Genomic DNA, 288,358 nt, shown 5'->3' with positions numbered 1-288,358 from the left:
CCAAGACTTCTGTGAAGAAGGAAATAGGAGGAGAAAGGATTTGCCCTATAAAATAGACTGACTATAAAGTGATAGTTCTTGAAAGCATGTATTACTGGCGCAGTGCTAGACAAACTGACAACTGAAACAGAAGCATATCATGCCTATCTGGAATTTTATCAGATGACAGAGAGGATGTAGCAAGGTACAGTTTAGGGGTGGGATTATTAAACAAATGAGTTTGAATTAATAGTTATCCATATAGGAAAGAAAAAGAAAATAAGTATCTCACACCATCACAAAAATCAACTCTAAATGAATTAGTAGCTCATACTTCAAAGGCATAAATTTTAAGCTTTTAGAAGAAAATGTATTAGTATATTTCTCAGTCTGTGATAACGAACGATTTTTTTAAACAAGGCATGTAAGTGCCAACCACAAAATGAAAATAATTAATACATTTTACTTCACTAAAATGAAGAATTTTTTTTTTTTCAGGCTCCGAACACGCAGGCTCAGTGGCCATGGCCCACGGGCCCAGCCGCTCAGCGCCAGCAGGGAAGCCCCTGAAATGAAGAATTTTTAATTATTAAAAGTCACCTTAGGGCTTCCCTGGTGGCGCAGTGGTTGAGAGTCCGCCTGCCGATGCAGGGGACACGGGTTCGTGCCCCGGTCCGGGAAGACCCCACATGCCGCGGAGTGGCTGGGCCTGTGGGCCATGGCCACTGAGCCTGCGCGTCCGGAGCCTGTGCTCCGCAACGGGAGAGGCCACACAAAGTCACCTAAAACAAAGTGAAAAAAAGCAACGTAAAAAGATTTTTTTAAAAAACAGAAAACTGGGCAAAACATGAATAGGCATTTCACCCAAGAGTAAATATATATGATCAATAAACATAAAAAAGCATATAGCACATCATCAGTAATAATCAGGGACATGGAAAACAAGACGTTGATGTGTTCATTTTATAAGCATTGATTGTAAAAGTTTAAATTCCAAGATTTAAAATAGATATTACCTCAATGACAAACATATATTTCTAACGAACTATCAGTTAGTCCAACCTCTTTGGAAAACAATTTGGAATTATCTTGTAAAGTTTAACATTTCCATACTCTACAAGCCATCAGTACTATAACTATACATACACGTAAGAGAAACTCTTGTATGTGTTCCAGGAACCTTGGATCAGAATGTTTTAAGCACCACTGTTCATGGTAACAAATAAGTGCAAACAATCCAAATACTCATCAACAACAGAATGAATAAATAACCCCTATATTGACAAACTGGAATATTTAAAAGATGTCAAAATTAATAAACTACAAGAAAAGTAAATAACATTATGATTATATATATTACGAAAATAATTTTGATAAATTATTTCTGATACATGTATAAAAATATAAAATACAGTATATAATAAATACAACATTGAAAATACTGGTTACCTGGTTTGGGGGAAAGGGGCAGACAGGGTTCAGATGCTATAAGCCAGAGAAAGAGCATTTGAGGGGAGATAAGTTATTTAGAAATATTTTAAATATTGGGATGGATTCTACATTCATAGTTGCTCATTAAATTATTAAATATATAAATAAAAAGGAAGACCATGCATGGACAAATGATGGTGATGTATCATGAATATAGGCTATGATTAAATCAAATGATGCATCTGAGGGCCAAGAGAAAAATAGATTATGCATTTACAGGTGGCAGAATTCAAGAAAAACCAACATCTCAGATTGAAGAAGTTCTTAGAGTATGAAATGGGGGGGGGGGGGGTTTGTGGAAAAACTCAGAGATACATTAATTTTAAATTTAGGAATACCAAAGGAAGATCATTTCTGAAAGCTTACAGAAAGTAAGATGAGACTGCTTACAGAGAAATTACATGTAGCTTGACTGCACACTGCTCAACAGCAATATAGAGTCCAAGAAGAAGAAATAATTTTTTTAAGTATTAATAAAAGTAAAATCTTTAAACCTAGAATGCTTATACAGTGAAAGTCATTCAATTATGAGAACATAATAAAAATACTCTCAGACATACGTTACAAGGAAATGCGTCATCTAAGATCCCACATTGGTAATAGTTTTGGAGGATGTACTTGCATATGAAACAGGTTAAAGGGAATGCTGCAAAAGATAGGTCAACTAATTGTGATCAGTTTGGGGGGAAGTTTATTGTTGCTTAAAAAAGGTTGTCAAGAAAAAGGATACAGACAAAAGCTAATCGAAAGAACATGAGAGCACATTAAGTACAGTATTTACCTTTCTGAAAAAGATTCTATCTGAAGGAAAGTAGGAAAGATAAAACCAAAATCAATAAAGGAAGCAACATATTTAAAAATATAAAATAAGAGAGCAGAAATAAACTCTAACACAATGGCTATTACAATAAATAAAATGGATTAAACTCACTAATTAAACGATAGGTGATTAGGTTGTTTAAACAATCTAATACACAAATATAGTATCTTTACGGAAAATGGTTAAAACAGGAGAGTGAAGAGCTTCACATGATTGTGGGGTTGAAGGAGGATTTTGAACTTGTTATTCTTTTTGATAAGTCATTTGAGAAGGTTGGTTTATGGGTACAAGGAAGGAGACAATGGAGAAATAGTCAATGTTCAAGAAGGAGGGTAGAATCAAATAAGCAAGGTTTTAGAGAAGATAAAAAATGATGTAAAGAAAGACCATTGAAAAGATAAGTCTTAAGAAGGAGGCCTTTATACTCTTTCTTCTGCTGCAAAGCGGGAAGTGGGAAAAAATGTAGAGAAAAGGAATTATTTTGAGGAGGTTAGGTACTTTCCCTCACAGATCAATGAATTCTGTTGATCAAAAAGTCAGAATAATATACTAAATAAAGGGGAAGATAGGAGAATTACAGTTGATGGGCCAAAGAGTATCATTTGGAAAATAAATTGTGAAGAGTCAACGAAGGATGAGTAAGTGGCAACTGAGTTGAGATGGAATGAGTCTCTAGAGAACTAGCAGAAGGTCATGCTTTTCTCAAGTGCTGTTACAAAACCTGTGAGTGGAGAACGTACATGCTGGAGTTTTTAAGTTACAATCGCATAAAACTGAAGGTGGGGTGAGGGCAGAAGGTACAGGGGTTCTGGAAGTAGTCACTGTCAAGATTGACTATGATGTCTAGACAAGTGAGGAAAGCAAATTAAATTCAGAAGGGGCTACTACGTTGGGGAACAGGCAGGGACTGAGGAAACAAAAGTTTAATGAGGCCAAGGAGTGGGCTTAAAAGCAGTGATTAAGTCAGAGAGGGAAGTAGAGAAGTTGAGTTCAGAAGATGGAAGTTTCAGGGAGCTCTTCCAATGTGTGAACATTCCTGTTAACATGAGTGTAGGTGGAGATTTTGGAATTTAGGAGTTAAAAACTTATAAGGCAAAGAGGTTGGAAGAGTTACATAGTGAAATTAGAGGATTATGAATGAGATGCCTTTTTGTATTACTGAAAGGATTTTTTTTTTTTTGAATTACCTCTGGAAAGATATGAAAAACAAAATTTCAGGGCCCCTTCCTTTCATTTGATATGTTTCAACTGAATTCCTTTAATCGGAGTGACTCATTGCCCAAACCTCAAAATACGGCTCCTTTGTGGACGTAACTAATTACATTTACAATAGCTTGGCATGTTTAATTTAAATTCCCCAGAGTTAAAATGAAGATACTGGTTTAAGAAGATGGCATTTGAAAGCAGCATAAACTGTGAAGAGTCCTGCATTCAGTGTGGAAGTAAGGCTGCTTGTCTCTTATCTTGAAGGTAATTAGAGTTCTCCAAAGACAGAAAATCAGTGCATTCTAAATGAGAATAATTTAGTTGTTATTGCATCAAGTAAGCATAACATCACCAAAAGAATCTTTAGAACTGTATATATTCTCATCATCTTACTTAAAGTAATGTTTATAGCACTGTCAAATTACAAGTGTTATGTTCAAAATGCTAACAAGACAGATGATGACGCATAATCGATATGTGCAAACCTTCCGTTAGTACTTTAGTGCTCCATAATGCTGTAGTTATTTTTGAGTAACAACTCCATTTAAAATAAGTTAACATCTTTCTCTGTCCATGGAGACCTTTTTCCTTATAACGTTGCTTGACAACATAGCCTCAAGATTCACGTTATGAATAACACTACAAAAATTTCTTCTGCTCTGCCCCTACCCCCCAGCAGAGATTGCCAGCTGCAACTGTTAAAGGCATGAACTAATGCTGTGTGACAGTGTCTTCAACAACCTGCACATCCAGGGCAGGACCAGAATAGCACATTCTGACCGTGATGCAGGAGTAGACTGAACTTCCTTACAGCCATCAATAAGCCCAAATTTGATATTTTCCAAAATAATGGGCAACTATCTCACCTTTAGCAAGCCTTCTCTTACTTGTGCGGTTTAACCACTGAAATCAAATCCCTCTGAACAAATATAATGTATTGCTTAAGAAGGCTTATTTAACAATATGCAAATATAATGTATTGCTTAAGCCTGGCACAATGTATATTACCATTTGTAGCCTGTTCTCATGTTCTTTTCCATCTGTGTTCATTTATTCAATAACTATTTACATAGACAATGTGGTAGGACAGACTGCAACAATGGTAATCATTGTCTCTGCCTTCATGGGGCAACAATGGGGATCGTGGTCTCTGCCTTCATGGACCTTAGTGCATAGTGAGACAGCATGAGGGGCTTCCCTGGTGGCGCAGTGGTTAAGAATCCGCCTGCCAATGCAAGGGACATAGGTTCGAGCCCTGGCCTGGGAAGATCCCACATGCCGCGGAGCAACTAAGCCCGTGCGCCACAACTACTGAGCCCGCGGCGCCTACAGCCCGTGCTCCACAACAAGAGAAGCCACTGCAATGAGAAGCCCGCACACCACAAAGAAGAGTTCCCTGCTCACTGCAACCAAAGAGAGCCCGCGTGCAGCAACGAAGACCCAACACAGCCAAAAATAAAAATAAATTTTTTAAAAAAGACAGCATGAAACAAGCAAATCAAACAAAATTTCATCATGATTATTTTATAATTAGTTTTATATTAATACACTAATGTATTTTACCAAATGATATGAAAAAAATATGATATGAAAAAAATAAGATTTTCTACAAAAGAAACACAAGATGGTAGAAATACCTAATTTAGATAGAAAGGAAGGAATAGACCTCTGAGTATGATTCAATTAAACTGAGATTGAAAAAAAACAAGGTAAAAGCCCTTGGAAGTGTGGGCGAAGTGTTGGAGGGCAAGCAATTGAGGTGGTAATTGAGTAGTCCCGGAAGAAAGATGAGCCTGTGCAAAGGCCCTACAGTGACAGTGAGAGCATGCTCGGGGAAAGGAAGAAGTACAGCAAGGAAAACACAACACGGCACAGGAGGAAGCTGGTGAGGTGGCAGAGCAAGAGATGAAGGTAAATTAGAGCAAGCTGAACATCTAGCACCTCCTCTTGTCCACATATAAAACTCATTTTCTGTTCTTCACATCTTCCACACTCGTATGATGCCTGAAAAGTCCCTTCTGCTTTTGTAGGTCGGGTCTCCCCTGTAAAATCCCCATCACAGATATATGTTTGTGTGTGTGTGTGTGTGTGGGTGTGTGTGGGTGTGTAATGATCTCCTTAGTTATTAGTAAACATACTAATGAAGACCGATGGCCCTAATTGATAACGGTAATGAAAAATCACATGAATATTCTTCTGTTAGGTAGTTTTCAAGCCCTCTGAACTTTTCCTGCCGAGTGTATGTCTGTGTCTGTGTATGGGTTTCAGAAAGGGAAGACACGTCATTCTCAGAACAAGAGTCGTTAATACGGCCCAACACGTTATAGCCTCCTACTTAACTTAATGGAACATATTTTGGAGTAAATTTCACCTATGGTAAAGTTTGTAAACATTGATGAAAAATGTGGCTGTAATTATAGAAAGCAGTTTGGAAAAGCTTTCTGATATTTAGATAATAGAAGAAAATACATAAAGATGAAACTAATTATCACTATTTAATCCCTCTTAAGGGATAACATATTTCACATTAAAGGGAAAATAGATCTCTACCCTTTTATTCAGAGATTGACAGGGATGAGAGAATAGAAAAAAGTGAACTGTCAAAACTTCTGCCCGCTTTTCCATGCTACTGAAGGGGAAAAATGGGCATAAATAGCCCATTGTTTTAGCAAAGGCTTGGAGTCTTTGGATGTGTAAAATTAAGCCTGGAGTCGTGCCAAGCGTAATTTAGAGAACTAACTTGTTCTGCATAACAAGGTGATTTGAGTATCTGTGAAGGAACCGAAGAGTGGGGGGTTAATGAAGAGAAAAAAGTGGGTTCTTAGCAGAGTCTTGAGAGGAAAAGGCGATGAGCAACTCCATGGTAGGAAAACCCTGTTTTCCTCAAAAAATATGTTCTTCCCACAAGTGCTTTGTGTGAAGTTCCTTTTAATGTATTTATATGTGTGTGTGCCCCTGTGTGTGTGTGTGTGTGTGTGTGTGTGTGTGTGTGTGTGTGTGTGTGGTGAGCGGGGGGAGAACCTTATAAAGAGATTGAATTCTATGTTCATGTAAGAACAGCGGGAGAATGACAGCTAAGCACTGTGAGATACAAGTGAAATAGATAGTTCAAAGGTACCAGAAACTCAGAAGCAGAATTAATTCTAAAAATGAAAAGCCCCTGGAAATTAACAGAAATCTTGAGTAGGGCCTTAGAATAGCGACAGACTATAGGTTGGGACAATCAAAACATCTTTTCCATTTTTAATTTCAAAGGACAGAGTGACAGTTGAGTTTCATTAATCAATAAACAATACAAACTTACAAGCTAGAATGAAATTACTCCTCTGGCCAAAAGAAGACCTATCTTAAGGAGAAGCAGACATAATAATCAAAAGTTTACTTTATCACCCTCAAAAATATTTCATTTCCCTATACAGTGCTCATCTCAGAGCTAGTAGCTTAGGTATATCTCTGTTTTATAAAGCTAACTATCGTCTTACTATGTGATCCAGCAATCATGTTCCCAGTTATTTCAATTCAAATGAATTGAAAACTTATGTCTACATAAAAACCTGCACATGACTATTTAGAGCAGCTTTATTTATAATTGCCCCAAATTGGCATTTTTATATGGTTGGTATTTTCTCTGCTCTTACTTAAATTCCCTCTTCTTATAGATATAATTATGAAAACTGTAAGAATTAAATGAGGGCAAATAGAATTATCATTCTACTTGAAGACTTAGGAATGACATATACATTCAAAGTAAAAAAAGAGGAAATGAGGTCCTAGACACAGTAAAAAAAAATTTTAAAGTTGAATCTGTTGGCTACTGAGCTATTATCTTTCTGCTTCAATCTTTTCCACCCATCTTGCTAAGCAGGTGACTAGCTGACTGTAAATTGTAAGAGATTATTGTCAGTTGCTCATTTCTCTTCCCTTCCAGGTTCTAAACAACCAAGAATAATTATGAGGAAAGAAATGGGGATCAAAGTATCAACTCTATAAAAGATAAATTAGAATAAAGTATTGGATTTGTAGCCAAGAATGAAGAATCTTCTTACTCCCTGGCCCCTGATTAAAGATGACGCTCCTTCACTAAGTGCCTGCATTGTCCACTCAGATGCACACGAAGAAGCTAGAACACAGAAAGCAGGTACCTGGCTGGCTATGCCATTGTTTGGATGTGCAGGACCAGGCCATCATGTGTCATTGTGTAAAGTGCAAGATAATAAAACCAGAGAGCAAGACATGAGACAAAACGCACTGTCAGTGATAAAAATCTCATTCCAGAGAACCAAACCAATGTGGATGAAGTGACTTATTCCTAATTATTCTTCTGGTCTACGTTAGCCTACTACCCATTGGTGATGTAATTGTCCAATTTTCCCCACAAAAATAATGCATTCTATTTGCCTGGATAGATAGTTGGTTTTATCAGTCACGTGAAATGAGGGTACCAAGAATTGTTGCTATGCTTTACGACTGTTTCTTCTTGTTGATTTTTAAAGGAAAACTGGGATTGAAGGATTTCATCCTTTAATTGAAGGATTTCCCCACTTAAATTAATTGGAACTTATTTGCTAGGCTAAAATCTATACACATGATATCTTCTATGATTTGCTCATTTAACTGGAGTCTAGCAATCAGTACATGTTTGAACCTCACAAATATTTAGTGTGTGCATACTTAATTATCCTATTCAAGTCAATCGAAACATCTGCTTAGGTAAAACAAACAGTATTCCCCAGTATGCAGGTAGGTAGCAGTTCTAAGTAAGTAGCTATCTAACTCAAACTTGTCACTTTGTCACTTACTTACAAATAGATACCAGCTAGTTATTTAAACAACAGTCCACCAAATCAGACAGGTTATTTCCAATGCATCTGCTGCAAGGAATTTATTCCTTAACATGAATTAAGTTAAAAGCCTTAGGTCTTTTTTTTTTTTTTAACACTGTACACTTCACCAGTTCAGTTGTATTGAATATCATATGTCATTATCCATGACATCCTATTATTGTGATAATTCCAAATATCATTCTTGGTTATAAGAGTTATTCTCTGAAACATTATTAGGAGTTGGGATTTTTTGGCTTGTAGAAGGAAAACCATGAACATTTAAGTTATACATTACTTCAGCGTTCTAAAACCTTATCTGAGGTATTCTAAATGTGTGCCTGGCTCCCATTCTCTAGTGATTATAAATTTGATTATCAAAAATCAAATTGGACAAGATTAGACTAAAAAATCAGGCCATGACAAAAAATGTTAATAATAAAGAATTTTGATTAAAGTTGTATCTTTTGTCCTATTTTACTAACTCCTTGAAAACTATATTTTTCTTAAAAAGCCCTCAGTTATAAAATATGGATATATCTTTTTGAAAATAGACATGGTTACTAATTTAATAAATGTCTCATTTGTGTATATCTCATATTCTTGTTGCTTTCAGGTAAGTACTCTTTCAGGAGGTTGTTATAAAAGCATTAGCTGGAAATCTCTGAATAGCCTTGTTTGATATCTACTAAACAAAAAGGAGAGAAAACTAAACGGCGATTTTTGAAGCTACATACAGAAAAATAAAAGTGTCACACGTAAACCAAGGTAGTCAGAGATCCTTGATATATAAAAGCTCTTCTAACAGCTCATAGTCAATAAAATTTTGGCAAATGTATGAAGTATTTTCATTTATAAACCAAAAATATTAACTGTTGACATATGATCTTTAGCGTTTCTGAAAAACATGCTTATGAAAATTGATGAGTATTTATAGAATGTTCCCAATATCCAAGTAATCATTACATATATCTTCCCTAAATTTTCATACACTAAATCTAATTTTCTCACCCCACCTTCAGAACATTATTGCCTTTTTATTTACTGGGTTTTGAAATAATTTCTTCTTTTGCTTTCTGTTTCCCCCCCATTATCATTGATAATGATGATTATTCAAGCAAATAGTTTTATTAAAAAATATCTCTATGTAAAAAAGAGTTATCAAATTTTGATAGTCATTGGTATATGATATGCTAGAGAAATACCAAGGTCATTTCATTATATAAAATCTGACAAATATTGATAGACAGCCATGCAAAGGGCAAACTCACATGAACTTTTTTTAACTTACCAATTATCATTTTTAAAGGGCAATTCAGTGCCTGAAAAAAGAAGTTAATTTATTCTAGTTTGCAACTGATTCCTTAACAATGCTTGTTAAGTAACATCCATACTTTAAGGGAGAAAAAAAATGAGGTAATTTTTTTCTTTACATTTTAAACATATTTAAAAGACACATATTTAACTAAGTTTCATGGCCAATAAAGAATGGTAGTTTTAAATATTATTTTATTAAATCATATAATTAACTATAATGTAAAATTTAGAATCTAACTTTTAAAATATCTTATCAATTTTACTTATATGTTTTTAGTATTATACACATTCACTTGCTAACTTATTTGCTAAAAAATACAACTTTTCTTAGTGAACATAAAGCTCTGTATTTAAATTCAGTGTGTATACAGAAAATAGCATCACGTGCTGGGTTTTCTGAAGTTCACCTTGTCTTTTGAAGTTTCTCAATAATTATCATGGCTTCAGGAGATTTACTCAACATCAGAGAATCCTTTATAATAATGACCCACCACACCTAAATTCCAGTCTCTCAGTTTCTTTGTTGCAATTCTTCAAAGAACTCCAATTAACTGATCTCATCTTCCTGACCCAAGCCTCACAAATCATAGTTAACCAGGCAATCTATGGGTGCTCACCATTGTGTCAGGGGTCGCTCCTGATCCAGTTAACTTTTGGTGTGGGGTCTTGTGATATAAAGTACACCTGCTGCCCTTCAGAAGGTTCAGATAAGGGCAGTTTTCTGAGGAGCTTTGGGAAGGTAAACATTTAAACGATGCCTACTGCATTCCCTTGCAAGGCAATGTCATTGGGTTGTTGATTATAGCAGCCCTGCATTTGATCCCGAGCTTTCAGACCTTAAGCAAGTTCCTTAAACTCTGAGCCTTAGTTTGCTTATTTATAATAAACTCCCTGACTTTAGGCAAGATAGTGAACTTTTCAATATCACAGTTTTTTCATCAGTATATGTAATCGATAAAGACTATCAGTATCTGCTACATATTTTATGAACTAATTGATTTATATATAGTGCTTAGCAGAGGCTCTGGCATATAGGAAACCTTCAAGTCAATATAGTTACACATGTTCATATTAGGAACATTTGGTTCCAAGAGCTCTCCCTTGGGAGGCCTGAAATGCATAGCACTGCTTGTAGCTGTACAGAAAAGATCTAACACTACGGTTCATTTTTAAGGAGTACAAGGGTGCTTCACACGTGAGCCTCGTCCACCTGTTTGGGTGTTAAGGGGATTGTGTTTTGCCATCTGTAAGTGAACTCAGGGAAGTGGGGTGCATTTGCTAGGTCCTCTTAAATATATACAAAAATGTTTCTTGGATTACACGTAAATAGTTTGGTATATTTTAGAACAGCAAAGTTTCCTCTGAGTTATGCAAATTTTCAGTCCCTAATCTTTGTGTGTCTGTGTATGTGTGTGTGTTTATCTCAGAGAGTCTCATTTCATTTTACCTACCTATATCTATCTGTCCGTCCGTCTATCTATCCATACATTTATACATGTCTGTATTTATAGTGTTTGTATATGTATGTGTGTGTGTGTCTTTTTTCCCAGACTTGTCTATATATCTAGACAGATATGGAGAGATTTATTTTTTTTTCCATAAAATTCCTTCAAGCTTGGTTACCATCGTGGTTTCAGAAGTTGAACTTGGTTTTCTAAAGAAAACCACTGTATTTGTATTCAGTAAACATGTAAAAAATGGACACAGACTCTTCCATGCATCTTAGTTTAGAGGAACAGTTAACAAGCCCTGCAGGGAATAATGCAGGTGGGGAAACCTCACCTAGATGTGTCACGGAAAGTAGAATTTGAACTGTAAATCAAATCTTTATTCATCGATTTTATTGCCTCAGAGGTGTTTTAGCCTCATTTTTGATCTTCAGTAGACAGGATCTGCTAATGCTCTCTGGAGGACAGAGAGGGAGGGTTTGGGTCGTGGAAGAGAGAAATTCACAAAGATACTGTGTTCAGCTCTCATGATAAAAGTTAAAAATCACAAAGACTGGGGCTTCCCCGGTGGCGCAGTGGTTGAGAGTCCGCCTGCCGATGCAGGGGACACAGGTTCGTGCCCCGGTCCGGGAAGATCCCACATGCCGCGGAGCAGATGGGCCCATGAGCCATGGCCCCTGAGCCTGCGCGTGAGCCTGTGCTCCGCAACGGGAGAGGCCACAACAGTGAGAGGCCTGTGTACCGCCAAAAAAAAAAAAAAAAAAAAAAAAATCACAAAGACTGTTGGCAGTTATGCTTCCAAATGGAACTGCGTCATTTTCAGTGTGTCACCTGCTTCATTTAAAATTTTTTCTGCCCCGAGGTAGTAAACATTTAAACTACCTGAGGGGAATTTATTACATAAAGAAAAGCTCACACACATTTTTTGCCATGTGAATTAAGACTCCCCGGTGCATACTCTCTTGGAGAGTAGAAGGGGGAGTTATTTGGACTTTTCAGGAAGAAAATAAAAATATAATTTCCTTATCTATGTGTCTTTGGGGTATAGGACTCAAGTCACAGTTCAGACAACTCAATACAGTTATCTACCCATTTCACAGTGTCTGCAGAAAAAAGAATTACGATTCTTTACCAGCCGATATTATAAAATGGTCTGAAACTACCTCAACAGCAGCAAATCAAAAAAGAAAGACCATTCTTTTTCTCCCCAAATTACATGTCTCTCAAGTGGCCTTTTCTACCTTTCTTTATCTCTCTCTAAAGCTCCCTCTGAAAAATAACAGAGTCATAACTCTTTAAGGAAATGTGATCTATCTTTCCCTGGACACACCAGCCTGCAGAGAGATGGGGGGTGGGTCACAAAACCATTATTTTCCTGAATTTTTCCCCATCTCCTATCATTAAAACCAGTTTTCTCCAAACTCTGCCATAGAGTTGAGATTTCCCAAGAAGTACACAATGAACATGCCATAGATCAACCCTCCAGGCTACATTTTGGCTCCTCTTCTGCCTCAGCTAATTCTGATGATATGGGGATTAATTTTATGCATTCATTTGACTGGCTACATGGTGCCCAGATTAAACATTTCCAGGTGCGCCTGGTTGGTGAGGCTATTTCCAGATGTGACTAGCATTTGAATCCGTGGACTCAGTAAAGTAGACTGCCCTCCTCAGCATGGGTGGACAGCATCCAACCTATTAAGGGCCTGAAGAGAATAAAAGCTGGAGAAAGAAGGAATTCACCCCTCACTTCCTGCCTCCCTGTCTAAGCTAGACACCTCATCTCATCTTCTGCCCTTGGACTGGGATTGCATCACTGGCTCCCCTGGAGAACAGGCCTTCAGACTTGAACTGAATGACACCACCTGCTTCTCTAGGTCCCTAGCTTGCAGACAGAAGATCCTGAGACTTCTCAGCCTCCAGAGTAGCAGTTGTGTTTCTCTGGAGAAACCTAAAACAGACAGTGTCTCTGTCATGCTCCAGAAAAGAAGTCTGAGCTATCAAGCCAAAGCACGCAGAATGTTTTGCTGCTGCTGCTACCTACCACCCGAGACACAGACCAAGGCTGTCCCTTAAGCCCTTGCTTCCTGATTATACCACGCTGGCTGCTCTGCCCCCTGCTATGGCTACCGTGGACACTACTGCAGCTAGCCACTGCAGGCGACACCACTGGGGCCAGTGCCAGCCAATTTCTACACTGCAGCAGCTCCTGAGAGGTGTAACGGTCCCTTCTGTCTGTACTTCTGGCATCATCTCTCATTCTGGCCCATAGGATGGCATCATCACTTTTTGCCTTTATAAGTGCTGACGGCAACAGTTCTGATGCCCCGTGCCCTCAATACTTTGGGGAGGCTTTAAGAAAGCTAAATTTTAGTTTTCACTTGCTCTTTGTTTTTGTTTTTTTTTTTTGTGGTACGCGGGCCTCTCACTGTTGTGGCCTCTCCCGTTTAGGAGCACAGGCTCCGGACGCGCAGGCTCAGTGGCCATGGCTCACGGGCCCAGCCGCTCCGCGGCACGTGGGATCCTCCCGGACCGGGGCACGAACCCGTGTCCTCCGCATCGGCAGGCGGACTCTCAACCACTGCGCCACCAGGGAAGCCCCACTTGCTCTTTTATTACAGGCTTCTTACCCAAGGATCAAGATATAAATCTATAAGTGTTGGATGGAGAACAACTTGAGTGACAGGCATGGAGCTGTATTCAAATTTGCACTCTTGCAGGAATCTACTGCTTTTGAACCAGACTAGCACAATTTTACTTGTAGAATCTTACAGAATATAAGGATTTGGGGTTTCCACATAAATAGGGCCCCTGAATGCTCAACTTACAAGAATGCCAGACATATCCAAGTGTTCTTCAATGATAGGCTGAACACAGAAAAGATTCTAAGTGGGATTTTTGATAAACAGCACTCAAATATTGATTAATTGCTACCATGTAACACATATCACACAAAAGCAGTCGGGGGCAAAGGCTGCAATGATCAACTTTCTTTAGAGCACTTAATGGTATGGGAGATGAAAAAAGGAATATCAAATCGTGCTCAAGGTGCTCCGTATTTGGATTAGTAGCTAAAGTCCTGTTTGTGATTATCTAATGTTGGAGAATAAAAAGGGGGAAAGGGGGCTTTCCGTGGTGGCGCAGTGGTTGAGAGTCCGCCTGCCGATGCAGGGGACGCGGGTTCGTGCCCCAGTCCGGGAGGATCCCACATGCCGCGGAGCGGCTGGGCCCGTGAGCCATGGCCGCTGAGCCTGCGCGTCCGGAGCCTGTGCTCCGCAACGGGAGAGGCCACAGCAGTGAGAGGCCCGCGTACCATAAAATAAAATTTAAAAAAAAAAAAGGGGGGGGGGAAAGAAAGTTATTTTCTGAGAAATATTATTTTGACTTTTCTTCTCTTTGGGAAACAGAATGGAGATTCTTCACTAATGTCAGAGTTCCAACAGGATGTTTTGCCTCAAATATGGATAATAAATCAAAGAGAATTTTACTGGTCAATGTAATCTAGGCCCCAAAAATCTGATTCAATAAAGATAAAAATGAGAGCACATAGGTCTTAGGAGGAAACAGCCCAAAAGGAAACAATCCTGTATAAGTGAAGTGACAGCTTGGAGAATATATAGGCACTAGGAAGATTCCGCATCTGCTCTGATTAACAGAAAAGGAGCTGGTTCCGGGTTGGAAAGTACTGTCAAGTCAGAGATCTGCAGACAGACAGGACCTGCTACCTTTGGTCATTTAAGCATCATGTATAAATAACCCACCCAGGTTCAGCTCCAGCTCCAGCACCCTCTAGTTTCAGGGCAAGAACTAGCCACCAAAACTGAGTCACAGTCTAGGAAGTGGTATTAGCACAATGCTAAACAAAGGCTACATACATCCTGAAAACAAAAATACCTACAAACTGAAAGTGTTTATTCCCATGACATGGGTGGGAGAATGAACAGAAAGGATAGTAGACACAGTGTCCCTCATCTGTTTGCTGTTGTTTGCTCAAGGTACCAGATGAGGCATGAGCTGGCAGAAACTGAAAAAGCCTTTCCATAAAATTTCAAGCTAGTACAGAACCACACTCTGCACTTAAAAAAAAAATGTTTACCTTATCTTTAATGATCTAAGGTTGTGCAAGACACACTAATATACCCAGAATTAGGTGGAAATACAGCATCTCATCAGTGCTGCTGACAACCTGGGGGGAAGGGGCTGGATGCTGACTGGAGACCCCTAAGGTGGAGTCAATTCCAACCTCACTGGGAGACTCAGTGCCCTATCTCCATGGAAAGCAGTCTGGGATGCGACGCTAAGGAGCCCATATGAGCATCTCTGAGAGGTATTTCCCATTAAAAACAACCCCAGGTTCCCTACCCCACCCAAAGCTACTGTCCAGCTTCCCCTCTTCCCCCTCTGCCCGCCAAGATAGAGGAAATGGAGTGTCCATGAAAGGATAAACAAAAGCAACGGTGCCCCATATTAGGGAAGAAAAACAAAGGAGGGGCGAGGGTAGCAAGGTAGCTGTGGCAAACGGGGGTGCCATGATTGCCAGAGGACCGCGTGCAGCCCAACTCCGTCAGTACCCTCTGTTATGCTGGGGCAACTGCTGCAGGTGCACAGAAAAAGGCAGGTCTTTCCAAGTGCTCCCAAAGTCCTACGGATGTCTTGAAACATTCCATAGACAGTAACCATGTTTGTCAAGAAATATTCAATGAAATAATTTTTTAATGTTTCTTTGCTATAAAAACATTTGTCTACAAATAGAAAAAGTATCTATTTAAGCTTCCCATGATAACCTTTTTGAATGACCCAATCTTCTATATCATCCCCAAGAGTTCCAGTTTTCGAAAGCAAGCAGTGTTTTTAGTTAAATGTTTGTTGCAATTAGCATATCAATTAATGATATCAGTTTATGATGCAATACAGTTGTAGTTTATATGCCATGTGCACATTTTATAGTATGTTGGGGCCTGTTGTAGAGATCAATGAGTACAATGTATTCCATTTTAGAGGGTTTTTGTATGGGATGTTTGTGCCATGGTGTTAAGGTCTACTGATTAGGAGATCAGAGTTCTGGCACCAGATTTGCTCCTGGACACAAGAAATACACCTGGCAAGTCACTTAACCCTTTGGAGTCTGATTTTGCTATCTGTAAAAGGAGGAGCTGCATCAGAGTCCCTTTTCTTTTTTTTAACATTTAAAAAAAATTTTATTGAACTATAGTTGATTTACAATGTAGTGTTTAATTTCTGCTGTACAGCAAAGTGACTCATCTATATTATGAGTCACTTATACATATATATTCTTTTCATATTCTTTTCCATTATGGTTTGTCACAGGATATTGAATATAGTTCCCTGTGCTCTACAGTAGGACCTGTTGTTTATCTATCCTATATGTAATAGTTTGCATCTGCTTATCCAAACTCCCAGTTCTGCCCTCCCCCAACCCCCCTTAGAGAGTCCCTTTTGATTCGAAATAATTTTCTGGCTTAGATCATAATTTTTAAGTTTTAGATTTTAAATTTATATTACTACCAAATCTTATAGTCATTTTTTTGCTTTTTATGCTTATTAGAGAAGTGAATTGACAGTCATTGTGCCAGGAAGAATCTTAGTTGGTCTCTTTGTATAAAATGTTATCCAGGCCTAACAACCGTTCCATTGTTGTGGTCATCTCCCATCCTAAATGAGGAAATGGGCTCTCAGGGAGTAGTAGATTTCCTCAAATTTATATTGCAGAGTTAAGATTTGAAAATAGGGCTGCTTAACTTCTAATTCCTCGTGGCTTCTACTAAAACTGTCTTCTATCAATCCTATCTGTGACTTATTTGTGTCCAAATATTAAATCTGAACGCAATCTTCCATTGCATCATTGTTTCTGTGTAAAAATACTAAAACTTTATAGCCATACACTTTATAATACATTCATGCACTTCACAGCACAGCTCCAGAGAGAGCATTAGCATAAAAGCAGCAAGCATGTACTAGAGCAAACACCCAGGGTGATATGTCAATAGCAATGTAAACAGAAGGCCGATACTGTTCATAGTAATAAACAAAAACAAAAACATACATTCCCATAGCTAACTGGCATTCAACATTAAGAACTGCCTGTAGAAGCTAGTGGGAAGCAGCCGCATAGCACAGGGAGATCAGCTCGTGCTTTGTGACCGCCTAGAGGGGTGGGATAGGGAGGATGGGAGGGAGGGAGACGCAAGAGGGAAGAGATATGGGAACATATCTATATGTATAACTGATTCACTTTGTTATAAAGAAGAAACTAACACACCATTGTAAAGCAATTATACGCCAATAAAGATGTTAAAAAAGAACTGCCTGTAGAAATATAAAATTTTGAAATATGAATTTGTGTGTGTTCTCTCTCTCCCTTATATATCTTGAACCTGCCTTTAAGCCGTCAGAAGCATCCCTGTGGCACTGAGAAAAAAGGGTATTACTAGACAAAGAGAGAGAAACCATTGATATTCAGGGTTTCAAAATATAAACTAAGCTGTTTAGAACAAAAAGGGAGGGAATTCCCTGGCGGTCCAGTGATTAGAACTTGGTGCTTTCACTTGTCGGGGAAATAAGACCCCACAAGCTGTGCAGCCTGGTCAAAAAAAAAAAAAAAAAAAGAATAAAAAGGGAAAATCTCGTAGATAATGGAACATAGGAACTTTGGGGAGGATCCCCGTTGACAATCCATGCCCTGCACTAAGCAAATGACAGCAGAAACTTGGTATCCTTCCCCTTTCAGCTAGAGTGCAAGAGGGATTCCAGAAAGGAGGGAGCTAGAGAAAGGCATCCTTTATCTGTGTATGAAGCTTAGGCTCGTCCCCAAGTGGCCCATTCATGAAACCAACCATAATCAAAAAGCAAAAACTTTGAGAGAAGAACTGTGGGTATGGAACACCACCCAGTTTTCAAATTGATTTCTCTGTAGTACACAAGCAAGGCTGACCAAAAGAGTACTGCAAAAGCTTTGTAATTGCCGTATGAACCACAGTCCATGAAAGAGGGAGGGGATGTGCATTCTGAACTTAAATACTCCAGCGCAAATGAAAGACTTAAATAGAAACCAGAGGTACAGAGCATAATATTCAAAATACTCAGGATACGATCTAAAATTATTGAGCATAGCAAGAACCAGGAAAATCTCAAGTCAAATGCGAAAAGACAGGAGATGACAATGCTAAGAAAACACAGATACTAGAATTATCTGTCAAGAACTTTAAAGCAGATACTATAAAAATGCTCTAGTAGGCAACCATAAATTCTCTTGAAATCAATAAGAAAACTGCCTCAGCAAAGAAACAGATCAAAAGAAGAACCAAATGGAGATTTTATAATTGAAAAATACAACAACTGAAATAGTAAAAACTCATCAGACGGACTCAAATGCCCATATACCCAGAGTATATAAAGAATTCTCAAAACTTAAAGAGTGAGAACAAAAACAACCTAATTAAAAAACAAAACAAAACAAAAAACCAGGCAAAGACTTAATCAGGTGCTTATCCAAACAGGATATACAGATGAACTAAATTCACAAAAAGATGTTCAACATCATTGATCATTAATTAGATGCAACTTAAAACCACAATTGGATATCGCTTTATGGCTATTAGAATTGCTAAGACAAAACACTGTCACAAGCGCTGGTGAGGATGAAGAGCATACATTGCTTGTGGAATGTAAAATGGTACAAATATTCTGGAAAACATTTTGGCAGTCTCATAAAGTTAAACATACACTTATCATGTGACTCAGTCATCCAACTCCTGAGTATTTAACCTACAGAAATAAGAGCTTATATACAAGCAAATTCCTGTACATGAATACATGGATTTTATAACAGCTTTATTTGTAACAGTAAAAAACTGGAAACAACCCAATGTCCTTTCATGAATGAATGGATGAGCAAACCATGGTTCACTCTTTGAATAGAGTACTATGCAACAATAAAAAGAAACATACTACGGATGCCTACTACAATTGGGACGAATTCCAAGGGAATTAGGCTAAATGAAAAAAGCCAAAAGAATACATATGGGAACAATTCCATTTAAATAACATTCTCAAAATAACTAGGTGATAATGATGGAGAACAGATCGATGGTCGCTGGATATTAGGTTTGCATGGAGGGTGTGAATACAAAAGGATAGCATGAAGCAGCTTGTTTGGGATGATGGAACATTTTTGATTCTGCTGATGGTACTGGTTACTTAAATATGTATGTATGATAAAATTTCATAGAACTATACACACAAAAGACTGCTTGTAAAAAACTGATGAAGGGCTTCCCTGGTGGCACAGTGGCTAAGAATCTGCCTGCCAATGCAGGGGACACAGGTTCAAGCCCTGGTCCGGGAAGATCCCACATGCCGCGGAGCAGCTAAGCCCATGAGCCACAACTACTGAGCCTGCATGCCACAACCACTGAAGCCCATGCTCTGCAACAAGAGAAGTCACCGCAGTGTGAAGCCCGTGCACCACAATGAAGAGTAGACTCCGCTCGCTGCAACTGGAGAAAGCCCGCTCACAGGAATGAAGACCCAATGCAGCCAAAAATAAATAAATAAATTTATTTTTAAAAATGATGAAATCTGAATATGGTCTATAGTTAAGAGTATTTTATGCTAATATCAATTTTCTGGTTTTGACTATTATACTATGGTTTTATAAGATGTTATCACTGGGGGAATCCAGATGAAGGGTTAATGGGAACTCTGGAATTTTTGCAGTTTCTCTCTGAGTCTAAAATTATTTCAAACTATAATTTTAGAAAACATCTAATTCTAATAGAAATACATAGTGAGCTTGTGTCAGAGAATTAATTTATTAATGACAATTCTAGCAAGATGACAAAGTGGCTCAAGAGACTATGAGAGATGTTTAAACAGTCAACGAAAGAATGGATGCTGAAGTGGGAGATCAGCTTGGTGCTTTGTGACCACCTAGAGGGGTGGTACAGGGAGGGCGGGAGGGAGATGTAAGAGGGAGGAGATATGGGGATATATGTAAACGTATAGCTGATTCACTATGTTATAAAGCAGAAACTAACACACCATTGTAAAGCAATTATACTCTAATAAAGATGTTAAAAAAAATTTTTTTAAACACCAAATGCATGAAACCACAGTTATGTGTGAACATGGGCTGATTAGTCACTAGTCCATGGAGATGTTTTATTTAAGCAGAAAGAGTGGGCGATTTTAGGTGAGATGGTCCTGAAGTAAGAACCAGAGGTGTGATAAAGTTCATTAATAGAAGCTCCCACAAATCATGGTGCCGGAGTGAGAAGGACACCTGCCAAGCGGTTGATGGTTTCATGCAGCTTGCTGATTAAATTCGTGAGCTATTGGATATGATACGCATGTTGACTAGAATTGACTTGACTTAATGTGCTATGTACAACTAATAATAATATGTACTATGTAATATCAAACATATGACTTGCAAGTTTCTTTTCAAAAAAAAAGAATGGATGCTGAAATGAGATTACTGAATTAGAGACAAAAGTGTTTAAAAGGCAATAAAGCTATAACATTTGGATATATACAGATACATATAGATAGGTATAGATATAGTAAATGTATGTATATATATTTACATTTGCATCTTTACTGCACACAAGTTAATTGCAATTTCTCTTTTTTCCAAGATAACATCTAATTTTACAGGCCCTGGGCCCTGGTCAATATGCAATAGTAAGTCAAAGAAAGTTCCAAGTCCCTAAATAGTCAGATGGCTCCTAGGCAGACTTGTCAGACAATGCTCCACTATGACATTAAAAGGACACACAGTTACTTTTTAGTCTTATTTCCTAGTTTTGAAATCTTTTTCCTTAATACTGTCAATCATTTTGCCTTTGGGGGGAGGTATGTCTGCTGGGCTCTGTTACTGTTTATAGAAGGCCTTCTGCAATTGTTCTTGCTCTTTACGCAGAGCTCATTCAGAGAAGGTTGATCACTCGTGCCCCAAGAGTCCTGAGTGCCCATGCAAACTGATCCTACAGGCACAGCCAGGGCACATGAGACCAGGGCACTCATTAACATCTCCCCTAAATCGGGGTGTGTCCTTTGATTCCAAAAGGAGCAGTGGTAGTGTGAAAGAAAAATGCCCAACACTAGTACTTGGGAGGAAATAGACCATGGGAAAAGCCACCTATGTTGACCTATACTATACAAAGAATCCCAAGGGCCACACATGAATCCAATCCAAATGTGTTTAATAAATCATAAAAATAGCCCTTCTGATCTCAGGTTTTGTGATAAACATTTACTCTATCCAAGTGTCAACTGTATAAGTAGAAAGGAAGTATTAAAATGTACAATGAACACCAGATTCTAGAGAAAAAATGAAAATGACCCCACAATTTTTCAACAGTGAATTTGCTTGATTGCTATAACCTCTACAATAAAGAACATCAGAGTGCTGATAGAAGATTGTTGCCTACCATTGTTATTGATCTGAGTGAAGGTCTGCTGCAAAATCTACTTGGCTGAAAGATAACGCTGGAATAAACAGCACAATCAGGCAATAAAAGAAGCCAGCAAAGGGTACTTCAGATGTGGTTCATTTCTAATTAAACCGGAGAATGAACAATGCATTTTTTCCTGTTAATTGTACCGTGTTTGATTTCTCTAGAGAAATTTAAGTCTGGTAAACAGTTTTCCCCTTGCATGCAGCTTCTAATGTATTGACATTGAAGGAAGGATCCAATTACTATGTGATTAATTGTGGACTGCTGTTGCTCTTAGACTGATTACATTGATGGTTTATGGAGCAGAATCAGTATTTGGCCCAAATATCTTCACCTAAACTGGAAACTTCTACCTAGGGATCAGAACTACATTGAGAAAATATTGCAAGCAGAAGCACATGTAATAAGTATTCAGCTAATTCCCATTGTCACTAAGAAACAGGCTGTTACTAAGCAGTGGTAATTACAACTGCAGCATGTATACTGCTGTTGCCAAGTTTAAAATTAATGAATATTTTATTGTCAACATACAAATACAGAAATATACTGCATTTGTAGTGCAGACAAATCTTCAGTTCTTCAGCAACAGAGACAAATAAAATTTACTCCCATGAAAATTTAATTACAATACGATACATGAAAAAATGAGTGACATTTCATAAATTAGAAAGAGAATTAGAAATTCAAAAATGCTAATTTTTAATAAAGGCAATTAACACACACTAGAACTAAATGTAATCTTTGGCTTCATCAAATGATTTTTCCATTATTCTTTAGTGAAGCATTAAAATTCAAGATGTGAAGGAAAGAAAACATTCAGGAAATACTAATTATGACAAGAAAAGAGAATGAATTCAGGCTTCCCTTCAGGGGTTCCTTTTAAAAAGGTGACTGATAAATAGAAAAAATTCTCTTCATCTGCTATATCTGAGATGACTCTGTGTTTTGCCAATGCTGTCTTCTATTCTAGCTGTAATATCTTAGCAGGTTGGGAATCTTTCTAAATCCATCCTTTGATTATTTGTGTCATATGGTTCATTTAATCATGGTAGAGATGAGGACCAATTAAAGAAAATAAATGGTCTAATATTAAGGCCACAGTAAAAGGAATGGCTCTATTGCTATTTAACACATGACTTCTTTGATGAATCTTTGAAAAGAAAATATTGTTGAAGGCTATTCGCCACCTAGGGTAAAAATAAACAGTTTTTCTTTCCCAAATTTTGCTACCCTACATAGGGTACAGAGATTTTTGTGTTTTTTCTTGCTTTTGAAGGAGAAACATAAACATAAAATTAAGAAATGTACTAAATGTGTACACTGTATAACAGGATTTATTTCCATCTGAAAGGAGTACCTCATAAAGAGGGTTTACTATTTTACAAAAGGAGGAAAAATGAGGTATCCTACTATCTCGAAACAAACTAAAACTTCCATTATATTTTGTTTTTACTGTTTTTAGAAATAATATAAATCACATTTTTCACCCTTCCCACCTGCCCAACACTGGAAACGATTACTATCCAATATTTGGTATTAATTTTTACCATGCATGTTTTCTATTTTAAAGTATATATACATATATTTTAATATATGCACAAACACATGTAAAATTATTGTTTTCATATGAATAATCACAAGCTATATATATATATCTGTCTTCAGTTTGCCTTTTTTGACCAGCCCATGTTCATGAGATTTATCCACACACTGAAACATGTAACTCTAGTTACTACAGTAAGTCTTCTACATACAAACCTTCAAGTTGCAAACTTTCAAAGATGTGGACATGGAGGATACTAATGAAGACCTGATGGAATTGGAGGCCCAGAGAAAGAAGGAAGAGAGACAAGAGGAAGAAGTAACTGAAGAACCGAAGAGATTCACTACGCAGGAAATGGCCAGGGGATTTTCTTTATTTGAGGCGGCACTGTTAGTTTTGAGGCACAGGACCCAAACGTAGAATGGTACACAAAGGTTGCAGCAGCCGTTCAGATTGCAATCCGGTGCTACCGTGTCATCTATGATGAGAAAAATAGCTACTACCCAGACATCACTGGATCATTTTTTCAAGAGGATAGATAGAATTGAATCCAGCGAGGAACCAGAACCTGTACCATCAGCGTCAGGCGTGAGTGAAATTGCAGCTTGCCCTCCATTTCCTATTGCTGATGATCCTTCAGCTCTACCATCTCCCACCTCCTCTCCCTCCTCCAGTCAGTAACTCCTCTTGCCGGTTCACTCGATGCCAGCCCCTGTATGCCAGTTGTTGTACTGTACTACTGTACTTTTTGAGGTACTGTACTGTAAGATTTAAAATATTCTTTATTTTGTATATTTGTTTGTTTTTTATGTATTATTTGTGTGAAAAGTATTATAAACCTATTACAGTACAGTACTATATAGCTGATTGTGTTAGCTGGGTACCTAGGCTAACTTTGCTGGACTTATGAACGCGCTCTTGGAATGGAACTTGTTCACAGGCAGGGGATTTACTGTATATGTGTATAACTCATTTATTTTACTACTGATGAATGTTTAGTCGTTCCCATTTTTTTTCATTATAAAGAATGCTGCTACAATAATTCTGGTATAAGTATTCTTTTTTACACATATAAGAATTGCTTTAAGGCAGTAGTCTTGAAACAGGAGTATGTTTATCCTTGATGGCATGCAAAATCCTTCCAGTGTTACACCCATATAGGTAATTTTAAGGTATAAAGTTCCATATCATAAGCTTCCATGTGAATTCATTCATAACTGTCCTCATATTTTACAAAAGAATTGACATCTTCATAACAGCAACTCTTCTGATACACAATCATTGTGATATATCTCTCTAGTTACTTAGGTCCTCTTTAATATGTTTCAATAGAATTCTGTAAACTCCTTCATAAAGTTCTTCCATATTTTTGACAGAATTATTTTTAGCCACATTAAGCCTCTTTTCTTAAATTATATTTTTAACTGTGTTAATATAAGAAATAGGATTGATTTCTGTAGAGTGCTAGATTCCAAAATGCTAATAGATTTTCTACACATTCTCTGGGGTTTCCTATGTAAGACAATTAAATTGCTTTCAAATAATGATAACTTTGTTTCTTACTTTTGAATCTTCAAAGATTTTGTTTCTTTGTATTGTCTTACTTCAATTGTTAGAATCTCCATTAAAATTTTCACATAGTGAAATACAGGGTTCCCCCCACCCCGCTTTCTTTCTTTGTTTTACTTTTGAGGGAGTAGGTTAAATTTGCAAATACTCATTTAATTTCTTTGATGATTTGGTCTATTCATTTTTCTTAAAATTTCTTTACTAAGCTATATTTTTCAAAAAAAATTCTGGTTTTTCTAAGTTTTCAAGTTGATTGGCATACAGTTACTTGTAATATAACAGGCTGTTAAAATGAGACTGCTTCTGTCTCAGCCTTCGCTGAAACTCCAACACAAACAACATGATAGCTCTCAGGTGCGTCTTCTTAAAGCAAGTTACCATTTATGAGATTGCCAGCATTTTTTTTTATCACCCACTGTTGATGGTAGAAAGAGTATGGGTTAATAATGCTTGGAGGGAGCATGTCCATGTCAACGTGCTCTTCACATCCTTCTTCCTCTGTGTGGGACAGAAGCAGTTTCCTTTCCCCTTGCCGTAGTAAGCTGAGTAAAGAGGACTTAAAGAGAGCCACGCAGAGAAGCTGAGAGACTATGTAGAGATTGGTGATCAATTTTCATAGAGACAAATGAAACACAAGAGGTAGTCTGAAGTTAACATAGCAATGAGACAAAAGGCTGTACTCAAACCAAAGGCTCTTCCTCCAAGAGAAGGACAAAGGTACGAATGTCCACAGAAGGAAGTCAGCCAAGAGTTATCTTAAAAGGAACACAATCCAAGAGGATCATCTGGAGGAACAATGTGACCCAGCCAGAAACTCAAGGGCTGAGGGGAGTTATAACTGGCCAGACAGCAGGGTGTCCTCTATCAGGAGATCCCCAGTGGGGGATTTCTGAGGAACACATACAAGTGCTCATGAAATCAACACCAGATAAGAATGCATCTGCCATAGCTAGAGGTGAACTGTGTTAGCCAAAGAAGCATTTGTTCTTTTCTCTTAGTCCCCTTTACCTTAACATCTTCCCCAAAGGAGTAAAACTCCACAAAAGGTTAAGGGAAGAGAGAAAACCACCATCCTCCCCCCACTCCCCCCACTTACTGAAGACTGAAGCAGGCCCTAACTGGAAGAGGAAGGAAAGCTTCTAAGAAGTTCAGAGCAGTGATATTAATGTGGACTGGACTTCTATTACTAAAAATATTTATTTTTACTTTTATTTTTAAGATCAGAAAAATTACGGAATTTGCCAGAGATTTTTTTCAACGGCAAGACAGAATATTTTTCACTATATCTTTGCAAGACACGTGTCAGAAAAAGTGAAGTTCATTTCTGCTTATATCTAAAGAGATCTATGGGGCTTCCCTGGTGGCGCAGTAGTTGAGAATCCGCCTGCCGATGCAGGGGACACGGGTTTGTGCCCCGGTCCGGGAGGATCCCACATGCCGCGGAGCGGCTGGGCCCGAGAGCCATGGCCACTGAGCCTGCAGCGCGTCCGGAGCCTGTGCTGTGCAACGGGAGAGGCCACAACAGTGAGAGGCCCGCGTACCACAAGAAAATAAAAAATAAAAAAAATAAAGAGATCTAGTCCATTGAATGAACTGGTATGTTCTCTGGTATTATTTTTAAAATCTCTGCTACATCTGTAGTTGTGCCCCACTTTGTTATTCATTTTATTATTTATTTGTTTATTCCCTTTTGATGTGTGGTCCACTTTATTAGTGTCAAAGAACATATTTTTGGCCTTGTTGATCCTCTTCATTATAGCTTTGTTTCCTATCCCATTATCTTATATACTTGTTTATTATTGTCATTCATTAAATTTCTCTGGATTTGTTCTGTGATAAAGAAGTTTCTCTAACTTCTTAAACTGAACTTTAAGTTCACTGGCTTTCAGCATTTCTTCCTACAGTAAGCCTGTGTTATTATACACTTCTATGTAACACTTATTTGCCATCACTCCAACAACTATTCTCTAATTTGCATTAAAATTCTTCTTTGCTTTTCTGGTTACTTCGAAGTTTGTGTTAAAATTTTTTTTTTTTTTTTTTTGCCACACTGCATAGCTTGCAGGATCTTAGTTCCCCAATCAAGGATCGAACCTGGGCCCTTGGCACTGACAGCTCAGAGTTCTAACCACTGGACTGCTGGGGAATTCCTAAAAAAATTTCTAAATATATTGTTTTCCTCTTTTGTTATCATTTTTGTTATTGATTTCTAACCTAATTACATTATGGTTAGAAAATACTGCTGTATGATACCAATCCTTTAAAATGTGTTGAGACTTGATTTACATGGACAGTAATTTGCAGAAATATTCCCTGTGTTCTTGAGAAACATGTTCTCTAATAATTGGGCACGGGGTCCCATTTTTCTTTATTAAATCATTCTCATTAATTGTATTGTTCAAATCTTTTTTTTTCCTGCCCAGTCTATCAAACATAGAAGAACTGTAGATGGATACATATGTCTTTATACTTCATGTTTATTTCATATTTTATTGAAATTAACCAACTCAAGATTTATTATAGCTTCCTGGGAATAGAGATTTTTACTATTAAGATTAAATTATCAAGAACTGCAGGTATAAAGAGTGCACCCCAAGCTCTCTGAATAAGATTGACCCCGTCCAGGGAAGGTACAAAGTGAGAAAGGGTAAGAACTCTCCTTTCCAGACATCCAGGAGGTCTTGAGGGAGTCCCAAGGTATCAGACTAAGAATATTCTCCCCCAGGCCTCGATCTCTCTAAATGCAAGAGTTCAGAGAGAATTCAGAGCGCTCAAAAGAAGACTGTCCTGACCCCAGCTTCCTTTCATTTCTATTCTCTGAAACTCACAGCCTAGACTTCACTATCTCTCTTGGGACTACCAGGTATAATCTCATGGAGATTGGGAATATAAAGTCCTTATAATTAGAACAGTAAAATGATTCCTTTGTGAACTGTTCATGGATACTAAGGTAATAAAATTTAATTATAATATATCAACATACTCAAGAACTTATCAAGCCAATCCAACAATTTAGGAAGGGCATGAGAATACTAATGGAACCTAATTGGTGGCCTGCTGAGCTCAGCTTCACTTTGGTAGGTGGCGCTAAAGCACTGGCATCTATTTTGTTTGGATTGCACTGTTGGAGCAAACCTGTAGGTGCTCTCTCCCCCCTCAGTAAATTCAGTTAGTAGGCCAATAGAGTCTCAAAGCTTTTGCCTAACAAAAGCATCTAAGTTTCTCTCTGCCTCCTAGCCAGAGAAATAAAAATGCCTGTAGAGTTTATAGTTTTATAGCTCTTTCAATTCATTATCTCATTTAACCCTCATAACAACTTGGGAAAGTAGGCCTTTATTTAACTTGGAAATGAAATTGAGTTAGTTTTAGAAAGTAGCAATTGGTTCCCCAAGGCTAGATAATTTGTCCAATGTCACAATTAGTAAGGGACAGTGTTAGAATTCAAGTTAGTTTCTCCTGACTCCACCATTATATAATACATTCTTTCCACCATACGTTTCACCCTGTCCAGAATTCTTTGAGTTATGGAGGTATAGAAATATCTCCATTTTACAGGAGAGACTTTGGTATAATTAAATGTTTTACAAATGAGCCATTACAAGAGTGAGTAGAGATTGGACTCTTCCAGACAAAACCTAGGATCTAGGATTCCTAATTCCTCGCTCTGTAATCTTTCTGCTAGCTGACCCTGCCTCAGGGAATGTGCTAACAACTCCCTGAGATAATATTCAGTTTTCCTCCAAGGCAGAGTCCCACCCTCTCCAAATAGCTTCATAAAACATGTGCTAATCAGCACAGTCCACAGTCCTCAGCACTTAAGGCAAAGCCAACACCACATTTACTTCTTAAAAAAATTCTATATGATAAATATGCATAGCAGTCAGCTTGGACTTCACATGTAGCCAGGTGAGGATTTCAAAAAAATTCATCTCAGCAAAAAGTGAGACAACATTTTCCCTGTTCCCTTCATAAGAATTCAATCTGTAATGATCCCTCAAAAAGCAGAAATTGCTTAAAATAAAATTCCATTTATTTGCAAGTAAATAAAAGATGCTTGTGTTTATTTGTACATTTATTACTTTTGCCCCAGAAAGAATACAAGGTAACTTACAATGATATATAAATGAGATAAGAAAGCACAGATTAATTTTAGAAGCAAAATGATGCGGTTGTAAAATTAGCTAGAGAATAAGGGAATGAATATCTTTGCTATGCACACATCACAAATTTAGTCAAAATCTTTCCTTGAAGAGATGATTATCAAAACTTTTTTTTTTCCTGGTCCATTTACACAAAGCCAAGAATACATTTTAGTGGGAATACATCCCACTTCTGGGCATATATCCAGACAAAACTCTAATTCAAAATGATACATGCACCCCTATGTTCATAGCAGCACTATTCACAATAGTCAAGACATGGAAACAACTTAAATGCCCATCAACAGACGAATGGGTAAAGAAGATGTGGTACATATATACAATGGAATATTACTCAACCATAAAAAAGAATGAAATAATGCCATTTGCAGCAACATGGATGGACCTAGAGATTATCATACTAAGTGAAGTCAGAAAGAGAAAGACAAATACCATATGATATCACTTATATGTGGAATCTAAAATACGGCACAAATGAACATATCTATGAAACAGAAAGAGACTCATGGACATAGAGAACAGACTTGTGGTTGCCAAGGGGGAGGGGATTGGAGGAGGGATGGAGTGGGAAGTTGGGGTTAGCAGATGTAAGCTATTACATACAGAATGGATAAACAACAAAGACCTACTGTATAGTGCAGAGAACTATATTCCATATCCTATGATAAACCATAATGGAAAAGAATATTTAAAAAAAGAATGTATATATGTACAACTGAATCACTTTGCTGTATGTCAGAAATTAACATAACATTGTAAACCAACTATAGTCAACTGAAAAGAAAATAATACTTTTTTTTTTTTAAGAATACATTTTAACTGAATGGATAATCTGTTCTTCAAGAGGTCCTTTGCTTAGCTCAGACTTGGTAAATATCTAGTGGTAGAGAGATACATTATAATGGAGAACATTTTAATGTAGAATGCAACTATTTGGGGTTACCAGTTAAATACAGGTTCATAGGCTTTGAAGACAACCAACCTAGATATAACACTACCCATCTCTGATGAAAACTAAGGAGCCTGACAAGATTGAATTCCTGATTAACGATTCTCACGCTTTCCTTGGAAGTTACAAAGGTAGGACCCACATGTAAAATAAAAACTTTTCTTAGAAAATTGTTTTGCATCCTCTCTAGCAGAAGGATACTTGGGTAAGAAGGGCCTATTGACAAAATTCCTTTAAATGAAAGTTCTAATGAATTTAGTTATGCAGATTTTCTTTGAAAAATGTGAATGCTCTTAAGAAGCGTGGTTCATATGATAGTATTTTGTATCAAAAATGCTTTAATTATTACCAAAATTCTAAAAGTAGACACTCTTTGTGGATTGCCTCTATAAATCACATAAAAAGGTACCTATCTAGAAATTGAACGCTACTGACCAGAATTCTTCCTTCACGTAGACACATCCTCATCTGTGGAAATTTAGACTGTTCCTATTTAAAGCTTCTATAGACGAAAGGTTCACGCTTGCATTTTTGAAACTAACAGTGTAATTTATTCAATCATCCAAAAAATATTGATTGGATACCTACTATACGTCAGACATTGTGTTAAGGTGCAGGATACAGCAGTTAACAAAACAGACAAAATTATCTGCTCTCATATTCTAGTGGTAGAGCTAGAAAAAAGTCAAAATAACTAAAATAAGTTGTTTATTAGAGTATAGTGGATGGCAGTGAAAAAATCTGGGGGAAAATGGAATGGGGAAAGGCAGGGATTGGAGTTGCAATTGTAAATAGAATTGTTGGGAATTCCCTGGTAGTCCAATGGTTAGGATTCAGCTCTTTCACGGCTGCGGCCCCTAGTCAGGGAACTAAGATCCCACAAGCTGCATGGCACAGTCCCCACCACCACCAAAAAAAAAAGAATTGTTAGGGAAAGCCTCAATGATATTATGAGATTTGAAAGAGGTGTGGTCATGAGCCATGTAGATATATGGAGAAAAAACATATTAGGTGTAAAGGCCAGCAATGGGAATATGCATACATGTTTGACAATCTTCAAGTTAAATGAATATGGTCCAGTGTGTGAAGGGGAAAGTAGGAAGAGATGAGATCTAGGGAGTAAACAAGAAGTCAGATGATGGTGGGGCTTTTAGGCAATTATAAGGATGTTGGAATTTTTTCTGATTGACTTGGGTAGCGGCTAGAGAGCTTATTCCAGCCAAACGGTATGATCTGATACATCACTTTACATTTGTCTCACTGCAATTCTTCTCATTTTTTCTCCCTGGCACTTATCTATTTGAAATCCACTAATGCATTATGTTTATTTGAGGAAGTGCTCTATCATGTAGCTTTATATTTCACTTTGTATTCCTTCCTCTATATTTATTATAAAGTGTTAAATAAGATTGGACTCAGCACCCAGAAGCTTCCACAATTAACACTTTTACATCCAAGTGTAATAAATGTGTTAAGCATTTATGTTACGATTTTAGGTGATAAAGGAGGATATTCAATCATATTACATGCACATGTCCAATATCATCTCAAATTCACAAGCACAACGTACAAAGGAAAAAAGATCAAATAGAAATATCCCAAATGTCCAAAAGATTATTTTCTTTTTTCAACTTTCAGTATATTTTAATTCATGCGAGGAAACAAAAATTGTTAGAGGGTGCTAGAAGTCACCCTCTACATATACATTGTGTATATTGAGATGTTTTTGAAAGCAGACACTGAGAAGTCTGGGGAGAAAGATGTTTATGAGGGATCAACACATGTGAAAGAAAGGCTGCGGATGGAAAAGCAAGAGTGGGAGGAATAAGACAAACTGCAGTGCAGGTCTGACAATCCTAGTCAACCCCATGAGAAGTTCTGAAACAAAACTTGCCCATAAGAGAAAGACTGCTTTAGACCAAAATGGCCCAGCCTTTAAGTCCCCACCTCAGTCAGTTACTTGTTGAAGGAGTGGCCTCAGATGAGGCAGTTTTCCGGAGCGAGGCATACCCTGAGCCACTGTACAGCTATAGTCCTCTAATGACCAAACTTCCCTCTGCTGAGCCAGTCCTTTCCTGAAGGGTGGTGTAGATTTGTGTTTCCCATACACACATGCCTGTGCAAAACATGTCACAACACATGCCCTGTGATAATGTGTTGTCTTTCTAGCCTCTTGGTTCTCATCCATTCTCTGAGGAGAAAAATAAGTAAAACTGAGCAAAGAGATTCCTGCAACAAAAGTAAACAGAGGAAGAAAAGGACTCCAACCCCTCAGGCATCTCTAGGTGGAGAAGGGAGAGACAGTGGGGGTCATTTCCACATTGTAATGACTCATGATGGACGCAACAGTGCTGTGAGGGACCAAGGCAATGGGAGCAGAATGTTATTAGAGCCAGAAGAGCTGAGGAGTCTGACACTGCTTTTTCTCCATTTCTTTACCTTCCATGATGGCTTCTGTCCCTACAAAGCCACTGTTACAGATCTGGCCAAAGACACAGACAACTACCGTTTTGACAAATCTCAAGCACATTTTTAGTGTTTATCTCTGCTAGGTCTCTCCTTAGAATTCGACACATCTCATTACATATGGTTTTCTTAAATACACGTCACCACAGTCTCCTTGCTTGCCACCTCCTCTTTGCTCCTTCTCAGCTTGATTTGTCAGTTTTTCATTCTCCTTCTAAGACCAAAATCTTTACGTTCTCAGAACTGTTTCCTACATCCCTTCACTTCTCTCTCTGTGTTAAATCCCACATTATTCCTTTGCATTGAGTTTCACAGCAGTTCTATGAGATGACTCCCACATTTATATCTCCAGCCAATCTCTTCTTTGAGTTCCCAACTTGTATATCAAATGTCTTTGAAATTTCCACATAGGTGCCCCGAAAGCATCACATACCTAAATGTGCAAAACTGAACATTTAATCCTTAATTCCCCCTCCAATACACGATAGTGTTTCTCCAATCTTCCAATATGCTTCTAGCCAGAACATCCAATGCTTTTTTATATTCTTTTCCAGAACATCCAATATTTTAAGCCTGAAATCTAATACTCATATGCTTAGTATACCAAGTATACTTAATTTTAATTCCAAAATACGCATTTCCTCTTCTCTCTATGGCCACTGCCATGACTCTAGTACGTGTCATCATCAGGTCTTATCCAGATCCCCTTCTATAACCTTTTTACTCTTTATCTGCAAAAATCCATTCTCCAAAGGGTAGGCAGAGTGATGTTTTTAAAATGCAAACAGGATCATATGAAAAACCTTCTAATAAAATGTATAAAAATCCAAATTCCTTACCACACTCTACAAGCGCTCGCATCACCTGGGTTTTGTTTGGCTCTCCAGCTTCCTTCCTTCTTCTTCCCTGAATTCACTCTGCCCCAGACACACTGACATTCTTTCTCTTTCTCTAATGCGCTGAGCTCTTTCCCACTCTTCAACTTTTGCAGATTCTGTTTCTTTCTCTGGACCGCTCCTTCTCACTCTCTCTGTTTGTATCACATGGCACAGAGCCCTTCTCACCACTACAGAGTTTACATCCATTAGTTTGTTTAATTGTCTAGTATCTGACTCCCATATTAGAGTGTAAGCTCCATGAAGGAGAGGAAAGCATGCTTGTTCACCACTACATCCCAAAGCATGCTTTGTTCACCACTATATCCCCAGCAATAAGCACAATACCTGTAAGTCCCTAATAAATATTTGCTGGATGAATTTATAAAGCCTTTCATCAACATAAACATTAAATGACATTTTTAAACTTTCATTTTAGGAAGATAAAATGTATTGCAAATTTGCTCAGATGTTGTAAACAGTGAATATGAAAGACAAAGGCTTGAAGACATCCTCTGGTCCAGATAAGTTTCCACCCAGTCTCATCAGGATGACTTTCAGAGCTTCCTCACTTGTCACTTGTCTCCTTGCCTCCCCCTTGTCCCTGCTAAAATGCACTCTCCACACAGCCATCACATCTGGGACTAGTCTTTTGTCACGTTTCAAAGGAAAGCAGAAGAGGCAATGCCAAAATAAAGCACAGTTTCAGAAGAAGCCTCCAAAGACTACTTATGCCTATTTAGTTCTTTCCCTCCAAACCCCTTGAACTTCTTAGTTACTGAAAGAAAAATTACTATGGACAGATCTTTGAAAGAAGGCATTGATGGCTTCCTTGAAAATCAGGAAAAGTCAATACTGAAATGGCAGTGGGAAGCAGCACAGAGACAATCTCCAAAGGGAACTCATCAGTATGTCACCTTTAGTATCAAAGACACACAGAGAAGCTCAGTTGACTTTAATTAAGGTCCCCCTAGCTCACCAGAAGGTGAACTTTCCTAGCATTCCTAGCACAACAGATAAGGATAATAATTTGCCAGCTAGGATAAGTGTGAAAGATCCTTTGGCCCCAGGGTAGCTATATAATCCTTAGAAGTAATTAGTAAAAGATTATAACGTGTTATTCTGCATTCACAGCAAAACACCTTGTTACCGTAGCAATGGCCTAGATATCTGTTAAACTGACACCTATTGAATAAGTATCTTAATAAAATCAACACATCAAAACTCAGAGAAACAAGCTTGTGTTTTAATGTCATCATAATATTTCCTATGATCATATTTAAATGCAGTCTTCCTTAACACGTCTGTTAAACTGTCATGCTCCGTAATTGGTAAATTTATAAGAAAGCAGCATTTTCTTTGAAAAGAAGCTCAGATTTTTTTTTTAATCCAAAATCATGTAGACCACAGCCATATTAGGCAAAGAACAAGAACGTTTAATAAGAAGCTGGAGTTTAAAATTTATGTTGGATGCCAAGTTTGCAAAACCTTTCAAGAAATTTTATCCATGGCCCATTATAGCAATCCTGTAAGGAAGTTCAGTGCTTAAATTAAATTAACATCGTAATTTTACAGATGAACAAAATGGAGATGCAGAGAGGGTAAGTGTGTAGGGTCTCCTAGGAAGTCAGTGGGAAGGTGTGTGGTGGGGATTAGAGCCTGAAGCCCTTCTCCTTTTCAGGCTAGCAGGTGGTACTGACTCCATGGGGTTCCTTTCCTGAGGAACAGAACACATATGCAAGTGTCTATGGACATTTAAAATGCATAAGAACTCTTTTGAAACTAGTTCTCTTAATGCAAAAAATTCTTCAAAAAGAATGATTTTCCAGATAGGTAGAACAGAAATCATAGTGAATTCTGACAAGAAAATGTCTCTTTAATTCTATAATCCTCCACTTAACTAGATATCTGTCCTTGAGCAAAATAACTTCTCTATGACTCAGTTTCCTCACTTTAAAAATTGATATAGTCACAGAAGCTTCTCTCACAGGATTGTGGGAAAACAAAAAAGTAATGCATTGAAAGGTCAACAAATAACTCCTGGAGTGCCTATCATATGGCAAAGCACTCCAGATACTAAGATTCAGGCACCTGGTCTGCACGCAGGAATGTAGCACTACTGAAAAGCTTAAGGCTGTTTATTTATATGCAGACAACCGAGTGTCCTGTGCAAATGTGAAGAGCTAAATTGCCTCATCTTGGGCATAGATTTCCCCAGTAAGCCAACCTTTACTTCTAAACTAGGGATTAAGACAAGTGCCCCTTAAGGGGAGAGTGCAAGGCAGCTGTGAGGGAATTTAATGTTTGTTCAGTACTTTATTTCCTGAGAGAAAGAGACAATGTAAATAACAGTAAGCAAACTCTCAGTAGAACATCCCAGAAAAACACATGCAGGTGAGTATAAACTCTGTAAATAACGAACCAGACACCTATCATCTAGACTGCTATGAATTCATGCACAGAATCTTCATTAAAATTAGGTGTGACTGATAGAACTTAAAACAGCAACTAATTCTTTTTAAGGAAAAAACCTGCAAAACCCACATAGAAACAAAAGTATACCATAATATGTCTTCAAAATTCTTTCCTTTTTAAAGTAATATTCACTGAGCAATTTTTTAATCAAATAAGACTGGGTATGCCTCTTTCTGCAAAATGTATCCTTGAATTCCCAGAGCACTCATTTATTTTGTAAGTAAAATGTGAACGGGTAGCATCTCATTTATTTCATTATGCATTTTGTAACTAAATATGTCAAATGAGTTTAAACTATTTTTTCATAAGCATTATATTAGTTATCAAATGCACAGCAATTTATCCTAAAAACATAATGGTAGAAAACCATAAGCATTCATCAGTTCACAGTTACCATGGTTCAGGGATTCAAGAGAAGACTTAGCAGGGGTCCCATTACACTGCGGTCAGGATGTTGGTAGGGGCTTCCGTCATCTGAAGGATTAATTAAGGCTGTAGCAGTGGTTTCCAAGATTATTTATTTACATGGCTGTTGGCAAGAGCTCTCAGTTGTCCTCACACATGAGCCTTTCCACAGCCTGCTTAATATCCTCAAAATATGTCATCTGGCTTCTCCCTGAGTGAGCCAGGAGAGAAGACGGCTGAAGCCACCCTGGCTTTTATGACCTAGTCTTGCAAGTCTCACACGGTCACTTCCTCTTTTTGTATCTATTCATTAGAAGTGAATCACTAAATCCAGCCCACACTCTGCAGGATGTGATTAGGATCTACCTCTTGAAAGGAAGAGTATCAGATAATTTGTGGACATATTTTAAACTAGCACAGTTATTTATTTTACAGCTATTTCCAGTATTGGGCTCTTATAGGGAGACTAGCATATGTTGGTAACACCTAATTCTCTATCAGTTACCTATGAGGTAGTAGAACCATTCAGTGTAGTGGCTCAGAGCTGAGATTCTGGGGCCAGACTGCCCAGGTCAAAGTCTTGGCTCTAATATGTACTAGCTGTGGATCAAGGGTCAATTAACTAACATGTGCCTCAGTGCTCCGTCTTCAAACAGGAGCTAATGATATTTCTTACATTTTAGGCTTTTTCTGAGGACTAAATGCATAGATGTGAATAAAATGCTTAGATTATTGCTTGCCACATTATAAATGTCCAATAAGCTTTAATGACTATTATGAGTTGGTGTTAACTGTAATAGCTCAGCTATATTCCATAGTCAGAAATGTATTTCTCTTTGTCAACAATAGAAGACTTTGAATTGAACCATTAGACAACAAGCATACCTAAAACAGCACGATTGATTACTCAGAATAACAAAAATTCCCTTTAGACTATTTCATCAATACATTTTAAGTGAAGGATTTACCTCCTTGTCTCCAATTTGAGAGTGATTTTCTTTGGGGTATTTAGAGCCCTATAAGTAGTTTTATTTTTACCTTTCTAACATACAGGTATTTATTCATCTCAAATAGTTGAATCAGATGAAAACAATGTTGCCTGAAATTAGTTTGGTTACTTTGCTTTCCTCTTTCCAGAAGCTTGTATCTCAGCTCTACCTGAATGTACTTGGTTTTTTTTTTTTTCTTTTGACAGGCATATCCCCTACTACTATGCTGTGTTTCTTTACAGCTTGGTTGCAATGTGTCAAAACTGCTGGGCTCTAATCATGAAACTTTTTTTCAAAGATTCATTCACTTCCAAGTAGCTGAATAGTTACACCCATCCACCGACTGTTACTGTCAGTATCCTGCTGCCTCCCCATATGAGGAGCTCCCAAGCTTTGGCAGTTTAATGAGCACTTTGAGCTGTGAGTACTATTTTCTCTGTGAGGCCAGGGTCATAAATCCCTCCAAGTCTCTCCCCACCCAATACCCGTATTAGAGAGAGAGAAGAGAAAAGCTTCCTTGCTCTCCACCCCACCATTCTTTCTCCTGGCAGATCAAAAAAAATTCTCTCAGCCCTTCTAAACCTGCCATTACCAATCCTGCAATCTCAATGTCTCTCTCTGCCTCCTGTTCAGAACCAAATGTAATTTTTCTAGAAGCAACCTGTGACAGCAGATCTGTCATACACCAAGATGATCAGATTGGGGAAGCCCTTCCAGGACTGTACAGTAGAAAACTGTGCTGTGCACAAATAAACTGTTTACCTGCAAACATATCTTCAAGATCTCCTTTCACTTCTGAGAGTATCTGGGGTTTTTTTTTTTTTTTCTGATATGACAAAAGAGAGTATTAAATCATATTTCTATCCTACAACTTGAAAAGTTTTGGGTATTGTTAGGTAGGTACCACTCAGTAATTTGAATTCTCTTTCCCATTTCCACCCCCTGTGTTATATATACTTCTATCTTTTAAAACACACACACACACACACACACACACACACACAATTTTTCCAAAATGGAATCACAATATACAGAATATTCTTCAATTTACTGCTTTCTAAAATTAATATGTGGTATTGTATCTACCTAATCAGTACCAACCATGCACATGAGATTTGTAATTGGATTATCTGGACATACATACCATGTCCTCCACTCAGCACTGTATTAAATTGGGTAAATTACTTAACATTTTAATCCTTCCTTAGCTGTAAAATAAGGACAGTATCTATCTCATAGGGTTATTGTGAGGACTACATATGATACAATAAGCACTTAGCACATTGCCTAGCAATTAGAAAGCAATCAGCATATTTCAGCTATTGATATAGCTATATTTATTATTGCTATATAACTACTATTTAACAAATTTACTTCATTTATTAAAATGACAAAAAATCGTATTCCATTTTACGGGTTGATGAAACTCAATGTCTCCAACCAATTCCCTATTAATGGCTCTTTAGATGGTTTCTAAATTTTTATATTATAAAAGATGATGATGGGGGATTAGGAAGCAAGATCACGGAGTAGAAGGACGTGCTCTCACTCCCTCTTGCAAGAACACCAGAATCACAACTAGCTGCTGGACAATCATCGACAGGAAGACACTGGAACTCACCAAAAAGATACTCCACATCCAAAGACAAAGGAGAAGCCACAATGAGACGGTAGGAGGGGCACAATCAAAATGAAATCAAATCCCATAACTGCTGGGTGGGTGACTCACAAACTGGAGAACACTTATACCACAGAAGTCCACCCACTGGAGTGCAGGTTCTGAGTCCCATGTCAGGCTTTCCAACATGGGGGTCTGGCAAAGGGAGGAGGAATTCCTAGAGAATCAGACTTTGAAGGCTAGTGGGATTTGATTACAGGACTTTGACAGGACTGGGGAAAACAGAGATTCCACTGTTGGAGGGCACACACAAAGTAGTGTGCTCATAAGGATCCAGGCGAAAGAGCAGTGACCCCATAGAAGACTGAACCAGACCTACCTGCTAGTGTTGGAGGGTCTCCTGCAGACGCAGGGGGTGGCTGTTTCTCACAGTGAGGACAAGGACACTGGCAGGAGAAGTTCTGGGAAGTACTCCTTGGCATGAGGAGTCCACCATTAGGCCCAACAAAGAGCCCAGGTGGGCACCAGTATTGGGTCGCCTCAGGCCAAAAAACCAACAGGGAGGGAACCCAGCACCACCCATCAGCAAACAAGCAGTTTAAAGTTTTACTGACCTCTATCCACCAGAACAACATCCAGCTCTACCCACCACCAGTCCCTCCCATCAGGAAGCTTGCACAAGCCTCTTAGATAGCCTCATCCACCATAGAGAAGAGAGCAGAAGCAAGAAGAATTAAAATCTTGCAGTCTGTGGAACAAAAACCACATTCACAGAAAGACAGACAAGATGAAAAGGCAGAGGGCTATGTACCAGATGAAGGATCATGACAAAACTCCATTAAAACAACTAAATGAAGTGGAGATAGGCAAGCTTCCAGAAAAAGAATTAAGAATAATGATAGTGAAGATGATCCAGGACCTCGGAAAAAGAATGGAGGCAAAGATCGAGAAGATGAAAGAAATATTTAACAAAGACCTAGAAGAATTAAAGAAAAAACAGATAGAGATGAACAACACAATAACTGAAATGAAAAATACACTAGAAGGAATCAATAGCAGTATAACTGAGGCGGAAGAACGGATAAGTGACCTGGAAGACAGAATGGTGGAATTCACTGCTGCGGAACAGACGAAAGAAAAAAGGATGAAAAGAAATGAAGACAGCCTGAGAGAACTCTGGGACAACATTAAACGCAACAACATTCGCATTATAGGGGTCCCAGAAGGAGAAGAGAGAGAGACAGGACCTGAGAAAATATTTGAAATGATTATAGTCGAAAACTTCCCTAACATGGGAAAGGAAATAGCCACCCAAGTCCAGGAAGTGCAGAGAGTCCCAGACAGGATAAACCCAAGGAGAAACACACCAAGGCACATAGTAATCAAATTGGTAAGAATTAAAGACAAAGAAAAGTTATTGAAAGCAGCAAGGGAAAAACGACAGATAGCATACAAGGGAACTCCCATAAGGTTAACAGCGGATTTCTCAGCAGAAACTCTACAAGCCAGAGGGAGTGGCAAGACATATTTAAAGTGATGAAAGGGAAGAAGCTGCAACCAAGATTACTCTACCCAGTAAGGATCTCATTCAGATTCGATGGAGAAATTAAAAGCTTTACAGACAAGAAAAAACTAAGAGAATTCAGTATCACCAAACCGGCTATACAACAAATGCCAAAGGAACTTCTCTAAGTGGAAAACACAAGAGAAGGAAAGGACTTACAAAAACAAACCCAAAACAATTAAGAAAATGGTCATAGGAACATACATGTCGATAATTACCTTAAATGTGAATGGATTAATGCTCCAACCAAAAGACACAGGCTTGCTGAATGGACATGAAAACAAGAACCATATATATGCTGTCTACAAGAGACTGACTTGAGACTGAGGGACACATACAGACTGAAAGTGAGGGGATGGAAAAAGATATTCCATGCAAATGGAAATCAAAAGAAAGCTGGAGTAGCAATACTCATATCAGATAAATAGACATAAAAATAAAGAATGTTACAAGAGACGAGGAAGGACATTACATAATGATCAAGGGATCAATCCAAGAAAAAGATATAACAATTATAAATATATATGCACCCAGCAAAGGAGGACCTCAATACATAAGGCAACTGCTAACAGCTATAAAAGAGGAAATTGACAGTAACACAATAATAGAGGAGGGCTTCAACACCACACTTACACCAATGGACAGATCATCCAAAGAGAATATTAATAAGGAAACACAAGTTTGAAATGACACAATAGACCAGATATATTTAATTGATACTTATAGGACATTCCATCCAAAAACAACAGGTTACACTTTCTTCTCAAGTGCGCATAGAACGTTCCCCAAGATAGATCACATTGGGTAACAAATCAAGCCTCAGTAAATTTAAGAAAATTGAAATCATATCAAGCATCTTTTCTGACCACAATGCTATGAGACTAGAAATCAATTACAGGGAAAAAAATGTAAAAAACACAAACACATGGGGGCTAAACAATAATTTACTAAATAAACAAGAGATCACTGAAGAAATCAAAGAGGAAATCAAAAAATACCTGGAGACAAATGACGATGAAAACATGACAATCCAAAACCTATGGGATGCAGCTAAAGCAGTTCTAAGAGGGAAGTTTAAAGCAATACAATCCTACCTCAAGAAACAACAAACATCTCAAATTAACAATCTAACCTTAGAGAACTAGAGAAAGAAGAACAAACAAAACCCAAAGTTAGTAGAAGGAAAGAAATCATAAAAATCAAAGCAGAAATAAATTAAATAGAAACAAAGAACACAATTGCAAAGCTCAATAACACTAAAAGCTGGTTCTTTGGGGCTTCCCTGGTTGCACAGTGGTTGAGAGTCGGCCTGCCGAGGCAGGGGACACGGGTTCCTGCCCCAGTCCGGGAGGATCCCACATGCCGCTGAGCGGCTAGGCCCATGAACCATGGCTGCTGAGCCTGCGCATCCGGAGCCCATGCTCCGCAATGGGAGAGGTCACAACAGTGAGAGGCCCGTGTACCGCAAAAAAAAAAAAAAAAAAGCTGTTCGAGAAGATAAACAAAATTGATAAACCATTAGCCAGACTCATCAAGAAAAAGAGGGAGAGGATGCAAATCAATAAAATTACAAATCAAAAAGAATTTACAACAGACACCGCAGAAAAACAAAGCATCCTAAGAGACTATTACAATTAACTCTATGCCAATAAAATGGACAACTTGGAGGAAATGGACAAATTCTTAGAAACGTATATCCTTCCAAGACTGAACCAGGAAGAAATAGAAAATATGAACAGATCAGTCATAAGTAATTAAATTGAAACTGTGATTGAAAATCTTCCAACAAACAAAAGTCCAGGACCAGATGGCTTCACAGGTGAATTCTATCAAACATTTAGAGAAGAGCTAACACCCATCTTTCTGAAACTCTTCCAAAAAATTGCAGAGGAAGGAACACTCCCAAACTCATTCTACGAGGCCAGCATCACCCTGATACCAAAACCAGACAGAGATACTACAAAAACAGAAAATTACAGACCAATATCACTGATGAATATAGATGCAAAATCCTCAACAAAATACTAGCAAACAGAATCCAACAACACATTAAAAGGATCATACACCATGATCAAGTGGGATTTATCCCAGGGATGCAAGGATTCTTCAATATATGCAAATCAATCAATGTGATACACCATATTAACAAATTGAAGAATAAAAACCATATGATCGGGCTTCCCTGGTGGCGCAGTGGTTGAGAGTCCGCCTGCCAATGCAGGGGACACGGGTTCATGCCCCGGTCCGGGAAGATCCCACATGCTGCGGAGTGGCTAGGCCCGTGAGCCATGGCCACTGAGCCTGCGCATCCGGAGCCTGTGCTGTGCTCTGCAACGGGAGAGGCCACAACAGTGCGAGGCCCATGTACCGCAAAAAAAAAAAAAAAAAAAAAAATCATATGATCATCTCAATAGATGCAGAGAAAGCTTTTGACAAAATTCAACACCGATTTATGATAAAAACTCTCCAAAGAGTGGGCATAGAAGCAACCTACCTCAACATAATAAAGGCCATATACGACAAACCCACAGCAAACATCATTCTCAATGGTGAAAAACTGAAAGCATTTCCTCTAAGATCAGGAACAGGACAAGGATGTCCACTCTCGCCATTATTATTCAACATAGTTTTGAAAGTCCTAGCCATGGCAATTAGAGAAGAAATAGAAAAAAGGTATTACAAATTGGAAAAGAAGTAAAAGTGTCACTGTTTGCAAATGACATGATACTGTACATAAATAATTCTAAAGATGCCACCAGAAAACTGCTAGAGCTAATCAATGAATTTGGTAAAGTTGCAGGATAAAAAATTAACGCACAGAAATCTCTTGCATTCCTATACACTAATGATGAATAATCTGAAAGAGAAATTAAGGAAACACTCCCATTTACCATTGAAACAAAAAGAAAAAAATACCTAGGAATAAACTTACCTAGGGAGACAAAAGACATGTGTGCAGAAAACTATAAGACACTGATGAAAGAAATTAAAGATGATACCAACAGATGGAGAGATATACCATGTTCTTAGATTGGAAGAATCAATATTGTAAAAATGACTATACTACCTAAAGCAATCTACAGATTCAGTGCAATCCCTATCAAATTACCAATGGCTTTTTTTTTTTTTTTTTACAGAACTAGAACAAAAAATCTTAAGATTTGTATGGAGACACAAAAGACTCTGAATAGCCAAAGAGGTCTTGAGGGAAAAAAATGGAGTTTGAGGAATCAGATTCCCTGACTTCAGACTATACTTCAAAGCTAGAGTAATCAAGACAATATGGTACTGGCACAAAAACACAGATCTATGGAACAAGATAGAAAGCCCAGAGATAAACCCACACACCTATGGTCAACTAATCTATGACAAAGGAGGCAAGGATATACAATGTAGAAAAGACAGTCCCTTCGATAAGTGGTGTTGGGAAATCTGGACAGCTATATGTAAAAGAATGAAATTAGAACACTGCCTAACACCATACACAAAAATAAACTCAAAATGGATTAGAGACCTAAATGTAAGGCTGGATACTATAAAACTCGTAGAGGAAAACATAGGAAGAACACTCTTTGACATAAATCACAGTAAGATCTTTTTTGATCCACCTCTAGAGTAATGGAAATAAAACCAAAAATAAACAAATGGGACCTAATGAAGCTTAAAAGTTTTTGCACAGCAAAGGAAACTACAAACAAGATGAAAAGACAACACTCAGAATGGGAGGAAACCGTTGCAAATGAATCAATGGACAAAGGATTAATCTCCAAAATATATAAACAGCTCATGCAGCTCAATATTAAAAAAAACCAACAACCCAATCCAAAAATGGGCAGAAGACCTAAATAGACCTTTCTCCAAAGAAGACATACAGCTGACCAAGAACCACATGAAAAGCTGCTCAACATCACTAATTATTAGAGAAATGCAAATCAAAACTACAATGAGGTATCATCTCACACCAGTTAGAATGGGAATCATCAGAAAATCTACAAACAACAAATGCTGGAGAGGGTGTGGAGAAAAGGGTACCCTCTTGCACTGTTGGTGGGAATGTAAATTGATACAGCCACTATGGAGAACAGTATGGATGTTCCTTAAAAAACTAATAATAGAGTTACCATATGACACAGCAATCCCACTACTGAGCATATACCCAGAGAAAACCATAATTCAAAAACACACATGCACCCCAATGTTAATTGCAGCACTATTTACAATAGCCAGGACATGGAAGCAACCTAAATGCCCGTCAACAGATGAACTGATAAAGAAGATGTGGTACATATATATAATGGAATATTACTCAGCCATAAAAAGGAATGAAATTGGGTCATTTGTAGAGACGTGGATGGATCTAGAGACTGTCATACAGAGTGAAGTAAGTCAGAAAGAGTGAAAAAAAAAAGTTGTATATTAATGCATATATGTGGAACCTAGAAAAATGGTATGGATGAATTGGTTTGCAAGGTAGAAATTGAGACACAGATGTAGAGAACAAACGTATGGACACCAAAGTGGGAAAGTGGTGCAGTGGTGGGGTGGTGGGGTGATGAATTGGGAGACTGGGTTTGACATATATACACTAATATGTATAAAATGGATAAGTAATAAGAACCTGCTGTATAAAAAAATAAAATAAAATTCAAAAAAAGAACTAAAATAATTAATTAAACATATAGTTATTGTTGACCACATTTCAGTAATAATCTAGAATCTGAGGCCATAATATAAAATAATATGGACATGAGTCAGATCCCAGTAGAAGGAATACTCAGTGTAAGAATCTACAAAAATATTCAAAACAAAAACAAAAAATGGAAGAATAAATGGTATTATAACCATTGATATACAGATTTGTAAATATAAGCGCTCTGTACACAACTCTGTGGTAACAAATTGGCAAATAATTTTAATGGAAAATCTTCTGTTTATGTATAATTTTAAAATAATATATCTGAGAAGGATTAGAAGACCTAAATAGACCAAGCATCACAGAAGAATCAGAAAAACTTATCAAAAATTTATATCTAATAATGGACCTAGGGCCAGAGTTTTTCCAGATGATTTCTCTCAAACTTTCCAAAGAACATATAAGTCCAATGTTATCTACCACGGAATTTAGGAAAATCTTAAAACATCTTAATTCACTTTGTAGAGCTAGTGTAATCTAATACTAAAATATAAATACTACGGAACTAAAAAGAAAACCAGTGACCATTCTCACTTGTGAAAATACGTATCTAAATACAGAACCTAAAAAAAAAGGTAACAAGTCTATATGCAGATATACACATAACCTCACAACCAATTTCATCCAGAAATGTAAAAGTATTTTAATAATCGGAAATATTTTACTCTAGCAGCGATTATCAATAATTAATAGCAAAATATAATCTAACATGTTACTGAGCACCCATTCAATTATGTCCAAAAGGAGTCTACATTGAAATATTTAGAAAACTTGATATAAATGCATATTTTCTCAATATCATAAAGATCATTGTAGTGTTCATAGGGTTCTGAATATTTGCCTTTCCCTCAGCTCATTTTACTATAAACTGGTCCCCTGAACCTTCTCTGGCAATGTGAATTTAGGGCCAAGATCCATCAGTATGAATGTTCTACAAGATGATGGCAAGCCCATAACCACAACAGTGATAGGGAAATGGAGCTGCCATCGGGGCCCAGAATACTTGGACACCACATCAGTAGGAAACTGGGAGACCAAGGCTATGTGAAACTTACTGGACAATGAATTTGATAGAAAACTTAGAATAAAAGACAAAGAAGAAGAGGCATAAAAGAAAAAAGAAAGAAATGAGGAATTATGGTTACCGAAGAAAAGTAAAAGAGAAATAGAGGGTATAAGTTGAAGAGGACTAAGACATAGAGAAAAAAAGAATGAAGGATCTTTTAAGGTAGTTATCAATATCTCCACTTTAAAGCGAAGGAAAATGACCTGCTCAAGATCAAATGACTCATAAGTCATAGAACTGCAATTTGAACATGGAGACCAAATCCTGAACTCCTAGTTCCAAGCCAACCTTCTTTTCATTACATCATGCTTCCTCCTCCCTTTTCCTTTTACTCTCACCATCCTTGAGACCTTGGAGTCCAATTCACTGAATTCATTAAAATGATTGTTATTACACATTTATACTTGACCTGAAGATTCTTGCGTATCTTTCCCCATTCTGGATTGCAGAATACAGTACTGTCTTTAGTTTGTTTCTTTTGCTTCCTAGTCATTATCAGAATTTTACATTTTTCCTGTTCAATTTTATGTTAGATTCAACACATTGTCAAAATATTTTTAAACCCACTTTCTGATTTCTACCTAATTCACAGTTTCTTTGAGCTTTATGCCATTAGCAATTTTTATAATTGTCCCTTTTATGTTTTCTTCCTGGTTACTGATAAAAGCACTGAATAGAACAGGGTCAGAAAAAGAGAAGTAAACATTTCCCTCCAAGTTATCCTCAGTTCTTTAATTAGCACTATGTGAGTAGAGTATTTTAACTAGATACTAATCCACCAAATTATACAACCATCCCAACTGTATTTCTCCATTTTTTTTACAAGTAAAATAAAAAGTCTCTGCTATATACTTTATTGAAATATGGTCTCATTATATGCACTATATTTGGCTTATCCTCCCATGTAGAACTTAATTTCAAGTTACTTACATGGACAAACCGAGAATATACCATGAATCTCATATAATCTTACAATTGGATTACTTTATTATCCTTCCTAAATGTCAATAAGAAATGTTTTTCACTGATATGTATATATAAAGTCATTAAATGTGATATTAAACATAAGCTTAGTTAAATCACAGCATTGGCTAAGCCATCTATTTTGTATATGGTGTCCTAATTATTTTAGAGATTCCACAGATTGTTTCATGCACTTGCATACCTACTTGTCTTCTTAAAGAACATGAGCCTTGTGGTCAAGACTGGGAGGAAAAAGAGCTGGATTCTCTCCCTATTCTACCAGTAGCTACCTTGGTGATGGTATTAGGTCATTACTGATGTAGGTTTCTTTTGATTCATTTATAAAATTAAAAGAATTTACCACATTAGCATTTCCCAAAGTGTTCCTAAAATTTTAGTTCCATGCCTTAACAGACATTCATGAAAATATCATGTCTATGGTAAAACGGCTTTGGGCAATGTCAAAAGATTCTTTATTATAGGATTATCAGAGTCTTAAAATTAAAAATATTTTCTCCAACAAAGAGCTATGCTAGTCTTTCCCAACTTATTAAGATATACAACATTTCTCCACAGTTTATCTTGTTGGTTAGTGTTCTCCAGAGTATATGCTGGGAATTATAAAAATACACTTGAAGATGTAGGCATCACTTCTACTCCAGAGGGTTCTATAATTGTGATGTATTCTACACCCACTCAATCAGGGTACAAGAGCTAGAATTTTCATCAGAAAGGCTGAACCCAGGCAAACTGAATAAAAATGGTGTCAGTAGGTTTGAACAAAGCTAAAACTGAAATTTTGAGGTCAATATTGATCTTGTGTTGGTGTTGTGGGGTTAAAATAATGTTCAAATAGGAAAGAAAGATATAAATTTAAGGTAGGCTTGATGAAAATTGTATATAAAATATAAGAATGTAGGAAAATAGCTTACAGAAACTATATGGTTAAAAAGAAAGAAAGCTGATATAATACTTGGATTAAATATTCTGATAGACGGCATTGGCTTGGTTGAACAAAGTATTAACAGAGTTCTTAAAATTTTTCTTGTTTTTCTGTAGATTTCTCACCTTCTTCTTAAGTTTCTACTGTACACAGAATGTTAAGAGAAAAAAAGAAAAAGCTAGAAGGCACAAAGATGAATATTATTTCTTAAAAGATAATTATTTGTTAAACTCTAATATATGCTTGCCCTCAAAGTGTTAGTCTAAGCAAGCTGTTGTATCTGTCCCCTCTGTGCACATCTGGCTTCAGGAAAGTATGAACCCAGATGTTCTCCATCATATACCATTTGTAATAAACATCAAGTTCCTCAAAGGTGGTGTTTATACAACTTTGTATTCTTCAGTATTTCTATTCTAGTACCTTTCCATAACAAATTCTCAATAAATATTTGTTGATGAAACTGCACTAGAAATGGTACGAGGTGCTAGAGATACAAAGAGGCATGATATTCAGTTCCTTTCCTCAAGGCATTAGTGTTCTAGTCAAAAACAACATGACTTTACAGTGCGGAAAGTGCTATGGCAGAGTTATGCACAGCCCAAGGAGTGAACACAAGCAGAGCACCTAACCCAATGGAGGAGGCAAACTCGATTGATTGTTCAAGGATGAATCGGGTTAAAGACTCAGAAAAGATACTCCCAATAGAAGCAACAGAGTATGCAATGGGCAAGAAATGAGAGACAGCATGACAGAGAGAAGAAATCAAAATGACTAAAGCATTGCTTGTAGAGAGCAAGACCCTAGCCAGCTTCCACTTGTACCACCATTCTCTCTCTTTGTGATCAACTCACATTGTTTTTAGCTCTTCAAGTGCACTACCCTCCATCTTGCTTAAATGAGAGTACATGTTCTATCTGATTGGAATTTGTTTCTCCAACTTTGTATAATTAAAACTCATAGAAAACTTTGAAATCTCAACTCAAGTATTTCTCACCTGTGTGACATAGTTCAAGCTACCTTTTCCTAGGGGTGTTATTTTGCTTAGTTTAAACATGGAGCCGGGCTTCCCTGGTGGCGCAGTGGTTGAGAGTCCGCCTGCCGATGCAAGGCACATGGGTTCGTGCCGTGGTCCGGGAAGATCCCACATGCCGCTAGGCCTGTAAGCCATGGCCGCTGAGCCTGCGCGTCCGGAGCCTGTGCTCCGCAACGGGAGAGGCCACAACAGTGAGAGGCCCGCGTAACGCAAAAAAAAAAAAAAAAAAAAAAAAAAAAAAATGGAGCCGAGTGGTGGGTGATGAGGGTGAGATGGCAACTTTAAGAATGATTGCAAATATTAAAAGAATAAAGGAATGCCAAATTCCTTTGTAAGTAAAAAAACAACTACATGCCATTATTGTTATTCATATACAAACAGGCTTTTTCAGAGACTAGCAGGTATGAATAAGTCAGGTAATCAGTAGCTTTTGTCGATAACTGAAGTGGTGCATAGCATGAAAACCACAAACTTAAATAGAATTTTATAGCCATTCTTTCCTTACTTCTTTCATGAATTAATTTACTCTCATACTGATTTTCTATATAATTTACTCTCATTTCTGATTTTCCTAGTGGCATATTCTGACTTTTGAGTTGTCTCCTTATTTTGGTTTCCTTTCTAAAATGAATGACACTTGAGAACAATTTATATCTATGAATTTATCACCTAAGCTCAGGGAACATATCATTGTAAAAGGTCAAATATAAACGTCCAATTTTTTCAGAACTAAAATATTTTGAACTCAATACACTATGAAATTTTAAATTGCATCTTAATACAGTGGGCCATTCCATTCAGAAGTAATGCTTTTTATACAATTTAAGGGAACAGCATTCAGAGCTTTTAAAACCTTTTCTTAATCTCTTTTCTATTTCCATAATTTACTCTTCTATCATGTACAGGCCAGTGTTTTGCTGTAGACATTTCTCAACAAATGTCTTAAGCTCTTATACGTCTACTCAAGAAATGTGTGAGATATTCCTGATGATTACTTTTATTTTTTCTTGATACCTACGTAAAAATTGATACAAAGGTAAACTTTACCATGAAAACTGGGACAAAAGTTCACTAGACTTCAACAGTTTATAAATTAAGTCTATTGGGAATACTTTCTAATTTAAAAAACAACCTACCTTTATTGGCAATGTACCTGATCTGCTTTCCTTCAGTCACACAGAGTTAATGTAGTATCTTATTGATGGGGCTTCATTTGCATCTTACTATGCTTTCTAGTTAGTCTCTTTACATAAACGTCTATTTTTAAAGTTTTTTACATAAACCTTTTTAACAAAGCAAATATGTATGTTAAAAACCTAGTTAACTATTTAAATTCAAAATCTGGCGTTTTGTTCTTGGTGTACAGTAAAATTTATGTTAGACGACTGTGTTTCCGATCTTAGGATATGCTATGATACTGATGACATTCATCCATTCATGTAATCAACAGATATTTTAGAGTACCTGTTTTTTGTCAGAAGAAGATGCAATCCATGCCCTCATGGAACTCAGATCTATAGGAATAGAATATGTATATGTGTGTATGTATATTTATATATGTGTGTATATACATATATGCATGTATGTATATATATAATATACACACAGAAATTTAAGTAAATAAATTGAGCAAAGTGTAATGAAACAAAAAAATGTGATAGAAAACAATGGTTCAGGGGTTACATAGACAAAAATTCAGGTAAGATTCTTTGGAGGCCAAATTTTATCTGAGAACTAAAAGAAGCTAGCTGTTCCACAAGTAGAAGATTCCAACATGAAAATAAAATATGTGCAGCTCCTTAGGGGAATTCTTAGCAGAAAAGCAGCATCTGGGTGGTACATAATGAGTAAGGGAGAGATTAGATGAAATGAGACTGGAGAAGTAAAAGGGGCTCCCGATAAAAAATTAGAATCTTATTCTAAGAGAATCAGAGACAAAAAAGAGGGAAAGTAGACAGTTTTATGCACCATGTTTCCCATCACTCTGTGGGGCACCTTGTATTTCTCTCATTTATTCTTCATAATTAACATTTTGAGAAATAGTCTGAGATCATACATTAGAAAAATAGGATTTACTTGCTGTACAGTTAGTAAAGGGAAAAGCTAAGATTCAGATCTGAGTGTGTTTGTCTACAAATAGATGATTCAGTTTTACTGTAGCCCACTACCTAACAGAGAATATAAATATTGAGCTGGGCCATGAGAAGACTAAAAATAACAAATGCTGAAGAAGGTGTGGAGAAAAAGGAACCCTCCTACAGTGTTGGTGGGAATGTAAATTGGTACAACCACTATGGAGAACAGTACGGAGTTTCCTTAAAAATCTAAAAACAGAGTTACCATATGATCAAGCAAGCCCACTGTTGGGCATATATCCAGAGAAAGCTCTAATTTGAAAAGATACATGCACCCCAATGTTCATAGCAGCACTATTTACAACAGCCAAGACATGGAAGCAACCTAAATGTCCATCGACAGATGAATGGATAAAGATGTGGTATATGTATACAATGGAATATTACTCAGCCATAAAAATGAATGAAATAATGCCATTTGCAGCAACACGGATGGACCTAGAGATTATCATACTAAGTGAAGTAAGTCAGACAGAGAAAGACAAATATCATATAATATCACTCATATGTGGAATCTAAAAAAATGATACAAATGAACTTATTTACAAAACAGAAATAGACTTACAGACATAGAAAACAAACTTATGGTTACCAAAGGGGAAAGGGGAGGGGGTGATAAATTAGGAGTTGGGATTAACATATACACACTACTATATATAAAATAGATAAACAACAAGGACCTACTGTATAGTACAGGGAACTACACTCAATATCTTGTAATAACCTATAACAGAAAAGAATCTGAAAAAGTATATATATATTCATATATAGGTATATATATATGTATATATATATATATATGTGTGTGTATATATATATATATATATATAACTGAAAAAAAGCAACACTATTCCTGCCACCATCTCAAAGCATAATGTCCTTATTTTTATTATGGTTATTTATTTTATTATATTTAGTTATCTGTATGTGTGTGCATCTCACTATTTCCTGAGCTTACTGAATTCACAGATCCCAATTTACTCATTTCTATAGTCCTCACAACTAGAGCAGGTTCTTGAAAACATTTGGTGATCAACAAATATTAATTAAATGAAGGATTAGCTAATGAATGAATGAAAAGTATGATATTCTCTAGGTAATAGTATAATACTAATTAATAGAACTTTCTCATAATGTCATTTTCTTTAAGGCATTCAGTGCTTTTGGGGACACTATTCAAAGTAACTTGATCCCATGATATGCCCCTGAGTTTTTATACCCCTTATAAAAGCAGTATGGCATGGAGTATATTGGTTCTCAAAGATTAGTGTATATGAGAACCACTTTTTTTCAGTGTTCTTCAAGTGATTTTGGGTTCTGATTTTTGTTTGTGTATTATCCTAAGATAATTTTGGAAAACTACCTTTCGCATATTCAACTTGATATCTAAAGCTTTCCAACATAATTTTAAATAGTTACAAAGGGTACAACCTCCAGAGTACTGTAAATACAAGCATTAAAAAATATGTGTTTAGTCATTCTTTTTAATGTATCCAATGGAATAAAAATACCATAGTGATTTGATACCCAGCATTTAAAAAAAAGTGAAAAACTCATTCAATAGTTGAAAAAGTAACAATATTCATTTTTTTCTCTTTTAACTCATTTGCCCGTTTTATTTTCACTGGAGAATTTAGTCTTAATTTAAATATCTTATGATCAAGAATCTTAATGTTCACATTATCATAGTTCTATGATAATTTTTAAATTAATGTTAAAAACAGTCTATGACCATAAAGTTCTATGTCTTAAGTTTTTTCTTCAGGATTGAGTCATCATTGTGATTAGTATTAGTACATGTTTTAACAAAAGACTGAAAATACATTTCAAATTTTGATAACAAAATGTAAAATTTCATTGTAAATTCAACCTTTAATGAGATATAAGGTACTCTCTTCCAATTTAGATCATGTAACCAAGGGTGAATATTTTTTTTGGCCAGAATGAGAAGGGTTTTAATACCAATCAATTCCTGACTTTTTAAAATAATAATCACTGACAAACTTTGTTCACATAAAAATGTAGATGAGATTGGAAGGAGTTTCATAATAGCAATATAACATGACTCTTTGAACTACTTTTGAGTTACATGCCCCAAATTGCAGTAATCCATTATCAAAAATTATGTTCAGTGATCTAAAAGCTGACAACTCAATTAGTTCTCTTTTAATTTTGTTGAAAGGAAGTAATTAGAAAACACTGTACTTGCAGAAAGATTTATTTTCTAGTCATTAGTGACATTTACCTTCTCAACATCAACATTGATATTTTAAATTATCTCTGTATTTGGCATCCTGGGGGATTGCACATGGCAGTTATGCTGGGCCATTGTTAGATAAGGCCTAGTTATGTGAACTAGAAAAAGACCCAGTGTAAGTGGGAATGTGGTAAAAGAAAACCAGGATAACCCAAGTACATTTTCAGGCAGATTAGTTTTAGGAATAGCACTCGTGGAAATTGAAAATTTGGAAATTGATTCACTTAGAACTATTTGAGCCCCTACCCTTCTTTGGTAAATCTTTATGTGCCTCCAGAGATATATATACCTTTTTTTTTTTTTTAAAGCTCATAACCTTGGATAGTAGCTAAAAATGAACAGGTTTAAAACCTAACCTCAGAGATTATAATTCATAGGTCTACTATGAGGCCAGGAATCTGTTTTTTTATTTTTTTAACAAAGTCATCCCAGTTGATTCAGATGCATGTTATCCATAGAGTGCTTTCCAAAAAATATTGTGTGGAGAAAGTAAATACTTAAATAAGAACAGTAGATAACGTTATTAATTGCTTTGTCCCGAGAACTGTTGTATGTTACATATTACAAATATTTATTCATAAAATGCTTTCAATACTGATGCAGGTATTACTAGTGTTCCCATTTTAAATTTGGATAAATTGAGTTAATGAGAAATTAAATCACTTGTGTAAGATACACATCATGAGAAATGGGTGGGAACATTAATTAACATGAGGCTGGTGAGGACCAGGGCGCAGATAGTCTAGAATTCCAGGCTGAGAAGTAGCAGCGTTGTTGGGAAGCACTGGGAATCTATGGAAGGACTTTATACAGGTAAAGATATACTCAGACTAGTCTGATAGAAAGAGGCCAGGGGCAGAATGCTGGAACACCAATATTTAAGGAACAGAAAAAGGAAGAGAAACCTGGATAGACACAGAAAGGATCGATTAGAGAGAGAGAATGATATAGCCAAAGCAAGTCTTCCAAAAGAATGAAGTAAGTCATAATGTCACATGGTAGAGACTAAGAAACAAAAGAACACAAAATTGTCCACTGAATTTAGCAAAAAGAGAGATCACTGTTGAAAATGATTTAATTGGTGTCATAGAGACAGAAGCTAGATGGCAGCAGTTTGAAGAAAATAGAGAAAGAAGAAAATTGAAGAATGCATACAACTCTTGCAAGAGACTTAACTGTGAAGAAGAAAAAGATTTGTTGCTACTGCAAGGCTGAGGGCATAAGAGTATTTTTATATTTTGAAGAAAAAACACATATGAGGAAATTAATGATAAGGAGTTGATAAATAAGTAATTCAAGAAAACAGAAAGGTAGAAACAGCAGGAAGTTAACCATATAACTATTAAATTAATATAGGATACAGATTAAGAGTTGGGTTAAAGGAAAAGATGGTTGGTGCTAAAATTTTGCTCAATAGGTAAGTGTCAGCCGGTCAGTAGATGACAGTGATTAAGAGAAATAGAAGGGAAAAAAAAAAAGAAATAGAAGGTGATGTTTCTGGATTACATAATCCTCAAATGATCAAGGATTTTTACAAGTGTGTTCAAAGAGCATGCTTGAAAAGTAGCACTGAGGAGCTATGACAATGATAAGCCAGAGCTACAAGAAATAACTGAATTAAAAAGTATCCCTTGAGTCAGCCATTTAACAAGTCAACTGAGTGCCTTCTCTTTACTGGGAATTATGCTAAGGACTCAAGTAATAAATAAGGATATTTCAGTACTTCTCAACCAATGATACTACTCAAGGGAAAGGTGTTCACAAAAATTGCTAAAGAATTTACAGAAGGCTTAGAATTTTATATATATATATATATATATATATATATCTACACACGCATATATATATATATATATATATATATATATATATATATATATATCTCCTTTTTGGGAAAAAATAAAGCAGTTTTTGTTGTGTTCATTTTGATAGCACCAGATTTCTTTATGCAAGTGATTAGTGGTAATTAGCTACGAAAGGTTGGAAGAAAGCACAATCTGTCTGATACATGGACAAGATGCCATATCATAAAATAACTACAGAGAAATAAAAATGTCTAATAGAAATCTATAAAAATGCTATCGGAACAGAGAGTGGGCATGTTCACAATGCCTAAATGTAGAGAAGATGGGAAAGTTACATGTAGGAGGAAACATCTATGCTGAGTCTCATCCAATGTACTTTTTAGGTTTAGAAAAGGGGGAGCAGTTCATGTAGGCAACTGTGAAAGTCATGAAGTCACAAAAATTGCTGAATTCATATTTTGGAAGATATTGCATGGATGTTATTTGTACTTATCTGTACAAGAAATTCTGGGAGGTGAGGGTGGAGATCGGGAGATGTTAAACAAAGGAGAAAATGAGATAAAGAATAAAGAAGTTTACCTCTGAATACGGCAACCTCTGCAGCAGTGTAAAGGATCAGTTTTTTGAGGGGAAACTGGAGTGAAGAACACATGTTAATACGTTATTGAAATTATTTAGAGTAGAGCTGAAAAAAGCCAAAATAGAGCAGAGGCCACGGACATGGGGAGGGGTGCAAGGATTTGGGAATGACTTGGAACATACAGTGTAAATGTTTCAAGTAGGGCAAGAGTCGAGAAGGACTCCATGATCCTTAACACAAACAACTGAACAGATAGAAGGTGGTGACATTGACCAAGGTAAGAGAGTCCAAAGAAGAAATAAATTCTTCAAGGTACCATATGCTAAATCAAACCACATGTATAAAGTAAAATAATGCCAATATAAGAAATTCTATATTTTTTTGGCTACACACTTAGACAATTGAATATTCCACATAAAAGTTAAAGCCATATGCCTGACTTGCTGACAAAGCATGCTCTGTTTTTGTTTTCGAAGAAGCTAAGCTGGAAAGGAAGTGAGACATTCCCTAGCTCTCTTTCCATACAGTCTAAATTATAAATTGCACAGTCTGTCAGTGGAGTTCTGGAAAATATGGATATAAAAGGACTCTTCCTTCTTCCCTCTCCACCTCTGTCTGCCTAAGTTATGAAGATGGATCAGACATTCACAGAAGCAACTGTCAAGGTCTTATTCACTGCAGTGTGAGGGTGACTGCCATGCTGCTCCAACAAAAGCAAACTGGCAGCATTTACATCAACTGACACATCAGATCTCCACAGTGGTTCTTTACAAATAATACATTAATCAGGGGATAAACAAGGTATTGTCACCCTGACAAAATTTTAGAGGATTGCATCAGAGAAATCTCCTGAAATTACTCCTCTTGAATACAAACCAGGGCCTGATATTTTCCAAAAGCACAATGATTTCAGAAATCATAGGCTGTTTCTTTTTCAATCCTTCTACAGAAGAACACTTTCTTGATTAGTGATCTGATTCTACAGAATATGTTGAGTCTCATCCAATGTATTTTCTAGGTTTAGAAAGGGGGAGCAGTCCCCGTTATGAGGCTTTCTGGAAATAGGAGTGTTAGGTAATATCTGAAGGCATTTTTCCCCCCGCAGTGACTTTTATGTTGGTGAATTTTTAGAGCATTCTTTAAACATTCTTTATTCTACTTTCACTGCCCTTTTACACTGGGTCCTCATTGTGTTCTAAGTTACAGTTTACTAAATGGTTACCTTCGCTCCAATTCTTTCCTTCCTTCATTCTTTCTTGTACAACGTGCCCCAATTTAATTTTGTATGTGTCACATGACCATCCAAAAACCTTAGATGACTTTACCTTTCTCTAGCATATATTCTCACATCTTTGCTTGGCCTCAACAGTCTCTAAAATCTATTACTAAGCTGACTCACAAGCTTTGTCATCCACTGCTAAATACCCATGTCCTCTAGCTAATGGCATACTTTGTGCCTTCCCATGCCTACATTTTTTAAAAATAAATTTATTTATTTTATTTACTTATTTTTGGCTGTGTTGGGTCTTCATTGCTGCATGCGGGCTTTCTCTAGTTGCGGCGAGCGGGGGCTACTCTTCGTTGTGGTGCGTGGGCTTCCCATTGCGGTGGCTTCTCTTGTTGTGGAGCACAGGCTCTGGGCTCACGGGCTTCAGTAGTTGTGGCACACGGGCTCAGTAGTTGTGGCTCACGTGCTCTAGAGAGCAGGCTCAGTAGTTGTAACACACAGGCTTAGTTGCTCCACAGCACGTGAGATCTTCCTGGACCAGGGATGGAATCCATGTCCCTTGCATTGGCAGGCAGATTCTTAACCACTGTGCCACCAGGGAAGTCCCCATGCCTACATTCTGAACTCTTACCTCTTTTAAAATTCAGTTCCGTTGTTATCTCTTTGATGAATCTGTTCCCATTATTCACCTGAAATTACCTCTGCCTTTAAATATTATTTTTAAAGTATATATTTATTTCATTTTACTTGTAAAATAAATGTATTTCTTGTTCGACCCCCTTGTAGTAGTCCATATTGCCATGTGGAAGTAAGCATGTTGAGGTTGGACTTAATGTATTTTTTTTAGAGGCAGAAGGGGTAGTTATTCAGGGGAAAAGGAGGGCTTAACAGATTTGGTGAAGTTTATATTTGACCTGTAAGACAAAGGAGAACTTCAAGAAGAGCTCCTTGTGAGCTTGGAGTGTACGAGGACATCTGATATTAATTTTCATTAAGTATCTCCGTCTCCGTGTCACCTATCTCACTATTTCTCTGCCCTTCAGTTTTCTACTCTGCCTTTCCCCTGGTGGAGGCGCCTCCTCTGACACAGATACCTCTGTTTGCATTTTGCTGAGCTAGAGATACATTTAACTTTTCATAAATTGTTATTATGAAGAGAAATATGAATCAAACAACAAATGTGAGCTAATCAACATATATCTGCCAATAGCGCCAGATCTTTATGACCCAATATAATTATTTTAAGCTGGAGTTCCATAAACTTGCAAGAATCATCCCAGGATATGGTCAGAAATGAAGATTCTCAGATCCTACCTCAGGCCCTATGAATTAGGTCCTTGTCAGCATAGTAAGACCAGGAAGAAAAATCAAGATTGCAAAGAAAGAAATACACTTTCATTATTCACAAGTATTATTGTCACTTTAGAATACTGTAAAAGAATTTTTAGATTAGTACTTGGCATTTAACAAGGGAGATTAGTAAGATTTATTGACACAAGGTCAAATACAGAGATCAGTTTCATTTTTCTGTAACAAACAGAAAAATGAAATGTTTAAGTAGATTAGCATCAAAAGTATGACGTGCCCAGGAATCTACTTTCTCTCTGTGGAGAACATTGAGCACTATTGTTTTAGTCTACTTGCTGCCTAACTAAATACCACAGACTAGGTGGCTTAAACAATAGAAATTTATTCTTTCCAGTTCTGGAGGCTGGGAGGTCCAAGATAAAGGTGCCAGGAGGTAGATTTCATTCTGAGGGTTCACAAGTTAGGTTTCACTCTTCTCTTGGCATATTGACCCCTGTCTTGCTATGTACTCACATGACCTATGCTTTTTATGCTTTCACAGAGAGAAAGATACGGCTCTATTTTCCTCTTTATATAAGGTCCCCAGTGCTACTGACTTAGGGACCCACTGTTATGACCTCATTTAAACTTAATTGTCTCCTAAAGGCCCTATCTCCAAATACAGTCACACTGAGAGTCAGAATTTTAACATACGATATTGGAGGGGACACAATTCAACCCATAGCAAATATTAAAACAGATCTACATAAAAATAAGAGAAATGCCCTGTTGGAAGACAGTAATGTAAAATGTAAATTGTCTCTGAATTGATCAATTGATCACTTGTAATCCAAATCAAAATCCCAATGTGGTTGCTCTTGGATTGGAAGAATTAATATTGTTAAAATTGCCATACAACCCAAAGTAATCTACAGATTTAACGTGATCCCTATCAAATTACCCATGACATTTTTCAAAGAACTAGAACAAATAATCCTAAATTTAAATGGAACCATAAAAGACCCAGAATTGACAAAGCAATCCTGAGGGAAAAGAATAAAGCAAGAGGCATAACACTTCCAGACTTCAGACAATACTACAAAGCTACAGTAATCAAAATGGTGTGGTATTGGCACAAAAACAGACATGTGGATCAGTGAAACAGAATAGAGACCCCAGAAATAAATCCACACACTATGGTCAGTAAATCTTTGACAAAGGAGGCAAGAATATACAATGGGAAAACAACAGTCTCTTCTGCAAGGTGTGTTGGGAAAGTTGGACAGCTGCATGTAAATCAATGAAGTTAGAACACACTCTTACACCATACACAAAAATAAACTCAAAATGGCTAAAAGACTTAAACAAGACAAGACACCATAACACTCCTAGAAGAGAACATAGGCAAAACATTCCCAGACATAAATAGTACCAATGTTTTCTTAGGTCAGTCTCCCGAGGCAATAGAAATATTGATAAAAGCAAAAATAAACAAATTGGACCTAATTAAACTTACAAGCTTTTGCACAGCACAGGAAACCATAAACAAAATGAAAAGATAACCTATAGAATGGGAGAAAATATTTGCAAACAATGCAACCAACAGGGGCTTAATTTCCAAAATACACAAACAGCTTATACAACTCAACAACAACAACAAAAAGTAATCCAATTGAAAAATAGGCAGGAGACCTAAACAGACATTTCTCCAAAGAAGACATACACACGGTCCACAGGCACATGAAAAGATGCTCAACATCTCTCATTATTAGAGAAATGAAATCAAAACTACAATGCGTTGCCATCTCACATCGGTCAGAATTGCCATCAATAAAAAGTCTACAAATAACAAATGCTGGAGAGGGTGTGGAGAAAAGGGAAACTTCCTACATTGTTGGTGGGAATGTAAGTTGATGCAGCCACATGGAAAACAGATTCTTTAAAAAGTTAAAAATAGAGTTACCATACGATCCAGCAATCCTACTCCTGGGCATATATCTGGAGAAGACTCTAATTCAAAAGATACATGTAGGGCTTCCCTGGTGGCGCAGTGGTTGAGAGTCCGCCTGCTGATGCAGGGGACATGGGTTCGTGCCCCGGTCCGGGAAGATCCCACATGCCGCAGAGCGGCTGGGCCCGTGAGCCATGGCCGCTGAGCCTGCACGTCCGGAGCCTGTGCTTCGTGGCGGGAGAGGCCACAACAGTGAGAGGTCCGAATACGGCCAAAAAAACCCCCAAAAAACAAAAAACATACATGTACCTCTATTTTCATAGCAGCACTACTCACAATACCCAAGACATGGAAACAACCTAAATGTCCATTGACAGATGAATGGAGAAAGAAGATATGGTACATATATATAAAGGAATACTACTCAGCCATAAAAAAAGAATGAAATAATGCCATTTGCAGAACATGGATGGACCTAGAGATTATCATATTAAGTTAAGTATGTCAGAAAGAGAAAGACAAATACCATATGATATCACTTATATATGGAATCTAAAATATGACACAAATGAACTTATCTATGAAACAGAAACACAGACATAGGGAACAGACTTGTGGTTGCCAAGGGGGAGTGGATTGGGGGAGGGAAGGACTGGGAGTCTGGGGTTAGCAGATGCAAACTATTATATATAGAATGGATAAACAACAAGGTCCTACTGTATAGCACTGGGAAATATATTCAATATCCTCTGATAAACCATAATGGAAAAGAATATATGCATAACTGAATCACTTTGCTGTACAGCAGAACTGAACACAGCATTGTTAATCAACTATACTTCAATTAAAAAAAAATCCCAATGAGGTTTTTGTGTGTGCTTCCATGTGGACTTGAAAAACTGGTTCTATAATTCTATAGTTTATAGAATTATATTTTTATAGTATATAGTTATATTATATAATTCTATAATTTATTTGAAAACAGAAAGGGCCAAGAATATTCTTGACACTATTAATAAACAACATGATGGTTATTTTTCTTCAGATTTCAAGCATATATAAAGTTATATTCTTTGAACAGTACGATATTATATAGGGATAGCCAAATAGCCCAATGGAACGGAATAAATAGCCCAGAAACAGATCTAATAAAATGGATGTTTTTTATAAAACCAAAATGATTATACACATCAACAAAGTAAAGGGCACCTTTTCATTAAATGGTGCCAGGACAACTGGGTAACCATAAGGGAAAAAAATTGGAAAGAAAAAGGATCCTATCTCAAAAATACACAAAACTATATTCCAATGGGATTAAAGATCTAAATGTGAAAAGGAAATTTCTAAAAAATTTAGAAGATAAAATAAGAATGTATCTTCATCATCTTTATAAGGATATAGGATTTCTTAAAACACAGAAAGTACTTATTAAAAATAAAAAGACTATAAATCAAGGGCATTAAATTGAATTGTATGTATGAAATGTAAATTGAATTGTGTGTATAATTGAAATGTGTTTAATTGAAAATTTGTGATTCAGGAAAAGCCGAAGAGAATAAAGACAAATTCCCAGGTGGGATACTTTTTCACAACATATAATTAACAAAGGACTAGTATTTAGAATATATATTAAACTCTTTTAAATTGGCAAGAAAAAGACAAACAACCTAAACTAAAAATGGGCAAATTATTTGAACAGCCATATCAGAAAAAAGAAAATCCAAAAAAGTTAATAAACATAAGGAAAGGTGATCAATTTCATTGATGATCAAAGAACTTTGTTAAACTATAATACATTTTGTATCTAGTAATTGACAAAAAATCAAAAAGGCAGATAATAATCAGTGTTGGTGAACACATAAAACAACAGGAAATTTCATGCAGTGTTGCGAGGGGGTCTAAACTGGTAAACTTCTAGTAAAGAAATGCATATTCTCTGACTCTGAGTTTGTATAAGAAATATAATCCCTAGAGACACATACAAGAATGTTCATAGCAACATCAATTCTAAAAGAAAAAAAATGCTGGAAATAAATATTTATCAAGAATAAAAAAGATAAATAAATCTTGGCAAAACTAAAGAAAAAATTAGAAAAGTCTGAAAGTGTTATATTTCTTAACTCGGGTAGTGGTTACATAGTGTTTGCTTTATAATTATTAACTTCACATATATGATATGTATGTCACATATATGGTTTATACACTCTTCTGGATATGTAGGATATTTCACCATTGAAAAAAAATATTATTCAGTCACTTGTAGACCTAACAACTGTCTTAATTCAGTAATGAACATGTGCATTAAGCTTAATAATCAAAGATTTTTGTCTGAATTTAAAGTTTAGTCTTCTTTCCCCAGTTCTATGCCCCTTCAATAGGAATCTCTAACAACCTCAATATGGAAGAGAGGGAGCTACTGACCTTCTTCTCTATTTCCCAGGCCTGCCCAGCTCCTCCTCCTCCCGTCCACCAGCTGCCTGCCCCTTGTTCTTTATTCCTCCAGAGTTGGGATAATAGAAGAATAAGTGAGGAGGGAAAAGAAAGGTCTTATTTAACAGGTTCTGTCACCATCAGGTTTTCATGTTATTTGGAAAGTTGAAAGTTGACTCTTTTCCTCCTGAGGTTAGTTAGTTCTTGTGAGATCCCCCCGAGGGAACATCTGACTGCAGCTGCCACAATGAGGCAGTGCCTTTCCTCTGGCTGGACATTTAACAATACATTCAAATAGAAGATGATGAAAACAAACAAAATCTTAAGCTTCTGTCTCTATGGGTACAAGCGCAGTCTCTTTGTAGTACTGCCCATGGCAAGAAGCAGTCTTGACAGAGGATCCCTATTAAATGATCCAGGGTGGGTCTTGCTCACCCAGGAGGTCCACATCTGAACATGGAAAGAAACTCCTGTCTCCAGTTGCCCCCAGTGCAGCAAGGTTTAAACTTCTCCAGAATGAGCCCAACTTTAGTGCACGTGACTCTGGGACCAAACTAAAGTTCTTAATTCAAATTCAGCCTCATGCAGGGCTAGAGTAGAGAGGAGAAATATTACAGCGCGCTGTCTCCAAAGCTCTTGTAACTCCCTTAAAAAAAAAAAGTGCCGTCTTGGTCCCTTCATGATTAATACTTTTGTGTCTATTAGATGGGTGCTTTGCTACAACCTCGTTGTTGTCATCACTGTCATTTTTGGTTTATCTTTTGGAAGGCAAGAATTCTTTCAGCTTTATGGTTTTCTCTCCATCTGTTGAGACCTTAGCAGAAAACGAGTCCCATTTTAACAACTTGCCACAACACTTTCAATCAATCCACACCCCACCTCGACATATGGGTCCTTCACTTCCTAAACCTGTCCCGAGTTCTGCATTTTGATGTTTTGTTGGTTTTCCTTTCTGCTGGCCCTTAGCAGAGCAGAGTAACAGCAAACTAAGACAGTCACTATTCATTCTTCTGGGTTTTTTTCCTTCATAACTTGATCTACACCTCTCATCTATTATGTTGCCTCTCCAAGTCTCTTTGCCTTTATGGGACCATACTTTTATGATCCATTTACTGCATATTAGAAGATTTCAGAAGAGAGAAGTATTAGCTTTGTAAATAATGTAATCAGAATACAGGAACTAGTTCTTATCCTGTCCCCATGGTACCTAGAAAGGGCTTTATTCAAGACTATTTCATAAATGAATTAAATAATAAATGAAACAAAAAATTTCTCCCAACAGTTAAAGAAGAAAAGAGGCTTCTTGTATCATATATGTATACTATTGGAATAGTATACTCTATCAAATATTTATGTGACAGCTAAGTAATAATCTAAGCAATGAAAGAAAAACTCGATAATTTTTCTTGCTTAGATTTTATGATCGCCAGGGAATGTGTTTGTGTGTATATTTGATGAGCACCTGGTATTATCAGAAATGTTCAATTATTGTGAAGCTGCAGCTAGTATAGCTTACTGAAACAACTTCTCTCAACATTCAATTCTGTCTTAGGAAAGAATTTAAACATTTGATAGCTTGCTTTGCTTCTGTTTGATTTTATTCTTTTATATTGGCAATTGTGTAAGTCTCATTATAATCATTGTGGGCATAAAAGTATAATAAATACCCGTTTACTTTACCAATTATACTTTTAATTACTACCCAGAATGAGCTTGGTGGAAAAGAAAGAAAAATCAAAAAACCCCAGTTCTTTCTTTCTTACCTTGAAAAGAACAAAATTTGTCACCAGAGACAAAAATATAGTTTTTGCTTGAAAACAACCAACTATACTTTTGGATAAGCTCATGACATATTTCAACACATGAGATGGTTGTTTTTGAGTGTATGGGGATTTTCATGTACTAAACTGAATGTAAACCTAAAATAATTTACAAGGTACAAAAAATACAAAAATACACTCTAAAGATATGTATAGATTATATACAAATAAATCAACACTTTTTTCTTTTTTCCATAAGGAATCCCTCCCCCTCCCTTTTTTTTTTAATTAACCTTTTTTAAACTTAATAAATACTTGAAATTTTTGTTTATTTCCTGGATATTTATCAAAGTGCTATCAGAAGACTTTCCTACTAGGTACAGCTTGGTGGTAACACAAAATAGTGACTTATTAATGACCTTCAATATTTAAGGGGTTAAAATCCAGTAGTTTGTAATCACCTGGATAAAGAAGAACAAATAAAGTAGATTTTAAATGTTCTCACCACAAAAAAGAAATAGTAATTACGTGAGATGATGGAGTGTTAGCTAATACTACCGTGGTAATCAAACTGCAATATATAAATATATCAAATCAACATACTGTACACCTTAAAATTATACCATATTATATGTCAATTATATCTCAAAAGAGCTGGGAAAAGCTTTTACAAGAAGAGAACAAAAAAGCATGTGAAAACCAGGTGAAGTAGAAATGTGATTGACTGCTTCATTGCAGATAATTTTTCTATCATGGTAATCTCATCATGATTGCCAGAAATTGCTTCAGGCATGGGTATGTTGCCCAATTTTTGCTAATGCGACATGAAACCTGCTGAGGGGTCTGGAAAAATATATCTCTTTCTTAAGAGAGATGTGTAAGAGAAGATAATCTCTCATCTTTATCTTGTCTGATAAGTGAAAAGAAGCTATCTTCCAACCAGCCTAAAGATGAAGATACCACTAAGAATTACCAAGGAGAGAAAGAAAAAAGAGAAAAAGAAAAACTTGGAGTCTTTGATGCCAACTTTGAATAGATAAATCAACCAGCACTGGAGTCCACCCTACCTCTTAACTGTAATGTGAGGTAATAATTTTCCATATTGTTTAAGTTTATTTGCACGAGGGTTTGTTATTTCTTATAGCAGAATGCATACTAACCAATATACGAAGGGAGATGAGGAAGAATTAAACAATCTAAAGAAGAAAAGCCAAATGGCAACACTGTTTTTAAAAGGATGGGTAGAGTGAATGATTTTGTTGTCTGTAGAAGTCACAGAGAGATGAATTTCAGCTTACTATAAAAATTGCTGTCAGGGCTGTCTGAACAGGTATATCTGCCCTAGGAAGTAGTAAATTCCCTCTCACCAGAGATTGGCCAACCGTTTCTTAGTTAGCTGTAAATTAAAGAAATTAGACTACACACCTCATGATATTTATGTTTCTGTGAAAACTGGAAGAAAGATTTCCCAAGCTGATGCAAAGTGTAATATTAAAGCTTAACTATAAAACAATCTTCCTTTTCATGTTTATTTTGGGGAGGCTGCACTTACATTTCCAGTTCTCTAAACTAAGCATTAGTTTGCTGAGTTTCCAGATTGTGTTAGTAATGGTGAGTATAAAAACACTATATGATTACTATATTAAAGAGTTTAATTTCTAATTGGGACATGTTTTCAATCAATGAAAAATCCTGGCATATGATTGAGAATCAGAATTTGTAATAGAGCTAATAAAGGGTTTGGTATAACAAGAAGTAGAAGAATCAATATGGGCTAAAATAGTTGACCTTGAACTTGACTTTAAGAGAAGGTGAAAACTAACCAAGTGCTGATCTTGACAGCATATGCATAAGTGTTATACAATAGTGTCTATAAAAATAGAGTCAAATGGACACAATGTCATTTTGAGTTAGTACTATGCAATTGTCAATAATAGATCCCACTATGTGGAGGTATTAAATGAAATGTTAGAACTAGGCCAGGGTTAAGATTAAGATACAAATTTAATTTTGTCTCATCATTCTGGAGAAAGATACATTTTTAACAATAGGGTTAGGATTAATATCATTATTCATAGAGTAAAACTAGGAACTGTTAAAGTTATTTCAAAAGAAACATTTTTCCTGTTGAAATTATTTAGGAGAAATAAAATTTCTAGCAATGTTCTTCTTACTCACCTTTCTGCCATTTTATTTGTGGGTTATGAAGAGAATTTTGATTGGTTAATGTAATCATTTTATAACATGACATCTCTCTATCTTACCTGATTGTCTTTACACAGGACCTAAAAAAGCTAGATATTGCAAAAGCTCTTACAAATAACAACAGCAACAGTCATGGGTTTTAGAATTGTTGGAAAGTGTATCAAAATTAACTAGGAGAATACAGTAGAGATATTCAATAAATTAAAACAGTATGAGAAAACTACATGGAAACTCCAGCAGGAGTTGTTTATCTACCGTCAAATCTAATAAATCACATTAATTAAAAAGAGAAAGATTCCATTTGTTATTGATATAGGTTCTCTGATTTTCCTGGTGCCAGGTACCTTAGTCTACTTTTCATGTGTGGAGTCGTTAAGAAGGAATAAATGAAGAAAGCACCACATAAAAAGGCAGAAAGAAAAAGGGAGGGCCAATCCTAATCACACAGAGTTACTAACAATTCCATAAATCATCTGATCCAAAAGGACCTCGTGCTGTTACCAGTAGAAATATTACTCTCATTTGCCTTTTTAAAAATTTCTGTCTTAAAAATAGTGAGGGAAAGATGAGTTCAGCTAAGAGTTCAGTATCTCCCCCCTACCCCTAATGCACATGGGCTTCAGTGAAAGAAAGTATTTGCAAAATATGTTCTTAGTATGCTGTGCTCCCTTTGCCTTCCATGCACTACAATTGATCTCAAACTATTCCACTTTCTAACATAAAATCAAATCCCATGAGAATGGACCTAATGCCATAAAATCTAAAAGCCTGGATTCCTCCAGTACACACTTCTTCTAACTGACCTGTTCCAAGTCCACTGCTTCAAGCATAGGGCAAGAAATATAAAACAATCATGTATTTTCTTTGAATCTCAAGCATATACAGTTTATTTGTAATAAGGAAATTCAAAGGTTATCTAAAGCTTCACTGAGCAAGGATTTGTTGATTGATAAATTTGGTTTGCCTTTTAAACTTTCAAGAAAATTATAAACTCACAAAACTTTTCCCTGCAATTTAGATATCTTTCTGGAAGATTACACCACTATGTCTGGATGATATTTCCTGCATGAAAAGATGTCTTATTGGGCATAACATTGTGAATTTTCCATTCCATATTTTTTAAATTGTTTTCGTGAGTTGTTAAAACATAAGCAGTATTAACAAACTTTACATTTGAAGGTGACATGACATGAAGGCAGATAACAAAATGTCTATCCAGGTCCTTTGTCCATTGTAAAAATCAGGCTTATTTGACTTTTTGCTATTGAGCTGTACGAATTCCTTATATATTTTGTATATTTATCCCTTATCAGGTATATGGTTTACAAATATTTTCTCTTATCCTGTAGGTTGCCTTTTCCTTTTGTTGGCTGTCTCCTTTGCTGTGCAAAACCTTTTTATTTTGATGTAGTCCCGTTTTTGTTTGGTTTACTGTGCTTTTGGTGTTATATCCAAAATATCATTGCCAGACCAATGTCAAGAAACTTTTTCCCTATGTTTTCTTCTAGGAGAGTTATGGTCACAAGTCTTACACTTAACTCTTTAATCCATTTTAAAGTTAATTTTTCGGTATGCAATAAAATAAGGGTTCAATTTTATTCTTTTGCATGAAGACATTTTTTCCCCAATACCATTTATTAAAGAGACTATCCGTTCCCAATTGTGTATTCTTGACATGCTTGTTAAAGATTAGTTGACCATGTATATACAGAATTATTTCTGGGGTCTCTATTCTGTTTCATTGGTCCCTGTGTCTGTTTTTAATGCTTGTGCCATACTGTTTTGATTTCTATAGCTTTGTAATATAGTTTAAAATAAGGTAACCATCTAAAAGCAAATTTTCTGGATCAAAGTGTATAGATATCTAAAAATTTAAAAGATAGTTGTTAATAACCAAAATGACGGTATTGTATTTATATCCCACTAAAATTAGCTGGGCACTTCTGTTTCTCATCACTCATACAAACATTTAGTAATTTTTTTTTAACTTTCACTAATCTGATTGGTGAAAAAAATGGTGCCTCATTTTGCTGTGAATTTTTTTATTATTAAAGAAGACTGATGTAAAGCAACTATACCCCAATAAGAAAATTAATTAATAAAAAAGAAGATTGAGTAACATAACTTATTCACTGTCAATTCATATTTCTTATTCTGGAAACTAATTACTCATATCACTTATTAATTTCCCTTAATTATTTTAAGAGATATATACTTGTAGATTAAAATCAAATCATGAACTATATAGGTAAAAGGAACAGACTATGGAACTCCAATCCTAAAATTATCTCAAAAATGTCAAATTTTAAAACTCAAAATAATTTTAGTATTATTGAAAGGAATTACTACTGTCTAATTTTCAAAATAAATAAAGTTAGGAAATTTATTGGTACAATATTAAGTTAGGTAGAAAATATGAAACAAAGTGCTTTCCAATTGTTAGATATTTTGTTACATATAAAGAATATTCTGTATGAAATTTGGGGAAAAAGTAACATTTAAGGTTGAAATTTGAAAAGGTTGCAATATATTCTCATGTCATTGTCTCTGCAGCAGATTTTGGCAAAAGTACTGAATTGAATTGACTGTGTGAGAGACTTAGTAAGAAATGGGGAAAATTGGCCCATTGTGGCCCATGAATGAAAACAGAGAAGAATTATGATCAGAGCGTCAGAAAACAGAAGCTAGCTAATGCATAGAAATTAAACATAATGATATTTCACAAGTAATTAACTCTTTTAAAATGTATTGTTCTATCAGGTTCCTTAAAAATAAGTATTCTATATTAGAAATCTCAGTATAGCAGCAAAACATTACACTTTAACATTTTCTTGATGTTTTCAATAACTTCTTATAGGAAATTTGTCATTTTACATAATTTACCCCAAAGATAAACTGAAACCAAATGCAGACTTTGAATTCATTTTAATTTATTATGGATGGAGTTCATGCTTTATAGTACTTTCTAGATATTATCCTATACATATTAGAAATGCTCCAAGCAGAAATCAGATTATTTTAGATTTTGTGGAAATTGACACCTTAATATTTTTTCTCAGAAGATTAGATCTGTGCCTTTAAAAGAAGCTGTAAAAATTTGAAACAGGATTTAGATTTAGATCTCTGACCCTCAATATTTAAATGAACCTATGAGGAACCAGGCCACAAAATAGTACTTTCCACCGTGTTTTTCCCTATCCTGATTCTTCTAACAATTACTAAAGGCTTTATCATTATATTTCATTGTTTAGGTTCTTATTGCAATGATCAATTGGTCTTCTTCTTTCTCTGCAACATAAGAAAAGCGAAGATGAATTATGTCCTTGAAACTACACAGATAAATGCAATCTAGTGCTGAAATAAGACTGAATGGATAAAGTTGTGGCTCTCAAACATAGTAAATCTTAGATGCCTTTGAGCAATTCACATTTTTCCTGCTACCCTTAAAACATAAGATGTGTAAAATATATATAAAACCTGCAAAAGTATTTATTTTGTTCATTTCCTTCATTATTAGATCTCCCTTCAGGTGTGACCCTCACAGGAATGTACTTCTGTGCAGGAGAGCTGGGGTTAATACATTATAGAAAGTTCATAACGATTTTGAAAATGTAGAGGAACTATGTGTTCAAGGAATCAGGTTAAAGATAGCCAAATACTTTGCCAAAGCTACGCCCATCCACTACGCTGGAAACCACACATTGTTAAATTTCAGTATCTCTCACGTTGTTGAATACAATGATAAGTTGAAAAAAGGAGGAAATTTGTTTAATTTTTCTCACCCAATCTTTCAGTTCTCCTTTAGGGTAGAAGGACCAAATTTATAGGCTAAGAAGAAAGTTAATCAGTATATCATTAAAACAGCAAGACATATGGGTAAAACATGAACACTTCTGCCAGTCACCTGGAAGCTTCCAAGTGTCCACATGTTTGGTATGATGTTAACTAAATATTTGAATTACTAATTGAATATTTTTATTTGGGAGTTTTGGTATTATATAGTTTTTTTTAACATGTCTGTATTATACCAGGATGTTGGTATGGTAGAAAAATAAAGTAGTTCATTGTGGAAAAATTACTGTTATGATTGGCTTGAAGGAACATGTTAAGATTCATCAGATACCAATATGATGGTTGATAAAGTAAAGGTAATTATGTCAATTGCACACAATTAGTAGGCACAACTCTATTCATCAGTCATTTCTTCATAATGATTTTGCTTGAATCATGATAAAACAAAACTTTATTTACTAGGAACTATATTTTTGTCTTTGTAGGATAATATAAATTGGTAAGGAAAAAAAGTAGCTGACATAAAACAATGCCAGCTAGCCAAAGGGTACATTGAGGATCTTGTTTTTTATAAGGTTTTTGGCACTTTTCTCTGCTGTCGTAATATGCTCAGGCACTCCAAGACTCTAGTTAGTGAATAGAGGTCTTCACTTATTGACAAAATCAGGGATAGTGCCTCATACTCAACTGACAAGTCCCACTTATGCATGAAAACGAGCATTAACTGAGTATCTACAGTGAACACTTAGAGAATGAAATAGAAATGAAAATAAAACACAATGTATGGTCTTAAGTTCTAGCATTTTATGACCTAATGCTAATAGACAACACTCTAAGACAACTAGTTAAACTAGGAGATTCCCTTTAAGTTCCCATATTTTTCCATTACTTTCCTTTGGTTGGTTATTTCTTTTCATTGTGGGTGTCCTTAAGAAAGGCAAGGTGGAGTCAAAAGGGATAAGTCATGTGACAGAAGATGTATATACATAAATTTCATTAGATAGAAAATACTTGCAAACCCAAACGTGAGATGCTATAGGCTATGAAGGCCTTAGGTAAGGCACAGTTCATAAGAAACAAATAAAAGGAAGGAGAGAGGTGTGTGTGTATGTGCCAGAGAGAAAGAGAAAGAAAGAGAGATAACCATGAAAACTAAAATTATAATTAAAGTTTATTTAGCTCTAAATAAGCAATCTTTATACAGAAATTGGACATGTTGGAGAATTCCACATGACAAAGAACTGATGGCTGGGTCTGGATAATAGCCAGTAAGAAACAGAGTCCCTCAATCTGATAATTTTCAGGGAACTGAATGCTGCCAACACCATGTGAGTTTGTAAGCAGATCCTTCCTCAGTTGGATCTTCAGATGAGAACCCTGCCCTGGCTGACACCTTCACTGCAGCCTGTGAAAGACTCTAGAGGACCCAGTGAAGTTCTGCCCAGACTCCTGATCCTCAGAAACTGAGATTATAAATGTACATTGTTTCCAGACAAATTGTTACACAGCACTAGATACTACTCCTTATAATCAGTAAATAGTTTAACAAAACTAATATCAACTTCACACAAATAAAATTAAGGTTTTAAGTCCTTGCCTTGCACACAAATGGAATTTTAGACTACCTTTTAATGCCCAGTTTCTAGAAGTATATTCCTGTGATATAAGACATCCAATCCTATTTGCTGCTTTTAAAAGTAAAATAGGAATTCAGTAGATTTGATGAACAATAAAGGCTGCGATGTAAAATATTTCTTCATTCTAAGTCGTTTTGCAGAAGTTTTGTTACTTTCAGGTTTTTGGTTTTTTTTTTTTTTTTTTTTTACATATAACCATACACCACCGCTTGTTTATGTATTCACTACCAAAGTCAAACAGAATTCCCACTGACTGAGATTTAAATCATTTAAAAGATGATTTTTAAAGACAATACTCAGTGAACAAGAAAATCTTTTCCTCTGTAGCTTCTGGAACCAAAAACCTCATTCCTACACCCTGCTCTTTTTTCTTCTAAAAATGTATTTATTTCTTGTAATAGTAGGTCTGGTTTTAAAGAAAAGAGCCTTTATTTTGGCAGATGAAAGAAAGGGAGAAATCTGCAAGCAATTGCAGGTAAGCAAAGAGAAGTGTTTAGTTGTCCACATATTTCAGCAGAACAAAAATGAGCAGAAGGAAAAAGGAGTGGATTACACCATGTAATCAACTCTTACATGGTGTTTGCATTTCAAAAACATCACACAACCGTTAATTCGCAGAGACACTCAATTCTTAGGAGGCAGTTGCATATTATGGACAGTTTTACCAAATGCCTTAGTCGGGCAAATTTCATGGGCTGGTCTAACACAAATATCAATCTAGATTGACTTGGAAATTGTGCTTAAGACCAGCAGCCATTCAGCCCAGTGCTTTACACTTGGAGAACTTACCTTGTTTGTTTCAAAAAATATTAATGCAAGAGCCATGTAATGATTCTGGCTTCATATTTGCCAACATGGCATCAGGACACTTAAGTGTTATTGTAATCCTAATACTGCCAGAGAATTATAACCAAAGGGAAAGAAATGCCCCCAGATCTCTGAAAACAACAACTTACTGTCCCTTTGAAGGGAGTGAGGATGCCCGGCATAGTTATAATAACTCCTCCAATAGTCAACGCATTCTCCTTAATTCAAATGTCGTATTATCTAAAACAAATAATTTTATAATCCGTGTCAAGGATTTTAAGAAGGTTTTAAAGATTTTTTTAACCATCAGTGTATACTTTCAAATATAGAAAAATTACTGCAGAGACTAAAACTCCACTCTAACTACAAATAAATATGAAATTTTGTTTGACAATGTTATGGCATAACATCACACTTTTATTTTAAAAACATTTTCTTTCATCTTGAAATATTAAAAAAAAGGTTTTTACATTGTGCTTGATTTTGTTGACATCTAAAGAGATGCTCTTTTATTCGACAAAGAGCAATTTTTCAATTAACAATCAAATATTTATCTCTCTGGAATTTCAATGGTTATAAGAAGGAGAAATGAGATTACATATTCATATTTCAGTTTATATACAAAAGTTTCAAACATACTCTAAGGCATTCTCCCTTTCATTCAACTCTTTAAAAGGGGAGAATTTAAGCAGTGGAACCATCATCAGTTTAATTAACATGGGAAATGTCTAAGGCAAAGTAAGCAATCTGGGACCTAATAAAAATGCCATAACTGAGTGAAATGAAAAACAACCCTCAACTTGCTTTGGCATAATCAGGTGTGAGTTTTTCCGAGTATATGTTGTGCACAATGAAGCCTTGATTAGAACTGTCTATAATAACTAGCAGAACTCTCCAATATTCTCACAGTAGGAAAAGCAAACAAAAGAGCTTCCGGGAAAGTTTGGAAGTAAATGAAACTCTAAAATAATAAGCTAATATGTCTTCCATTATAGAAAAGAGATAGAAAGGTATGGTTTAGTTGGGAAGAGGCTTGAGCTAAAATGCACATGTGTTCAATACCATGACTAAAATTACAAAGATTTATCTTCTTTAAAATCAAATTTATGTACTTAGCGGGAACACATACTAACTAATGATTCCTCTCAGATTGCCTCATCAAAACCTTCCTAAAATTAGACTTGGTTAAGCTCTGAAATAGCACTCAATAAATACTTATTGACTGATTTGTCATAAGTGTATATAAGTGAAGTAGCTATTACCCACAGAATGACCATTGGTGGCTGTGAAGACTTTCATGACCCCTATTATCTCCTGCACTCAGCCCATCTTATAAGTAAAATGGGGATAAGTACACATGCCTATTTCATGGGGTTGGAATAATGAATACTTGAGTTAATATGTATAAAGTGTTTAGAACTGTTCCTGAAACAATCTATGCTCGATCTATGGGAAACTTTAGACGTATGGGAGAACAGAGGGCGAAGACATTAAGTTAGCCTTGGGGATAACAAAATGCTTCACAAAAGAGGATGCATTTGAAATATGAATAGAATATCCTTAGAAAGGGAAAGAAAGTGAAGAAATTCTAACCACACTACTCTCCTGCTATTTAAATCCTTTAATAGCTTCCCAAAAGTATATGTGTGTGTATGTGATGTTTGTGTATGGGATATCACACACACACATATATGATAATATGTAAATGCCCTAATTTGGCTTAAAAGACCCATCCTGGCCTGGTTGGTTCCATTTTGCTAATTATGCACGCTCATCTGTCACTCTTCTCACCCCGGTAACCCACTGATCTTACCTCCATTCCATGTGCCTTTATTTCTCTCTTTAGTCCTCTGCATCTCTCTCAAGCTAAGCCCCTCTTCCCACTGCTTCTTCCTTGCTAACTCTTACTCATCATTTCAGGTCTCAACTTCATATCATTGCCTCTAAGAAGCCTTATGGATCTTTCTAGACTAAGTTGGATGAGCCTACTATACGCTTTCATAGGACCCTGTATCTTTCTTTTTCTATTGATATGAAGCCAATTACCACAAAGTTAGTAACTTAAAATAACAGCCACTGATTGTCTCACAGTCTATGGGGCAGAAGTCTGAGCAGGCTTGACCGTGTTCTCTGTTTAGGGGCTCACAAGGCTGAGTCAAGGTGTTGGCCAACTTGGCTGGGCTCTTCTCTGGAGGCTCTCTGGAGAATCAGCTTCTGAGTTCATTCAGGTTGCTGGCAGAATTAGGTTTCTGTGCTTTTGAAACTGAAGCCCCCATTTCCTTTCTCGCTGTCAACCAGGTACTTTTACCCGCCAGAGGACTCCTGCTTTGTGGCCTCCACCAATGGTATAGCAAATCCTTCTCATGCTTTCAATGTCTCTGACTTCCCCTGTTGCCACAGCCAGAGAAAACTCTCTGCTTTTAAAGAGCCTATGTGATTAGATTGGGCTTATCAGATACAGTTCCTTTTAATTAACTCCAAAATAACTGATTAGAAACCTTAGTTAGATACACAAAAATTCCTCTCACCATAACATAATCACAAGAAGAATGATATCTCAACATATTCACAGACTCCACCTAAGCTTAAGGGGAGGAGACTATACAAGGATTAGGATCGCTGAGGATTATTCTTAGAACTGTCTACTACAGACCTCATACTCCCCTTTATATTACCCATAGTTACTTGTGACTGCTTGTTTTTTTCTTACTGTATTTATCAAGTCCTAATTTAGCACTCATTATGTACTAGGCACTGTCCTAACATTTTAGGAGGATACTATTCTTATGTCCATTTTTCCAATGAGGAAAATTGAGGCACATAGAGCTTGGGTAACCTGACCAAGATCACACAGCTATAAAATAGAAGTGGGTTTCAAATCCAGGCAGGCTGGTTCTGGAGTCTATGCTCTTAACATTAACTATGCTCTCTGCACAGCTAGAGTGCAACCTTTATGACTGCATCTCTCTCTTGTTCATTGTAATCCCTATGCTTACTTCAGTCCATAGCACGTATGTATTTATGGTATAAATCAATATCAAATGAAACTTTAAGAATTTTTTTTCAAACAATGTTATTGAGCAACCATAGCTCAATTTGTCCCGTATTAAAGAATGATAGTTCCATATATGCCACTCATATGTACCAAGCATGATTCTAGATGTCAGGGAAACAATACTGAGCAAGCCAAAGGTATTACCTTCTCTTGGAATTTGCCTGGATGTCAAGACATACAAGTAAGTATCCAAATACAATATGATGTGGTAAGCATTACAATAAAATTAAATTTCATTATCAGATGAATTAAAGGAATATGTGCTGGAAATATGATGTCAATCAGCTTTCCTATATTTGAACATTCCCGATCAGATCATGTGAAATAGTAATTTGGGAAATGACTTGAATAAAAGTAAAACCCTAAGAGCTGAAACATTAACTAAACAAGAAGTTAAATTTGAAGTTCTCTCAGCATCCAATTCTTTGTGTTACACTTTGAAATTACTCATATTCCCATAGGCAGAAAAGCTAATATAAGTAAGATCAGCCACAGGGATTTGCCCCAATTGCTACTGTTTGTGAATTCATTACTTTCCCTAGGTGGAGTTTGAGTGGAAGCACTTCAAATCACATCAGCACCAAAATTAGACTTCTCCATTAGTGTCATGTTTTATAACAAGCATTTGTAAAGCAGTCAGCCTTTGCCACTATAAAATGGGGCATCTGTTAATGTGTGTTTCTATCTGCTCATCAATTAAACTTAATTATCTTTCCCTGTGGTTTTCAACCAAAGAAGATCTACATGTAAATATATGGCTTCTTTTGAGATTAACAGAAATTCTACATCAAGAGTAAAGGAGAAGGGAGCAAGTTAGGAGAAGTTAGCATTTATTAAGCAACTATTATGTACCGGGTACCTTCTAATATATTACCCCATTTAAATCTCTCAACAACTGCATGACATTTCTAGTATAATTCCATGTTACAAACAAAAACCCCAAGGCTTGGTGAGATTAAGAATTGTTTAAGACCATGCAATTCACATATAGCCATTTTATACTTAGCATTAACCACCTGTGGGCATCTAAAAAGAGTCTATGTCAACAGATTTTGGAATAAAAAGCAATTCCCAGGCTGCTACTTCCAAAGAGCATTTTAAGTTTGTTTTGCTTTTCAATTTCTCACTTTAGTGTGACTCACAAAACTTTGTATGATGTGGTTCTCCAGCTGGTACTTCTAGTCTAGAAAAGCAAATGTTCCCACAATTTTCCCTTTTGATATTAGCACGGTGTCAACCACGTCTCTTCTGTTTTGATAATATTCTGGTGACATCTCGGCTCCGCCCCCACAATCCTCTATTCTTTAGGATTCTATTTCCAGCTGTCTGATAAAAATGGAAAAAATGAACAAATGGTTCAAGTCTAGAGGGATGTTTTTTTCTGGGATTCAACTGAGGACCAAACCTTATGCCCACCCCCCAAAATTATAAATAAGTTGAAGCCATGATCCAAATGGTCCAGTAATCATTAAGGATACAGTTTCACAATCAAAATATAATTTGAAAATAAGCAGATGTGCACTTGCATTTCTCAAGTAATATGAAAATGATGCTTAGATTACAGCAAGGCTTTTTATTTTAACATCGTTATTGGAGTATAATTGCTTTACAATGGTGTGTTAGTTTCTGCTTTATAACAAAGTGAATCAGCTATACGTATATTTATACCCCCATATCCCTTCCCTCTTGTGTCTCCCTCCCACCCTCCTTATGCCACTCCCTAGGTAGTCACAAAGCACTGAGCTGATCTCCCTGTGCCATGGGGCTGCTTCCCACCAGCTATCTATTTTACATACGGTAGTGGATATATGTCAATACCACTCTCTTACTTTGTCCCAGCTTACCCTTCCCCCTCCCTGTGTCCTCAAGTCCATTCTCTACGTCTGTGTCTTTATTCTTGTCCTGCCCCTAGGTTCTTCAGAAACTTTTTTTTAGATTCCATATATATGTGTTAACATATGGTATTTTTCTCTTTCTGACTTACTTCACTCTGTATGACAGACTCTAGGTCCACCCACCTCACTACAAATAACTCAATTTCATTTCTTTTTATGGCTGAGTAATATTCCATTGTATATCTGTGCCACATCTTCTTTATCCATTCATCTGTCAATGGACACTTAGGTTGCTTCCATGTCCTGGCTACTGTAAATAGAACTGCAATGAACATTGTGGTGCATGACTCTTTTTGAATTATGGTTTTCTCAGGGTATATACCCAGTAGTGGGATTGCTGGGTCATATAGCAGTTCTATTTTTAGTTGTTTAAGGAACCTCCATACTGTTCTCCACAGTGGCTGTATCAATTTACATTCCCACCAACAGTGCAAGAGGCTTCCCTTTTCTCCACACCCTCTCCAGCATTTATTGTTTGTAGACTTTTTAATGATGGCCATTCTGGCCGGTGTGAGGTGATACCTCATTGTAGTTTTGATTTGCATTTCTCTAATGATTAGTGATGTTGAGCATCCTTTCATGTGTTTGTTGGCAATCTGTATATCTTCTTTGGAGAAATATCTGTTTAGGTCTTCTGCCCATTTTTGGATTGGGTTGTTTGTTTTTTTGATATTGAGCTGCATGAGCTGTTTGTATATTTTGGAGATTAATCTTTTGTCAGTTGCTTCATTTGCAAATATTTTCTCCCATTCTGAGGGTTGTCTTTTTGTCTTGTTTATGGTTTCCTTTGCTGTGCAAAAGCTCTTAAGTTTCATTAGGTCCCATTTGTTTGTTTTTATTTCCTTTTCTCTAGCAGGTGGGTCAAAAAGGGTCTTTCTGTGACAGCAATGCTTAACAATAACCCTTTCCTATAATAACATAAATGCCTCTCTTCAAATTATCTGAAAAATTCCTACTGAAACCTTAGACTATGCATGCCTTATTTTTATAGCACTCCCTTTTCTTTTCAAAACCTGTATGAGGGATAAAAGAGGAAGAATTTTTCTCACAGCTTTAACTCTCAGAAGAAGACGTGAAGGGAACAAAATTGCAAGCAAGGCAAGAACCCATTTACTAGGGAGGAAAAAGGAAAGGTTAGAAAGATTCTAATAATTTACAGGCTTCCAGACTCTATGAGTATAGACTTACCCAAAAATCTGAACAATGTAAGCACCCAAACAATGAAACTCGTAACAAAATACTTTAACAGCTTGATTAATATTTAGCTCCCATACCATACAATTCACTCATTAGTGTACAACTCAATGTTTTTTAGTATATTCACAGATGTTCAAATACCAGCACAATCAATTTTCAACATTTTTCTCATCCCATAAGGAAACCCAATAGACAGAGCACAGAGGATTTTCAGGGCAGTGAAGCTACTCTGCATGATACTATGGTGGCTACATGTCGTTATACGTTTGTCAAAGCCAGAAAATGTAGAGCACTAAGAAAGAACCCTAATGTAAACTATGGACTTTGGGTGATGATGTGTCAATGTAGGTTCATCAACTGTAACAAATGCACCATTCTAATGGGGGGATGTTGATAGTAGGGCAGGCTGTACTTGTGTAGGGCAAAGGGTATATAGGAAACCTCTATACCTTCCACTCAATTTTTCTGTGAAGCTGATACTGCTTTTTAAAATAAATTCTATTAGGAAAGAAAAGAAAGGGAAAAAAAAAGGAAAGGAGAGGAGAGGAAAGAAAAGAAAAGGATACTCTATATCTATTAGCAGAAAGTTTCCATCCCCCAAGCCCCCCATCCCTCCTCAGCTCTTAGCAACCACAAATCGACTTTCTGTCTCTATAGATTTTGCCTTTTATGGCAATTTCATATATGGTTATTTTAAATAGATAACAATCACTCCAATGTAAATAGTAGAAAATTATTTGCTAAATCAGTGGGATGTACTTCCGGGTTACTCTAGGATAATGTCAGCTTCTTAGACTAAAATCTCTCAATACTTCCTCCAAAAAGCAAACTGATCAACAAGGAGAGCAAAGGAAAACACACAAAACTGCCTTCTTTGGCATCACTTGGACACCAAGCGTGCCACAGTCCTCATACTAAATATAAGGAAAGAAATGAAGACCAAATTCCAGCAGACATAAATGTGACCTCACCCCATAAGCCTGTGTGGAAATGAGGTGGTGTCTGAAGAGGCTGGGTAGGAGGAGGATAATGGAGCTCATATAAAATAAGACCCAGAATGGCAAGGCCCAATCAAACTACAGAAATTTGGAAACAGGTCTGAGACTTGGTAGACCTGAGCTCTGGCTACAGAAAGGTACACAGAATCTGAAGAGGCAAATTCAAAACATGCTCTCTTCTGGAAAATCATGAAACAAATAGGATTGGTAGGGCATCTTTTACAGATTTGGTGATAAAGAAAAGAAGAAAGTAAGAGGAGAATTTAAGAATCTCACAGAAACAAAAGAGAACAAAATCCAAAGACATGCCCATCAATTTCCCCAAAGAAACATTTATTCCTGTATGTCCCCAAACACTTGATTGCTGTATACATAAATTGTTATTGTAGACCCGGGTATAAACAGTAAAAATCCAGTCTACTTGCATAAAAACTTCTCTATAAAGGAAACAGAAAACTAAAATCAAAGCAATACAGTTGATGAAAAACCTTCCCCACCCTCAAAGAAAAACAACCACGAGGAAGGAGAAAATTATAAAACAGCATCCAGGCTGGATAAAACATACGTATACAAGCATTTGCAGATATTTAATGAAACCTAGATCAGAAATTCAGAAACTCAGAATACAAACAGGCAAAAACACAGAAAAAAAAAATTTTTTTAATATTTTGATCAAACTGAGAAAGAAACTAAAGAAAATACAAAACAATTTTATAAAAACTAAACACCAATTATGTGGTGTACTAGATTCAAGTAAAAATTCTGTAAGGTAATAAGAGAAATTTAAGAAAGGCTTGAAAACAACAAAATAAACGAAAATAAGAATGAAGTTAAAATTATAGGAGAAAAAAACGGTGGAAATGAAAGACAGGCAAAGATTCAAACACGGCATAATTTGAGTACTTGGATTAGAAACCAAACAACAAATATATTTAAAACAATAACACAAGACAAACTTTTCAGATTGTTTGAAAAGTAAAATCATATCTCTGTCTCAGAAATGTATATGCCTTTTATTTTTCTCTGTTGCCAAACTGCTCTGTAAAGTATATCCAGAACAATGCTGAATAAAAGTGGTCAAAGCAGACATTGCCTTGTTCCCAATCTTAGTGGGAAAGCATTCAATATTATGTTAGCTGTTGGGTTTTTGTTGATGCCCTTAATTAGCTTGAGAAGTTGTTTTATTCCTGGGTTACTGTGATTTTAATCATGAGTGAGATTGAATATAAACATATTTTTTCACCATCTACTGATATAATGATATATATCTGTCCTTTATTCTGTTAACATGGTGAATATTTTTATTGATTTTCCAATGTTAAGTCAACCTTGCAACCCTAGAATAAACGACACTTAGTCATAATGGATTATTTGCTAATTGAAAAAATATGTACATATATTTATATATTTTGTTTTAATTAAGTATATATGTTACTTAAGTGTGTGTGTATATATATATATGTATATATATCCACACATATATATTTAAATATGTCTGCTTATTGACAAGCTCATGTGTGAAAAAAACTTCATTGACAAACTCAGCTGAAATTGTAAAGAAGATGTACAGCCAAAAGTTATTAATCTCATGCAAACCAGGCAGACTGTTCCCTAGCTAAAAGTATAATTGTAGGAAATTGGCCTGCCATTAATTTTTAATATGCTGTATAATTTAGGCAGTATATCAAGGATCCTTGTTGAATCACAAAGTAATATCTCTCCCTGAAACTTGTTAGAGATTGCTAAATATTATGCTGTTGAGGCTAGTAAAGTGATTTGGTATAAATCCCTAAAGAGCAGTTCTTATAAATGATGTATTATTTATTCCATTAGCATTATTTGCTCTCCAACTCCCCAGTGCTAATAATTCCAACATGCTCCTTTTCTTTTACAAACAACAGATCTCAAACAATGAGGAAGAGAATGTCTGTGACACAAATCAGAATCAACAGGCATAGTCAAATAGAGATTGCTTGCCTCATTCTAATGAATTCCTCATCATTTCTTCTTCTGTTAAGAAACAGAGAAGAGGGCTTCCCTGGTGGCGCAGTGGTTGAGAGTCCGCCTGCCGATGCAGGGGACACGGGTTCGTGCCCTGGTCTGGGAGGATCCCACATGCCGTGGAGCGGCTGGGCCCGTGAGCCATGGCCGCTGAGCCTGCGCGTCCGGAGCCCGTGCTCCGCAACGGCAGAAGCCACAACAGTGAGAGGCCACCCCGCCAAAAAAAAGAAACAGAGAAGGAAAGTTGAAAATAGTTTATTCTCAGCTCTAACTATAATTATTATGTTCCACCAAGTGTCATCAAGCATTTAAATAAATAATGTCATTTCAGCATAAAGTTCCACTCATGCGTTTAAATTCTCAAATGCATTAAGAATGTGTCTCTTCACAGGAAAGGAGAGGGAGAATTAGTATGTACTGTGCCTTAACTCTATGGCAGTGCCTTTCACAAGCATGGCCTCTCATTGACTTTGTTTTCTATTCTAATTCCAGAGGCTGTGGGAAGAGAGAAGGGATGATGTCACCAGTCCCTGTGGGCTACAATAACACCTTGGCATTCTGGGGCTAAGGTAAAGGCACATTGCCAAAGACCAGTTTAATGTTGTCTCATTTCACCACCACTTTCATGGCTTCAGCTGAGTCTAATGACAGGGCATGTGTTGCCAGATTTATAGATAGTTTTACATACATTTAGTCCATGATATAGCAGTAGAGATAGTAGTCTGTTTAAAGATAACTGTCAATATATATATTAGATATGCATCTGAACAATAGCACAAACAGAAACTTTACCAGTAGGAAAACAGGTGTTCTCTAATAGAAAGATTGGGAGACACAAGCTTTTGGATCTGTTAAGGGGCAGTAGAGGACAGGGGTGGAATTATTCCCTAAGATGTTTCCTTTTTTGGGCATAGAACTCATTAGCATTATACTCTCTATTCCCTTTCTCACTCCTCCCTGGGGAGAAGGAAAGCAACGAATGCTAAATTTGTAACAAACAAATTGGGCATTTTCAAAAGCTGAGCTCTGCCCTTCTCTTGGGAGCTGGAAGCAAGTGCCTACAGTCACTCTAACAGCCTGTAGCAGGAGGCCTACCAGTCCAGGGCCACCTGTCCACATGGCTACTTCTAACTCTAACATGCAGTATTAGGAAGCTTACCTGCTCACGTATAAGCCATGTACTCCAACCTGGAGTTTACCAAAAATAAGCTCCATCTGTATGTCTCTGTTTTGTTTCTGAATTTATTCAGAACCTAGTTATGGAAGAGGAGTGTCTTGTTCTATCTCCCTTAAACATTCCCAGCATTTCCTGCGTGGGCCAGGAACCCTGAGAAATGAAACCAAAGTGTCAAATGGGAGACCAAATGTACATGTGGGGAGGCTTTGGGAGGGACCAAGACATAAGATGTTAGGCTTGGGGTTTACTCTTTTGGCTGGGTGTTTTGAACTTGTATTTTTCTTCTTTTCTTTTCTTTATTTTGTATATTTAGAGATGTATATGGAGCTAGATTTTAATTGCTGGGACATAAGGAAGAGATGTTAAGCCTTGGGCAACATTGTATTTTGACCTTGGTGGATGAAAATAGCTTATGGTAGTTTTATCTACAGGAAAATGATTGAGGTTGAGGTTAGCCTTGGACTTATGAGGCTCGGCACAAACTCATTTTGGTTCTAAATGGGTTAATTATAATTACAGTAACGAACAATCTCAGGTAAACAACTTCGGGGAGCCCAAATATGACTTTAAATGAAAGGGCATGGTAGTAATAACAGTGGCTCAGGAACTGCTCACACACACACACACACAAAGATGCTATGGCTCTAGATAGAGTCCACACACAGTACTAGAAGCAGTAGAAACCAAGAGGTTTTTCATGCGCTACTAGGGGGCTAGAAAGGCACCTTAGTTATGTCCTGATGTTTAGAACCGTAAACAATGCAAATTTCTCAACTTGAAGTTCAGACAGCAGTGGCTTTTTGTCACTCTCCAAGAGAAGAAGCAGTATGCACAAGGGGCTCCTTCCTCCCCCCAGATCTGCAAGTCGATGGTGCCTCCGTTAGCCTTTTGCTGGAAGATTTATCCCAGTGGAGTTTCAATTTCTAGGTAGTGGAGTGCAGACAACTGCTAGGAACCAATCAGGATCCTTTTACCCTTCTCTCAGAGAGCACTGAGTCTCTGCAGTGGTCTTCTGGCAACCTAATTTTATGTAGGATGTTAATGCGAGGGACTAGGAATTAGCTTGTTTTCTAAATTTGGTGGGTGTGGAGCCAATGCTGTAATAATTTTGTTTCTTATTACCCCTTTGGATTTTTTAAAAATGAGGTGTATCAGAGATAGACTTGACATTACAAATTCTGAAGCCCTAGATGAAGGAACTACACCTATTCCTCTGAGATGTATCTCAGAAGGCAGCTGTTGAAAGAAGACCAACTCTACCCAGGCAACCAGAACCCCTTGGATGAGACTGAGTTGAATAATAAATTTGAGAGGATAGTTTGGATCTTAATTATAACTTAGAAATTTTAAACTTCAAATATGTAATTCCACAGGGGAAAATAATTTGATATCAGACTTTAATTCATTTGGAATTTAATATATTTTGACTTTAACTTGAAAGGAGATTTAATCTTTGAACTTCAGTTTTGCCCTGGGACTTTAAAGGAGTGGGGGTCTTTATATTCAGATTCAGGGTATTTCTCTGATGTTGGCATCTCCTTACTAGGAGAAATTTCATGCTTTCTATCTTTTGGTTGGCGTTAAATCTCATTGAAGAACCTCTGACACACTGTGGGAAAATGTGGCTAGACATAATTTGGAAATAGAAATAGAACAGAGAATGAACTTTCAACTTTGGATTGAGACTGGCCTTCAAGTTGATTTACTTAATGCGATGTACATATCCATTTCAGGGCATTCTAGAGTCATATTCTACAGTGGTCCAAGGTTCCCAGGAGAACCCAAAAGGGCAGGCAGTAAGAATTTGGAGAAGAACCTCATGCAGATTAAGAGTGAAACTGTCTGATGGCTTGTGCATTTCCTCTTCTGAGGGCTAAGCATGACATTACTGTTTGAATGTAATGGGTTAAGAGAAAGTTTAATCTGAGGAATTTGGGGGTGAATGCTTATTTCCCACTCCTGATGTTTCCTTCCCTGTGGATGCAGAGCTATTTGGTTTATTCTATAGCCTCTCTCTCATCTTGCACTTACTCTACCCGGGGAAGCTGAGCAACTTATCTGATTGGCAAACTGGGGCAGACTAAACTTAGTGCGCTCATCCCTCCTCTGAGATTCTAACTCTGAAAGCAAGCTACTTCATGGAGCGAGCTTTCTCCTTCATTTCTCTAGAGTCGAGACTAGTTAATAGTTAGGCTCCATCCTTGCTGGGGGTTGGGGGAGAAAGGAAGAAAGGGAGGCAAGAGGAGTGGGGGCAGGAGGTCTGTCCCAGTCCTATGTGGGCAAATTTGCCTAATTCTGGGGTTTGGTATTAGCAAGCACTTGAGCTCCAACTTAACTCTTCATATAAATATTGTTGATTCTTGTCCTCTATCTGCCACTTTTCGATTTATTTCAAAATTTCCCAGAACTGGGTTCAGGGAAAGGGGTAATATACTCTTTAATGGACCCTCTTGAAGACTCCCAGTTAGAACTGGGACTGACATTTATAATTTGCTAGTAACATGATCTGGCCATGTCTCTGAAACCTAGTCTGTTCAACCATAAAACTAAAAATACAAAATCCACTTTACTGCATGGGTTGTGAATAGTAAATAAAATTTACAGGATTACTAAATATGACATCATTTTAGACCTGTAGACAAATGGGCCTGCAAATGAATCACCACAAAAAAGAGAAAGACAGAGTCATCTGGTCTCGAGCAGTTGGTCATTTGCAGGCTCCCCTATGGAGGATAACAGCGGCTCAGAGTTGACTGTGTGGGCAGGCTGATGGACCAGAGTGAGGGGGAAGGGGCCAGACAAGAAAGTTCACCTACTTTTTACAAACTCATCAGTCAAGGAAGAGACTCATTCCTCTTAGGAGTGAGTGAGAGGGGCAAGGAGCACAAGGAGCCTGAGTGTAAAGGAAATTCTTTCACATGGAAACAGGAATGGAGGGTAAATATCACCCTCAATGATATACAGACACTGCATGTGCATATTAAATAAGTGATTTTTTAAGACTACTCTATATAGATGTTTAAAACACTAGTACTAGAAGATTCAGACTGAAATTGAAACTGTGATTTAAAATCTTCCAACAAACAATCACCCAGTACCAGATGGATTTACAGGCAAATTCTATCAATCATTTAGGGAAGAGCTAACACCTATCATTCTCAAACTCTTCCAAAATGTAGCAGAGGGAGGAACACTCCCAAACACATTCTATGAGACCACCCTCACCCTGATACCAAAACCAGACAAAGATGTCACAAAGAAAGAAAACTACAGGCCAATATCACCGATGAACATAGATGCAAAAATCCTCAACCAAATACTAGCCCCCAGAATCCAACAGCACATTAAAAGGATCATACACCATGATCAAGTGGGGTTTATCCCAGGAATGTTAGGATTCTTCAATGTAGGCAAATCAATCAATGTGATAAACCATATTAAGAAACTGAAGGAGAAAAACCATATGATCAACTCAATAGATGCAGAAAGAGCTTTCAAAAACATTCAATACCGATTTATGATAAAAAACCCTCCAGAAAGTAGGCATAGAGGGAACTTACCTCAACATAATAAAGGCCATACAGGACAAACCCACAACCAACATCGTTCTCAATGGTGAAAAACTGAAATCATTTCCTCTAAGATCAGGAACATGACAAGGTTGTCCACTCTCACCACTATTATTCAATATAGTTTTGGAAGTTTTAGACACAGAAATCAGAGAAGAAAAATAAATAAAAGGAATCCAAATCAGAGAAGAAGAAGTAAAGCTGTCACTGACTGCAGATGACATGATACTATACATAGAGAATCCTAAAGATGCTACTAGAAAACTAATAGAGGTAATCAACGAAATTGGTAAAGTAGCAGGATACAAAATTAATGCACAGAAATCTCTTGCATTCCTATACACTAATGATGAAAATCTGAAAGAGAAATAAAGGAAACACTCCCATTTACCACTGAACAAAAACAATAAAATACCTAGGAATAAACTTACCTAAGGAGACAAAAGACCTGTATGCAGAAAACTATAAGACACTGATGAAAGAAATTAAAGATGATACCAACAGATGAAGAGATATACCATATTCTTGGATTGGAAGAATCAACATTGTGAAAACGACTATACTACACAAAGCAAACTACATACTCAGTGCAATCCCTATCAAGCTACCAATGGCATTTTTCACTAAAGTAGAACAAAAAATTTCACAATTTGTATGGAAACACAAAAGACCCCGAATAGCCAAAGCAATCTTGAGGGACAAAAATGGAGCTGGAGGAATCAGACTCCCTGACTTCAGACTATACTACAAAGCTACAGTAGTCAAGACAGTATGGTACTGGCACAAAAAGAGAAATACAGATCAGTGGAACAGGATGGAAAGCCCAGAGATAAACCCACGCATATATGGTCACGTTATTTTTGATAAAGGAGGCAAGAATATACAATGGAGAAAAGACAGCCTCTTCAATAAGTGGTGCTAGGAAAACTGGACAGCTACATGTAAAAGACTGAAATTAGAACACTCCCTAACACCATAAACAAAAATAAACTCAAAATGGATTAAAGACTTAAATGTAAGGCCAGACACTATAAAACTCTTGGAGGAAAACATAGGCAGAACACTCTGACATAAATCACAGCAAGATCCTTTTTGACCCACCTCCTAGAGAAATGGAAATAAAACCAAAAATAAACAAATGGGACCTAATGAAACTTAGAAGCTTTTGCACAACAAAGGAAACCATAAATAAGAGGAAAAGGCAACCCTCAGAATGGAAGAAAATATTTGCAATTGAAGCAACTGATGAAGGATTAATCTCCAAAATTTACATGCAGCTCAATATCAAAAAAAAAAACAACCCAATCCAAAAATGGGCAGAAGACCTACATAGACATTTCTCCAAAGAAGATATACAGATCGCCAACAAACACATGAAAGGATGTTCAACATTACTAATCATTAGAAAAATGCAAATCAAAACTACAGTGAGGTATCACCTCACATCAGTTAGAATGGCCATCATCAAAAAATCTACAAACAATAAATGCTGGAGTGGGTGTGGGGAAAAGGGAACCCTCTTGTACTGTTGGTGGGAATGTAAATTGATACAGCCACTATGGAGAACAGTATGGAGGTTCCTTTAAAAAATAAAACCAGCAATCCACTACTGGGCATATACCCTGAGAAAACCATAATTCAAAAAGAGTCATGTACCACAATGTTCACTGCAGGTCTATTTACAGTAGCCAGGACATGGAAGCAAACTAAGTGTCCATTGACAGATGAATGGATAAAGATGTGGCATATATATACAATGGAATATTACTCAGCCATAGAAAGAAACGAAACTGAGTTATTTGTAGTGAGGTGGATGGACCTAGAGTTTGTCATACAGAGTGAAGTAAGTCAGAAAGAGAAAAACAAATACAATATGCTAACACATATATATGGAATCTAAAAAAAAAAAAGGGTTCTGAAGAACCTAGGGGCAGGACAGGAATAAAGACGCAGATGTAGAGAATGGACTTGAGGACACAGGGAGGGGGAAGGGTAAGCTGGGACAAAGTGAGAGAGTGGCATGGACTTATATATATACTACCAAATGTAAAATAGATAGCTAGTGGGAAGCAGCCACATAGCACAGGGAGACCAGCTGGGTGCTTTGTGACCACCTAGAAGGGTGGGAGGGAGACGCAAGAGGGAGGGGATATGGGGATATATGTATACACATAGCTGATTCACCTTATTATACAGCAGAAACTGACACAACATTGTAAAGCAATTATACTCCAATAAAGATGTTAAGAAAAACATTTACAATGGGAAAGTCCAAACATGTACAAAAGGAGAATAATATGAAAAACTCTCATATTCCCATCACTCAGTTTGTACCATTAGCAAAACACTGCCCAATCTTATTTTATCTATGCCTTGCCTTAGGTTACTTTGAAGCAAATCTCAGGTATCAAAGCATTTTAATACGTATCTAAAAGATAAGGATATTTCTTAAATTTTAAACACAATCACAGTATCATTATCACACGAGAATGTTAACAATAATTGCTTTAAATCATCAAATTACCTGATTACCTCATACATTTTTTAAATGATTTTTTTTAGTTTAATCAGCATCAAAATAGTATCTATTACAATTTGTTATCTCTCTTCTAAACTACTGGTTTTCCGCTCTCTCTCTTTCTTCTCTTGAAATACATTTATTTAAAAGATCAGGTCTGGGACTTTCCTGGCAGTCCAATGGTTAAGACTCCACGCTTCCACTGCAGGGGCACAGGTTTAATCCCTGGTCAGGGAACTACAGATCCTGCATGCCACGTGGCATGACCAAATAATAATAATAATTATAATAAAAATTAAAAAATAAAAGATCAGGTCACTTGCTGACCAATGCATATGCCTCCCTTTCTTTAATCGTGCCCTTAAAAGCTTGCCTTAATCATCCTCCTGGGTGAGAAGCTGATTTATGAACTAAATTCCTGCTTCTCCATTTTCTGCCCATTGAATAAAACTTGCATTGCTTCAATTTTAGCTTCAGTTTTGTGTTTGGCTGTGCAAACCCAAATGGAAAAAGAACCTTCGCTGCCAGGCTAGGGCCTAAGTGGGGGCTTCACGTGACCTAATTCGGTAACAAAAGCACATCCTCACTCACATGTATGGTGGATAATGGTGACTAACCACTGGGACCTCAGATGGGTCTGTTAGCTGGAACACCTATACATGTCCACTCCACGTGGCCTGGGCTTTCTCTACCATGGTAGTTGATTTCTAAGAGTGAGAGCTGTGTCATCTTTTATGACCTAGCCTCGGGAATCACAGACCATAGTCACAGGCCCATCATACTGAGGGGAAGAAACATGGACTCCACATCTCAACAGGAGGAATGTCCATGTCATTTTGTAAGAAGATCACATGGGATGAGAGATGTTGTTGCCATCATCTTGGAAAATACATTTTTGTTATATTTTATTTATCATTTTTTGCTATAATTTTTATAACATCTGCCAAAGTTAATCCAATTAGTTATTATTATTTTATTACAATTATGAACTCATGAAAATAAATACATTTGATGTATTCTAATCCATTGCAATTCTGTTTGATTCATGTATAAATGAATTAGTCTTTGGCAAGTGAGTCTCTAAACGGACACCTTCATTCCTTCGATACAACTCCATTAGGTTTTGAAAGTCTCTTTGTTTTCAGGTATGACATGACATACCAGACTTATCTTGAACATTTCTCATCCCAGAACTGGAATCAGCCATTTCATTTCTTTTTTACTTTCTTTTTTTTTTTTTTTAGGTAAAATACAAAATAAGTTCCTTCTGGTATTTTGAATTCAAATTCAAAACTAGAGTTTTCACTAACCTCTCTGATCTTATAGCTCTATCTCCTTTCTCCCATGCCCCAAATCCTAATTCTCAATAATACCAACGTAATTATGTATGTTTTATTCCACAACTGTGAAAGAGGAGGGAAGGGGGCAGGGCACAACCTTTAAAAGAATAACATAGCCCGAGGGCACGACATAAATTGATTAGAACCAAATAGGACCAAGATGGAAGACGAGTCGACATCCACTAGACCTTGAGCCTCAGTATATATTCACTTTAATACATCAGCAAGCTAAATGACACACCGAACAGGCGCCATGACAGTTCCAAGGCCAACCATAAGGTCAAAAAGTGCGCAGTCGCCCAATTCCTGGAAATCCCCACTCCTTCCCCCAAATAGCTGGAATTCTCCCCCTACTCATTAGCCTATGAAATTACCCACCTCTATAAAAACTGACAACCCCTGTGCCCTGGTGCCATGCTCCCCTTCTGAGATGGCCCACACTCCATCTATGGAGTGTGTTTCTCTCTAAATAAATTCACTTCTTACCTATCACTTTGTCTCTCACTGAATTCTTTGTGATGAGACATCAAGAAACTGAGCTTCACTGAGTCCTGAGACCAGCTGTGTGATCTCAGTTAAAAGAACGTGGGTTCAAGTCCCAGCCCATGGGTTCGAGTCCCAATCCGAGCTGCTTGGTTTCAACTGCACCAAACAACCTCAGAATAAATGTCAACAACATAATTACTGAAAATCATTTTTATACCCAAATTTCTTATACTAAAAATTTTATTTTTGGAGTATGTCTCATAATGGATACATAATCAAACTCTTGTGTTTTATTAACGTCACTTGAAATAACTCTGTGTGATTATGTCATCACCTCAATATAGACTTAGGTTCATAGGCTTTCTCTTTTTAGGGACTGCAGTTTTAAGTTTAATTTAATTAGTTGTACAAAATATTTATATAGTGCCAAAATCAAATCTACAAAAGACAGTATATTCGGGGAATATAGTAATTTTTATTCCTGTCCCTCTACTGCCTCCTCCTTCCTCCCACTGACACTTTTTTTTTTTCAATATTGGCTTATGTTTTTAATACAAGGAAATGCATGTGTATTTTTAATCTTACCCTCCTCTTTCTTAGATAAATAGACGTACACAATACAGATTTTTTCCTCTTTTTCACTTAACGATAAGTTCAGAGATCATTGCATAGCAATACATAAAAACACTTCTCCTTTTCTTTTACAACTGCTTACCCCTTTGACTATACCATTGTTTTTTTCAACTGGTACACCTCTGAAGACATTGGGTTGTTTCCAGTTTTTTTCTAACACAAAATAAGTCTACAGTGAATAGCCTGATGATTATGATTTTTTTTTTTTTGGCCAGTGTTTTTTAAGGATAGACCTCTAGAAATGGAAGCTTGTATTCATAGGTAATTTTTTTGGATGGTGCCTAATTCCCTTCCATAGATGATGTAACATGTAACATTTTGCTTTCCCACCAGTAATATGTGAAACTGTTCATTTCCCACAGCCTTACCAAACATATTACATTGTCAAACTTTTTCATTTTTGCCAATCTGATAGTTTTTTTAATTGTATAAAGAGACACATTTAAATATCAAACATGAAAATAAGTTTCCGAAGGGAATTCAATATCCTGTGTTTTTAAAAAAAAAGACAATTTTCTTCTTCATAGGACTATCCTGCATCAGGTATTTTGTTGTGTTTCGTTGCACATTATCTAGTTAAACACACACCCACGGTTCTAGTTCAGTTAACAGAACAGAAAAAGAACTTGTTTCTGGGATGCACTTGACTGGAATTTATCCTCTTATACACACCTTGTCAGACAACTCCTAGTTTGAGATATTACTTAGTAAAACTAGGCTGACCCTGGGCTGGTGGCTAAATCGCCTGACTGTCATTCAGCCTCAGGGGGTGTGACCTCCTCCTCACCTGGCACACCTCTGAGTCGGTGTGCAGCATCCCCATGAAGGGCCCTAACCACCTGTGCCAGCCAGCCTCATAGCCTTATCCTGACAAGTCAATTTTCTCCCATTTGACTACTTAACCTTCCCATAACCCCAATCTGTGCTAGGTTTGATGATCAGGACCTGGTTCACCTCATATGATACAGCTTCTCTACCTAGTTTGTCTTCTATTTATAATGAATGAAGAGAGTGAAGAATGAGGAGAGGTAGAAAAAAAACAAATATTTTTATGGCATGTATTTTTAGTTACTTAGCCAGTCCTGCACCTTTTGCACAGTGATACTACAGAGTCCTGATTTGAACTCTATTTTAAATTAAGCCTAAAGATGACAAATAAAATGTTTTTCCTTCCCATTCTCTACCCTTGCTTTCTGTCCAGAATTAATTATTCCCCCTTTCTCTACTCTTCTGTTCCCAAATAATCAGGCAAGAATCCCCTTTTTATTTTGTAGCTTATACTATTTTTTTAGCTATCGAATAGTATACTAGCTGAATGGGGGTAAGCTGAGTCATGTCTTTAACTGTCTACTTAAAACAATAAGAGGACATTTGTTCAGGTATGAGCTATTTCAGGTTAATCTTTTAGAATAGAAACTTCCTTTAAACAAACTTTCAGGAGATATGGATGTACATTGTAATAAGAAATTTGAATTGGGGATGAAAAACACATTTTCAAGGCTTACAGATCACTCATGATTTTTACTGGATTCTAGTCTGAGAATTGACTGCTAGTGTTTCCAGGATTTCGGTCTCTCTATATCATAGGGCATCTAACTTTTCGTTTCAATTATACCAGTTCTAAATGAATCCAAATAAGAGAAATAAGAAGTATCCCAAATCTTGTTTTACAGAACTTTGTTGGTATAGAAAAGAGTTGGCTATAAAGTCTTGCAAACTCGCCTTATGAAATCTTTGTTAATGACAAAAAACATCTCCCCTGTTCTGAAATTCTCAAGTCAATCAAACAAACAAAAAATGTAACCTTCCATATGGTTGCACTGCCAAACATTGCTCAACCAGTCACTTTCAAGAAATACCATCTACTGTCATCTTATTAAAAAACAAAGAAACAAACCTGACACTTTAACCCAGGTGCCTTTGAGGATGGCATAAAGTAGAGTTGGGTTTTACTGCTGGTTTTTTCCAGGATTTGAAAATATACTTACAGCTTGACCGAGGAGAATGAGCTTTATTTAGCCTGATAGAAGTCACGGAGAACACTATCAATCAGCTGTTGGTTGTGTGCCCTACAGATTCTTGCCTCTATAATCAGGAAGAGTATTTTATCTGTTCAAATCCCTCTCCTCACGTGTTCAGATGAGAGCTATAATGTGGATTAAGCTGGTCATTTAGTTTGTAACTTATCTGTTTTCCCACACATCTGAAAATGCTCGTGAATTATAACTCATTTCAGAATAAACTACATACGTTGGCTCCTTTTGTACCCTCTCCTCTGCCCCAGCAAACATACATACGTACACAGACAGACAAAATATCATTGAGGCTAGAAGCAGTGTCCTTGAAATAAATTGCAAGCTAAGAGTTTTATGCTGTAAAGAAGGTGACGGAAGCAAAAGAAAGGGAAAAAAAGTCACTTTGGTCTCTGAGGAAATAGAAAATGTTCACAAAGACAAAGATAAGAAGCAATAAAGAATGGGAACATCTCAGTCAGATAACACAGTGCTTGACTTTACATGCCTCAAAACAGGGACCTTGTCTCATTCAACGCTTTAAAAAGTAAAAAATAAAGAACGGGAACACTCAAGCTCTTGAACCGGGGTTTTATCAGCTCATCACGTTGAGGATTTGTCTAACACACTCTTAGGCACATGTTCAAATCTGTCCAGCTACTATATCAGTTATGACAAATTAAGGGACTAGAGCAGCCTCACTTGCAAAATGACCTTCCCAAAAGACTGACAATCTCAACTTGACATTGTTACCATGTGAATAGTTGAAAATGCAGAAACGATTTCTCTTAGAAAATCTGTATCTCAAAAATCTTTACCTTTTTCCTATCTACTTTTCTGTATTCTAAAGTTAACAGACATTTAGAACGAATTTACACTTTAAATTTTTCAAAGGGAAAAGTGAAATTCTGTGACAATACTCAAATAGAAATTAACACTTGTAGGAAACAATTATATTTAGATGAAACTCATTCTGTGCGTATTTTATCATATAGATTTGCATTTAGACACAATCAAATGGTACTTGCTTGGTTTGGTAATGAGATAGCCATCTCTCTTTTATTTTATGTGTTATGACAATTGCAATTACAAGCCCCCTACAATACTCTCCAACCCCATTTTCATCTGCCAAGACACACACACATATATATACTTCTTCACTGGCTTACATTTAATTTTGTTATTGTTGCCCTCTAATGGCTTAGGAATAGATTTTCTTCTCTGTCACACATATATGCTCTGATGTTGTATATATAAATTTATTAAAATAAGTAGAAGCCATTCTGATTTCCATACTCATAGACTTTCTGTGGGTTTTTTTTTTTTGAGTGTGTGTGTGTTTTGTTTTGTTTTCAGCTTTTTTTTAGCTTGTGGTACAAAAGGGAAAAAAAGCAAACATTACGGCAATATTCTTCCTGTCAATATATGCATAAAATGATACGGAAGATGTAACACCTCAGGAGGAAGAAATGAGGTATTTAGTGCAGGACTTCCATGGAGAGCTCTCAGTTGACAGCGTAAAAATAAGTGAATTACTGAAAGCATTTTAATTCAAACACACACATTCAAATGTACAGATTCCTCTAATAAATATTCATAAGATTTAATTTCATATTATTTCAATGCCTTTTAAATGGCCTCTTAGAACACAAGTTAATGATGTTCCTAAGTATGAATTCATTTTGTCTAATCATGAATAATAATAACTCGTATTTTTGAGGATTCCAATGTGTTCTGCAAAGTGCTCATTTCTTCACATGAATTATCTCAAACAATTTTATTCAGCTGCTTTTTGTTTCTTTCTCTTTCACCCCTCTTCTTCCTGAGATCATAATATATGATTGCTCTCCAGGAGAAAGATTATTCTCTGTACACGTCAGAGTAAATCTGGCAGATTTGCAGCTCAGAAAAGATTAAATCACTTAAATGCAAAGATTATTTAAAGCCTGGTATGGTTCAGGGTATTGAAACGAAGAAAGTCAGGGGATGGATGGAAGAGGTAGCAATGCTTAAAGCAATAGCATAAGGATCATCTTAACCCCAAAAGTCACTATTGTAACTTTTATATGGACCAAATAATCTTGTTATTTTGTATTCCAAATCCTTGATTTATAGCATGATGTTTTTATAGTTTTGATCTTTTGCTTTATACAACATTGTAATATTGTCCTCGTACATTGTGATAATTTGTTATATTAGGTGTCTAAGGATTTTCTCACGTGAGTGCAAATTTATGTTATGTGACATCTATACTTTTGATGAGCAACTTTCCATTTAATTCTCTGCAAGCATTTTATCAAAATATTTAAGATTTTTTTAATGGAAAATTTCTTTAGTTTGCCTACCTATTCTTCTCGATTATCCAGCAGATTGTAACAGGCAGTTCTCTCACCATGGAGTATAAATAAATTAGTAATTTATATTAACACTAGTTTTTATTTAAAAATTACTAATAAAACTGATCTTGAAATACATGTTAAAATTGACTCACTCTTATGTTTTCTATACCTAGAGAGTTAGACGTTTTTAACATGGGAATATCTGCCATTAACACTGGATCATCTAATCTTCACAATCTCACCTTATATTAACATTCGTGAGACAGAAAAGTATTTTTTCATCTCACAGTCTGTGCTGTTTATAAAATCCTAAGGATAGAATTCAATGGAGCATCTGTCACAGATGAGTATTTCTGTAAAGTAATGATCCTCTGATGCCTCTTTTGTTATAGAAAGGTCATGTTGATTTGCAGAGGGAATTATTTTATATTCATTATATCATTAAATATGTTTGAAAAATAAGAGGCTGTTGATGTTCCTAAATGCCTCCAAAATTCAATGGAATAACCATCTTGTTCAATACTTCCACTAGGCATGATACAAGCAGTTAAATATAGTATTGTACTTTGCTCTAAAATGGCAGTCTACAGCCTGAGAACTTTAAGTGCCAAGGTAGGCAAAGCATAGTTTATGCTGCTCAAGAACGTATTTATTGGATTTGATTAAGTTGGAATCTCATTTGTACAATTTAATCAAATATTTTAAAGAAGGATTAATTTTTCTCAAGTCAGCAGTTATATTACTAAAGTGGCCCCTGAATGTTTGGTTTGTTGACTTTCCAATAATGATCCAGCTAGACAGTCTTTATCCTTCTTTGTCTTTCAATTTAGTGTACCTTTATCTATTTCAGGAGACTACGTTAATAGCAAATATTTTCAAACAGTAAATATTCACTTTTAATGTATTGACTAATAGGCTCTATTTCTCTCTTTATTGTTCCAATCGCTATGTATACTACTTTTCCCAGTCAGAATTAACATAGTTTTTTATTGTAATGTATTTTCTTCTATCCTCTCAGGTAAAGAATTAAACAAAAAATAAAAACTATTAAAAATTCCAACAACCCTAACAAACAAAAACACTCTTCCTCTAAAAATATTTTCTATTCAGGAAAGTAGTGGCAAGCTTATCTTGGTCTAATTCCAAAATAAATTCTTAACCTATTTAAATGTACCCTAATGTAATGGACGACTTATCAATCCATCACTTGGTGCGTCTGCTTTGAAATGGGCAGGTGGTCCCCTTCAAAAGTACCATTAGATAATGATGATGATTGCAATTAGATGATAATGATATCGGTCATTTACAACATGCAGAGTCGTTTGTATAAATGATTGTTTTGTACGTATAGCATGGAGTTGGTAAGGAATCAAAAGATACTTCCTTAGGTTACAATTCCTCTAAGTAGATGAGGTTAGTCCTATGGGTTTGGAAAAGTTTCTTGCATAAAAATTTCTCGCATTTTCCTATTTAATAAGGCAAATTATGTAATTATTTTCAGTTCTGGTGTGTATGTGTGTGTATTATACCAAATCCGGTATACATGTCCACCTCCCATCCGGGGCTCTGCCACGTGCCCTGTTTCCTGTTTGGCTGAAGAGCTCTGGTGACTGCTCAAGCTGTTCTGGTGGTCAAAACCCACAATCACTTCATCTCCTGAAAACACTACAGCCTCAGCCTTCTCAGGGATGAGATCAGATCATCTACACCACACAGTTTCAGGTTTTCCAGCAGCTGCCCTGAGATCAATGTACAATAACCTAGCTGTGCGGAGGCTTTAACATCTTGTGGGTCAGACTTTGATCAATGAGAGACAAGAGACAGAAAAGGAGGCGGAGCCAGCAAGCAAATTTGACTCAGTCTCCTCCGGAGACTTCACATGTGACCTAGAATCGATTCTGTTTTCTTGGGAAGCTGTGACCAGCTTGGCAATGCCCCACTGTGTCTTTGTTTTCTCTTCTTTCTTTACTCATTTCCCTTTTCCCTCACTCTGTTTCCCTGGAATAACATCCCCAATAAAATTTTAGCATATAATAAGCTCTATTTCTAAGGAACTTAGGCTGGGATAGAGCTCTTTAAGTAACTGTCCACATGTGTTCCCATTTGCTTATCCTAGAAATTGTGACATTTACTGTTTTCCTAAAATAACCAATCCCAAACTTCCCATGGGAGAAAAACTGATTGACTGACAGTTCAGTAATTGGCAGTTGTCCTGTCACCGCACTTTCCAAAATGAACTCCTAGGAAAATAGTGCCAGACAAAAGGGTTGTTTTTAATTTCTCATATATTATGATTTATAGCATAGCTAGATTACCCAGGCTACCCTCAATCTTTAAAAATACAGTATCAATTTTTAAATGAGCTATAACATTCTCATATGAAGTCTGAAAGATTCAGGGCATTCTGACTAAATAAGCATGCAGCTTTTCCTCATGTGACTCAATCCCACAGCACGTACTTTAGAAATATATTGGTGTTTCTTTATTAAATATGTTTTTCATTTTCCAAAGGATTTTCACATACGAGATCCACACAGTTATCCTGCGACTTGGACAATATACATATTAATGTTGTTACTCTTACAATTTACATAAGGATAAACTGAGGCTCAGCGCGGTTAACTCAGTGGCCAGAGTTGGCAAGTAGAAAAAATGGAAGATAAAATTTAGTTTTTCCTGGACCCTTTGCTCTTTATATCCTGTCATGCTGCTTTAGCTCACTAAATAGAGAGGAGTAGACCTTTATTAAGAGTCATTTGGACATAACAAGATTCCTGAATAGAAATAAATCATATACCTGCAAAGAAATGAGATTTTCTCGCAAGTTACATGGCAATAGACAACATTATTTTAGACTCATGCAAATCTATGCAAATTTAATTTCTATACACCCGCCCCCCAATATATGAGAAAATTTAACTATTTAAAGAAAATATGTGGTGAACTCTTTGGTAATGTCTTCTTTGTTAATGTCAACTAGCAGACGATACTGGCTAAAGGTAAAATGGTTTTTGCCTCAGAGAGAAGTCCTTTAGGTTTTCCTATATTTCAGCTGAATCTAATCATTAGGCAGATAGAGAAACAAATGACTTCTAAGGCCCTAAGATCAAATTGATTCTACTTGGAGAAAAAATGTATATTCTGGGGTAAACATTTTTTATATCTGAAAACTGACAAGAAATTGAAACAAATAGGCACTTTTCTGAACAGAGAAAAGTTAATGATGGGAAATCTCAATGCCAAAATAATTATTTAACTTTTTTGATGATCTAAAAAGGAATTACATGGAGTAATTTATGTGTTTTCAGATTCACATAAAGCCCTTAAAACAGTAAAATGTGAATCAGTAGGGGAGAATTCAGGAAGCCATGAGGGCATGTGAGTGTCACTGTAGGCAAAACTAAAATAATACTTTTTTTTGGCAAACTGACCCAAGGGATTAGAAGGACTGGTTTTGTACCATCAGTTATGTTTCATAGTGAAAATTCATTGTAAACTATTCTCTGAAGATATGAGACAAATGTGCTTCTGGAACAAAGCATAAAAACCAAACACTAGGTTTTATCAAGAAGGAAAACAAGAAACACAGATGCAAGAAATGTCAGATCCTTAGGGGGAAAACATCCACAGACACCTGTGCGGACTTCTTGAAATGTTGCTCCTGTTTCTTAGCACAATCTAGTTTACATGTTCAGAAAATCAACTTTAAGTTATCAGAGGGATAGATAAATTTTCAATGTAAAGAATGAAAACTGAGTGATATGTTGATATGTATTAAATGCGAAAGGATATTACTTTGCAGAAGATAGATTTTGATCAAGATAGATTTTAACTCAGAAGTTAAAAGTATCCATTAGAGAAGCAGTTTTATGATCAATGTATGGTGATTCTACTTTAAATGGTTGTAATCATCAAAAATGATGTAAGCCAGAACTTTAAAAAGGTATGATATATAAAGATTATCATTAGGCTCTAGAGATTGTCAGAACCTTTCCCACATAACTGCAAGGATTATCTAGTCTTCATAACAATAACAATACGTCAGGCACCACAAACAGTTTCCTCCTACAGATGGCCACATGGCTTTCTGATCTAGAAAAGTAGAGACATGCAGGTATTATATAGCAGATTTATACTCATCCACACTGAGTACTGGTGACTCAGAGGCTGATTTATTTTTGAAGACGTCTTAACTTCTTATAAAGACTGTCATACAGAGTGAAGTAAGTCAGAAAGAGAAAAACAAATATCGTATATTAACGCATGTATGTGGAACCTAGAAAAAATGGTACAGATGAACCGGTTTGCGGGGCAGAAGTTGAGACACAGATGTAGAGAACAAACGTATGGACACCAAGCGGGGAAAGCCGCGGGGAGGTGGGGATGGTGGTGTGCTGAACTGGGCGATTGGGATTGACATGTATACACTGATGTGTATAAAATTGATGACTAATAAGAACATGCTGTATAAAAAATAAATTAAATAAAATTAAAAAATTAAAAAAAAAATCTACTATAGACAGACATTGAGACCTGTTGGGTTCCCAGCATATTCTTAATCTTAAAAAAAACATAGTTCTAATAATATTAAACCATAGAAAAATAAAAAAATAGAATTGCATAACTTTGGCATTAGGCTTCAAATAGTACCTTGAATAGAGTGCACTGAAGTTATCTGGGGTAGAATCTAAAAAAAAAGGGAGAAAGTTACTCAATCTGCTTACTGAGTATCAAACATGTTCCAGAAACTGCACTAGATCAATGCAATTATTTCTCCTAACAACTCTAAGAGCTGCAATCTTACTTTCAAAGTGAAGGTAAAGTAACAGCCAAGGTTACACATGAAGTTGACACAACATTCGAATTCTGTTTGCCGTTCTACAGACCAAGTAAACCCTAGGATTTGCAGGTTCTACTAATCTCACAGATGGCCCAAGCTCCCTGTGAGCAGAATGAGTCAATCTCAAACTTCAGTGCCCAGTAGAGTACAAACATAAAGGCATAAAAAATATTTTTATACTGCTTGAAAGGGAAACATACATGTTTATGTCATTCAAATTAAAGATTCTCACATAATGAGCTAACAAAATAACTGCATAGTTTCTTTCCTGAAACTTTCTCTAGGTGTAAGTTTCATGTTGATAACATTTTTACGTTTAAAATTTTTCAGCTCTGTGTAGACAGGAAAGCTGTCAAAAACATAAGCACCAGACAAGGAATTTTTCCAAGCTTAGAACTTGAGGCTTGTGGTTATATACAGATCTGTCTTAAATTTTAGGCAAATTAATTAATTTTTAAAAAATTTTTACTGGAGTATAGTTGCTTTACAATAAATTTTTTTTTAAACTTCCACTTTTTTGGCAGAAAAACTGCAGTTGCCTCTCTTTTGGAAACAAATGCTTTATCAAAGTTGTTTTTGTAAAAAAACGATTAAGTAAATAGAAAATATTTGGATGATATTAAATTCTGGTCATGAGCTGTTACTGAATAATAAAATTTCAATACATTTGTGTTGTCGGGCACAACAAACCATTGAGATTAGCATTTTTAGTTATTCCAATTTGACACAGGAAGGAACTGAAGCACAGAATTGTTAGACAATTTCTCCAGCGTCATTCAAAGGGTCAATGGCAGATGCAATTCAAACCCAGAAGGGCTGACTCCAGAATCCTCATTCTTAAGCAGTATGTTGTGCTGCCTCACATGATAGCTAAAATACCTTAACTCTTTCCTTACTAAATATATATTGAATGCATAGAGGGATGTATCTCAAATCACCACTAGTAATGCTACATTTGCTTCTATAAGAATGGCTAAAATTTCAGAGAGGGAAAAACTATTACCACACATTTCTTATCTACAGCAGGCTTAGGAGCAGATATGGTTAGTGTATTAAACTGTACTTTGAAGGGCTTCCAACGACTTCAATTCTCCCTTCCAACAATGCTCATTTTTTTTTAAATCATTTATGCATCTTTAGTTTTATGATTTTCACCGTATGGTCCAGTTACTGAGTTACTTTGCCCTGCATAACAAAGTTTCTTCAAAATGTGTATGTGCAACTGCATTCTTTTGCGTGGAGCCAATTGAGTTCCCCTCTTGGAGTGAACAATCACTTGGCAGTATAAATTATTTTAATGGACATTTCTTTACACTGAGCCTTTGCAATCTGTTTCACCCTCTAATTACAAATGCAGGAAGAGCACAATTTACAATCGTGTCTATAAAGGAAAATATAAAGGACTTAAATGCGGGTTTATATCACTGCATCTGTTCAGTGATTTGAAATCCAGGAGGAACAAAAGGGCAGGAAACTTTTCTTTCCCTTCTCATCCCAATTAGCATAGACAAGTAAGAATTCATAGCACAAAATTACCAAGATCGGTTCAACCAGCAAAAATTGGAGAACTACCATATTAATCTTGATCTGTGTTTTACTTACATTCCATTTTTCAGATTCCAATAATGGTACAGAAATTAGCATTTTTTAGAAGATAGGCAGAAAATTCACACGATTTTATCTAACAGAACAGCTCAATGACAAGTGTGACTCAGAAACAAAATCTTTGTCATTTAGATGTAATTAATTTAGTTGAGAGAAAAGGCAAAAGTGTTTCCTTACCTATTCATAATGTCCTGTTTGATAAAGCCCACAAACTTATGAGTGGATGGGAATCTTAAATCCAGGCCATTTGGCAACTGAGTAATAATGCTTCCTCAGCCCGGTGCCTAAGACTAGATTCACACCCGAACAAGAAGAGATATTAAATAAAACAAGACTGCATGTGCATAACTAGGCCACTCCACATTTTGTAGGTTCAATTTATCACAGCAGTATCTTGTATCTATGGTGGCTTAAATGTCTTTTCTTCTTAACTCTGACAGCTGCATTCGCTTGATACATCAATTAGTCCCTGAAACACAAAATTTGCTCATACCCCTAACCAGCCCAGCTATTACCAATGTCAAATCAGTTCAAAACATCCTGAGCTACATAAAAACAATTTAAGTTACCCAACCACGCAGACACTAATCACTAAGGCACTAGGATATCAAGTCTTTGGACTAGAGCAATATTATAGAACACTGTAACTTAGTGGCAATCCCACCAAGAAAGCTTAAATAAACACCAGGACACTCTCTCTAAGTAAAACATAGAGAGGCATAGCAATGTCACGGTTTTGCTCACTCTTACACGAAAATTAAAACCTATAAAACCACCAAAGATTAGGGAAATGAGCAACGGTGAACCATAACTTGTACCCATAAACACAAATTTTAATTGGCCACCCAATTAATGTCCTGCATGAAAATAAAGAGAACATGTAAAATTCAGGTTTCTTCATCTAAACTTTCATAATTTTTCCCTCTTTTTCTCATGCATATAAATGTATTTTCCTTCTAAATCCCTCACATGTAAGAGGGTCACTCTACCTATAAACCAATAATGTAGGCATTACTACCCCATGTTCCCTGGCTATTATCTAGTGCACTAACCCTATGCAGTGGAGACAGAAACAGTGCATCCACTTACCCTGTTAAAGTTTATAACCCAATGATTTACAAGACGTGACACATTTGAAGTACACTGAATTCATTGTCTCATTAAACAATGCAGACAGGGTTGAAAATATTATCCTCCGGTGCTTTGAACTTGCATCTGCCCCATGACATTTGCATTTATGGGGCTTCAAAAAAGTCATACACAGGTAGCTAATTGATATCCTTAAAAGATTTCAACCCTTAGTTTTGATAATATTAGTGAGATAGGATAAGAAATCAGTTGAGCACATTTCATTTACTTGAAGGAATTTTACACGTGATCATTTTTATTTTCTCATTCCAACTTTTGCTAAATTAGCACACCTGACCCCAGTAAATGCAACCTGTTCTTCCACTCTTAATTCACCATCCCAGTCCCCAGTCTACTCTCTCCATACACCAAGATCCCTGCCCAAAAGAGTCCACCAAGTGGACTGGAAAAAGAGTCTATTACTGGAGACTATAATGCAGAAATTCCTTTCCTCCTACCCTGGAAATGAACAAAGAAATAAACAGTGATGAAGCAGCAGCAATGCTTTCAAAACTCAGTTGACGAGTCACTTCTATAAAATTTGTCCTGCTATCTCTTATTTTATTCATGATATTTTTGTAAGTATCTATTAGATAATGCTACTACTCTTCTGTTTAAAATTCTTCAGTAGCTTCTTGCTGCAACTAAAAGAAAACCCAAACTCTTAGGCCAATGTCTCCGATTTCATCTCCCTCTACTCTTATTCCTTTCACTAATCTCCAGTCACACTGGCCGTCTGTCTGTACCTTAAACATGTTGAGTATTTTCTGTCTTGAGCCTCTGTACTTATTGTTGTATCTGTAAACACTCTTCAAGATTTTTGCATGTTATTGCCTTGTTACCATTCAAGTGATGATTCAGAGAGCCTTCACTTATAAATCTACCTATTAAGCAGCCCTCTAGTCACTATAATATTATCCTATTTTATCCTTGTCATTAAATACCAATACCTAAAGGGTTCTTTTCTGTTCTTAAATGTTTTTTTTTTTTTTAAACTAGGTTACATGTTTATTCTGTCTTTTCCCAGACTAGAGACAGCTCCTTAGGACAGGGGCTATGGACCCTCATAATGCCTATGATGACAATAGTGTCTGACACACAGTAGGTGTCCAACACAGTAGCCCTTAGCACGTGTGGTTACAGAGCACTTGAAATGTAGCTAGTATGACTGAGGAACTGAATTTTTTAATTTATTTAATGTAATTAATTTAAATTTCAATAGCCACATTCGGCTAATAGCTACTGTATTCCACAGTACAGTTCTAGATAATCAGTTCCAGTGTCCCAAAACGAAATAGCTTCTACCTTAGATGGTGTTGGTAATGCACAAAAAAATTTTTTCTCCTTGAATATCTTTTTCTTTCCCCATGAATTCATACAAACCACTGCCCTTTTTGTAGGAAATCATCAGCCTGTAAATGTTACAAATTGATTTGATTAATGATGGACATTTTTAAACATAGACTTATGGCACTATGGAAGAAAAAATAGACATTGTGATGTCACTAACTATAAGTCACGAAATTAAAAAAAAATTAACACTTTATGAACTCAAAGAAAGTAAATGCCACATGTGCTAGAAATGAAAGAAAGGGAAAAAAGGATACTGATAAATGAGCAACCCTTAGGAGTTCAGACTTTGATATAAGGTCTTAAGAGCAGGGTTTAGGATATTAAATCCAATATTTGGCAGGGGAGCTTCATAAATCCCAGAGTCTGAAAAGAGTTTATAGTCTGTGGAACAGGGATAGAAAATATTTATGCTTCAAGAGAGTTTGCCACTGGTTTGGAGTCTTGAGTCGAAGGTAAAAAAAAAATAAAAGTAAAAACAAAAATCCCCACCAGAAATTAAACTCCAAGCTCTCAACACAGATTGGTGAAGATTCCAAGTTTATACAACTGTGGGTTATGGGCACCACTAGCTCATAAATTCACATATGAAATCAGATTCAGGATCATTCAAAACCTAAGTTCCTGAAGAAAGACCTTTAATGGAGACTCAGAAAGTATACTCTATTGTCATGGTCCTTGTTATAGAAAACAGAATCTCCTTCAGCTGGGTTAATGAGAAAAGAAATTAGTTCAAAAGTATTAAGATAACTTAAAGAATTTCTGCAAGGGCCAGGGAGCCAAGCTTGGTTGTTACAAAGCCAAGGAAGAGGCCTACACCCTGGAGAAATGTACAACCACACCACGGGAATGTTCCAATGTAAAGCCCACTGCAACCAATGTCCACTGCTCAGTTCCTGTATTGCTGGAGATCATACAGTAGACCTTGCATAGTAACTGCCTATAGTTACTAACTATGTTAGTAACATAGTTACTAACATAGTAACTGCATAGTAACAGCTATGATTTCCCCAGGTGTTACCTCAGATTGCCCACTTTTGCCTTTCTAGTATCATTTGGGTTCTTCTCCAGATGGAGTCTAGCTTCTACAGGGGAATATCAGGTCTAAAAAATCTTTAAAATGTAGATTTTTACCTTTGCAGATGGTAGAGTAAAAAAAAGGAAGTCTAAAAGGAGTTATGAGTGGATACTGAATGAGCCAATCTGAAAAAGATGCCTCTTACGTCTGATCTCCCTAAATGTGACCTCTAGATTATGGATATATAGCATATGATTATACACTATGTTTTGATAATTATTGAACAATGTCCTAAAAATTCTCCACTAAACTGTGAATTCCATCAGAGCAGATCATTCTGTGTGTTGATTATTGCTTCTTATCACCCAACATAAAATACACACAGTACATGTTAAGTGAATAAATTCTAAATAATAGATTATGAAATTCTAGAACTCAAGAGACTACAACTCCTTATTTTAACACAAACAGAAAAAAAGGGGGGGTTATGATAATATAACTTCCATGGTAGATTAAGGCATGAATCTGACTTTTAGGGAAAGCCTACCATATTTATATACCTAGAGTTTATATTTCATGACTAGCTGGTATTCCAAGGTATTTGGGTATAGAGAGACCCAACAGGCATAAATATTAGAGCATCTGAAAGCAAAGGGGACTAATGATTATATTTTTAAAGTTAATTAGGATTCTATGGAGTAAATAATAGAGACTCAAAGAAAGCAATATAGAGAACCAGCCGTTTAAACCTTATATGCTGACTTCAGCTGATGAAAATCATTGACCATATTTAGATGAGGAGAGCTTCTTTCTCCTCAACTTTGACCCCCTTTAATTACTAGAATCCAGGTTTTGAGGGTTTTTAGTCTTTCGATAACCTGAGTTTTCCATATGATAGGATTAGACTGTCAAGAAAATTAGCCTTCTTTACATAGACAACTTAAGAAGATATTGAATTATTCTATATTATTAGGTAAAAGGTAAACAATTTTTTAAATGTATAAGACAGACGCCCAGTTCCCAGTTTTGCATGTAAGGATCTTGTAAGCTACCACTCTGTTAGAACAGCAAGTAAAAAGCTGAAAATACTGAAAAATCAACAACCCTTCTAGGATCCATAAGAGAGGTGAGAATACAGGGCAAACTGCTGCCCCCAAAATCAGAAAGATACACAAGCAAACACAGAAAATAACTCACTGGGGCAGAGATTCATGAGCTAAAACCACCACAGGAACGAGCGCCAGTGTAGGGAAACCAGAACTGTAACTGACGAACTGATGAAAGCTCAGTGAGGACAACTCTGAGAGCTAAAAACTCTAGGGGGACCCAGTCACGGGGGAGCACTTACAGTTTGGAGAGATTTACATCCAGGAGCTCAACCAGGTTTCCACAGTATCCAGCAGAAAACGCCCTCACGCTTCTGAAGGGAAGGGGAAAGGAACCATTTTGAAACTTGCCAGAGCACTCCGCTCTTTATAAGAAGGCCTGACCTCAGGGGAAACTAATTAACCACAGCCTAACCTGCTGGGGTTTTATCAGAACCTTATTCACCTGGGAGAAAAGAAATACTCAACTCCAACCCACTCTAAGCCACACCCTTCCACCTAAGGGTGGGATAAGAAAAATTAAAAACACCTGTGAAGGATACTGTCCAGAGGCATAGGCTCCCTAAAAGACTATCATAGGACTATAGAACTCTTCCCCTCCCCCACCTCACAACCACATTACCAAAGGCCTATTTACAGCAGTTCATTTTTCCTGTTGCATCATGTCTGGCTATTTAAAAAAAATTACAAGACATACCAAAAAGCAAAACACACAATTTGAAGAGACAAAGCAAGCACCAAAAGTGGACATGGTAAGGATGCTGGAATTATCAGACCAGGAATTTAAAACAATTAGGATTATTACGCTAAGGGCTCCAATGGGTAAAATAGACAAAGTGCAGGAACAGATGGGCAACATAAGCTGAGAGATGGAAATCCTAAGAAAGAACCAGAAAGAAATGCTAGAGATAAAAACAAAAACACTGTAACAGAAGTAAAGAATGCGTTTGTTGGGCTTACTAGTAGACTAGATACAGCTGAGGAAAGAATCTTTGAATTTAGAGGCATCTCAGTAGAAACCTCCAAAACTGAAAAGCAAAGAGAACAAAGACTGAAAATCACAGAACTTAGTATCCAAGGACTGTGGGACAATTTAAAAACGTGTGACATACATTTAATGAGCACACAGAAGAAGAAAGAAAAGAATAGACAAAATATTTGAAATAATAATGGCTGGTAATCTCCCCCAAGTTAATGTCGGACACCAAACTACAGATCTAGGAAGCTCTGAGAACAACAAACAGAATAAACGGAAAAAAGAAAAAAAAGAAAAAACCCTATACCTAGGCATATCATTTTCAAATTACAGAAAATCAAAGATGAAAATTTTTTGAAGGAAGCCGGGGTGGGGGAATGTCTTACCTATACAGGAACAAAGATAAGAGTTACATACAAATTCTCTTCAGAAACCATGCAAGAAAGAAGAGAATACAGTCAAACATTTAAAGTGCTGAGAGAAAAATACCACCAATCTAAAATTCTCTACTCTGTGAAATTATTCTTCAAAAGTGAAAGAGAATTAAAGACTTTCTCAGACAAACAAAAATTAAGAGAATGTGTTGCCAGCAGACCTGCCTTGCAAAAAATTAAAAGTTCTTTAGAGAGAAGGAAAATAATACAGGTCAGAAACTCAATCAAGCTAGTGGGAAGCTGCCGCATAGCACAGGGAGATCAGCTTGGTGCTTTGTGACTAGAGGGGTGGGATAGGGAGGGTGGGAGGGAGGGAGACGCAAGAGGGAGGAGATATGGGGACATATGTATACATATAACTGAGGCACTTTGTTATAAAGCAGAAACTAACACACCACTGTAAAGCAATTATACTCCAATAAAGATGTTTAAAAAAAAAAAAGAAACTCAATCTACATTAAAAAAAGCAAGAGCATCGGGGCCTCCCTGGTGGCGCAGCGGTTGAGAGTCCACCTGCCGCTGCAGGGGACGCGGGTTCATGCCCCAGTCCGGGAAGATCCCACATGCCGCGGAGCGGCTGGGCCCGTGAGCCTTGGCCGCTGAGCCTGCGCATCCGGAGCCTGTGCTCTGCAACGGGAGAGGCCACAACAGCGAGAGACCCGCATACCGCAAAAAAAAAAAAAAAAAAAAAAAAGCAAGAGCATCAAAGAAGGATTAAGTGATGATTAAATCAAAACTTTTATTTTTCTTATTCTTAATTGATCTAACACATAAGAGTTTTTTTCAAAATGATAATAGTAACAATGGATTTGATAATGTATGCTTATGTATATATCATATATACATATCTATGCTTATGTATGCTTATATATTAGTGAAATAAATGACAACGATACAAGTGATGGAAGGGAGGAATTAGGAATATTTTGTTATTATAAGGTACTCACACTATCAGTGAAGTGGTATTGTGTTATTTAAAAGTAGACTTGTATTCGTTGTAAATGTATATTGTAAACTCTAGAATAACCACTAAAATATTAAAGAATAAAGTATAACTGATATGCTAAAAAAAGGAGAGAAAATGGAATCATTTAAAATGCTCAATTAAAACCACAAAAGGCAGAAAAAGAGTAGAAGACAAAAACAGGAACAAAGAAGGGCAACAAATAGAACACAGAAACAAATATGGTAGACATTAATCCAAATGTAAAAATAACCACTTTGAAGGTCAATGGTCCATATGTGCCAATTAAAAGACAGAGATTGCCAGAGTGGATCAAAAGACATGACCCAACTGTATGTTGTCCACAAGAAACTCACTTTAAATATAAAGATACATAAAGATTAAAAGTAAGTGGCTGGAGAAAATATACCATGCTGACACTAATCAAAATAAAGCAGGAATAACTATATTAATTATAGACAAAGCAGGCTTCAAAATAAGGAAAGTTATCGGGGTAAACAGAGGCATGCCTAAAGAGGTCATCTAGGTTTTCTCCTATAACTCTCCATTCTGTTCCATCCATTTGTCTATTATTTTGCTAATAGCACTGTTGTACTGCTCGTCCAATGCTGTGTTGGCTATTCTTGGTCTTTTACCTCTCCGTATAAACTTAAGAATCAATTTGTCAATAGACACAAAATAACTTGCTGGGATTTTGACTGGGATTGTATTCAATCTATAGATCAAGTTGGGAAGAACTGACTTCTTGACAATATTGAGTCTTCCTATTCACGAACATGGAATCTCTCCATTTATTTAGTTCTTCTTAAATTCTGTCTATCAGAGATTTGTAGTTTTCCTCATACAGATCTTGTATATATTTTGTTAGATTTATACCTAAGTATAAACACTTCCATTTTGGAAGATAATTTGGCAGTTTCTTATAAAACTAAACATACTCTCACTATACAATCCATCAATCAGTTGGTAAATACCAACTCCTTGGTATTTACCCAAAGGAGTTGAAAATTGTATCCGCACAAAAGCTGCACACAAATGTTTACAGTATCTTGATTCATAATTGCCAAAACTTGGAAGCAACCAATATATCTGTCAGTAGGTGAATGAATAAATAAACTTGCATGTCCAGACAACGGAATATTATACAGTGCTAAAAAGAAAGGAGCTATGGAGTCATGAAAAGACATAAAGGAAACTTAAATATTACTAAGGGAAAGAAGCCAATCTGAAAAGGCTACATACTGTATGTTTCCAATTATATTACATTTTGGAAAAGGCAAAATATGGAGACAGTAAAAAGATCCATGGCTGCCACAAGGGAGGGGGAGTGGGATGAATAGGCGGAGCACAGAGAAATTTCAGGGCAGTAAAAACACTGTATAATATTATAATTATGGATACATGGCATTATACATTTGTCCTAAGCTGCAGAATGTACAACACCAAGAATGAACCCTAATGTAAACTGTGGACTTTAGTTTATTGTAATTGGTAAATGCAGATTCATCAATTGTAACAAATGTACCACTCTGGTGAGTGATGTTGATAATGGGGGAGGCTATGCAGGTATAGGGGTAGGTTATATAAGAAATCTTTGTACCTTCCTCTTAATTTTGCAGTGAACCTTAAAACTGCTCTAAATTTTAAAAATTTCCTTTAAAAAATAAGGTATAAGAAAACAAGAGGAATCTTTATTTCTAAATATTTAGATGGAAATTCTAAAATAATTTCCATTCAGTGTTTATTGATAATAAAAGCATTTAAGCACATTTATGTAATTATTATTAGTGAAATGAGACATTCTTTGAAATTTTTCCTTACACAATTACTTTGAATCTGCCTTTCATAAGACAGTACATTTTTATGTTCATATGCTCTTCCTATCCCACATCCAGGAGGTGGCACTCTTTCTTTTGCACTAAGAACCAAATAGAATAAAAGTAAGGATGGATGAATGAATGAAGGTGAACTCCATCACCCTAAAGTGCACTGTACATTTTCAGCTGGATGGTAAAATGAACCTGAGTCTGCAAACCCAGCAGATATTTTAAACCTAAAGCTGAAGCAATGCTTGTTGTTGACAATAATACAGGTCACCAGGACACCCGGGAAAATGGAATAACTGGGTTGTCTGATCAGACAGGAAATTATTGCAGGGCTCTGTGGTGTTTCGATGCCTCAGGCCATAGGACAAATTTGTAGCTGCTCTGGGAGTAAGTTCGACAGTCAACATGGCGCCAGAATACAAATTTTTTCATCAAACCTCTATTGAAGCTGTAAGAAAATACGGTGACTTAAGCTTTTCATCTCTTTTTATTTTTCATTTTTAATGTCATGGAGATTTCATAATAAGAAGCAAAATGATAAAAAATGTACATAAAGAGATAAAATATAGCAAAGAGTAAGTGCCACATATTGCCTCTTGAAGTGTTTAAAGCACATTTATAAATATCATCTCATACTGAGAGATGATATTTAATTTTTCAAAGCATTAGCAAGTAACTTTAACAATATTTGAAACACATGCATTTTGTTCTATTCTTTCGATCTGAAAGAAGTCAACATTCCACTCATCATCCTCTCCTTTCTCAGTGTTTTCTTTGTTTATCCCCACTTCAAACTTGGTTGGGTTACAGTTTATCCTTTGGAAAAAGAGATGTATATTTATTTCCACCTTTGTAACGGTTATTTTTTCTTTTTTCCTTAACACCCCAGATTTCATATTTGTTTCATTGTGTCTATCTCATTCCTAAAACATTCTTTCTAGAATAAGATAAGGTAAAAATCAATAAATCAACCATTGTGGATAGATGGCCTACCAGACTTTAATTCCCAACACATTGATCACACAAATCCTTCTCTTCGTGTACTTAGTTTTTTATTATCGTTCACTAGACCATGACTGTGAATGCCCCCAGGCAAGAGACATGTTTTATTCATCTTTATTCTTTCTGCAAGGCCCAGCACAAGACTAACACATGATAGGAATTCATGCACGTTTATTTAATGGTTGAGCGAAATAATGAATAAATTAAAATAAATTTCACTTTCCTTTAAGTTTATGCCACATAAACCTTCTAACATTTATTCCCATAACATACAGGAATTTATTTGTGAATGTCAGTACCAACATTCCTAGTACTTCTAGTTTTATTTACTCTCAAATTTTCTGGGTAACAATAAAACCCTGTTGTCTTAACTTTTTTTTAATAGTTCATCCCTACAACTATTTTAAAAAATACGACAAGTAAATGTATGCTTCCTATTTAATTTATCACACCTCATGTTCTCTTTGTTCATATACTGGCCCCAAGTGGTTGCCAGGAAAAGAAGGGAGAGCCGACAGAGTAAACACGGAGCTAGTCTATTGTATATACCAATAGCCATACTCTGTAGGGCATTTCATGATTCCAGCTCAAATTCCCAAATTATGCAGTAAGTTAGAAGTTCAGAGAAAAAGTCTATAAGTACAAAACTGAATTTTTAAAGCTGCTTTCTAAATGTTCACAGAAAATTGATGTTATTATTATGAGTTCAAGAACCACCTACCCTTCTGATTATGTTATTGCATTTCTCACTAAGTTTTCACTGATAAATAGAATTAATCCGTCTGCTTTAACCTTAAAAACTGCCTTTCTGTAAGTTTAGTATTAAAAGTTATTACCATTAGAAAACTTACATTTTTGCCACCTATATTCAGTCTTCACATGGTAATTGAGTAGTTCAGTCAGTGTAAAAATACCAATTGTAAAAGTATGGCTTCATTTTCTAATATTCACAATTTTTTCAAAAATATTCTGGTATTATTGTAAAGTGTAGCCCATTGGAAATCTAACTTACAGTGTGGTTTGCATTTTAGAATTTTAATTATAATTGGTAGAAATAGACTTCAATCTTTTTTTAAGTCAGTGTGCCCCAAATTGAGGCAAAGACAGCAGAAACAACCCCAGCTATTATGACATAGCCACATAGATTAGATTTTAAAACTCAACTTTGAATTATTTCAAGCACAAAGGTGTGTTTATAGAAAACTGTAACACCAAATGTCACTTTCAGGTAGTTAAGGCAAGTCTCAGTACTATCATAGACACTTCTTTCTGGGACTTTCCTTCATAATCAACCCTAAGAGCTGGTTTACATGCAACACCCAACACCCTCTCTGGTCACTTTTCCAGGCATGATGACATCCTTCAACAATCTCCTTATCAATATCATAACAATAGCTATATTTTTTCAGCAACTGTATTCATTATTTAGAGCACAATTAAAGGTGTAATTGGGAGACTTTATTAGTACGTTTTATTTTAAATAAATATTTGGGGATCCTGCTGAACAATAATTTAAATAATAGAAAAGGTCTGAAACTATGCCAGTCAAACTTATAAATTTTTCCTATTGTTCATTCTAACCCATTGCTTTTGCTTGTAGAGAATTCCCATTCCAAGCATAAGGATGTAGATGATGTTAAGAAATATTAATTCAATAGCTTTTGCCTGGTTTTATAGAAAATATTGGTTCTAAATGTGTACTTTTTACCCACTGCTGCCTAAATGATCTGATAAGAAAATGTTTTGACGTTTAGGAAAATAATTTAATAAGAGTGTTGGTTAAGAGGTGAGGCTTAAATAAGAAAAGTTTATCTTTGTTCTTCCTATAACCCGACTATTATAAAACTAAATATATTTTTAAAGGATTACAAATCCAGAAGGACAAGGAAAATGAGATAATATATAACAGTAGAAGGTAAGTGTCAGCAATCTTTTGTCAATGAGAAAGTAGATGATTTAGTGGAATGGAGGAAACTTAGAAAACTTAGACCATGACAGGCAGACCTTTTTTATTGGGTTTCCCCTTATTGCACTTTGCAGGTATTGTGGGGTTTCTTAAAATTTAAATGTCTGTGGCAACCCCATCTTGAGAAAGTCTATTGACACCTTTTTTCCAACAGCACTTGCTCACTTCATGTCTCTGTTTCACATTTTGGTAATTATTGCAATATTTCAAACTTTTTCATTATTAATATATTTGGTGTGATCTGTGATCCGTGATCTTTGATGTTACTATCATAATTGTTTTGGGGCTCCATGAACCACACCCATATATAAGACAGCAAACCTAACAGACAAATGTGTGTGTTCTAGCTGCTCCACAAACTAGCCATTTCCCCATCTCTCTCCCTCTTCTTGAGCCTCCATATTCCCTGAGACACAATATTGAAATTAGACCACTTAACAACCCTACAATGGCCTCTAAGTGTTCCAGTGAAGGGAGGAGTCACATGCCTCTTACTTTATATCAAAAGCTAGAAATGATTAAGCTTAGCGAGGAAGACATGTCAAAAGCCAAGACAGGTTGAAAGCCAGGCCTCTTGCACCAACACTTAGCCAAGTTCTCAGTGCAAAGGAAAAGTTCTTGGAGGAAATTAAAAGTGCTCCTTCAGTGAATGCCCGGATGATAAGAAAGCAAAACAATCTTACTGCCAATATGGAGAGCTGTGGTTGTCTGGATAGAAGATCAAACCAGCCACAAAATTCCCTTAAGCCGAAGCCAAATCCAGAGCAAGGCCCCAACCTTCTTCAATTCTACAAAGGCTGAGAGAGGTGGGGACGTTACAGAAGAAAAGTTTGAAACTAGCAGACGTTGGTTCATGAGATTTGGGAAAAGAAGCCATCTTCATGACATAAAAGTGCGAGGTGAAGTAGCAAGTGCTGATGTAGAAGCTACAGCAGGTTATCCAGATGATCTAGCTAAGATAATAAATGATGGTGGCTACACCAAACAACAGTTTATCAGTGTAGATGAGGCAGCCTTGTATTAGAAGATGTCATCTAGGACTTTCATAGCTAGAGAGAAGTCAGTGCCTGGCTTCAAAAGCCTCAAAGGACAGGCTGACTCTCTTGTAAAAGGCTAAGGCAGCTGATACCTTGAAGTTGAAGCCAGTGCTCATTTACCATTCCAAAAATTCTAGAACTCTTAAGAATTATGCTAAATCTACTTGGTCTGTGCACCATCAATGGAACAACAAAACCTGGATGACAGCGCATCTGTTTACAACATGGTTTCCTGAATATTTTAAGCCCACTGTTGAGACCTACTGCTCAGGAAAAAAAAGATTCCTTTCAAAATATTTTTGCTCATTGACAATGCACCTGGTCATCCAAGAGCTCTGGTGGAGATTAATGTGTTTTCACACCTGGAAACGCAGCATCCGTTCTGCAGCCCATGCATCAAGGAGTAATTTCAACTTTCAAGTCTTGTTCTTTAAGAAATCAATTTTGTAAGGCTATAGCTGCCTTATAATGATTCCTCTGATGCATGTGAGAAAAGTAAATTGAAAACCTTCCGGAAAGGATTCACCATTCTAGACGCCATTAAGAACATTCATGATTCATGGGAAGAGGTTAACATATCAACATTAACAGGAGTTTGGAAGAAGTTAATTCCAGCCATGGATGACTTTGAAGGGTTCAAGACTTCAATAGAGGAAGTAACTGCAGTTGTGGTGAAAACAGCAAGAGAACTAGAACTAGAAGTGGAGTCTTAGGATGTGACTGAATTGCTGCAATCTCACGATAAAATTTGAATGGATGAGGAGTTGCTTTTCCTGGATGAGCCAAAAACAAAAAAACAAAAAAAACCCAGGGGGTTTCTTGGGATGGAATCTATTCCTGGTGAAGATGCTGTGAAGATTGTTAAAATGACAACCAAGGGTTTAGAATATTACATAAACTTAGTTGACAGAGAAGCAGCAGGGCTTAAGAGGATTGACTCCAATTTTGAAAGAAGTTCTACTATAGGGAAAATGCTATCAAACAGCACTACATGCTACAGAAAAATTGTTTGTGAAAAGAAGAGTCAACCAATGCAGCACACTTTATTGCTGTGTTATATTTAGAAACTGCCACGGCCACTCCAGCCTTCAGCAGCCAGCACCCTGATCGGTCAGCAGCCATGAACATCGAGGCAAGACCCTCCACCAGCTAAAAGATTATGACTCACTGAAGGCTCACATGATGGTCAGCATTTTTCAGCAATAAAGTATTTTTACATTAAGGTGTATGCATTGGTTTTTTAGACATAATGCTATTGCACAATTAATAGACTACAGTATAGTATAAACATAACTTTTATATGCATTTTTTTCAGCATTTTTCAGCAATTTTCAGCAATAAAGTATTTTTACATTAAGGTGTATGCATTGATTTTTTAGACATAATGCTATTGCACAATTAATAGACTACAGTATAGTATAAACATAACTTTTATCTGCACTGGGAAACCAAAAAATTCATGTCACTCAATTTATTGCAGTGGTCTGGAACTGAACTTGCAATATCTCCAAGGTATGCCTATATAAGGAAACCATTAAGTCCTGAAGAGGTCTGGATCGGCTCTTAGAAGCACAGTTTCCTTAGAAGACAAGGTTGCAGTCTTAATGTACTTTATAAAAAAGTAGACGACAGGCAGTGCGATATGGTATGTGTGCTACTTAGCTTAGGCTGTAGCCCAGGTACTAACCAAGAATGTCCAAGCTAGGGTTGGTCAGTTAAAACACAAATCAATAATGTACAACTGAGTTGTGATCGGACGGCATTTTAAGGAAGGCCCTACTCTAGCTGTAGCTAATGTATTTGTTTCTGTTATCCATATCTTAACTAGCATCCAAAGCTGGCTGGTTAATATTACTAAATGTTGGTAAAATATGTTGCCTCATTTGATGAATACTGGATATGAATTCTCATTAGTAAAATTTAAATTATTCAAAATAGGGTCACTGTATAAAATATTTTAGAGACTCTCCCATGCTTGTGTAACCATGTATGAGAAGCCAGCTAGGTCTATTCCCTTTACCTTGAAAGATGCACTGGGCTGAATTCCTAAGTGGAATTGTGGTCCTGTATCAAGCTGTGAACTCTGGGGTGTTCTTTTGCAGAATTCCAACTATATGGCTTATAGAATCCTGCCCTGAAATTTTAGCATTTGACAAATCTACCACTTCAGAAAGTGGTAATAAAAACATCTAAAGGAACCAAGAGCTTGGGATTTCCTTGATTCAACAGGAAAGATCATATGAACTGCTTCTTTTGTGTGTGTAGATAGGGGCAACCCTTGGTTTGAGAATTACCTTTTTTATAACCTGGTAGCAAGGTTAGAGTGGCACCTGGTAGTGAGTGGAGCAGCTAGTGTCATTCACCTCAAAATTTTTTAGTGGGCATCTATGATCTACCAAAAAGGATGTAAGAATTGTGCATAACCTAATTGTATTAGGTCAGTTTACAATGGTAGTTATTAAGGATGGAGACAGAAACAAAAGGATCAGCAGAATTGTGCCTAGGAGTAGACAGAGCCCAGATTCCCTCCTTCACAACTGAAATAGCCTCCTTCCCTATTTACAAAAGAGAAAGTTTTACTCTGGAGAAACTGAACCAAAGAGTCTAGATTTGGGGCAAGGAGGAGTGTAGTGTAAGGCCTGTCCTTAGAAACTGAGTAAGTGAATGTCTTCATGCTGAAAGGAGAGATCCACCATGTCTTCCTAGGATTTTACAGTGCTTAGATACCCAGTGCTGGGCCCTGGAGGCCACAGACTGGCTTATAACCCAAGGGTTTCTTTGCATATACCTCCTGTCCCAAGAGAAAAGACCTCCAGACTTTGATATTTGGGGTCTCCTGGTCAGGTTCTTATCCCAGTAACACTAATGTAAAGCCCAACAGGAGTCTATAAGCCAACAGAGCTTACTCTCCATTTCTTAGAGCCTCATTCTCAGAAATTACTGGACAAACATCTCCAGACAAGTTATAAAAATAAAAGTTTCCAACATGAGTGAGCAGACCAACACAAACAGATAAAAATGAGACTCAGAAGAAATAGAGAAACTCAGAAAAAATGCAGGGGGGTACATGGAAGATATTTTCAAAAATATAACTTTTGGATAAGAGAAAATTTTACAACTGTAAAATAAGAACAGGATTCTTTTTTAAAAAGTAATGATCAGAGTGTAACAAATAACTATTAGTATTACAATGGTGATGCATTTTAAACATCAAAAAATATTGAGAAATCATCTAGAAAGTAGAATAAGGGACAAGAAATATTAAAAATATACATATTTTAAGGACCCAGGTTCAACATGTAGCTAATAGAAGTTCTTGGAAATAGATCAAGAAACAGAGAAAATGTAAGGAAAATATTAAAAAGAAATAATAAAATAAAATTTCTCAGAACTGAATGGCTGGGTTGAGACACTGTCCTGCAAAATAATCGTGAAAAAGTACACCTTTTTTCAAGGGACATCATCATGAAATTTCAAAAGTATATAGATGAAAAGATCTTAAATGCTTCCAGAGAGTTAAAAGAAATAGGGGTCCAGGGTGTAATGCATGTGGTGTCAGGAATCAGAAAGGTATGGGACTTCATAGATAAACATCGGAGATTAGGAGACAGTGGTATAATGATTTTTAAAATCTGAAGGAAAACTATTTCTAACTTCAGAGTGTTATGCCCTGACACAATTCAATCACAGATGAGGGTAGAAAAATATTTCTAACATGCAAGTAATCAAAAATGTAGTTTTCAAAACCTGCTTCTCAGGAAGCTAAAGGATAATGTGCTCCAACAAAACCAAGGGATCAAACCAGGAAAGAAGAAAGCATGGGGTCCAAAAGAGGGGGTGGAACATTCAACACAGGAGAAACATCAAGGGAATGTACTAAAAGCAAAGGGCATGCTACTGAAGACGAGTGCCTGATGCCCAGTGTTGTAGCAGGCTGCAGAGCTATCAGTTAAGACGGGCCTAAGATGAAAGTAACCTTCATTGTGCCCAGTGCATAGTGATGATATGATCGGCCAGGATGCAAATGACCAACCAAGGCTTCCAGAAAGGCACAATTCCTGTGACGCAGACAGCTCAGGTGGGATCAGGATGGATCCTCACAGAGGCATCATAGTGGTCGCTTCGTTTAAGCACTAGGTATAATGGTCTCAGTCATTTGGATGTTTGAGGGGCATATATTTTAAAACATTGAATATCAAGTTATGCAATCTATACTAGAAATCTTGTGACTAGGTAAGGGTAGAGAAATAGAAAAAAGGTAATTCCCTGGTGGTCCAGTGGTTAGGGCTCTGAGCTTCCACTGCAGGGGGCACAGGTTCAATCCCTAGTCTGGAAACTAAGATCCCACATGCCATGCAGCCAAAAAATAAATAAATGAATATATGAATAAATAAATAAATAAATATGCTGTCTCATTCAACATCACAAATAACCTTCTGAAATAGGTACCATAAAAAAAAAGAAATAGAAAAAACAGACTTAACATTATTCTGAAAATATTAAATCCAAATTAGGTTAATTCCAGTACATTCCAGGTACATAATTGCCTTTTTTTGTTGAACTTCAGCTTAAAAAGTCCATAAGCCACATGTAAGTCCTACTGAGTCTGAAGAAAAAAATATAGATAACAGTAACTTCCTTTCAGTTTCTAATATACTAAAGGTTGGTTATTGTGTTTAAAATACAATAAAGAAAAATATTCTTCTGTGTTTTTTTTTACAAGTTTAAACAACTTTACTATATATTACGTCATTGGCTCCATTTTCTGGGGTTTTAGATGTGAAAAAATATCTGAGTAAAATAGAATAATTTCTAAAATGTATTACAGTTGAAATAATTGAATAAGTATGATAATGTAATTTTCAGGAAATGATTCACTATCAATTTATCTAAACTTGGGTCTTCCTGATATTTCTATCCTCTTTTAAATAATTTTTGCTTATGAATAACTGTTTCAAACTAATGTATAAGGAAGATCTATTTTATACCACTTAATTTAATTTTAATTTCAACTTTATTTCCATTTTTTTACTTTTTTAAAAAATAATTCGTTGTTAGCAGTTTGGGGGGAAATATCAGGTGTGAGAGATTCATATAAGCTATTGGCCAAAATGAAGCTTTTGGATTACCTTTGAATACAGCCATCCTTTCTTTCTCTGCATTCTTTTCCTTTTTCTTTTCACCCTCATAACTCTCAAATTGGGAATTTACTATAATAGGTATTGATGTTTATACAGTATCTTCCATCCTTATAAGAGTATGAGGATATATATTCTCTTTATAGAGATGGATTGAATTCATCTTTTTTAATTATAAAGCAAAGGCTGTTCCAAAACCATAGGCTCTTTGCAGACTTCTTACAATAACCCTTATTATTCATGGAATCACAAGTCTCAAAACCCAGGAGAACTCACATTGACCTTGTTATTACCTCTAGAAGGAAACAGTGGTCTTTTGCAATGAGATATACCCCCCCAAAAGAAGGCATCATGAAACAAAGACATATACACAGTTTGCCTAACAGATTAGAAAAAACTAAAATGGGCTTCGATACCCTGGTTTAGCCTGAGTGTGCAAAAGAAAGGAAGATTCTAATTTACTGTGGGTAGGAGGATAAGTTGGTCTCAAGAGAGTTTGGCAACATGTATAAGACCCAATATATATGCATAAACTTTATATTATACTGCTGTTTATAAAAGCAAAAAAATGGAAACAAAATGTTTATTTAGACAGTTATAAGTAAACTGTAGTACATTCAAACAGTGGAATAATATGTTAAAATTAAAAGGTAGATCTATATTCACTCTTGTGAAAGGACATCCATAATATACTAATAAATAAAGAAGTCAAGGGATATAGTATTTTATTCTGAAAGTATATACACCAAAATCTTAGCATTGGTACACTGGGTATAGATATTTCATATAATTTTAGTTGTATCTAATTTTTAAAAATTTATGTCTAAAATTATCATTTTTCATTTAAATAATTTAACAAAGAAAAATTATATGCTATAAAAATGAAAAAAACTTGAAATTTCTCCAAGTCCTAATAATTGTGATACTTTTCGTGAAGCCATGATAACTTTATGCAAAATAATAGGCTTTCTAAAAATTGCTCAAGATTTTACAACGGTTTTTGTAAATAATGCTGATGTATTTGTCAGTGAGTGAAGGCAAAAATCACACTGATTTGATCCCATCCTTTGTTATTGAAAAGCTTACAAGTGTGGTGATTAAACACAGAGCATAGAGAGAATTCCCTGTATTATTTTGTTCATCCCACTTCTTAAAGATAACAAGCCTCTAGTTCCCATCATTTAGAATGTACTGAATTTATTGCTGTATTTTACTAACTGACTTCTTTATATTTATGGGTATGGACATGAACAGGTTTATAATAAGTTTAAATCGAGCTCTTTAAAATCTGTATCCTATTTAAATATCTGCAGTATCATGGTATTTAAATGACTTTGATTGTATAAATACAATCAAAGTATTTCACTGTATAAATACCAAAAATAAAAATGGATTATAGCTACCCTTGGATATTTGAAGAACTGCCAGAAATTAAAGGAAGCCAGCTTTGTACTGTTTTGAGACTAGAGACTTTTGGTCTTTTGTTTGTTTGTTATAGATTAAGTTGAGAACATAATGAAACCTATGGACCCTCTTCCCAGAAAAATGTTCTTATGCACATCTAAAAATTATTTTTATATACAATTTCAAGTGTTCACAGAGTCCCCTGAAGTACATGTTTTTAATGGATAGATTAGAATTAGTGGGTGAAACTAAAAGAGAAGCCGAATTCATTTCTTTATTAGTTTCTAACAAAGTCGAAATTTTCCAACAATGTGCATTGCTTCATTAAGTACTCAGTGAGCATGACTAAGTATATTTTGGAAGCAGATTGAGTGAAATGGTATAGAAGGAATTCCAACCTCCAAATTGAAGTTTGGCAAGATGACCTCAGAGAGCAGTCTAATTCTAATATTTTATTATGGGATTTAAATAAGGATAGTGTATTTAATCCAATAGATAGGCTTTAAGAACATGACAGGCCTTAACATATGTCTTCCTGCACTGCTCTCTGTCACTCTCTATTTTCTCATCACCAGGGCAGTACAAGTGTTTGGTGTTCTCTCTCGGTCCTTCTTAGGACTTCCGTTTCAAAATGGTGGCCTGACCCCAGGCATATATCTCTTTTCATCCCTGCGTCTTAAATTGATAGTATAGAAAATAAAGAGGTATAAATTTTACAACAATGAAGAAAATGATGAAGATGCTATTAACTGACAAATAACTCATGCATTTTAGAAGAAGACAAAAGGAAAAAGGATGAGAAGTGGCAGAACACTATAGACTAGGATGAGTGGGAAGAACTCCTCAGGCAACAAGGTCAAGAAGAGATTTAACCTGCTCCAAGAGACACTTGAGTGACTTTGACTCAGGGACCCTGAGGTTAGCAGAGAGCAGAAGTCTCCCACCACCACAGGCAGTACCCCTGCTACCAGGCCTCTTAGCAATGGACGAAAGCAAAGGGTTATTCTCTCTAAAAGAAAAAGTGGCATCATTTATCTCCGGATCATCAGCACAGCTCTCTGAATGAAAAACTATAGAGTAAAGCTCTCGGTATTCAGAGGTTTTCTCATTTAATGGTTATTCCTATCCACTCCTGTAATTTGAAGTCTGCTGAACTTTACACACACACACACACACACACAAACACACACACACACACACACACACACACACACACACACAGCTTCCTATTTTTTCCTTCTTAAATATGAGCGTAAAACCAGTCTTCAACACAGACTGGAGGATATCTGCATCATGATAGAGGAAAACCAATAGAAACATATAATTTGTATATCATGATGAAGAGAATTTGTTGAAAAGCAAATTGTTTTTCAGAGAGACTAAACAAGATATAGTATCCTTAAAACATTATAAGAATGGTATGCTATGAGAAAAATCCATGCACAAGAAATAGCTTCTAGAAATTAAAAAAAAGTTGGAAGATTAATTAATTGAAAGATGAAAGAATATTTTTAAAAATCTAGAATGTATAGAAAGATAGAACATATGAGACAAGAGATAAAATGCAAAAGGTCTTAGTTAGAATATATAACATCTGACTAAAATACGATCTCCCAAAAGAATGAAAAGGTAAAAATTTTGAAGTGCAAGATAAGTTTAACAATTATTTTTAAATTAAAAACCAATGTTCATAGCTAAAGTTCCCAGTGCTCAGGAATTATGCTAGACAATGAGAAGTACCTTAATAGGGTTTCTTACAAAGTACACAAATGCAGTTGCGATCAACTCTATCCTAGAGTTTTTAGAATAACAAATATGAAGAGTTCTAGGTCTAATATGGCTGAGAATTCAGCATTAGAGAAAGTAAAAGTGAGTAGAAGGAGGGAGCGGCACATGCAAGGTTCTGGTGTGGACAAATGAAAACCTCCTGTTGCCCTATGGGGATCATTAAAATATGTAATAAGCACCAGCTCATCAGAACATATACAGCAATCAACTAGGATAGATACACAACCTGTATGACTTACCTGGCTGAATGTCACTCCTGCTGGTACAGACAGCAAATGGCAAGTTCCTTGGCTTAATTAGTTCCAATTTCAGGTGTCTGGTGTCCAAACCACAGTTTTAAAAATGAGCAAATATGATCTGGGAAAAATGAAAAGAATGAACACTAGATTTAAAAAAAAAAAAAACAACAACAGATGAGGTAGCTTTGCTTTTTAAGGCATATGGTCTTATAAAGTGAGAAGACAAAATCTTTTGTTTTTCCTAAAGAAAGAACATAAATACCTACATGGTAATCTCTTTCACTGGGCTAGAAATAGCCACCCTTTCTCCTCCAGAATCTATCCTTTATCTATTTATGTGTATGTGTATATGTATATACAAAGCTTTTATATATGTACATATATAGGCATCTATTATATATATAGGTGTGTGTGTATATACACCTGTAAGTCCTCAATTTTATATTTTATTTAATTTTTAAAATTTTTTGGTTGTGTTGGGTCTTAGTTTCTGTGCACGGGCTTTCTCTGGTTCCTGGGAGCGGGAGCGGGGCTCTTCTTCATTGTGGTGCGCGGGCTTCTCATTGCAGTGGCTTCTCTTGTTGCAGAGCACGGGCTCTAGGCATGCGGGCTTCGGTAGCTGCATCACATGGGCTCAGTAGTTGTGGCACACGGGCTTAGTTGCTCCGCGGCATGTGGGATCTTCCCGGACAAGGGCTCGAACCCGCGTCCCCTGCATTAGCAGGTGGTTTCTTAACCACTGCGCCACTAGGGAAGTCCAGTCCTCAATTTTAAGCTCAAGAAAAGGCTTTGTATGTTTTTACTCCTGGACAAATAAATTATTGACTTTATTTTAAGGCAATGATGCCTGATTTACCTTTCAGTGGAGGTTTTGATGATAGGGCCTCAGGGTTTCTTGGACACCAGAGGGAGCAAGAGAAGAGGTAAGGCTTAGAAGAGGTGTTGGAAAAAACGATTTATTAAAGGTCCACCATGGTTCATGTACTATACTCTACCCTGGAGATTCAGAGATGAATTACTGAGCTGATAAACAAGAGCCATGAGAGTGGTAAATTTAGGGTAATAGAACAAATGGAAAAAATTAATCTATTCTTAGAAACAAGACTCAGCCCTACCAGCATCTTCAAATCTGATTACTGTAGGCTACAAAAGAGCAAGAATCTTATTTATTTCATGTTCACCTGAGAGCTGGAAAAAATAGGTTATGCTCAATTGACTTTGAATTAATTAAATGATAAATTATGAAGTTTATGTTTCAACTAAGTTTAAAGGGTAGTAAGTTCACAATAGGCAACTTGGCTTTCATATTTTAAGTCACAAATGTTTTTTTCTTCAAAAATGAGTGTTTTTTAAAAATTAAAAATCTCTGCTGCTTGTCTCTGCTTCAGTTGGTAGAATCTCAGTCATAGTGAATACAATTCATTCCACTTCAGGAAATTTCATTTTCAAAAAATGACCTATTAGAAGTTTCCAGTTAAATAAGTGATAAATTGAGTTATGTATCAAAAGTAACCATAAATTTCACATTCCTTATAAAACACATTCATTTAATTTAACTTAATGATCCTATTGATTTATCCATAAAGGAAATTTGAGGCACAGTCAGGGTGAGTTCTTACATTTTAAATTATAGTTATTATTAAATCAGGCTTTTGGTTGAATTTTGTGAAAATACCAATTATTTGCGAAGAAATGACTGATCCTTCAGGTAGTGTTCCCCAATGTCCTCATTACTATCTTCTGCACAAACCACTAGGGGGCAAGACAGTCTAACATATTAGAGCAGATCTAATTTCATCCAACAGAGGGCAGTCATACATACACCAGGCAAAGAAATCAGTATATTACATTATGTTCAGCTATTACAATCTGCCATTACCTTTTGGGATTATAAGAGGGAGGAGAAGAGAGAAAGAAAGGAAGAAGGAAAGAACACAACCCTCTCAATAAACAATTCATTGGCCGACTTCTCTGAAATTGTTAAGCATATGAGTTTAATAAACAATTTGCTTTTTTCTGGATTTAATAGTTTAAATTTGAAGTGAAAAAAAAAAAAAAAACACCAGTTAGAAGATAAATCTTAACAAGTGAAATGAGAAAACACGTGAAAGCTGTTTCCAATCAAAGGGACCAAGTGTTAGCAGCTTTATTTTTATGTACAAACACAATGTCTAGTTACCTTAAAAGGCTAAGGAGTGAATTAGCAGCATAAATAATTTTTCATTAAACAAAAACTAGATAAAAACTATAAGTGAAGTGAGAGACAGGATTAGCCATTTCTCACAGAACATCTTGAAGAAGCCTGGGTTAATGGGAAAAGTCAAGAATCAGGAAGCCTGGGTTTTATCCCTGACTCCTATCCATTGGCTGTATGACAATTGGTAGGTTGGCCAATCCACATAGACTTCAGTTGCCTCATATGCAAAATTATGGAAGTTGTAATATAAATGACTTCCAAATCTGGATGGTCATCAGAAACCTTGCTTTGCTAGTCTCTAGACCTACTAAATTAGAACTGAATCTCCAGAAATGAAGCCAAACAACATACACATATATATATATGTACACCATAAATACAAATATATATATACATTATATGTGTATATATATTATATATACACACACACATATATGTGTGTGTGTGTATGTTCAATTCTAGGTAATTCTGATGATCTGTCATTATTGTAAACATTGGGCTAAATGAAGGCTAAGTTTCCTTTTTCACTTTAAAATTCATGACTTTATGCTTATTTGTACATCACTAAGTTGGTATTTTAAGACATAAGATATTTTTCTGGCCCAACACTAAAAAAAATAAGCTCCATCACATTAAAAAATTTGAACTCAGAAGAAATCAATTTGGAAACCGTTTCCAAGAGTCCCACTGATACCTTGGTATTTTTTCACTTTTCCTCAGAACTTTCACTTTTTAACTGAATATTTGTCATTAGTACTTTTGATATTATGTGGCTGCACTTGATTATGTGCATAATGGTGTTAATTTATTGTTGGTGGTGTCGACTTAAAATAATGCACAACCTGAGAATTTTGAGTCAAGTTTTATTTGGGGCAAAGTGAGGACTATAGCCTGGGAGACAGCATTTCAGATAGCTCTGAGAAACTGCTCCAAAGAGGTAGGGGGGATGGTCTGTATATATGTGATTTTGGTGAAGGGGGAGTACATACAATCAAGCACAAATTTTTTGCAGAAAGCACAAAAACTTCTGCAAATTTTTTTGCAGAAGGTTTCTTCTAGTCACGAGGATCAGTCGTCACCGTGAAGGATTTTAGTGCTTTTCTAGATATGAGGGAAGAATTGAGCTCATAAAATCGGCTTCTGAAAATAAAACTATCTAACTATCTGAAGACCTGTTCTGCCAGTTTTCTCAGAGCACAGAGTGCCTCATTTCTGCTCTCCACTCTGAACTCCTTTCAGGGGGTGTTGAAAATCAGCGGCTGCAGCAGCTCATGATGTAATCCTTGTAGAGGCAGATGGCAAGTGCCGACGGCAGGTGCCAATTTGTAGACAGTGGTGGTGTTGTTATATCTTGAATCTGTAATGGCTAATGGCCACCGGAATGACCTTAGTGTATATGTTCTGACTCTGGGGAATGTGGAGGAATTATGAATTATGATGTCATCATCTTATGAATTATGATGTCATCAGCACAACTGAAATTCTACTTTAGGATAAGGCAAGAGAAACCAGGCTGAACCCAATAGCAATATCTGAAGAAAGAGAAATGGATTCTAGAAGTGATTAGTCAATTACTTTCTGTGTAAAGCTTATCTTTCACAATCTCATTCTAAGTAGGAGGATTCACAACAAGTTTAACTTTACTTGACATATACCAAGAAAATCCTTTTAAGTCACCTAACTACCTAATTAAGTCTAGTGACAGAAGATGGAAAATGGCTTCACTTTCGGCAAATATATTATTTTTCTGGTACACAACTTGATTACAAACACGTCAATCTTTGGGTTACGTTAGTGCTCTGGGGAGCAGTAGAGATTCTTATGGGATTTTAACAAAGCAATTGATATTGGAGATGAGATGCCTCACTACATGTGAGTGACTAATAACCTTGGAATTAGAGGTGATAACAAAGGACAATCAAAGGCAATGATAGTCTCTGCTAATCTCCTGCTTTGCTCACTGCATTATTCTTTGATCAGATTCAACATAATTTTCCCTCAAGAAGCTACAAGAATGTATTATTTTAGTAATTTCATGTGACATAGCACTTCCTGTTTCTATGGAAGAACAAAAGAAGAGTAATTCAGAAATCAGATGCTACATAAATAGTTTCCCTTGCTTATCACATTTATCTAATATTCAGTCTCTATCCCTTCCCCTTCGCCCCTTCACAGCCTCTCTCTCTCTCCCTCCCTCCCTCCCTCTGATAGTGTTAAAAAAATAGTCTTCTTTTAATTTTGGACTAGCACTTAAAATACATATTTCTATATCAAGATAACATGTTAAAAATGATTCTCATATAATGGCAGTAAAAATAATTCTGCAATTCCAAAAGAGCTAAGCTGAAACCAATAGTAATTCAATTAATTCAGTTATTCTCATGTTTTAGTTTACTTTAGCCATTTTAAAATAAAAACAACTTCTAAGCAGTCCTTTTGCCATCTGTTTAGGTGCATTTTAAGTATATACACATTTTTGTTTTGGGGGGGAGCAAGCTACAATATTTTATTCCATGCACTTTCCTGAAAGCATTCTCTAAGTCAACCAGTCCTACAAAGTAAAGTACTCAACCAGTTCAGAAGATGAGCAAAAAAGCCCTGAATTAATAGTAGTCCCACGTAACATTCAGTTTATGCCATATTCTGCAGCAGCTGGAAATACAATTAAATTTTTTAGAATTAATTTTATAATCAGAGATTAAGAATGTGGACATTTTACCACTACCAGGTAAACTTGTGAGGCAGGTTCATTGTATGCTAACTTGATTCCCCTGAATTATCTACTTAGTAAACTAGTCACTATTAATTTGACCATTAGGGAAATCAAACCTGCAGAAAAGAACTTCAATATTCAGAAGATTATGTCTGAACAAAATACTGCATATCATAACTGCTCAAATTATTTTCTACACAATATAGACCCTCAATATAAGGCATCTGATTAAATCAAGCACCATCCCGAGCCAATGATGGTATTCTTTCTTCTTAGATTTAAGTTTTTTCTTTGTTCCTGTGTGATGGAATATTTCACACACCCTTAGGCTGCCACACCCATCTGTCACAGATGTATGGAGCTGTTGATGTTTCCCTTGCTCTTTAACTTCTACTTAACCAATGAACTATAATTGCTATGAAATCTGGCTTTCCAACTGGGACAAATGGTGCCTCTTTAGTTTTTCAGTTAGAGTTAGATCCCTAATCTTCATCACATGGATAAAGAGTAATAATTGGTTCGAGAATCTCCATGGCACATCTGGATTCCCCACCCTGCTACCATCTTCTCTCATTGCCCCTGAATATTTTATGTAAGTATGATGCTAAGGAAACTAATCAAATATTAAAATTTTAGACTATATATATTCTAAAAATAATCTTAAAACAGATAGTCTGAAAGTCCATTCTAAGTGTCATAGTGAGCGTTTATATTTTGTTTTTTGGTTCCATGTAGCGAATAAGAACCAGAGCATTTGCTGCACTAAACGGCTGACTTCTTCACAGAAAGTCTTCTCATCACTAATTTTTAGGATTGTGTGATATACCACACCAAACATATACCACATATACCACACCAAACACATATACCACACTGAACTGAGTCATCAATCAAAAAACTGGCATGCTTATTCTCAGGCTCCTGGAATTTACATTCTCTCTTACTTTTCTTCTCTCTCCCACCTTTTCTCCTCTTTTTCCTAAATGCTTTTGAGAGAAAATCCCAGAAGCCCTTCTAGGATAGAGAAATACAAACAAATTTGAATCTGTTGGATAGATTCGCCTGTTTCCTAGCCAAATAGGGGAGGTGAACCAAAGAAATGGGAACAAAGCATTACTATGTTTTGGGGAAAGCACTTCTTTGACAGTGTAGACAGGAAGGATGTAAGGGCATCTAACACACTTGTATACACTTGCTTTTAAGGCGTAAAGCCATCATTAATATACAAATTGTCATGCGTAAATACGAAACTGTTACATCATCCTATGTTTTTTAAAAGAACAGATGTAAAGTGGTAAATTGGGAAAAAGCAGAGTGTAGGTGTCCCAATACCATATCTTTTCTACTTTCTCTTCAGGTTTATACAGTAGAATAATCTTATATTTTTAAAAGTCTGGAAAGGATCTCCAGATAGTTTGAATCATCTATTTCATTAATTCTTGAACTACCATAGGGTGGACTAAACTTGTGACTTATCAGATATCAGAACATAGTGGTGAGCTCTGGAACCAGACTGCCAAGACTAAACCCAAGCTCTTCTATATACTAACTATGCAACTTTGAGCAAGTTATTTCATTACTCTGAGATTCAGTTTGCTTATCTGTAAAATGGAAACAAAGTACCTGCATCATAAGATTTTTGTGAACTAAATCACTCAAGTGCCAATGCCATGCCTTGTATAATTCTTTTATGTTCCTCTAATATTTGCAATCAAAAGCAAAAGCAAATTCCTTAGCATCTGGGTCAACTAAAATCAAATTGGATAATCAGGCGTGAGCTGAATTTAAGTCATGAAGTATTATGTCTATGAAGCCAAAATACCATCAAATAGAGGAAGTATGTTGGTGAAAAAAGCAGAATTGGTGCCACGGGAGTATTTTTAGCTCCAGTTTCTCCAATTACCAGTTAAGTGACCTTGAGTAAGTCACTTAATCTCTGAAGTTCAACTTTCTAAGAAGTAAAAAGGAATAACACACACACTGTGGCATTTGTTATGGGAATTAAAAGACATCATTGATGTAAAATTAAAACTATTAATGTTAAATTGAGTAAGGAAAATTTCCTTCACTTTATAAGACAATAAGAAACAGGAACAAATAAATAAAAAACATCACATGTTCCACTCGAACCGCTTCCCCTGTGGAGCCTTTCCTGCTTCCAGTTTTCTCTCCCCCAGAGCAATGTTGTTTACTCTTGCCTCTTTGTTACCTTTAGGCATACCTTCCTCATCTGTCTCATTCATAACTGTTTATGGGTCTATGGCCTATAGAAATGAAACATATATTATTTGTTTCCGTATCCCCAGCACCTACCACAGAGACAAACACAGTGAGTGGTGCTCAGCAAATGAGTTTTTAATAACTGATTGAACACATAAATGAAAGTATTCTCCTTAAAGATAGGATACAGCTGCATATCATTTCTTAGAATGGATGGCCAAGAAAAAAACATCCACTCTTTACCTAACAGTATTGTCTTCTGCATATATATCTCCAGTTGCATAAATCTTGGTATTGTCATCATTAGAAATGCCATGCTAACATTCCAGAGTGAAGCAGACATCTCTTTTGTTGGATGGATGAAGACTCCAGCCTGTTGGTGGGGCTGAAGCTGCACAGCCATCTGGGAAGAACACTTGGAATTCTGCAGCAGGGCCAGAAAAGGGTCATTAGCTTCATGAATGTGGCTCTCATACAACTGTGTTGGAACAAAGCTGGCTATGAATCAAACCCTGTGCTTGTCTGACTGTCCTCCTGGAAGAGTGTATGTGTTACATCGGCTACAGGGGACAGGCAAGGGTTTTAAGAGACAAGCAGAAGAGAAGATAGAATGTCATTTAAAACATATTTCCAGACTCCTTCTCAAGTGAAAACCCAGTAACTTTGAGTGGATCCATGCCAACAATGTTTCAGCATTTCTATACATGATCAGACCACTCTCATCTCATCTTGGCTCCAGTCACATGTGAACATGGAAGCCTGTACTGTCTAGGATACTGTAAGCAGAGAACCAGCCCTTACACTCAAGCAGAACAGATTTGGTTGGAGAGTCCTGGTTAACTCATAAACAATTTATAAACTCAAGCATTTAGCAAGTCTTGATTAAAGGTTTAAATCCTTAGAGCGCTTTCCCAATAAAATATAGGGTTTCATCGTTTTCAGTAACCAGGCTTTGGAAATCTTGGGAAAAAATCCTACTTCACAGCTAGGAAAAATTTTAATATTTAATCAGCTAACCTAAAAAATGTTTATGAGGAAAAACCTAAATACTGATATGCGTATGAAATGCTTTATATAAATCTCTTCAAACTATTCTCTCTCTGAACTGAGACAGGTCATTTGTAGTGATAGTGGCTAGAAAATTCAAACCAATTTTGAAAAAAGAAAAAATAAGAATTTAACCTAGTCAGATAGAATGTCAGAAAATGAGTTGTGATTTTTCTTTAATACATAGTTAATTATGGCTCTCCAAATTGGACAAAACTGTACCAGTGTAAGCGATCAATTCTTCTTTAAGATCGCTTTTATTACCCAAGAAGGCTTAGTGGTCTAACCCATCCCTTCCCTTCCAATTTAATGTAACAAATGAAATTCCATTGTATGGACTGTCAGAGTCACAGAGTGATGGTTAAATCAAAGACCTATTAAACATTCTGCAAAAAATCTGCAAATTGGGCAAAAATAAATATGCCAATGTACTCAACTGGAAGATTTTACTCAACTCAAGGATTCTCAAGATCAAGGACTGGGTCTTAATCATTTTTTAATTCCCAATATTGGAGAGACCTCTACACTTGGTAAAAATCTCAAAAGATTTTGGTCAAGAGCCTGAAGAAACTGATTAAAAATGTCATTAAAATAATTTTCTCAGCTCAATATATGCTTATAAAGGCAGAATTAATACTGGAAGATTGTTAAGTACAGTACTCTGTTCTTTAAATTTTTACTTTTAAATACCCCACCCCAAGATTGAAATGCACCTTCACAGTAAGCCTATTTTAAGTGAGCACAAAAGAGATTAAAGGGTAGAAAGAATGAGCAAAAACTACTTGGGGTAACAGGTGTATAGATGAAGTGAAAGTAGACATGGAGAGGGAGACAGTTCCAAGCACTCCAAGTGAGGAAAACAACAAGTAGCAGAATGTAGTTTAATCACAAAATCAACCTTATTCATTTATAAAGAATTTCCTAAGGGATTTTTAAAAATAACAATCAATGAAAAGATCTTTAAAGAAGAAAAAAGAAGTGAATCACTTTAATTCAATCCAATAAAAACTTTTCTGTATTTTCTGGGTAATAGATACCCTTTTCAGGCCCTCCAAGGCCAAGTCTCTGCAGTCAGCATAAAATGAAGTTGAGCAATTATTTGTTGAATTTTAATTTAAACAGCTGTAGATCAAAATAATTTAGGTCATTTATGATCAAGGATTCATGTCAGTGTGATAGCCTCCAGTGTTTGAGTTAATGATCCCCTCCCTCAGTGTGGTAGTGAAAAGAACATTTGATAAGAGGTTAGAAGAACTGGATGCTTTTTTCAAATGCACCATTGAACTAGCAACTGTTAATCTCTCTGGGACACAGTGTTATCATCTGATCACAGTAGATAATATTTGCACAATCAAGTTATTTGATGAGCAATGAAACACTATATATAAATAACTTTGCAAATATAAAGTGTTTTGTAAATGTAATGAATTCATTGTAAAAATTCCCTCCCTTGTCATCCCATCACACTTTGTATAGGTTGCATGAACTTTTCTTTAGTAAGACATTATAAGAAATATGGCTGAAAAGCAAAGTACTTTGATAAAAATATAAAAGCAAATGTATTGGAGAGAAAAAACATGCTCCAATGTATATTATGCATTAATATAAAACAAAGCACCTTTTGGAAAACTCATTTCCTCAACAGTATTCACATTCTCTTTAGGTGTATGATACATGTATGATTTAACAATTCATGATAATAATGCATAATTTTTCATTGATCCATAATAATTGACCTTATATTTTCAATGGAACAAAATTAAGTTTGTTTCCATTTTACTGATGCTAAAATCTTATAAAACCAACCTTTCAGCTCAGTATACTTAAATAAAAGCAGCTCTTTCCAAAGTTAAAAATGTCAATCCACCAGAGGGCAGACAGCAGAAGCAAGAAGAACTACAATCCTGCAGCCATATTCACAGAAAGATAGACAAGATGCAAAGGCAGAGGACTATGTACCAGATGAAGAAACAAGATAAAACCCCAGAAAAACAACTAAATGAAGAGGAGATAGGCAACCTTCCAGAAAAAGAATTCAGAATACTGATAGTGAAGATGATCCAGGACCTCAGAAAAAGAATGGAGGCAAAGATTGAGAAGATGCAAGAAATGTTTAACAAAGACCTAGAAGAATTAAAGAACAGAAATGAACAATACAATAACTGAAATGAAAAATACACTAGAAGGAATCAATAGCAGAATAACTGAGGCAGAAGAACAGATAAGTGACCTGGAAGACAGAATGGTGGAAATCACTGCCATGGAACAGAATAAAGAAAAAAGAATGAAAAGAAATGAAGAAAGCCTAAGAGGTCTCTGGGACAACATAAAACACACCAACATTTGCATTATAGGGGTCCCAGAAGGAGAAGAGAGAGAGAAATCACCCAAGAAAATATTTGAAGAGATTATAGTTGAAAACTTGCCTAACATGGGAAGGGAAATAGCCACCCAAGTCCAGGAGTCACAGAGAGTCCCAGGCAAGATAAACCCAAGGAGGAACATGCTGAAACACATAGTAATCAAATTGATAAAAATTAAAGACAAAGAAAAATTATTGAAAGCAATGAGGGAAAAATGACAAATAACATACATAAGGTTAACAGCTGATTTCTCAGCAGAAACTCTACAAGCCAGAGGGAGTGGCACAATATATTTAAAGTCTTGAAAGGGAAGAAACGACAACCAAGATTACTCTACCTGGCAAGGATCTTATTCAGATTTGATGGAGAAACCAAAAGCTTATAGACAAGAAAAAACTAAGAGAATTCAGCACCACCAAACCAGCTCTACAACAAATGCTAAAGCAACTTTTCTAAGTGAGAAACACAAGAGAAGAAATGGACCTACAAAAACAAACCCAAAACGATTAAGAAAATTGTAATAGGAACATACATATCAAAAATTACCTTAAATGTGAATGGATTAAATGCTCCAGCCAAAAGACATAGGCTTGCTGAATGGACACAAAAACAAGACCCATATATATGCTGTCTACAAGAGACCCACTTCAGACCTAGGGACACATACAGACTGAAAGTGAGGGGATGGAAAAAGATATTCCATGCAAATGTAAATCAAAAGAAAGCTGGAGTAGCAATACTCATATCAGGTAAAATAGACTTTAAAATAAAGAATGCTATAAGAGACAAGGAAGGACACTACATAATGATCAGGGGATCAATCCAAGAAGAAGATATAATAATTATAGATATATATGCACCCAACATAGGAGCACCTCAATACATAAGGCAAATGCTAATAGCTATAAAAGGGGAAATCGACAGTAACCCAATAATAGTGGGGGATTTTAAGACCTCAGTTACACCAAAAGACAGATCATCGAGAGGAAAATTTATAAGGAAACACAAGCTTTAAATGACATAACAGACCCGATAGATTTAATTGATATTTATAGGACATTCCATCTGAATACAGCAGATTACATTTTCTTCTCAAGTGAACACGGAACATTCTCCAGTATAGATCACATCTTAGCTCACAAATCAAGCCTTGGTAAATTAAAGAAAATTGAAATCATATCAAGCATCTTTTCAATTATAGGGAAAAAACCGTAAAAAACACGAACACATGGAGGCTAAACAATACTTTATTAAATAACCAAGAGATGACTGAAGAAATCAAAGAAGAAATTAAAAAATGCCTGGAGACAAATGACAATGAAAACATGATGATCCAAAACCTATGGGATGCAACAAAAGCAGTAGTAAGAGGGAATTTTATAGCAATACAATCCTACCTCAAGAAACAAGAAAAATCTCAAATAAACAATGTAACCTTACAACTACAGGAACTAGGGAAAGAACAACAAACAAAATCCAAAGTTAGTAGATGGAAAGAAATCATAAAGATCAGGGCAGAAATAAATGAAATAGAAATAAAGAAAACAATGGCAAAGATCAATAAAACTAAAATCTGCTAATTGATAAACCTTTAGCCAGACTCCTCAAGAAAAAGAGGGAGAGGACTCAAATCAATAAAATTAGAAATGAAAAAGGAGAAGTTACAATGGACACCACAGAAATACAAAGCATCATAGGAGACTACTACAAGCAACTCTATGTCAATCAAATGGACAACCTGGAGGAAATGGACAAATTCTTAGAAAGGTATAACCTTCCAAGACTGAACCGGGAAGAAATAGAAAATATGAACAGACCAATCACAAGTAATGAAATGGAAACTGTGATTAAAAATCTTCCAACAAACAAAAGTCCAGGACCAGATGACTTCACAGGTGAATTCTATCAAACATTTAGAGAAGAGCTAACACTCATCCTTCTCAAACTCTTCCAAACAATTGCAGAGGAAGGAATATTCCCAAACTCATTCTATGAGGCCACCATCACCCTGATACCAAAAAGAGACAAAGATACTACAAAAAAAGAAAATTACAGACCAATATCGCTGATGAATATAGATGCAAAATTCCTCAACAAAATACTAGCAAACAGAATCCAACAACACATGAAAAGGATCATACACCACGATCAAGTGGGATTTATCCCAGGGATGCAAGGATTCTTCAAAATATGCAAATCAATCAATGTGATACACCATATTAACAAACTGAAGGAGAAAAACCATATGATCATCTCAATAAATGCAGAAAAAGCTTTTGACAAATTCAACACCAAATAATGATAAAAACTCTCCAGAAAGTGGGCATAGAGGGAACCTACCTCAACATAATAAAGGCCATATATGACAAACCCACAGCAAACATCATTCTCAATGGTGAAGAACTGAAAGCATTTCCACTAAGATCAGGAACAAGACAAGGATGTCCATACTCACCACTCTTATTCAACATAATTTTGGAAGTCCTAGCTGCAGCAATCAGAGATGAAAAAGAAATAAAAGGAATCCAAATCAGAAGAGAAGTAAAACTGTCACTGTTTGCAGATGACATGATACTACCCATAGAGAATCCTAAAGATGCCACCAGAAAACTACTAGAGCTAATCAATGAATTTGGTAAAGTTGCAGGATACAAAGTTAATGCACAGAAATCTCTTGCATTCCTATACACTAACAGCAAAAATCAGAAACAGAAATTAAGGAAACAATCCCACTCACCATTGCAACAAAAAGAATAAAATACCTAGGAATAAACCTACCTAAGTAGGTAAAAGACCTGTACTCAGAAAACTATAAGACACTGATGAAAGAAATCAAAGATAAGATAAACAGATGGAGAGATATACAATGTACTTGGCTTGGAAGAATCAATATTGTGAAACTGACTCTACTACCCAAAGCAATCTACAGATTCAGTGCAATCCCTATCAAATTACCAATGGCATTTTTTACAGAACTAGAACAAAAAGTCTTAAAATTTGTATGGAAACACAAAAGACCCCAAATAGCCAAAGCAATCTCGAGGGAAAAAAATGGAGGTGGAGGAATCACACTCCCTGACTTCAAACTATACTATAAAGCTACAGTAATCAAGAAAATATGGTACTGGCACAAAAACAGAAATATAGAACAATGGAACAGGATAGAAAGCCCAGAGATAAACCCACACACCTATGGTCAACTAATCTATGACAAAGGAGGTAAGGATATACAATGGAGAAAAGACAGTCTCTTCAATGAGTGGTGCTGGGAAAACTGGACAGCTACATGTAAAAGAATGAAATTAGAACACTCCCTAACACCATACACAAAAATAGACTCAAAATGGATTAAAGACCTAAATGTAAGGTCAGATCCTATAAAACTCTTAGAGGAAACATAGGAAAAACACTCTTTGACACAAATCACAGCAAGATCTTTTTTGACCCATCTCCTATAGTAATGGAAATAAAAACAAAAATAAACAAATGGGACCTAATGAAATTTCAAAGCTTTTGCACAGCAGAGCAAACTATAAACAAGATGAAAAGACAACCCTCAGAATGGGAGAAAATATTTGCAAATGAACGAACAGACAAAGAATTAATCTCCAAGATACATAAACAGCACATGCAGCTCAATATTTAAAAAAAACAAACAACCCAACCAAAAATTGGGCAGAAGACCTAAATAGACATTTCTCCAAAGAAGACATACAGATGGACAAGAACCACATGAAAAGCTGCTCAACATCACTAATTACTAGAGAAATGCAAATCAAAATTACAATGAGGTATCACCTCACACTGGTTAGAATGGACATCATCAGAAAATCTACAAACAACAAATGCTGGAGAGGGTGTGGAGAAAAGGGCACCCTCTTGCACTGTTGGTGGGAATGTAAACTGGTACAGCCACTATGGAGAAAGGTATGCAGGTTCCTTACAATACTAAAAATAGAACTACCATATGACCCAGCAATCCCACTAATGGGCATATACCCAGGGAAAACCATGATTCAAAAAGATACATGCACCCCAATGTTCACTGCAGTTCTATTTACAATAGCCAGGTCTTGGAAGCAACCTAAATGCCCATCAACAGACGAATGGATAAAGAAGATGTGGTACATATATGCAATGGAATATTACTCAGCCATAAAAAGGAACGAAATTGGGTCATTTGTAGAGACATGGATGGACCTAGAGACTGTCACACAGAGTGAAGTAAGTCAGAAAAAGAAAAACAAATATCGTATATTAATGCATATATGTGGAATCTAGAAAAATGGTACAGATGAACCAGTTTGCAAGGCAGAAATAGAGACACAGATGTAGAGAACAAACATATCAACACCAAGGGGGGAAACCGGGGTGGGGGCAGGTAGTGGGTGGTGGGATGAACTGGGAGATTGTGATTGACATATATACACTAATATGTATAAAATAGATAACTAGTAAGAACCTGCTGTATAAAAATAAATAAAATAAAATTCACATAAAAAAAGTTGAAAATATCATTAGGCATTCTGTGTGCAATGAGTACTTAGAAATACATAATGCTCACTTTTGTTATCAATGGGGATAATGATAGTTTTCACTCTAAGCCATGCGAATATTGGCGGTAATATCAAGTCTTGTTTAGAAACCTGGTTTCATCTGAAACCTAACCTAAATACAACTAGATTGGGTGAATCCACGTGAACCAAAACTCCAAACCTTGTGAACTTTCCCCCCAAATTTACATTACTTTGAAACCTCCCCACATGCGTGTGACTTAAACAACAAAACCATAATCAGAGATGCCAAGAAACTGAAACAGAATATTTTCCTAGTTCCTTTAGTGAGGGACAGCTATTTTATTGTTATCCTTATTGCTGCTGCTGCTTATTGTGTTTGCTTTTAGTCAGGGATCTATTTAAATTTTCTTTAGATTTAACCACTAAACATAGTAACAAAATGGGAATACATGAAAAATAAACCTGACATTGTCCACAGGCAGTAAAAATTTCTTTTTATAACTGAGGTGTAGGAATATTTTTGGACAATAAAAATCATTTCATAATTAAGATGAAAAATTATTTAAGATTAAATATTTACGATTATGATGAAAAATTATTTTCTACTTGGCTTTTTAAATGTTAGAAGTCTTTTGTTTTTTCTCCTCCTGTATTGGAATAGCCAAATAAAAAAAATATGACTTCTGTGGATGCATTAGTAAGGCCTATCTTCAGAGCTGGGCTTGGCTTCAAAAATACATTCTAATATTAAAGATTGACAATTTCTTACTAGAAATTCAATATAGATCCCTTGTTTATAACAAAAACTCATACACGTATATATTAAAAATATACATATTATTCTATCTTAGCCTGGGATTACAGAATTCTACTTTAAGAAAAAAGAAAAGAAAAAGGTAATCCTTTGGATAGAGTGGGAATTTCTCTTTTACTATGATATTGGAGAAAGATGGAGAGATCCTGTAGATTAGCAACTTAATTTTACTCATGAGGAATTTTTCTAGCTGTTAGCCCTGGGAATCCATGTATGCTGGATCATAAGTTTAGTGCTCTTTAGATTCTATTATGGTTGCTCTTGAGTGCACAGAAACTTAAATTGAATATAAAGAAAACCTGTCCAAAAAATGTCTCAGGTGTACTTAGGAAAAGCATTTTAAAATAATTTTTAATAGTTTTACAAGAAAAGAAAATTTATATTTATACCACCCTTAAAAAAGACACAAAACTATTAAATATTTAATTCTTTCTGCTCTCTGAATGGAAAATGTATATTCTGGTATCTATGAGTATCCCTGGCATACTCATACTCATTTTTATACCTCTTTATATTGTAAAATAATTGGTTAAAAACGAGTCTTTCTTGTTTTCAATAGTTTCTGCAATAGTAGTTCTGAGTCCCAGAAATAAAACATTATCAGAAAGGTTTAGGAATGTGGACCTGTAATTCTAAGTAACACCTAGAATCATGGACCAATAAGAACTAGGATGGTGGCAACTAGAGACCAAGAACAGTGGAGACTAGAGGTCAAAGTGTAGGAGCAAGGAAAGGAAGGACTAAAAAGGCAAGAGATCCCACAGACCTGCCAAAAAGAGGGGAAGATGGCTTATGACCCCCATCTCTCAACTTCCTCTTCCTTCTTTTTCCAAATCACAGCAGCATACACATTCAAAGAGGCAAAAATCTAAGAGTATTCATAGCATCCTCTTCGTGGTAGCCTATCAAATAGAGAACCATACTAAATTCAAATCATTTCCTATTGTTTGGCATTTATGTTTTACACAAGTCTCTGAGTATTTCTATAGGATAATTAATTGAGGTAAGCTAGCTGGTTAACAGATATAAAAATTTTAGAATGTTAAGTCAAATCACTTGTCAGGAAGATTGCACTAATAGTTCTACTAGTAGTACATAAGCAACACCTTGCTTTGAACTCTTGCTGGCACTGACTGTCAAAATGAAAACACAGGGGCTTCCCTGGTGGCGCAGTGGTTGCGAGTCCGCCTGCCGATGCAGGAGACACAGGTTCGTGCCCCAGTCCGGGAAGATTCCACATGGCGCGGAGCGGCTGGGCCCGTGAGCCATGGCCGCTGAGCCTGCGCATCCGGAGCCTGTGCTCCACGACGGGAGAGGCCACAACAGTGAGAGGCCCGCGTACAGCAAAAAAAAAAAAAAAGAAAACACATGCATATTTTCTAATTTAAGGAACAAAACTTTCATTTTCCAAAAATAGAATAGTGTTACTGTTTTCTCTGACTATAAAAAATTGATACATGCATCTATTAACAAAAATTAAACAATCAAAATATTAAAAAGAGAATCAAAAGCCCCCAAACCTCTCAACCCAGAGATACTTATGATTAACATTTTGGAGAATCTCCTTCAAAACTTTATCTATCTATCTATGCCAATATACATACTCCAAAATTCTTTAACGCAGTTTTATGATAAAAATTTCCACTCTACAATAAATCATGTACATCTTTTCATACCTATATATATATATACAGTGTAGTTTAATGAGTAAAATAATCTGATTTTTTGTATTCCCACACTTTATTAACAGGTTATCTATTAAGGAAAATCTAAGGTTATTTCCAATCCTTCTCTATTATAAACAATGCTGTGACAAATACCTTTGTGCTTATAGTTTTACATACCTTTTACATACTTGTGTAATGATCCCTTTAAGAAAATATATTTTAGAGGGCTCCCTGGGGTCTAATGGCATTCTATTCTCCAAACCACCATGAACGTGTGCTTCCTTTAGACCATCCGATTTGCAAAAATGGCTGATGAGATTGGGGGTAATATGAACAAATTTAATTTTTTTTTAATATTGGATGTCAAATGTGTCAGCATTTAGAAAATCTGCATATATCCACATAACAATACTTTCTGAATGACTAATGCACGATGTTATATAATCAGACATGGATAAATGATCCATTTAAAGTGCAAGATAGGACAATGAATTTAAAAGGAACTGTTTGAAAAGTTCATTAGTATGGTATCAGATACCACATTGCAACTAACCTTTAAGAAACTACCACTTGTCAACTGTTGGTGTAATATCAAAGAACATCACAATTATATGAAAGGGTTCTTAGAAGTCTCCTCCTTTTCCTAACTACATACCTGTGTGGGACTATTTTTTTAATATATATATATTTCAACCAAAACCACACTGCAGCCAATTGAAAGCAGAAGCAGACATGAGAATACAGCTGTCTTCTATCAAGCCAGACATTAAAGACACTTGCAAAAATTGTAAAACAACATTGCTCTTCCCCTAAATATTGTATTTTGGAAAATATAATTATTTGTCATAAAAATAAGCCAGTTCTATGGTAACAGGTGATGGATTCGTTATTATTTAAAATAAATTAAGAAATGTGTATTTTAATTTCTTAGCTTTAATTTACAATACAGTAAATATCAATAGATAAAATCCATGTAAACAAAAATTTGGTGGTCAGTGTTTTTTTTTAATTTATTTATTTTATTTATTTTTGTCTGTGTTGGGTTTTCGTTGCTGCGCACGGGCTTTCTCTAGTTGTGGCGAGCAGGGGCTACTCTTCGCTGCAGTGTAAGGGATTCTTATTGCAGTGGCTTCTCGTTGCGGAGCACAGGCTCTAGGCATAAAGGCTTCAGTAGTTGTGGTGCTCGGACTCAATAGTTGTGGCTTGTGGGCTCTAGAGAGCAGGCTCAGTAGTTGTGGCGCATGGGCTTAGTTGCTTTGCGGCATGTGGAATCTCCCCGGACCAGGGCTTGAACCCGTGTTCCCTGCATTGGCAGGCGGATTCTTAACCACTGCGCCACCAGGGAAGTCCCTGGAGGTCAATTTTTAAGAATATAATGGGATTCTGAGACTATCATGTTTTCAAACACCTGACCTAATCAATACAAAGTTACTCAGGTGCACATCTCCTAAGAAGTGAATAATCACTAAAGAATCTGATAGGCAACACTTGGCTTTCCATCTGAAGAATGTCCAGTAATCTCCTTCTTCCATTTCCAAATCTTGGACAATTTTTCCTGACACTATTTACTATATAAAAGATCACATTTTATTATTTAAATTCAGTACTTACGAGAAGATTTAAAATGTGTGGAAGAGCTCAGCCCTTAAAAAAAAGGATCTTGCTTGCTTTAGACTGTAAATTTATTTTATAGGACTACATAGGCAAGATGAGGATCCTGATATAAATTTTTTACACAATAAACTATAGAACCACAGAGGAACAGCAAGCTTTTGGTTTTTTTTCCCCTGAAGTCCCAAGTACAAAAAGCAGTAGGTCATCAATTATGAGGTTTTTAGAGCAGGACATGAAGAAGAATTGCAAGGAGGGCCAGTGAAGGCACAAAACATATCCATGATAGACTTTTAGAAGCAAATAATCAGGAAAGACCAAAAAAAACAATTCCCCATCCCCCTTGACAAATGTAGGACATCTGGTCACTTTAATGAAGCATATGGATACTAAACATTAGCTGAGTGTTCCTTCTGTTGTTCTTACAGAAACTCTAGAACTCAAGAGACTACAATTTCTTATTTTAAAACAAACATTTGAAAAAGGAATCTATTTGGACTATAAATTCTGTGGTACACTGAAGGTACAAATCTGACTTTAGGGCGAAACTACCATATTTACATGCCTAGAGTTTATATGTCATGACAGGCCTGTAGTCCAAGTAATTAGGGTGAGGATCCACATAGGCATAAATATGAGGGCATCTGAAAACGAAGGGGACTAATGCATATTCTTTCAGGATAACTACTCAGTCCATGGAGTAAATAATGAGACAAAGAATGCAACAGAGTGAGTTAAGGAGCCAGGCATTTAAATCTTAAAATTAAATCTGAAGTTAAACAATCAGTCTTTGATAGAATTTATAGTCAAATGAAGGCTGCATATAGTTAAAGGGAAAAAAATTACTTACTTGACACATAGTTTGGGGGAAACTTCAGGAGTTATTGAATATTTAAGGTGTTCCCCCCTTCCTATGAGCAACAAACCACTTGAAAAGCCACATCTGGAAAATCAATAGAGACCCCTGGGGATGTTTAGGATTGCTTCAGCTCCTCCACTGGTGAGCCAAAAAGTGCCTCAGGGGAAGTCGTTCAAGACATAGAAAAATAACTAAAAATGTCATTTTATTCAAGAAAGCCATCTCTGTCTTGTCTCCTTTACTAAATGTCTCTTCCTTCAGAGCAATCTCCTCCATTTGCGTTTTACACATACCTTGAATTATAAATAGTGGCCTCACTCTACATTGCCTCGGCTGAGGTGGTGGGCAGCTATCACAGATGAATAAAGCTCTGTCTAAAGAGAACCAAAACAAAGGCCAAGTGCAGGTTTGCCAGAGGGATGAAAATAATTTCAATTCAGTGGGTGTTTTCTCAGGTGCTAAAAGTTAAGTGGAGAGTTCTCATTTCTCTCTCTCTTCTCTCTCCTTCTCCCTTCTTCTCTCTCTCTCTCTTTCTTCTAGTCTAGGCAGAATGAGAAAGAGCCTATTTTCCCAGGGCGGGTTCTGTCTTGCCGCCTCTAACACCACCAGCACAAAGAGAGAATTATTGTAAACCAAGGAGTCTGCAGTCCTTGTCTGACTTGTGTGAGCTGTTTTAAAATGTGAGAGTAGGGAGAAAAATCCCATTCCTACCAAGCAGTTCAGTCTTAGAATGATCCTGAGGGACACACATATGCACACCATATACACGCACACTTCTGGGGGGACAATATTTTAATCTAGTCAGTTTAAATGCAAAGTTAGGAAGTTTATCCTTACAAGTGAAAATTACAGTTCCAGAGAAAAACATTCCTTTTTTACACGTATGCTGCATACACTTTGGTATTTTTGGCACAGCCTCCAATGGACAGACGTTCCTTTAATCATTGACAACTGCTCTATGAGTGATATCAATTCTTCTATCTTTCTCTCCTCAAACTCCTTCCTATCTTCCACTGTCTCTTAAGAAACGATTTAAATTGTCTAATAACAAGTTGATCTTTAAAACATGGCAATGGCAGGACTTTCTCCTAAAATAATTGGAAATACCATTTTAGTTTACCTTAAAATATAATTGCTTACAATAAAAATTTAAAGTGTACTGCTATTTCTGTGCCTGTTCTTTCCTTTTAAACTTTCTTAATTTTACTAAATCTAAGAAAATCCAAAGGTTATATCTGTAATATCAAATTAGGCCAAACTAAGCCAGCTACCCTCTGCACCTACCCATTTCCAGACTAAATACAAGACATCTAAACTAACTGACGTCATTTTTTAAAATGTAATAGAAAAACTACATATATATGTAAATTTCTCCTCCATACTGCTGAAACCCTAGAAATGTAGAGAACACTCCAATGGAAAAAAAAGAAAAGAAAAGAAAAGAAAAGAATTTGATATAATGACATATGTTAAAAACAAGACAAAGACCCAAAATAGAGTTGCTTATGCTAAGCCCCACGTCACGAAATCGAAACTTAATTACAGCTTCAGCTCTCCCAGACATGGAATTCTTAAACCACTTAATCAAGAATCACCTGATGAGCCCTGGTTAGGTAATCTCCCTTACCATTCCCCAAAAGGACAGTAATCTTGCAACAACCAACCCATTTTTAAAATTTTTGCCTAGTTCAACTTCCTTGTTTCTGCTTATAAAATCTCTTGCCTTGTATAGCTCTTCAGAGTTCCCACCTACCCACAAATCGGATGCTGCCTGATTCGTGAATCATTGAAGAAAACCAATAAGATCTTTAAAATGCACTCAGCCGAATTTTGTTTCTAAACACATATTAACTTCTTATGTCTAGTTCTGTCTAATGTGCCCCTTACCCAGATTAATAAAATACTTTGTTCATTTTGATATCATTTTGTATTGGATATATATATTTAAATATATATTTATATAAAAATTTTTGTTTGGATTTCGCTAAATTAGAGACTCAAGTTAAACTAACTCTATTTAAAAAATTTATTTTTATTTATTTTATTTATTTATTTTTGGCTGTATTTGGTCTTCCTTGCAACACAGGTTTTCTCTAGTTGTGGCAAGTGGGGGTACTCTTCGTTGCAGTGCACGGGCTTCTCATTGCTGTGGCTTCTCTTGTTGCAGAGCATGGGCTCTAGGCACTCGGGCTTTAGTAGTTGTGGTATGCGGGCTCAGTAGTTGTGGCGCACGAGCTTAGTTGCTCCGTGGCATGTGGGTGGGATCTTCTCGGACCAGGGATGGAACCCGTGTCCCCTGCGTTGGCAGACGGATTCTTAACCACTGCACCACCAGGGAAGTCCCTAACTAATTCTTAAAGGGATTGTATGGACCACCTTGTGTTGTTAGCAAAGGGCTCTTATCAGTGGAGTTTACCACCTGATAGTCCCGCCTCTAGAAGCGTAGTCCCAAAATCCAGAGTTACTGCTGCAGAGCCTGCAGTTTCAAACCTCACACTTAATCCCAAACCAAGTCTTAGTCTCAAATCACCTCCCTAGACTTGACTCTCCATAGTTTTAGAAAAAGGCTTGTTCCTTCATTTAAGCTACTTTGCAGGGACATTGTGAGAAGTAAATTTGTCAATAATTCCAAAACCTTTAAAGGTAAGTAGTGTATGGGTAGAGATTACAATAATAATTGCTTCCAAGTGCTTTCTCCTTACATACTAACAATACATGTCAAAGTTTCTCTTCAAAGTAAAATAAGAAATGCTTGGAAAACTAAAATCTGATGGTTTAGAAGTCACTGGACCTGAAGCTTTGCTACTAAATAGATATGCTATGGGTTTTACCAGGCATTTTAAGCTTTCGTTTTTAACTATAAAAAATTAATTATATTATTTCTCACTCTACATGGATAATTTGTTAAGATTAAGTTATGTAAGTTATGTAAAAACACTTTGAGCAAACTAAGCAAATACCATTACATAAACTATGAAAACTATCTGAACTGACAATTTAGATCAAGTTCTTATGCATGATTTTTGTAAAGTTGGTAGAAATTTTGCACCATTAAATTCATGCACTGGTCCCTGGTTCCATCTATAAAACAATTTCTTTTTTATCAAGACAGAGCATTATTAATGATCTGATCACTTAAGGATTCTTGAGTTTTGCAATGAACTCTAATATTGCCTCTTTAAGGAAAGCATATAGCATATTCTGTCTAAAATTTTTCATCTAGGAAAATAAGGAGTGAAATGCATACCTCTCTCATAATTAGTGTTGTAAAAATTAATACTTTGAAGTTATATATCATTGAAATACAATATTTACTATATCACAGTGAAGGCTGGCTATATCTAAGAAAAAAGCATGTTAACACCCTTAGTGTTGACAAAAAGTAAAGAGATGGGAAATGATTCATTGTTGAAAGAAGATCTTTAAAAAATTCTCGTGCTAGAAAAGCATCCTTTAAGTGCATGAAGTAATTTGAACATTTTATTCAGCTATACATGAGGAGGGAGCTTCATACGTACTTAGAGTATTGTGGGATTGACCAGGTACAGATGAGGTGACCTGACAGCTATCTGTAAGGCTGGAGCAAGAATGCCTTTCGGTGAGTTTGTGAAAACTTGTCTGACAAATCATTCTTTGGAAAACTACATCCTGGAGTCTGGGCTCTGAGAATTGACACTCAAAATCAGGGCTACTCATATGGAATTAATACCTCTTATTTTTGAGGAAATAAGAATTTATTTGAAAAGATTTACATTTGAAAAAAGGTCCAGGTGTCATTTTCTGATTTTCACTCACTGTTTCTTCTCAATAACTTGTCAATGCTCCTTGTTAACCTTTAAAACAAAAAGGTAAGCGGTTCAGCCAGCCAAATTGAGTTTATTCAGGAATAGCAGAGGAGTCCCAATTCAGGACGTGCAAACTATGGAGAACCATAGGCAAGTCCAGAGAACAAAGGAGAGCAATGATCTTTTATGGAGGAAAGAAGGAAGTTGGGAGGGGCTATTTTGAACAAAAGATCATTGGAGCAGATTGAGAGTTAGGGGTTGTGGTGGCTTCTCATTGGCTGAGTTGTTGCTGGGCAAGAAGAAGATCCTTCTTCCTGCTGGGGTATGTAAAGTAAACTGTGATGAGTGGTGTGTGCATGCGAAGTCCCCCTTCAGGGCTTCCTGACTCTACTTTGAATGAGGTTTTTCTTTATTCATTTTCATATCCTCTATCTGTTTTGCTGCTTTATATTTTCTATTTGATAGTCCTTACCAATCTTCACATATGGAGACTTTATAAACTTTAAGATATAATCATCTGTAGGATAAAATGTGGCCAAAATTTAAGTTTTCAATAATCCCTTGATTGAAAAGGAAAGGCACAAAATCTCCCTCAAGGAGCTCAAGGCAGAGTATTTATTAAAGGAGCTTGGATAAAAACAAGACACTAATAGTGCTGGAAGCCTCTTCTCCCCCTTTAAATGTCTCATGCCCCTAGATTATCCAATCTCATTATGTCCATAGCTAGGTTCCATGGTTAATAACCTGGGAAGTTGGGTTAGACTAGATTGACTATTTTCTCTTTGCTCAACACTGAATATGCATATTAATGTTGGTAGTGAATATATGGAGACTAACAGTAAGATAGTGAATAACACCAATTAATTCTCTTTTAGATCCATTTTTATGTGCCACCATTCCACACTTTCAGCTTCTGGGCAGTAATACATTTGGTGAAAAACTTTTCATATGGATTAATATATTTGTCTTCAGAATAATGGAAATGGGGAACAACCTCCTTATGCTCCAGAAGTTCAAGGTAGGATCGGATATGGTCCAAGATTACCAATCACCAATACTGACTTTTCAGTCCCCAAGGAAAATTAAATTTTGCTGTGAGAAAAGACTAGCATGTGTTTTAACAGAGAATATAAACATATTCTCTGTTATAAATATAACAGAGAATATGTTATAAATTCTTTATGTTATAAATATGTTATAAAAATATAACATAAATATGTTATAAAAATATAACAGAGACTATGTTATAAATTATAAACATATAAATATGTTCTATATATAAAATATAAAACATATTTCATATAACATATAAATAACATATAAACAACATATACATATAACATATGTTATAAAATCTAAATAACATAACATATAAATAACATATAAATATGTTATATGTTATGTATAAAATATATAAAATATAAAACATATTTTATAACATATAAATGTGTTATAAAAATATAACAGAGAATATGTTATAAATTACAAACATATTAATATGTTATAAATATAACAGAGAATATAAACATATTAAAACAAAATGTTGTTGAGGTATATAATTGAAGAATGATAAAGTCCACATAATTAGAGTACAGTTTGATAAGCTTTGGCATATGAATTTATTCATGAAACTATTGCCATACCAATATTACAAATCTTTCCATCACCTTCAAATTTCCTCCTGCCCTTTGCAGCCCCTCCCTCCTGCCCTAACCTGCTACCCCTCAACAGGCATCTGCTAATTTACTTTCTGTTACTGCAGCTTAATTTGCAATTTCTATAATTTTGTATAAATGCAATAATATCACATACTCTGCTTTATTGCTTGTATCTTTCAGAATGATTTTTAGATTCATCTGTGTTATTAATGTATTAATAATTTATTCATTTTCATGACTGAATAATGTTTCATTGTATGGACTCACTGCATTTTGTTTATTCATCACCAAGTGAGACATTTGGGTTGTTTTCAGTTTGTGGCTATTACAAATAAAGCTACCATGAACATTCACATTGCAAGTCTTCTTGTTCATATATGCTTCACTTTGTTTTGGCAAATGCCTAAGAGTGAAATGGCTGAGTCACATAGCAAATGGATGTTTAACATTATTTTTAAAAATGTCCAATTTTACCAAAGTGATTTACCATTTTGCATTTTCACCAGAAAGGTATACAAGCTGCAATTCCTCCAAAACACTTGGTATGGGCACCTATTTTTATAATTTTTAGCCAAACTAATTTAGCAGCAGTTAAAATCTCTCTTCAATATTTTCAGCCATGCAGCTATTGTTTTCCATGAGCTCCTCAGAGTCTGCACAGTGCCTTTGCAAGTGGTCAGAAGATTATATAAAGATTAGTGGGTGGGCTTCCCTGGTGGCGCAGTGGTTGAGAATCTGCCTGCCAATGCGGGGGACATGGGTTCGAGCCCTGGTCTGGGAAGATCCCACATGCCATGGAGCAACTAGGCCCGTGAGCCACAACTACTGAGCCTGTGCGTCAGGAGCCTGTGCTCCGCAACAAGAGGCCGCGATAGTGAGAGGCCCATGCACCGCAATGAAGAGTGGCCCCCGCTCGCCGCAACTAGAGAAAGCCCTCGCACAGAAACGAAGACCCACACAGCCAAAAATAAATAAATAAATAAATTTAAAAAAATAAAAAAGATTAGGGGGTTCCCCACCTGTGTATTTATCCTTTTCAGATTTTCCTCCTCAATCCTCAGGCACTCTGGAAGCCTTAAACCCTCTCCTTTGATACCACAAGCTAATAAGACTGTGGTTTTCTGCTTGACTTCTACCCATCCCATATCATAGACTGACCCTTAAGCAAATCTGAACATGGCTCATTCATATTTCAAGGGTTGAATTCCCACCAGATTCTGCCTGCTTTCGGTTGCTCTCTAGCACCTTTTTATAAATAATCATAAAGAAAAATAATTTCATTTGAACATGATGCCCTCCTACCCCATTGGTTAGCATCTTTTTTTCTCTTCCAAGTTTGTTAAAATAAGTTTCAACCACAGTGGACTTTTCTTGCCATCCATTACCTTCTTCATCTACTATAGAATGGCTTAAATTTGTTTAAACTTTATTAAAAATGCTCATATAAAAGTTACTAACAAGTAATTCCTCACCCGGCTGAAAGGCCTATTCCATCCAGGTTACATGTGACATTGTTGACCTTGCTTGTCTTTCATTACGTGGGTCAACTTCAGATTCCTAACCTCAGCCTTTACCTTTAAACTTTTTATTTTTTAGTATTAATAAAGCTAAAAGTTTGTGATGTTATTTTTTCCAAAGGATGGTTCTTTTAATGACTGTATAAGACTTAAAGTTTTGTATTCAGATATTAATACTTAAAACCATGTCAAGTAAGCCATAGGCATTAATCTGCATTTAAAAAGTAGAATTTTGGTAAAATTTTGATCAGTACTGAAAAAATCAGTCAGAGGTTGTAAAGGAGTAAAGATAACATTTTCTGTGTATTTCTCTAAATTATAGCTCAACTACCCCCCAAAATATTTTTTTTCTGCTCAATTTTCTGATATTATTTAAAGAGATGCTATTAGAGGAAAAACAAGAAAAGTTCTAGCTAAGAGAATGTAACTGGGGAATTGCTCTACATCTGGCTTCATCTCTGGAAAAGCAATCCTTGTGCCAATTAGATCGTGGAATTTACAGTGTTTTTATAAGGCAAAGTGGTCAAGTTGGCTCAAATGAAAGCTGTAGCCAAATTTATAGGAAAATGTGTCGCATAGGCTTTCCAAGTACATATCAGAAGACATAACATGAAGTCAAGTTACTGGTGAGCAAAAATTTTTTCAAGGAAACAAGATGTTTCTCAGGAAATAGATGTGTTGCTTTTATGGGCAGTTGGTGAAGAACTAGTTCAAAAATCCATAATATGAACAATTGTCCAATGCTTCTCAACACCTAGAAGAAGAAGCCTGGATGTGTCTCTATACCTTAGAGTGATCATACATTTTACTGCTTTATTTAGTCATCAATACACTAAAATTGATAAAGAATCATATCTCAGATATAATTTCTTACACTAAGAAATATGGAAATCACATTTTCCTGGTCCTTTAATTTTCAGTGATTTCTGAATTTACCAAGAAGAAGTTAAAAATTGAGGACACTTATGTAGTTCAAGTAAAAATCACTGAAAGGCTTGCAACTCAACACAATATTCAGTGACTACCCATTATGAGCAAGGCACTGTACCCAGGGCTGAAAGAGACACATACAAAAATATTAAGTCTGACACAATGGAATAAGTGCTACAATAGAGGCAACTACCTAGCATGGTGACTAAGGAGAAGAAAAGGATTAACTCTTCCTGAAGGTATTGCGGAGAACAGACATTTGATAAGAGTTTGAAGAATGAGTAGGAGTTTGCTCGGACACAGTCAGAGAGGGCTCTCCCTATATCCAGAGAACGTTGCAGTAACTAGGAGATAAGAGAACGCAGGAAAGTAGCCTGAGATGAAGCCATGAAAAGGTCAGTGGGAGCCACATCAGGTAGAATTATCTACAGCAGACTAAGAAAGGACATAGTTGCACTGGAATTTTAAATTCGTTACTCGGGCCATTTTTTCAGAATGACTTTGAAGGGACAATACTGGCGGTAGAGAGACTTGTTGCGGATTGTAGTATTCTGGGTAAAACGTATGAATCTAAACAGGGAGACAAAGGAGGTCCTCACTAAAAGTTCATGGAAGGAAGAAGGGAGGGAAGGAGAAAGAGAGGTTGGGAAGAAGGGAGGGAGAGAGGAAGTCAAGTCTTAAGCTCTCATCCTCAGACAAGGAAACTGAAGTCCTGAGCGATAAAAGTGCCTGGTCTACTCTACAGATACAGCATGTTAGAGTCTCCAGGCCACAGCATCTTAGATAGGGGAGGGGAATTTGACTTAGAGCATTAGTAAGAAACTTAAAAAGTAAAAGAATCTGCAGAAATTTTACTGTCTTTGCTGACTTATTTAAAATAGTAATTTTAACCTCATGAAAAGCATGTGTTACTGATTGGAATGTAATGTTACTGGCAATGTCTTTGTACATTTTTTCCAAGACTTCATGGACTTGGCTTAGATTTTTCTTTCCTTAGACCAAAGCTGATGTTTGCTGAAATTCCGTTGCAGTACAATATGAAGTTCCTCTTTTCATTTGTCTATGTTTCTATATATGTCTTGATTATCACCAAACTTTTTAGGGTTACAGTTAAATTTTTATCTCTACACCACCTCTAAAGCTTCCCAAAAGTTAGGATACTACAGGTAGCCTGTAAGATAATAAAACTAAGTGTTTATTCACATTTTCCAGTACACATTTATGTCTAAGAAGAACCAAATGGGGATATATTTCTTTAGTCTTTACTCATTTAAATATCAACCTATTTGAGTTAAATATCTTGAGTTCAATGAGGTTAACTCTTAAAAACAAATGTTATAATGTTTTATAACCATGCCACACAAATAATTTAGAACTGAATCAAAAAAGTATAGTTGACTCATCACAACCCATATCAATTATGAAACTGATGCAAAATTAATATTATCATAATTTCCAGGCTTCTATTTCTGTCAGTGCCAGCACCATTATTCCAGTCTCCTGGACTAAAAGCTTTGACATCAGTTTTGATCCTGCCCTGATTTTGCCCATTATGAGTAATTTATTAGCAAGTCCATTTGCAACCTCATATAAAACTTCCTTGATCCTCTTAATAGCAATTAATCTCGCTCTCATTTATATTCTCTTAATTCTTTTACCTTTGTTATAGCACTTATTAAAGTATAGCTTGTATCATGGCTTCAAAACATCTGTCTTCTCTACTGAGAGAAAGGGCAACATCTTATTCAAGTTTTTAACCCCCTCAATGTCTGATTTTCCACTTATGTAAGTATAACTACCAAGCACAGTGTTTGGCACATAATAGGCATATAGTAGGCAGTCAAAACATGTTTTTCAAATTCTAAAGATTTTAACTGACTGTCATCATAAGACAGATCTTCATAAATCAGTATTTTCAATGTGATTTTGTACAAGCTCTCTACTGCCTATTCCATCACATATAAACTTCTCTGTCATTCTTTTAATGTCTCTGACAATATTTCTCCACTGCACATTTATAACATGTTTATTACCAATTCCTAATCAAATCCTCTACCCAGGTATACTAGAATCCCAACTGACTTCTATCCCCACCATTCCACAATCCTTATTCTAGTAGCTTTTACCCAAATTAGGATGCCCTGTTCTGCTCCTTTCCAAATCCCACCCACAATTCTAGATCCATCTTTGGCCCCAACTTGTCTATGATACCATAAGATACCACTTTGACCTCCAATGATTACTTCCTTCTCTAGACTTAATTTCTTTATTTATAAGATGTAATAGCCTTAGCTTTAAATGAGACTATAGGTACATAATATCTGGAAAATAGGAGGCACTCAATTAATGAGGTGCATGGAAATACAAGAATTGCTCACTGTGAATTGAAGCTCTTTATGAGATAGAATTGCTGAAAAGACAGTGTATCAACAAATTACTCTCTAATAATGGTTATCTACCATTTTTCAATTTCCTACAACAATGACAGATTTTTATTGCCCAATAAAGGAAAAGAAAACACTATTGAGACAATACCATCCTAGCTACCATTAGAGAACTTCCACACATTCTTTATCTTGCGATAATATAATATATATCAGACAGCTCTTGTTTGTTAGAAGTCCTTAATCTACCTAAGTAGCCGAAGGTGTGGGCTGCATAACAAACCTCTTCAAAACTCAGTGACACACAACAGCATTTATTCTCACAAGTCTTCAGGTCAACTGTGATTCTTCCAATGTAGGATGGACTCACTGGGCTGCTCTGTTCCAGGTTGTAGACACTATCAGGTCCACTAACATTCTATCAGCCAAAGTCTGTCAGCCAGCCAAACCCAACATCAATGGGGAGTAAATATTTGCTGAACAATCAGTCAAACTATCAAAAATAGCTAAAATGCTAATGGATTCCTAGACACTGGGGATGAGTAGGTAGAGTGGTTATTCACTGAAAACAGAAGTACAAGGAAACAGAGAATGAAGAAAGATAATTTCTAAGAGAATCCTGGAGGTAAAACTTAGAGAAAACACATCTGACTTCAAGGACAGGAGGCAGTAAAGCCACTGCGGCTAAGAGCTTAGTTTTTTAAAATGGAAACATCCAGATTTGAATTATGATTCCACCACATACTGTGCCACATACTCGGACATTCAAACTACCTCTTATACTTCAGTTTCTTCACATGTTAAGTAAAAATAGTAATATCTGCTTCATTAGATGATTGTAATATGGAATGGTATCATGTGTATAGATCACTAAACACAGCTTCTACTATATACATAATCAATATATGTAGCTATTTTTATTTTATTGGACATATTTTCCTATTGTTATGTAACACCCCTCTCTTCCAGAAACAGCACTCTCCTAAACTTATTGCAAATAGGAGGGCTGCTAATTATTGTACCCAGACCTCTAGCCATATTAATGGTCCAAAGGACACTTGACCTAAATAGAACCAGCCGTAGTAGTATGGATTCTAGTTTATTTCATTATTAATCTTAAGTCTCCCAGGAGATTACGGCCACACCATCTTGAAATGAGGATGGAGCAAGGACATCTTTTTATGACAAAAAAGTATGGCCCCACCTTGTAGAATGGGTACCAGATACAAAAGGAGGGTAGAAGTAGATTTGAATGGGTCAGGGTGTGGATTGTATCAAAAATGTCTTATATCGCCTCTCCCCTCAAACTTATCTGCTTCTTGGATCTTCAGCTACCTGTTCTACTTCAGCTTCTGCTGTGGTTGACCAATTGTTTGACCAAAGGCTTGAACAGCACTTGCATGTTTGGGCTTGCTCGTTTGTATCCCTGCCATTGCCATGGAAAAAACAAGCCCAGGGAAGCCGACTGGTCCCAGGAGGAGGGTGAGAGATACTTAGAGGAGAGCCAGACAACTCTAGCAGAGACTAGCCCAGTTCTGGTGGTTCCAGATAACACCCAGATGTATGAGTCCGCAGAGCTGCTCAGCTGAGCAAGGCCTAGATCAGCAACTGACCAACACAAGTCTCTTAAGAATAAGTGATATCCTCTGAGTATAGGCTATTTGTTTTGCAGCACTTGTTTTTAGCAGTAACTATCAGACACCTTTACTTATCAATTTCTGTCCCTCCTTCTGATGGTTATAGAGCCACAGAAAATATGGAGGACAGAGAATCTCATTAGCTGTACCAGTGTTTGCACTCAAGAAAAACATCACACAGAATCTCTAGTTGTTCCCTGTATATGTGATCTAGAACAGGGGTCAGCAAGCCATGGCCCTCAAGCTTAATCCAGTCTGTGACCTGTTCTTGTTAGGTCCACGAGCTAAGAATGGTTTTTTGCACTTTAAGGGGTTGTAAAAAACAAACAAAGACAAATATGTGACAGTGATATGCAAATCCTAAAATATTTACCATCCATACCTTTACAGAAAAAGTTTGTCAACCCTGATCTAGAACACAAATCTCTGAAAGAATATAATATATCAAACCTCACAGGAACTAAGCTTCCTGTTATATCCCTAATCCTTCCAGGCCATATGATCAAAATTCATGCAGGGTTTCCTACGTCATGACCCTACAAAAACTAGTCTCTCATCCTGGTATTGGAGAATTTAGGAATGGGAGAGGTCAGAGTAACTTAATCAGGGACTTATTCTTATAATAATAATAATAATTAAAGAATTTTAATAATGCTCATTTTTGAAATTATGAGAAAATACATGCTCGTTTTAGAAATCTTTTGAAAACTGACAGAGGTATAAAGAAATAAAAGGTCATGTGTAATTGTAGTAAATAGAGGCAACCACATTTAACTCCTTAGTGTTCATTCCAACTTTGTTCTGTGCATAATGTTGCCTAGCTTAGATAATTCTGAATATTAAATTATGCAACCTGGATGTCACACAATATTAAAACTTAAACATTATCCAATTCTTTTTAAAAACCTTTATAAATATACTTTTAATAGATTCATTAAAATGACAAATTCATAAGATATTAAATTCAATATAAGTTTAAAGAATGTTATAAAATTCTTTAGAACATTAAGCTCTTAAAATATCCTCACAAGTTTAGGCATTAGCTTGTTTCCAGTGGTTTAAAAATTTTTAACAATAAAGTTTGAATATTTAGGGGAATAAAGTCTTTCATGAATTTCAAATTATAATCAGGATAGATCCTAAAAACTGTTACAAGGTTCAAGATATGTGCCTTTTAACTATTACAAAATAGTCCAGTTTTCTTTTCTTTTTTGCCAGAAGGGTTCCATGATTTTATACTATACCTTGCATACTGCTCTTGTCAAATTCTGTGATTCGTGCTAATTTGATAGGCAACGTTTTCCTATGAGTTCATTAATCACATGTATTTTTCCTTTCATAAATAATTTTGATCATTCATTTATCTTTTGGGAGTTTTGATGTTTTTCTTATGAATCTATATATACTCATTACTTATTAAAGACAAAAAATTTATATTTTCTGCAGGTTTTTCCCAATGTATTGTTTTTGTTCATGTATTTTGTTTACATAAAATATTTTTATTTTAATGCTATTAAAATAATACATCTATTTTTTGTTACTTTATTATTTGTATTATTATTAATGTAATATATTGTAAGAAACAGAACATATAGCAATAGAGAGAGGAGAAAATAAGAAGTCAACAATAATGCTTGTAGTAAAGTATTAAATGAAAAGATGATATCTCAATAATTATACCATAAATGCGTTTTGTCCATAAATTGCATTGTAAATACAATTTTAATGATTTTGTAAAATTAAATAATAGATATACTCCTTAATGTATTTAACATTTCTTATTTGGGTCATTAAGATTTTTATTAGTATGAACAACATCTTAGTAAATATTTTAAACACACATCTTACATCTTACATCTTAACTCATACATCTTACATCTTACATCATCTTACATCATAACTTTCTTACATCTTACATCTTACATCTTAACTTTCTTACATCATAACTTTCATTGTGTCTTTGGGATAAATTTCTGAAAGCAAAGCGATTGAGTCAAAGGTTATAAACACTTCAGGACTTGCAACTTCCTTTCCCGGATGTTAATTTACACATCCAACAATAATGTATAAGAATGCATGCTCGGACTCCGGGAGGGCTCATGCCAAGGAGTACTTCCCAAAACTTCTGCTGTCAGTGTCCTTGACCCTGTGGTGAGCCAGAGCCACCGCCCACCTCTGCAGGAGACCCACCAACACTAGGAACCGTGTGGCTGATGGGGTCTTGGAGCTCCAGCCAGGTGTCAGGCCTAGCCTCTGAGGTGGGAGAGATGAGTTCAGGACATTGGACCACCAGAGACCTCCTGGCCTCATGTAATATCAATTGGCAATCTCAACACTATGACCCAGCTCCACTCAATGACCAGCAAGCTCCAGTGTTGGACATCCCATGCCAAACAACTAGCAAGACAAGAACACAACCACCCATTAGCAGAAAGGCTGCCTAAAATCATACTAAGTTCACAGACACTCCAAAACACACCACCGGCCGTGGTATTGCCCAGCAGAAAGGCAAGATCCAGCCTCATCCACCAGAACACAGGCACTAGTCCCCTCCACCAGGAAGCCTACACAACCCACTGAACCAACCTTAGCCACTGGAGGCACACACCAAAAACAATGGGAACTATGAATCTGCAGCCTGAGAAAAGGACACCCCAAACACAATAAGTTAAGCAAAATGAGAAGACAGAGAAATACGCAACAAGTGAAGGAGCAATGTAAAAACACACCAGACCTAACAAATGAAGAGGAAATAGGCAGTCTACCTGAAATAGAATTCAGAGTAATGATAGTAAACATGATCCAAAATCTTGAAAATAGAAAGGAGAAAATACAAGAAATGTTTAACAAGGACCTAGAAGAATTAAAGAGCAAACAAACAATGATGAACAACACAATAAATGAAGCTAAATATTCTCTAGGAAGAATCAATAGCAGAATAACTCAGGCAGAAGAACGGATAAGTGACCTGGAAGATAAAATAGTGGAAATAACTACTGCAGAGCAGAATAAAGAAAAAAGAATGAAAAGAATTGAGGACAGTTTCAGAGACCTCTGGGACAACATTAAACGCACCAACATTCGAATTATAGGGGTCCCAGAAGAAGAAAAGAAACAGAAAGGGGCTGAGGAAATATTTGAAGACATTATAGTTGAAAACTTCCCTAATATGGGAAAGGAAACAGTCAATCAAGTCCAAGAAGAGCAGAGAGTCCCATACAGTATAAACCAAAGGAGAACCATGGCAAGACACATATCAATCAAACTATCAAAAATTAAATAAAAAGAAAAAATATTAAAAGCAGCAAGGGAAAAACAACAAATAATATACAAGGGAATCCCCATAAGGTTAACAGCTGATCTTTCAGCAGAAATTCTGAAAGCCAGAAGGGAGTGGCAGGACATATTTAAAGTGATGAAAGGGAAAAACCGACAACCAAGATTACTCTACCCAGCAAGGATATCATTCAGATTTGACAGAGAAATTAAAACCTTTACAGACAAGTAAAAACTAAGAGAATTCAGCACCACCAAACTAGCTTTACAAAAATGCTAAAGGAAATTCTCTAGGCAGGAAACACAAGAGAAGGAAAAGACCTACAACAACAAACCAAAAACAATTAAGAAAATGGTAATACGAACATACATATGAATAATTACCTTAAATGTAAATGGATTAATGTTCCAACCAAAAGACACAGATGGGCTGAACAGACACAAAAACAAGACCTGTATACATGCTGTCTACAACAGATCCACTTCAGACCTAGGGACACATACAGACTGAAAGTGAGGGGATGGAAAAATATATTCCACACAAATGGAAATCAAAAGAAAGCTGGAGTAGCAATTCTCATATCCGACAAAATAGACTTTAAAATAAAAACCATTACAAGAGACAAAGAAGGACACTACATAATGATCAAGGGATCAATCCAAGAAGGAAATATAACAATTGTAAATATTTATGCATCCAAAATAGGAACACCTCATACATAAGGCAAATACTAATAGCCATAAAAACGGAAATCAACAGTAATACAATCATAGTAGGGGACATTAACACCCCACTTTCACCAATGGACAGGTCAACCAAATTGAAAATAAGTAAGGAAACACAAGCTTTAAATGATACATTAAACAAGATGGACTTAATTGATATTTATAGGACATTCCATCCAAAAACAACAGAATACACTTTCTTCTCAAGTGCTCATGGAACATTCTCCAGGACAGGTCATATCTTGGGTCACAAATCTGGCCTTGGTAAATTTAAGAAAATTGAAATTTTAGCAAGTATCTTTTCCAACCACAACACTACAAGAATAGATGTCAATTACAGGAAAAAAAACTGTAAAAAATACAAACACATGTACGCTAAACAATATGCTACTAAATAACCAAGAGATCACTGAAGAGATCAAAGAGGAAATCAAAAAATACCTAGAAACAAATGACAATAAAAACACCAAGGCCCAAAACCTATGGGATGCAGCAAAAGCAGTTCCAAGAGGGAAGTTTATAGCAATACAATCCTACCTCAAGAAACAAGAAACATCTCAAATAAACAACCTAACCTTACAACTAAAGCAATTAGAGAAAGAAGGACAAAACCCCAAAGTTAGCAGAAGGAAAGAAATCATAAAGATCAGATCAGAAATAAATGAAAAAGAAATGAAATGATAGCAAAGGTCAGTAAAACTAAAAGCTGGTTCTTTGAGAAGATAAACAAAATTGATAAACCATTAGCCAGACTCATCAAGAAAAAAAGGGAGAAGACTCAAATCAATAGAATTAGAAATAAAAAAGAAGTAACAGCTGACACTGCAGAAATACCAAGGATCATGAGAGATTACAAAAGATCATGAGTAATTACTACAAGCAACTATATGCCAATAAAATGAACAACCTGGAAGAAATGGACAAATTTTTAGAAAAGCACAACCTTCTGAAACTGAAGCAGGAAGAAATAGAAAATATAAACAGGGCTTCCCTGGTGGCGCAGTGGTTGAGAGTCTGCCTGCCGATGCAGGGAACACGGGTTCGTGCCCCGGTCCGGGAAGATCCCCCATGCCACAGAGTGGCTGGGCCCGTGAGCCATGGCTGCTGAGCCTGCATGTCCGGAGCCTGTGCTCCGCAACGGGAGAAGCCACAACAGTGAGAGGCCTGCGTACCACAAAAAAAAAAAAAAAAAAAGAAAAAGAAAATATAAACAGACCAATCACAAGAAATGAAATTGAAGCTGTGATTAAAAATCTTCCAACAAAAAGAGGCCAGGACCAGATGGATTCACAGGCGAATTCTATCAAATGTTTATAGAAGAGCTAATACCTATCCTTCTCAAACTCTTCCAAAATATAGCAAAGGGAGGAACACTCCAAACTCATTCATTCTACAAGGCCACCATCACCCTGATTCCAAAACCAGACAAAGATGCTACAAAAAAAGAAAACTAAAGGCCAATATCACTGATGAACATAGATGCAAAAATCCTCAACAAAATACTAGCTAACAGAATCCAGCAGCACATTAAAAGTATCATACACCAGGATCAAGTGGGGTTTATCCCAGGAATGCAAGGATTCTTCAATATATGCAAATCAATGTGATACAGCATATTAACAAACTGAAGGATAAAAACCATATGATTACCTCAATAGATGCAGAAAAAGCTTTTGACAAAATTCAACACCGATTTATCATAAAAACTCTCCAGAAAGTAGGCATAGAGGGAACTTACCTCAACATAATAAAGGCCATATATGACAAACACACAGCCAACATCGTTCTCAATGGTGAAAAACTGAAACCATTTCTACTAAGATCAGGAACAAGACAAGGATGTCCACACTCACCACTCTTATTCAACATAGTTTTGGAAGTTTTAGCCACAGCAATCAGAGAAGAAAAAGAAATAAAAGGAATCCAAATCAGAAAAGAAGAAGTAAAACTGTCACTGTTTGCAGATGACATGATACTACCCATAGAGAATCCTAAAGATGCTATCAGAAAACTACTAGAGCTAATCAATGAATTTGGTAAAGTAGCAGGATACAAAATTAATGCACAGAAATCTCTTGCATTCCTATATACTAATGATGAAAAAACTGAAAGAGAAATTAAGGAAACACTCCCATTTACCATTGCAACAAAAAGAACAAAATACCTAGGAATAAACCTACCTAAGGAGACAAAAGACCTGTATGCAGAAAATTGTAAGACTCTGATGAAAGAAATTAATGATGATACAAACAGATGAAGAGATATACCATGTTCCTGGATTGGAAGAATCAGCATTGTGAAAATGACTATATTATCCAAAGCAATCTGCAGATTCAATGGAATCCCTATCAAACTACCACTGGCATTTTTCACAGAACTAGAACAAAAAATTTCACAATTTGTATGGAAACACAAAAGACCCTGAATAGCCAAAGCAATCTTGAGAAAGAAAAACAGAGCTGGAGGAGTCAGGCTCCCTGACTTCAGACTATACTAAAAAGTCACAGTAATCAAGACAGTATGGTACTGGCACAAAAAGAGAAATATAGATCAACAGAACAGGATAGAAAGCCCAGAGATAAACCCATGCACATATGCTCACCTTATCTTTGATAAGGGAGGCAAGAATATACAATGGAGAAAAGACAGATGCTTCAATAGGTGGTTCTGGGAAAACTGGACAGCTACATGTAAAAGAATGAAATTAGAACACTTCCTAACACCATACACAAAAATAAACTCAAAATGGATTACAGAACTAAATGTAAGGCCAGACACTATCAAACTCTTAGAGGAAAACATAGGCAGAACACTCTATGACATAAATCACAGCAAGATCCTTTTTGACCCACCTCCTAGAGAAATGGAAATAAAAACAAAAATAAACAAATGGGACCTAGCAAAATTTAAAAGCTTTTGTACAGCAAAGGAAACCATAAACAAGACAAAAAGACAACCCTCAGAATGGGGGAAAATATTTGCAAATGAAGCAACTGACAAAGGATTAATCTCCAAAATTTACAAGCAGCTCATGCAGCTCAATATCAAAAAAACAAATAACCCCACCCAAAAATGGGCAGAAGACCTAAAGAGACATTTCTCCAAAGAAGATATACAGATTGCCAAGAATCACATGAAAGAATGCTGAACATCATTAATCATTAGAGAAATGCAAATCAAAACTACAATGAGATATCATCTCACAGCAGTCAGAATGGCCATCATCAAAAAATCTACAAACAATAAATGCTGGAGAGGGTATGGAGAAAAGGGAACCCTCCTGCAGTGTTGGTGGGAATGTTAATTGATACAGCCACTATGGAGAACGGTATGGAGGTTCCTTAAAAAACGAAAAACAGAACTACCATATGACCCAGCAACCCCGCTACTGGGCATATACCCTGAGCAAACCATAATTCAAAAAGAGTCATGTACCACAATGTTCACTGCAGCTCTATTTACAGTAGCCAGGACGTGGAAGCAATCTAAGTGTCCATCGACAGATGAATGGATAAAGAAGATGTGGCACATATATACAATGGAATATTACTCAGCCATAAAAAGAAATGAAATTGATTTATTTGTAGTGAGGTGGATGGACCTAAAGACTGTAATACAGAGTGAAATAAATCAGAAAGAAAAATAAATACCATATGCTAACACATATATATGGATGCTAAAAAAAGAAAAAGAAACGGTTCTGAAGAACCTAGGGGCAGGACAGGAATAAAGACGCAGACGTAGAGAATGGACTTGAGGACACGGGGAGGGGAATGGGTAAGCTGGGACAGAGTGAGAGAGTGGCATGGACATATATACACTACCAAATGTAAAATAGCTAGCTAGTGGGAAGCAGCCACATAGCACAGGGAGATCAGCTCAGTGCTTTGTGATCACCTAGAGGGGTGGGATAGGGAGGGTGGGAGGGAGATGCAAGAGGGAGGGGATATGGGGATATATGTATATGTACAGCTGATTCACTTTGTTATACAGCAGCAAATAACACAACAATGTAAAGTAATTATACTCTAATTAAGATGTTAAAAAAAAGAAGAATGCATGCTAACAGAACCTGTAATAATACTGTTTTTAAAATCTATGTTAATTGGATATGTAAAAATATTTGTTAAATGTTCACTTCTTTGGTTACAGTGATGTTGGGCATTAAATATTGTTTTTTAGCTACAAGTTCACTCCTCAGTACCCAGCGTGAAGATGCTGATTGGGGCTAGGACTCTGCAAACTGTTTCCCTTTGGCCAGCTCTTTCCTTGTTAGGTCCTGTTACTAGGGCGCATCAGAGTGAGACTGCCAAGCAGGAGACAATGACAAAGACCTTCCTCTTGTTGGTCTGTTCCATCTTCTCAGCATTGGCTCTTCTCCCTGGCAGCAGCAGCGGATTCTAATAGCAGTTGATTCTGTCTTTTTTCCATTCACTCCCAGAATGATGCATTCCACTCAGTGGTACCAGCACCAATGGGACAATGCCGTCTTCTCTGAGGTCTGGATCTCAGTTCTTTCGGGTCCTCTTACAAGCTTCCTGATTGTGAAAACACCAACCTCTTCCCTTTGTTTTCCTTCTCTCAGGGTAGTTAACACTCCCTGCAGTTGTTATTTCTATCACTTCAGGAAGTCCTATTGGGCAGCACTACTCTAGTCCTTGAATTTAAAGGTGAACCTAGGGCAGTGGTTCCCAAACTTGGAAACTTCCAAAGTCAAATTCCAAAGCTCAGGCCATACCCCAGACCAATTAAATCACAGTCTCCAGGGGTGGATACAAGCATCCTCCTCCCCTTCTCCTCCTCCTGTTCTTCTTCTTCTTATTATTTGAAGCTTCTACAGGTGATTACGATGTGCAAACAGGTTTGAGATCCAGGGCTGGTTTAAACAAAATGACAGGATAATTAACATGTTCTATTTCTTATAAGATTGCTATTAGGGAATAATCACCTCTCTCCCCTTCTATCAAGTTCCTACTGATGATAACAGTATGAACTACTTTTATCTTTTGAATGTTGGGCTATCTACGTTTCTTTCTGTCATGTCTAGAGAGAAAATGCATTCCTTGAATTCATTTGGTGCATTAAAGACAACTCTTCATTCTTCATGGAAAGAAAGTGCTAACAGGTATTTTGGTTTCCCAGTAGGCAGGCTGGTTTGTTTAGAATGGCTTATAAGGGGCATTTAAAGGTACTGAGACAGCTGCAGTGCTCAAAACAAGTGTGAAATTCTTTTCTGCTTTTGTAAACAGTAGAGAAAGTATCACCAGCATCTGAAGCTTTTCACTGACTGCCCAGCAATCAGCTAAAGAGAAGGCAGAGCGAACCATCTGCAAAGTGGTCTGTGAACAGCCAGGGAGATGCGATAAACGTGGCAAAACACTCACTTGACGAGGGTAAAATCAAATGTACATTTTTCTTCGAATTACCTGGCAAAGGCTAATTTCTGCCAACAAAAAGGTTTGCATGCTTTGGAAACAAAAAATCAGAATGTAAGGTGCATTGATTTGATGTTTGTGCTTCACATTGCTCCAAATGAAAGAAGAATAAAGGCAAAGGGAAGGAAGGGAGATAAAAGCAAAAGGGCAAACTGTAGCCTTCTTCCATGTAAATGAGTTATTCTTCTTAATGCGTACTGTTCCTGGAAGTAATTAGCTGAATATGGAATCTGAATGAATGAAAAATGCTAAATAAAATAAGAATTGACCCCAGTCCACGGCTGTTTATTGAAGTGAAGCCAGTATGAACCCCTCTATGGCTGCAGCCTCACAAGCAAAGTCGAATTAATAACTGGTTCAGCTCAGCTAATTCAAACCAAAAATGCAGTGCTTGTCTCAATTATCCAAGTGTTTCAGGAGAAAATTATTTTTTGTGTGTTTTCCACTTCATTTGTATATATAGCTTAAGATAATGTATTCATGGTCACATCTTCTTTCTTTATATATTCTCCATAATTTTCATACAATCAGAGTAAATATTTGGGGCAACATTACCTGTCACTTATCTACACTTTATTATTTGTCACTTCTTTGCATTGAAAGGAAAACACTGCCTGTGGTGTGTTTTCGGTATTTCTTATATCATTCATACACTCAATTCATTCAAAATCATTTAGTAAACGCTTACTATGTGCTAGGCATCTGGATTGCTTTTAAGTGTAACAAATGTATAAGGTATGAATGCGGTGAGGCAATTTATCGATATAACTAACTTATGATTGTTCTCCCTATTTTTTTCTTTCCCACTTTGCAAGGAGTAGCAAGGTCCACAGCGTTTCCTTGCCTTGGGGTTTTTGCTGGTCATGGGTAAAGTAGTAGATGCTTCTTTCCCAAATTGAACCAGTACCAATTCCATGGGCTATAATCCCTAAGGGTGCACAGATATGTAGTACATGTATCAGAAAGGTCCAATTAGGAGACAGAAACCACATAGTAATTTGAACAAGGACATTTAACATAAAGAATTATTAACTGTAACAATGGAATAACTATAAAAGAGAACAGAGAACTCTAAGGCAGGAGTCGGCAAACTTTTTCTGTTAAACTGCCAGACAGTAAATATTTCAGGCTTTGCAAACTATCAGATCTCTGTTCCAACCAGTATTCAATTCTGCTGTGGCAGCATCAAAGCAGCCAGAGAGACAAAATAGAAATGAATGAGTGTGGCTGTGTTTTGATAAATCTTTATTTACAAAAACCAACAGCAGGTCGCAGTTGCTGACCCCTGTTCTAAAGAATACCTTAGGGCTAGGGAAGGGAACCGAAGAAAGGAGGAGCCTAGAAAGGGGGCTGGTTTCCTAAAGCAGGGATTCAGACCTCCTGCAGAAGGCGAACTGGGGGCCTATCAGATGGTGACGTTTATTGCATTGCCCCAGCCAGAGCTGGTTCACAGTCCCTGTGCAAGCAGGAGCAGCCTCCTGGGTGGGGCGCTGGGATCCCACTTAATGGCAGGACAGTGAGAGGCCTAGAGCACGTGGGGTCTGCATCAGGAGGGTTACAGTCAGCGAGGCTGAGGCTATGAGTTTGCCGGGAGGCTGTGCTTGCTGGGTGCACAGATGGGACAGCAGCAATGCACAAGGAGCAAGAGGCAAAAACACTGACAGCACAGGGGAACCAGAAGGACCAATTCCTTCCTCCAGTAATGTCCCTCCAGCGCCCCCTACTGACAAGTGTAGCATTGTACTTGCTGCGAAGCAGGAAACGAAAGGGTAGATTGAGGGCTGAGAGGTAATAAACGGATCATTGTCACAGAGCATAAGAATTTTTAATAATACCAGACAAGTCCTACAATGGAACAGGGATGCATCTTAGGCCATAATTTCAGGTAGCCTTTCTACAGTTGTACACATTTTGGTTAATTCGCTGCTCCCCCATCCCTCCTGGGCTGGCAAGAAACTCGAACCTCATTGTAATCCAACCTCATGAGTTTATCCAATCTCTCTGAATTTGTGTCAAGCATCCAGAGACCAAAGTATTAGGAAGGGAGAAATCATCTGATCTTCCAGGTGTCTGTCCATATAGGTTTCCAGGGGAAATGTCCAGTATCTCTATCTGCTAAGACATTCAGCTCTGGTGGTAACTGCTTGATACTATCTTTGCCAAACCTCCGCTGCCGCCAGGACTGGTTCCACATTTTGTTACAAATTTGAAGTTTTGGATCTATGCTTTAAATAAATGTAAGCAAAGTTTATAGAATGAGATTCCTTTGCATAAATATATCTATTTTCATAGATATTTTTTAAAGTAAACACATGTTTCAGTAGGCTGTGCACTCGGGGAAAATGGCAAGGCGAAATCTCATTCTGGAATCATTAGGGTGTTGCATTACCTGCTTCCAGGCCCAAAGTATGGCCTCCGCATGCCTCCCCTTTCCCCCTCTTCCACGGCCACGGCACTCCCCCCACAGCACACAACCAATAGGAGTACTGCCCTAACAGCTGCAGCAACATGCACGACTTTTCCTCTCCATTTAGCCCTCTATTCACAGTGCCAGACTAGGTAAACTATGCTCCCCCTAGGAAAAAATCCATATTGAGCATCAGACCAGAACCCCTGGAAACAAAGATCCAAGTTACCTGTTCATGGGAGAGCGGTAGCAAGCACTATATGAGGGCATGCTTTCTATGTGCCAGGCCCTGTCCTAAGGGCTTTACATACACTAATTCATTTAATCCTCACAGCATCCCTATGAGGAAGATACAGTTACTATCCTTATGTAACAGATGAGCTAACTGAGGTACAGAGAGGTTAGGCAACTCGCCCACAGTATGTGGCAGAGATGCATGGAACTGAAGCCTCTAGGCTTTAATAATCTTCATAGACGATTCTTTTTTTCAGCTTTATCAGGGTATAACTGGCAGATAAAACTGTATATATTTAAAGTGCACAGTGCTTCACAGATGATTCTGATATTCAAATAGGAATGGAAGCCAATTATAAAAAATATGTTTGGGCTTCCCTGGTGGCGCAGTGGTTGAGAGTCCGCCTGCCGATGCAGGGGACACGGGTTCGTGCCCCGGTCTGGGAAGATCCCACATGCCGCAGAGCAACTAGGCCTGTGAGCCATGGCCGCTGAGCCTGTGCGTCCGGAGCCTGTGCTCTGCAACGGGAGAGGCCACAACAGTGGGAGGCCCGCGTACCGCAAAAAAAAAAAAAAAAAAAAAAAAAATGTTTGAGCTATACATTTAATTTTATTACATGAACTTCTATTCCGTTCTAACAATATTACAGATTTAATTGATTTTTTTAGTTCTGCGAAATCATACAGATGGAAAAAAAAAAGGCCCATTTGAGATTTCACAGAAATCTTACCTTTAGTAACCATTTTGCTTCTAGGTTAAAAATAATGACTGTGATGGGTTTCTTCTTACTTCTTATGTTTGGTATCCCCTTAGGCCCCCATGCTATTCCATGGAGTTGCCTGAAGCAGAATATCTGGGAGGAGTTAGGACTAAAGTTGCTGTGGGCATTCTTGCAGCCAATGCCAATCAACAGCACCATTCCAGGTGCCATAATAGGTGTCCTAGGATGCTGTACCAAATATATATGTATATATGGAGAAGATTATAATTTATCCCCCAAGAGTAAAGTTCCTAGTTTCTGCAATTTCCTACTAACTCCAAAAAATGAGCAATAATTGTGTCACTGTTATTCAGTGGTTAATTTTTTTTTTTTTTTTTTTTTTTTGCGGTACGCGGGCCTGTCACTGTTGTGGCCTCTCCCGTTGCGGAGCACAGGCTCCAGACGCGCAGGCTCAGTGGCCATGGCTCACGGGCCCAGCCTCTCCGTGGCATTTGGGATCTTCCCGGACCGGGGCATGAACCCGTGTCCCCTGCAACAGCAGGCGGACTCTCAACCACTGCGCCACCAGGGAAGCCCCAGTGGTTAATTTTTTAAAACATTAACTCAACACCACATTGCTCCAGATGTTAATGATGATTTTCTTTCTACTTCTAAACCAAATTGTTACAAATAATATATAACTAGTAGAGCTTCTAATAGTTCACAATGGCTAGTTAAAGATGTTATGAGTTTAAGAAATACTATAGATGCTTCAGAAGGAAATTTGGAATAGTTTTACTTTCCAAAGACGTATTTTTTCTCTAACAGAGGTATTCAGGGCAAAGTAATCACAGACTGATTTTTTAAATGTGCATATTTTATCCTCAATTTTTTATCAGACCGCATCTGCATACAACCTCAAATCAAGCCACAAGCAAGTCTAACATGGTCACATCTTTGTGTCTGCTACTTAAGATACACAGCCCAGAAGGGGACAAATATAAAATTGAAACTGTGATCAAACAGCATAACTAACAACGTTGATATGCCCCAACCAGTAAACCATCCATAAATTAGTAAATGGTCAAAAAATCCTGTTTTTATGGGAACTGTAACAAATGAAATAGATACTTGTGACCTGTTCATCAAAGTGACATCAGCAACATGATGGAATAGGAGGTCCCTCACTCACATCCCTACTCAGCAGCAAGAATTTGGCAACCATCCACAGAAAAAGGTGCCTTTGTGGATGTATGGGATCCAAGCAGGAGACTGTGAAACTCTGGTGGAGCCCAAGACTAAGCAGGGTCATTTTGAGAATGCAGGTCCGTGCCCAGGTGGTAGGCTCAACGGTGGTCCTGTCCTGGCTACAGACCCCTCTGGACTCACAATCCACCAAGGCACCTGGGAAGAGTCACATCCACCTGTGCCTACCGACCTCAGCCCGAGATGTGGACCCTGAAGTGGTACCTGACCCTGCTCCAGTCCCTCTTAGCTGCCGGTCGTAACTGCCCAGGAACCCAGACGGAGACATGCCCATCCGTGCCCCTGAGGCAAGTTCATTGACTTTGCTCTAACTGGATCTTGGAGCAACTCCATAACCCAACTCCACCCCTCAAAGCCATGGTCCAGAAGCAGTCCTGCCACCCAGGGACCTGCAGGGAGACGTGCTCATCTGTACCCCTGAGGCAGGCCTACCAGCATTGGTCTGACTGCGGATCCTGAAGTGGCCCCGTGACACAGTACAAGCCCCTCTCAGCTGCAGCCCCGGGGGCAGTCCAGTCTGCCCAGGAATCTGGTGGGAGACTCACAGGTCTGTGCCTCTGAAGGCAGGCCTACTGACCACCATCAGCTGCAGATTCTGAAGTAGCCCTGTGGTTCTGTTCTAGCCCTTCTCAGCTGCAGTCCGCGGCCAGTCTTACCCAACCAAGGACCTGCCCAGTGAACTGCCAGAAGCCCTCCTGCAGACCCACAGCGAGGCACACTCATCCCTGCAGCACGCCTGGATGCACACAGATGCCTCAAATTTAATTTCTTCCAAAACTTTAGCTTCCTAGAATCTTTAATCCTCCACCAAGTCTCCCGACGAGAAGCCCAGATAGGCTCATTCACCTGTCTTTCTCATCGCCTTCCTATCCAGATGGGCGCCAAATCTAAGTTATGGCTCAGAAATGACTCTTAAAGAATGTATTCTTTTTTGACCTCTGCTGCCACTGCTTTTCGATTCAAACCTGTACCAGGTCTCCCCAGAACTGTTGCAATCGTCTCCTGATTTTTTTCCTCTTACATTTCCCATGTTGCTTCCAGAGAAATCTTTATTTAACTCTGTTTTATTTTGAATTTAGAAAATAAAGCTGATTACTTCACTCTCAAATTGTTTTTAAGTTTTTGGTTTCTACCCCAAAACTCTTGTTTCCATTTGTTATTGAAGAAAGATTCCAACTTTTTGGTTTGGCAAAGCTCTTCACAATTTAGCCCACCGGACCTTTCAAACCATCTCTTCCTTTTACACTTGGAAATACATTGCTACATTTTCAGAGTTTAGCCACCATAAACCAAGAAATTTTAAAGGGGAATTTATTATGACAATGTGATATAGGATGAATTAAGGAAAAATTACTGGGTGAAAAGAAAAAAGCCTTCAGTCTGGTCCCAGTTTCACTATTAACTAACTATGATCTTGTGTAAAACTTTTAGCTTAATTCCTAAAATGATGGAGGAAAGGGAATTGGATTATTTAGGTTCTAAGATTTCTTTGTAAGTTTTATGACTAAACAGATACCTACGTTGCTTATGTGCAATCGTCCCTTGGGCTTTTATATTCTTCTTCTTTTTCTTTAATTAATATTTACTCTAAAATCAACTTACACCTAAATGTAAAAATAAAATATAAAATAGTGCACAAAGGCAATACTCAGAAAGGTCATTCAACTAAAAATGGAAATTGTAAGTACACGATGTTTACAAAATCACATGTCATACTTAGTGAAAATGGTACTAATGCTCTTCAAGTTACAAAAAATTTGACATGGTTTATTCATTCATTCATTTATTCATAATATATTTACTAAGCAGTTGATTATTATGTTACAGGAACTATTCTAAGTGCTATATATGGTGGTACAACAGACATGGTTCCTGCCACTGTGGCGTTTATAACCTAATTGTGGTGACAATTAATGGAAATTATTTAAATATTGAAGTACAAACTTTGACAAAAGTTATAAAGAATCAAAGAGAGCTCTGAGAGAAATTTACAGGGTGAGGCTGAGGGGTTAGCTCAGATCAGTTGGAGCTTAGACATAATAAATTACCATATGGAACCACCTTGCAACTGAGACCACCTTGTAAGAGGTAGTTCTTTGCTGGTAGTCCAGGTGCTCTCCAGGGACATGACTTTAGGTGGTTTACAGAATGCAAAGGAGAGACAGGCAGCTGAATGCTGCCTTGTCAATATCCCCTACCTACACAGTCCTCGACATTATACTTATGGTTTCCCTGACAGTAGATACCCTTCCACCACCTCCCGCCAAATCATCAGTCTTGGTTATCCTGAGGCTTCAACTGCTCAGCCATTCTGCTTCTCTTCAGAAACACTGCAGACCTCTGATCTAGAGTACTATATTCTAGACAAGGGCCACTCAGCTCTTTCTGTTGGGATTCCAGTCATATCAAAAGACAAATATCACTGACTTTTTAGATTCTGAAAAGAATAGAAGGCGGAGTCAGATCTTCAAGATGGCTATGATATCTATCCAATAGATTAAGAAAAGAAGATAAATGAAAACACATTTTTGAAACTGTACAGTGCTGTATAACTGTTTGTCTTGTTTTTTCTCCTTCTCAAGTAATCTCAATAATCTCCTTCCTTCCTTCCTTCTCTTTCTTGCTCTCCCTCCATCTCTCTCATCTCCCTTCCTTCCCTTCCTCCTTCCTTCCTCTCCTTTTCCCCTCTATCTCCCTTCCTTCTTTCATTCTTTCCTCCTTCAAGACTTTTTTTTTAAGTTTCTACAATGTATCAGGTACTTTGCTAGTAAGTGAAGCACAAAGACAAATAAAAATGGTGAAAAGCATGGAATCTAGAATCAAACTACGTCCAAAACATATTGATCCATGCTAAGTGTTTAGCACAGTTCCCAGTACACTGTCAGTGCTCAAAAACATTCAGAATTTACAACAGTGGAATGAAAGTTGAAGTAATTAGCTTTACTTAGGAATATTGTGGACTTTGTCACAGAAAAGAGGTCCTTGGGATGGGTTTTGAGAGATAAAGAGGAGCAGCAATAACCTGGAAGTAGTAATGTTGTGTTCCTGAATTAATAAATTGCATACATTTATTGAGCAATACTGTGTGGGGACCAGGCTGAGCACTGAAGATATAAAAATGAATACGAAGTTATTAAGGAAGTCTCAATAACGTTTTACGTACTATAATGACATAATTATAATGCTGATAGGTGTGTGTGTGTGGTATATTTACATACTTATCTTTTAGATCTACATACTATCTAGACGGGTGGGATGTGCTTCAACATAACCTAGACTTTGAGGTGGCTGCGTGGGCATGAGTGTGTATAGCAGAAACAAGATTGAACATGACTCGATAAGCTGGGTAATTGGTACGTGGGAGTCCTCCAAACTAATTTTCTGTGCTTTATGTATGTTTTAAACTTTCCTCAATAATAACATTTTTTTTTTCTCCTTGGGAGATTTTGTGTATTTTTTCTTCCAGTTTTGTTGAGATCGAATTGACAGCACTGTATGTGTTTAAAGTGCACGACACGATGATTTGACTTCCATACCTCATGAAATGATACCACAGTAAGTTCAGTGAACATCCGTCATCTCACATAGATACAAAATGAAAGAAAAAGAAAAAATATATACTCCTTGTGATGAGAGCTCTCAGGATTACTCTCTTAACAACTTTCATGTATAACCTACAGCAGTGTTCATTATATTGATCTTGTTGTCCCTTACATCCCTAGTACTTATTTATCTTACAACTGGAAGTTTGTACCTTTTGACTGCCTTCAATAATTTTTATAAAGTGAATATGGGACAGTCAGTACCCCCTTTACAGTCAAGTAGGCAACACAGACACTGGATACCAATACCTGCCTTGCAATGTTATGTTTGCATAAGACCATTCTTAACTACATTGCGGATGAGAACCCCACAATTAATAAAGGATGTTGAGGTTTGCATGACTCTGTATATGAACGCTTTTCTTATTCATCACACTAGCAGTTCCCTTGATAGAGAGCTTGGTATGCTTCCTTTTTTAGTGTGAAAGAAATGGGAGAAGCAGGTGGAGAGCTTGTAATAAAACACTAGGCACTTGCTTCATTCTGGTAATTATACAGCACTTCCACTGAAGCTTCTGGAATTCTAAAGTTCTTTCAAGAGATACATAATCTATCACTTTTCTGTAGAGGGATTCGAAATTAGAGACACAAAAGTGAATTAGTCATTATGTTGCCGCTACGTAATGAAATAGCTGATGTGCTACAACCTCACCATTGCTTTCTCACAGCCTTTGTGATTTTACCTGCCTCCTGAATGTCTGCACTTAATACCTCTCTCCAGATGTCTTCATCTGCATTTAATTCCTGCTTGAATCTACTTTTCTCTTTTGCTCAGATTCCTAAGTTCTCTAGGCTCATTCATGTAGCTTCTCTGTTCCTAGAGTTGCTTGCCAAGACACCACATTTAATATCATTAAAATTTTCATTGCATTGTTACTATCTTTCTTTTCCAGACCATTAAGTAGAGGCAAATGTGTTGGAGGGAACCATAAATAGTATTCCATTAATTAATCAACTAAAATATAAACTTTTTGAAAAGGCATAGATATCTCTCTAGCTGATGATATAACCATTTATCTGAGTTTATTCATGTATTTACTTTTTATATCCCATCTCTCTTCAAAAGAGATATGAGTTAGGGTATATTAACCATATAGTTTATTAAAATACATAAAAAGACAGAATCAAGGTGATTAAAAGAAGAAGCAGTAAATATTAACAGGGGACAATTCAGTTGCTTTGATGATTAAGCATAAAATTTGAGTACCCTAAAGTTGCACACTGATGTTTCACAATCTTCTTTTCTTATCACTAGTTAACAAAAGAACATTAATTTTTATATGTGAAAAGATTGAGATTTTTTACCTTTGCAGTTTACTACACTGGTATCCTAATTAAAATTAAACGCTGATGCCAATTTAATTGTTGTATACTGAAATAGTTACATAAAAAAATTCTGTCTTTTTATTTTGCACTATTAAATTCAATTGAGATAAAATATATATTGAGTAGCTTCTAGGTTCTAGACTGAAAATGATAAAAGGGGAAATTGTATGGTAATATTTGCTTTATAAATTCTATTCAATAAATAGAATTGCATTCTATTTATAAAATACAATCAATATGATGAATTTATAATAAAAAGATATATAAAATATTTATGAGAACCAAGATTAAAGGAGATATTCATTGTTCCCTGTGCATGTAATTATGAGGAAGGCAAGCAAGGGGCCATTTTGGATACCCCTGCCCCAGCAGATGAAGCAAGGCCCCAGACAGGGGGGCCAGGGGAGACATACATCCATCTCTCACTGAGAGTCCAGTCATCAAGCAGCAGAGACAATCCAGCCCCCATGCCCTGTACAAATCCCTGACTCACCAAAACTGCAATAGAATAGTTGCTGTTTTAACCACTAAGTTATTTTATTCTAGGCGAGGGAGGGAGAATTTTTATGCAACAATGGATAACCAAGACGCTGAACTAAACTCAGGTCACCATTCTTTCTGCCTAGATTTCTGTAAGATCTTCCCAAACACTCTCCCTGCCCTTTGTCGGTTTCCGTTCTACTCTCTGCAGGACACAGGAATCTTTCCAAACGTCTCTCTGGTTACATAACTTCCTTGGTTAACAGCCTTCAGGGGGTCCCCACTGCTTTCAAAATGAACTCGAAATCTCTTCCCACGACTCTGAATGTATCACCTTGCTCACGTCTCTATCCTCATCTCTGTGTCCTCCCTCAGTTGTCCGTCCGTTCTGCCAAACGTGCCACACACTCCCAACCTGTAAACACTCTCTTGCCTCTGCCTGTAATGTTCTTCTCCACTCACCTCAGATTCCCCGTGTTCCCTTTAATCTGGTTAACTCCTACTTACTTTTCAGATTTCAGTTTAAATATCTTTTTCCAGATACTGCTTCCCCAGAGGTAACACCTGTAATACCCTATGTTGTGAACATCCCTAAAATCCTCAGGCACCATGGATGCTCCTAAAATACCATCACTAATGAATTTAATCTTCAATTTGTCCCCATCCCATGGGTGAGACTAAATTCTGCTAGTGGCTAACACCCATAAGAGAAAGCATGCTCCAACCATCATGTCAACTTCTGCCATAATCTTGGTAAAAACCTCATAGAAGTCTAAAGAACCTGATTTCTAACCACGATTAAGAGTTTATCTACTATTTGGGGAAGATACTACTCAAAAATATTCAAGTTCATGTAGCAATCCTATAGATGTATTATGCACTAGGAATTAGGGGTAAGAGATGATTCTGAGTTGTCATGCAGAAAAGATGTCCAAAATCTGTGTCAGGTAAGAAACTTTGGATACTTAGCCATTCCATTCAAAGCTACCAATGCCACCTCTTTATGTGAAGATGGTAGCTCATAATTTCTCCTCAAACCTACAACTGCACATCACTGAGGAGGAAGAAATGGAGGCAGTGAGAACCTGCGATGGGAAAGGGTGATGACTGAAGCAGAGGGGATGGCAGATCACATGACTTTTAGCAGTCCTATGTACCTGACCCGGATAAAGGCACCAGGTCCAGTCTGGCCTAAAGCAACCTTAGGGAAAGACATGGACAGAATCAGGGAGAATCTCTGAGAAACGGCACCAGGTCATGATTTGTTTGGCTGGATATCTTTCCTGTACGGCTCCTACTGACAGAATCTCCATCTGCAACCCACCCCACTGAAAGGCCTAACTACTTGGATCTTGAGAGGTTAATTCTATACTTTTGTGATTATACTAAGACCTCAATGAATAAAACTACACAGTTGTCATGGTTAGTCTTTATTTTTCTTAGTCTTAAGGCAAAGCTTATTTACATTTAGGTCTTTCTCTGGCTCTCCAAATGTTTCTCTTTCGCCCATCATTTAGTCTTGTTCTCCTCTCCCCACCACTGATGTTCCCTCCTGGACTATGTTCCCAATCTCTCTTTAACCATTTTTCCCCAGATAACATTCTCAGCTTTGACAACTTTCCATGAAGTCCTGGGGCTCTCGAGGGAGTCTTGGACTCCACTCTGGAAGGGACTGCTTTAGGGATGTGGCCTCATGGTCTCTTGTTGTATTGCATTTTAAAACAAGATTACTTGCTGTGACACAGTGTGAGGCAAAAGAAGAAAATGCATCATAAATAAAGAATAAGGCTATTGGGAAACTTGTATGCCAGTATCAATGAGGAGTAACCAATGAGAACAAATTTCTACACATTGCATTCAACTGTTTCAGAATTTCTGAAAAACAAATTTATTTTTCTTATTACTGTATTTCTTTGCAGTTGATGGGGCCTCAGCAGGGAGAGAAACTGTATACATAAACATCTCTCTGCAATCATGTAGCAATCTGAATCATAAAATAATGTTATGCATTCTATTCTATTGTGTCATAGCAATCAACAGTAGCTAAATTTTCTTTGAACTTGCAAAAATATCAACTGATATATTGAGAAGTAGGACCAGAATAGTTTTAAATGATGGTAGAAATTAACTTTCCAGTTGCTTTCTCAAAAGAAATAGTTACATTTAATACATTTTCATGGATCCCTACTTTTCTATTACATGCACATTCAGTAACACTAAGTATTCCTCATCTACCATAAGTAAATATTATAGCAAATACTTTGAAGATTCCAGACACATGTTAGACATGATCCCTACTTCAATGCCCTTTGTTCTTGATAAATTAGCCTATAAAAGACATTCTCAGGAAAGAAAAAGAGAAAACTATAAGATTAATGCTAAAGGATAATCAAAGATTACATGTCTGATGTGCATGTCTGCAATTATACACAGAAGATAATTTGAGATTCATACCTCTAAAATTAAATGAATTAAATAACTATCATTTCTGCCATTCTACAAATATTTGTTGATTGCTTCCCATATACTTGGTACAGAGTAAATATCAAGAAAAAGAGAAACAATAGCTAAGTTGGAGATTAACAGGTGGCATCATGGGGAAGTCTCCCTGAGAAGACATTTACATGAGACCTCGCAGGTGAGGAGGGGCTGTTAGGGAGATGGGAGAGAGGAAAAGAAAGACCAGTGTAGTTTGGAGAGGGCATCAGGGGAGACTAATACAGAGTTTCCTCAATGCCAAGTTGCTTTTGGTCCCTAACATGCACCACGTGTTCTCACCTTAACACCTGAAATTTTCCCTTCCTTTTGCATATCTTTTATGCATCCTTTTCTTGTACGTTCAGATGCCCCTTCCTCCAAGAAGACCTCTCCACTTCTCTCAGGCTGAGTTTCAGTGCCACTCCTTGCTCCCTGTGAGTATCTCTGTAATTCCACACGGCCTATAAGACTGTCTCCTCTAATTAACTATGAGTGACGTAAGAATGGGAGCAGTGTTTGGAGTGGATTTGTACCCCAGGGGCCTAGCAGAGCTCAATGACTGCAGCAGAAAATCGAGTTGATGCCCAATATCCATCTTTAATTCATTCACCAGTTCTATGCTAGACAGCCTCCCCTTTTTCCTTACAAATCGAATCCTGTTTTGTTCTGAACAGCAATTCCCGCCTTAAACTTTTCATGTTAAATTGACAAAAAACACTGAACTAATTTCCCAGTCCCTCTTGTAGCTATATGACAGCATTCTGACTATAACATTAACAGAAGATTGCTAGGAATTTGAGAGAAGTTTTGCTTTCCTGATATTTGTGACACCTTTTCTTCTTTTTTTTTTTAACATCTTTATTAGAGTCTAATTGCTTTACAAAGGTGTGTTAGTTTCTGCTTTATAACAAAGTGAATCAGTTATACATATACATATATCCCCATATCTCTTGTGTCTCCCTCCCTCCCACCCTCCCTATCCCACCCCTCTAGGTGGTCACAAAGCACTGAGCTGAGCTCCCTGTGCTATATGGCTGCTTCCCACTAGCTATCTATTTTACATTTGGTAGTGTATGTATGTCCTTGCCACTCTCTAACTTCGTCCCAGCTTACCTTCCCCTTCCCCATATCCTAAAGTCCATTCTCTAGTAGGTCTGTGTCTTTATTCCCGTCTTCTCCCTAGGTTCTTCATGACCATTTCTTTTTCTTTCTTGTTAGATTCCATATAAATGTGTTACCATACGGTATTTGTTTTTCTCTTTCTGACTTACTTCACTCTGTATGACAGACTCTAGGTCCATCCACCTCACTACAGATAACTTAATTCGTTTCTTTTTATGCCTGAGTAATGTTCCATTGTATATATGTGTCACATCTTCTTTATCCATTCATCTGTTGATGGACACTTAGGTTGCTTCCATGTCTTGCCTATTGTAAATAGAGCTTCAGTGAATATTTTGGTACATGACTCTTTTTGAATTATGGTTTGCTCAGGGTATATGCCCAGTAGTGGGATTGCTGGGTCATATCGTAGTTCTATTTTTAGTTTTTTAAGGAACATCCATACTGTTCTCCATAGTGGCTGTATCAATTAACATTCCCACCAACACTGCAAGAGGGTTCCCTTTTCTCCATACCCTCTCCAGCATTTATTGTTTCTAGATTTTTTGATGATGGCCATTCTGACTGCTGTGAGATGATATCTCATTGTAGTTCTGATTTACATTTCTCTAATGATTAATGATGTTCAGCATCCTTTCATGTGTTTCTTGGCAATCTGTATATCTTCTTTGGAGATATGTCTATTTAGGTCTTCTGCCCATTTTTGGATTGGATGGTTTCTTTTTTTGATATTGAGCTGCATGAGCTGCTTGTAAATTTTGGAGATTAATCCTTTGTCAGTTGCTTCATTTGCAAATATTTTCTCCTATCCTGAGGGTTGTCTTTTCGTCTTGTTTATGGTTTCCTTTGCTGTGCAAAAGCTTTGAAGTTTCATTAGGTCCCATTTGTTTATTTTTGTTTTTATTTCCATTTCTCTAGGAGGTGGGTCAAAAAGGATCTTGCTGTGATTTATGTCATAGAGTGTTCTGCCTATGTTTTCCTCTAAGAGTTTGATAGTGTCTGGCCTTACATTAAGGACTTTAATCCATTTTGAGTTTACTTTTGTGTATGGTGTCAGTGAGTGTTCTAATTTCATACTTTTACATGTAGCTGTCCAGTTTTCCCAGCACCACTTATTGAAGAGGCTGTATTTTCTCCACTGTATATCCTTGCCTCCTTTATCAAAGATAAGGTGACCATATGTGCGTGAGTTTATCTCTGGGCTTTCTATCCTGTTCCATTGATCTGTATTTCTGTTTTTGTGCCAGTACCGTACTGTCTTCAGTACTGTGGCTTTGTAGTATAGTCTGAAGTCAGGGAGCCTATTCCCCCAGCTCTGTTTTTCTTTCTCAAGATTGCTTTGGCTATTCAGGGTCTTTTGTGTTTCCATACAAATTGTGAAATTTTTTGTTCTGCTTCTGTGAAAAATGCCAGTGGTAGTTTGATAGGGATTGCATTGAATCTGTAGATTGCTTTGGGTAGTAGAGTCATTTTCACAACGTTGATTATTCCAATCCAAGAACATGGTATATCTCTCCATCTATCTGTATCATCTTTAATTTCTTTCAACAGTGTGTTATAATTTTCTGCATACAGGTCTTTTGTCTCCTTAGGTACGTTTATTCCTAGATATTTTATTCTTTTTGTTGCAATGGTAAATGCAAGTGTTTTCTTAATTTCACTTTCAGATTTTTCATCCTTAGTGTACAGGAATGCAAGAGATTTCTGTGCATTAATTTTTTATCCTGCTACTTTACCAAATTCATTTATTAGCTCTAGTAGTTTTCTGGTAGCATCTTTAGGATTCTCTATGTATAGTATCATGTCATCTGCAAACAGTGACAGCTTTACTTCTTCTTTTCTGATTTCAATACCTTTTATTTCTTTTTCTTCTCTGACTGCTGTGGCTAAAACTTCCAAAACTATGTTGAATAATAGTGGTGAGACTGGGCAACCTTGTCTTTTTCCTGATCTTAGTGGAAATGGTTTCAGTTTTTCACCATTGAGGATGATGTTGGTTATGGGTTTGTCACATCTGGCCTGTATTATGTTGAGGAAAGTTCCCTCTATGCCTACTTTCTGCAGGGTTTTTTATCATAAATGGGTGTTGAATTTTGTAGAAAGCTTTCTCTGCATCTATTGAGATGATCATATGGTTTTTCTCTTTCAATTTGTTAATATCGTGTATCACATTGATTGATCTGCATATATTGAAGAATCCTTGCATTCCTCGGATAAGCCCCACTTGATCATGGTGTATGATCCTTTTAATGTGCTGTTGGATTCTGTTTTCTAATATTTTGTTGAGGATTTTTGCATCTATGTTCATCAGTGATATTGGCCTGTAGTTTTCTTTCTTTGTGACATCTTTGTCTGGTTTTGGTATCAGGGTGATGGTGACCTCCTAGAATGAGTTCGGGAGTGTTCCTCCCTCTGCTATATTTTGGAAGAGTTTGAGAAGGATAGGTGTTAGTTCTTCTCTAAATGTTTGATAGAATTTGCCTGTGAAACCATCTGAACCTGGGCTTTTGTTTGTTGGAAGATTTTTAATCACCATATCAATTTCAGTCCTTGTGATTGGTCTGTTCACATTTTCTATTTCTTCCTGGTTAAGTCTCAGAAGGTTGTGCATTTCTAAGAATTAGTCCATTTCTTCCAGGTTGTCCATTTTATTGGCATATAGTTGCTTGTAGTAATCTCTCAGGATCCTTTGTATTTCTGCAGTGTCAGTTGTTACTTCTCTTTTTTCATTTCTAATTCTATAGATATGAGTCTTCTCCCTTTTTTTCTTGATGAGTCTGGCTAATGGTTTATCAATTTTGCTTATCTTCTCAAAGAACCAGCTTTTAGTTTTATTGATCTTTGCTATAGTTTCCTTCATTTCTTTTTCATTTATATCTGATCTGATGTTTTTGATTTCTTTCCTTCTGCTAACTGGGGTTTTTTTGTTCTTCTTTCTCTAATTGTTTTAGGTGTAAGGTTAGGTTGTTTGTTTGACATGTTTCTTGCTTCTTACGGTAGGATTGTATCACTATAAACTTCCCTCTTAGAACTGCTTTTGCTGCATCCCATAGGTTTTGGCTTGTTGTGTTTTCATTGCCATTTTTTTCTAGGTATTTTTAAATTTCCTCTTTGATTTCTTCAGTGATCTCTTGGTTTTTAAGTAGTGTATTGTTTAGCCTCCATGTGTTTGTATTTTTTACAAATTTTTTCATGTAATTGACATCTACTCTCATAGCATTGTGGTCAGAAAAGATACTTGATACGATTTCAATTTTCTTAAATTTACCAAGGCTTGATTTGTGACCCAAGATATGATCTATCTTGGAGAATGTTCCATGAGCACTTGAGAAGAATGTGTATTCTGTTGTTTTTGGATGGAATGTCCTATAAATATCAATTAAGTCCCTCTTGTTTAATTTATCATTTAAAGCTTGTGTTTCCTTATTTATTTTCATTTTGGATAATCTGTCCATTGGTGAAAGTGGGGTGTTAAAGTCCCCTACTATGATTGTGTTACCGTCGATTTACCCTTTTATGGCTGTTAGTATTTGCCTTATGTATTGACATGATCCTATGTTGGGTGCCTAAATATTTACAATTGTCATATATTCTTCTTGGATTGATCCCTTGATGATTATGTAGTGTCTTTCTTTGTCTCTTATAATAGTCTTTATTTTAAAGTCTATTTTGTCTAATATGAGAATTGCTCCTCCAGCTTCCTTTTAATTTCCATTTGCATGGAATATCTTTTTCAACCCCTCACTTTCAGTCTGTATGTGTCCCTAGGTCTGAAGTGAGTCTCTTGTAGACAGCATATATACGAATCTTGTTTTTGTATCCATTCAGCCAGTCTATGTCTTTTGGTGGGAGCATTTAATCCATTTACATTTAAGGTAATTATCAATATGTATGTTCCTATTACCATTTTCTTAATTGTTTTCGGTTTGTTATTGTAGGTCTTTTCCTTCTCTTGTGTTTCCTGCCTAGAGAAGTTCCTTTAGCATTTGTTGTAAAGCTGGTTTGGTGGTGCTAAATTCTCTTAGTTTTTGCTTGTCTGTAAAGGTTTTAATTTCTCTGTCAAATCTGAATGAGATCCTTGCTGGGTAGAGTATTCTTGGTTGTAGGTTTTTGTCCTTCATCACTTTAAATATGTCCTGCCACTCCCTTCTTGCTTGCAGAGTTTCTGCAGAAAGATCAGCTGTTAACCTTATGGGGATTCCCTTGTGTGTCATTTTTTTGTTTTTCCCTTGCTGCTTTTAATATTTTTTCTTTGTATTTAATTTTTGATAGTTTGATTGGTATGTGTCTTGGCATGGTTCTCCTTGGATTTATTCTGTATAGGACTCTCTGTGCTTCTTGGACTTGATTAACTATTTCCTTTCCCATATTAGGGAAGTTTTCAACTATAATCTCTTCAAATATTTTCTCAGTCCCTTTCTCTTTCTCTTCTTCTTCTGGGACCCCTATAATTCGAATGTTGTTAGTGCATTTAATGATGTCCCTGAGGTCTCTTGAGTCCTCAATTCTTTTCATTCCTTTTTCTTTATTCTGCTCTGCAGTAGTTATTTCCACTATTTTATCTTCCAGGTCACTTATCCGTTCTTCTGCCTCATTTATTCTGCTATCGATCCCTTCTAGAGAATTTTTAATTTCATTTATTGTGCTGTTCATCACTGTTTGTTTGTTCTTTAGTTCTTCTAGGTCCTTGTTAAATATTTCTTGTATTTTCTCCATTCTATTTCCAAGATTTTGTATCATCTTTACCATCATTATTCTGAATTCTTTTTCAGGTAGACTGCCTATTTCCTCTTCATTTGTTAGGTCTGGTGGGTTCTTGCCTTGTTCCTTCATCTGCTGTGTGTTTCTCTGTCTTCTCATCTTGCTTAACTTACTGTGTTTGGGGTCTCCTTTTCGCAGGCTGCAGGTTTGTAGTTCCCGTTGTTTTTGGTGTCTGTCCCCAGTGGCTAAGGTTGGTTCAGTGGGTTGTGTAGGCTTCCTGTTGGAGGGGACTAGTGCCTGTGTTCTGGTGGATGAGGTTTTATCTTGTCTTTCTGGTGGGCAGTTCCTCATCTGGTGGTGTGTTTTGGGGTGTCTGTGACCTTATTATGATTTTAGGCAGCCTCTCTGCTAATGGATGGGGTTGTGTTCCTGTCTTGCTAGTGTTTGGCATAGGGTGTTCAGCACTGTAGTTTGCTGGTCGTTGAGTGGAGCTGGGTCTTGGCATTGAGATGGAGATCTCTGGGAGATATTCTCCGTTTGATATTATGTAGAGCTGGGAGGTCTCTTGTGGACCAGTGTCCTGAACTTGGCTCTCTCACCTCCGAGGCACAGCCCTGACGCCTGGCTGGAGCACCAAGAGCCTGTCATCCACACGGCTGGCACAAGGTGGCCATCCCTGGTTTCACATCAACATGATCTCAGGCACAAACCTCCTTGTTTTTCCATTTTGTCTTTAAGTTACTTGTTGAAACAACTGGCCCGCTGTCCCCAGGACTGTCGCAGCTTCGGCTGCTGGGGCCTCTCCAGAGCCGGCAGCTTCAGTGAGGCCGCCCTCCCCTTGGGCTCTGGGGCAGTTCAGTGACGGTGGAGGAAAGAGACCCTGAGCCAGGAGTTCCAGCTCTGTGGAAATGTGGGCTCCACTTTTCTTCTTTATGACTTCCTTCTTTTATCCTAGAATAATCCATGAGGCTAAATTATAAGAGGGAGAGCCATACACTCAGGATGAAGGAGGAGAAATCCAGGAGTCTGAGCCCTTGATTATTTCCTAGATCAGCCACAGAAGCCTGATCTTTTTCACATGAGAAAAATAAACCCCAGCATTTATAGTTGGGCTTCTGTTATATGCATCTGAATGCAACCTTTCCTGATAAACTGTCTAATAGCACAGAGACCATGGACAGGCTGCTACAGTCACACCCTGGCTCTACAATTTAGCCAAATAACCTTTGACAAGTTATTAGCTCCTCCAAGCCTCAGTTTCCTCATCTGTAAAATAGGGCAGTAACAATAACTAGTTCAAAATGTTGGTGTTTAAGTACTGAATAAGATGATGTAAGCCAAGATTTTAGCACATTGTCTGGCAAATAATAAATACTTAACAAGTTAGATAGTATTAGTATTATTAAAAATATGCTTGTTGAAAGAATAAACAAATAAGCAAATTTTCCCCTCAGACTGTCTAATGAAGTTGGGAAAGAAATTAAACAAATACATGACTATACACATTCCAAAATCAACAGATGATTAAATGAGTGTTAAGATTTTTCCCAGCACTGTTTAGATACACTTTTTATTTTAGAACAGTTTTAGGTTTTTACAGAAAAAAAATTGCAAAGGCAGTAGAGAGAGTTCCTATATACCCCAAAGCCAGTTTCTCCTATTATTAACTTTTTACATTAGTGTGATCTATTTGTCACAATTAATTAACCAATATTGATATATTATTATTAAAGTCCATAGTTTATTCAGATTTTCTTAGTTTTTACCTAATGTCCTTTTCTGTCCCAGGATCCCATCTAGGATAACACTTATGTTTTTGTCTTTATGTCTCCTTAGGCTCCTCTTGGCTGTGACAGTTTTTCAGCCTTTCCTTATTTTTGATGACCTTGGCAGTTTTGAGGAATACTTGTCAGGTATTTGTAAAATGTCCCTCAACTGGGATTTTTCTGATGTACTTCCCATGATTATACAGGGGTAACATGCTTTTCAGAAGAGAAACACTGAGGTAACATGCCATTTTCCTCATATCATATCAATGGAACATACCATCAACATGACATCACTGTGGCTGTTGACCTTGATCACCTGTCCGAGCTGGTATCTATGAGCTTCCTCCACTGCAAAGCTACACTTTCTCCCTCCCTTTCTATACTATGCTCTTTGGAAGGAATTCACTAAATGCAGCCACACTTGAGTAGGGTTATGTCCCACCTCCATGAATTGCCCCCAAAAGTGGGAAACTTGAATTTATTGTGCTCGTGAAAAATGTCATACGATGAATATAATCACTAAAGTTCCATTCCCTTCATCAAGACTATGGGAGAGGGGCTTCCCTGATGGTGCAGTGGTTGGGAGTCCGCCTGCCGATGCAGGGGGCACGGGTTCGTGTCCCGGTCCGGGAGGATCCCACGTGCCGCGGAGTGGCTGGGCCCGTGAGCCATGGCCGCTGAGCCTGCGCGTCCAGAGCCTGTGCTCCGCAACGGGAGAGGCCACAGCAGTGAGAGGTCCGCGTACCAAAAAAAAAAAAAAAAAGACTATGGGAGAAAAGTGAACAACCAAGAAAGGAAAAAGTGGATCATCAATAACTGTTGTGGACTGACTAACCAAATGACCAAGGATCCAAAATGAGATAACTGGAAGTTACTGGTTGGTTCAACAAAGAATTCAGAACAAATAATGAGCTGGAATATTTTTTTCTTTCTTTTTTTTAGTCTCCCAAAGATGACCTCATCAAAGTCAGAAACAGTCACTGTATTTGAATCCTTTGCCTCATATCACCAAATGATTTCTAGGGCAGCAAAGCCTGTGAGTTAGGACTTTGATCTCTGCCACTGGACACACATATTCAAATCCAAGGTCCCCCTCTTTTTGGTTCAGTATTTCATCTCTAATAAAATAGCAGCACCTACCTCCTGGGAAAGCTGTGAGGACTGAATACGTGAACACTTGGAAAGCTCTTAGCATACTTCCCAGGACCCCGTAATTACTATAAAACATTCAGTTTTCACCATTTCTGCACATAATTACAATATTTTTGGATTTTTTATTACAAAAATTAAAATTCAAAATGTCCAGGAGGGGATAATATCTTAACTGCATGCCGTTTTTGAAAAGCAGTTAATTAGAAGTGAAAATATCTTTTGAAGAATGACAAATATCTTAAAAGAAAGTAGTCTATTGTTTCTCCTGTGGGAACAGCTTATTTTGACTTGAGTACAGCTGGCATAATTTGCATCTGAACTCCTTCTTTTCTAATTAGTTTTCCTCTTGAGATATTTCATCCCTCCCTTTCTGCAGAACTTTCCTAATGGATCTCCATTGATTAAGATCTTTATATATGACAGAGTGGTACATTCACTGGTACACTCTCTATTCAGTTCAAAGTGTCACTTTTCCCATTTTGTACCTAAAGTATTCCAAATTCGATTGCCTGAGAGCTACCCCCAAATAGTAGATAACAGTGTGGGTAGAGACTTTTCCCATTTAGGAACACTATAAAACTAGGGCAAGCTAAAGGTTCCTTTCTTCTAAAGGCAACATTCTCGTGGAGTCAGATTGCGGTTTAAATATTTATCAATCTCTCCCACTTAGAATTTCAAATTTGGGTTCAGCCTCATCGCGAGTCATGAAAAGTTGTAACTTTCTGGGCTAAGGTTCAGATACTGAGGTATCTTAAGGAATTCTACCACCAGATGCTAAAAAAAAAACACAAAAAAACAGGTCACTCTTTCTGACTGAGCACTAGTTGGAAGGCCCAGACGGAAAATTTGACAGGAATGAATGTCTTTTCCAAGGATCCTGTAGCCAGCTAGAGATATAGCTGACTCATCAGTGGTATCAGAACACAGGCATCCCGATATAAAGGCCTCCTCCTAAGCCCTGTGTACCAAAGGCCTTTTATGGACATGGACTGGGCCAAAGAAGAGTATTTGCTGCTTCATGTCTAGGTTATAATCATGTCAGAGACTTCAATAAAGAGGGGAACTAAAGAAAACAGGGTATCAATAGGTCACCTCTTTCTATTTGCAATCTTTTCAATTTGAGTCTCAGCTACCTGCCAGGTGACATGAAGATTTACTAATATTATAGATGCCCCAAAACATGTGAGAAGGAAACTAACTACAAAGCATACCTGACCTCCTGTGCACTGACCTCCACACACGGCACGTTCTTCTGTACCCAGAGCAGAGCTTTAAGGCCTCCCCCCAGCAACTAAATCTAGGATTTGGAGACTCTAAGCCTAACTTCATTTGAAAACAATCTATAAAAGAATCTGTTAGTTCATTTTTTAGGTTAAAAGTGGGTCAATCTTATAAGTATTGTCATGAACACAATTAAAGGCAAATAAAAATGTAAGGAGAAATTAGTATTGATGTGTAGGAAGTTTCAGCATTCATTATTCTTAGGTCATGGGGAAGAATTTTTTTAGGTTATGCCTCACAGAAAAAGCTTTTCTCTTCCCAACACAAAGCCCACATTTGTAAACTCTTTCTGTCATTGAGACACAATTGACATCTAGACACAGGCACACCACATCCAAACACATACCCATGTATATGCACATACATGCACACACACACACCCCTGCAGTTCACAAGGTTTATCATACCTCATTTCTGCATAAAAATTTGAGCTAGTTTCCAGAATATATTAGAAACATGAAAACATGCTTTAAAAATACACTTAATGAAGACTCCATGGAAAATCTGAACTTTGAACAAATGCAGTGAGAGGTCCTGAGAATCTTCTACAATATTTATTAAAACCTTGCCCAGGGAAACAACTGCTGCATGCAGACCTTGTGGGAGCATGAATGATAGGGAAGACAGAAAAGCAGACAAGGAAACACCAGCCACACTGATGGTGAAAAAAGAGAATACAGACCAAGGCAGGGATATTTTTTTCCTTTGTTTAGTCCTGCTCCATGGTCTCACCAATTCCTTTTTGAGAAGTTATTAGGAGTTACAACATGATCTACACTGAATATATTTTATAAGTTATTGCATGGGTTTTATAAGATAAAGAATAAATAAAGTCCTATTGAAAATAGATACAGAGGTCAGGCAACTCCAATCAATCATTTCCATCAAGATTCTAGTGGTTGAAAAAGATATGTTGCTATTAGGGTATATAGTATGTTAAGATTACTTATATATCAGAATAAACAAGATGTTACTAACCCATATTCCTCATCACAAAGATAATTGGGCATAATTGAGTACTTTTATAAAAATGGCAGCAACCTTTAGTGTTGTGTGTTTATTTCCTATAGATTATAGAAGGCCAAGTGAGAAAACGGAATACAATTTGCATGATCAGTTTCGCTACTAGGAGATCTGGCTTTTACAGCCCTTCATGGGTATAGGAGAATGGTGATAGAGAAAAGACAGACACAGTTTTCACTTGTCAAGTTGACTCCCTTAAACCCAGGTGAGTTTCTCCACCCCAGGCAGAGCAGACAGGAGGGGGCATTGCAGCCCTGTAGAATACACCATGGATTTTTGTTTTTTTTTTAAATTTAGATGCACTGAGCTATCACCAATTGCAAATTTGAGAGGGGCTGTGGTTTAACTCCAGCCATAACAAAAATATGAAACTCCATATGCTACAGAATGAATTTAGTGAAAGCAGAAGTGATTCAAGAGCTATAGCCAAGACACCTTTTCTTTAAGGGTTTAAGACCACAACCAACAAACCTTTGGTGACTTAAATTTGATTTGGAGGTATACAAACTCCATCCTTTCTGCATATTTGGTACCAGTGTTCACTCCTCCTCTGAAAGGTGAAGGCACAGTTTCTGCCTTGGGCAATTTGAAACCATAATGATTTCATTTTATTCTTCTTGGATAGTATTCATCGGGGTGAGAGTCGCAGGCGAGGAGAACAAGAGTAAAATATCCTGAGACAGGCGGTTTCAATGATGTGGTTCCAACAACGAACATTCCAGAGATCTCGCGGCAAGTCCTATTATTGGGATACTTCCTGCTCCATACAAAGTCTGCAAAGTCAATATACGCACCGAAACTATTGGCTGGGGAACTCAACCGAAGTTTCCTCCATCTCTCTGACCTTCGGTTGAGCAGTTTAATCAAACGTATCAGAACAGACAGCTGCAGTTCCCTTTTCATTCTGAAAATAATGAGCCCAAGAGTCTGTCAGTTTCTTCAACAGACATCTCCTTCCTTGACGGACATGCCCATCCAGCTGCTTTTTAACAATGTGAAATTGATTGGACCTGCAGCCTTTGAGGCTGAACATTATGAGAGATGCGCAACTTGCAAGCTCATGGTATTTCATGTCAGTGTTTTGCTCTTCATCTAACCCTCCAGTAAATGTAAACAGGACACTGCTTCACACTCCTGAGAGCTAGTAATGTTCACCTATTTGCATGACACTCGCTGAATAGCCTAATTAATTACCTGTGGGTGGCAGATTACATGCGGTCACGTTAGTCATTAAGTACGCATTGCCTGTGTTGACATATACTCTGAAAATGTGATTTTTTTGGAGGTGAAGGTTAAGGTGGCTGTCTTGCCCTTCAACATTTGGATGTTTTGTATTTATGTTTTATTTGACTGATAAAATTTCAAACTTTCTAATAGCAAAAGTAAACATAAAATGTGGTACCTGAAGAACAATTTAAATCAGAGTCATGTGCTAATTGTCACAGATTTCTGAAAGGCAAAGGGTATTATTAGGTTAGAATTTTTCAAAGGCAGTTTCAGGATCCATGTTCATCATTCAGACTTCTGAAATCATCAGTGGCTCTGGCATGGCTACCTGCCAAGGGATATTCTTTGTTCATTATCAGTTCTTTAGACAAGGTTTCCTAAGGGCTGCCTACGATCTGAGAATTATTATGGGGTTATTATGGGGTTTCAGTTCATGAAGTGTCATTATAATGCCCAGTTTCTCTTACTACCTTATATTTATTTCTAATTCCATCTCAAAGATTAACTGGTTAAATGTTTTTACACTCACCACCCCCCCAAATAGATTCTTTAGTATTAGATTTCATAGGCAGGGAACCCATTAAACCTTTGGGACACAAATGCACAAAGAAACAAGCAAAAGACCATCAAACTTTCCCCCAGCCCCAGATCCCTGCTAATAATTTTATAATAAGGGCATATGTGCTTCAGACGACAGGAGCCTCGTGGAAGAAAAGGCTTCGTAGATAGAATGCTGCCCTGATTCTGATAATTAGGCAAAGAGAGAGACCACAGCTATACTAGCATAAATGACTCTGATGAGAATTATGAAAAACCTTTTTTTAAAAAAAATCTTCCAATTGCACATGCATTTCTGAATTTTTAGAAAGGTTAGAGCTATATGAGATTTGGAATCAAAACCTGATGTGACCTACATAAAAGAAAGGCTGATTCCTTAATTAAACCAAGCTGTGGCTGCAGGCTTTGCAAAGAGCTGCCAGAAAATCATCCAATCAATCTTTCCACTATCCTCCAGGAATGTGGCACGGAGGGTGGAGAGGCGAAAGACGGCTGCGAGGATGCGTAGGCCGGGGAATGTTCTTCTTATACACGCTCCATGCTAAGGTCCTGCTTTCCCAGCACAGAAGCCAGAGGATGGAAAGGATCACGTGGAGGTGGATGCTGGGAAGCAAGGGGACCGGCAGGGGTTGAGGAGAAAAACAGACTAAATGTTTTAACAGCTGCCCTTTTTTTCTTCACCTATTTTGCCCTAGGATCTGATTTCCTTCTGAAGGGGTGGGCTTTCTAGGGGCCCAGGGCTCTGCTCAGCAGGGGCTGTTTACTCTGAGAAGCAGAGTCTCTCCCCCTCTGTAAGTGCTTGCTTTCAAGGAGAGGGGAGGGGTGGTGAGAAGAAAATGGAATATTTTACAGAGTTTATATGGAAGCAAAACCAGTCAGAGAAAATTCAGTTCATCTGAATTTAAGTAGACACTGGCTACAGATGAATAAAAAAAAAAATCTCACATTCTTCCTCTTGGATTTTTGACAGGAAAATTGTTCTTTAGGAAAGATGGAATATCATTCCCATGTAACTTCCTCTATTCATTTCAGTTCCTCGATGATGCAGAAGGCATGTTAATTGAGAGGGATTAGAAAATTAATTCAGCAGCTAAAATTGGAGGCAAATAACTTGCAGAGAAGCAATAAAACAAATGGCAAGGGTGTGTCCTGTAAACCAAACATTCAGGGCTGCCAATATCAGATAAAGGGCAAATTCTATGTGAAAAGAGCAGTTATTTGTTTTCTTTGCAGAACCTTCTTTAATCTAGCATTTGGGTCTCGCGACAGAGTATTTCACCACACAAAACACTTCATGATAGATGTTGTCTCTCTCCGACTTACTGCCCAGCGATGATTCCATTGAAACACGGATGGGGCTCAGTAACACATGTGTTGGTTTATTCCGCGAGACCCATAAATTCTCCTTTTGAGGAAGTGAAGCCACCAACTGTAAATCTTAATTGCAGCCAAGTCTCAATTATTCAAGCAAATGTTGGAAGGCCAGACGAAAGTTACTCCAAACTGCACGTACTTGTCAGACTTTATTTCAGCTTGTATTCACGACCTGCATTTCTGCACCACCCCAGCTCACCCCCTCCAGGCCCAGGCCAGGCTGCTGCATTTCTGTTTCATTTTCACACTTTGTCTTTTCTCCATGTACCTCTCACCCCCTCCTCCTGAGCTTCTAAGCTTCTGTCCTGTCTGAGGCTTCCCTCTCTAGGCTCACTTTTGCCAAGAAGGTGTCTCTTCATCATCATTCTCCCACTACCAGCTCTAAAACATCGCAGCATCCCTTATATTCCGCACCACACACACTTAGGCTTGATTTCTTTCTCTCTTGAATTGTCCTGTATTTGGTTTCCTGCATCCTATTTCCTCCAGAGATTGCAAACACCTTATGGAAAAGAACAGGAGCTTACGTTTTTCTCTGAAAAGCTGAAAAAGCCTTTAGCACGGTGCTGAATTTTCCAGTTTCCCAAAACTATCCCAGTTTCAACATTGAAAGTCCCAGGTTCCAGGAAACCTCTCATTCCCCAGGCAAACTGGGCTGGCTGGTCACCCTATCAGATAATACGGAGAAAATCTGTGATTGATTGTAGAAACACTGAATAATTATAGTTTTCATTAAATGGAGAAACCAAAGGTGGTCATCAAATAAATTAAAACATGGCAGAGAAACATCCTAGTCAGTACACATCATCTGCATAGATCTATTACACATGAAACATATATAAACAAGAAAAAGAAAGAGAGTTGATTAATACAAGCTATAGAGGCAGATGGAATATTGGTTTATGTGAAGCTCAGAATTCAGTCCTCTTCTCTATTTATTCTATTTCTCTAGTTGCCAGTAGGAACGGTGGGAAGGAAGGGAATATTGTCCTGCAGGCTTCCGTAGGCCAGAATAAACACACCTGAAGTTTCAGCAACTAGCCGAAAGTCAGCCATACTCTTGAGCCCTGGGCACTTTAGCCTGCATCTCATCACATGCCTTTTGTCTTTTCTTCTGCTGCCTTAATCTTAGTGTTTCTAAGAGTGTTGTACTGCTGCTGTGAGCTTGCTGGGTATACTTTAGTGCCCAGGGTCTGTTCAGAGCTTTTATGAAAGCTCCCAAGATATGAATAAAAATTCATGGTATTACTCTGGGAAGTTACTTACACTTGGTGGACTTGATTAATTTTTCTAGTTATGTGATCAATAATAATAGGATAACCATCTTATATACATCAGTGTTTTATAGTTTTAGCAATACAATGAATTTTTAAAATAATATATCCATTAAATGTTTTGAACGTTTCCTTTTCAAGAAAGCCTGCTAGGCTCTCAGAAAAGAGTGGTGGAGATGGGCAAGTGTAGACGAAGATACGAAAGACCCTTCCCCTGCCCTTGAGGGCCTCATAATCAGTTGGAGGAGGTGGATGCAAACACCGACGTGGGATGGAACCCAAGGCAGGCTGGAAAGATCACTGAGAAGGTAGGACAAGGGCAATGAGTGGGAGGTCGGAGGATAATTTTGATGGGCAATCTTGGGGAAAAATAAACGAAGAGCTGGTTAGACACTAAGAAAAAGGTATTTATGGCCACATAAATATATAGATGAATAAAGCCATAGAAGCTAGGGAGTGGAAGACATATGCATACAGTGATAGTACAGAAGGAAAAGAGACCAGGGTATGTGGAAGACAGAGGGATGGTGCTGTGAGAGATGGAATTGGAAGCGTAGGTCAGGTCTAGAATCAGAGCATCAGAGAAGGTGACTAATCTTAGCTGAGCTTCCACTGGGAGCCAGATATTGTACTAGGTAATGTGCAGAAGTTATTTCATTTAATGCTTATTAGACCCTAAGGTAGTTATTTTTATCCTCATTTTACAGATGATAAAACAGGCTTAGAGAAGAAAATAATATATACACATTCACACAGCTAAAAGCCAAAAAGCCACAAAGCCAGGTCAAACCCCAGATCTGTCTGCCTCCAAATTCAAGCAAACTGAGCTCTTTGCATCTGCCCCCACATGACTGGGACTTTATCAGAGATGCAGGGAGTTATTAAAGGTTCGTGAAAGGGGCAAGAGAGTTATCTGGATTCACTGTATGGGATGCATGGGCAAGTGCAGAGACCAAAGGTAAAGGTAATAAAGATTAGAACGACGCTAGTAACTGAAAAGTGTAAAACACTGGAGAGTTGGTTCAGGGGTAGAGCCTACATAGCTAAACCACTGGGTTTACTGGGCACAAGTCATGAGTGATTCCAAAAAGCAGCCTGTGAGAACATTGGTGTCATCTGTCACAGACATAGTGTATCTGACTTGCTAGAATATGGAGAAAAGGGTCTTAACCATTCTCCTTGAAACATCTGTAGATTTTTTAAGTACACAAATCATTGTTAGGAAAATCATTTTGCTTCTGTTTAACAGTAGAGCATTGCCTTTCAATTTAACAGTGACATGAACATTTATTGTGTATAAGACTGTTCATAAATCAGGTGAGTCTCATCCGAACTTTGTGTCCTTGTATTTTTACGTTTTAATGATGAGTTAATCCAGGCTGCAACTCCATAGCTAATGAACTGCCTGGTTTTCATAAAGGAGGGTAGAATCCGTGGCAAAGAATTCAAGAGGCAGTTATTATTTAAAGACCAAAAACATGGTACAGCTTCTTACGTATTTTGAAGGGAGTACTGAGAAAAATTGATTTTTGATCTTGCCAAAGAGAGATGAAGAGAAGTCCACAATAGAATAATAGAAATACTTTAAGATTTTCAGCATATTGGAAGGATACAACTAAAAGAATAGTAGAACCAACATTAAAATGAATAAACTAAATCTAAATGTTGAAGGAAGCATCTGAACATTGAGAATGTTTTACGCTTTAGCAGAAATATGTCTGGATATTTCTAGACATATTTATATGTCTAGAATATAAAGATGGATACATTTATATTCTAGACATATAAATATGTCTAGAAATATCCAATGGTTAAAAGGATAGTTTTAACCATTGCAGCACTGGGATTCAAAATTAGATTGGATAAAGGAGGAAAAATAATCATAGTACAAGAGCAGATGGCCGCAGCGGTCTCCGGTGGGTGCCCGCTCTTCTCTATGACTAAGCAAAGTTTGCATACAGACATGATGGCCTTTTCCAAGCCTAATAATGATGGCAATAGTGATCATAACTCTAATTTATTAAACACCAATTATATGCTAGGCACTGTACTAGCTACAGTAATACATTTTCTCACTTTATCTTTAAGACAATCCTTTAATGAAGGCACACTGTTTCCATGTTACAAGATAAGCACATGAGCTTATGAAGCTTCAAAAACCTTCCCAATGTCACACAGCACAAAGAGTGGCATATCTGGAGTTCCAACGCAGACCTAGCAGACTCTAAAACCTACAGTCCTTGTTCGGATCTAGGAACCCTCAGTCCTAGCTCCGTGTTAGAAACATCTGGGGAGATTTTACAAAAATTTCAGTGCCGAAGGCTCCCTCCTAGAGATTCTGATTTAATTGGTTTGGGGTGGGACCAAGTCTAAGTGTTTTTTGGTTGTTTTTTTTTTTTTAATTTCCCTGGGTAATTATAATGGGCAGTCCACGTGCTAGTAACTGTAGTGTAACTGTGTACTACCACCCAAAGCATTATGAATCTCCGGGAACAGAATCTGAAGAAACCATATAACCTTATGCTCACTCCTTTCATCCACCCCCACCGCCCAACCACACACGTCATTTTCAGATCGCTGTTCTCAACAGAAAAGTTTTAACTATTAGGTTTAGATGGAGTAGACCGAAAGGTCACAGATAATATTCAAGCTAAGTCTTGGTCTCCAAAGAGAGGACCAGAGTACTAGGAATCAATATTTCACTGATGAAGCTTCTTCAGTATTTTTCAACACAGAATCCTAGGCAAACTTTCTTCTGTGTAGGAAAAGCGGTTAGCAGCTACATACCATTTTTTTAAAATCTTACCCCAGAAAATGTGCCTTATGTATGTCTGAACCACCTCTCAGGCTTACCCTACAAGAGACGCAAAACCATGAACCAAAGGCTGAGGAGTCAAGGACACAGCAATGGGGTGTGGGGTGACAAGTAGCTGGGACAAGGCCAGGACCCGAGGTTCTAGGAAGACCTGACCGTACTTTTCATTGCCAGCCTTGTGCTGCACTTTTCTCCTGTTCTAGACAGAGAGTAACCATTATGGATAAGTCCGTTTTAGTGTTTGTTTTTTATAAAGGCAAATGAAATAAAGCTATTCTTCCCTAGTGTTGCGGGCACTCATAGTCTTTACTTACCTTGTTTTTTTCTTCAGCCCTCTAATCTTTTCTCAGTCCCCTTTAAACCCAGACCACAAACACACGCTGTTCAAACCTGTGCATTTCTAACATACAAGACACGCCCAGGCAGTTGAAATTGAGAGACAGAGCTACGAGAGGTTTCTCAATGCTTCACAATGAGTCTGGTTCTTTCTTCTACATACGTGCTTCCCCACCCTTCAGGTGTTTGAGGGGAAACTCCGGAGTGATGACCTCTCTCACAGACTTCTGACAGGCAGACAGGTGGTCAAGAAAGTGAGGCATCACAGGAACTCCATGAAAGTATGAAAGTACGACTTTGTCTCATGACAGATACAACTGGAATTCTAGGGACCATGACCAATCCCATCTCTCCTCACTGGGAACTTCCTTTACCCAGAAGAGGGCCCAATATTTTATTCAGGTGGACTCAGACTTTATGTGGAAATGCCCAGGAGAAGAGCATGAACCAGAACATGAAGTTTGGAGATAGAGTCCTGTACTGGGACCCAGGTTTTATAATTTATCTGCTATATGGCCTTGAGAAATTTATTTAAATTCTCAAAGCCTCATTTTCCTCATCAGTAAAACAGAAATGGAAGCATAACACACATTAATGATTTAATGCTTGAACGGGCTGATATGAAGACTCAAAAAGATATGCCTATAAAACCCTTAGCATATTCCCTGTTCGTTTGTATGAAATACATTTATTGAAAGCCTAACTAAGCCAGGCATGACTGTAAGTGCTTCGGACTCAGCAGTGGGTGAGACAGACAAAAGTCCCTTCCCCTCTGATGCTTACACTCTAGTAAAGGGAGACAGCAATAAACAAAACAAAGAGATACAAGGTACTGAATGTTAACAGACTCACAGACTTCGAAAATTTTTGGTTACCAAAGGGGAAAGGTTGGGGGAAGGGATAAATTAGCAGTTTGGGATTAACATATACACAACTATTATATATAAAATAGATAAGGAACAAGGACCTACTGTATAGCACAGGGAACTCTACTCAATATTCTGTAATAACCTATATGGGAAAAGAATCTGAAAAAGAATGGATATATGTATATGTATAACTGAATCACTTTGCTGTACACCTGAAACTAACACAACATTGTAAATCAGCTATACTCCAATATAAAATTAAAATTAAATTAAAAAAGGGTACTGAATGTTAAGTATAGAGTAAAATATATCCTATGTCTAATATATAGAAAACTTTCAGCAACTGTTATTGATAAAAAATAGATATAATATCTCATTATATCAACACACTTGTTAGGTAAATATGTGAAGTATTTTTCACAGAACCCCATACATTATAGAAGCTTGAGTAACAAACAAATTAAGCTAGGGATAAAGGAATGTTGCATCTTCTGAACTTTTAGAGAAATGATTGAGCCCCAAATCTGAAGTTCAGTAATGCGGAATCAGCTCTTCAACTGACGTCACAAAAAGGAACCACATGTGCAGTTGCACTGAAGCTATTCCCCAAAGCTTATATAACTCTTTGGAGTGAGGCCATTGGGAAGCAATCCCTTGCTCTAAGAGACTCCATCACTATTTCTGCTTGAGCTACAGACAGATGTGAGCAGCTAATACTGTGTGTGTTGTGCTCAGTGGAGTTCCTTACCTTACAGACCTCTCACATTTCTAAGGCTTTTAAAGCTTTATCTCATCAGCGAGTGTTACCTTGTCTCCATCACTTCCATAAATGGATGACCATTGCACCAAACACTGCCCTAATCTTTTGCATGACTCTGAAAAGTCCTTTTGGTAAGCTAATAATAAACAATATATTTTCCACTTAAAAGTCAAATGTCATTGTTTTCATAAGCACGGGTGTATGAATGTAACTGATTCCCTATAGAGTCAGAACAATGTTTATGATATGAAATAACCCCCAAAAAGCCATGGTTCAAGGCATCATGAAAACATAAGCTTGTCATATACAAACAAGCTGGGAACTTTTCCTTCTCAGAAAGTCTCTACAGGAAACACTAAATCTGCTGCCAGGTTTCAGCAGCTACATCTGGCAGGCTGCAGCATGCACTGCCTCGCTGTTGCTGGCAGCATCGCTCACTTTCTGGCTGGCAGAGCCCTAAGGAGGATGCTAGCAGCCAAGCAGGTTTGAGCTATGAAACTATGAGTTCATGTTAAACATAGAATTTACATGAAATGAACCGAGTCACAGTAAATGGAAAGGATTTATCACTTGGGAAGGAACTGTACATCTTAGTCTTATTTTTTTCCAATATTAGCTCCCTAAAATGTTTATAACTTGATTCTTTTCCCATGTACCATACACCTACTCCCTCTCTCTCATTTCCCCAATTCTACACTATCTCAGCTGAACTCTTCACTCCTTTTGTTGGGCAGGCAATATCTCTGTATTTTTATCAATAAAACTAATTAGATCTGGAAGGAGTAGCATAGCATGGTGATTAAAGGTGAGCATTTAAAGCAGGAAAGATTTGCACTACTTACTAGGTGTGAGACTTTGGGCAAGATAATTAAACTCTCTAGATCTCATTTGCTTCATCTATAAAATGGGGATGATGGTATTTTTTTGTCTCATATCTCTGTTGAGAAGAGTATGAGGTAATGCACAAAGTATTTAGCATACTTCCTGGCACACGGGACTGATTTAAGAGAGTTTGTTTTCTTTTTAAAGGATTCAACTGTGGATGACTGCAGAGGGGGTTTCTCCATATGGTTCTAAGTATATGAATACATTTGGACATAAGAAGCAGTAGGTATATATGCATACATACTTATCAAACTGAAAGCAGTTGTTTAACATCTTTGTGAGTTGCTCACACATTACATCTGAATATCTCTTCATCTTTGTGAATATGAGATTGTGTCGTGGGTGTGGGTGTGTGAGGATAATTGGATCTAATATAAAATGGATGTAATCCCAAATGAGAGAGCCATTCGGTTCTTTCCTTCCAAGAGCCTCTTTGAATTTTCTGTCCTTATATTTTCGTACAGACACAATAGTTGGTAATTCCCTTTACATTCTACTTATCCCTCAACAATTCCATCCTTTGTTCTGCTTGTTAATTTCAGGAAGGATTCATCTTTGTGCTCACAAAACACCCCTTTGTTTGCATCCATCTACTAGTTAGAGCAGCTGGCTTTCCAAACAAGATCCAGGAGAAGTCAGCTGGTTCAGGAAAAATCCATAAGCCAATGGAAGACTGGTTTTAATTATTTTAGGTTGTTATCAAAGTAGTCAATTGCCAGGAACCTATAAAAGTCATTTGAAACACATGCTCTTGAACCCAGGTATACCTATTTTTATCCCTGGATTGCAGGTTGAACAATTCCATTTATTTAAAAAAATATTTATTTAGTATCTGCTTTGTTCAGAAAACATATTCCTTTAGGACTGCAGGGATATAATGAAATTTATGGTTATAGAATGTTATGACTTTAAATCTTGAATCCCTTTAAATCTTAAATTTAAATCTTAAATTTAATCTTAAAATCCCTTTAAATCTTGAATAGAAACTATCTTTCTGGTAAGTGTCAGAGAGTCAACTCAAACTAATATAAGGGGAAAAAACGTATTTTATTGAATCACAGAACTGAAAAGTATAGAAGTGGACTGACTTCAGATACAGCTGAATCCAGGTACCAAAATAATTATCATAATGCTCATTCTTACCATTTTTTCTCTCTGTCTCTGTCTCTGTCTCTGTCTCTCTCTCTCTCTAGCCAACCCCCAAATTCACAGCTCTTCTTTCTTTGTGTTGCATTCAGTCTTAATTAGATTCTCCCTTCCTGGTGGGAGGGATGGTCCCTGGCAGCTCTATGCTTTCATGATTATTTCAGTTTATATATTTTGGAAATTAAAAAGGGCTCACTTTCTCCTGGTTCCATGCAGTTTACACACACACACACACACACACACACACACACACACACGCATCCTGGAAAACTCTCCCCCCACCCTGCAAATTGGAAGGATGTGAGTTGATTAGCTTACTGAATGATAAACCTTGTAGAGTAAGAAGGAGAAAATTAACATATGTTACTTTTTGGGTCATGTTGCAAGCTTTTCCCCAAACAATTCACTTTAATGTCATTTCTATCTCTAGGAAAATATCTTTCCTTATTTTTTTCATACTTTGCATTTGGTTTTGCTCTTCCCATGGAAGAGTCTGGACCATCATTAAAAGTATCTGCAATACCTATTCACAATGCTTTTATCATGAGTAAGAAGGAGTAAGGTTTTACCATATGTTGAAGTACGGAAAAAGTTGACAGCTTTCAATGTATTCTCCCAGAGGGTCAGGTTGCTAGGTCTTGTGACTTTGTACGAAAGAGAAAATGGATGTTGTCATGGTTCTTCATAAGGGTGACATGGAAATAAATGAGGTTTTTGACTAAAGGATATATTTTAACCAACAGGCTGAATTCCAGAACACTATTATAAGCAATGAAGACACACTATGGCCACAGAAGAATTTTTCAAACACCAAAGTGTGTGTTTAGAGGTGGGAAATAATCAAAGGATGAGACTTGCAGGGGTATCCAACTTAAATTTTAAAATTAATGCATTTAGCACCTGTTTTCATAGGCTAACGACATAGGTAGAGATATGAAAATGTGATGCATCGATGTACTCAGTTCCTTTCAATTTGTTACATTTCATTAAATATTTAATCCAGAACAATTCCAGGTCATTTTGCAAATGAGAAAAACTGAAACTCACAGAGATTACATGATTCACTTCAGATCACACAACAGGTAAGTGGCAGAGTCTAAACAAAGACCCAGGTTCTCTGACCCCCCCCAACCTCAAGCTGCTGTCCAATTTTATCAGTAAACATTCAGTTTTTACATCAAGTACTTATATGTTTCCCATATTTAACATTAATACAAAGTCTGAAAGAAAAATCTAAAAAACTGCTACTCAAAGTTGCCTGCCTTTGAGCTGTTTATTACCAGCACTCCAGGAATAATCAAGAAAGTCTTGTTACATTTAAAAAAAAAAAAACAGGGCTTCCCTGGTGGCACAGTGGTTGAGAGTCCGCCTGCCGATGCAGGGGACACAGGTTCGTGCCCCGGTCCGGGAAGATCCCACATGCCGCGGAGCGGCTGGGCCCGTGAGCCGCTGAGCCTGTGTGTCCAGAGCCTGTGCTCCACAACGGGAGAGGCCACAACAGCGAGAGGCCCGCGTACCGCAAAAAAAAATAATAAAAAATAAAAAAATAAAAATCAGGTGAACTAAACAGTGTGCTTATAGCAACTGGCCCCAACTCCTTACCTCATCCCAAGTCAGTAACAAACAGTTCTAGGACCCACATGAGTCCTTGGTCCCCATGTTGAGTGGCCCCAACTCCTTACCTCATCCCAAGTCAGTAACAAACAGTTCTAGGACCCACATGAGTCCTTGGTCCCCATGTTGAGTGACACTGATGTAAATTCTTATAAAGTTGACCTGGAAATCTGAGTACACTAAAGATTTTGCAGTATCTAGATGACAAGGAGAAAAATACCCCAATAATCACTATAAATTGTGACTCCAGAAGGTGTAGTGGCAAGAAGTGACATTCACCTGATTTTTCCTTTTGGGTTGAGGAAACACACATATTCCAGGAATGAGGTTAAAGCTGCCTCTACCTGGCAACTTGTTTCTCTTCACACGTGAAGACTCCCCTCCCCACCAGCTCCCTCAGCCCTTGCCACTGCTACACACTTTTCACAAGGTTGTGTGCCCATGGCCAGGCGCATGCCCTCAGGAGAAAGGGAATGACACAGCCAGGTGTCACCTACAATTTTAAGGTTAGCTTCAAAAAGGAAGTAGAAGAGAAGGTTTTATGCCAAATGAAAGATTCTGCTTGAAGATTTTATTCTCTCTAGTCTTGGAGGAAAATTCCTGAAAAATAAATAAAGTACCAAGGTCACTCACCTTTATAAATTGCCATTAAGCAGAGTAGGTAAAGCACAGGAGGCAAAGATATATAAGAAAAGGAATACTTAGAGCTGATTACAAACAGATTTTATCCTTGTCTACCTATGCCAGAACTTTCTATCAATTTATTTCAAAAACAAAACAAAGTTTGTACAATTTAGACACCTGGTTGAATTCTTTCCTTGGAGGGGGTCTATAAGAACACAGCTTTATGTATATTCTTCAGTCATACGTGCCTGCGCTAAAAATCTTTGGGAATTCTATGAAAACTGTGTTTGGATCCATTTAAACTATGGCATATTTTTTAGGGAGTGTTTCAGGAATTCCTAAAAAGTACATTTGATAGAATGTAAAATCAAATATGTCTTCCTCCAAATGACACAAAAACTTTCATTCAAGTATTGCCCAGTTGTTCTTCTGTATATTTCCAAGACAAATTCTGAAGATTAAATTTTATCTCATTTGGAATATGTACTTTTACCAGATAATTAAAATGGTCACAAAATTTGGGGGCCTCAATTACTGAAGAAACAAGAGCTATACTACTTAGGGAAGGGAGGAAGGGGAGAGGCCACCTCTGTCTATGATGAATTAACACAGATGGCTGAATTTGAATTACTATCAAAACTGCTAATATAATATAACAGTAGCCAAAAATTAACTTCTAAGGGAAAATCTCGTTATTTAAACATTTGTTTTATATACGAATGTATTTAAAACTATGAATCATTAGACTGGAAATGAATGAGAAATGTACAAAATTTTACTTATACTTTTTCTGATATCAGAATTAATTTGTAGAGGTCTATTTGCAACTTCTTTTAATCAAGAAGGAGGATTTAGGGTAAGTAACAAAATAATGTTATTCCTTTTGCCAGCATTTCAGATTTCAATACAAATAAGTTCCAGTATTATCATGATAGAGAAAGAAAACTGAAGGAGTAGCTGAGTAAATTACAGTAATTCGCTTGACGGCATTTTATACAGGTATAAGATCATACTTACACATAAAAAGGAACAATGGGAAAAAACTTCATAAATAATGATTGGAAAAAAGACTTGTATGTTTATTACATTAAGATATCATGAATGCTAAATGTTTATGTAAGGTTGAGATTTGATTATTTTCTGTTTTCCTTTTTGACACATAATTTTAAATTATAACTATGATGTAAATTGAAAGATAATATATATTATCTTTACAAATGGATTAACTAATAAAGTGGGCTTGAACATATTTTAACCCAATTTATGTTTTCTCAATAAAATGGAGTAGCAATTTTGGAATAAATGTGTTTGGCTTAAAGACATTTTCTAATGAAGATGCATTGTATTTAAATTTAGTGGCCATTTTATGGCCTACAACAGCAAATGAAGGTTTTATTTATTAGAAAAGATGAGCACTTTTTAATAAGAGTGATATAGTTCTAGAATAATTTTTAAAGTATTCCACTGGAGGTAGAGTATTCTCTATTCAGCCTTAACTCTACCCAGATAAACAAGCTTGAATAACAAAAACTCCACACAAACTGCCCCATCATTAATAGATGTACTTTAAATTTACCTATTGAGGACCACAAAAATCATCAATTTTTTTTTTTTTTTTTTTTTTTTTGCGGTACGCGTGCCTCTCACTGCTGTGGCCTCTCCCGTTGCGGAGCACAGGCTCCAGACACGCAGGCTCAGCGGCCATGGCTCACGGGCCCAGCCGCTCCGGGGCATGTGGGACCTTCCCGGACCGGGGCACGAACCCGCGTCCCCTGCATCGGCAAGCGGACTCTCAACCACTGCGCCACCAGGGAAGCCCAAAATCACCAATTTCTATGTCACTCTAAGTAAACCTAAATCTGTTTTCCTAAGCATGCTTATTAAACTGTAAAAGAGCAAGCAGAGCTACCAAATATTCATTCCAGAAAACAAACTCCATGAAGAGTGTAATTATTTTGTTCTTTCTTTAAATCTCCTTGCCAAGAACCCAAACTGGATTAAGTATTCAACACCAAGAGATTAAAGATGTATATCCCTGTAGCTACCACTGCACACATCTCCACATAATCACTGGGATTAACTTTCCAAGGAAGTAGATCAAAGCTTTATTTCCTTCTGGGTATCCGACAATAAAAGCCAAAGCTAAATCAAACTCTCATCACTTTTGCATCTATCCTTAAGCTACTGGTTCAAGAATAATCAGAATATGTAAAAGATAAGGTCAGTGAGAAGGAAAGGAAAGGAAAAAAAAAACTCTTTCACATTGAACAGTGATAACACGAGTCAGACAACAAAAACGAACAAAATCACGTGAAAGTTTTCAAAGCATCATCATCACCACCATCTTATGCTATCATTTAATGTTCATTTACCTTTTAGCAAAGACTCACTATTTGTGCATTTTAAACTACAAATAAATCAGCCCAGCTATTGTATATCAATTCTTGGCAATGAATGATGATGAATCTTTGCAATGAGCATCTTTACTTTTGCAGAAAGTTTGTTGCAAACTAGATAATGTGTTTTTAGTTCCAGCCCAAGTTAAGAAGATTGGCTGCTGAATGGAATAACTTGGATTAAGCATCCACGATTCAACTCACTTTTTGTACTTATTAATAAAAAACTTGGGTCTTTTATATATATGTATGTATGTATGTATGTATGTATATATACACCAAGCTCCTCTGGAGTAGAGGTTTGCTTTGACTAAGTCTGTATTTGTACCCCTGGATTCCACTTCTGCCCTGGTGCTTGAGAGAGATCCACAGGGAATTCCAAGGGGAAGAATCTGGCCTTTTGTCATTAATATTCCTACAAGTCCAACAGGAAAACTAAAGCTCTTGGCTGTTAAACACATCATAAACATCAATCCATATTTGATGACTTGGCCTTCTGTTACATATTAAAGAATAGATTTATTTTTCCATTATTTTGATTCCCTTACTTAAAACGCCGTTATCAGCAACATTTGTGAGCAATAACAAAAATACACCAATATTGAAGAGACAGAAATATTCCAGGAAGAAACTCCTAAAAAGACAATTGTTTCCTCTGGGCATATTATAGACTTTGAATCTTCAAAAGATTTATCTTTTGCATACACTAGACATTCTAACTTGGTTAAAAAAAAAAAAAGGCCTGTGCTTTTCAGAATCTCCTTCAAAGCTTAGAAACATTAGGACCAATATTTATGAAATTATGAGATCTTGGAAAGAATGAGAAAAATCTTCCAGACTTTGGCTACATTTTTATCTGAATCTAATTAAAAGATGGTGAAAAACTATCAACACAAGTCCATTTGGGATGAAAAAAATAATGTTTTTATAGTCATGTTATTGTAATGGTATGCAATTATATTTTTCAATAATGCTTATGATGTCCAGAAGTTATTCACTCAATCATATCTTTTCTGCAACACAGTAATTATATAATATACATTTATTTTATACTTCCAAATGTCTTATTTGCTAATGTTTAAATTTCTCTCATATTAATCAGCCCATTGTTTTAATCAATCTAAAATATATAAAAATTAATGTTGCTAGAGAAAAGTAACATATTTCTCTTTTTCTGGAGGTGTATTAACCCTCTCACACTAATGAGGAACATACAAAACTGTATTTCTCACATAAACTTTGTAAGATAAAAATGGGACCTAATTGTGTGTCTCAGAAAATAATCTGACATTGCTATAAATTGTAACTGCCAGTCTGGGGACAATGCAACAGAAATTCAATTATTTGCAACCACATTAAACTCTTATAATAAAAAACACATAATCAGTTTGTGGTCCATGATTTCTCAAATTATAACTTAATAACCGAACGTACTTTATCAGATTTCTACATGGTGATCCACACTCTACAAGGTCATGGAGAATAACATGGTCTCTGAGCAGCATCTCATCTATTAAGAAGTTTAACCACATGATCGTGAAATCATGAAGCCGATCTCTGAGGAAAGCAAATCATTCAATTTCTCAGTGCATAGAAAAGAAAGGAAGCATTTGGCTGCCCTCTAGGATTTATTTGATCTGTGTCTTATTTCTCTGCCTATTGGCTTGTGGTACCAAGTTGCTAGAAAATAGAAGCTTAAAAAAAGGTAATCATATAGAACTAGGTCAATGCGCTAAAGGAATAGGAAACAAAAATGATACTAGAATCCCTCACTTCCTGTGAAAAAAATCCTGTGCAGTAAAAAGGCACAAAGTTCTCCAGACATATCACCTTTTATGTTGGCAATTCACACCCTGCCCTTCCTGCCTTCTCCAGCCATTAATTCTCTACCTTCCTTAAAGTCTAGTTTATATGGAGAACATAGTGAAGCCAGAAAACAGCACTACAGAATGAAAAAGTCATCTAGTTTCCATGATCATGTCTCTGTAACAGTGAACAGTTGAACCATTTTAATCACATGAAGGACAGATTTCAATTACTGCACAAACCCTGCTAGAATGACACCAATAGCATCAACACTGACAGCTAACCGTCGCTGAGTGTTGACTCTATCCCAAGCTCTTCCCCTCCATTATCTCATTTCACCTCTCAACTACCAAAGTGCAAATCCTATAATTTCTCTTTACAGCTGAATATCCAGAGACTGTGTACAGTTAGATAACTTTCCAATATTGCAGCTGATATTACACGAAGGCCATTGAACCCAGTGCTGGCATACTCTTGTCACCGAGCCATGCTGTCTCTTACTGTAGTCACTATTAAATCCATGAAATACATGGGACACAAAAATGATCACTTAGAGATTTTGCCATGAGCATCTGCAAATTGTGTCTTCAGATTTAAAAAAGTATATACACACACAAACACATACAGAAGCGTACACTCAGCTTTGTGTACTAATTTTTGTTTGATTACTCTCCATTGTACCTTTGGATAGGTCGTCTCAGAAACATAGCATAATTCCCCTGTGTTTAAAAGAACATTTTATTTGTGATAACAATGTGTACGTTATTCAAAGAAATGCTTCCAAGTCACTCTTTTCACATTGCCTTTTCCCATTTTCCAAATCAGCTCACCTTTGTGTACACCCTTATAACCATGTCATTAGCTATAATAATGATTGATCTAGCCTCCTTGCAGCCTTTAGCCATCTGTGCAAGCACAACTTTCAACCCAGACATTTCAAGCATTAAACATATACTGGAGCTCTGTTCAATAGATCTTTCATAAACCCCCAGCTCCCAGCCCCAGAGAGTAAGAAAAGTCAGGTCATGAGCAGGAAGTAATGGAGACAAGGCAGTTTCTGAGCTGAAACTCAGACTCAAAGCTGGTTTATTGTTGTCATGACGACAAGTTCCACATGCCTAAAGTCACTGGTTTCTGCAAAGAATGATGCAGTGTCTAGCCCTACAGCTGGACATATAAACCAAATTAGTCTGTCATGCCTCTACCTGCTTTGTGGTTATTAGTGAAAAGAGCAATATATCACACGATCGGTCATGCAGCAGTTAAGCTCCGCACACACTGCTTTCTCAGATCTGTAACTCATTTTTTTCAGCTCCTCAGAATAATAGTTTGAATCTGGAGGCCGAGCGGGGGGTGGGGGAGGAAATCAAAGTAATTTGGCAGATATCTAAAATTCTTCAATGAAGGATAAAGCGGAAAGCAATCTATAGAGTTTCTCCATACTAACACTACCTCAAGTTTTAAATCACACAAGCAGTAAGAGGGTCTCGCAAATTCTCCGTAAAAGAGCTCAAAACCTCATTGATTTGCAAAAGATTTCTTTTAAATGAAGAGGGTGTTTGGGGAAAGAGAAGCTAGGTTTGCCTGCTCCAGATGTGAAATGAGAGCCTTGAGAGCTCAACTCTCTTCCTTGCTCTCCAAGTGATTAATTGGATGACCTAGGGGAAGTAATTCAACCCATCCGTGGAAAAAGAAAATATGCACTTACCCACCAGAACTGGATGTCTTATTTGCTTCCACACCTGCGCCATTGACATCACTCCTTCCTTAAGAAAGTTATAAAGACCCCCTCTTGTGCAACATACCCTTCCCCTCCCTCAGTCCACGCTCACTTTTCTCTCCCGCCTGCTTTAAACCCTTCAAGTCTTATCACACCTATAAATATTTGATATTCCCCTGTCTCCTTCCTCCACCTGGTTCGGTTCTATCTCCGGTGTCTACTGGAAGAATGCTGAAAACTAGGAAGCGGGTCCAGTCTGTCTTTGGCATCCATTCTCCTTATCCAATCCACTTGGGGCTCTTTTTCAGCATTTGGCATTGCCACGCTGTCCACACAGCTGTTTGGGGTTTCATTCTATAGTATCCAATCTGGGCTTGCCTTCCCTACAGTAGTCTAAAAATTCCTTATGTGCTCTCTCCTTCCTACTGTCAAAAGTCACTTTTAATCATTTCTCCCTATTTAACCGGCTTTGTGGGGTCAGGTCTCCCTAAAAGGAACTGGGTAAGGGGTGCCGCTTCCCCCTTTGTTTGCACATCCCCTGCACTTTGGGTGGAAACTATCACACCAATGAGCAGTCAAAGGCAGCAAGACCAGAAGCAGGGCTGCTTCTTAGGTAGGGTCCTGTGAATTTGGGGTGGGGAGGGATGAGAGGGGGCTGCCCATGTCACAGTACAATCCCATATTGATAATGAATTTAATATGATAATTAGTTCACCTTTCCAGATAGCATACTCACATTTTAAAAGGAAAAGTCAGTTCATCCTAAAGGAATGAGTTTAATAATGGAAATTTCAGGTACTGTGGCAGCCAGTGAGAGAGACATTTTTGAACCTGGGAGGTCTCTGAGGAAGTTGGATTGGGTCAGGTCTGGAAGTATTTGAATCCAGGTGTGGCAGGATTATTTGCAACTGAGAAGCATGTAGGACAAAAGACAATTAAAAGCACTGTGTGATGGCATAGATCCAGCTAAAATATGAGTCAAACCATATCTCATGGTATAATCCACACGTCTTTAATATGTTAGGTTCCTGTTCTTCAGCTGGTGGCACAGCACTGAACTCTAGATCCTTTGAGGATCCCTGTATATTGTTTATCATATCAGTATCCAGGATATTTTGCTAGAATTATTTTCATACTTTAAAAAAACCTCTTCATTAAAATCCACAATGACCCATCTGATTTATTTTATTTATTATTATTATTATTACTTTAACATCTTTATTGGAGTATAATTGCTTTACAATGGTGTATTAGTTTCCGCTTTGTAACAAAGTGAATCAGCTATACATATACATATATCCCCATATCTCCTCCTTCTTGTGTCTCCCCCCCACCCTCCCTAGCCCACCCCTCTAGGTGGACACAAAGCACCGAGCTGATCTCCCTGTGCTATGCGGCTGCTTTCCACTAGCTATCTACTTTATATTTGGTAGTGTATATATGTCCATGCCACTTTCTCACTTCATCCCAGCTTACCCTTCCCCCTCCCCGTGTCCTCAAGTCCATTCTCTACGTCTGCGTCTTTATTCCTGTCCTGCCCCTAGGACCCATCTGATTTAGATGTGTGTTGTTTTTGCCCCCAAGTACTAAGAAACAAGTTTAACTTAAACAATTTTACAGCACCTCCAGACGACAGCAGCACACATTTGGTCTTTAATGGTCGTGTAGGGCTTTAATGGGTTTTAGAACCGTTGAGAATATATTTGTTTTAGCAGCATGGCTTCTACACACAAAGACAGAGATTTTGAAAAGTATGCACAAAGTTATTGCTATCCAGATTTAGACTAATTGTCGTATGATTCTATACATAAATGTGAATATGAACGGGTGAAAATATATCTACATGATATAAAAATGCAATTACATTTTATTTAAAAGTAATTGATCACTAACTGGTCACTTAATAAAGCTCATGGTATATTCAGAGTACAGTGGTACATAAAGGACAGTTATCATAAAAGATGTTTCTTAATAGAATGATATTTATTCTTTAATTACCCTAATTATAGCCTTAAATATGTTTCTGGAAGACAGATGGGTCAAAGAAGTGACGGGGAGTGGGGAGAATAACAGTAAGGAAGTAAACTTATAACCTTACAAGTGAGACTACTTTGTTCTCTACTTTCATTTGGAGAAAGCAAACAAAAACTCAATAATTTGGAAATGCCCTGAACAATAAAATTAGTGAGCCTATTACTCACTAATTAGGAAATTCCTTCAGGGCTGGACCATTGTGCTATATCACTAAGCAGTTCATTTTTATGTTAACTAGTTCACCTTTCTACGTTCCACAGTCTATAACATGCATTCCTTACCCTAGTCGTACCTGCAAGTATAGACTGTCCATCTCAAGGGGCCTCACACGGGAAGGTACGGATGGCTCAAGAAACAAAAAGTACTGTTGGAAAGGTCAGCAAAGAGTAAGACTGCCTGTGAATGGAAAGGTTTCTATAGACTGCCCAGAAAATTAAACCACCTTTACTTCCCCAGTGTTCATCTTCAGTCAAGCTCACAATATGCCAAGAGAGATATGACAATGGCTAGGGTTTTGTTTTCTCTTTTTTAAAAATATTTTTTAGGTTATATTAAATTTCTGCTGATACCTGAGAATAAAAATCATTTCATCACCATTATCACCATCAACACACCATCCACATCAATGTGTGTGGGAGGTGGCCTCGATCGTATTACACGAACTTCCATTCCCTGTTTTCCCCCATGATCTCCTCACTTCCTGGTTGCTATGGATTCCACCTGTGATGTGTAGTGTGCGATGCCTGCCAATCCATTCTTAGTACCCAGTACTGTGAGGAATGGAAGCAAGTCACTATCAGCATTTGAATAATCCACGTATCTCGGTAAAATGCTTCTCTCTTTTCCATTCTGGCCTACCAACTTTTCGTTCCAACATGTTCTACGTGTAAGACAGCAGAAGGAAGCACACTGGATACACCAGATTTAGTCTCTACCCAACCGTCCTCTTCACAGAGAAATAGTGACCTCGTGACTATTGTTGCTGCTGTGATTGGTTTCTCTCAGCTCCTTCCCTTTAGGACCCAGACACCATAACAAAGAGAACAGGGCCAGAAACTGTAAGCACTACCTCAGGGCATGCAATTGTCCTTCACCTCCATAGCCGTACTCCTCCAGTCAAGCCACTACACTCCAAATCTCTCTATGGTTAAAAACTTAAAGTCATTTCTCAACAGCTGAGGGATCCTACTCTCCCAGGGCCAAGCTAGACAGAGCCAGCCATTTGTTTTTCCTGTCAAACTCAACCAGCCCTGAGATATTTGATATAAAACTAAACTGCGGGTTACACAGTTTAGGCCTTAACTTGGGAGCCTAATGTGACAGGAAGGATTAATTGTAGCTAGGTGGACTGGAAAGAACAGCAAAATTAAGAATCAGAGAACCCCAGTTTTCTCTGCCAATTCTGTCCATAACCCTACATTCAAGCCAATTCACCTCACTGCCTTTAATCCAAAATTGAAAGTTATCTCTAAAAACCTCCAAAATATTTTAAATCAGATAAATTATTTAGAAAATGAAGATAAATAAAATTCCCTACTTATCTCAGCAGACTTATGGGAGTATCTGATAAATTAGCTGTGTGATAACTAATAAGGTTGTTGAGTCTCTCATGACCTCAGTTCACAAATGTGGGAAAGAGAAACAGGGAACTATACTAGTTGCTGGCTAAGATTTCTTCCTAACCTACAATTATGTGATTCAATTAAAGTAATAAATATGTACGCTCTTTGAAATGTATACCAGTATTATTACAAATATGCATAGCATGTTTTTATTAAATGTCCAAGAAATCGTCTATGTGGATGTAAAACATTCTATGTGGATGTAAAAAAAATGTAAAAGTTTCAGCTTTTAAAGTACATTTTTGAAAAATATTCTGAGATTCTCTCCTTGGAGTATGGTCATTCCCATTTTGGAGGAATGAAGATCTAAAGTTTTCAAGTTTTAGCAACGCTATAATTTTCACTGAGAAGATGCGCACCTAGTTCCATTTAATATTTACGGAGCACTTTATATTTTCAAGACTCTGATAGGCATTAATAAGATATTCCTCACATAAACCTGAGAAATCAGTTATTACCCTCATTGTATCGATGAGAAAATTGTAATATAGAAAATTAAATGAATTGCCCAAGATTATAAGGCACATCAGTAAAACGCAAAACTGCAAAAGGGGGGTCAGACTCTCAGCGCTGTGCTTAAAAGTAACTCGGTCAATTTTTCTCACCACAAGTTTCCTTCTGTGTTTCAGCTTCTTTCTACCACTTGATACACACAGTAACAAAAACAAACCAACCCACACACTACTGTTTAAATTTTAATGTCTAATTTTGTTCTTATATATAAATGCAAGATATAAGTGCCATCCATTCATTTGCATTTAAAAATACACTTTAGGGACTTGCCTGGTGGTCCAGTGGTTAAGACACTCTGCTTCCAATGCAGGGGGAGCGGGTTCGATCCCTGGTCGGGGAACTAAGATCCCATATGCCACAGGACACGGCCAAAATAAATTTAAAAAAATAGGAGTAGTTGAATAAATTATTGTATATTCATACTATGAGGCATTATGCAACTATTAAAATAGAATGCATTTAAAAAATAAAAATAAACTTTCGTTCTGAAGTCAATTTAAAACTTTAAAATCAGCTTTCTTGATTTATTTATGTAGGTGGTATGTTAACAAGCACAATGTTTAAGATGTGTTTAAGATTCTCATTTTTAAAAACAGTTTCCCACTCTCCTATAATTCTGCCCTATGGAGGAAAGTTTTGGGTTGTTTCGTTTTGATTTGCTTGTCTTAGTTTTCTTTTTTTTAATTGGTGGGTGTGGAGATAAGGAAAAGTTTTTGCCTTGCTTCTAGATCAACATTCTGCCAGGGTTACTTCTTTTCTGGTCACTTTCAGGCAATAAATAACCCTATGAAGACATTAAAATGCCAACACAACCTCAATTCAGTCATTAGGTCATTCAGTCCTAGACAATACCCTAAAATATGGACATCATTAGAGGCCCATCATCTCCCTCTTTCCAGCCAAGACCCACCAGGATGGGGGCAGAGGTGGGGTGATGAAGCAATAGGAGAAAATTCTTACTTGGCTGGTACTTGGCTCACTCTGTGGAATTGGTGAGATGGATAGGGTTGGTTCTCAGAGCTCTTCAGAGGCTCCCACACTAGGTCCCTTGTGTCAGGATAGAATTGATTATGCTGTGGCAACAGCTAAGCCCCCAAAATCATTGGCCCAAGACAACAGAGTTTAGTTTCAGCTTACTCACCATGTGCCTCAAGGGTGGGTGGGCAAGCAGGCTCTGTTTACTGTAGTCATTCAGAAATTTAAGTTAATGAGGCTCCACATCACAACACATTCTTCTAAGATCAAGGCAGCAGAGGAAAGAGCCCAGGGAGCAAGTGCTGCCTCTTTATATGTCTGCCCATGAGAGATGCGCAAACGTCCACTCACCCTCATTGGTCACACTGAGTTCATCAGGGCAGGGATGGATGGATGGATGGATGGATGGATGGATGGATGGATGCATGGACTGGTTGATTTTACAAAGAAAATATTTTAGGGCAGGGATTTATAATCCTCCTGCAAAGGGAGGCACTGAATAAGGGAGAAGAGGACTGTAGTCCACCACCCAGTCTGGCTTCAACTCCCATGATACGGGGGCAGGTCTTCCACAAGACATCCCCGATGCGCACTACACTTCTGGTTACCCAGTGTTCATCCCACACAAACTCTCCCTTTGTGGCCTTTCATTCTGTGGCAGAAACATCTCCAGGCCTAAATTTCTATCATAGACTCTATATCTGTCCCCTGGATTTCATGTACTTTTAACCAGTCATCTTAGAGAACCAGCATCAATTCCCAAAATAGCAGCCACTTTTTCTTTAAACCTGTCCTTATACCAGCACAGCTCACCAGGAAGCTGGTGGCACAAATATCCCCACAACTTCAGGGGTCACATATTCGGGTCCTTATCCCCACCTTCAAGCGGGAGGAACAGATTTACAATGAGGCAACAGCTCTTCCCAAAGAAATATTTTCACAAATCGTCCTCTCCTTTCTACTTTCTCTAGACTTGTACTCTTTTTGTTTTGGTTTGGTTTTTTTTTGGTACGCGGGCCTCTCACTGTTGTGGCCTCTCCCGTTGCGGAGCACTGGCTCCGGACGCGCAGGCTCAGCGGCCATGGCTCACAGGTCCAGCCGCTCCGCGGCATGTGGGATCTTCCCGGACCGGGGCACGAACCCGTGTCCTCTGCATCGGCAGGCGGACTCTCAACCACTGCGCCACCGGGGAAGCCCTAGACTTGTACTCTTAAAGCATTTGAGGGGATTTAAAAATTGTGGAACCAGTTCTTGGCAGTTTTCATTGACAGTTTTATATATGGTCTGTCTCTCTCTCACTTTGGTATCTGATATCTTGACTCTTCTGTTAAAATTTCCATATGAACACTCCAGCCTATACCTTTATCCTTACCATCAAGGCTGTATGGCTCAAAATGATTACTGCTGGTCATGTTTGAACTACAAAACTCCTGTCCCTTCTCTTTCTGGTAAAATTCCTGTGGCTCGCATTCTGCCGCTAGTGTGGACATTTGTCCCAGGTCAGGTCCATCATAGTACCTGGTTCCCTGGTCTCAATGAGTGGCTGAGGGATTAGCATGTGACCTGACCTACACAATTCAGGGTTCTTCCTTGCAGAAGGGAAAGGAGAAACGTTTTTCCCCCTCCTCTGATTTCTAAAGGAGATAGAACATCTACTTCCCATAAGAAGGCAGTGTTGAAGGGAGCACTGTTACCATGCCTCCACATGATAGGACGAATGGTTAATCTAATTGGTCAGAGCTGGACATTCACTGGCCATGTAGTGTGATGACTACTCTTAAAAACAAGTAATAGACTCCTCCATCTCATCATGTTGCCTGTTTTATCAATCTCTAAGAAACATAATGGTCTCTTTTTCTTCTTCTTGCTGCCATGCAAAGTTGCAAAGTTGGGGTCCATAAGATCTACTTTCTAGAGACAAGCCTGACCAAAATGTCTCCCACTATCTCATTTCTGCCAGCCAAGGAAAGTCTGAGGTTGGCCTCCAGTCCTCTGTGAAGTTGGGTAGATTTGTGGACTGAGTTGATTCTGTGGAAGCATGGGTGGTTATAAGACTTAAGGTTGAAGAAGGAATAAACCTATTCTATAATCAATCTATTGTTTTGGGGTGGTTGACTTTATATACTGATCCCAATTGTCCTATTTTTTCTCTTGCAGCTAGAACCCAGGAATATAGGAGGTGTGAGTAATTGGTTCAAGAAACTTCTAGCATCAGAGAATTTATTGTCTAGAAGTGGGAGAGAAAGAACTACTTTCTTCTCAGATTATGGAGCTGAAGGAATGCAAGTCTGGAGTTCCTACCACACATGGAGAAAATGCATCTGCATCAGTAAAAAATAAATCTAACCCACACAGAGAGGCAGGAATTCTCAAAAGTGATGGCCTCCACTGTCTCCATCATTCCTAAGGCCAGCTCCATGCATATACTGAACTGAATTTGGTTATAAGAACCAATAATCCCCTCTTATTTCCTCATGCTAACTTGAGTTAGGCTTTCTGACACCAGCAGTTGAAAACAAAATCCTGATTGATACAATCACTGACTGCTTCTTAAGACTATTGACCACTTCCCCTGTGCTCTTTCAGCAGCCTACTCCATGGCCCAGTGCACTGGAGATCTAATAAGGATATCGTTTAGAGCCAAGCTACGCTGGGAAGGATATGCACTCACCTTTGCTAAACACTTGCTTACTGACATTTCCTAACTAGTAATAAAATAGAATAAGTAGATGTACATACGTGGAAAAGAAAATGGAAACACACAAGGAGATCTACCCATCCAGCCCACTGCTGTCGTCCATATCACCGGCACTTAACAATTTTTGGTTCCATGATTCCCCTTATCAAATTTGCCTCTTGAAAAACAAATTATATTCACATCAGCTCTGAAACTAAAGCCAAAGACCATCTTTACACTAAAGCATCTTTTTTCTAAGTGTTCACACACAGGAAATCTTAATATGAGGAAGGGAAGAATCGTATGGAGTTTAGTCGCCATAGAGAATTATTTTATAATCCATTCAGAATGGTCTTACCTTCTTTCTGCTGCAGCCCCCTGTATAAAATCAAAAAAACATTATATTTGGTGAAGGAAATGAGAAATTTTAAGGGTTGTTCGCACATTGAATTTTCATCATAAGGAAAACCTGTATAAAGCTATATAGTACAGGTCTTTCTGTAATTATGATGCATTGAGAAACTATGTAGTATGTGGTGTTCCAACCTGGTACTAGGGAGACAGAAAGTTATAAGTGGGGGAAAGAGGAAAGGTACACTCCAGGACATAGGGATATTATTTTTAAATGGGTGTTTAGATGTGGGAGAGGTGGTGAAGAAAATGAATTTCTGTAGCTCTATTGCTTTATTTTTATATTAGCTGAAGAGTGTGCTGTATATGAAGTGTATACAGAAGATCACAGCCCCAAAGATTTGATGCTTTGATGAAAACTGCCTAGAATCTGGAAGCGTCCTACAAAAAGCATTGCTGTGGGTTGCAGGTGCTTTCCCTACCTCAGGACCAGGAAGGAAAAATAAATAAATTATGCATATAAAACACAGAATGACATGATGGATGCATTTCCCTCAAGGCACTTTTAAGCACCTGTTGCCCTGCAGTGTATGTTTTTTCTGTTCTGGGTGCATGAAATGATTAAATCACTTAAGAGAAACGAGCTGGAAACTGGCAATATTTTATCACATAGTCTATGCTATATAAATGCTAAGTCACATCACTGAAGGAAAAAAGATATCATTTTATAACAGAGCAAGAGCACGTACACTGTTGGAGACAGCCCTGAGCCAACAAGTCCGATGGCTGTCCTCTCGTCTTTGCTCTCTGCTTTGCCTCTGTGACATGTTTGTGCATGTGTTTTCAGAGGCAGCAAAAGGTAGGAATGACCTGCTGGAATTTCAGGTCCACCATGTACAAATGGGCCCTAGTCCATGTCACAGCCTTCAAACTGGGTCATGAAAAAGTATGCCTATTTTTCAGTCGCTTGAGTTTTTAAATCAAGAAAGATAAATTGATCTGCCTTTTAGTTTTCATATTCTTAGCAATTCCTGCTTTTTGTGAAATGTGATGTTAGTAATATAAAGAAGATCGACGTAAGGAGTGATTTAAAGTCCTTGAAAGACATAATTCTCAGAAACATTCCAATACCAAAATGGTTTACTTAAGTAAAAAGAAAAAAAAAAAACTAAAAATATTAACAGATCCTAATTTGACTTCTGAAGAAAAACAACAGAATATTAAACATCTCATAATATTCATCAGATCTTTATTAGAATTAAGACCTCAGAAAAATAGAAAATTGATGTAATATGTGGGTGGTCTGTGGGTACATCAGTGGCCACAGTGTAAGCTTTTATCTTTCTTCTTTAAAAAATTTTTCTCACCACCAGCAGAAGAGAGAAAATTGCATTGAATTTGTATCCTAATCCAACCTAATTCCCTTTCTTTACCAGTAAACTGTATTAATTGGTTTTCTGAACCCTAAATATTAGGACTACTAAGTGGAAGATAATTTGCTGTGAGCCTTCTAAACACTGTGGTTGTCTCCTGTGCTTTTCCTTGCAAGAGAGAGCACTGTGAGACTGTTCGTTCTCCCAGCACAGCCTGTAAAACTCGTCCTGTCCTCTCCAAGATGGCAGGGATGATTAGCAAGTGGTGGTGATCGTTAATGAAAAATGAAAAACACAGATTAGAATCTACCATATAATTGGTCTTACTGCACATACACTCCACTTTGCCTCTCTTGAGATAGCATAATATTTAAGCTCTCTGCTATGGTGAACTTACATCAATGGCTTTAAAGAGGAAAAGCGGGGAGTGGCATAGCCAGCAGTGGCTCCCACTGTTGCCTCTCCTCTTTGGTTATGTTTCCCATGGACTTAACATCTTAGGCATTCAGGAGAGAGAATAAAGTACTGGTGACAGGGAGTGAGTGACTCTGACAGAGGTTTTCCTCTGTGTCCCCCAAATATTGTAAATGTAACAAAATTGTCTGAAAGTAAAAGCAGCTATCACCAGCAACCAAAATCATTCCGGGCAGAGAATCATTTCAAAACATTCCTGTTATTGATGGATAGCGCTCATTTAAAAAATTTTAATTAAAATCGGGTTTCCCTGGTGGCGCAGCGGTTGAGAGTCCGCCTGCTGATGCAGGGGACGCGGGTTCATGCCCCGGTCCGGGAAGATCCCACATGCCGCGGAGTGGCTGGGCCCGTGAGCCATGGCCGCTGAGCCTGTGCGTCCTGTGCTCCACAATGGGAGAGGCCATGACAGTGAGAGGCCCGTGTACCGAAAAAAAAAAAAAATTAATTAAAATGATTTATATTATACAAATATATAAATATGCATATACAAATTTCTGTGAAATAAGATAAAGGATAGTAGATTCCACTTGATCAGTGCCTATTCTACCTTAGGCACTGTACTAGTCACTTTATAGAAGCTATCTTATTAATCTTTATGAGAATTCCATGAGCAATTGTTATTTTGCCCATTTTTATGTGATGAAACTGAGACCCCAAGATATTAAATAGGTTTCCCAACATCAATCACCCTATAGGCTTGGAACATATTCAAGCTTAGATTTCTTGGATTTCAAATCCTGTTATCTTAAAGTCCAATATCACTTACATTTCAGAGATTAAGAAAATAATATACTATTTTAATATCAAATATTTTAAAGGACCTATTGAAGATACTGATGATTCTGCCTACAAACATGAAGAAGGGTTTCCTTCTCCTCCATCTTGTGGTCCCCATAACCACACTTACTAACTCCTCAAAGTGTGTTTACTGCCCTGAAGATGCAAAGAACTGCTCAAAAACTGTAATCATGCCAGTTCCCTTCATCAGTCCATCATAAACATTTCTTCAAAGAGCATTTCCTCTCCCACTTCCAAAATGAAATGTAGTTAAAACAAGCTGCATGTTACAAGGCAGTTTTATAAAGTTTTATACGGTGCAAGATTTTTCAAACATTTATGAGTGTATTTTCTTTTTCCTCATAATTTTTTGCCTGTAAACACTGTAGCCTAAGAATAGTTTAAAGAAACTTTTGAGAACCACACCTACCTACTTCATTTGTTCTCACACTATAGTGAGAATACAGAAATAACTTGTAATCAACATGACCAGATTCAATGGCAGAGTCAAGAATGCCCTGGATCTCTGGATCATATCACTTTAGTCAGCTTGGAAATAAGTGTTTGAATGTTCACAGAGTGGGTCCAGAACATAATATTCAGTTCATGGACGACATAGTTAGAATAGTCTGTTCTGAGATCACAGAGTAGTGACTAAACACGGTGCAGCTGGGTTTTTCCCCCAGTATTGGAACAGATCACTGTCTCTTTGGTTGAGCACAGTTGCATGAATGTGTTTCTGTTTAGGAACCATGCTTTATTAGATAGAAATAAAGATAGACAGATAGATAGATAAATACATAGATACATAGACAGATAGGTGGGTAGGTGCTGATACTATGAGAAGCATGGGGAAACTAGACTGATAGCCACAGATTCATATTTCAAATCCAAAGCTCACACTGAATGGGATATATGCTCAGGGAGTGGTAAACATATCACTTGCCAATATTGTTGAAATTATCATTTTCCTCTTCACTTTTGAAAAGTTGAATCTGATTAAGCCAAAACGAAGCTATAATGGAATTCCATCATGCTGACATAATAACTACTAGAGTGCATGGAGAGAAAACATTTCTTGGGTTATTCTTACTGGTTATAGAAAGACAAGAGTCAATGTCCAGAGTCTATCCATCATAACCAGGACCACCCTACATTCGTTTTCTGGGACTACTGTAGCACCCTACCACAACTAGGTGCCTAAGAACTACAGAAATGTATTCTCTCACAGTTCTGGAGGGTAGAAGTCCAAAATCAAGGTGCCAGCAGGACCATGCTCCTCCCGAAGGCTCTAGAGAAGAATCCTTTCTTGCCTCTTCCAGTCTGTGGTAGCCCCAGGTACTCGTTGGCTTTTGGCAACATAACTCCAATCCCTGTCTCCATCTTCACAAGGCCTTCCTCCCTGTGTAGGTATGTCTGTGTCCTCTACCCTCCTTAAAAGCATACCACTCACTGGATTCAGGGCCTATCCTAAATCCAGGATGATTTCATCTCAAGATCCTTTAATTACATTTGCAAATACTCTATTTCCAAATAAGGTCACAGTGAGATTTGGGGTGGACTGGAATATTGGGGGCTGGGGTCACTATTCAACCCACAATAGGCTCTCAGCTGTGGGCAGGAAAGGGAGGTCCCTACCCTGGTTCTCACTCTTCGGAGGGCCTCACATATAACAAATTAAAAAATATGGCCACACATACCACAGACACATGCAAAAATACGTTTATTAAACAATAGAGGAGTGCCACTGTAACTTGAAGTCTGGCTGTCAGCACCATCACAGTCCAACCTGTAAGCCTAAACATCACCTTTAACACAAATCAGGCCCCAGGAAGTGCTTCTCCTCATTTATCCTATATGTCCTTAGAACAAAAGGCATCTATACATGAACGCCATGAATATGTGCCTTGGTAGCAGTGCTTCTGGGTACAGGAAGAGTACATGTGGTAGAAACACTTAAGAAAGAAAGAAAACTAATTCTCTTGACAAATATTTCCTCTCAAATAGCATGAATGAAACAGATGGTTGCATAAGTATTGTTTCCCATAGTGCTGAGTATCCATTTACTTCTCTTCCTGGTCTAATTTGTGGATCCAATTTGTGATCCAAAAGGTGTATGAATCAGTACAGTATTCACCACAGGTTTACTTAGCAGCTGAGAAACATTCTGTAAGATTTAACTATTAATATTACTCTTAAACTTGTATACCTATTTACAACTATTATCTATCTACTTATCTATGTCAAAATCTGACACACAGTGAAGTATAATACTCTTTATGTTGTCAACTAGGTGAATACTTATCTTTTACAATATTTAATTAATTAAATTTTTAAATGTTAGCTTTATTTAAATAATATAGATTCAGATTTTTTATTTCTAATAATTTTAACTTGAAGTCTACATTTTAACTTTATTAGATGATAGTGCATATTTTAGAGAAAAAAACTCCATGAAAAATAATGCTAATGTTTTACATCCTATTCAATTTATATTTCTGAAGATAATGTATTCAAATTATATACACTTTGAAAATAATTGCAATTTGTTTAATTTATATTCTGATGAAGATATATTCAAATTATGTGCACTTTAAAATTAATTACAATAGAAAATAAATCAGAAAAAAATCCTGATTATAGTTAAGTAATTAGTGGTTGTGCTGAAATAAAGACAAAAATAAATTTCATCTAATAAATATCTAATAATTTACAAATTATGTACGTATCTTTTATTATCCCAGACTTTGCCAGCTCATCAACGGAACATCCATATCTGTACAATAATCATTAAATGTATCTGTCTGACATTTTGGCTACTTTCAGTCATATTAAAACCATAGCTGATTTAGTTCTGTGAAAAGCACCATTTGTAGTTGATAGGGATTGCACTGAATCTGTAGATTGCTTTGGATAGTAGAGTCATTTTCACAACATTGATTCTTCCAATCCAAATATATGGCATATCTCTCCATCTGTTTGTATCAGCGTTAATTTCTTTCATCAGTGTCTTATAGTTTTCTGCATACAGGTCTTTTCTCTCCATAGGTAGGTTTATTCCTAGGTATTTTATTCTTTTTGTTTTTGCAGTGGTAAATGGGAGTGTTTCCTTAATCATTCGTTCAGATTTTTCATCATTAGTGTAAAGGAATGCAAGAGATTTCTGTGCATTAATTTTGTATCCTGCTACTTTACCAAATTCATTGATTAGCTCTAGTAGTTTTCTGGTAGCATCTTTAGAATTCTCTATGTATAGTATCATGTCATCTGCAAACAGTGACAGCTTTACTTCTTCTTTTCCGATTTGGATTCCTTTTATTTCTTTTTCTTCTCTGATTGCTGTGGCTAAAACTTCCAAAACTATGTTGAATAATAGTGGTGAGAATGGACAATCTTGTCTTATTCCTGATCTTAGTGGAAATAGTTTCAGTTTTTCACCACTGAGAACGATGTTGGCTGTGGGTTTGTCATATATGGCTTTTATTAGGTTGAGGTAAGTTCCCTCTATGCCTACTTTCTGGAGGGTTTTATCATAAATGGGTGTAGAATTTTGTCAAAAGCTTTCTCTGCATCTATTGAGATGATCATATGGTTTTTCACTTTCAATTTGTTAATATGGTTTACCACATTGATTGGTTTGCGTATATTGAAGAATCCTTGAACCTCTGGGATAAACCCCACTTGATCATGGTGCATGATCCTTTTAAGGTGCTGTTGGTTTCTGTTTTCTAGTATTTTGTTGAAGATTTTTGCATCTATGTTCATCAGTGATATTACACAAAAGACCCCCAAATGGCCAAAGGAATCTTGAGAAAGAAAAACGGAGCTGGAGGAATCAGGCTCCCTGACTTCAGACTATACTACAAAGCTACACTAATCAAGACAGTATGGTACTGGCACAAAAACAGAAAGATAGATCAATGGAACGAGAGAAAGCCCAGAGATAAACCCACACACATATGGTCACCTTATATTTGATAAAGGAGGCAAGAATATACAATGGAGAAAAGACAGCCTCTTTAATAAGTGGTACAGGGAAAACTGGACAGCTACATGTAAAAGAATGAAATTAGAACACTCCCTAACACCATACACAAAAATAAACTCAAAATGGATTAAAGATCTAAATGTAAGGCCAGACACTATCAAACTCATATAGGAAAAATAGGCAGAACACTCTATGACATAAATCACAGCAAGATCCTTTTTGACCCACCTCCTAGAGAAATGGAAATAAAAACAAAAATAAACAAATGGGACCTAATGAAACTTTAAAGCTTTTTCAAAGCAAAGGAAACCATAAACAAGACCAAAAGACAACCCTCAGGATAGGAGAAAATATTTGCAAATGAAGCAACTGACAAAGTTAATCTCCAAAATTTACAAGCAGCTCATGCAGCTCAATATCAAAAAAACTAAACAACCCAATCCAAAAATGGGCAGTAGACCTAAATAGACATTTCTCCAAAGAAGATATACAGATTGCCAACAAAAACATGAAAGAATGTTCAACATCACTAATCATTAGAGAAATGAAAATCAAACTACAATGAGGTATCACCTCACACCAGTCAGAATGGCCATCATCAAAAAATCCTCTAACAATAAAGGCTGGAGAGGGTGTAGAGAAAAGGGAACCCTCTTGTGCTGTTGGTGGCAATGTAAATCGATACAGTCACTATGGAGAACAGTACGGAGGTTCCTTAAAAAGCTAAAAATAGAACTACCATACGACCCAGCAATCCCACTATTCGGCATATACCCTGAGAAAACTATAATTCAGAAAGAGTCATGTACAATGCTCATTGCTGCTCTGTTTACAGTAGCCAGGACATGGAAGCAACCTAAGTGTCCATTGATAGATGAATGGATAAAGAAGATGTGGCACATATACACAATGGAATATTACTCAGTCATAAAAAGAAACGAAATTGAGTTATTTATAGTGAGGTGGATGGACCTAGAGACTGTCATACAGAGTGAAGTAAGTCACAAAGAGAAAAACAAATACTGTATGCTAACACATCTATATGGAATCTAAAAAAAAAAGTGGTTCTGAAGAACCTAGGGGCAGAACAGGAATAAAGACGCAGATATAGAGAATGGACTTGAGGACATGGGTAGAGGGAAGGGTAAGCTGGGACAAAGTGAGAGAGTGGCATGGACATATATACACTACCAAATGTAAAATAGATAGCTAGTGGGAAGCAGCTACATAGCACAGGGAGATCAGCTCGGTGCTTTGTGACCACCTAGAGGGGTGGGATAGGGAGGGTGGGAGGGAGATGCAAGAGGGAGGAGATATGGGGAGATATATATATATATATATATATATATATGTATAGCTGATTCATTTTGTTATAAAGCAGAAAGTAACACACCGTTGAAAGCAATTATACTCCAATGAAGATGCTAAAAAAAAAGCATAGCTGAAACATTTTAAAATTATTACTATTGTACAACTATGTCAATGCAAAAGGATAAAACATCTGTATTGAACAGTTATTGATTCATAAATGTTAAATATTTATATTACTGACAAACAATATTTTATTTTGCAATAATCTATTTCATTCATGCTATATGAGAGAATGATTTAATCAATTAGTATTTTCCCTTTCTTAAGTGATCTGTTGGTTTCCATTTGTTCTCTGTCCTCTGGCCCTGCAAATGTTAGCAGTGGGCAGGACCTGAACTTTCTTTCAAAACACACGGAACAAGTGATTGATTGGCAGGTAGATAGCTAATTTTCAGTTATTCCTACTGTTTTCATTAGCTAGGTCTGCAAAGAAAAAAGTAGCACAGACTGTGGGGCTTAAGCAACAGAAATTTATTGTCTCACAGTTCTGGAGGCTAGAAGTCCAAGATCAAGATGTCAAATGGGTTGGTTTCTTCCAAGGGTTGTGAGAGAAGGACCTGCCCAGGGCCTGCCTCTTTCCTTGGCTTGTAGATGGTCTTTTCCCTGCGTCTTTACATCATCTTCCCTGTATGTGTCTGTGTCCAAATCTCCTGTTCTGATTGGATTAGAGCGAGTTCTATTGCTCAGGGGCCACCCTAATGGCTTAATTTAAATTTAATTATCTCTGTAAAGACCTTTTCTCCAAATACTGTCACATTCTGAGGTACTAGGGGTTAAAACTATGAATTTTGGGGGAGGATACAACTCTGTCCATAACGATTCTGCCCATAATGCCTACACACAGACATGAAGGTGTTGGCCCTTTGGGGTTTCTTCCTATTGGACTGAACTGTTGTCCATAAATACTTGCACATTTTCCACAAGACATTAACACATGTCAAGTGGTTTTTAGCCACAAAGGACAAAAGGTTCTATAATTATAATCATTTTTCTGGATTTAATTTTGACTCTCATTTCCTTAAATGAGACAAAATCTTATATGATAATAGCTCAGCTAATAGATATAATGTGGCATTCTCCCCAAAATCTATTTGTGCTGTGCTTGATAGAAGGAGGAGTTCTCCTCAACTTTATCAAGTTTTAGCAATGTTTCATTTTTTTGAGTCCTATGCAATTATGCTTCAAGGTAATAAACATGTCATTCTTTTATGATTGCTAATCTATTTTTATGTATCTGCATAATATGCAGTTGATGAACTTTAATAAAATCTGAAGTGAGGTCCCCCCGTGGCCATTTTCAGGCTGATTTTGCTGCAAACCGGTGAGTGGAAATTCAGTTCACTCAGCATCCAGTGTGTTTCTCTTTAAAATAGATGGGCTAATGAGAAGCATGTCTGTGCTGGCCCTGTATAATGGTCTGGTCTCTAACACTGGTTGTTAAAACAAACTACACACCATCCAAGACCTAAATGCCAATGATTTGATGGTGTAACATAACTTAATTGGATATACTTTTAGCTTAGAAAGGTACATAGGAAACAAGGCAGCAAGAATAAGCATGTCTGCAAATATGCCATCTAACTCTGTTTCTGGAAGAAATCCAGGAGATTACAGTCTGAACTAAATCAGATAATTCTGTCAGTTTTCTCTCCTGAAGAAATGTTCTATCCCAAGTAATCAATAAATGATTGAACCATTTATGGGTTCTACCTAGGATCTAAATAGGAATTCTGGAAGCATAGAAATTTGGTCTACAGGATGGAATCCCAAATACTTCTTCTTTTTGTAAGGGCATCCTCTAGGGTCTTTCTCTTTTATACTTCTAACAAATAGTTTGCAAAATTTTTCCATGTTATATTGTATTTTATTATGTACCTGTCTACCTTCCCTATTTATTGCAAACCAGTATAGTCCAGAAACCCTTTTTCTAATTTTTTAATTTAAAATAAAAAACCATAGTGTGTTACACAATTTTAAAATGGAATAGGAATAGCATAAAAATGAATTTTAAATTCTAAAATTAGAGAATGAAAAGGGTTTCCATGGAGTCAACCTGAAGAATTCTCCATTTTCAGGTAACTGGATGTTACCTGAAACATCCAGTTTCAGGTAACATAAGGTATATAAGTGATGAAAATCCCCCACAAACCCATAAAACATACCAGCGAAGGGCCATGAGCCTTAAAAAAAATTTTTTTAACACATAAGCCAGTTGCTAATGTTACACTTTCTCTCCATGGTGACATTCACTCCAGCCACAAGTGTGTCAATGCATATTTCTCTTTCAGTTGGAAAGCAGATTTGGTAGTTAGGTATCAATTCTCCATTATGTGGTCCCCACCCCACACAGAAACCCCAATACCCACCCAGTTTCCAGAGATGAAATGTCAATGGATACTTGAATCCCTAGTGTGCTTTGAAATTAAAATATTAAAAGTGCTCTTATTTTACTTACTTTCATTATAATTACTGAATATTACCATGAGCTCATGCTGATTGAGACATATATTCAGATATTCAAAATCAGGTTAAAATTGTGTGTGTGTGTGTGTGTGTGTGTGTCCATTTTCTGTATGTTTGTGATTCCGCTAAATACTTTCATGCCTTATTAAGAGAAAAGATTATTCCCCATCTTATTTACAAGGTCCCAAAAAAGGTCTGGCACATAATGGCTGGTGATATATATCTATTTGAGTCTGGCAATCCTTAAAAAAAAATGATGTTCTTAATGACACCTCATCAAGGCTGTTTTATCTTTTTCCCATAAGGGCTTTACACTCCAGTTTCTTTGTTTTGTAAGAGCTTCTTCTTTATTTACAGCTAACTGAAAGTTCTTTAACATAAACCACTGTTTTCTCACAAATTCCTGAACAAAGAAAACATTAATGTATCATCCCTCATTTATGCATAATGCTTTTTAACCATCAATTCTTACTTCTAGAGTTTGATCTTCCCTCCATAACTCTGCTATCTGCTGTTACGAAAAAGTAGATTCAACTGCAATCGTGTGTGTGTGTGTGTGTGTGTGTGTGTGTCTGTGTCTGTGTGTGTGTATAGTAGGGATGGCTGTGTTAAATGAAGACAGCAAATTGATTACTACCTACTTCCACTCAAGAAACCCATGAGTTATGCATTACTGTTCTATGTCTAGCATGAGCAAAGACTATTCTTAGAAACAGAGATGAGGATGTTGACAAATCATGGTGCCTTCCAGTAAACTGTATTTGAAAACCAGCGGCTAAAACAGTTAAAAATAGGAGTACAAACAAAAAGCAGAGCATAAGACAAAAATCCCTACAAGTTTAACAGAAATTTACTGAACCATAAACCAAACAGATATGCATCACCTATTTTGTGTGTGTGTGTGGTTAATATAACTGGGTGCTAGGAACGTATACCAGGAATCATTTGTGAGTGTATCTGTGTGTGTGTGTGTGTGTGTGTGTGTGTGTGTGTGTGTGTGTTAGGGGTGGGTGGAGGATTGGAAATTCCTGGAAACTAAAAAGACCTAGATTTGTTTGATGTCAAGATTTGCTTTCCCACTATATTTGCTGGTAATTATCATATCCTTAAATCTTTGGGAAAATACTGACTCTGGTCAGAAATGCTAGTTATCATCTACAAAGGATATAACACTTCTGCAATTCTCTGCTACCTACTAATTTGGGGAACCTAGGTTAGAGTCTGTGAACTTCAGTTATCTCATCTCTTATGGGGAGTAACCGAACCTTCTAGAAATGCTTTAAAAATTAAACGTGGTAATGTCTATAAGCACCGGGCAAATAATAGGAGCTCAATAAATATAGGTTAACATTTTCTTGGCATAGTACCTTTCGCATTGTAAAAACCTCCAAAATACTGGTGGAATGTATGACTGATTTAAAAATATACATTTTTAAAGAATAATTTAAGGACAAGCCTTCATATAGGAGCCAATCTGAAAGAGCTCTCAATAGTCAAATATAGAACAATTTGAGCAATAAATAATGTGATGTTGGATTATAACCCAAAGAATAAAATAAATATAAACAAATCTATCCTGATATAAATAATGGTTGAGTAGATAAATAAATAAATAAATGGGGGAGAAGGGACAGATCTTCCTCATGAAGGAATATATGTAGATACTCTCCCTCCCACTGTTCGATCTTCCCTCCTGTCTTGAGTGTGGGCTGGATTTAGGACTTACTGACTCCCGTATAAAGAATATAGTGGGGAAAGGGGTAAAACGGTAATTTTACAGTAGTGAAACCTGTGACATCCTACCTTAACCAAGTGATCAAGGTCAACCTCACCAGTGATAAGTCATCACAGTGATATCACAGGTCCCCTGACGTAATGTGATAAGAAGGACACATCACGTCTGTGGTGTCCATCCCAAAAGTCCATAACCCCATGGCTATTCTGACCATGAAAATAAAATGTGAGGGATCCTTTTCAAAATGCCGGACTAGTATTCTTCAAAACTGTCAAGGTCATGAAAACAAGGAGAGGTGGAGAAAATGACACAGTCCAGAAGAGACTGATAAGATGTGACAACTAAATGCAACGTGGTGTCCTGGATTAGAGCCAGGAACGCAAAAAGGACATTCAAGGAAAAGCTGGTGAAATCCCAATAAATTCTGTAGGTTAGTTAATAGTAATATACCAATGCTAATTTCTTACTTTTGGCAAGTGTGCCACAGTTCTATAAGGTGTTAACTACAGGAGAATCTGAACAAAGGATATGGAAATTCAGTATTAGCTCTGCAACTCTTCTGTAAATTTAAAATTATTCCAAAATAAACATTTTATTTAAAAAATGAAACTTTCATCTGTGGCAACACTCTTCTTATTAACTAATTTCAAACAAAAAGAATATGCACATAGGAAGCTGAAATCTTGCCTCTTCCTCCGGTTCATCCATAATTTCATAACACAGTGTTTAGTGAAGTTGTGAGGTTTAATCAACTCAAAAAGCAACATTATAAAGCTCTTTGAATTCCCAAGATGAAAGAAAATTATATATAAGTGTGTAAATGAAGTCTTCGTTTGGCCATTCAGAAATGTTCCTGGATACGGGAGGCCTAAATAAGAGATGAATCTTTGTAAGCTGTTTTCTCTAATCAAATCCATTCTGCCTGTACCTGTGAGTGCATAATGCAGAAATGATTGACTAAAAATGGAAACTCCAATCAATTTTATTATTTAATATCATGTATCACACAGCCCCAGCCAAAAAAAAAAAGGAATTTTTCTTGCTGATTTCATCTATGATTTTGCTTTTTAAACTCGTGAAATTTAGACTGCATGCAGATAGAAAGGCATTTCCCTGTCCACGGGAACACGGACAGGTAGCACTTTTAACATTGTGAGATGAGAGCCATCACATGGTTAGTGGTCTACCAAACACACCCCTTTGCAGAAATGATGCAATTCAGCTGGAGGGGCTTCATAGTTTTTGACAAGTTTCCCAGCCCCCAGTACTCAGGGTCATCAGTGTGTGGTATTTAACAGGGGCTCTGCTCCACTCTCTGTGGTTGTAGGAGAGTCGCTCAGATACCTGCCTACCAGCTTTGGTCCCAGCCTTTGACCTTCCACGTTATCAGGTTTTCACTTTTAGTTTTCACTGATGATTAAACTTAGAGCAGATTGGCATTTCTGGTATCTGGTTAAACACAGGCTGCAACTACACCAATGCTAAAACTACTACGTTTGATTTTATCAATGCAAACTGAGGATCAATCTGGTGAACAAAAGTTTTAGTTCTGTTATTGACTCATCCGTCCAGCTTTTATTATTGGTTTCAGCAGAAGGTTGATTCCAAATAATCCAGAATAGAATTTAATTAGGAAGTCCTTCTCTTGGTCTCAAAATATTTATTCATAAGTCAGTTCATATAGCAGGGAAAGCATGGGCTTTATAGTTATACAGATCTTCCTGATAACTTTATTATCTGTGTGACCTTGGCAAGCCAGTTAACCTCCCTGATCGTAATTTCTTTTTCCATAAAATGATAATACAAAAACCAACCTTGGGACTTCCCTGGTGGCGCAGTGGTTAAGAATCTGCCTGCCAATGCAGGTGACAGGGGTTCAATCCCTGGTCCGGGAAGATCCCACATGCCACAGAGCAACTAAGCCCATGCGCTACAACTACTGAGCCTGCGCTCTAGAGCCCGCAAGCCACAACTACTGAGCTTGCATGCCACAACTACTGAAGCCTGTGTGCCTAGGGCCCCTGCTCCGCAACAAGAGAAGCCACCACAATGAGAAGCCCGGGCACTGCAACAAAGAGTAGTCCCTGCTCGCCCCAACTAGAGAAAGCCTGCGCACAGCAACAAAGACCTAACACAGCAAAAAATAAATAAATAAATAAATATATTAAAAAGAGAAGAAAACAACTTTACATGGCTCTGGTTAAGACGGAGTAGATTCAAATATGCAAAAGTACTTTCTACGATGCCTGACTCAATAAATTCCCTTTCAACATCAAAATGTTAGAGACAGTGATTATATTCCAAGTCGCTCACAAAAAAACTAGATAGCCACACTACATAACTGAAATGTGTCTGTTTCAATAAAAAAATAAATTAGAAGAAAACACACTGTTGCCACATTCCTAATTAATGCAACATAGGAAATTTTTTTAAATGAGGAATTAAATTTGTGCTCCTACATGCAATCTAAACATCTTGATTGTTGGCACGTAAAAAAAGTTCATTTAGTAATGAAAGTGATTTTTTGTTTGTTTATCTAACAAATGTCTATTTTCCAGGCATTTTGCTGGGCACTGGAAATAGGGGGGAAAAAACAAAAAAAAACCACACACACACACACACAAAAAAACAGTGAGCAAATGAAGATGAGGAAACTGTCTTCTTGTTGCTTACAGACTAGTGAGCGAGATATTTAAGAACAAACATACAATTTGAGGCTGAGATAAGGCCCCTGAAAATGCAATGAGTGAGAGTGATGGAGACAAGGATTTCCCCGGATGATGGAAAGGGAGGAAGGTCAGGGTAGGGAAACAGGGACCAACTTACACAGGCAGTGTGTTTACACATGAGAACGATCTACGGGATGAAATGTTAACTGAACTGTGATTGGTGAAAACAAAAGTGAGAGGATTTGTTCACGCTTCCCGTGAGGGAATGAGCCAGGGAGGAAAAGAATGAAACAGCGAGGAGGAGACTCCGTTTCCCCTGTGAAGTGGCTAAACATGTAAGGAGGCTGAGTGCAACTGGCTGTTTTCGGGTAGAAACATGTATCTGTGACACTGACATCAGCCACTGAGAAAGGAATTCAAAGGTAGCTGATCCCAGAACAACATAGATGACCTGCTTTGGAAAATGTAGAATAAATGCGACTTGCCTGGGCAACAAGAATGTTAGCCATAGGACTGCACCAAAACCCAAGAGCTTTAGGAAGGATAGTTTAGAGACAACAGCCTGAAAAAGCATTTCTTTTAACAGGATAAATGCTTCAAACCTGTGTGAGTAATCCTGGAATTTTCAATAAGCCATATTAATATAAGGAATGACTGACTCTTGCCTAATAAATGAAAGAATGAAGTTTTAGAAATGCAACACCATTCCCTAACTCAAATGGTTTATTTCACAACTTAAAGTTTAACATTAAACAAATACACCTCAAGTCACAATGCAATGATGATTGATGTTTTTCATCAACATCCAATTATCATTCCATCAAACCCTGTTGCCTGGGCCAAGGAAAACACAGAGTACGCATCTAGAAAGGGTTATTCTCCATACCATTTCAAACTAACTTGCAGGATATAACTACACTTACTGCATTTCTGACTTGTTAGATCATGTCACAGGGAACCTCGGCGAGAGACTTTTGGTGTTGTTATCACCTGTGTTTTCCAAAGAATATTCATTGCTTTTGCTATTTGAAGTTAAAAAGGAAAACACCTTTCATTTCTTTGATTTATTCCATCAGAACAATCTGCATCTGTGCGTTCTTTGTCTTTTGTTAGCTGTGAAGGCAGCCACTTAGGTATCGAACATGATGTCAGGCTGTGGTGTGAGAGGTCTTGCAGGAGGTACAAAACCTGAAGGGATTTCAGAAAAACAAAAACAAAATAAAAACATCCCTTTGACAGGGCTTCAAAGGAGACCATCACATTCAGGAATGGCTCTTCAAAAATAAAAGCACAATCACTTCCCATTTTGTTCTGGGCTCAGCCAGTGGTTCAAAAGAGGAGTGATGGATGGCTTGAAGGCCGCTGTTGTAAAAACGCCCCACGTTCACAGGGAGGCCTTTTGTCCCGGCTCACTTTGCAAGCAGCTCCCTCAGAGAAGCAGGAAGCTTTCTCACCACTTCTCAGACGACTCTCCTCTGGGGAGGCAGCAACAGCTGCTTCACCCTCAGCAGTTCCTTGCTGAGGAAGACAAAGAATGCACCTTCCCTGCCTGAAACTGCAGGGAGGGATGAGCCTTGAAATGTAATTAATTGCTCAAATTGGAATTTGGCCAGAACCCCAGGGCTAACAACTACACTTACAGGGGAGGAAGAAAGGCTTTAATGAACTTAGAAAAAAGAGATCTAAAAATTATATCAACACAGACAACACAATATATCTCACCGTGACACTGCAGCAGGGAATGACTTGGATGGGAGGAAGGAGGGAAGGAAGCTGGGTCTCTTGGGATTCTGGCTCTCCGCAGTGTGAATAAAATCACTAAGATGACTTTGCCCCACTTCTAAGAACTTGCCTCACACCAGAATGACAATTAAAGAGCGGATCTGGCTTGACTTGAATATTATTTTAATCTTAACCTCAGTAAAAATGGATACACTCTTATTAAGGACACGGGTTCCTATGTGAGTGGCCTACGCCAAAACTTATGCAGAGCAGCTCTCAGGGGCCTGGACCCTAGCCCTCGCCAGATTCTCCTCGCCCAACCTTAGAGTCTCACTGTGTGCAGTACATGAGAAGACAAGGAAGGGGGTCCCCAGCTATGGAAATTCAAATTCAATTCAGCCAACATTTGGGGGGCAAGTGGGACTGGGTGCTAAAAGCTGTAGGGCATCACAACAAGTATCTCAGATAAAAGATGTTAATGGGCCGCTCTGGGCTTTGGGGAGGTGGAGGGAAAAGACATAGCTGGCCTTTGACTTAAAACCCAGAGCATGAGAGGGGAATCAAGGCCGAGAGCAATGACTTCTCTAAAGAAATGGGCTCAGAAGGCACAGCCAGATGCACGAGACACAGCACACAAGGTCCAAAAATGGTGTTTAGGGATGGGCAGGACACCACACCTGCCAAGTGGGAGAGTGGTTTCCCAGTGGGTGGGCGTCATCTGTGGCAGAGGATCTGGGCCAGGAGATAGCTGGCAGGCAAGAACCCTGGAGGTCATCATTCAGTCTTTCAACAAATACATATTGGGCGTCTACTGTGTTACAGAGGCCATGCTCGATGTTGGGGGCATAAGTGCTCAGCATGATAGACAGAGTCATCTGGGAACTTAGTTCACAGGCAGCAGTAAGTCAGCAAGAGATCTAGATTCATGGGCCAGAACCTAGCTCTCTTTGGTAGGAGAACCAGAGGCCAGCTTTCAGATCAGAGGTCCCCATTCTAAACAGTGACAGCTTACGAATAAGTAACTAGGAAACATGAAAATCAGAGTCTATAGACAAATATTTTTCAAAGTAGGTTTCACAGGTAAAGAGCAAAGAAGTGAAGGAGGAGGTCTTTCTTCTGACCAATGAACCTATGTGCTTTCATGTGGCCTCCTTGTAAACAAACCTATATTGTCGTGGTTGAAGAATACATTGTCTCATGTAGGGCTTAAAATTTAAGAATAATATGCTCTAAGTTTACCATTCACATATGCTTTATAAATATTTATTAATCATCTACTATGTACTAGGTACCGTGTCAGGTCCTTACATGCCAAGATGAAGATAAGTCCTGCCCTCAAGGAACTGGTAGTTAATTGGAGACAGACAAGAAAACACGCTATCATGAAACAATGGAAGAAATGCCATAACTGCCTCCTACCCCTCCACCTGCATCCCACTAGGATTCTGGTCCAATGGATCCAAGATGGAATTTGGGTCATCGAGAGCTTGGCCTAGGCCAGGAAATTATAATAGAGATGAAAAGAAGCAGAAAGGTCCACTTCAGAGGCAAAATGCGTATGCAAAGGCTAAGTGGGACACTCAGATGAGGCAACAGGTCCAAAGCCTGCAATACTGGGTGGACCTAGAATGAAGTGGGGGCTGAAGGAGAGAACTCTGTGTGATACGACACAGAGAAGGAAGCTGCTCAAAAAGTGAAAATGTGGCTTATTGACCTGGCTTTAGAGGGAAAGCGAGGTTAAACAAGTTTCAAAAAGTCAAAGCAGGGCTTCCCTGGTGGTGCAGTTGTTGAGAGTCCGCCTGCCGATGCAGGGGACACGGGTTCGTGCCCCGGTCCAGGAAGATCCCACATGCCGTGGAGCGGCTGGGCCCGTGAGCCATGGCCGCTGAGCCTGCGCGTCCGGAGCCCGTGCTCCGCAACGGGAGAGGCCACAACAGTGAGAGGCCCGCGTACCGCAAAAAAAAAAAAAAGTCAAAGCAGGGTAATATAAAAGGCAAATGCATAAAGCTCTGAGAACAGAGAGGGTGAGGATGGGGCCTCAACTGTGGTGCAGCAGAGACGGGTTTGTGGAGGGATTAACGGAAGGAAGGATAGTGATTTGATTTTCTAAGAATGAGCAGGAGTTAATCAGATGCAGGAAGAAAAGAACATTCCAAGGAGAGGCAACCCCCCAAGCAGAGACATGGCTGCTTCTGAGACGTTGCCATCGGCCTGATGGCTGGGCTTCTATGGAGCAGCGGCATGAGATGAGGTTAAACCAGAAGACAGGAGTCAGATTAATGTTATTTTCATCTTAACTTCTTAGTGGAGTAGACGTAGGGAGAAAATGTTCTTGTTTACATTCTTTGGATAGCTGATCTATAAATCACAAACTTAGAGACTTAGGGATATTATAGAAACTATCCAGTAAAGATTATTACTTTTTTTTTTTTTAGTAAAGATTATTTTTATTGACTCCTTCAAAAATCAGTTTCTATTTAGCCCACCATAAGTCAACTAGAATTATTTGTGGCTTGCTAACAGTTCAATATCTTCATCCTTTCTTAGGAAAGCACTAAATCTGCTTTGTTCAGTTAAAAATGAACATGTCTCCTGATGAAATGACAGCCCCTTATATGATCCCAGTACTAAGCACTGTTAAATATAAATTGAAGTGCTGAGGGCTTAAAAGTTGCATAGCTTTTACTTTTGGATCTTCAACCTCTCATATACTTATTTTCTCAGATTTTCTGATTTAAAAATGACACGAGATAGATTCAGTCATTAGCCACAAATTAAAGATTTGCCACAAGGTACTTCAGCCCTGTGTAGGCTAAAATTCTGGCCGGCTATTTATGGGATTCATCTTTAAAGTCAACAATCCAGCCTCGAGAGGCACTTGGTTGCTGTGCCATTGTTTAAACAATTATTTGGGTGCTTGTGGTGGTGGTGATGTGTCAAATACTGTTCCTAATTATAAAAATCCTATCCTTGGATCCATGTGTACCCAGGTAACATTATTTTCTTCTTTAGGCACGTTCTTTTAAATATTACCAAATGCACAATCACATACAATTACGGATTAAACTTTTGGAACAAGTAGCTGGGATCGTTTGGTGCTAATAGCAGCCAAAGCTGAGATTTGTGTTATACAGAGCAGGAAACTGTGAGCACTTTCATCAGATCTATTTATCGTTCAGCTTAGTTTGTAGTCTTTATTCTGGGTGAATTAATAATAACCCTTTAGAATCACAGAGGACCTTTCTTATGAGAATACAAAGCATTCTCTCATACCTTCTCTAATTCATTTTGCAACAACCCCGTAAAGCAGGAAGGGTCAGGTATTCAGACAGGAAACCAAAGCAGACGCTAAATGACTTTCCCCGGGACATATGGTTAGCCACAGACAGAGCCGTAACAAGAATGTGAGTCCCTTGACATCAGGGTCAGCATGGATGCCATCGGAGTGGTGATTCTCAAAGGAGGATCTGTGAAGGCTGTCAGCTTATCCACAGGCTGGGGGCTATGAAGTCAAAAACATGTCCATTCACTGTTACTATTAATTTTATACAATGAATGTCTGGGATGTGACAATCGCTGTAATATGGTTGCTGGTGTGAGGACTCCTGTCTTTAAAAAAACATATAAAACAACCCTCTCCCTCAGCCCTTCTTCTTGCGCTACTACTCTACTATTCAATTTCACTCCTTTTCTCCTTCCTTCCTTCCTTCCTTTTTTCCTCCATCAAGAACAGGACTGAGACACACAGGCTGCAATCCTGGCACAACTTCAAACTAATAATTTAAAATCTTTGTTCAACACTTATTTAGTATGGAATGGGAGACACCAATTTTCTAATAGTAAAAGTATTCTAGAAAAACAGATACACTTAATAATTCACATCAGCTGACCGACATGGGTTTCATTTTTTTTCTCCGGTCGTATTTTTGCAATAATTTTTCAAATAACGACTTCTTGGGAAACATATTAAAGGATTTGAAATGTAAGCAATAAATCACTTGCTCCCTGTAAACAGCACCCCGCCCGTGCATTATTCAGGTTCAGAATTTAGCTGACTGTAACTGCTGAATTCAAAGACCAGTCAACTTTCATATGTATGCTACAATAGTACTAAACACACACACACCAGAGATTGATTAGCATATATGAGGGAGAGTTCTAATTTTTCACTTTTCACTGGAGGGCACAGTCTACTTTGATGAGAGGAGAACGGGACCAGTTTTCATTCTGCTTATTCTGTAAAGAGCCCTGAGTACAGCCTTGAAATCACTGGCACCATATTTCTGATTGTTTCCCCAGAACTGTACATCTGCAGCCCTAACCCTTCTCAGAGCTCCAGGCTCACTTTCTAATTGCCTGATTGCAAAATCCCTGTGCAGGTCACTTCTCCACATCAAACTCCATAGGTCCAAATCAACTCAACATTTCTCCTCCAAAATCCTCCAGTTTATGTCTTGAGACTCAAAAAAATATTTCTTTCATGGAAATCTCCTTCTGCATTTCTATAGTCACTAACTTTCGTTTGTTGACTCATTCATTCGATAGTTCATTCAGGACTCCCTAGGCACTATTCTAGGCACTAGGAAACCAGAGACCCTTAGGAAATTACCTAATGAGCAATGATAGCTACAATCCCCAGATTATAATTATTACAGCGTTACACCCTGGCTCTGTTACCTCATCCCCGACAAATGCAATAATCCTTTCCAGGTCCGTTTTCTTCTTCCCCAGATCTATCCATCCTATTCCATCCATTTAATCTATCTTATTACCCTATACTGCATTACTTTTCTTAAAAATCCTCTCCTCAAAAACAGTCTGTGAATTTCTATAGCCAATGAAACAGCCCACATTAGGGTCCTTGGCAATCTGGGCAGGGTGTCGTAGAGAACAGAGCCCTCACCTGCACCTGGGGGACCAGGTTTCAAGACTGGCCCCCAACGCTGATGCGAGAGTGACAGAGCCCTTCACCACCCCGTGCCTCAGTCGCCTCACTTGTAAATGAGAAGATCAGATTAAAAACGTACTCATGTCTAAAATCCTTTCCACTTCTGAAATGTTATGCTTCAGTCGATGAATGTGCTCCAGCTAGTAGACAACATGTTTTTCCCATGCAGGTCGTGTTCCTCTGCCCCAGTGTCCTGACTCTAAAATACCCATCTTTACTCTTCTTCTTCTCTCCCATTAAAAACCATGCACATTCCACATGGTTTTGTTCGAATGTCACCCTTTAATCCGTGGACTACGAGTGAGACCCTCATTTGAACTCTCCTATGACTTTGTACATACCACTTTCTTAAATCAAGTATGCTGTAACTGAAGTGACTTTAAAGTTCACACACTCTACGTCAGATGTAAAGAAATGTTATTTAATCACAAGCCTCTATTGTCTTTGAATAGCGATGGAAAAAAATACCTTATCTGGGTAACAGAGTCAATTTTTGTTTAAAGCTTATTCTCTTGCAGTTTAGCTAGGTGTATTTGGGGTACATGTTTTCACAGTTATCTCACACCTCTATATCTTAGTCTTTCTCTCCCAGTAGCTTCTGAGCAACAAGAGATTCCTAGAAAACATCATGGTGGCAGGCGTGAGAGGTCCCTGTCACCTGCGCAGTCCTCAGCTCCTCACTGGTCTCACTGAGCCATGTCACCTCACTTGACCATTGGATGAATTCCTCTTTGCCTGCTGCATCTCCTGGTACTCCCCTGGCCTGTATGCATCTGCTGCTGATGCCCAGAGGGCCCACCATGGCTCCTGACCCAACACTGCCCATTTGACCTTGCCCTGCCCTGACATTAGGTCTCCTTGCTTCCCCTTCTGGGCCTGGGCATTTCTGCATCTCCCCATGACACACATGGGCTGCAGGCTGCAGGGGACCAGGGGTGGGAGGGGCTCCATCTCAAGTGCTCTACAGACTGAACACACACAATCATTTCTGCTCTACTGGAGTTGCTCCATGTTATTGTGGGACAAGAGTTGCAGAGCAGCAAAAAGTTATAGACATTAAAATTATCCAATTACTCCACTCATTCTGCTTTATGTTTACTTATTTGAGACTATGCTTTATTCTTCCTACTAGAAGAAACCTGTCTTCAAATTGTGGTTTACTCTTCTCTGTATCCTTCTCCATAAACTAACCCTAGAAATTTGCAAGTCTTCTGCCATATTTTTCTATCAATTTATTAGATGTTGATTTCTCTTTTTTCTTATAGAAGAGAAAAGGAAAGCAGGTATACGGAACAGACGGGATTAAGAAAATGGATTTAAATTCTTTCTGTGCTTTATAGCTAGGAATTATGAATATTTATCACAGAAGACAAATTTGACAATTAGAAGAAATTTCACTAAAGTGAATGAATTACAGTGTTTATATGATATGGAGGATTTAAAAGCCAGTATAATCTTATACCATATTTACAAAAGTATCATGTCCAAGCCTAAGAAAGTTTATTAGTTATTATTTGTATGCTAGTTATAGAAAAATGTGCTACATGGCTTTATACAAAATGGCTCTTATTGTCTCATGCAACAAGCAGTATTGTAATGGCAGCCCATGGAGGATATGCCAGCTCAGAGATAGTAACTAGGAACCAGGTCTTTTTTATTCTCCAACATCAGCATCCTTGCTACCTCCTCAAAGTCATAAGAGGGACGCTACACTTCCAGGTATCTTCTTCTCATCCTAGACAAGAGAAGGATAAAGCGTTCTCTCCCTAGAAGATGTTCGCCTTTTCGTTCAGGAAAAAATGTTCTTCCTAGAGACTGTAACTGAGCAGGACTCTATGGGGCCTTCCCAGGAAAGGACCACCCCCCCCCACCCATGACCTCCTTTTGCCTCTTCTTTGTAGAAAAATTTTAGCCTCCTAGGGCTTCCCTGAGTTACAAAGAACAAATTTAATCAGAGAAGTGAGAAAATGCAAAAACAAAGGAAAACAGTCAAGCAAGACAAAATAATAATAGCTTAGCCATTAAACAAAGTCAAGGAACTTTAGTTCCTCCTCAAGGGCTATAGATAATATTCTGAGCCATATCCTTGAGCTGTTCTTCAGATACTGAAAGCCTCACAAGGTGGAAGTTAACTGCATGCTGACCAAAAGCAAGTAGACCCCAAACCAGTTGGAGCTAGAAGGTCGATGATGTTGACTTCTGAAACACCACCCTGTTCCCTGTTACCTCACCACCAACCAAGCAGAAGAATGCCTAGGAGCTGATCACACACCCTACAAACCCCCTCCCTCACCCTGTATCAAAATCCTTTCCCTGAAAGCCATTGAGGAATTCAGGCCTTTTGAGCATTAGCTGCCTGGACTCCTTGCTTGGTGCCCTGCAATAAATGCTGCACTTTCCTTCAACACAAGCCAATGTCAGTAGATTGGCTTTACTGCACACAGGTGAGCGGACCCAACTTTGGTGTGGTAATAAGACTTCTACTTACATATCATTAGCTAAGAATATTCTTCAGGTCCTCTCCATCTCCCCATAACTGGAAGAGAGTCAGGGACAGTGAGTGCTTTAATTTTCCTGCCTTGAAAAAAACACAGGAGAAAAGAAGATTGTGAAAAGAAGGCACTCAATTTTGAGTACCATCTTTAACAAGAAATAGATGACAGAACAGCTCTTGCTGAGGAGAGAAACATTTAGCCTCAAGAATAGGAAACTGTATAAAAAAACAATGCCTGTCTTGAAATATTTGAAGGGCTATTATGAGAAGGAGACTTGTTTGTGTTGTTCAAAAAGGCAGATCCAGAATCAATAGGTGGGTCTTACTGGGGAACATTTCCTTCTTTACCTTAGTCAGAACACATTTGTTTTCAAGAAAATAAACCTAATCAAATTAGATTAAGATGAAAGTACAATTGACCCTTGAACAACATGTGTTTGAACTGCATAAGTCCACTTATACGTGGATTTTTGTTGTTGAAGTATAGCTGATTTATAATAATGTTATATTAGTTTAAAGTGTACCACACAGTGATTCAGTAGTTTTACAGATTAGCGCATTTCTTTTCAGTAGTACATACTACAGTGCTGCACGATCCAAGCTTGGTTGAATCTGAGGATGCAGAACCACAGATAAGGAGGAACTGCTCCTATGGAGGAACAGTATATACGAAGGGCTGACTATAAATTACAAGTGGATTACGTGGATTTTCAACTCCTTGGAGGGTCGGTGCCCCTAACTCCCACATTGTTCTAGGATCAACTTAGTTAATGACAATAACACAGAGAAATATCATGGAGCATGAGGTACAGCAGGTATCACAGGACCTCAAAGCCATCAGTCATTATCTCTCTCTCCCCTTCCTTCCCTTCTCCTCCCCTCTCCTCTCCTTCTCTCAGTCTTCCTCTCTGTCCGTCTGTCTCCATTTCTCTCTGTCTCTCTGCCTCTCTCTCACATGTGCACATGGCCTTTCATATCTGCTCCACTTTGCACTGTTGCAGTATTGCTCTCTCTCTGCACACAGCACACCAGTTCTCTGCTAAGCTCATTTCTTACTCAGGGCCCACCTCAGGTATCCCAAAAGGATGAATTCCTATAGTTTAAAAAGTTGGTTTCTGGTCTTGATTTCAAATTTCTAAGAGGACAATATCTCACTGAACCAGCGAAAGTCATATGTTTACCCCTGGTTCTATCAAATGTAATCAAGAAAAACAAGGATCCATGGGACATGGGGCTATCCTTACTTAAACTGTGACAAGGCAAATTCTCTAAGAAGACTTGGAGATAGAGAAGAAATCATGGACATATCAAGTAAATATTCCCATGTCTGCCCTCTGTCATTCATCTTCCTCTCTACTGTCAAATTAATCTTTCTGAAAGACAGTTTCATTTATATCATGTATTCACCTATTCACAAACTTTCCATGACTAGACTGTCTATAAAATATCACCTGGCACTCAAGGTTCTTTGCAATGTAGTCCCAACGCACTTTTCTAATTTGAGTTTTTACTACTCCCCTCTCTGGCTCCAATCAAATACAGAGAGGTCTTCTACCCTTTCCCCTGTACTTTGGGTGACCACACATGCGGTTTGCCCGGGACAGTCCCAGTTTGTTCTGTTGCTTAGGTACAATTATTATTACAATTATTAAAAGTGCCCCATTTTTAGTCTCTAATACGCCCTGATTTAGATGATAGAGGAATGATCCTCCTACCTAGAGGTCCATCCCCTCATCAACTTCAAGTTGCCAAAGCTTCACTATTCCTCAACATCCAGGAAAAATGCCAACTTATTTTTACACAAAGCCTTCTCCAACCTAAGAAGGTCAAAATAATGCCTCTTTCCTCTTAACTCCTTTAGTATTTTATTTGCTTCTTCTCTCTATTATCCTTGACACTTCCTATATTTTATCATAATTGAAATTTCTGATTGCCCTTGTGCTCATTTGGAGGACCCAGATGAAAAAGTATACAATTACCTTGCTTTTGTTAGGATGTAAAACCAAGAAATGTGTTCAGCCGACCAAGGTGGTTTATCATGCTGCAGAAATGCACCTGGAAAGCACTAAGAAAACAAAATCGCATGGATGAGTGAAATCAACTCAAAATCAAATTTTAACATTAACTCAGTGGCTGCTCTAGGAAACTGAAACAAAATCCCTTTGTTGTGTGTGTCTTAACTTCACTGTCAGGTTCCAGTTAGCTCCAGAGAAAGGCTGATATATCAACAACAGAGGTGGCAGGGCTGGGCATGGTGGCAATTCTGGGTACAGTTCTTGCACTCAACCACCTCAGACTCTCTTACCCCTTTCCTGGTGTCTGATGGTAAAGTCATAGAGTCAGTCTCTCAGGGCAGACAGGCCTGGGTCAAACCTCAGCTTTGTCACTTCTAGCTCTATGACCGGGGCCAGTTACTCATTCTCTTGGAAGGCTTGGTTTCCCCATCCATAAAATAGAGTTTGACAGTGCAGATCCCATAGAGAAGTTTTGAGGACTAAAAGAGATAATGGGTGTAATCTGCTTTGCACAGTATGATTCTATAATTATATTTTTATCATTATATGGTTCAAAGTCTATGAAACATGTATCCCTGAGCACCCATGGAATTATTGCCAGGATATCATAAAGTTACATATACACCAAGCACTGCTGACAGTTGAGTAAATAATATGTCTCACATGCATAAGTGCCATTATTTTTTGAAATATTAGAATTAATACAATAAGAAATAAACTTAAAGTATTCTGAATGCAGCAATTATTATTATTTACTTTATCAGTAGAGACTAATAGTGTTAACTGGATCAGATGACTGGCCATGAGAGTTTTAGATGTTAAAAGTGACTCCATATTTGAAAAGGGTGGTAGCTCCTGCATTCACTTTCCAATTCCTGATAGACCCTTTCAAAGGAGAATGTTCCACTTCTCCAGGTCTTTGTGACCAGCTATTCTCCATGACATACATAGCTGGCTCCACTGGCTTCTGCAGGGCTGGGGCACTGAGCCTGGGCCAGCAGCACCTGTGTGTAGCCAAGTGTCCTGGAATCTTACAGTGGATGTGAGGGTGGGGATTACTTGCCCATGACTTGAGAGACAGGAACTGAAAATGTAATCAGGCAAAGAGCCTCTAGGAAGTGCCAATCAAATTCCCAGATGTTTATGCAAATGTGTTATCAATTAAAAGTTGTTGGGCAGGAAGGGAAAGTTCAGGTACAAACTTAAGGAGATGCAACTTAGGGGACCCTAGAGAGACAATGTTCAAAGCAGAGGCCCTGGTAAGCAGATATCTGCCTCAACTCTCTATTGGAGGCAAGAGCATCTAAAATCTACATGGGCAAGTGAACACAGTTCTGCTATTACAGTGTCATTTTTTCATGAAAACATATTACACCCTCAACTTGAGTGTCAGTACTTTATGTACAAACGTAAAGTCTGACTCAAATTTATACCCCGTGTAATATCTGGAAGAGTGTCTTGCACATATTAGGTGTTCAAGAGCTGTCTCCTATTAGCATCAGTCAGCCTTGGAAGAGGCTTCCCTCTCTGATGATACACATTACATCCTTCATGGTATTTAAGCAATGTCTCATAAACAATTGTGTACTGGGGAGATCTTCAAGATGGCAGAGAAGAAAGATGTGGAGATCAACTTCCTCCCCACAAATACATCAGAAATACATCTACATGTGGAACAACTCCTACAGAACACCTATTAAACACTGGCAAAAGACCTCAGACTTCCCAAAAGATATTTTTTTTTCCTTTTCCTCTTTTTGTGAGTGTGTATGTGTATGCTTCTTTGTGTGATTTTTGTCTGTATAGCTTTGCTTTTACCATTTGTCCTAGGGTTCTGTCTGTCTGTTGTTTGTATAGTTTTTAGTGCTTACTATCATTGGTGGATTTGTTTTTTGGTTTGGCTGCTCTCTTATTTCTTTTTTATTTTCTTTTTTTATTACTTTTTAATTTTTTTAATTTTAATAATTTTTTCTAGTTTTTTTTTTTTTTTTTTTGCGGTACGCGGGCCTCTCACTGTTGTGGCCTCTCCTGTTGCGGAACAACAGGCTCCGGACGCGCAGGCTCAGCGGCCATGGTTCACGGGCCTAGCCGCTCCGTGGCATGTGGGATCTTCCCGGACCGGGGCACGAACCCATGTCCCCTGCATCGGCAGGCGGACTCTCAACCACTGTGCCACCAGGGAAGCCCTCTAGTTTTTATTTTAATAACTTTATTGGTTTTTTTCTTCCTTTCTTTCTTTTTTTCTCCTTTTTCTTTTGAGCGATGTGGCTGACAGGGGCTTGGTGGTCCAGCCGCGTGTCAGGCCTGTGTCTCTGAGGAGGGGGAGTCGACTTCAGGACATTGGTCCACCAGAGACCTCCAAGCTCCACGTAATATCAAACGGTGAAAGTGTGCCCAGAGACCTCCATCTCAATGCTAAGACCCAGCTCCACTCAACAACCAGCAAGCTACAGTGCTGGACACCCTATGCCAAACAACTACCAAGACAGGAACACTACCCCACCCATTAGCTGAGAAGCTGCCTAAAATCATAATAAGGTCACAGACACCCCAAAACACACCACCAGACACAGTCCTACCCACCAGAAAGACAAGATCCAGCCTCATCCACCAGAACACAGGCACCAGTCCCCTCCACCAGGAAGCCTACACAACCCACTGAACCAACCTTAGCCACTGGGGCAGATGCCAAAAACAATGGGAACTACCACTGCAGCCTGTGAAAAGGAGACCCCAAACACAGTAAGTTAAGCAAAATGAGAAGACAGAGAAACGCACAGCAGATGAAGGAGCAAGGTAAAAACGTACCAGACCAAACAAATGAAGAGGAAATAGGCAGTCTACCTGAAAAAGAATTCAGAGTAATGATAGTAAAGATGATCCAAAATCTTGGAAACAGAACGGAGAAAATACATGAAACGTTTAACAAGGGCCTAGAAGAACTAAAGAGCAAACAAACAATGATGAACACGATAAATGAAATTAAAAATTCTCTAGAAGGAATGAATAGCAGAATAACTGAGGCAGAAGAACGGATAAGTGACCTGGAAGATAAAATAGTGGAAATAACTACTGCAGAGCAGAATAAAGAAAAAAGAATGAAAAGAATTGAGGAGAGTCTCAGAGACCTCTGGGACAACATTAAACACACCAACAGTGGGGGCAAGGTCCTGAGGTCCACGCACGCTGCGCGGCCAGAGGCAGCAGGCATGGCGGAGGATGGAGGCGGTAGTGTCCAACGCAACAGTCGGGGTTGCCCATGAGAAGGTGGCGGTGTAGGCACACAGGCTACGTGGAGGCCGGCAGTGGTGGCCGGGCCATGGCGGGAGACCGTTTTCGTTGGGCTCCCTGAGGTGCGCTCCCTGAAGTCTCGGCGAGCCGTGACCCATGGGCTCGTTGAGCAGCCGAGTGCTGTGCCACCCGGGGTGAGCCCGAGCCCAGCAGGAGCCCGGTTCTGGGGCTGGGGGCTCGGCCTGGAGGCCGGAGAGTGGTGGCGACGCAGCCGCCCACGGCTTCTGTTACCGTCTGGGCAGCCGTAAGCGCAAGCGGAGCAGAGGGGCCTTCTGCTACTGTCACCCCGATTCTGAGACAGACGAGGATGAGCAGGAAGGGGACGGGCAGCAGCGCCTCCTCAACACCCCTCGAAGGAAAAAATTGAAGAGTACGTCCAAATATATTTATCAAACATTATTTTTAAATGGTGAAAACAGTGGCATTAAGATTTGTGCTCTAGGAGAGGAGTGGAGCTTACACAAAATATATTTATGTCAATCTGGCTACTTTTCTAGTATGTTCGGTGGTTCATGGAAGGAGTCCAGCATGAATATTATTGAACTGGAGATTCCAGACCAGAATATTGATATAGAAGCACTGCAGGTGGCATTTGGGTCATTGGATCGAGATGATGTCTTAATAAAGCCCAGTCCAGTTATTGCCATTTTGGCAGCAGCTTGTATGTTACAGTTGGATGGTTTAATACAGCAGTGTGGTGAGACGATGAAGGAAACAGTTAATGTGAAAACCGTATGTGGCTATTACACATCAGCAAGGACCTATGGACTGGACTCTGTAAAGAAAAAGTGCCTTGAATGGCTTCTAAACAATCTGATGACTCACCAGAATGTTGAACTTTTTAGAGAACTCAGTATAAATGAAATGAAACAACTCATTGGTTCATCTAACTTATTTGTGATGCAAGTGGAGATGGATGTATACACAGCCCTTAAAAAGTGGATGTTCCTTCAACTTGTGCCTTCTTGGAATGGATCTTTTTTTTTTTTTTTTTTGGTACGCGGGCCTCTCACCACTGTGGCCCCTCCCGCTACGAAGCACAGGCTCCAGACGCGCAGGCTCAGCGGCCATGGCTCATGGGCCCAGCCGCTCCACGGCATGTGGGATCCTCCCGGACCGGGGCACGAACCCGCGTCCTCCGCATCTGCAGGCAGACTCCCAACCACTGCGCCACCAGGGAAGCCCTGGAATGGATCTTTAAAACAGCTTTTGACTGAAACAGATGTCTGGTTTTCTAAGAGGAGAAAAGATTTTGAAGGTATGACCTTCCTTGAACCTGAGCAAGGAAAACCATTTGTGTCAGTATTCAGACATTTAAGGTTACAGTATATTATCAGTGATTTGGCCTCCACGAGAATTATCGAACAAGATTCTCCAGTACCTTCAGAATGGCTATCTTCTGTGTATAAACAGCAGTGGCTTGCTATGCTCTGGGCAGAACAAGACAGTGAGGTGGGGCCTCAAGAAATCAATAAAGAAGAGCTAGAGGGAAATAGCATGAGGTGTGGTAGAAAGCTTGCCAAAGATGGTGAATACTGCTGGCGGTGGACAGGTTTTAACTTCGGCTTTGACCTGCTTGTAACTTACACCAATCGATACATCATTTTCAAACGCAATACACTGAATCAGCCATGTAGTGGATCTGTCAGTTTACAACGTTGAAGGAGCATAACATTTAGATTACGTTTGGCTTCTTTTGATAGTAGTGGAAAACTAATACGGAGTAGAACAACTGGCTATCAAATACTTACACTTGAAAAGGACCAAGAACAAGTAGTGATGAACTTGGACAGCAGGCTTCTGATCTTCCCTTTATATATCTGCTGTAACTTCCTGTATATATCGCCAGAAAAAAGAACTGAAAATAATCCTCATCCAGAAAATCCAGAAAACTGAGGATCTCATCAGTTGGAAACAGGAGCACTTTGTAAACTTTTCTGGCCAGCTTTAATTTAACGGCCCTGCAGATATCCACATCTGAGGTGACTAACAGTGACAAAGGCCTTATGAACTGTTCAGATAATACAGAAGACTATTCTTATCCTCATTACATTTCTATGCATATATAAAAAATCATTTTAAAGCCAAGAAAATATCTGTCAAACCGTTTGTTATAAAGATGTCGACCCATGCTTTTTAATGTGGCATCAGTAGAAAATTGCCGTAGGTAAATTTCACATTTCTCTACAACCAAATATAGAGTTAATTTTTAGCTTGAACTTTGATCCTACCTAATGTTAGTGAACCTCAATTATCCATCTGTAAGTTTTATTTTTATTTGGCTAAAAGAATGCCAAAGGAATAATTTGGCCAATTATAAATGCTGTTTCAGTTGGTGTGTTTAAAGCTGTCCTTTAATTTTTTCAACTTCTCTTTATGATTTCTCCTCCTAGTCGAATATTCTTCCAATCTATATATGTTTTTAATCATTAAATATTTTTCATGGTAAAAAAAAAAACCAACATTCGAATTATAGGGGTCCCAGAAGAAGAAGAGAAAAAGAAAGGGGCTGAGAAAATATTTGAAGACATTATAGTTGAAAACTTCCCTAATATGGGAAAGGAAACAATCAAGTCCAGGAAGCTCAGAGAGCCCCATACATGATAAATCCAGGGAGAGACATGCCAAGACACAAATTAATCAAACTATCAAAAATTAAGGAAAAAATATTAAAAGCAGCAAGGGAAAAGAAACAAATAACATAGAGGGAATCACCATAAGGTTAACAGCTGATCTTTCAGCAGAAACTCTGCAAGCGAGAAGGGAGTGGCAGGACATATTTAAAGTGATGAAAGGGAAAAACCTACAACAAAGATTACTCTACCCAGGAAAGATATTATTCCGATTCAACAGAGAAATTAAAACCTTTACAAACAAGCAAAAGCTAAGAGAATTCAGCACCACCAAACTAGCATTACAACACATGCTAAAGGAACTTCTCTCGGCAGGAAACACAAGAGAAGGAAAGGACCTACAATAACAAACCCAAAACAATTTAGAAAATGGGAATAGGAACATACATATCGATAATTACCTTAAATGTAAATGGATTAAATGCTCCAACCAAAAGACATAGACTGGCAGAATGGATACAAAAACAAGATCTGTATATATGTTGTCTACAAGAGACCCACTTCAGATCTAGGGACACATAAGACTGAAAGTGAGGGGAAGGAAAAAGATATTCCATGCAAATGGAAATCAAAAGAAAGCTGGAGTAGCAATTCTCATATCGGACAAAATAGACTTTAAAATAAAGACTATTACAAGAGACAAAGAAGGACACTACATAATCATCAAGGGATCAATCCAAGAAGGAAATATAACACATTGTAAATATTTACACACCCAACAAAGGAGTACCTCAATACATAAGGCAAATGCTAAAGATGCTTTCATGTAAAAGAATGAAATTAGAACACTCCCTAACACCATACACAAAAATAAAATTAAAATGGATTAAAGACCTAAATCTAAGGCCAGACACTATCAAACTCTTAGAGGAAAACATAGGCAGAACACTCTATGACATAAATCACAGCAAGATCCTTTTTGACCCACCTCCTAGAAAAATGGAAATAAAAACAAAAATAAACAAATGGGACCTAATGAAACTTAGAAGCTTTTGTACAGCAAAGGAAACCATAAACAAGATGAAAAGACAACCCTCAGGATAGGAGAAAATATTTGCAAATGAAGCAACTGACAAAGGATTAATCTCCAAAATTTACAAGCAGCTCATGCAGCTCAATATCAAAAAACTAAACAACCCAATCCAAAAATGGGCAGAAGACCTAAATAGACATTTCTCCAAAGAAGATATACAGATTGCCAACAAACACATGAAAGAATGCTCAACATCACTAATTATTAGAGAAATGCAAAACAAAACTACAATGAGGTATCACCTCACACCAGTCAGAATGGCCATCATCAAAAAATCTACAAACAATAAATGCTGGAAAGGGTGTGGAGAAAAGGGAACCCTCTTGCACTGTTGGTGGGAATATAAATTGATACAGCCACTGTGGAGAACAGTATGGAGGTTCCTTAAAAAACTAAAAATAGAACTACCATATGATCCAGCAATCCCACTACTGGGCATAAACCCAGAGAAAACCATAATTCAAAAAGAGTCATGTACCACAATGTTCATTGCAGCTCTATTTACAATAGCCAGGACATGGGAGCAACCTAAGTGCCCATAGACAGATGAATGGATAAAGAAGATGTGGCACATATATACAATGGAATATTACTCAGTCATAAAAAGAAACAAAATTGAGTTATTTGTGAGGTGGATGGACCTAGAGACTGTCATACAGAGTGAAGTAAGTCACAAAGAGAAAAACAAATACCATATGCTAACATATATATGGAATCTAAAAAAAATAAAATAAAAGTCATGAAGAGCCCAGGGGCAGGACAGGAATAAAGACGCAGATGTAGAGAATGGACTTGAGGACATGGGGAGGGGGAAGGGTAAGCTGGGACAAAGTGAGAGAGTGGCATGGACATATATACACTACCAAACGTAAAATAGATAGCTAGTGGGAAGCAGCCGCATAGCACAGGGAGATCAGCTCGGTGCTTTGTGACCACCTAGAGGGGTGGGATAGGGAGGGTTAGAGGGAGTTGCAGGAGGGAGGAGATATGGGGATATATGTTTATGTATAGCTGATTCACTTTGTTATAAAGCAGAAACTAACACACCATTGTAAAGCAATTATACTCCAATAAAGATGTTAAAAAACAAACAACAACAACAAAAAGATGCAAAAAACAGAAAGGATCACAGGGAGCTACGACCTTGTGAAGGCGCATCGGTGGAGCTTGGGAGCCAATAGCTTGATTAGAGCCCTTCATACTTCTCTCTGTTTAAACTCTCTGCCTTAACAAAAGAGCAAGCATGCAGGGGCACTGAACTGTTTTCAATGTTCTGTACATGACTCAGGCTTCTATGCTGTTCATGTGTTTTGATATAAAGTTGAATAAACCAAACTCTAGTTGTTGCCATTGTTTTTTTTTTCTTTTTTTTTTGACAACTTTATTGGAGTACAATTGCTTTACGATGGTGTGTTAGTTTCTGCTGTATTACAGAGTGAATCAGCTATATGTATACATATACCCCCCATATCTCCTCCCTCTTGCATCTCCCTCCCACCCTGCCTATCCCACCCCTCTAGGTGGTCACAAAGCATGAAGCTGATTTCCCTGTGCTATGCAGCTGCTTCCTACTAGCTATCTATTTTACATTTGGTAGTGTATATATGTCCATGCCACTCTCTCACTTTGTCCCAGCTTACCCTTCCCCCTCCCCATGTCCTCAAGTCTATTTTCTACATCTGCGTCTTTATTCCTGTCCTGCCCCTAGGTTCTTCAGAACCTTTTTTTTTTTTTTAGATTCCATATAGATGTGTTAGCATATGGTATTTATTTTTCTCTTTCTGACTTATTTCACTCTGTATGACAGTCTCTAGGTCCATCCACCTCACTACAAATAACTCAATTTCGTTTCTTTTTATGGCTGAGCAATATTTCATTGTATACATGTGCCACATCTTCTTTACCCGTTCTTCTGTCTATGGACACTTAGGTTGCTTCCATGTCCTGTCTATTGTAAATAGAGCTGCAATGAACATTGTGGTACATGACTCTTTTTGAATTATGGTTTTCTCAGGGTATATGCCCAGTAGTGGGATTCCTGGGTCATATGGTAGTTCTATTATTAGTTTTTTAAGGAACCTCCATACTGTTCTCCATAGTGGCTGTATCAATTTACATTCCCATGAACAGTGCAAGAGGGTTCCCTTTTCTCCACACCCTCTCCAGCATTTATTGTTTGTAGATTTTTTGATGATGGCCATTCTGACTGGTGTAACACACTACTGTAAAGAAATTATACTCCAATAAAGATGTTTAAAAAAAATTGTGTACTGAAAATTAGAAAAAGTTTAGTAAAACATATGTTAGTGCGGCCATAGAAGAACTGGACATGAAGACATCCAAAACTGCTTCTAATGCCAAGCATCAGTGATTCTATATTCTGAAGTTAACGTCTATAGTTCTATGATAATGCAAATTTTGACTCAATGATTTAATGGACAGCAGTGTTGAAAATAAAATTCAAGCAATATTATGCCTGATAGAAAGCATTTTTTTTAAAGTTCTTACGGATCTTAAAAATTGTATAATTGCAAATGTTCATTAGGATATAACTGAGTAGTCCTCTTTCCCTACTTACTAGTATGTGCCAGGGTGCCATAATTATAAGAGTAGTTATGAAAGGAAAATGTACTCCCTCACAGTGAAATTTATTTCATTCCTCTCAGTAAAAATGCCTTGGCAAATCTATGAAAATTATTATAGATGTAGAGAAGCTCTACTCTGGGGAAAAGACATTAAAATAGGGCATGGAGAAAAGAAAAAATAATCACATAATAGATGGAAATATTACATAATACTCCATAGATGAAAATGCCCATTCTCTTTTGCACAGAAATAATAGAAGAATGCAGTAAAATCTGTTCACCATCCATGGAGGTCCCAGTGTTAGAAGATGTTTTATGTACTTTGCCTTTTTATCGTACCTCTGATTTTGGTTAGTTTATGGCTCTGCTTCAAGTTTACTTTTATAGAGATTAATGCAATTTATACAGTATATTTCATTTTATGATATACTTAACAATAAGTGGATAGTAATTAAGGCTGTGTGATATGGAGGAAAAATGCCCAGGAACTAAATACATTTAAAAAAAATGTGCTCTTTGAGTTTAATAGCATTTGAAGTATTTAAATAGCTTAAATTAAATTAGAGTTAATAGAGTTTAAGTAAGGTTATAGTCAAAAAAGAAATATTCTCTCATAAAAAAGAAAGTTATTCTGGAGTCATGGACGTTTTTTCTCTTGATTCTCCGTGAAGAAACATCTTTGGGTTATTAGGAGTCTTCACGATTACCGTGCAGTCAAAGGCTCATGAATTGACGATGTTGCATGAGAACTAAGAAGTATTCCATTTCCACAGGTGAAATTTCCTACAGAAAACCCCAATGTAGGTATGAAGAAATTGTTAACACATCAGGCCAACCCAAATCCTACTACATTCCACATTCAAACATGCAGCAAAAATGACTGACATGAAGTGGAAATGGAGAATAGCCTCTCTAGCCAATCCTGTGCATAGGGAACCTCAGAGATGCTTTTCCCTAAATCAGACAAATGAGGACTTGTTTAGGGTTTTTTGTTTGTTTCTCATTTAAATTGTGCAATGATGGACTTAGTTCTGGCACTGGATGGTGGCCTGCTTCTAAAGGCAGGATCAGGAGAGGAGTTGATGAGATAGTAGGAGGCTAGCAGAGCTTCAAAAGCCAGCAGAACCTGACTGGTGGCACCATCCTGGCTTCTGATAGGGCCAATCTTAACACCATCACATACACTGTCAGGCTCTCTTGGGGTTCACTAGTACTGGTATGTTTTTTCCAGATGTATGGATTGGCATATGACGTATGGGTCAAATACCCATTTCCATTCCCTTAATAAATCAAATTCTAATGCTCTTAAAAAAATAAATTCTAAATATCTAAAGCAACAACATCAATTTCATTTAAATCTTTATCCTTATATAGGTAAATTCAGATTTTTTTTAATGAAAATAAACCCGAAATTAGTCACACACACACACACACACACACACACACACACACACACACACACACACACAGAACAACTTTGGGAGGGAAGAAAAGAAAACCTGCCAAATAGAAGAGATAAAGACAATTCAACTACAAACTGAACTCCCTTTTTTTCCCTCTTGGCTCAGATGGAATGAAGCTGGAGTGATGTTAAGCTACATTGTCATTTCCATGGGAAGAGTAAAGGAATGACATAAAGTTTAACCCTCTATGCGTGGAGGCCAAACTACTTAGCTCTACTTTTGATTCTGGTTTGTTTAGAAATGTATCTCACATTTTCTTTTGTAATCATTAGTACAGCAAATGTTGCATAGCACTTGGCACAATGCAGTTACTGAATAATGAATGAAAGAATTAGTTAATTAGTGAAAGAATATAAATTTCAGATGTCTTTACTCATTTGCTTAACTAAGATCTCAATCAAACCCGAAAGCCTCTTTTGGATTATCCTGTGAGTATTATAAGAGAACAATTCTCTCATTTCTCAAAAGAAAAAGGACTGACTTCTTTTGAATCAACTGAAACCCCCATCATTATTCTTAAATTTTAAAACAGAGCTTTAAAAGAATTCCTCTAATTACTTTAAAAGAAAAAAAACACAACTCCAAGTGTGATTTTCTGGTGACTTGGGTTCTTGATATTCTTTGATCTGCTTACTTTTTCTATAAAATGAATGGTGATTAAAGTATCTCATCATCCAAGTCACTATGAGTGGTGTAGTAAAGTATACAAAACATGAAGAAATATAATATGTTACATTTCTGATTAGCTGTGTGAATTCTGGCAAGTCATTTAGCCTATTTGGACCTTAGTTTCCTCACTGTGAAAGTTTCACTCAAGAGCTGTTGTGAGGACAAATAAGGTATGAACGTAATATAAGACATGATATCAATGGAAGACATTTCTGCAATATTTATGTAAACCACATTTTTTCAAGTTAGATCATTTAGAGAGAAAAACATATCTAGATTTAGAGATAAAAACATGTCTAGAAGAGTGGGTAAATGAAAAGAATACTGGACTTGGTATCAAGAGACATATATTCAAGTCCCAACAGTTTTACCTTTGTAGACCAGAGCCCTTGGCCATTCTGAACCTCAGTTTCCTCATCTACAAAATGGAGGTAATAATACCTCACAGTGTGGTTGTGATCTAAGATATAGAGAAAATTAAGGAGAGACAGGAGCTAGTCTTTTCTGTGAGGAAACTACAGAGTTCAGCCTCCTTCATTCCATGAAGATGAAGGGAAAGGCTGCAGGACCAAGGTGGGTTCCATCTCCCACCATGAAGAATCCAGAGCCTCCTATGAAGGCAACGTTCAGGCATGTAACAGCTATCTACTTCTGATTTTAAACTCTAGGGGTTTTCCCACTCACTTTGAGAGCCTCCACCTTGTTCCAACATCACATCCAGTCTCTTCATGGAAAAGCCATAACCAAGAGAACAGGATCACTTGGCCAGAAGGGTTCTTAGCAGTCCTTTTTTTTTTTTTTTTTTTTTTATGGTACGCAGGCCTCTCACTGTTGTGGCCTCTCCCGTTGCGGAGCACAGACTCTGGACGCGCAGGCTCAGCGGCCATGGCCCACAGGCCCAGCCGCTCCGCGGCATATGGGATCCTCCCAGACCGGGGCACGAACCCTCGTCCCCTGCATCAGCAGGCGGACTCTCAACCACTGCGCAATCAGGGAAGCCCAAGGTCTTTTGGTAGCAGTTAAATGTTTGCTCTTTGGTGTCATCCTTCCTGGTGTCCAGTTCCAGTTCTGCAACTTACTGGGTGTGAGTGCTTGAGCACGTTACTTGGCTTCTCTGAACCTCAATTTTCACATGCTATAAAAGAGGAATAATAATATCTATTCCAGTGGATTTTCAGAGGATTAAGTTAGAGAATCAAATGCCTGTAACTTGGTAAATTTTAAATAAACATTGCCTATTATTTGGGTTAATTCCTTCATTTGATGGGTACAAAGAAAATAATAACAATAAATATAAGTAATTCCTGATATAGCTCCTTGCCTTTTGAGCGTATTTTCCCATGTGTTACCTGATCTAATCCTTTTGGTGCCCCATGGAGTGGGTTATTATTAGTACCATTTTGTAGAACAGGAAACTAAAGTACAGGCAGATGATGTAATGCACCTAGGATCTCTTCCAGAGCTCTTAAGTTAGGTCTCTTTGACTCCCAGACAATACATTTTCAGCTGGATCAGGCTAACCCCAGGCAGAAGGATTAATAATAGCTACCATTCACTTTGGGTTAGGCATTGGTTGGGCCTTTACATGTGTTATCTTACTTAAGCCTCATAACAACTTTATAGTAAAGAAAATATTAGAGTCTCCATTTCAAAAAAGTTAAAGTAACATGCACAGGGTAATTGAGCTATTAAGTACTGGAGCCAAGTTTGAACCCAACCAATTTCATGTTTTATCATTAAACTAAACTGTCTCCTGATAGAAAGCTATGCTGGAGCACAGTGTTCAAGAAAGAATGTGTCTTTATCCAGCATTATGAGAAGTGAGGGAGAACATAGATTAATAGAAATATGCCAAGACCTTCATATAAGATCTACCGTGTTAAGCACTTTACCTATGTTATCTTCATAGCTACCTCAAAAGGTATATGTTATTACTCCCACTGAAACAGACGCAGAGAAATTATCCTTCACTTAAAATTACAAGGCTAATGGCAAAGCTAAGATTTAAACCCAGATGTGAGAGTGAAGCTCTTGACCTTTCTATGACAATGACACTGTAGGCTTTTAAAACATAGGTGAATTTAGACATCATCTCCACTGGTTCTCACCCTTGCCTATGAGCAAACTGAGGCCGTAGGAGCCCATGTTTTTCCTCGCAGTTAGAACCTGTGACAGAAGTCAGCTTGCCCAACTCCTAACCCGGTGATCTTTCTAGCTCACCAGGAAGTATAAATGTGACCTCTGTCCTGGGGAACTCATACTCTAGGTGGAGAAACACAATCAGAAAGCAACACATGTTAACATGTATCAGAGCCTGCATCCTGTGCAGAAGGGACATGTTTTCTAGAAGTTACAGAGACACTGGGTCAGGGAGGACAGAAGAGATAAGTGTGCAGACTCTCCAGTTTAAGACACATAAGAATCACCCCTGAGGAACCCACTTAAATGCAGATTCCCAGGCTGGGAACAGAAAGTCTGAAAACAACAGTCTACATTGTTTAATAAATAGCTCTGATTCCGAAGCATATGCTCTAATTCCCTGCTCTGAGAAATAGGAAACTTGTGAGTATGTTGAAAGAGCAGTAAAAACATAAGATTGGGTGTAGAAGATAAGAGCAGATTGAAGAGCATTTTGGAAACCAGGTAAAACAATGCACATTTGATATAATAAAGAGGGGAGCTTTGGAGAAGGGGAGCCAAGATGAGTGAGGGCTCCATGAAGAATGGAGTGAAGCAGTGAGTTCATGGGATGAGGAATAAAAGGTAGGAAGATGAAGGGGTGTGTTTTAGAAGCATTTCAAATGGCAAATCCATAGAACGGGCAGCTGGTCAGATGCAAGGCATAAAGCAGACGGACTGTACGAGCACCTGGACAGAGGAGAAGTAGTGGGTCTGGCTATGGAGGTGCACACCTACGCGTGGCTAAATGCTAATAAATACCACTTTAGTCGTACACTGTGACAAAGTTAAAAATTCTTCTTGAAACATATAGTCATAAAAGACATAAAGTGCTCCTTTCAGCAATTCCTATGTGAAAAAAGAGGCCAAACCTCACATTCCTCATAGAGTCCTGAAAAGAACCCTTTTAAAAGGACACAAATTAGAAAATGTTTTGCTGATACTTGATCTCCCCCAAACCGGGAGGCCCTCGGTTTGGCTCGGAAAAAGTTGATTATTTAACTCTTCTTCAGCAGTTTTCTTCATATCTCTTCATTTCTGCCCAAAGACAGAACAGTGAAAAACTAATACTGGATATTCAGAAAACTATTTCAGAAAAATCTTAAAATGCTCAACCAGCATCTTTTTTAATCCTTTTTGCAGTTAGAAGAAACATGAGGCACTAAAATTGGATATCAAGGAGTTCTAGTCTGGAATGGGTAATCTTGCCCAAAAAAGAGAAAAAAATCAATAAGATAAGAATACAACTCAATTTCAGTTAAACCAGATAAACCACAAATAACGCTAAGAACTTTCTAATTGTTTTTTTGTTATAACTAAAGGATCCAGGTCTTTGAAGTTTTTTTCCATTAACACTTGAAAATAGAAGCAGGACACTACGGTCTGTATCAGTGGTTCCCAACCTTTTTGACATCAGGGACCGGTCTCGTGGAAGACAATTTTTCCTGGGGGGTGGAGGGAGGAGGGGGGATAGTTCAGGCAGTAATGTGAGAGATGGGGAGCAATGGGGAGCGGCAGATGAAGCTTAGCTCGTTCACCTGCGGCTCACCTCCTGCTGTGCAGCTGGCTAACATCTGAGGCCCAGGGGATTTTCTTAACAACTCATACATTATCACTGAGCACTGCAGAGACACTGAAGGGGTTGGGTAAAAAAAAGGAGGGCATTATAATTCAACTACAAAGTCTAGTTCACTAGCTAGAACATTAGTAAATGTCAATGGATCAGCTCTGTTAATCTATGAACTTTGTACTTTTAAATTTTTGCTTTATACATGATCGTTGATATAACCTAAGTTTTTCAATTTGAGGACTTCAGGTCCCATAGTTTAAAGAGGAAAGAAATCATCTGCTCTTATTTAGACAGTTTATTTCAGTAAAACAACAGGGATCTTTTGGTTGTTTCTGCCTCCATCCCCCGCCAAAATATACTAATGTTACCGAGCCTAAGCTCGTACTGCTTGCCGCACAACAGGCCAATAATCGAGAGACGAGCTGTTGGGGAAGGGAACAATGACTTTATTCGGAAAGCCAGCAAACCAAGAAGCTGGTGGACTCGTGCCCCAAAGAACCATCTTGCCTGAGTTAGGATTCAGGCTCCTTTTATACTAAAAGGGGAGGGAGTAAAGTCAAACACTTCCTGGTTCCCATCAGCCTCCAGAGAGTATGTGTTAATTTCTTCCTCCCTGCAGTCATTCAGGGGTGGGCCTGGTCAGGATGTTTCCTGTGAGCCAAAGGTATTTTAGCTTAATGCTCGTTACCTGGGAAGCAGGGTTCCCAGAGATGGGCCATTATGTCTAAGTTAAGCTTATAGGCAACATCCCTTTAGTGATTAACTTGTTACAGAATACAAAAGGTTCTTCCCTATTACACTGAGAGTCCACCTACTCATCAAGGAATTCTGATTATTATAGCAAATGTTATTAGATGAACCAGTCATTCGGGGCTCACATGAACAGAATTTGGAGTATTTCTATGCTAACACTAATCTGATCATGGAAATATTTCAATACTTTATTTAACTTGTGGTCATTCTCATTTATTCATTTATTTCTTATTAAACTGAGTACCTATTATAAAACAGGTACTGCTAGGTGTCAGAAAAAGGATAGTTGAAATATGTGGGAAGGTGGGATTATAAAAATGAAGAGCTCACAGTCAGGTGAGAGAGAGTTAATCATGCAAATAGCTAGAATTTAATGTGAGAAACACCATAATGGATAAATACCAAATGCTGTGGCTACACAGAAATATGAGGGGGAAGGTTTCATTTGAACCCAGTCTAAAAGAATAAATAACAACTAAGTAAAAGGGAGTGACATTCAGGGCAAGGCATTCTTGGCAGGTGACAAGCTATGAAAATGCTAAGATACATGAAAAGAGAGACTGTGTTGGCGGGGCCGTTAGTATGTCTATGTGGTAAAACAAAGGGCATCTTAGGATGTCCAGATCTTAGAGAGGATCTTAGGAGGACGATGATAGGAAAACACAATCTAGCCAGGAGGTTATATGACATATCCTATAATAAAGTGGGAGCTGTTGGCAGTTTTTACACAGGGGCAGCTCCATATAACGTTTGGATCTTAGAGAATTTCCATCTTTGTCAGAAGGATGGAGTGTGGAGATGACTCACTTTAGAGAGAAAGCTGGCACAGGTGTGGACAAGGATATGGGGTGGATAGAAGGAGGTATACTGAACACCACTGGCGAAGGGGAGAGGTAGGGTGAGGATAAAGATGTGGTTTCCCACTTGGGTTGCTGGTAGGCAGTTTTTTGTGTACCAGTTAAGCTATAGGATAAAGCCTACCATATTATATGATCTTAAGGACTACCTTAAGTGTCTACTAAGACTTAAGCGTCAAGAGAATATGTTCCACTCTTAGCTTTCTTCTTACTTATCCAGGACCCCAGGAAGTGAATGTGGTATCCATTTACTGTCTGCATCATGGAAGAGGACACATGTCCCACAGCCACTGATGCCATTTGGTGGAGGACAGGGTGGGTACCAGGATGCAGCTGGAGATTCATAGATTTCTAGGCTGCATATAGTACATTCCCATCTTTGTCCAGGTGAGTGATTATCCCCAGGAGGAATTCAGGTCAGTTCTATTGTTAAGAGAGGCCATGAAAGTCAGGGTTTGGGGAGGTACAGAACTCATGGCTATGGAAGATGTGATAGAACACAGGAAGTCAAGTGCTGTAAGATGCTTAACCCCTGAGGAGTTAAATGGTTATCTGAGGGATCCTTTTCTATGGCCCACCACTTCCTATATACGTCATCACTCAGAATATGCAATTTGGTGGGCATACAAAACCAAGTACATAAATGACTACTATCACAGAGTTAGGAAAACTGTTTAAGAGAAGTTCAGAGTACCACAGTGCTCAGAGGAGGGTAAAGAATACCCAATTAGTGAATCAGAAAATAATATATGGAAGTAAGAGCATGAAGCTTTGAACAATAGCTTAAAATTCAATGAATTTTAGAGATTAGAGAGGAAGAGCATCCCCGTCAGAAAGAATAGCATGTTCAAAGGCTCAGAGAAGGAAAATCTTTGGGTTTTTAAGGAACAGCAAGTAACAGGGAGGATTGGAAAACAGACATAGGAAGAGAGAAGATCTTGACAAGGTTGGGGTTGGAGAAAGGTGCATGATGGGAACAAAATATTAAAAACAGAAGGCACATAATTGGTAATCTGTATTCTGGAGTCCCCTGTGCCCAAGCTTCTCAATCTATATGATAGAAGAATACCTTCCTCTCTCTTTTTCACCATAAGCAATTATGAATTTTCACTCTCTTCCTAAAAGGTGAAAAGAAACCCAGGATATTATTATGAACCTGAATAATAATAGCTCATGTTTATTGTGCTAGGCATTGCAATAATAGATTATCTAATTTAAATAACACAACAACACTATGAGGCAAGTGGTATTATTATTCATATTTTACAGATGAGAAAACTAAAGTTTAGTGATGTCAGCTTTCCAAGGTCACAGAGATAACAAGCGGGGAAACCAGAATTCAAACACTAAATGCAAAACTCAAGAAAAGGATTTGTTCATGTGCTCTAGATATATGATCTCTACAAGCGCTTGCAAGTAAGTCAAGTTATACAAATAACCAAGTTTACCATTTTTGTAAAAAAAAAAAAAAAGTAAATCAACTGAAAATAAACATCTTATTCTGCTAGCAGCTCAGAGGAACGTTTCCCATCCTTTCAATCAATCACAGCTTTCTGACAGTCCTCACCATCAGGATCAGTGTAGCATAATACTGAAAAATTCCTGCCATAGCCCAAAGGTCCCAAATGACCTTGGAAGATCAGATAATCCCTCTACTAAATGCCATCATCAAAAAATCATTACCTTTTTCCCTCAAAAACAAACTACCAACACTGGGAGAAAATCTACCTTAAATGAAAGCAAGACACTGATCATAAGAAGAATTTTCTTGAAAATGTCACTACTTTGCAATGGTTTTACTTTTCTTCCATACATGTAAGAAGAAAAATATGCAGGATTACACGTGTGCTGTCTTACCATGTCTCAAGTGACTCCAAGAAAGAGTCATACTTCAAAATAGAGGGAGTATTTCTATGTAAAACCCACATAATGGTAATTATGATCTTTTCTTTAGTTTTATAAAGCCAGCCCACCTCAGTGAATTCCTACATCCCAGATGGAAACTGAATCAGCTAAACAAAAAGAATAAAAGGTGGAGATGGGGCACTAAATAAAATACCTTTTCCAAATTCTCCAGAATTCACCCATATGGAATATTTGAATTAAGCATTGAATACAGGAGCTTCTGAGGGAAATTCTCACTATTAGAGAAGCAGTAGACAAGGAAGCAAGAAGTGGTACCAATTGCCTCCCGCTTCCTCTACATTTTCCAACTTTAATCCCAAGGAAGAAGGCACCAAACTTCTTATTCTTTCCTGGAACGACAGAATCTCTACAGTGCCCCTGAAAGCAGTGATTCCGATAAGCAAAATGCCATTAAGCCTGAAAGCAGCAGTTTTATGGACAACATTTAAATTATTTCCATGCGCCCTCTGCTCACGCAGGATCAATCTCCGTGATTGGTGTATTATAATTTCCCCTGACTAAATTGGTCTCTCTCTTTTGCTTTTTCCCCCAAGGAACTCAGTTTGCCAGCAAGGAGCCTTTCCTGCCGCCCTCTATTTTTCTTTTCGTATTAACTATAATACAAAGGACTAAAGTAAAACACAAACTCAGAGATTCTCATTGTTAACCACTGGCAGACATTTTGAAAAGCTCCGAGCATATTTTATCCTACATTTCCATACATTTTTGTGTTAATTTCCAAGTCTAAGTTTTGGGACAAAAAAGCTCTTAGTATTAACAAGGAAACAACTTAGAGGGCCATAAAATTTAAGTTTACAAATTATTGTTCTATTTCTGATACAATGTTTAACATTTCAGATATTAGTCTTTAAACATAATTAAAAGAAAAGTGAACTTTAGAACCAGGTGCATTTTTTAATGTACTTGATATAGGAAATGGTAAAGGGGGAAGATGTTATTTAAATTCTAGTTCTGAAGCACATCTTTCCCGTAATTGTCATAGGAAATTGGAAAATTATACCAACTATCCCTTGATCCTAGACACTGTTTCACCAATAAATTTTTGCTTTCGTTTCATAATTTCCTTTAATATTTGTACGTCTTAAAGGCAATGGCCAAGTCTCTGTATTAAACAAAATGTATATGCCGTCAATGCCCCAGAATCTCTATGAATGAAGGTAATTATCTACAGAGGGGCAATGTGAAAACAAGATCCCCACCCCTTTCAAAAGTATCTCTATTTCCACGGTTTCATAGAATGCCATTTGCCATGTTATTCAAATCAAGTTGAAACATAAATGTGCTTAAGAGAGGTCATGTTCTGGCACTTCTCAAATTTTTCTGCGAGGCATCGCTGTTGAGGAGGAGACTGAAGAGTGAATACATACAGCCTGGCTCTGGAGGGCAGCTCCCAAAGCAACCTACTTCCAAACTTGAAATTTCTTTGAAATCTTGTGATATAGTTTTAAAATGCATGCAAATTGTGCCTACCACTGCCTAAGGTATCTGATTTAATATGAAGATTAAAGTACTTATCTGGATCTACTGAGGCATGCTTACCTTTAAGCCATGAATGGTCATCAGCATGATGCTGTGAAGACGGGATCAGCAATGAGAGATGAAGTGCCTCAACTCTGGCGAGGAGTTGCTGCTCCAATGCGACTATAGGTCTAGGAGGAAAATGATGCCATAAGAAAGAAACAAGTGGCTAGAAGGAAAGCTTAAAGGGAAACAAAGTCAAACTTACTTCACAATTTGCCTAGGGTCAAAGAATGATGCTTAATAATTACAATGACTTGATTTAGAAGAAAATGCTGTTACAAAATGAATGGAAAAAGACAAGGAATTAAACTGTTCTTGTAGCATAAAAAGAAGAGGTAATTTCTCATTCATTTGCACACTTTAAAAACGTAAAACTAAAGTTTTTAGTCTCTTGTTATATAGTAAAATAAAGTTACATAGCAAATCTCATTTTAATAAGATGTCTTTAATTACATGAGATTTAGCAGAATGTAGGTATAATTGTTTAGATGACATAGTTTATTAACAAAGAAAAATTATGACATGCTAGTAGCATAAAGGAAGCTCTATGCCATCATCCTTTAGGATCTAAATACTATTTGAATGGAAGTATTATTTTTAATTAAAATTCAGTGAAAACATATAAGATTTGTATTAAAGTGATATTATAGTGCTATCTTCAGGGGATAAAAATTTGAGTTTAAATATTATCTGAAAGTCAGGTCTCTTTTGGTTGAGAATATACACTATCATATATCTCTGAGATTCATACCTTTATATCATTAAGTTATATCTTATCAAAAACCATTTAATGAGATCAGTGCTTGCTGAGAATATACACTCTGGATGCTGCCTGATTATGCTAACGATTTGAAACACAGATTTTTAACCATACAAAGTAGAGCTGAAAATCTGAACATATATTCAATTGGAGCAATCAAACTTTTCTGGTTTCTCAGCCTCAACCTAATAGCTATGAGTAGTTGATTGCTTTTTCAAACTCTTTATTGTATAAGTTTTCACATATATACAACAGATAAATTCCCATGTACTGTCAACTTTAACAATTTTTCACCAATCTTGTTTCTTCCATCCAACCCACTGTTTTGTTTTGTTTTTACGGTTTGTTGTTGTTTTTGGAGTATTTTACAGCAAATCCCAGACATCATGCTGTATTACCCATAAATACTTCAATGTGTATATCTAATTGATTCTATATAATCTCCGTTGCCATTATAATGCAGTCCTTTAATGTCTTACTTTATTATGTCTCCTAGTAAATTTGTCAGTTGAATTTTACTGAATAGAGTGTATACGATTTAGTATCTCAATACTATTATTTCAGTGTAAATATTTAGTCTGGCCATACTTATACCATCCAAGTCTAATATTTTAATTGAATTTGGCAAATTCAGTTATGAACTGCACTAAAGGGCTTTTTTTGTTTTGCTTTTTTTGCAATATTAAATAGTCAAACCAGTAAAAACCACTTGTGGTTTTACCATCTGAAAAATAAGCATCTGAATGTGTATATACTGGACCAAATCAACCACATCATAGTCAACTTATATAGATGCCAGATTATGAAATCCTTAGAATAGCTGATTACTATTTAAGCAATTAGATTATGTCAAGATCACTTCAAACCAATAAAACACAGAGGCAGTAAGAGTGGAAAGAGAACTTTGGAATCCACACAAGCCTAGGTTCCAATCTCTACTCTGCTACTTAATTAATGCCTTTGTTAACTTCAGCTAGTTAGTATTCTGAGTCTCAATAACCTCATCTGTATTATGGGGATAAAAATGCCATTGTAACTATCATAAAACTTGTTTGAATTCAATGTATGTAAAGCATCTGCTATATGATAAATAAAATTCCTTCCTTAATAGCTTCCCAGTCAATAGTCAACAATGAGATGGAAACAACCTAAAAATTATCCTCAGTTCATATGTCTTTTAAAATCTTGTAGATTATTTCAAATACTAACTGTCCCATATAACTAACAATTAATAGATGGCACTCCTTCAAAAATACATAATAATTTTTAAAATGTTTTCACTAGATAGATGTATGAATTTATTTGTTTCTCTCATGTTGGATAATACAATAAAGAAAGATAATTAGCAATCTCAACTTTACTTGGAATTAGTTGGTATGAAATACAACTCCTCATTCGTATTTTTCTCAGGTAAAGTATTTCAATGAGATGTGTACTTTGGGGATCAAGAACTTTTTGAAGTGGTTATTATTAATCTTTAAATTCACAAATGAAGAAACCAAGATGCAAGGACACCATAAGGGTCAGAATAGAAACTTAGACTATTGCCCAAAACTAAACACATTCCAGTAACTCATCTCTCCTCTACTTAATTGAGGATAGTTTGAAAAGCATTTTATTCCCCCCCACAAAAGTAGGAGAATACATTATCATGTATTTGGCTATGGTACTATTTTACTATATAATATTGGAATATCAAAACTAAATCCTGATGTAGCTATGCGACAATGACCTTGTGAAAATAGCATACACACACGCATGCAAAAGCCCACCTGTTCTAATAATCCTACTATGCTTTTGTGGCTCCCTGAAACTCTCTTTGTTGATGAAGATGCTTTTTCATGCAGCAAGGTTGAGGGTTATTGATCTATAAAAGTCTTTATGATTCAGCTGCTGTGGAACTGTCTAGTGTCTGTGTCTCCAGAGTGTGATTTTCCACTGACACCAAGTTGATTCTTGGAAATTTACATGCTGTTATCCGTTTGACAATAAATTGCTGTGTAAATCCTTTATGTGGTACACATGCAGGGCACTTTTTAATAACAAGCTATCTATCTTAATGGCTAATCTGTCTTTTTTCTTTTTCTTTTTTTGGGGGGGTGGAGAGGGGGGTTGCTTTTGAAAACTGGCCTTAATCTGCTACAGAGGTCACTTATAAATCGAGCGCATAGGTTCTGTGTGAAGCAAGCAAGCTGTTTTAGCTTCAGACTTCACCCCAAAGTAATCATTGCATTGAGTTGCTTACCTGAGAAACTGACAAGATTCAGTTATTAATGATTTCTTTCTAAACGAGAAAACACATTTTAGGGCACAAGCGCCAAAACCAGACGGCCTGGTTGGAAACCTAGTTCTTCCATTTACTGGCTCTGAGATCTTGTGCAAGATGCCTAATTCTCTGTGCTTTCGGTCCCTCAGATGTGACACAAGGAAATATGTAAAACTGTTCCTACACCATAGGATTGTTGTGAGGATAAAATGAGTCAAAAACACTGGAAGGGGCTTCCCTGGTGGCGCAGTGGTTGGGAGTCCGCCTGCCGATGCAGGGGATGTGGGTTCGTGCCCCAGTCCGGGAAGATCCCACATGCCATGGAGCGGCTGGGCCCGTGAGCCATGGCCGCTGGGCCTGCATGTCCGGAGCCTGTGCTCTGCAACAGGAGAGGCCACAACAGTGAGAGTCCCGCATACCGCAAAAAAAAAAAAAAAACACTGGAAGTTCTTGAAGAGCACCTGATACATAATAGTTCTCAATAAATATGAATCATTGCTATCATGAACATATATAAAAGATCTGTCACATTATAAGTGCTATATGCTTTCAAATATTTTAATCAATTTCATAGTAATATTAAAGTACATGTTTTTCCCCCTGTTATGCTAATAAATAAACCAAGACTCAGAGAGGTTACCTAACTTGCCTAAACTCACAGAGCTGGTAAGTGACTGAACTGAAGGTCGACTTGAAGAGCAAAGAGAACGGCAGGTGCACCCTGGAGACCCAAAGGTCAGCCCTCCAGGAGTCAGCTGACAGTATGGCATGTACTCACATTTCTCCAAAGGTTAGGGATTTTTTTAAAAAAGTCATTTTCTATACCAGTTAATATCAATATTGTAGTTTACTTTAAATGCAACTACAATAACTGCTAACTAATCTGACAATGAAAATATTTTAATGCATGTGTGGTTTTGCCAGTAGGGGCTGGCAGATGTAAGCAGGTAGATAGGCCACAGAACTTTCCTGGAGGGAAAATAAACTCACTAAGCAATGAGTTTAAAGTCAAGTTCTCTCCTCATATTCTTGGAGATGCCATTCCTCCTACTTGCCTGTGCTACTCCTTCCCACATTCTTGCACGTGGCTGGCTCTTTTTCATTCTTAAGCTCTAAGCTGAAATTCTCTCAGAAGAATGTCCTCTGACCAACCTATATGATCTCTCTATTACTCTTCATATCCCCACCCTCTTCATGCTGCTGGAAGCCCTTGTCAGAATCTTCACATTAATCATATATTTACTTGCTTGTCAAATACTTCCCTGTTTATAGATCATGAGGAAATGGACTGTAGTAAATATTCAATAAATAAATGCATCAATGACCCACAAATATTTCGATTTCATCTCACATGTCCCAATATTCTGGTCTTAAAAATATGACTTCTAGTGTCCAAATGTAATACTTTGTTTATGGAACTCTTTGTTTTTTTGATATACCACTATAGCTTTAAAAAAATCACAATACTTAAGTATATAGCATTATAACTCACTTTAAAAATAAACCCCTCAATTAAACCTCCATTTTATATATTATTATATAAAAGTGGATTAACTCTTTTTTACTCCATTAATGTAAAATATGTATTACAAATGACACGCTACAAAGAGTACATTGTAAAATGAGGACAATAACAGAACCGAATTCATAGGATAGTTAGGATGATTAGATCATGCATGGTAAGCACTTAGAATGAGGGCCAGCACAACAGTAGCACTTGCGTAATTTACTGTTATTTTTTAAATGATGATGAAGATAGGTTTTCATGACCTTAGCATTGTCATTGCTTGGCATGTTTTAATAATGGTAAAAAAATCACCAATGCTACCCAACACTGTTTGGCATAAAATAGGTAGCCCATAAATATTCATTGTTTTCTGCAAGAGGCACACCTCAATTTAAGAAAATGTATAATATTAAATGTTAATAGTACAATTATTTTAATCAGAGAAAGATTACTCATCCTGTGAACATTATACATAGTTTTTGTTTTGTTTTGATTTTTTTTTTTAATTATACCTTCCACAATTGGATACAATTCCTTTTGTAGAATGGTGACAACTGGACAGAAACATCAGTGTTGAGTACTGGGGCAGTGGGGAGATAGCATCGTGAACGAGCAGGCACACAACGTTTTTTAAAGAGGTATAGATCCTTTCAAGCGGATAGAGCATCACACAAATTATAATATAAATGAACAGAAAATGTGTTTCAATGTACCAAACTCTGATTTACATCAGCTTTTCAAGGACATATCAATTGGATCAAGCAGCATGACACCTGCTATTTAAGGAGTCAATACGTTGTGGAAGATGAAGGGCTGTTGTGATGATTTGAGCCACAGGAAGTGAAAAAACTATTAGTCCTTATATCTCCCAATCTCCTCTCAGAGAACACAAAGGGAGTCTTTAAAGAAAGAATGGTTTGGGCAAGCAGTACTAAACAATCACTTCTCTTACTGTGTAATCTTAACATTAATTGCAAAGTCTATGTACTCTTCAGGTGTGGTGCATACAGGGGTTGGAAAACTTTTCTAAAAAGAGCCAGATGGAAAATATGTTAGGCTCTAGGGGCCATAAAGTCTCTGCCACAACTACTCAATCCTGCCATTGCAATAAAAAATCAGCCACAGAGAATACATAAATGAAGGAGTGTGGTCGTGATACAATGAAACTTTATTTATACAACACTAGTGGGCCAGAATTCACCTGCAGGCTTGACTTCTGGGCTAGGGAATTAGCAAAACTAATGTTTCTTGAGTCATTGCCATATGTTCAGTCCACTGGAATATCTTTCACTTCCAAAATCTTTTTTGTTACTTTACACTCTGAGGTCACTTTCCTTACACATTGTGAAGATTAAATGAGATAATCCATGTTAAACGTCTGGGACAAAGTATCCAAAACAATTTAGCTCAATACATGTAGACCTGAAAGCTCGAATGAATTCTAGTTCTGCTACTTATTACTGTGTGGCCTTGGACAAGGTGCTTAACTTCTCTATACCTCAATCCTTTATGAAATGAAATAATATGAAATGAGATAATAACTACTTATTTCATAGGTTATTGAGAAAGTGAAAGAAGATGGATATAAATTGTTTAAAACAGTGCCTAGCACATGCTAAGGATTATATGAACGTCAACTATTATTATTATTATTACAGGTTCACAACTCTCAGGCACACTAAATACTGTTTTCTCCATTTAACTAAAAATCAGGAAGAGCAGCATTAGAATGTTATATTAAAGAATTAATTCGAGGAGAGCCAGGAAAGACAGAGACCAGGATGGGCTAGTTAGTTGCTCTAGGTGGTTAGTTGCTGGAGTTAGTTGGGGTTAAATTATGCAGAATGTTAAATAAGGCAAATATTTTGGACTTCATCTCCCAAAGAAGAGAGGAGTTGCCTAGGGAAATTGCTACTCTGGATCTGAATCTGATGAATGATGAATAGTCTGTTGGTGAAGCTGACAAGACTTTTAAAAACCATGTACAAAAGATTTCAGAAAATAAGAATTAAAAAAGAGAGGGCCCCAGAGTCTCATGCACTCCAAGTATCATGAGGACAATACTGACTGCTTTGCATGAATTTATGCACATGGAACCTGAATGGTTTTCCCCAGAGCTCCTATTGTCCTCCAGTTTACCTGGAATAGAGTGGAGAGGGGGCAGGGAAGAAGGGCTCAAAGCCAAAAACTAAAATCAGCTTTTTCCTAGAATGTAAGGACTGCAACGAGACGCTAAAGCCAAAAATGACCTAATTTTCTCACACAAGATGGAGGAAAAAGAAGAAAGTCTAGTATAGACACTAAAGCCATTATAGCAAATACACAAGGGAATGGACAAGAAGGAGTAGGGTTATTCACATAAAGAGACAAACATCAAAGTGAAAGTCTAGGGCTTCCCTGGTGGCGCAGTGGTTGGGAGTCCGCCTGCTGATGCAGGGGACACGGGTTCGTGCCCCCGTCCGGGAAGATCCCACATGCCGTGGAGCGGCTGGGCCGTGAGCCATGGCTGCTGAGCCTGTGCGTCCGGAGCCCGTGCTCCGCAATGGGAGAGGCCACAACAGTGAGAGGCCCGCATACCGCAAAAAAAAAAAAGTGAAAGTTTAAGGTATATCCATTTGTAATGGACCAAACAAACAGCCGTCTACATTTTACACCAATGGCACATGATAGTCCAGGACTATGTTTTTAAACGCAACCTCAAATTGATAATGGTAGGATCAGCAGAAGGCCAAAATGCACTAGAGTTCTAGATGACCAATAAACATCACTGGAGTAGCTGGCCCTGAGGTCCAGGTACATGTAGGAGTTTAGTTTAGATCTTATTTATCTAGAGTAGTGCCATCCAGAAGAGATATACTGCAACTCACGTGTGTAATTTAAGATTTTCTAGTACTCATCTTTTTAAAGGTAAAAAAAGGAAAGAAATTTTAAGGACATATTTTATTTAACCCAACACGTCCAAAATATTATTTCAGCATGAAATCAATATAAAAAATTAATGAGATATTTTATATTCTTTTCTTCGCAATCCATGGTATATTTTACACTTATAGCACATCTTAATCCAGATGTTAAATTTTCACTGGTAATATTTGATCCATATTTAGATTTTCAAAGTGTACAGCTGGAAAACTAAACTTACAAACCCAAGTTGTTCCCAATGTATATACAGGTTTTCCAACAGTTGAATTGAATATTAGTTTTTAAACCTAAATTTATAATTAAGTAGAATTAAATGAAATTAAATTTGTATTCCTCAGTCACATTGTGACATGTCAAGTGCTTCATAGCCACGTGTAGCTAATGGCTACCATACTGAACAGCTTAGAAAACTAGAACTGGTTAGGGTTGGTCCTGGACACGCTCTCTAAAGGAAGAATACCAATTGTCTGAGGGAAAGAAATGCTTGAGAGATTGAATGTCCTTAGGATTTAGAGTCTTGTTCTTCAACCATTCAGTTGCATCATATTTTACCTGTGTTTATATCACAGTATTTAGTCTTTCCTGTTAATAGTGTGCTGTAAGTTGTAATTCTATCAAAATTGAAGAAAAAGAACTATCTTTTATAATTATTTTATGATATTTATAATGCTTACCATAGTGCATAAACATCATGATAAAGAAACAATCAATTCATTGATTTAATTCTTTATAAACAAATTAAATACTGAAGAGCCACAGGTTATTCTGATCCTTGAACCAGAGAAAAGTCTTATGGAAAGAAGGAAACGCTGGCTGATGAAGAGGGATTTTCTAGATATGAGAATAGGACACAAAGGCTCACAATAAGCTAAATCTAGGGGTAGTGAGGTAAGGGGAGCATGAGGTGGTTGCCTTTTGGGTTGGATGGAGAGGATGAGACAGGATGTGGCTCAGAGGGTAGTCTACAGTATTGAGACCCAGTCTTGAACCACTAAATTAAAATGGGACTTAATATAAAGGAGGAGCCATTGCACATATATAAAAATAAAAGAAATGGAATAATCAAAATGGCACTGGAAGAAAATTAACTCTTGCTGTAATATATCAAATCCTGGAGAGGTACAGGCAGTTCTGGCGCTGTTGTTTGTATCTGTGGAAAAGAGTAAATCAGAAGATGCTGCAGTTAATGCTATTAAAGCTGGCCCAGGAATAATAGAGTACTCATTTAAAACTGTTCATGGAATTTCCAAATGTGGCTAAACTCTAGCAAGAGCTATTTTAAACACTGTGTAAATCTGGCTCCAAAGTTTTGTGTGAGGTACCCTACCCAACTGCTCATATTGCTGAAAATGCCTGGAGTCATTTCTGAACATTCACATAGCTTATTTAAATACCTACTTTTCATATATCAACAGATTTTTTCCAGTGGAGGAAATGGGGGCAATGCAGTTCGGGGACCTTGCAACCCCTCCAGAATGAGCACTGCTTGACAATCTGTGAATGATTTAATAGTGAGACAGACATGGTTTGTAAGGCCAATAATTTCCGTCTCTGCAACTTTTTGAAATATAAACACACGTGATGAATTGCGTGTGGATTGATGAACTATCTGAGCAACTCTACTGAACAAGGATTCAAGAAACGACATGGCAAATATCTGCTCTAGATTGAATTATGGAATTGTTTTTAATTGAACCTTATTTACTTTGCTGAGGGTAGGCAGTGCCCTGTCCTGCAAAACCACAAGGAACCCAGTGATCTCTGGCACAAGGAGATTGGTTTCCCACCTTTGTAGCCGAGGAGAGCTGCACTTAGGCTCAAGCAAACAATTCAACTGGAACTTCCCCTTTTCGGAATGTTATGACTCAGTCAGGCAAGATCTCAGCTGAATAGTAACACAAGCTGACTTTCAGGACATTCCTATCAACATTTGGACTCCTTTCCATGCCGGCTCCTACTCACAAAGTTTGCAGTGCCCCAGGTCACTCTCACTGAACAACGCCCCCTCTAATAACCCACACGCTACACCCTACCGACATCACAATTTACCATTTCTGTCCACCAATCTCTTCACTTTCAGATAAGCTAATCCTTGCTAATAGGCTTGTTGCTTTGTTACTTTTTACTAATCCTAGACAAGATAATGTCTTAACCGGGTTAACATGTACCAAGACCTTTAGGTGATCACTAACAGGGAATTACAGATATCAGCAACAAGCCATTTGTAAAGACAAATTGAGTAGACTGGGTTCGTTGGTATCCTACAAATAATACTTACTGGGCAGACACCTTCACCAGTTACATCTAGGAGGAACTCTGCCCAAATCCTGATGCGTATGCTCTCCACAGTTCATCTAGACAATAAATATGAACCGACTACCTAACGTATAGTGGACACTATGCCACATACTGACATACAGAGGCCAGTAAGACATGGTTGGTGTTCTCAAGTCGCCATCAAGCATGGTAAACAAACATATTAAATAATAATTACAACACAGTAAGTCCCAATGATCAAAGTCCAGTCAGGACCCAGAGAAGGGAAAAATCAACACTTTCTGGAAGATTGGTGAAAGATTTTACGGGGGAGGTGAAAACTGGGCTGAGTCTTAAAGAATGAGTAAATGAGTAAGAGTTACCAAGGAAAATGAAGAAAGGGAGCTTATACAGGCAGCTGAGGTTGAGAGAAAAGAGGATGGGAGAGGCAGGGCAGGAAGGGGAGAGAGGGAGGGAGAAAGAAACGGACAGACTCCCAGGAGATTTTATCTGACCAAATAAAATTGGGGCAAGGAAATGGAGAAGCTGGCGATTAAAGTTCTTCTCTCTACCCCCCGAGGGAATATTCTCTTCACAGTAAGAAGAATAACAAAAGAGAGGAAATAGAATTTTCTGAAAGAATTTGAAATGAATTTACATCTAACCCCAATGGGTTTTGTTATAAAGCAACTTTACTTCCTTCTTGGTCTCAATATATCCAGTTACTAGAATTGCCTTAAGATGAATTCGCATGCCTTTTTTGTAATACATAGACGGAAAATACTTTGTAACTCTAACAATGATTATTGATAAGTCAAAATTTCCTTTGGTGAAATATTATTAAATACTGTATGTTTCAAAGAGAACATTTAAGTCATTTTTATATACTCATAATAAAATAGCAACTAATGCTATGCACTGGAGGCTATATAAGCACTAAACGTATATTAACTTATTTAATCCTCACAAGCATACACAAGGTATTTCTAAAATCTCCATTTTATAGATGAGGATTCTCAGGCACAGATAGGTAAAGTGCTTGTTCAAGATCACACAGTGGATAAGTGGGAGGGGGCAGAGCTAGGATTCAAACCCAGGTGGTCTGTTTCCAGAGTCCAGGTTTTAATTACAAGACCATACTATTTCTTGTAACGATGGAAATGGAATTACCAAATGTACCAACTCTGACAAAACAGAGAATCTGGACAAAACTTTTAAAGAGTTATATCGTCCAGTATTCATGTCTATAGCAAAATGCCTATCGTATGCTGATCTGACAGTCTAGTAAGATAGTTTCCATTCATAAAGACTGTGATGGGAATGAACAATGAAGTTATATTTAAGTGAATGGGATTAAACTCTGAAAATGAATCATCTCTAACTCAGAAGCATTTATTTGTGTTACCATTTTGTCGTAGTAGATTAAAAAAACCTTAAACCATTCCAGTCACTAAATAATGACCCTCCCTAGGGTGACAAAGGCGTAGCCTCTCCCTATTTAAGTAAATGCTGACAGCAGAACCTGCAGTAATTGGAGCCAGATGGTTTAGAAGAGTGAGACTTCTCTGCTCTGAAATGGAAAACACTTCCATGAAACTTGAGGCATGGGCTTCCACCCCAAATACATCTTTGCAAATTTCTATGTATGCACATGTGTATGCAATGTGTTATATATGCATGGCTGCAGTGCAATACCTCTTTAAAAGAATAAAAACGTGTCAGAACGTATCTTCTATTTATCACATGTAAATTGCTCTGCCTTTAATTACATGGGGTGTCCTGACTGCCCTACTTTCAAGGACAAGAGTGAAGAAATCAAGTGTTAACATGTGCATAACTGAAGAATATTTTTACTTCTGAAAGAAATGAGTCAACATGAGCCAAACTTCATTATTTTTGCTGCTGTTTTAGGGAAAGCAACTTCTTTGTTACCAAAAAAGAAAAAAGAACTTGACCATGAGCTGCTCATAGAATAGTTAGCCACTAAATATAGAAAGAAACTATTTAAAGCCAGTAGAATATAGTCTATTCCCTCAATGGAAAGACCCCAATTAATTTCCAAAGTTAATATTCTGCTTGAATGCAAAGAAAGCTAAGGTGGAAATCAAAAGAACCGAATGTTAATCTCAGCTCTCTCTGCCCTAAAATCACTCTACCTTTTTTTTTTTTACCATAGTCTTCTCTTCTGATAATTGAAGATAATAATACCTCATAGGATTATTATGGAAATAAAATAACAATATTAAATATTTGCAGCTTGCCTATTGATAACTGATATAAAACACTTTAAAATATTAGCAATGTAGGAATTATATTCTTTCTTCAGGCTTATAGTTTCAGCAGAAAAGGCTTATTCCATTTTCTATATAAGAATTCAGCCATTGTTGTAGCAAAATCGATTTTAAAAAAGTGTTCAGGAAAAATAATGGTTGTCTTACTAAACCACATTCTTCAAAATGTGTTAAATGTGGATGATAATATAGAATATATGAAATTGCACTTGATGGTAAATACATAAAGATCTGTAGAGGGGGGCTTCCCTGGTGGCGCAGTGGTTGAGAGTCCGCCTCCGATGCAGGGGACGCAGGTTCGTGCCCCGGTCCGGGAAGATCCCACATGCCGCGGAGCAGCTGGGCCCGTGAGCCATGGCCGCTGAGCCTGCGCATCCGGAGCCTGCGCTCCGCAGCGGGAGAGGCCACCACAGTGGCCGCATACCACAAAAAGAAAAAAAAAAAAGTCTGTAGAGGGGAGAGAGGGTGGTGGAAAAAGCAAGAGGCTTACTATCCCACCAAAACACATTTGGTTTACACACTGGAAAGCCATAGACAAAAAGCGAGCAGCTGTAGGAAACCATCATGTTGACTTAATTAGCTTTGAAGAGGTGTTCTATGGCCTCCATGCTGTACAACTGTGGAAGTTTACTCAGATGAATGGCTAAAAACACAATTACACATTCTACTCTAATTCAACAAAATTGAAACTTGTAAAAAAAAAAAAAGAGGAAAACACTCTTTATGTGACTATCAGCCATCTTTTTCCTTTTTTTTAATAGGTTTAAAGGAAAGGATCTCATAGATAGTAACAATAATTGGTGAGTGAGACTGACTCACTGATATGGCTGGCTCAAGAAGGCCTGGTTTGTTTAACAAGGATTGCTTAACCAAATCTATCCGATTAAACATGGTATTATCACATTCAATTTAGATCACCCATTTTTCCAACATATCAAAAAGAGCAGCTGATAATTTGTTCCTTAACTATAAACTCAGGAAATATTTGCTGTAAAAACATGACCCACAAAGCCGGACTGAAAGCCTTTAAAAATTTTTTGGCCAGCACCAGCTTAATTATTCCCAAACTTGTCCTTTTATTTTTAGTTTGAGACTGGTTTTGAAATTAAATACTGTAACTGAACATCCTTTTGCATTGGCTGTTGCATCGGCAAATCCAATAGAGGACGGAGCACGTGTATATGTATATTTGTAAAACTAGCCTGGCTGCATTAACTGTCTAAATTTTTTCTAAATTCAGTCCAACATTACAGATTATTTTAAAGAACACTTTGCATTGTATTTAACTTAACTGCCAATGCTTACACATCTTCCTTCAGGCTTACTCCTTCCCTTTTTGGTACCATCTATTAGTCTAAAATAAATAATAAATACATAAAGTCAAGGTATGCCAATAGCAAATTTATTGACAAATTTAAAATTTGAAAAATTTCACAATGGGACAACGAAGAGTTTCTGAAGAGGATATACACCACCGTGAGTTCCTCCTAATGATCTCACATTTCAAGAAGAATCTATATGAGCAATGATTTCACTAGAAAACACAGATGCCGTTGTAGAACGCATGCCAAGACATCCTCTTTGAGGTTTCAGGTACCAGGTACCTCAGTGATCTCTAACAAGTCTCATATTGGGATCTGTTGCAGGACTTATGAATGGATTGACCCTGTTATATATATACATATACACATGTATGTGTATATATATATATATATATATGAAGTTACTCTTCATTTAAAGTTCAAAATACCATAAAATCTGGTTTAAAATATTTTAGAAACTGTGCAGAGGCTGATGCTAAAATCAAGTTTCACTTTGCAAACATCCCTAGAAGAACTTTGCATTGTCAGAACATGCTCCCAACCTAAACAAGTCTCTATAGCTTCTGAAGGACTGATGCATTTCATCCACAGCACATTTTCAACTTGAGTTTGCTCACAGATGGTGGAACTATGGAAGTTGCACTTTATCCACTGTGTTTCCTTCATAAAAACAGATCAGAAAAAAAAGATAGATTCTGGACCAAGATGGCGACATAGGAGGCTCCTGAATTTTCCTCCTCCCCTGGACATGCCAAAGAGACAACTACACACAGAGTAGTTTCCTTTGAGGAAAATCCAAAAACCAGTTGAGTGAATCCTACACATTCAGCAACTGAGAAAACAGCTGCATGAAAATGGGTAGGGAAGCCTGAGACACAGAATCACCATAACCTGCCCCCACCCCAGCACAGCACCATACAATCAGGAGGGAACCCTTAACTCCCAGCTTCTCCCTGAGGAGTGAAGGTTTGGACCACATATCTAGCATCCCAACTTTTCAGGCTGCCACCTAAGAGGCGTGCTTCCTAATCACCTAGGTCTGAGAGCCAACAGGGCTGACATTCACACGTCCCACAGGATTACAGCAGAAAAAGCAGCAGTTTTTACAAAGGTGCAGGAGCATCTCCTGCAGCTGTACACCTGTGCTCAACACAGAAGAAACAGGCAAAAATGCCCAAATCCCAGTTTCTCCCCAGAGGGGGTCTGATTGCACACTTTCCTAGCTGCTGCCTGCGGGTCAAGCTTCTAATCCACCCGCAGCTAGGTGTTGACTATGATCGTCCCTTTTGAAACACTGATGGGTCTTGGCACACTTTATACTACAGAGAGTCACAAAATACAAAGACAATGGCTTGGATAAACACAAAGATTTGAGAAGCAACCAGAAGTCTGGGCCAAGTTGATTGAGGAGGTTCACCTCCTGCATTTACCTAATGCACGGAGACCAACACAGAGAATCAAAGAAAATAAGAAACAGGGGAATATGTTCCGAACAAAGATATATATCCAGAAAGCAGTCTTAATAAAACAGAGATAAGTGATTTATCCAATACAGTGGTATACACGCGCGCGCACGCACGCACACACACACACACACACACACACACAAAATAGAATATTATTTAGCCATAAAAAAAGGAAATTCTGCCATTTGCAAGAACATGAATGAACCTGGAGGACATTATGCTAAGTGAAATAAGCCAGACAGAGAAAGACAAATACTGCATGGTATCACTTTATGTGGAATCCAAAAAAAAAAGTCGAATTCAGAATACAGAGTAGAATGGTAGATACCAGGAGGAGCTGGGGTGGGGGTGGGGGGACTGGGAGGAAAGAACAGAGGTTGGTAAAAGGGTACAAACTTTCAGTTATAAGATGAATAAGGTCTGAGGATCTAATGTATAACATGATGACTAAAACTGATTATATTGCATCGTATAATTGAAACTGGCTAAGAGAGAACTTAAGTGTTCTCACCACTAACAAAAAAAAAGGTAAATATCAGAGGTGATAGATGTGTTAATTAACTCAATGGTGGGAATCCTTTAAAACTGTATGCGTATATCAAATCATCACACTGTACACCTTAAATGTATTACAATGTTATTTCCCAATTATACATCAACGAAAAAAAGATAAAATGTGTTAAGTTCATTACAGCTCTCTGAATTCATATTTCATACAGTTTTCTACATAAACCTTCCGTGATATTTTATGCCATATATCCAATTTAAGCCAGAGGTATAACCAATCTTTGTGAGTTAAAAAGAGAAATCTATTTCAAACTTCACATTCCTTAATTTCAGTCAAAGATTCCCAAAAGATTTAATACTCTTTCAAGTCAGTTTAAGAATGATCCTGAATCCCTAATAATTTTCTCTTATAATATTAAGATTCAAGATCAGTATTATGAATTTTTTTCCTAAGGAGTTATAGAAATTCCCAGTAGCTAGAGTAAAAATTATAAATTAAACAGTGGGTTAAAAAATAGTATTTAACTTACTAACTTTAATTCTAGAGTTTTATATAAGTGGAACCATATGGCACAGTGTGTACAGTAAATGCAGTATCTATTCTTTCTTACCTGGCTTCATTGACTCAGCACAATTATTTCATGATTCTTTCCTGTTCTTGTGTTTATCAATTGTTCATACAATTTTATTGCTGAGAAGTGTTCTATTATATGAATACAATACAATTTGTTCATCCATTTATCTGGTGACGGACATTTAGGTTGTTTCTAGTTTTTACCTATTACAGATAAAGTTTGTTAAAAAAATACTCATGTAGATCTTTGGACATATGCTTTATTTTCTATGATAAAAATTTCTAAGGAGTAGAATGGCAACTCCTATGGGAGTTATATATTCCCTTTTAAAGAAACTGCCCAACTGGTTTCCAGAGAACATTATTACCACATCCAGACCAATACTTGGTATGATCAATCTTTTTAATATTAGCCATTCCAATAAGCCTATACTGTAATCTTGTGATTTTTAACTTGCATTTCTCTAATGACTAACAATATCAAGCATCTTATCATGTCCCTATTTGCCATCTGTATTATCTTCTTTGGTGAAGTATCTGTTCACATCATTTGCCGATTTGTATCGGAGTGTTTGGCTTTTTACTATTGAATATTGAGGGTTCTTTTACATATTCTGAATCAAAGTCCTTTATCAGAAATATGCTTAGTAAATATGTTATCCCAGTCCATGGATTATCTTTTCATTCATCCTCTTAACTGCCTTTCAAAGACCAGGAGTTTTTAATTTTGATGAAGTCCAATTTCTCAATGTTTTCTTTTATAGTTTTTGCTTTAAGTGTCATATCTAAGAAACTTTGCCTAATCCTAAGTCACAAAATTTTCTCACTATGTTTTCTTTTAAAGGTTTTATAGTTTGACATTTTATGTTTAGAACTATAATCCATTTTGAGTCTTTAATTCGGTACCAAGTGTGTGTTAAAGTCTGTTTTTTGGCATATGCATATCCAATGGCTCCAAGCCCATTTGTTAAAAAAGATTCTCCTTTCTCCACCAGCTTGCTTTGGACCTTTACTGAAAATTAACTGACCATGTATGTGTGGCTATATTTCTGGACTCTCTATTCTGTTCAACTGATCTGTGTCTACCTTGATACCAGTATCACACCGTCTTGATTACTGTAGCTTTATAAGTTTTGAAATCAGGTAGCGTAAGTCCGCCAATTGTGTTCTTCTTTTTCAAAGCTGTTTGAGCAAATCTAGATCCTTTCCATTTTCATATAAATTTTAGAATCTGTTTATCAATTTCTTTAAAAAAAATAGTCTGTTGGAGTTTTGATCGGCTTGCATTGTATCTCTAGATCAAATTGAGGAGAATTAACATCTTAAGAATAGTTGAGCCTTCTGGCCCATTAACATGGCATATCTCTCCATTTGTGTCTTTTTTCCTGTCTTTCATCATTAGTATGTAGTTTTCAGTGTACAGATCTTGCACATTATTGTTAGATTTATGCCTAAGTATTTCATAGCTTATACTTATAATAATTGCATGTTTACTTAATTTCGGGTTTTATTTTTAGTTACAACTCTATCAAAATACAAGTGATTTTTGTGTATTGATTTTGTATCCTACAATCTTACTGAACTTATTTATTAATTCTGAAAGCTTTTGGCAGATTCCATCAAACTCCACATCGAAAATCATGTCATCTGTGAATAAAGACATTTTTACCTCCTTCTTTATCTTTCATTTCCTTTTCTTGCCTTTTGCATTGGCTAGAACATATAGATCAGAACCGAACAGAAGAAATAGGTGTGAAAATGTTTGTATCGTTCCTGATCTTAGGGGGCAAGCATTCAGTCTTTCGCCATTATTATATCAACTGAAGATTTTTCTTAGATGCCCTTTAGCAAGTTGAAGACACTCCCTTCTACGCCTAGTTTAGTGAATTTTCATAAGAAATGGATGTTGGATTTTTTTCAAATGCTTTTTCTGCATCTATTGAGATAATTATATGGTTTTTAGTTAATAAATTACATTGATTGATTTTCAGATGTTAAACCAACACTACATTTCCTGGATAAACTCTATTTAGTGACAATGCATTATACTTTTTATAAATTGTTAGATTTTATTTGTTTAAAAAAATTTCTTAGAATTTTTGCCTCCATTCTCATGAGGGGTAATGATGTGTAATTTTCTTTCCTTGTAATGTCTCTGTCTGGTTTTGGAATCAGCATAACAATACCCTCATCTAATGAAAAGGGAAGTACTCTCTTCTCTTAAATTTTCTGGAAAAGTTCGTTTAAAACTGTATTATTTCGTCCTTAAATGTTTGGTAGAATTCACTAGTTAGGGCATCTAGGCCTGGAGTTGCCTTTGTGGAGAAGTTTCTAACTACAAATTCAATTTCTTTAATGGGTATAGGGCTATTCAAGTTATTTATTTCTTCTTGAGTGAGCTTTGGCAGTTTGTGTCTTACAAGGAATTTGTCTATTTCATCTGAATTTATTCCTATAAAGTTATCCTTCCGATATTTGTAGACTCTGTAGTCATCTTATCTCTCTTACTCTTTATATAGGTCATTTGTGTCTTCTGCCTTTTTCCTTAATCACTTGGACTAGAGATTTATCAATTTTATTGGTTTTCTCAAAGAACCAGTTTTGTTTTCATGTATTTTTCTCTACTGTTTTTCTGTTTCCTGTTTCAATGGAATCCCACTCTGACCTTCATTATTTTCTTTCTTCTGCTTACTTCGGCCTTAAATTTGCTCTTCTTTTTTTCTAGTTTCTTAAGTGGTAGCATTTAATTTTGATATGTTCTACTTTCATTTTTATTCCATCCAAAATAATTTCTAATTTCACTTTTTATTTTCTTTGACCCATGAATTATTTAGAAGTCTGTTATTTCATTTCCATACATTTGGGGATTTTCCAGATAATTTTCTAAATGTATTGAGACTTGTTTTGTGGCCCCAAATATGGTCTATTTTGGTAAAATTTCTCTGTGCACTTAAAAAGAATGCTTACTCTGTTGTTTTTTGGTGGAGTGTTCTACAATTGTCAACTAGGTCAAACTGGTTGATAGTATTTTTCAAGTCTTCCATATTCTTGCTGACTTTCTATACCAAATGTTGAGTGAAGACACTGAAACCTTCATTTATAATTGTGGATTTGTCTATTTCACCTTTCTTTCAGTTGCTCCACTGATTTGCTTTGTTGTCAGAGAAATCTGCTGTTATCCTTATCATCTTTCCTTTCAGCAAAACATGTTTTTTCCTCTGCCATCCTTTTCATTTTATCTTTTTATTCCCCTTTGCCTGCTTTTAGGATTTTCTCTTTATCGTTAGTGTTGAGCAGTTTCATTTTGATGTGTCAGTATAGTTTTCTTCGTATTTCTGTGCTTAGGATTTGTTGTGTTTTATGCATCTGTACATTTATAGCTTTCATCAAATTTGGAAACTTTTCAGTCATTATTTCTTCAGATATTTGTTTGCCTTTTCCTCTTCAGAGGCTCTAATTACACATATATTAAGCTGTTTGAAGCTGTCCCATAGCTCAATGATGCTCTATTCAATTATTTTGTACTTGCTTATCCCTGTGTTTCATTTTGGATAGTTTCTATTGCTGTACCTTCAAGTTCACTAACCTTTCCTCTGTAATATCTAATCTTCAAGTTAATTCTATCCAGATTTTTCCTCTTAGAAACTTTTACTATCTTCTTTAGGAGTTCGATTTGGGTAATTTTATATCTTACTGGTCTCTACTAAACTTTTGAAACCTATGGAATACAATGATAATAGCTATATTAATGTCATCACCTGCTAATTCTACATCATTTTTTAAGCAGTTAATTTTTCTCCTCATTATTGGTAGCATTTTTCTGCTTCTTTGCATGGCTGGTAATCTTTGATTGATGTCAGACATTATGTATTTTACCATGTCAGACACTAGATCTTTTTGTTTTCCTCTAAGCATTAAAATTTATTCTGGGATGTGGTTAAGTTACTTGGAAACAGTTTGATCCATTCAAGTTTTACTTTTAAGGTATGCTAGGTGGTATCAGAACAGCATTAAGTCTAAGGTTAATTATTCCTCAGTAATGAGGCAAAACCGCTTCTGAGTTCTCTATCCAATGCCCTATGAATTATGAAGTTGTCCAGCCTGACTGGTAGGTACCATCCATATCCCTGTGTGAGTGCCAGTCACTTTTCTCTGATACTCTCAAGTGGCTCTTCCTCAGCCTCAAGTATTTCCCTCACACACATGTGCCTAACAGTACTCCACTGAATATTCGAATGGAACTCAGATCTCTAAACTCTCCTCCAAGCAGCCCTCTCTCCTCTGGCACTCGTACCCTGAACTCCTGCTTTTTTTGATCCCCTCATACCCTGGCTCCATCTCTCCTACTCAGAGAGTCCACCAAGCTCTGCCTGGGGTCCCTCTGCCTGTACTATGGTCTGAAAACTCTCTCAAGGTGGTGAGTGAGGCACTTATCACACTCACACCATTAGTTTCCCATCTCTCAAGGATCATCATCCAACACTGTCTGATGCTTGGTGTTTCTCACATATTTCATCTTGTTTTCTAGTTGTTTCACATGGGAGGGTAAATCCAGCCCCTGTTACTCCTTTTTGTTTGGAAGCAGAAGTTGCAAAAGTATATGTAATTTGTTAAAGTTTCCAAACTTGTTTCTTAAGTTATATATATGAGTTTATGAACTTAGATATCTTTTTATGCAGAGGGCAGTATATGATCTCTAGGTATGAAAAGTTTCTTATAGGAAAACATACTTAATTCATTAATGTGTAAGGCACCCACTATAAAATTATTTAACATTCCTGCCGAACCACTTCATTCTTTTTTTATTGAAGTATAATTGATTTACAATATTATATTAGTTCCATGTGTACAGCATAGTGATTCAATATTTTTATAGATTATACTTCATTAAAAGTTATTACAAAACAATGGCTATATTTCCCTGTGTTGTACAAATAGATCCTTGTTGCTTATTTATTTTCTACATCTAACCACATCATTCCTTAATGAAGCTGTGAAAAAACTGTTCATTCAACATGTACGCAGTCTTCTTAAGCTAAACTCTTCACTAGAGATTCAAGAGAACAAAACCAGACCAACTGGCCCCTCCCTCTGGGGCCCTATCCTTTGAGTTCAGAACAAAAGAATTGCTCTTGCTAAGAACATATTAAAGCACAGTTTTAACTATTTCCTATCGACAAGATATTTCCTTATAGCCCCTACAGTAGTCTCTTAGGAAGAAGAAAAGTAACGGAGCTTTCCACATTTAATATACCGTCAGTCATGTCATTTGAAACTTTCTCACATATTTTTAGCATAAAAAAGAAAAGTTTAAACTTGACATGAGAAAGTATAAGTTAGAACATTTTTAAAGCAAGCTAATGACAGTGAAAACTCTAGTGTCTCCCTGTATTTTCAACACTCAGTAGGTGAACAAAAGAGAGAAAGAGAAACCCATCTCACCTAGCTAAGGAAGCATGTAAGCAAAGGGCATCACCTCTTTCTTTCAAGAGAGTAGAATTTCAAAGCCTTATAATTTGGTAGGGGGGGAGTGGGGAGGGGAGAGGAGTCAACTGATACCATTAAAGTTAATTGGAGATTTGGGAAGGTGTGGATGAGAAAACTCGTTGTCCACTGCTTTTCCCTGTATTTCTTATTTTCTTTCTTTTTTATCATAAAGTTTCATTTTTATGTGCTAAGGTATTACAAATAAGTTATGTAATAAGTAGATGTGAGCTAATGAGTCTACTTTTATCTTTTTATATATATATATAATACACACACGTGTATGTGTATACACATGTATAAATTATTGCTGATATTTCAATTTAATACTTGGAATTACAATGATCAGATACATGTTTCACACTTGAAATGAGATTGTTCTTATAAAAATGTCCTATTAATTTTGACAAATGTAAGTTTGAAACTTTGTGACCTCACTCAGATACATCCTAGAAATCAATGAGTTTAGTTTTTTTAAGAGTAAAATAGGACATTATCACCAGTGGTGTGTCTGGAATTATAGATGGTATCAGTAACCCTAACAACTTTAGGGACGGAGGCTTGCACCCAGGGATGGGGGCGGCAGCAGCAGCTGCACTGTGTTTGAAACCGGAGCACTGGTTAGTGAAGGACACAGTGTCACGCTTGATTTACTTAGAAATCATCTCACTTGTTTAGGAGCTCAGTTAGAAAATGAACTTAACACATTCAAGCCAAATCGGAATCATGTGAAATTCCTTCCATCCACACCTCATCTCCCATCTAGGAGCAAAAGGACAATTTCAATCAGAATAAATATATACTAAGAGTTCATGTAAATTACTAGGTAAAATCAGTATTAACTAGACAGTAGGCTATGTGATCTGTATCCAACAATATAAAACTTCTGAAAGTGGTTTAAATTTACAGGACTCCTCCATGGTGCCCACCAATAAGTTTTATACCTAGGATGCACGACCAAATGATTTCAGACAACATGTGTTCACAACCAAATGGTGGACGATCCTTTTTTACTGGACAAATCCCAAGGCTGGGGATTAGGGAATTAAAGAATTCGTGTGAGTTACTTAAATATTTTTACCAGTTTTAACATCTTGATCAGTTCATTAAGGTCCAGTTTACCCTCTGGACCTTAATGAACTGATCAACATGTTAAAACTGGTCAATCTTACAGCAATCTTCAAGGTTTATAATATCATCTCAGAATCCTTTATGAGAGGGTAGATTATGTATCAGTGTCTGGCATGGTGCAGGCACTTACTACATGTTGAACTTACTGAATATTTAGTGAATGAATACCCTTTAAGAGCAAGGACTGTACCTTTCAGGCTGTAGCTCTTTACTGTTGCTAGTAAGATGACAGTCATTTCATTGTTATATAGGATCTAAGTCACTGAAGATTTTCTAGAAGCTAAGAAAAGGTCACCTAAAAACTTTATTTCATAACCCCTTCTTATTATTTTTAAAATAACAAAATCCATATAGAGTTCCAAAAATAAAGCTACATATTTCATGTAGACATTCCATATTCATTTACACCTTCATCTGTTTACCAAATATTACCGAGCTTCTATTAAACATTACACATTATACTATGTCCTGTGAATACAGAACAAAGGAGATGGTTCTGATCAGCAAAAAGTTCACCATTGATTGAGGAGACACACATCTAAACTAATAATTATGATACCTATGGGGAGCAGACCAGAAAGAACACATGTAGTAGATTCAAAGAAGAAGGAGTGATTGAGTCCAGATAGGGAAATCAGAGACTTTATTAAGTAGGGGTGGAAGTGGGAGGAGGAGATACCTGAGCTGAGACTTTAAAAACAATATAATTCTGTTCATGAAAAAACTGTATAATGTAAAAAGGCTGCAATATTATAAAAATTATTTGCATGTAAAATCCTATCTTATCTTAAAAAGGAGGTAGAGGGAAAAGATCAAAGAGAGTTAATTAAATTTAAATATCATGCCTCAAACAGGAACACTCAAATATAGTATTTTAGTATTTTACTCAATGTTGAAAATGAGCTGAACAGAGATTAAACATAACTTTGGATAATTTAAAGGAAACCGCTTTGCAAAATTTTACTTTCCAAAAAAGTGGAGGATGTATAAGCAAAGAAAGTAGACCATACAGAAAAAAAGACAAAAATTTTATTTTTTTAATTTATTTTTTACGACAAAAAGTTTAAAGGAACATCAGGGAGGGAAGTATAGAAAAACAGAGAGCAAAGGGAAGCATGACGAAAGTATTAATTAAAAATTTGCAAGCATAAAATGGATAATCAGTCTATGTTAAAAGACCTGTGGGGCTTCCCTGGTGGCGCAGTGGTTGAGAGTCCGCCGGCCAATGCAGGGGACACGGGTTCGTGCCCCGGTCCGGGAAGATCCCACGTGCCGCGGAGCGGCTGGGCCCGTGAGCCATGGCCGCTGGGCCTGTGCATTCAGAGCCTGTGCTCCGCAATGGGAGAGGCCACAACAGTGAGAGGCCCGCGTACCGCAAAAAAAAAAAAAAAAAAAAAGACCTGTGAATTGAATCAAAAATCCAACTAGCTCTTTATAAGAAACACACCTAAAAAAAAGTATCATAAAAATCTGAAAAGTATGAACAAATACAAATTATGCAAATGCAGAATAAATTAACAACAGAAAAAAAAAGATAAAAATCAAATAAGTAACTTAGAAGAGTGAAATTTTAACGTGATAAAGGGTAAATTTACAATGTACATGGAAAAGTGAGATACATTTGTATGCCCTAAATTATGTTTCATTAAATATTGTTAAATACAGGGAGAAATGGGCAAAATCACTATAGTTAGTATTGACAGTTGTTCTTGAACAGATCAAAATTCAGAAGCATTAAGTTTATCTTTCAATACACCATAGTGAAATCAACATTTGTCTTAGAAATTCAAGTCTTAAAGTAGGAAAACTGTTTTTTAGAGAAGAAAGTAATTATTGAATTTAGAAACAGCTAATTAAAATTTCAAAAGGCAAGCCTCAAATAGTCAGAAATAAACATGAACATAGAGGATAATATAATTAACAGGGCTGATTTCATGCACATACACACACGCATGCATGCACACACATATACACACACATCAGACTGTACTTCATTGCTCACAGAATATCTGTAAGGAGTAAAAGTACGTTGGAACATAAAATCACAATAAAATTCAAACCAAAGCAATAATCAAAAATATAATAAACTATTTTCTGAGTTGAAGAAAGAACTCCATGCGTAGATTGAAAGGTCACACATGTTCTAGATTAGACCACCGATAAAAGTACCCATACTTACATACATATCAGCAAAGTTTTGGAATGCAGAGACATAGAAAATATTACAAAAGTAATCCGAACTGATTAAACAGGTGTCCTACAATGGAAATAAATATGGTGTCTCTCATCCTTCTCTGCAACTGTGAATTCCTAAAACAGTGGGAAAATGGCAAGACTGATTCCAAATTCTATATGCAGTGAAATGAATATAAAGACAATAGATATTGTCAGAGAAATGAAAGAGACCTGAAAATGTCCCAAACATACTCCCTTCTTGAAGGTACTATGGTAACATTATGTTAAATAGTTTGCACATATTATTTCATTTCATCTTCCTATCATCACTACAATATAGGTCTTTGGTTCCACTTAAAAAAGAAGAAACTAAAGCCTAGATTAAGTAACTCCCCCCAAGATCACATACCTAATACCAGATGGAGTCAAGATTTCAACCCAAGTCTGTTTGGCGACAAAGTCCTTGCTCTTATTTGCTAGTTTTGATAATTCCCTTAAATAATTATTAGGATATCTTTCCATCAAAACATTAGACCAAAAAATACACAAATTTCATGACTATTCAAGAGCTCCCTAATCACCCCCATAGCCTTCCAAGTGGATGCTTTTCATGGCACCCGTCAGCATCTCGTTCCTTTTATTTCTCTTCTTTTGAATCTCAGGTGGATAGAATTAAACATGGCATATATCACCATTAGTTCAGGCACATTCTTCTGATTTGTATTATTTCTTCCATCCAATACTATCCCCAATCCCCTTCCTTTCTCTCCTGCATGAGCAACGTTCTCTTTATGTTTTCTCTTTGTCTTTGCTTCCAACCTATCTTCCAAATAATTATATTCATGGTCTCTACAGATTCCTGATCTATTGTTCCTCTCTGTCCCTTATGAAGCTTTGTTGTTTTGTTTTATCTTAAGCACATGGTTCATA

The 288,358-nt window shown here is 37.2% G+C and overlaps 1 protein-coding gene and 1 long non-coding RNA gene across 2 annotated transcripts; one reads left to right on the top strand and one right to left on the bottom strand.

Annotated features, from left to right (window-relative positions):
* Positions 1 to 107,241: 107,241 nt before the first annotated feature.
* LOC309968577 lies at positions 107,242 to 240,361 on the bottom strand. Its single transcript, XR_014326585.1, has 3 exons — positions 240,268 to 240,361; positions 123,786 to 123,903; positions 107,242 to 107,325 (listed from the first exon to the last, which is right to left on the bottom strand). It is a non-coding gene; the product is annotated as an uncharacterized lncRNA (long non-coding RNA).
* Positions 240,362 to 245,675: 5,314 nt separating this feature from the next.
* On the top strand, positions 245,676 to 247,488 carry LOC309969273 (germ cell-less protein-like 1; the record flags this gene model as incomplete). The annotated part of the gene is given in 4 exon segments (XM_082850973.1): positions 245,676 to 245,714; positions 245,718 to 246,596; positions 246,786 to 247,238; positions 247,242 to 247,488. Coding segments are annotated over 4 exon segments (1,605 nt in total). The 3' UTR covers positions 247,476 to 247,488.
* Between the last annotated feature and the right edge of the window lie 40,870 nt (positions 247,489 to 288,358).

Source organism: Leucopleurus acutus, assembly GCF_964270905.1.
Source record: "Leucopleurus acutus genome assembly, chromosome: 11".
Taxonomy (NCBI): domain Eukaryota; kingdom Metazoa; phylum Chordata; class Mammalia; order Artiodactyla; family Delphinidae; genus Leucopleurus; species Leucopleurus acutus.
The sequence above is the reverse complement of the archived record's forward strand: the minus strand, read 5'-3'. Positions and strand labels throughout refer to the sequence as shown.